Below are 288,358 nucleotides of genomic sequence, written 5' to 3'. Positions count from 1 at the left end.
TCAGCATCATTTTATTTTGGTAAAAGTAGAGTAAGCAACAACAAAGTATTTGCAGAAGAAATGGTGTTGTAGCACATAATAAAGGGCACTAAAATCCTGAAAGAAATATCTATAAAAGATTCATATTGAGAACAAATGACGAATGCTTTCATGTTAATAAGCCAATGGTAAAAAAGAGCAAAATGTATGAAGCTGATTAATCATCATTTAAAAAACACAACCACAATTAGATAATAAACTAACAAATTTAATAACCTACCACAAGAAAATTAAAATGACAATTTGGTGATATTTGAAAATTACAAGTTTAAAAATATTTTGATTGTACATTTTAACTTCTGAGTATGCATTCTTCAAAATGTTTATTTATTCCATAAATCAGAACTGATATCGAGACAATCTGCCCTATTGCAGTGGCATTTTTTTCATGTGTTGTTAATTCTTGGTTACAGGTTCTTCAGAGTGGATTGTGCCCTAACTATTCTGAATGAAATATAGTTGTCATAGCATTGTTTATAATAATAAATTAACACATACTAATTACCTGTCATTCAGAGATTGTACAAATAGTTTATGCACATGTTTATTAGAAAACGCTAAATTACATGTAATATAAATGACTTAGGGTTTTTGCTTGCTCAAAAACTAAGAGGTCCAGAGTTTAATCCTCACAAACAACATGGGAAAAGCTGAGTACCAGGGGACTTATGTAATTCCAACAATGTTGAGGTGGGAGGCAGAGATAAGCTCTGGAGCTCATTGGCTAGCTAGCCTGACACACATGGTTGAAGTTCCAGGCCAGTGAAAAACTCTGCCGGAAAAGAAAAACAAACAAGAGCAAAACAACAACAACAAAAGCAAGCAACAAAGAGGAAGCCAAAATCACCTGAAATACCATATACAAAATTGTACTCTGACCACCCCCATACACATGCATGTATTCACACACTAGTTTGTCTATACCAAATTGCAAACATGCACTAACACATGCACAAAATAAATGAATAAATGACAAAGGACCTGGACCATACAATCTCTGGTTGTAGTTGACTATAATGTATAAATTAACAATAATCAATATTGGGTATATGGCACTAGATTTTGGATGGGGGACATTTGTTGTGTTATATTTATTTAACTTTCAGTGTTTTATATCTTAATGGAGAAATTGAAATGATTATACAATTTTGCTTAATTTCTATATCATCATATGATTAAAATAGTTTTTTAAGTTAAAAAAGAATGACCAAACATGAGGAATCATTATAAAACCTGTTTTTGCAAAACCTTGCCAGATAAAGATGCACCCTAGACTTTGAAATGTGCTGGCTACTTTTTCTCATGGAATTTATGCTGATGAGAACAGCTCAAGGCACACTCTTCTCCGTCTGCCTTTGCATTTTATAGTGAAATAAAATTCCTTTTCTTTGAGACTACCCTCTGTACTATCCTTGGATATTAGTTCTAACCATAGATTTTGTAGACACTTTAGAGGTATCTTGTTCTAATGTATTTCCATAACAGTCATAATATTATTTTTATTGAAGATGTTTTTCAATATATTTATTTAAGATATATTTATTTAAGCTAGGAACTTAAGAAAACAAGAGCAGTGGAGAATACAGCTATGATCTGAGAAATATGCACAAATAAAAGTTACTGTATGCTTAAATTTAATTTTAAAGTAGAAAAAAACTATCTGTATGCTTCCAAAACCTTAGGCAGATGTCTTGTTAATATGATTAAAATAAAATTATGCATAAGGAATATATTTTATTGAATATTTACATTTGCATATTAAAATTATAAAAGTTATTTGCTTTATAGCAAATTGGTTTTAAGATACAGATTGAAGATACAGGGTAAAGAAATTAGTAAACAATTAATTCAGCTTTTTAATTCTTTGTTATTGGATGTATTGATAACTTTTGAACATTTTAATATCCATTTTGTATACAAAATTGGTTGTATCTTCTTTGGCAACCAATAACACTATTTGAGAGTATAGTTATTTTCCCTTAGATATAAGTAGCTACTTTTCAGATGTAGACTGTATTCTTTCTTTTGTTTTAACTTTTATAGGATATTTTCTTTATTTATATTTCAAATGTTATCCCCTTTCCCTGTTATTCACCAGAAACTCCCTATCCCATCCCCCCTGCTTCTATGAGGGTGTTCCCCCACCCATCCACCCACTCCTGTCTTCCCATGCTCAAATTCCCCTACACTGGGGCATCAAGCTTTTACAGGATCAAAGGTCTCTACTCCCATTGATACCCAACAAGGCCAGCCTCTGTACATATGTGACTGGAGCCATGAGTCCCTCCATCTGTAGTTCTTGGAAGTTGGTTTAGTCCCTGGGAGCTCCATGGGATCTGGATGGTTACTATTGTTGTTCTTCCTATGAGATTGCAAACGCCTTCAGCTCCTTTAGTCCTTTCTCTATCTCCTCCGTGGAGGACACCATTGGGTGTCCCTGTGCTCAGTCCAAAGACTGGCTGTGAGCATACACCTCTATAATTGTCAGAATGCGAAGTCCCTTTCTCTAGTCATCTTTGACAAAAAAGAAATTAGTTTGAACTTTTGCCATCTAAAACATATTTCCCTTTTCTTTTTCATTAAATTTCAAATGAAAAATTCTTCAAGAAATATACTTTATTTCTTGTTCTTTTTGTAGTCAGAATATTTTTTTTGTATCAATATAGGAGATTGGTTTGATTCCTATCTAAAGTTCTCTGCTGTGATGAAATAATATAGAATTCAATCTGAATGGGTCTAGGAATAGCTTTCTTTAGTCAAAACAATGATAGCACTTTTTATTTTCTACTTAGCTGTTCTAAAGAGCTTAAGTTAAGAACAGCTACACTGAAGTGTCTATTAAATATATTTCCACAAAATAGTGCTTTTTCACAGTTCTAAATGAAGTGTTTGCATCATAAAACCTGCCTTTGCCCCGATTTGGCTTCAACTTTTCTGGTCCCAGCTGGAACTGAGAGTTTCATATTTGTACAGAATGAATAATGAATTTTTAAGTTTCCTTTGCTTCATGTTGATTTGGAAAAATGGCTCAGGTTGGTTATTCTATTATTCAGTTTCCTGTCACACAGAAAACAACAGATCAGTTCATAATTATCTTACGTTTGTAGATTCATCAGAGCAACTTTTGTGGTTTGCTTTCTTTTCAGAGAAATTACTCATTTTGAAAATAAAATTTCAATTCAGAAATTAGAGTTACAAATGTCTTTTCTACTGTTTTCCTCTATCTTGGAAAAGGAGTTTGCCAAACTGTTGGTTGCCTTGCTGTGTTCTGTGATGTGGCAGCCAGATTTAAATATTCATTCCTGAATAAGTAGGATTTTATACAATTCCTCCATGGTCTTAACTGACAAACAATTGATATTGCTTCCATTCAATTTTGATTCCATTTTGCTTATTAAAGTATTGGGCAACTTTATTTGAGAAACTTCACAGCTTAATAAAATTACTTACCATATTAAATGAGGAAAATGGTTTTCAAGGATCTAGATTAACGATTCTGGGAAAAACACCTAATCCTTCAGATCAGGAATTTTCATAAAGTGATGAAAATGCCTAACACTAGAGATGGGAGGACCTAAGTTGATCACATAGCCATCTCTCTAGGACTCTAAGAATGAGAATCTTTTCTTCTTTCTCCTCTTCCTCCTTCTCCTCCTCTTCCTCCTCCTTCTCCTACTCCTCCTCTTCTTCATTTTGTAATATCAGGTAAATACTACTGAATTATATTCTAGTCTCCAGATGGATGATTTGAAAGCAGTTTTTAAAGAGTTTCAATGAAATTGAAATAAACAGAAATGTTTTAATACACTTGTGGAGAAATGTATCAAAGATATGAAAGTGATTTTTAAAAACTCAAATACTTTGTATGAAAAAAATATACCCAGTGAAATTTTAAAACAACAATAGACTTCATCAATATGAACCAAATGGAAGAAATTATACATGGACTTGATAGCAGTCAAATTGAAAATTTGAAAAAAAGAGGAGAGAGAGAGAGAGAGAGAGAGAGAGAGAGAGAGAGAGAGAGAGAGAGAGAGAGAGAGAGAGAGAGAGAAATTCATGAGTCTCTGAGATATATCTAACCAAACTAATGGGCACAGTTAAGTCATACAAGAAGGAGCTTGATATTCTGGTGTTAGTGAATAATAAGATAATCACAGGCAACAGTAAGGTGCGGTACACTCAAGAATCCAGAAAACTATTTCTAGGAGACACTATAATGGATTCATGAGTTTGCATAAGCACAACTAAACATGCTGAAATATACAGCAGTATCTAGATATTACTTGAAACTGCATGCGTATGTTCAATTTTATTTAAAATTATAAATGGGCTTAAACCCACAGAGATGTTAAGATCTGCCTTTTATCAGTGTCACATATTGGCTTTATTGACACCACTATTTACTTATCTGTTGTTTAGTTTGTCAGAACTAGTTTGTGTTGTCATCTTATCTTGCCGCTCCAGCTGGGGAAAGCAAGATCAACATGATGGGACCTTCTAAGATTCTGTTCCTCTTGGGTGCCTCCTCTCCTGCAAAGGAGTGTTGTTGATTTTGAAGATATTGCTGTTACCTTTTTACACTCTCTTACTTTAATTTCCCTCTCCTGTGGCTCTGCATGTTGAAAAATGATAAATGTTCCTAGTGTCCTTTTACCTACTTTCACACTCAACAGAAAAGGGAAAAAAAGCATTCTATCAATTTGGTTTTGCTTTATACAACACTCTGCAATTTCTACAATTGAAATGTTTGTAGGATGATAGCCATGAATTTTAGCATGGAAAATTGTATGGGAATAAGGATAATAATTTCAAGTGAGCTGTCATTGAAACATTACATAGAGTTCTCTGATGAGTTGAATATTTTTCTGTTTGTGTAAGTTAAAATGATAAATACATATCATACAAATGTGAAATACATAACTCCATGTTTCCTAAATGTTTCCTTGAATACAAATAGGCAGGAAAATTTGTGTGGAGGGCTATGCGTGTATACATATATATGTGTGTGCCGGTGTACATGTATGTGTCTGTGTGATGTTCCTAAAAATACTCAAAATTAACAATCTCTGCCTATGATCTTTGAATTTCAAGTGAGAATCTAGCATTTACCTTGTAGAATATTCAAGTAATCTTTTAAGTAAGGATATTCAAATACTAAGAAGACAGATTTTGGTTTCAAATAAGTTAATGTGTGATGAAAATGTCATAAGTCAGAGCTAGGCAAGTAGCTAAGTCAGCATTATGCTTATCCAACATGCATAGAACCCTGGGTTTGATATCCAGCAGTATGTAAACTATTTAAGATTGTATACCCACAATCCCAGTACTTGGGAGGGAGAAGCAAGAAAATTAGAACTTCAAGATCACCCTCAGCTATACAGTCAGCCTAAAGTACCTAAGACCCATCTGCAGCAGAAAATGCAGTAAATGTTTTAAGGAAATGTTAGGACTGTAAGTACTGGAGATAATACATTATAAATCATGCTTAATATAAGTATGAATTGTAGTCAAAATAGAAATAAAACTATTTTCATATTATCAGTATAATACTATGTGTTCGCTGCAAGATGGAAGCATGCTAGACTATTGCATCTTTACAGGTCTCAGCTGAAATAAAAATTCACATTGTGTTACATCCAGAACCAGGACCCAGAGAGATCCTTAAGGGGTCCATAACTAGGTCATGAGGGCCCCACCATCATGGCTGGTCTAATATAATCATAGCTGGTTTTAGTCTGTCTGACCAATAAGACTCACACCATGATTCTGAATGTCTCAAATTAGATGTTGTCATCATACTTTTAGGCTTCCAGAACCTTGAGCTATCAAAACCAAACTAATCAATCAAACAACAAACACCTCTTTTCTTCATAAATTATACAGAACGTCCTGTGCTATTGACTTAAAATGACCTAATATCATGTATGTATAATATTATGGGAAAGTTTTTAAAAGTACATTTTATTATGTAATTTTCAGGCTGCCAAAATCTCTCAATGGCAAATCACTCCCTAGTGGCATCTGTGTACTCTTCCTGAACATTTATATTGCAGCGCAGAATAGTTTATATAAATCAAAATTGAAAAAAAATTAAGGGTCTTATAAGGGAAAAATCAAAGTGGGAAAGGTTTTATACCTTGTTTCACTCAGTAATCAGGTTCTAAGACTATGGGTGTGTATCAAAAATATGACAGAAAATTATTCATATCGCTAGATACTAGAAATGAAGAATATATTCAAGTACAGTATTTTTTCAGTGTACAAAACTTTTCTAACTTTTATAATTTTGTAATAACATTAAATGAGAAAGGAGTATGACTGCTGGTGAACATATCAGAAATTATTAACTAATGAGTAAGAAAGAAAGCAGGAATATGAAAGGTACATTTCAGCTGAAAGAGTTAAAATACCAACTCTGCTTTATTTATAAGCTGTATACAGTTACTTGGTAAAAGTTATAAGATTTATTTTGAAATATAGAAAGCAGCAAACCTATAAAAATCCTTCACAAAACTTTCTATTTCTTAATTCATGATTTCTTACAAATATCTGTTTTGCTATTTTTTCATCTCCTTAGGCAATCTGAGCCTTTGTATCTTGTCTCATCCTCAGCACGACCCTAATTCATTGGGTATCACTGTGTCCCTTCTTATGAATAATTGTCTACTTCAATACTTCAAGCTGTTTCAAAATGCAAAAATAGACCCTTACCTACAATAACTTAATATTTTGTAAATGTGTTTTGTATTATATCTAGAGGTCCAGGGTTGACATGCAGCATAAACTTCAAAAAAAAAAAAAGATAAATAAACAAAAACTTTAAAAGTCTACACCACCAGAGATTGGAGTCATTATTTTCATGTCAGTGAGCTATCGCTCACTATACTTTGTTGTTCTGTTATTTCTGCATATCATATGTCTAAAATACAGCTTCATTTTTAGAATTGATAAAGATAGAAGTACCCATCCACGATGGCATGTTTTGGTTCTCCCAGTCATGGGGCATAGACCAACAGATCATATTTATTCTCCATTCACCATGGTTATTATAGACTGTCACTACATTCTTTAACATCTATCTGGTGCTATATTCTGTCTCTATTTTTTTTGGACCCAAATGTAGGATCTCAGTATATTAATGATGACTTTCCTCCTTGCCATCTGGCTTTGTTTTTATTTTTAGATGCTAGTAGACTTTATCGCTATTCTTCCCCTGACTTGGGAGGTTTGGCCAGAAGACAACTCATCCAATAATGGTGCTTGTCACTGAATGTGAAGACATGCATTCTGTCCCCAGATCCCATGTAAAGGTGGAAAGATACAAGTGACTTCATAAAGTTATTATATGACCTCACTAGTACATGCACGCATGTGCCCTAAACTATAAATAATGTTTTTAAACAAAAATATATTCATTAAGAACAGAAAACAGAAATGAGGTCTGTATTTGTAGAACATTTTCATTCCCCTTTCCTTAATATTTGTTACTAGTAGCAAGTGTTATTTAAAAAGAATAACAATGAATATAAAATAAATTCTACATGAAAGTCTTCCCATGGAGATGTAAGCATTTATGACCATACTATTAGATTACATATAGGATTAGGCTATGGCTAAGATGTCTGATATGGCGCCTTACGACTGTGCTGTACGTCAGTAGTGTTATGGTCTTCATGTAAAATGTAGGCTGCAAGCTTCATGTATCTGGATATCCACTTATTTTAGCTTGAATGTGAGACTGTATTATTTTTAGAAATATTAGCATCATCTAAAACATGAACTGGTTAGAATTTAACTTTCTTATGGAAATGAAATGTTGGCTGATGCCAAATAAGATATCAAAGTAGAAACAGAATATTATCTTCTACTTTGATAGTACTAAACTAATAACTTCTTATGTTTTTTTTTTAATCACTTTCCTTCAGTGACAAGTATAAAAGACATTTGGGATGAGCTTGATTTATTCATACAATGGCAAATTTAATATATTTTAGTGATTAAAAGATGCATATGGAATTCATTGCAGTATGCATTAATAGGAGCCATGGCTCTCTTTCTGCGCTTGAGCCAACGCGATTTAGATTTTTGTCACCAATAGAACGACCAAGGTACACAGCAGCTGGGATGGAATCTAATTACTTCTGGAACATATTTAATCTTGGCAAGAAACCCATCTTAGAAAAATCGCTGGAACCTCTTTTCTAAACAAAACTCCAATACATTGCTAAGTGAGAAAAGACTGCTCAGATGGAAGAGAACTTTTGACCCTATATGTATGACACAAATATTTGCTATCCTTATTGATGATGTCTTACCATCAAATTCAGGGGTAACCAAGAGCACTGTAAATAGCCTGAGCGATAAAGAATATAGGGGGCCCCACTGACAAAAATAGCAGCCCATTCCTTCCACCAGACTTTTTATTTCATAGACTGTGGTATCGAGGAGGGGCATTACCCCTACCTTCCATTATAGAGTAGATCTACTTAAACATTTTTTCTTCTCTAGGTATTTAAAAACATGAGCCGGGCAGTGGCTCATGAGCACGATTAATCCCAGCACTTGGGAGGCAGAGGCAGGCACATTTCTGAGTTCGAGGCCTTCCTGGTCTACAAAGTGAGTTCTAGGACAGCTAGGGCTACACAGAGAAATGCTGTCTTGAAAAAATGGAAAACAAAAATACCAATAAATAAATAAATAAATAAATAAATAAATAAATAAACAAATAAATAAAAACATTAGATGGATCAAATTTCAGGTTGAATTGAAAGATCAAAAGCACAAAGAATTACAAACCTTATTAACTTTCCTGATATATCACAGATGTTCAGGAAGTTTCTCGCTTCTACATAGCCAAATTGCTGGGTCATGGACATTAAAGATTTCATTTGTATAGGACCAAGGAGATCACTTAAAAATTAATTGCTCTCATTTTAAAAATGGTTTATGCCTATGTTTCAATTGTAAGGTAAAAGTCAAGATATAAAATAGAAGTCTCTTGATAGTAAAGAGATAAACATATAGCAGAAGTATATGAAGAGGGAGAGGTAGTTAGTGACTTTCAGGTCAACTTGAATTTAATTTCTAGCTTTGTCACTTAAACTGTATGTTTGTGATTTCTGAAAGCCACATAGCACTGCCAGGCCTTGACCTCCTTCTTACCTGCAAAATAGAGTAAAACTCCCTTGTGAAGTTCAAGAATTAATTGATATACTGCCAAGTGTCATATTATTGTTTGAGTTTTAGTCCAGGAGATAATACAAGTAAAATGCTTAGCAAAATCCTTGACCCAGAGTTAGCCCTTCATGAAGAGGAGCTGTTCTCTCTATATAATTACCATCATAGTCATTATAATAAAGCCAACCAATTAGATCATGGCTTGTACAATAACTGATTCATGAACAGTTCACATTTTACATTAAAGGCTATTGTGCTCTCAGCATACCCAAAAGTAATGTATTGGTTTTGACTCATATATTCTTAATAAGACTCATAGTATATTCAGTTTTTCAACAGTTAGAATGAGGCTTACTAGCAAGCTTTTGTGGTCAAACTGTGCTAGTTTGATACTGCCCTTCATGAAGTTTGTGATATGTTTTTCTTCTGTACTTGTATTAAATGGTAATGATGCCTGCCTCTTTACTGTTAATGTTATTAAATTATATTTAAGATTCTCTGTCTTATGCTTCATTGTAGCCACAGTAAATAATCAAATAAAAGATGCAATTCAGGAGGAGAAAAGTCAGGACTTTCTAATGTGCCCTTGGATGAAATTCTTCAAACAATGAGGCCATTTGAGGCTCCTATTTTAGTGGCACTTTAGAACATGCCACTTCACAGCTTGTTCCTAACAGCACTAAGAACATTTAAAACCACAGTATAGTACTCCAAGAATAGTGTTTTAACACTAAACAGTGTTATTAGGATTGGTTACTATATTTTCAACCAGAGCACAGAAGAAGAAAAATATCTCAACAGAAACAGGAATCCATTCTAAAGCAAAGTGAAATAATGTCTGCTTCTCTCTGAAAGGTATATGAAATAAATAACAGCCTTTTCAAAGAAATAAATGGAGGCTTTATTAAAAAATTCAATTAAATTTGGTTTCATAAAATATGAAAACCAAGGGACTCTAGGACACACCATCATATAATAACTTAGGTTAAGACAATTTTCTGACCTTGAGAAATCTTGGTAGAAAAAGTATATTAATGCTTTTATTTTGCATTTAGAAGGGTGTCATTATTGGAACCTTTATTTTAGTAAATTCCCAGATGATTTTGTACCTAAGTTGTTAGATATTTCCACACACTATAGTCAATCTTAGTGATGAGTAAATTAATTTCATCTTTAAAAATATTTATTTTTTATGCATAAGGTAATAACAGGAAGAGCTAGTGCACATGCCATAGCATTTGTGTGAGGGTCAAAGGACAATGCTTGATTATAGGTTTTCTCCTACAGTGCAGGTCCTGGTGATTGAAAGTTGGCTTAGCAGCAAGTGTCTTAACCCACTGAACCATCTTTTTGACACCACATGACTGAATGTCAAATGATAATTCTAAAATGTTTAGTTACATTTCAACTGCCTAAGAAGAATGTAGTATAGTTTCATACCATTGCTACCATTATTCAAAGTAGTGCAGGGTCAGATGGATATGCTCAAAGATATTGTATGTCAGCACATCTGCAGGTTGTATAATTTTATAAAAAAGAAATAGAACCTATGTCACAGTTTGAAAAACAAGCAGCCCCAAGTGTTAGATATGTTATCTTAGATTTCTTCTTTATAACTATTTTTGATGCACAATTCTTATGGCAAAAATATTCAAAATAAATCTATGGGCCATTTTTATTGGTTTTTAAAACATGATAGCAGGTTTTTTTCATTTTAATATTTTTATTTTCTATATTCTTTGTTTACATTCCAAATGACTTCCCCTTTCCCAGGTCCCCCCTCCCCATATGTCCCATAAACTTTCTTCTCTCCACCCATTCTCCAATCACCTCCCTCCTTTTTCTCTGGCCTTATATTCCCCTCCAACGCTAGATCAATACTTTCCAGGACCCTCTCCATACTTCTTTTTTTTTTAATTCGATATATTTTTTATTTATATTTCAAATGATTTCCCCTTTTCTAGACCCCCACTTCCTGAAAGTCCCATCAGCCCCCTTCCCTCCCCCTGTTTTCCCACCCAACCCTTCCCACTTCCCTGTTTTGGTTTTGCCCTATATTGCTTCACTGTGTCTTTCCAGAACAAGGGGAAACTCCTCTGTTCTTGTACCTAATTTGATGTGTGGATTATGTTTTTGGTATTCCAGTTTTCTAGGTTAATATCCACATATTAGTGAGTGCATACCATGATTCATCTTTTGATTCTGGGTTACCTCACTTAGTATGATGTTCTCCAGCTCCATCCATTTGCCTAAGAATTTCATGAATTCATTGTTTCTAATGGCTGAATAATACTCCATTGTGTATATATACCACATTTTTTTGCATCCACTCTTCTGTTGAGGGATTCATGGGTTCTTTCCAGCTTCTGGCAATTATAAATAGGCTGCTATGAACATAGTGGAAAATGTATCCTTATTACATGCTGGGGAATCTTCTGGGTATATGCCCAGGAGTGGTATAGCAAGATCTTCTGGAAGTTAGGTGCCCAGTTTTGGAGGAACCACGAGACTGATTTCCAGAGTTGTTGTACCAATTTGCAACCCCACCAGCAGTGGAGGAGTGTTCCTCTTTCTCCACATCCTTGCCAACATCTGCTGTCTCCTGAATTTTTAATCTTAGCCATTCTGACTGGTGTAAGGTGAAATCTCAGGGTTGTTTTGATTTGCATTTCCCTAATGACTAATGAAGTTGAGCATTTTTTAAGATGCTTCTCTGCCATCTTAAGTTCTTCAGGTGAAAATTCTTTGTTTACCTCTGTACCCCATTTTTTAATAGGGTTATTTGGTTTTCTGGAGTCTAACTTCTTGGGTTCTTTATATATATTGGATATTAGCCCTCTATCTGATGTAGGGTTGGTGAAGATCTTTTCCCAATTTGTTGGTTGCCGATTTGCCCTTTTGATGGTGTCCTTTGCCTTACAGAAACCTTGTATTTTTTTGAGGTCCCATTTGTCAATTCTTGATCTTAGAGCATAAGCTATTGGTGTTCTGTTCAGGAACTTTCCCCCTGCACCGATGTCCTCAAGGGTCTTCCCCAGATTCTTTTCTGTTAGCTTCAGAGTGTCTGGCTTTATGTGGAGGTCCTTGATCCATTTGGAGTTAAGCTTAGTACAAGGAGACAAGGATAGATCAATTCCCATTCTTCTGCATGCTGACCTCCAGTTGAACCAGCACCATTTGTTGAAAGGCTATCTTTTTTCCATTGGATATTTTCTGCCCCTTTGTCGAGGACCAAGTGGCCATAGGTGTGTGGGTTCATTTCTAGATCTTCAATCCTGTTCCATTGATCTGCCTGCCTGTCACTGTACCAGTACCATGCAGTTTTTAACACTATTGCTCCATAGTATTGTTTGAGGTCAGATATACTGATACCCCAGAATTTCTTTTATTGTTGAGAATAGTTTTAGCTATCCTGGGTTTTTTGTTATTCTAGATGAATTTGAGGATTGCTCTTTCTAACTCTATGAAGAATTGAGTTGGGATTTTGATGGGTATTGCGTTGAATCTGTATCTTGCCTTTGGCAAAATGGCCATTTTAACTATATTAATCCTGCCGATCCATGAGCATGGGAAGTTTTTCCATTTTTTGAGGTCTTCTTCCATTTCCTTCTTCATAGTCTTCTTCATGGGTGTCATTTGTTATGCAATTTGAGCCTTCGGTATTCAGAGCTTCTGGGCTAATTAATATCCACTTATCAGAGATTGCATTCCATGTATATTCTTTTGTGATTGAGTTACCTCACTTAGGATGATATTTTCCAGTTCAAATCATTTGCCTAAAAATTTTGTGAATTCATTGTTTCTAATTGCTGAGTAGTATTCCATTGTGTAAATATACCACATTTTCTGTATCCATTCCTCCTTTGAGGGGCATCTGGGTTCTTTCCAGCTTCTGGCTATTATAAATAAGGCTGCTATGAATATAATAGAGCATGTGTCTTTATTGCATGCCGGGGAATCCTTTGGGTATATGCCTAGGAGAGGTATAGCAGGGTCCTCCGGAAGTGTTATGTCCAGTTTTCTGAGGAACCGCCAGACTGATTTCCAAAGTGATTGTACAGCCCCACCAATAGTGGAGCAGTGTTCCTCTTTCTCCACATTCTCTCCAACACCTGCTGTCTCCTGAGTTTTTTACCTTAGTCATTCTGACTAGTGTAAGGTGAAATCTTAGGGTTGTTTTGATTTGCATTTCCCTAATGGCTAATGATGTTGAGCACTTCTTATGGTGCCTCTCGGCCATCTGAATTACTTCAGATGAAAATTAGTTCTTTAGATTTGTACCCCATTTTTAATAGGGTTATTTGGTTCCCTGGGGTCTAACTTCTTGAGTTCTTTGTATATATTGGATATTAGCCCTCTATCAGATGTAGGGTTGGTGAATATCCTTTCCCAATTTGTTGGTTTCCAATTTGTCCTTTTAACAGTGTCCTTTCCTTACAGAAACTTTGTAATTTTATAAGGTCCCATTTGTCAATTCTTTATCTTAGAGCATAAGCTATTGGTGTTTCTCCTGTTCAAACTATTCCACAAAATAGAAACAGAAAGGACTCTACCAAACTCGTTCTATGAAGCCACAATTATGCTGATACCAAAACCACACAAAGATCTAACAAAGAAAGAGAACTTCAGGCCAATTTCCCTTATGAATATTGATGCAAAAATACTTAATAAAATTCTTGCCAACCGAATCCAAGAACACATCAAAACGATCATCTACCATGATCATGTAGGCTTCATCCCAGGGATGCAGGGATGGTTTAATATAAGGAAATCAATCAATGCAATCCACTACATAATTAAACTCAAAGAAAAAAAAACATATGATCATCCCATTAGATGCAGAAAAATCATTTGACAAAATTCAGCTTCCTTTCATGCTAAAAGTCTTGGAAAGAACAGGAATTCAAGGCCCATAATTAAACATCATTAAAGCAATATACAGCAAACCAGTAGCCAACATCAAACTAAACGGAGAGAAACTTGAAGCAATCCCACTAAAATCAGGGACTAGACAAGGCTGTCCTCTCTCTCCATATCTTTTCAATATAGTACTTGAAGTTCTAGCTAGAGCAATTAGACAACATAAGGAGGTCAAGGGGATACAAATTGGAAAGGAAGAAGTCAAATTATCACTATTTGCAGATGACATGATAGTCTACTTAAGTGACCCGAAAACCTCCACCAGAGAACTCCTACAGCTGATAAACAACTTCAGCAAAGGTTATAAAATCAACTCAAGCAAATCAGTTGCCTTCCTATACTCAAATGATAAGCAGGCTTAGAAAGAAGTTAGGGAAATGACACCCTTCACAATAGCCACAAACAATATAAAGTATCTTGGTGTGACTCTAACCAAAGAAGTGAAAGATCTAAATGACAAGAACTTCAGGTCTGTGAAGAAGGAAATTGAAGAAAGCCTCAGAAAATGGAAAAATCTGCCATGCTCATGGATTGGCAGGATTAATATAGTTAAAATGGCCTTCTTGCCAAAAGCAATCTACAGATTCAACGCAATCCCTGTCAAAATCCCAACTCAGTTCTTCACATAGTTAGAAAAAGTAATTCTAAATTCATCTGGAATAACAAAAAACCCAGGATAGCTAAAACTATTCTCAACAACAAAAGAAATTCTGGGGGGAATCAGTATCCCTGACTTCAAGCAATACTACAGAGCAATAGTGTTAAAAACTGCATGGTATTGGCACAGTGACAGACAAGTGGACCAATGGAATAGAATTGAAGACCCAGAAATGAATCCACACATCTATGGTCACTTGATCTGTGACAAAGTAGCTGAAAACATTCAGTGGGAAAAAGATATTCTTTACAACAAATGGCGCTGGTTCAATTGGAGGTCAGCATGCAGAAGAATGTGAATTGATCCATTCTTATCTCCATGTACTAAACTCCACTCCAAGTGGATCAAGGACCTCCATGTAAAACCAGACACACTGAAACTAATAGAAACTAATAGAAAAGAAACTGGGGAAAGCCCTTGAGGACATGATAGCAGTTTTAAAAAGACTGTCTTGTGTCTTTCTTTGTTTGCTTTTGTTTGTTTGTTGTTGTTTTTTCAAAACAGGGCTTTTTTTTGAATATATGAAAAGAGTAACAAGATTGACACACCTTTATTCAAATTAACCAAGAAATTAAGAGAGGATCCAAGTCAATAAAATTATAAATGAAATGGGAAAAATTACCACTGAGTACCGAAATTTGGAGATTATAATGATATGCTTTGAATATTTATATTTCATAATTATGGAGGGATTTCTGGCTATTTATGAGCTACCACAATTAAATGACAATAATTAAATAGGCTTATAATAGCCAAGAGAATGCTGCAGTAATTAAAAATATTCCAAGTAAAAAAAACCAAAGAGCAACAGAGCTTTTTTGTGTAGCCCTGACTGTCTCTGCCTCATAAATGCTGCAATGAAACACCTAAGCCACCACTACACAGTTTTAAAAGAAATAAACTTTTTCTATAGAAAGTTTTCAGACTTCTTGGAGTGATGCTGCAATTTGCAGAAATATTTTATTTTTGTTTCTTTTCTTATTTTTGTATATGAGCATTTTGACTGCATGTTATCTCTGTATCACAGGCATTCAGTACACTGGAGGTCAGAGAAGGGCAACAGAGCCCAAGGAACTGTAGTTACAGACAATTAAGGGATGGCATGTAGGTGCTTCAGATGGAGCCCCTGTCCTCTGGAAGAGCAACCGGAGCTCCTAATCAGTTGTGCGATCTTTCAGTTCCTACAGATTTTAGTATGTGAGCAATCTCCATCCATTGTCAGCACAGTATCTCCACTGGTTTTTGTTGGTGGTGGTGTTTGTGTGTTAAGGTAAACAGAAAACAATAAGTTTCCCCGTGGTGATCTCATATGTTGATGTCATTGATCTTCCTCCCTGACTCTCCTCCTATTCCATTGGCCCCTGCAGGGACCTTCATGGCACCGGAAGTCTCTTTCTGCTGTCCTGTCTTTTATTTTGTACATCCTCTCCTTTCCTTCCCTAACTCCATTTGTTTTGTTTCTCTAGGTCTAGGCAACCTTCTTTAGTGATTTCTGGTTCCATCTTTATTTTTTTCTCTGCAAATGCAGAGATAAGTTGGCCATTCCCACAGCCAGGTGGGAGGCCATTTATGCTTTTAAAGTGAAATCTACAATGGCAATATATTTAATTTACAAATGAGAGAATAAACTAACAACATGAGCCTATGAATACTGTGATTTGATGTTGCAATGCATCTATTTGTTTAAAATTTTAGTAAGTAATATGTGACTCAGATAAAATGCAAGCAAACTTTAGACATCAGGACAAATGTAACTCTTAATAATTATTAATATATATTTTGTGGATAAATGTAATCACTTTACTTTCCAATCCACATAACTGATTGAAGTAAATGAGATTATATATCAGTAAGTCAACTTCAGAAGCCCCAAAGCATATGATTATAAATGGTAATGTTTAATAAAAATATTCTTTATATAATACCTGAGAAGAATCATCAGTAAAGGAGACTCAGAAATTACATCCCTAAATGTATACTAAATTAAAAACATAGCTATTTATCAAAGAATTTTGCGTTAATGATGATAGAATCATAATTATAAAAAACACCTATTTCTTTCATCTGATTGAAGAATGAATTAGTATAACATGTATAGATAATGTAATATCAGCAATACTGATATATAAAAATAAAACTAAGTACTATATATAACATACCATTCACAATTATTAAATTTTATAGGTTGCACATTAAGCAAGTTATAAGTAGGATGTGTTGTGTTGTAAATGAAATAAAATTTTTAGAAATTTAGAATAATTCTTTTCTTGGTCAAGAGAGTATAAGTACAAAGAAGTAATATGAAAATGTTTAAAGTCATATGGTGGTCCTTGCTAAATTATTGCTAAATGGATGTTCACACTGAAAACAAACAAAGGGATTTTTTTGTTTGTTTTTTTTTAATTTTTTTCTTTATTGATATATTTTTATTTACATTTCAAATGATTTCCCCTTTTCTGGGTCCCCACTCCCCACAAGTCCCATAAGCCCTCTTTCCTCCCCATGTCCCTCCATCCACCCCTTCCCACTTCCCTATTCTGTTATTCCATATACTGCTGCACTTTCCAGAACCAGAGGCCACTCCTCCATTCTTTTTGGACCTCATTTAATATGTGGATTATGTCTTGGGTATTCAAAGTTTCTAGGCTTATATCCACTTATCAGTGAGTGCATACCATGATTGATCTTTTGAGACTGTGTTACCTCACTTAGTATGATGTTCTCCAGCTCCATCCATTTGTCTAAGAATTTCATGAATTCATTGTTTCTAATGGCTGAATAGTACTCCATTGTGTATATATACCACATTTTTGTATCCATTCCTCTGTTGAGGGACACCTGGGTTCACAAAGGGATGTTTTAAATGGATATATTATGTAGTATGTTATTTGTATATCAAGGAATCTGGATTTTTGTAAAGTAAAACTTAAAAAAAATAAGTATTTTTTAAAAAATATTATTGAAGAAATAAAGCCCAGATAGTTATGCCTTAGTTATGAACATCCTCATTCTCACTGTCAAGTGACCATGAGTGACACTGTTCTAGGGAGCAATGTTATCATAATGAACGCTTCTCTTATTCTAGAAATTGTGCGGCAGCACGTTTATATATAAGGAATGAAATATTGTTACATTTGAAAAGCCAGCCGTGTATAAAAATGAACTCGTTTCATTATTTTGAAAAATACGTTTGGAACTTGCATTCATGCTCTAATTCACAAGTTAGAAAAATATATAGTCCCATTATTTCTGGCTTGGATTAATGAGGTTCAAAAATGTAAATGACATATTGAATTCTAGAACCATTTATACCATTCTCATATGAAACAAGACCCATTAAAATATTCAGACCAGCATGATCAGGTCTTCTGCCAATAAGTTGAGGGATTGAGATTTATGTGATAAGAAAAATCTGTGTGAGTTCCTAATTGGCAGAAAGTGTCATTTATTCAAATGGAAAGGAATGCCTATAAAAATTTGTGCTGAAATGGGTTACAAATTCAGAAGAGTCAATAAAACTCAGGTCTTTCATTTGGGGAGAGTTAAAATATATGGATGATGAAAGAACACAAAAATACATGAACATATAAACATGAACTACATATTTTGGCTTTTGTTTAATTACAATCCCTCATTGGCACTAATATTAGTATACGATTATATGTGTGTGTGTGTGTATGTGTGTGTGTGTACATGCATATATGTGCATGTATGTGTGCATATATGATTCAATAATAGTCTTAACACTTTTAAATTGTTCACATACTTATTCTTTCTAACAGTGACGTCCTTGTGTGACCTTTGAGATTGCTGTATAAGTAAGTTCCAGGAAACACTCTTTTTTCTAAGTCAGAAAATCCACCTATTTTTCCAGGGTCCAGAGTCCACATTCCTTATATGTGAGAACTGCAATTTAAGTAATTATATCCCTTCTCCTACACCTTTATTCACAGGGTGTTGAATGGGGAAAAATAAGAGCTTAAGCCCCAGCAAAGACCAAGTATAACAAGTGACTCCTAAGCAATAATTGGCTTACGTTCCCACAGTGATTTCACAGGCACTGGCTTATTACACTGGGGCATATTTGCAAGTGAAGAAACCCCCTAAAGCTTCTGCAAGGCTCCACATTATACAGCTGAGACTTTTGTGACACCTCTCTGACTCCAAGGTCTGTATATTTCAGTGTACCCAACTGTTCACTTGACTTTGTGACAAGAGTTTTGTAAATGAGCCCAAGTTCAAGTGGAAGCTAGTATGTGCCAAGAGTTTTGAGGCCTGGAGTGCTATGTTCTTATGTGACTTTGGTATGGACAAGTAGTCTAATCCACCCAGAGTAGTCAAATCAGAAAATATAAGCAAGGAATAAAATGCACCTGTCATGCAAAATCTGGACTCATCAACTATTAATCAATATGTAACAAGGCTTTGCACTATGTGTGGATCAGTTATTAATATCAATATACTATCATCTACTTTGTCATTTTCCTTAATCTAAAGAAAGTCTGTACTTAATTTAGTGTTATAAGATGATTATGTACTGAAAAGTAGATTTATTATAATATTTTGAGTCCATAAGATATTTTTCAGGTAGGACGTTGTAGTGATTGCCTTTAATCCCAACACATTGGAGACACAAGCAGGAAGATCTCTGTGTGTTTGGGACGAGTCTGATCCACAGAATGTGTTCCAGGATGGGCAGGGCTACACAGAGAAAATCTGTCTGTCTCCAGGGGAGGAGAGAGAGAGAGAGAGAGAGAGAGAGAGAGAGAGAGAGAGAGAGAGAGAGAGAGAGAAGCTTTAAAAATAAAGCTAATGTATTCATCACCATAATTCTTTATTGCAGGCCAACTATGTCCCAAGTACCATGTTAGAGATGATAAATGTGAATTCACTTAATGTTCTGCACTGGAGTTGGGAGTTTTCTCCTGATTCTATTCCTGTTATTCTTAGGTCCTTTCAGTGTCTCAACATTCTTGGGTATAGTGTGTCAAGAACTTTTCAGACTTAACATTTTTAAACTGATATATCAATTTCTTCAATCATCTTCTTCTATGCCTGAGAGTCTTTCACCTCCTATATTCTTTTGGTGATGCTTTGTCTATAGTTCCTGTTCTATTACCTAGGTTTTCCGTCTCCAGGATTCCTTCATTTTGTGTTTTCTTTAATGCTTTTATTTCCATTTTTAGGTCTTAAATAGTTTTATTCATTACCTTTACCTGTTTAATTATATTTTCTTATATTTCTCTAAGGGATTTATTCATTTCCTCTTTAAAGGCACTGTCTTCTTTATAAGGTTGGATTTAAGCTCATCTTCTTGTGATTTGGCAGTGTAAGGATATCCAGCACTTGGATAGCTAGGCTCTGGTGGTGCCATATTTTCCTGGCCCTTTTTAGTTGTGTTCATAGCCTGACCTTTAGTTATTTGGTTGTCCCTGGGGTTGGTTGGATATTTCTGATGCTGATAAGACTCCTTGGAGAGGAAAGCAGAGCCTTGTAACAGACAATGGAGTTCAGTGGGCAGCACAGCCCACCTCTGCTAGCTGTTCCCCAGGTGGAACTGAATGTTACTGTAGTTCTGCAGGCTTCCTCTGGAAGGGAGGCAGAGCCATGGGCCTGACAATGGAGCTCAGAGCCCAGTGTGAAGATTACCTTTGCTGGTTGTATCCCAGATGGACTTGGCAGGCAGGGGATAGGTGGAGTGGAGTCTAACCTAGGGGTTCCTGGTCCCAGCAGGCCTCTTCAGGAAGGAAGGCAATGGAGCTCAGGGGCACAATGTATAGCTCACCTGTTCCCTATGCCCCAGATGGACCTGACAAGCAGGGTATAGGTGGGGCAGGGTCAAACCTGGGTGTTGCTGGGGCCCAGCAGGTTTTCATGGAGGTAGAGGGACAAAAATAGAGCTGTGGGCAAAGGACAGTATACCACTCATATCTGTTTTCTGTCCCTGATCTCTTCTTTTCAAATGTCATGGATTTTATGGTTCAATTACATGACTTACAAAGTTCCAACAACTTTGCATCTCACAGGTTCCATTTTCTCGCTCTTTCTTCTTCTGGACATGACCTTTTAAAATGTTTTTGAAATCATAATATAACCATATAATTAATTTCTTCCATTGCCTTCCTCCATCCCGCCCCCCTGCCCCATATATACTCCCTGTGCTCATTCATGGCCTTTTATAAAATTGTTGTTGTTGTGTACCTAACTACTCAATCAAAACATGTTCAGTCCATTTATTACTTGTGAGTTTGTGTCTTAAATATGTATGTATGTGTGTTTGTGTGTGTGTGTGTGTGTGTGTGTCTTAAGGGTTGGGCATTTTCTATTTGATATTCATTGGTGTTTTCCCATGAGAAAAATGATTTTCTCTACACTCAACAGTACTCAATTGTTTACATTCTTTATCCATGGTTGACACTTCTCTGACATATATTATGAATTTAATCTATATTGCTAAAAAAACAAAAGATGGCCAAGTCTAACTTATTTCAGGATGTTTTACTGTTCTTTTGGGTATAACAATGTAAACATTGAGACTAGAAAGAAACATAAATAAATGAACCAGAGATGAAATATTTTATATGAATATGAAATTACAAAGTCAGCATCCTATTGTATGAAAAAGTAAAACCCAGGAACTAGTTGGCCTCTAGTAAACTCTGCAGTGTCACTGACACTGGTGATGGCATTTAATGACAACTGTTATAAAGAGCAGATTCCCTGCAATGGGAGAGAGCAGAGTTCCTAAAAAGTGGGGATCCATAGGATGTGGTTTATTTTTTAAGATTTATTTTTTATTATATGTAAGTACGCTGTAGTTGTCTTCAGATACCCCAGAAGAGGGCATCAGATGGTTGTGAGCCATCATGTGGTTACTGGGTTTGAACTCAAGACCTTCAGAAGAGCAGTCAGAGCTCTTAACTGCTGAGCCATCTCTAGCTTTTATTTTTTCTACTACTGAAATTAAAAGGCACTCCCTGAAGTCATGTAATCTTTGTTATACCCAAAAGAACAGTAAAACATCCTGAAATAAGTTAGACTTAGCCATCTTTTGTTTTTTTAGCAATATAGATTAAATTAATAATATATATATATAACACTGTGTCAAATGCTAGACATTAGCTAGAAAATAATATCAATAAACATTTCCTAATTCAGAGAACTGACATGCTCAAGGCAGATCGGTAGTTAATAATAAACAAGAAATATAATAATTGATTATTAAGTATTTATGAAGAAGAAAAGTGGTTATTTTGGGAGGAAATGTCAAACATGTCTACGAAAAAATTTTTAATGTAAACATTGAGACTAGAAAGAAACATAAATAAATGAACCAGGGATGGAATATTTTATAAGAAGATGAAATTACAAAGTCAACATCCTATTGTATGAAACAGTAAAACCCAGGAACTAGTTGGCCCCTAGTAAACGCTGAGGCTTTACTTAATGTTCCTTTTTATGTCAATATGCCAGATCTATGCCCTTTTCAGTAATTTTGTGAGGTAAAGAAATTGTTCTCCATATATAGACACTCATAGGATTGAAGGTGATGAACATCCAAGACTACTTTTTTGTATTAGTTATTTTATTTATTTACATTTCAAATCTTATCCCCTATCCTGGTTTCTTTCCTACAAATCCCATCCCACCCTTCTCCCTCTGCTTCTCTGGGGGTGCACCCCACCCACCTACCCACTCCCACTTCACCTCCTTAGCATTCCCCTTATACTGGGGCATCTGGCCTTCACAGAACCAAGGGACTCCCCTCCTACTGATGGGAGGCAATCCTCTGCTGCATAAGCAACTAGATCCATGGGTCCCTCCATGTGTACTTTTTGTTTGGTGATTTAGTCCCTGGAAGCTCATGGGGGAGGCCTGGTTGGTTAATATTGTTGTTCTTCCTATGAGGTGGAAAACCCTTTCAGCTCTTTCAGTGCTTCTCCTAACTCCACCCTTGGGGCCCAGTTCTCAATCTAATGGTTGGTTATGAGCATCCACATCAGTATATGTCAGGTTCTGGCACAGCCTCTCAGGGGACAGCTATACCAGACTCCTGTCAGCAAGCGCTTCTTGGTACCAGCAATAGTGTCTGTGTTTGATGTCTGCAGAAGGGATGGATCCTTAGGTGGGGGAAGGTGTGCTATTTATAAACTCCAGATTTAGCACGCTCAATGTACTCAACCTGACTGAGATTGACAGCAAGATACATCTTTTTATTTATTCATGGCTAACATGAATATCATCACAGCTAATATTCCTTACAGCATTTTTAAATTTAATGAGATTGAATATATTTTTTATGAAGAAGACAAATGATTACTATTAACATGCTATAGTTTATGTATTTCATTAACTGTTTCTATGCTAATTACTGAAACAATAGGAGAAAGTACCTATCTCTCCTGAAAACACAGGCAGTAAATCAGGTGCCATTCCTGTCCGGGGCTGCTTTTTTAGATGTTTCTTGTACAAATAAGTGAAAAAGAGATTACTAGATAGATTATTGTATGTGTGAAATTATGTTAAGAAATCACACTTAGAATCATAATACATGGAAATTTTAAGATACCAAAATAGACTTTAGATTTGCATATTTAGGTTGCCAAAAGAGGTTCTCTCTCTCTCTCTCTCTCTCTCTCTCTCTATATATATATATATATATATATATATATATGCAAGATAAGGTAACTCTCTCTGCTACATAAGCAGCTGGAGCCATGGGTCCCTCCATGTGTATATTTTGGTTGGTGGTTTAATCCCTGGGAGCTCGGGGGTGGGGTGGGGTGGGTCTGGTTTATATATATATATATAAAGCATTCTCATGTTGTTAGAGAAATTTTTTTATAAATCTGTAAGACAGGAGAAGCAAGTAGGGGGTTCTTCTATATGTGACACAGATACTGGACACAGAAGTTAGAAAATAAAGGCCAAATCTAGTATATAAGTATTTGTACTATATGCATGCTAGTGCTGAGGGATGCCAGAAACATGTAATGGATCACTTGGAACTGGAGTTGCAAGCTGATGTCTGTCTGATTTGGATACTGGGACAGAACTCTGGTCCTCTGCAAGAATAACAAGAGCTCTTAACAGTTAATCTATCTTTTTAGTTCCTGTTTCTGACAATATTTTTGAAGTTGTAATGTGTTGATATCCATGTCGGCTGAAAACAGAATAATTAAAATATTCATGCCACAACAAAGAAAAACAATAAAACATGGTTTCTGGCTATAATTAAAACATATAAAGGTTCACATGAGACAAAAGAAATCTGTGTCATTTAGAAACTTAGGCCTATAACATATAGTTTTATTCTTTATTCTTCATCTATAGGAGTTGAACTTTTTTTTTCTTCAAATCATCCTGGAAAGTAAATGTTACTTTCTGATTCAACATTTCTTTTCTTTCTACTGGAGAGAATGTAGAACTTTGGATTTCATTCTGGATATGTTCTCACATTGCCAGGTATGGCCCCATATCATGTCATGTCTCCTTTGTTTTCTCAGAGTTTGTATTTACCAGCTCCATAACCATTTCCATAATGACCCATGTTTCCTAAGTTGCAAACCTGATACCCACAGAAGGAAATCAAAGTCATTCAACATGCAGGTATGGAATCTCAGACCCTCTGTTTGAGACCTAACACTGCAATTCTAAACCATACATTCTCTGCTATTAACTGAAATGAATTTCCAATGACATCTATATTCCTTTTAAGTCATTTCTTAATGAAATAATTAGCTTATCTGTTCTTTTTTTTTATTCTGGACCAACAAAAACAAATAGAAAGTAGAAACTTCAGCAAAACCAACCAAAAAATTTATCAAAAAATTAAACAATTACCTAGTAAATAATTCTATATGGAGTATAAGAAGTGATGTGTTAGTGCAGCTTACACTGTAGAGTACATGCGTCATGGCAAGAAGTGTGTGAAGTGGTTGATCACAAGCATCTCTCTCACTCAGCAGAGGGAGATGGATGCTGCCGCTCCATTTAATTTCTTTTTACTCAGTGCTGTACCACAACTCATGGAATTGAGCCACCTACATTCAAGATGTGTCTTCCCTTCTTTTATATTTTTGTTTGTGTCTTCCCTTCTTATTCCATCCTTTCTAGAGGAAATGTCTTCAACAGCAAGATGCATGCTTCTGTGGTGATTCTCAACATTAAAATTGTTGACTAAAGATTAGCTGTTACATATTATAAAATGATCCAATAACTAAAATTATCTCTGATTACAATTATCAGATATACCAATGAAAACTCACACAGAAATTATCAGGTAGAATGAGAAGAAAGAAATAACAAGCAAAATTAAAAGTATTATTCCAAATCCGTGTAAGGTGGCACACTTTTTCAATTCGAACACTTGGAAGGTATAGGTAGGTTGACTAGAACACTGAGGTCATCCTCTGCTTTAGAACAAGTTCGAGGTTAGCTTGGGCTCATAGAAACCCTGTCTCTAAACAAGCAAATAGATATTCAATAAAATAAAAAAAATAATTATTTGAGGATAGTATTTGAATATAAAATTGAAGTAAGCATCTCGATCTGTCAAGTAAAACAGCAATGACAATAGTTTAGAAGTGAAAGATGAAATACCATATGTGAATATTTGAGTCTCTAGAGGAAGAACAGGTAAAAAATAGGGTAGTACAAAAGGTTAATAGAAATGTCAAAGAAGAGGAGATTTCAAATTGATATGACCCACTCTATTTCTTTCCTGCCACACTGGTAAGCACTTTTGCTTAAACAGATTTTTGTGACCTTTTAAAAGCCCAAAATGAAGATGTAAAAGAAGGGAAGGTTTTATAAACTTGCAGAGCACGATCTTGAGACGGTAACTGAAATGAAGAGATTTGAAATAACATGAGGTTTTCATGGATTTCACTGTGTGCCAGTGGAGTTTACTAGGCCCACTGTGTGAAGATATTGAGGAATATTTTGGCAAGCTAAAATTCTTTGTCTAGCCCATCTTTCATTCAGAAATTGAGAATAATGACACAGCAGTGTTTTAGATATACAAATAGCCAAACTCCCAATATTACCAGATATCATGTGTGTTTCAGCAAGAGAAATACTTAGCTAAAAAATACAGGAATTGCTGGGATCAAAATAACCTCAGAAAGTGGCAAAAGGTAGTTTTCACAAATAAATTGGTTCTTTGATAGAGAACTTGGAAAATATTAACAATATAATCAATGGTTAAAGTTTAAATGTTTAATTAGTTTAACTCCATTCTACTGTGATTAAAATTGGACTTTAAGTTTGGAAATTCTTTTTTTTTTTTTTTTTGCAATCTACTTATCTATTTTTTTATTCGATATATTTTTATTTACATTTCAAATGATTTCCCCTTTTCTAGCCCCCCACTCCCCGAAAGTCCCGTAAGCCCCCTTCTCTCCCCCTGTCCTCCCACCCACCCCTTCCCTCTTCCCCATTCTGGTTTTGCCGAATACTACTTTACTGAGTCTTTCCAGAACCAGGGGCCACTCCTCCTTTCTTCTTGTACCTCATTTGATGTGTGGATTATGTTTTGGGTATTCCAGTTTTCTAGGTTAATATCTACTTATTAGTGAGTGCATACCATGATTCACCTTTTGAGTCTGGGCTACTTCACTTAGTATGATGTTCTCTAGCTCCATCCATTTGCCTAAGAATTTCATGAATTCATTGTTTCTAATGGCTGAATAGTAGTCCATTGTGTAGATATACCACATTTTTTGCATCCACTCTTCTGTTGAGGGATACCTGGGTTGTTTCCAGCATCTGGCAATTATAAATAGGGCTGCTATGAACATAGTAGACCATGTATCCTTATTACATGGTGGGAAATCCTCTGGGTATATGCCCAGGAGTGGTATAGCAGGATCTTCTGGAAGTGAGGTGCCCAGTTTTCGGAGGAACCGCCAGACTGATTTCCAGAGTGGTTGTACCAATTTGCAACCCCACCAGCAGTGGAGGAGTGTTCCTCTTTCTCCACACCCTCTCCAACACCTGCTGTCTCCTGAATTTTTAATCTTAGCCATTCTGACTGGTGTAAGATGAAATCTCAGGGTTGTTTTGATTTGCATTTCCCTAATGACTAATGAAGTTGAGCATTTTTTAAGATGCTTCTCCGCCAACCGAAGTTCTTCAGGTGAGAATTCTTTGTTTAACTCTGTACCCCATTTTTTAAATAGGGTTGTTTGGTTTTCTGGAGTCTAACTTCTTGAGTTCTTTATATATATTGGATATTAGCCCTCTATCTGATGTAGGATTGGTGAAGATCTTTTCCCAATTTGTTGGTTGCCGATTTGTCCTTTTGATGGTGTCCTTTGCCGTACAGAAACTTTGTAATTTTATGAGGTCCCATTTGTCAATTCTTGATCTTAGAGCATACGCTATTGGTGTTCTGTTCAGAAATTTTCTCCCTGTACCAATGTCCTCAAGGGTCTTCCCCAGTTTCTTTTCTATTAGCTTCAGAGTGTTTGGCTTTATGTAGAGGTCCTTGATCCATTTGGATTTCTTCAGTAGACAAATAAAAATTTATTGTGATAAAAACAAACCAATGAAAAATCAATTTGTTCTGCATACAAATGATTTATCAATCCATAAAGTGATATAGAGGAAAAAGTGTCCATTGCTAATTGAAAGAAGCCTGTAAATATTACTTTTATTCACCAAATATAATTTTTGTCTTGGAACTTTACTGCTAAAACTGCTTAATAATTTGACCATTTCTAGTTGTTTCTGAACTCTTAAGTTCAACTTAGCTCTTCTGCCTCAAAACCCCTCTCTCAGCTGATTGATTCAGTCCACCTTCTCTCAGCTTCTGACTGAATTACTCTACCTAATCGTATACTAATTATTGCAATCTGTTCTAATCTTCTGGCTCCTGCTCATCTTTTACTTGTTCTGTCTTTGACTGTGACTACCTTGTTCTCTCCATGAAAACACACTATCTACAATATACCACACCCCTTTTTGTGTTTCTTCCCCTTAAAGTAGCCACTCTTTCCTGTCAGGTCTTCTGAGAGTTGGGAGTGTCCTATCTCTGTCTCACTCTGTCAAATCTTGCTCTGATTCATCACTTTGACTGCCTCTCATCATTACATATTGATTACATATTGAATCATGGCTGCTTCCTTCCACAAACTAACTTTACCTTCATTGTTGGGGACTAAAGGTGTTTACTAAGGGTGTATCTATATTTAAGCCAGAGGGAGTAAATGTGTCCTATACAGAAGTCAGTCAGCAAAACCACATGTTATATTAGTGTACCTATGTGACATTCTGAAAAATTCAAAACTGAGTTTATAGTAAAACTCCCAAGCTAAGTGGAAGTTGGGAGGAAAGGAGAGAGCTAAAGAGAAAGAGAAGGAGTTGGAGACTAAGGGAGGTAAGGGGAGATGAAAAAGAGGACTCAGAAACAGCAGAAAGATTTTCTAAATACCCTATCCTCTATAACGTTATAAGAGTACATACATGTCAGTATAAATTTGATCAAATCCTCATAAGTAAAAACACTGAAAATGAACTTTAATATAGACTGTGAACTTGGATCAAATGGTGTAAAAATGTAGTCTTGGGAATTGTAAAAGGTGTGTGACTGTTGTGTAGAATTCAAACGGGGAATCCTGTGTATGTATAGAGAAAAGGAGCATATTTCATTCCCCTATATTTTTACTCAATTCACTGTAAATAAAAACATTTTTGGAAATAAAGGCAGATTACAAATCAATACAAATGTCAAGTTAACAAAAGAGAAAGAATTGTTGATCTAGTCCCTTAACTGACTATGTGACATGCAGTATTTTCCAAACTTAAATAAAGTAAACAACTTTAATAACACTTATAGGTAGATAGTATGAAAATAATGATGGATATAAAAGCTAAGAGATTCAACGTGAAAAGTTGCAGTAATGGAGACCATGACAAAAGAAATGGTGTATCCAAGGATATCACATCTGGATTGATAAAATTAAAACTCATGCCTTACATATATTTCTTGAAGTTTCAAAAAATCTAAAAAGTGATGTTATAAATGTTTTGAAAAGAAAGCTGGAGATGGTATTAGATAATGAAAGCTAAAGTTAACTTCAGTAGAAGGAATACTGCCTGTCTATGCCAGTGCATCAGTATATGCATCTGTAGGTATAATTTTGTGAGCATGCAAATTATAAGTCTTTAAGCAACCATGGGAGGAGTATAAGATACCCTCATAGATGCAAGGGGACAAAGGAGGGGAGCGGGGCTTTAACTGAGATGGGGGGTAACATTTAAAATATAAATAAATACAATAACAAATAAAAAATAAACACCTCAAAGTTCAGCTGACTACAAAGTAGCATACACTTGGCAGGGATGATAATGGCAGGGAGCCATTTGTTTTCATTGTAAGGTCCCCTGTAGTGTTAAAAATATTTATATATACACATTTTAGACCTTTGTGAGAAATAACAACAAAGGTACCAGCATCTCAAGGATAAAAAGAATCTCCCTGATTTCATATCTTTCAAACAAAGGAAACTGAAACCATGACTAATTTTATCTGAAAGGTTATTTACAACTAAGTTTAGAAAGATGTACTTTATGTTTTCCTTCATCTGTGTGTGAATGTAATTATATTCCCAGAAAATGTTTCTGCTACTTATATCCAAAAAATTCTTGTTGTGACTGAGGTTAGTGTGGTTGGAAATTACAATATTTTGTATTGCCTTTGTCTCTTGGTTTGCCTTAAACTGTACAATTCAATATAATACAGGCATATTTGAGATGCTATACAAAATGAGGCCATTTATTTTCTGCAGAATGTATAAGGTTTATATTGTGACATCATTATGGCAATAAAGGAGATAAAATATTCCAGGTACTATGTTCTAAGAGCTATCTGGATATGGTCATAAGGCAAAAATGATAATGAAGTAGGAGAAAGAAGTGGAAGACAGACATCTATATGGAATTATGTGGAAAAATCTGCAGTTATTGATGGGTGCTGTCCCAGTCCCCCACAAAAAAAAAGACAGTGCAAAGATGAAAATAAAATAAGATAGGCAGGGTTGATCAGTGCTGCCCCTTCCTAACCATTGTGTTTGTGTTTGCGAATGTGTGTGTGTGTGTGTGTTTGTGTGTGTGTTTATATTTTGGGGGTATACTTATCTGTGAACGCATGTTAAGATCAAAGAGGAACCTCAAATATTCCTTCAACACTACCATCTATCTATCTAACTAGCTATCTAGCTAGCTAGCTAGCTATCATATATCTAGCTACTATCATCAATCTGCCTGTCTGTCTGTCTATCTATGTATTTATTGAAGCTCACAACCTCTCTAATTCACCTGGCTGGCCCACAGTTTTTATAGCTCTCTGCTTGTGTCTGAATTCTCAGCATAGACATTAAAGCACACACCTCCATGCCAGGCTTTTTCACAGGAGCGCTGGGCACTGAAATCGGTTATTCTGCTTTCAAGGTAAGCACTTTTCCAACTGACCTATCATTCCGACCCTTGCTTTTCCTTCTTTAATACTGTAAAGAAAAAAACGAATAATGGTGTTTTTCTAATAACAGTAGTGAGAGCAAGCACGTTCAGAAAAGATAAGTAGAATACATTGCCACATTCTCCGAGAAATGCTTTGGCTTCACCCACGTGTGTTTTGCAATGAATGGCACATTTAATGCATACAAATATTTGAGATTGTTTCTGCAGCATGATGATTGCTTAGCATTGTAAATGACAACTGATTTGCTGAATTATATATATTTTCTCTTTGAAATATCTTATATATTTCACCATGTTTGGGATAAAACATACTTCATATGGTTCCAATCAATATATGTGTATCTTGAGTAATTATTATAAAAGATTATTAAATATTGACAGGTGCAACTATATTACTTTTATTGACGTTCATTAATTGTAAGGGGAATGTAGCAAGTATATGGACCCACAGAAAGAGAATATTAAATATTTCAATATATGTTCTAAATTTTGTGCAATTATTTATTAATTAATACTTAGGAGAATATCTTAATATTACAAAACAGTCATAATTTTGTTTTATTGAAAAATAATTTTTTTCTCATATAATATTTCCTGATTACAGTTTTCTTGCCCTCTATTCTTTCCAGTTCCTCCCCCCCACCCCTTTCTTCTAGATTGACTCCATTTTTGGCTTTCATTAGAATAGAGTAGGTTTCCCAGAGATAAAAATCAAATATGAAAAAAACAAAATAAAATAAGACAAAACCAAAATCAACACACTGAGGCTGAACAAGTTAACCTACAAAAAAGAAAAAAAAATGCCCATGAACAGACACAAGACCTGGTTATTCACACACTCAGAAGTCCCATAAACACACTAAGCTGAAAGCTATAGTAAATACTCAAAGGAACTAGTGTAGACCTGTATCAGCCATGCGTTTCCTGCCCCACTCCCTGGAAGTTCATGTGAACCTTGATTAATTGACTCAGAGGGCTTTGTTCTCCTGGTGTCCTGTCTTCCTTATTACCTTCTTTCTCACTTCCTTTCCCTAGGACTCTAATAGCTTCAATGGGGAGGGAAAGCATCTCATCTAGAACTGTGTTCTAAAGTCAATCTCTCTCTCTCTCTCTCTCTCTCTCTCTCTCTCTCTCTCTCTCTCTCTCTCTCTGTCTCTCTCTGTCTCTCTCTCCTTCTTTGCATAATGTCTGCCTCTGGGTTCCTATATTTGTTCCCATCTACTACAGGAAGAAGTTTCTGTAATGATGACTGAATAATGCCTTTGGTGCCTTTGATGCCTAATGATTCCTTTGGTGATTGCCCACACACCTTCCCTCTCACTTTCTGCAGGTTGCAGGAGTCAGTGCTGCCCAGTGTAGTCAAAACCTTTTATAATTTTAAGAACACTGAAAAAGAATGTAGATTTCACCAAAAAGTATGTCTAAATTTGATATTTTAATTTATTGGAATTCATAATTTGGCAGAAAAGAGGTTTTAAAAAAAGATTTATTTTAAAAGCAAAATGCATATACGAGATAAAAGTAGATCATATTAAAACTGTTAGGGTTAGGGTTAGGGTTCGGGCTTAGGGGTTAGGGTTAGAATTAGGGCTAGGGGTTAGGGTTAGGGATTAGGGTTAGGGTTAGGGTTAGGGTTAGGGTTAGGGTTAGGGTAATCTAATATTTAAAGACTAAAGACTCTCCAGAGGATAGCTGAATAGGATATGAAATTCAATAGGAAAAACATAATGACAAAGGATGTTAGACATTATTGCTTTTGTTTTTAATTTTGTTAGTTAGCTTCGGTTACTTCTACATAAACTACATATATTCTGATAAGTTTGCTTACCACTAAAGGTGATAGTGAAGAGTCAAACCCATTAAGTCTATGAAAACCTAAAGGGATTGTCTGATGTTAATTTAGAAATAAGTCCCTAAAATATACTTTCCGTCAAGCAGGTGAACTAGGTTATAATGTATATCATGTGGAGGGATTGTATTATCACTTTCTTGTTTATTTTTGGGAAAACTATTCCACTGCTTCTCTTCATTCAGGTGCCTCTACTGAGTTTCATTGTTACTAAAGGGAGCTTGCTATGCCCCTGTCTCAAGAGTAAGCAAATGCATATAAGTGACTAAAACCAACCTGGTAAGATTCTTTCTGCATGTTTGATGGTTAAAAGAAACTGGCTGTCTGGTTGTAATGATTGATAAAAATGCAAGCTTAAAGCTGCTCAGAGTCCACAGTATAAAGACCCAATCCAAACCAAAACTAGAGACAGCTTTGGTAACATTGCTTGAGCTACTTCCTAAAGATAGTAAGATCATGTTATAACATTGAATTCACTTTTCACTTTTGCCAGTGCAAACAAGACATGGGCCTGAGCTTTCCCAAAGCTCACAGTTTGATAAAGGGTAGGAGGAAGATGCAGGCAACTGAAGATGTGTTGTATGAAGAACTTTGGTGTCAAATTTCTTTCATTGTGTACTTTAAAATTTCTCAGCTTTGGAATTTTTAAGGAGCAATAAGAGGTGTTGGAGATTTACATTATTTTATGGCCTATAGACTATCCTCTCTACTCCTTCAAACTGACATCCAAGCGACAAGATGAACCAAAGGAAAAAGACCCTCATCCCAGATCGTTGGTAAAATCTTATCTTTTTGTCATTCTAGAAATATTAGTCAATTTCAGTCTCTTTCCATTTTCATCAACATCAAAATTGAACAGACTAAAAGAAAGATAGCATGTTGTTTTTTTTTTCCTTGAGAAATGATGCAGGGAAGGAAAGAACTAATCATTGGAAAGTGAAAACTCTGGTGTTTTTAGATGCAATATGGTTTTGTATAACAAGTAGAATTCAGTTCTTACTGGTGTTCTGAAGTTGCCCTGCACAATTACCTATATTCTGATTTGGATGATAATTTTTAATCCCTATGCCATAAATGTCAAATTATTCATTCATCCAGCATTCATTCACTTACAATATGTGAATGAGAATTACATTTCATAAACCATGGGAAGTCATTTAGTCTATTGATGGCATATAGTTACTACAATGAAGTAATAATGGAAGGAATAGAATATCAGTCATATAGGAAATCATATCAATTTAGGTTTGGCAATGGACTACTTAATGAAAGAATCTTTAACACCACTCTCAGACAGACATTTCCCCGTGCTCTTTTCTAGGGTAACAATGTCATAGAAATCACACTAAGTTCTACTTGGTAGATATAGTATATGTTTATGGTGAATATATAATGGGAACCTCCTCCTCCTCCTCCTCCTCCTTTTCCTCCTTCTTCTTTTTCCTCATTCTCCTCCTTTTTTGGGGGGATTCTTTGAACTAAGTTGAATATAGACTAAATTTATTTTCCAGGAAGGAAAATATAAAATGATTACTTTTATATAATTAAATTAGTTTAAAATATGGAAATATATTCTTCAAATTTGTTCTGTTATCTCATTTTGTATAATAAATAACTCATTTGTTTCACTGAAAAGTACACTTCATTGTTTTTTAATTGGTTGATATGTTACTTAAAATTAAAATGCCAGAGTAGTAATGCTTGATGATGGGAAAGGAAGGATAATGAAATTAAAGAAAAAGTGTTACAGTAACTTAATATCCAAAATTCAAATCATCAAACTAGCCAAATAAAAGAAAGGAAGAAGAGTTTGGCTAAGAAAAATAATCTAAAATAATCTACTGAAATAGGAGCTGAAAACTTTACAAATTTAGTGATGTAAACTTCCATATCCAAAAAGTTGCATAATCCCTAGTGAGGGTCACATGAGAAAAACAAACTAAAATGTGATGTATATAAACTATTAAAAGTTAGAAATTTAGGAAATACCTTAAAAGTAGCCACAGAGATAATATACTACCTATAAAGACCCTGAAAACAGATGAATTTTCACATGTAGTCAATTCTCATTAATAGAACTGGCACAGCATTTAATAATGGTTAAATCTATATATGAGTCAACAATCAACTGCATAGCTGTTGAAATTGTTGCTCAATGATGAAGAGAATCACTCTTATATGCTGGAAAATTAAGATATCTGTTAGCTGCAACTTAATCCTGGTGGGAGAATGTTCTTCAAATACAAAGCAAACACACAAAAAAATTATCTTAGAACACCAAGAAAGTAAAGGAATAAACAGAAATATAATTATATCATTTCTGTTTTTACAAGTAACACATTTTATCATGAATTATATATATCACAATATCAATCCTTGAAGGAAAGGATACTTGTGAATCCTGAGACAATGATACTGAAATGTGAAGAGGCTACAAACCTCACATATTGGGGCATGCAGTTAAAGCAGTGGTCATGGGGAAATTTATAGTGTTAGAGATTTTGGGAATGAGTTAAAAACTTCATACTGATAGAATGAGTTTTTACCTGAGGAAATCAAAAAGGTAAATTTAAAGTAACCTAAAGTAAGTAGAAGGAAAATCATAAAAGTAAGAACATCAGAAGTCATTGAAATTGAAAACAGAAAGCCGACAGAGAATTCCAATGAAGTAAAATGCTGTTGTGTTAAAAAAAATAATGAAAGTAAAGCATATCACGTAAAAAATATTAATATTGAGAAAACACAATCACCAATATCAGAAATGTAAATGGGGAATCACATTGATGAAGGACAGGCAGTTGCTGAAAAGACAATTATGGAATATTACCAACAAGAACTCTTGATTTTGAAAACTTAGAAGGGTCAGTGTCTCAGAAATCACAAACCCCTTAAACTCAACTGAGATGACCAGGCTATTAGGATAGCTCTATAATTTTTAGAAACATTGGAATCATACTTTAAAAGATTCCTCCCAAAGAAATACCAAGGTTCATACCTTCTTCCTGGAAATTTTATTATTATTTAAAGAATTAACAAAAGGGGTATGTAATTTCATTCAGAGAAGAGAGAGAAATTAGCAGTACATTGTAAGAGGCCAGCAGTAATATTAGATCAAACCAGAAAATAATATTTTTTTAAAAATATAGTGAAATAAAATGCAGATAGTAATTCCAGTGACCTTATATTATAAACTCCTTAATGATATATTAGAAACTCAAACAAGTATAAGATGAATTACATAAAAAGGTTAGATGGTATTTACTATAAATATGAAAAGCTGTTTCAAATTTTTTAAATTTCATTGAAATCTACTTTGTTATTAAGCTGAAGAAACCAGCACCACATTTTCATTGCAGTTTACTCGGAGTAAGATATATCCAAATGTGACATCCACTCAGGGTGAAAACCATCAGAAAGATAGAACTAGAGGAAAAAAATTCTTCAATGTGATAAATAGAGCCTACAAAGTGCCTACAGCTAATGTTATACTTCATTGTGAAAAAATCAGTGGTCTCCCTACTAAGATTGAGCACAGGAGAAACTTGTGTGTTCTCAAGCTATTATTCAGCATAATTCTGGGTATCTGGCAGGAAAAATGGAAAACAAAGTATATCGAATACAAAGTTACTGACAATAAAATTGTAACTCCTGTTCCATGGAATCTGACTTCCTCACATAGACACATATGCAGTCAATTCACCAATGTTCATTAAAAGAAAAATGGCAAGAAAGAAAAGAAAGGAAAAAAGAAGGAAGGAAGAAGGAACGAAGAAGGAATGAAGGAAGAAACAAAGAAAGTAATAAAGAGTGGCAAACAACAAAATCTCTTGCCAAACTAATGAGTGAGTCCTAACTACAAAACAAACCTAAACACTTTAAGAAAGAACATTACAGCAGATCTCTTGGCAATCTAGGCATAGATTCAGTCTTGCTTCAGTCTTGCTCTTAGTCAAGATGATGATACTTAAAAGGACATATTTTATGAAAGCTAAAGACATTTGTTCTGTTAAAATTGTCACGAAGAGGAAGTGACCACAATTGCAAGGAAGGAATCAGGAAAGGCAAGATATCTGACAAACTTCTTGTATGTGAAGACCTCTCAAACTACCAGAATAGGTCAATGCACTATGAAAATGAGCAAAGATCCAGAATACTAAAGAGATACAAATGTCAAAAAATGAGCATATGAAAATATATTCAACATTATTACTCACCAAAGAAATGCAAATTAAAATTATAGAGCAATATCATCATGATTCTGTCAGTGATTTCATGAAACATGCAAAAAAACCTGGACTAGCCACATACTACTTTTGTGGAATATGAAAAAATAGTACAGACATTCTGAAAAGCACCTTAGTGGTTTTATTCTTTCTCTCTTGAAATTAATATAAAACTATAAATATTTATAGAGTGTCATGTGATGCTAATTAGGGCATACATTATATAACGTCAATTCACAATAAAGATCTCTAGTTCCTTAAACATTTTTCTGTTCTTTGTGATGAAAACATTACAAATTACCTCTAGTTTCCAAAAATACTACATCCCTCTTTTCTCTAGTTATCCTGCTGTACAGAAGGATGTGAGCATTTATTTCTCTGACTTATCTGTAATTATCCATGTTGCAGAATTTCTCTATCCCTTCCCACCACCCACTCTGCCCAGATTTTGATAATCATTGGTTCTTTTCTAAGCCTCTAAGAAAAAAAAAAACTTTCGTGGATATTAAATGAATGACAATTTCTTAAATAATTAAATAATTCAGTATCCCATGATTCATTAGTTCTACTCTTGTATGTTTATCACCCCCACACCTCTCCCAAAAAAGAAAAAAAAACAAGACAGAAAGTTAGATTTACATCATAATTAATAGAAGAATGTTCGTAGAAGCTTACCATAACAGCTCAATCTTCATGTCAAGTCAGATGTTTCTTAAGTGTGACATAGTTAATTAATTGTAATAAGTACATACAATGAAGCACTATGGGTCATGAAAGAAATACTATTGATCCAAAGCACCTTGGATGATGGCTTACCAGTTCCCAAAGTTATGTGCTATGCAAGCCTGCTTCATGGCATGCTTGAAATGGCAAAGTTTTAGATATGTAGGGTAGGGTTCTAGCAACTAGGGTTTGGGAAAGGGAGAATGCAGAAAGCAGATGGAAGAGCAGTGGGTCTGCTTAGGAGAACTGTGAGCAACCTGACTATGATGATGAATACAGAAACTGATTCTGTGTGATGAGCAAATCACACAGAGCAGTGTACGCAGAGAGGGGTTCAAGAAAAGTTAAGACATCTGAGAAATATGAGTGCAGATGTGTTTTGAGACACACCTTGTCACAGTATAATTTTACAAAATGGCATTCATTATGTGAGATCTTGGGTGAAGAATAAAAGAAGTTTCTGCATTGCTTCTTGACACTGCAGATATATCTCCCACTACCATACTTTAAAAATTGGAAAAAAAAAACCTGGAATTGAAATCTGTCTGGTTGGTGATCAATTATTTCATTTATGTTTCCTCATTCTGACAATCTAGACCAGAAAAATAATGGCTTTCTTTGCAGTCTTGAGGCCATTCTAGTTTTAGGGTTCAAGTCTTATATCTGAAGTTCTATTTGGAACTCTGGGTTCAGAGTAGTCCCTGATGGGTGCAAAGGGGTAAGGTGGGTGATAAGCTGTGTGTAAGAAAGGGGACAGAGGCTATGATGTCTTTTAGTCAGACTTGGTATATTACTCCACAGATGGTAGTATAGGAGAAATAGGGCTATCCTGTGTTGAGTCACAAATGGCAGTGATTGAAAAGGATGAACATGTGTTGGGAGGAGGGAGTAAGATATATAGCAGGTGCATGAATTGGGAAGTGGGAACTGGGAGGCTGCCTTGATCCAAGAGTGAGGGCTGGGAGGTTGTTGGTGAAAGCCACATTCTGGGAGTTGACAAGAAACCACAAAGGAATAGAGATGGGCTACAAGAAGTGACTGCAGAAGGCATTAGGGATGAACTAGAACAACTTTAGGTCCACTCTAGGAGGGCAAGCATTAAGTGAGTGAGAACTGAATGAGAAGAAGGTCGGTATGAGTAGCAATGGCAGGTCTAAGAGAACCTTAGCAAGAACATATAAGCTAAGGGGAAAGAAGGCAGAGGTAGGCAAGCCTGGGACCGAGCTGATAGAAAGTGGTTCCTGATAGAAAGTGGATTTATCTTGGAATTAGGACAAAATCTCCAACAATTTCTGTGATGCCCTAAATAGACTTCTGCCATTTGGTACTACATATTTATGCAATGATGAGTGCTCAGTGTTGACAATTATGAAATCAAAAATAGCTATTAACTCTGAAAATCATTGAAGGTGGTGTACCTCAAGTGCCAGATATTCATCTAAGAGCCAATCCTTCATGCAAAATGCAACAAGCACATCCATCTCATTAGTGAATAAATTTACTTTTATCCTGAATAACTAGTACAAATGTTGTAAACCAATGGATTATATACATATTTCATACATATACAAAATGATTTAAATTTTCTCAAGGAGAAAGGGATCATGAGTGGGTAAGGCTTATGAAGTCCTGGCACAAGGGATTTGTTCTTTGAGTCCTTTGATAGAACGGTAAGACAAAGACACATTCCACAGATATTTCCACAGATACAGGATCTTGGCACTAATCCTAACATCCTGTAATTATAGTGATTCCTCCAGCAAAGACCTTTGGGGTTCTAGTCTATAAGAACAGAATTAGATATTCTGGAGAGCAAAGAGAAAGTGGTCGCCTCAGCTCAGCATCCAACCTGTGCACTTAGAATAAGCAAAGTGTGCTAGAATGGTAGTATGTGTTTTATGTGAATCATATTATATAATCACATAGTAATATTGTGAGATAAAGAGTCTCATTTTTCAGGCAAGAAAGTCCAGGATCTGAAGGTCTACCCAGCTAGAAAGAGAAAACAGTTCTGCCTCATTGTTAGGCTATCCTCAGAGCTGATAGAGTTCCCCAAAACCTGATTTCTGTAAGTGAAGGTGCACTTGCTATATTTACACCACAGTGACCAAAATACATCATGGAAGAAAAGACTTATTGTACTCATGACCAAGTGATTTCAGTCCATCATCTTGGACTATAAAAACAGATTGCCATGGTACAAGTAGACTTATTCTGCATGTGGGAACCTTTTCACACTCATAGACACTCATCTATGCCTATAGCATAGATAGCCATGGTACAGGAACACTTATCTATGCCTATAGCATAGATAGCCATGGTATAGGTAGACTGGTGCTGCATATGTCTATGAGTGTGAAACCTCTTCAGAGTACCTTGACTAGGAAGTAGAGATTGTGGCTATACAGAGCTGTAGGGGCCTTCAAAGTTTACCCCTACTGACCTACTTCCATGAACTATTCCATCTCTTACAGGCTACATAGCATTCAAAAAAGGGGCACAAGCTGAGGACAAAGAAATCAGCAAAACCACAAGGGAGGCTTGTGTGGAGGAGAAAGAGTACACTAGACTGTAGAAATTGCATTCCCTGGATACTAGAGTGGAAGACACTTTACTTTGAAAAGGTCACAGTGCTTTAAGGAAGACACCACATTGGGCTGATCCTCCAAGCTATTACAATCCTAAAAATTTATCAACTTAGTCTATTGCCCATTATTCAATCTCTGTATTATTATAGAAAATGTTGTTTCTCAGACATTAGCAGTTCCTGACACTAAACCCAAGGGCAGCAGCAGTGAATCAAGACTTAAAAATACCAGGAGAAAGATATTAACTACAGTTGGATTTATGGATAGAAGGGGGAAAATTCAAAAGAAAATCACAGAGAAACCCCACAGGGACCAAACACCTGACAGCTTTATGCTATACCATAAGTTATTATAATGGAGAATTGTGGGTTCTAAAGTGTTCCTATTAAAATATTCATGAATAATAAAATCAGCCTCATCTCAACTGATCACACATCTCATTCAAGTTAATTTATGGTTTTCCAATGCAAAAGTCTGTCAGAACTGGAAGATGCTGAGGTAATTTAAAAGTGACTGCTTAAGTTTCTCAAGCATCAAAATATTCCTATTTTGTGGAAGTTAAAAACTACCGAAGAGTGAATCAAATAAGGGAGGCATTGATAAAGGCCTGAAATAGCATTCATGATGACAGTGCTCCAGTTAACACTTCACATGTCAGCATGGCTTCAGAGAGCTTCCTTTATTGAGCTATATTTTGTCAGTTTTAGGCTGAAAAGTGTGTTTAGACAATTTCCATTTTGACAACACCCACCAAGCTATCTCACCGACAATATTTATATTAATTTAATATTGGATGTATATTATTAATTAAAAGGAAGAAAAACCCTTTCCTCTTTGCTTCTTGGATACAAGAATACTAAACTCTATCATCAATTTGTATTTCTTTTGTAATATTTTCTTCTAGGATAAAACTGAAGTGCAAATGATCAGTCATTCTGAGCTGGCATTCTCACTACAGAAGATAAACCTCAACACACCGTAAAAACACAAACTGCCAAACACAATAAAGTTCTTTTCCAGATAGCATTTTCTTTCATCTACTTATTTTTCCCATCATTCATCCATGGAGTTTTACATTACTTTTACATTGCTTACAATGAGCCAGTCACACTTTATAACTAAACAATCTTGGCCATGGACAAATACATTAACAGACCAAAATAAGAAAACCCCTAGCTTGATACTGATCATTATTTATCCTCTTGAAAAAACTTACACATATGAGTTTCAGCCCATATTTTATTTGAGTTTATATCCTTTGTCTATTTCATTTTATATGGTATAGCTCTTAGACATAAAAGAAATATACACACAACATAAAACAAAACAAACAAGGTTTCTGTCTACACACAAAACTGATCCTGTGCCACAAGGATCCATAACCAAATAGCCCCAGAAGAGAGCTAGCCTCCCAGGAGTCCAGACAATCTGGGGGTGCTGGTAAAACCACCACTGCTGCTCAGAGGGTCCCTCCCAGAACTATCTGGATACAAAAATAGAGCAGAAGCCTGGACCAGGAGACTTCTCGTTTCCATCTGTTCCCAGAGATAATCCTGTGCCACCACTCTACATACACAAATACTACCAGGAGAAATCTGGTCTCCCAGGAGTGCCAACACACCTGCAAGCGCAGGTAAGACCACCACCCATCTCTTCAAATTTTTGGCTCATGAGGGATCCTACCAGATCCATCAGAACACAGAAACCAAGGAACACAGGGGACAGGATCCATCTGGTTTCTGTCTGCACCCCAGAGATGAGCCTATACCAGAACTCTCCATACATAAATTCATCCTGGAAAGAACTGGTCTCCCAGGAGTACTGACCCAGAGGTTTGCAGGAAGGACAACCACAGACAGAGACAGCAAGACTATCTGACACCAAAGATAATCAGATGGTGAAAGGGTAGGGCAAGAACACAAGCAATGAAAACCAAGGCTACTAGGCATCATCAGAACAGAGTTCTCAGAACACAGTAAGCCATGGTTACCCCAACATATTAGAAAAGAAAGACTCTGATTTAAAATCACATCACAGGATGATTATAGAGGACTTTAAGATGGACATAAATAACTCTCTTAAAGACATACAAATGAGGGAAATGCAAATCAAAACAACCCTGAGATTTCACCTCACACCAGTCAGAATGGCTAAGGTCAAAAAATCAGGAGACAGCAGGTGTTGGCGAGGATGTGAAGAAAGAGGAACACTCCTCCACTGCTGGTGGGATTGCAAGATGGTGCAACCACTTTGGAAATCAGTCTGGCGGTTCCTCAGAAAACTGGGCATGACACTTCCTGAGGATCCTGCTATACCACTCCTGGGCATATACCCAGAGGATTCCCTGGCATGCAATAAGGACACATGCTCCACTATGTTCATAGCAGCCCTATTTGTAGTAGCCAGAAGTTGTAAAGAACCCAGGTGTCCCTCAATGGAAGAATGAATACCAAAAATGTGGTATATTTACACAATGGAGTACTATTCAGCCATTAGAAACAATGAATTCATGAAATTCTTAGACAAATGGATGGAGCTGGAAAACATCATACTAAATGAGGTAACACAGTCTCAAAATATCAATCATGGTATGCACTCACTGATAAGTGGCTGTTGGCCTAGAAACTTTGAATACCCAAGACATAATCCACATATTAAATGAGGTCCAAAAAGAATGGAGGAGTGGCCCCTGGTTCTGGAAAGACTCAGTGCAACAGTATAGGGGAATACCAGAACAGGGAAGTGGGAAGGGGTAGATGGAGGAACAGGGGGAGGAAAGAGGGCTTACGGGACTTGTGGGGAGTGGGGACCCAGAAAATGGGAAATCATTTGAAATGTAAATAAAAAAAATTATCAATAAAGAAAAAATTTTAAAAAAAGACATACAAATGAACACTGGTAAACAGGTAGAAGCCCTTAAAGAAGAAACACAAAAGTCCCATAAAGAATTAAAGGAAAACACAACCAAACAGGGAACAGAACTGAACAAAACCATCCAGGATCTAAAAATGAAAATAGAAATAATTAAAAAATCACAAAGTGAGACAGCTCTGGAGACAGAAATCCTAGAAAGGAGATCAGGAGTCATAGATGCAAGTATCACCAACAGAATACAAGAGATAGAGGAGAGAATCTCAGGTACAGAGGATACCATAGAAAACATTGACACAACAGTCAAAGAATATGCAAAATGCCAATAAGCTCTTAAGCCAAAATATCCAAGAAATCCAGGACATAATGAGAAGATAAAACCTAAGTATCATAGGTATAGAAGAGAGTAAAAATTCTCAATTTAAAAGGCCAGTAAATATCTTATGACAAAATTATAGAACATTCCCTAACCTAAAGAAAGAAATACACATACATATACAAGAAGCCTACAGAATTCCAAATAGATTGGACCAGTAGAGAAATTCCTCTTGAAACATAATAGTCAAAACACCAAATGCCAAAAACAAAGAATATTAAAAGCAGTAAGAGAAAAAGGTCAAGTAACTTATAAAGGCAGACCTATCAGAATTACACCAAATTTCTCACTAGAGACTATGAAAGCTTTAAGATCCTTGGCAGATGTCATACAGACTCTAAGAGAACACAAATGCCAGCCCAGGATAATATACCCAGAAAAACTCTCAATTACCATAGATGAAGAAACCAAGATATTCCATTGCAAAACCAAATTATACAATAACTTTCCACAAATCCAGCCCTAAAAAGAATAATAGATGGAAAATACCAATACAAGAAGGGAAACTACTCCCTAGAAAAAACAACAAAGTATTCTTCTTTCAACAAATCCAAAAGAAGATAACCACACAAACATAAAAATAACTTAAAAATAACAGTAAGCAACAATCACTATTCCTTAATATCTCTTAACATCAATGGACTCAATTCTCCAACAAAAAGACATAGACTAGCTGAATAAGTAAACAGGACCCAGCATTTTGCTGCATATAAGAACACACCTCAGTGTCAAAGACACTATATCAAAGGACTGGAAAACAATTTTTCGAGCAAATTGTCCCAAGAAACAAGCTGGAGTAGCCATTCTAATATCAGATAAAATCACCTTTCAACCAAAAGTCATCAATGCATACATACATACATACATACATACATACATACAAACATACATGCATAAGGAAGGAAGGACACTTCATACACATCAAAGAAAAAGTCTACCAAGAACTCTCAATTCTGAACATCTATGTATCAAATGCAAGGAAGGGCATCTACATTTATAAAAGAAACTTTACTAAAGTTCAAAGCATACAATGCACACAGCACACAAGTAGGAGACTTCACATTCCACTCTCATCAATGGACAGATCTTGCAAATATAAACTAAAGACAGACACAGTGAACACAAGTTACGATCCAAATGAATTTAACAGATATCTTTAGGACAGTTCATCCTAAATCAAAAGACTATACCTTCTTTTCAGCACCTCATGGGACCTTCTTCAAAATTGACCATAAAATCAGTCACAAAACAAACAGACCTCAACAGATATAAGAAGACTGAAATAATCCATGCTTCCTCTCACATCACTATGGATTAAGGCTACTCTTCAAGAGCAACAAAAATAACAGAAAGCCCATGTACACATGGAAGCTGAACAACACTCTACTCGATGATAACTTTGTCAAAGAAGAAATAAGAAAGAAATTAAAGACATCTTAGAATTTAATGAAAATTATGGTACAACATATCCAAACTTATGGGACACAATGAAAGCAGTGCTAAGGAAAAAACTCATAGCTCTGAGTGCCCCCCAAAAGAAACTGGAAAGAGTATACAGTAGCAGCTTAACAGCACACCTGAAAGATCTAGAACAAAAAGAAGCAAATGCACACAATAGTAGTAGACTGCAGGAAATAATCAGACTCTGGGCTGAAATCAACCAGGTAGAAAAAAAAGGAACTATGCAAAGAATCAACAAAACCAGGAGCTGGTTCTTTGAGAAAAATCAACAAGATAGATAAACCCTTAGCCAGACTAACAAGAGGGCACAGAGACAGTATACCAATTAACAAAATCAGAAATGAAAAGGAAGATATAACAACAGAAACTGAGGAAATTCAAAAATCATTAGATACAACTACAAACCCTATACTCAATATATCTGAAAAAGCTGGATGAAATGGACAATTTTCTAGACAGGTACCAAATACCAAAGTAAAATCAGGAACAGAAAAACCATCTAAGTAGTCTCATAACCTCTAAAGGAATAGAAGCAATCATTAAAAGTCTCCCAACCAATAAGAGCCCAGGACCAAATGGGTTAAGTTGAGAATTCTATCAGACCTTCAAAGAAGACCTAATACCAGTACTCTGCCAACTATTCCACAAAATAGAAACATATGGAACATACTCAATTCATTCAATGAAGCCACAGTTATGCTGAAATTAAAACCACACAAGACCTAACAAAGAAAGAGAACTTCAGACCAATTTCCCTTATGAATATCGATGCAAAAATGCTCAATAAAATTCTCACAAACTGAATCCAAGAACACATCAAAAAGATCATTCACCATGATCAAGTTGGCTTCATCCTAGGGGTGCAGGAATGGTTCAATATAGGGAAATCCATCAATGTAATCCACTACCTAAACAAACTCAAAGAAAAGAAACACATAATCATCTCATTAGATGCTGAAAAAGCATTTAACAATATTCAACATCCCTTCATGGTAAAAGTCTTGGAAAGATCAGGAATTCAAGGCCCCTACCTAAACATAGTAAAAGCAATATATAGCAAACCAGTAGCAAACATGAAACTAAATGGAAAGAAACTTGAAACAATTCCACTAAAATCAGGTACTAGACAAGGCTGCCCTCTCTCATCTTATCTATTCAATATAGTACTTGAAGTTCTAGCTAGAGCAATTAGACAACAAAAGGAGGTCAAAAGGATACAAACTGGAAAGGAAGAAGTAAACTATCACTATTTGCAGATGATATGATTGTATACTTAAGTGACCCAAAAAAACTCCACCAGAGAACTCCTACAGCTGATAAAGGACTTCAGCAAAGTGGCCGGTTATAAAATTAACTCAAACAAATTAGTAGCCTTCCTATATTCAAAGGATAAAAGGGCTGAGAAAGAAATTAGGGAAATGACACCCTTCTCAACAGTCACAAACAATATGAAGTATCTTGGTGTGACTCTAACCAAACAAACTAAAGATCTGTAATAACAAGAACTTCAAGTCTCTGAAGAAATAAAAGAAGACCTCAGAAGTTGGAAAGATCTCCCCTGCTCATGGATTGAAAAAATTAATATAGTAAAAAATGGCCATCTTGTCATAAGCAATCTACAGATTCAATGCAATTCCCATCAAAATCCCAACTCAATTCTTCATAGAGTTAGAAAGAGAAATTCTCAAATTCATCTGGAATACCAAAAAACCCAGGATAATGAAAACTATTCTCAAAAATAAAAGAACTTCTGGGGGAATCCGTATCCCCGATCTCAACCTGTACTACAGAGCAATCATGATAAAAACTGCATGGGATTGGTACAGTAGGCACGTAGACTAATGGAATAGAATTGAAGGCCCAGAAATGAAATCATACACCTATGGACAATTGATCTTTGGCAAAGGAGCTAAAACCATCAGGTGGAAAAAAGATGGCATTTCCAACAAATGGTGATGGGTTCAACTGGCAGTCAGCATGTAGAAGGATACAAATTGAACCATTTTTATCTCCCTGTACAAAGCTCAATTCCAAGGGAAGATGGACCCAAACATAAAACCAGATACACTGAATCTATTAGAAGAGAAAGTCAGGAAAAGTTTTGAACACATAGGAACAGGGAAAAATTTCCTGAACAGAACACCAATAGATTTTTGCTCTAAAATCAATAATTGACAAATGGAACCTCATAAAATTGCAAAGTTTCTGTAAGGCAGAGGACACTGTCAACCAACAGATTGGCAATAGACCTTACCAATCATACATCTGATAGGGGGCTAATATCCAATATATACAAAGAACTCAAGAAGTGTGACTCCAGAGAACCAAATAACCCTTTTAAAAATGGCGAACAGAACTAAACAGAGACTTCTCAACTGAGGAAACTCGTATGGTTGAGAAGCACCTAAAGAATTGTTGGAGATCCTTAGTCATCACGGAAATGCAAATCAAAACAACCCTGAGATTTCACCTCACACCAGTCAGAATGGCTAAGATCAAAAACTCAGGTGACAGCAGATGCTGGTGATGTGAATAAAGAGGAACATTCCTCCATTGCTGGTGGGACTGAAAGGTGGCACAACCACTTTGAAAATCAGTCTGGTGGTTCCTCAGAAAATTGGACATAGTATTACCTGAGGACCAAGCTATACCACCCCTGCACATATACCCAGAAGATGCTCCAACATGTAATAAAGACAAATGCTCCACTATGTTCATAGCAGCCTTATTTACACTAGCCAGAAGCTGAAAAGAACCCAGATGTCTCTCAACAGAGGAATGGATACAGAAAATGTAGTATATTTACCCAGTGGAACACTACTCAGCTATCAAAAACAGTGACTTCATGTTCTTTGCAGAGAAATGAATGGAACTTAAGAATATCCTGAGTGAGGTGACTCAGTCACAGAGGGATAAACATGGTATGTACTCACTGATAAGTGGCTATTAGCCCAAAAATTTGGAATACCCAAGATTCAATTCACACACAACATGAAGCCTATGAAGAAGGAAGACTAAATGTGGATGCTTCCGTGCTTTTTAGATGGGTGAACAAAATACTCATAGGAGGAAATAAGGAGATAAAGTGTGGAGCAGATTCTAAAGGAACAGCCATCCAGAGACTGCCCCACCTGGGGTTCCATCCCATATACAGCCACCAAACCTGGACATTATTGTGGATGGCTGGAAGTGTTTGCTGTTGGAAGCCTGATATGGCTGTCTGTGGAGAGGCTGTGCCAGAGCTGGACAAAAACAGATACGGAAGCTGGAAGCCTACCATTAGACTGAGCTGGTGGGGGGGGGAGGTCCTAGATGGAGTTGGAGAAGGGACTGAAGGAGTTGAGGAGGCTGCAGCCCCATGGAGGGAGCAAGGGAGCAACAGTGTCAACAGGCTAGAGCCCCTGGAGCTCCTGGCAACTGACCAACCAAAGAATACACATAGAGAGACCCATGGCACTGGTCACAAATATGGCAGAGGGTGGCCTTGTTGATGATCAGTGGGAGGAGAGGCCCTTGGGCATGAGGGTGTTCGATGCCCTAGTGTAGGGGAATGCCAGGGCAGCAAGCTGGCCGTGGGTGGGTGGGGAGCACCCTCATATAGGCAGGAGGAGGGGGAATGGGAATAAAGGATTTCTGAAGGGGAAACCTCGGAAGGGAAAAGCATTTGAAATGTAAATAAAGAAAAGATTCAATCCAAAAAAAAATTTTAAACTCCACATTATGTCCAAATCAGTGACTAAAGATGCTTTCTTCTCCCTAGTGTACAGTTCTGTACTTTTTTTTGTCAAATATTAAATGGCTGGAATTGCATGTAAAACAAACAAACAACAAACCAAACGGAAAACAAAAACCCATAGCATCAAAATTAATATGTATGTAGATATTTTCACTCTGCCAAAAAAAAAAAACTGCAAAATTTATTTTCCTAAATCCCAAAAGAATTTCTTTAAATTCTCATTTGCTCTTGATCGCTCTTTGTCTGTCTAAAAGCCTTTCCCAGTAAATTATGTAACCATGCATACCTCTACCAGGAGTATATGCATACCACTAAATGTCCGTAGGCTGCTATATATACAAATGTGGACACTGCACATGCATGCCATACTTAGACATTCATCTCATCTCCAAAAATACATTTCATTTCATACTTATTTTCAGTTAATACGAGCAAACATTTTTTTATCCAAAGCCAAACAAAGCAGCAAGTCAATAAATTTAGGGTACCCTGTTTATATTCCTGAAAAAAATTATCCCGTGAAAGATGGCAATGGGGTTTTACTTCTCTAGAGAAAGAAACCAATCTCCAAAATAATATCCCAGGAAATAGCTTTTCTCTGAGATTTTCTTCTTTAGTTTTAAAAAGGCAAAGGAATACAAACAGAGAAGGAGCCTGAGCAAGTCAAATTATAATCTTCCAAATAAGTCACACTTGCATTTTTTCATTTCAAAAAGAAAAACAGCCTCATCCAAGAATCTGAATGCTACCAGCATTACAGAAAGCATTCACCTTCATTTCTCTGAATTTACTTAATGTCTTTTCTAAACCTTACTAATTACCTGTAGAATGGAGACAGCTATTGTCACAAATAGAAGTGGTATTTGGGTACGTGAAAGGTGAAATGTTTAAATCAAATAATTGAGTTTGTGAATTTGAGAGAAATTCAAAGCTCTAATGACTTCCTCTAATATTAACTTGCAATGGGAAGAATCAAACTCAACTGAAATACAAACATTAGTCATGGATAGTGTGCACCATGCTTAAGGTTAGGAATGAGAGTAAAGCTATTTGTGCTTTGTTTCATCTTTCCTGCATTTGTGCAGGTCAAGTTGTCCTGACATTCAATGTGTAGCCCCCAAATTGGCACCAGACTAAAGGTACTCTCCTTGCTTCAGATACTTGTTGTTAAAATTATAGGCATTAATCACTACACCTAGCAAATTATATAAATATTGCTGCAAATTTGGTTTATGTCAGTATTTTCTTAAATGATGAGAGAAGAGGACTTTCAGTTCATTGTCAAGAACACCAAAATTTTCAGGCATAGCAAATCTTTTTAACTGTACATGAGTATGGAAATGTATTTTTAATAGTTCCATAGTTAACATCTTCTGGTTTTAGGAGACAGGCAAGGTGAATTTAGGACCAGCTTCTTTTCTTGGTGAAAAAGGAAATGTTATTAACACTATATACTTGATTTTTTCTCTATAAAGGCACTTTTTCAGATGTTGGTAAAAACTGTAACCATGTAAATCACATTACAGACCCCATTTGTGTATAAAAAACAAGTTCATTAACCACCATTTGGGGCCATTGTGGTTGCCAAAGTCCGGCAACTTTTTTTATCAAATATATAAGGTTTTCTTTGGACATTGACCAAATGATGTATTTCTGTATAGACTAAATCACAGAATGCTTCAGAGGCAGAGAACAAGAAACATAATAGTCATAGATCGGGTTCCACAGGTTCTTGTTTGTCCTCAAAGCAGCTATGTTATATAGGTACAAAAGCAATGTTACTCAATGTAAATACAAATGAAAATGGTCACAGCATTCAGTAAGGGGCAGAAACTCACAGACATTCTATCTTTAAACCCGATTGTCTTTATTTTCCACATTTTAAAAAACACAATTAAATCAGAAGAGTGAGCACTTACTCTTTTTCAGATGATTCACAGACATGTAACAGTTAACAAAACAAAAATAAAATAACAATAATTACCCTAGAGTTCATCTTTATGGGCTGTGCTGCTAGTGTCCTCCCAGCCTTTGCCTCTGACAAATTCAGGGATATGAATGACTCTAAAGGCCCCTCAAGTTTCTCTTCATTTTACACACTCCTTAAAGAACCATTATTACATAAACCTGTTTTTGAATGATAACAAGTGAGTGGTTAGAAGTTAAAAAAGCAAAGGAAGAATTGGACAGTAGAGTGTGCCTTTCTTTTGTGATTTTGATGAAAAGAACATAGGATGAGCTACATGAAAGCATAGAGGAAAATTAAAATATGAGGTGGCAGATAGAAATGATGAGTATACTGTTATAGGAGAAATAAATATATAACAAGAAAACCTTTGAGACGTTTGAGTTTTGCTGTAGAGCAATTACAGTACATCAAGCGCTAATATCAGCCTGAAATGTTTTGCAACAGAATTGTCCTTATTAATTAGCACTCCTTTCAAACTCTTAGGTAGAAGCAAAATCGAGTGCTTTTTTATTTTTACTTTTTTAAATTTTCTATATTATCTGTTTACATTCCAAATGATTTCCCCTTTCCTGATTCACCCCTCCCCATAAGTCCCATAAGCCCTCTTCTCTCCACCCATTCTCCAGTCAACCCCCTCCCATTTCTCTGTCCTGGTACTCCCCTACAATGCTGGATCAAGCCTTTCCAGGACCAGGACCCTCTTCTTCCTTCTTCTTGGGAATCATCTGATATGTCAATTGTGTCTTGAGTATTCAGAGCTTCTGGGCTAATATCCACTTCTCAGTGACTGCACTCCATGTGTATTCTTTTGTTATTGGGTTACCTCACTTAGGACAATATTTTCCAGTTCCAACCATTTGCCTATGAATTTCATGAATTCATTGTTTGTAATTGCTGAGCAGTATTCCATTGTGTAAATATACCACATTTCCTGTATCCATTCCTCCATTAAGGGACATCTGGGTTCTTTCCAGCTTCTGGCGATTATAGATAAGACTATTATGAACATAGTGGAGCATGTGTCCTTATTGCATGCTGGGGAATCCTCTTGGTATATGCCCAGGAGTGGTATAACAGGGTCCTCCAGAAGTGTCATGCCCACATGGGCACAGGGGAAATTTCCTGAACAGAACACCAATTGTTTATGCTCTAAGATCAAGAATTGACAAATGAGACCTTATAAAATTACAAAGTTTCTCTAAGGCAAAGGACACTGTCAAAAGGACAAAATGGCAACCAACAAATTGGGAAAAGACCTTCACCAACCCTACATCCGACAGAGGGCTAATATCCAATATATAATACAAAGAACTCAAGAAGGTAGACTCCAGAGAACCAAATAACCCTGTTAAAAATGGGCTACAGAGCTAAACAAAGAATTTTCATGTCGGAGACCAAACCCTAGAAAACCAGAGTTTCAACAGCCCTCACCTTGAAAGTTCACCGACCTTGTGGTTTACAGACCCCCCCCCCCTCTTCTTCACACAAGGCTGATCAACCAGTTCTCATCCTGGCTGAACACCTGGGATGGTCTGGGCAGAACCAGCATTCCAGGAAAGCTGCAGATGCCTCAGCCACAGCCAGCATCCATCCCCGATGACCTTTCCTCCTGTGCTTCTAGTATCCCCCTCAGCCCCTCCCTACCTCCTCCTTACTGAGGGTTCAAAACCAGGTGTTTTGCGTTTCATTAAAGAGTCCTTGACACAAAACCCCTTTTGCTTGGCCTTGCTCTTCTTTCTTGCCCGTTGTTTCTCTCTTTCAGGCTTGGGTTTCCCTTGGCTCCCCGAATTACTAGGTCCCGCCAGTCAGGACATTTTCACCTGAAGAATTTTGAATGACTGAGAAGCACCTTAAGAAATGTTCAACGTCTCATTAATCATTAGGAAAATGTAAATCAAAACAACCCTGAGATTCATCTCACTTCAGTCAGAATAGCTAAGATTAAAAACTCAGGAGACAGCAGGTGTTGGCAAGGATGTGGAGAAAGAGGAACACTTCTCCACTGCTGGTGGGATTGCAAACTGGTACAACCTCTAGAGTGCTTCTAAGACAGGATTCAAAGCATTTTAGACAAAGCTACTGGCCACAATTCAGGGAGTAAATGGTAAGCAATCCTAATTGTCCCTTTAGAATTCCCTGTCATTTGTGAATAAAGATCAACATTCATGACTTATTTGCCTTTATGAACTTGAGCGGAATCCAGGCTTGGAAGTAACGCACACCTTGAAGGGGACCAGTTGGCAGGTTAATATCACCTTTCAAGGTCCCCAGAGTTTCCTCATTTCTGCTTGAGCTTCAGCCAAAATAAATAATTGGGGAGGAAATCAATTGCTAAATCTCAAGGAAAGGTGTAATTAACTGCTGCCACAATTCCCTGTTTGTAGTCTGCAGGGCAGATAAGCTACTAGGTCTTAGTCTCAGGTGAGTAGCTTGGCCTTTACCTCTCATTCATCAAGAAAGTGGATTCTGTAAAATGTCTCAGTCATGAAGTCATGAATCGATTTCCATCCAAGTCTTTGCTCTCAGCTTGCATCAGAGTGTTATTCTCTGTATGTGTGATATTGTTCAACTATGCCATATGTCATCAGTATTCAAACGAACTCATTCAAAAGACCTATTTATTCATCTTTATTTGGATGATTTCCTTAATTTTTGTTATCATTATCTCTGTTCTTTGTGATCACTACATTCCTTGATATCTGTCACCTTTCTTGGGCTTTGTTTGCTTCATTCCACAAACAACATCAGGGACAATAATGGAAAGCTAACTTTTATGGAGGCCCAGTAAGGATTTGAAATTTTTATTTATTATTGTAATCACCAAGCAGAATTGCTTCTCTTAAATTATACAAACAAATTTTCAACTGTTGGCCTTAGTGTGCTTTTACAAAAGTGGACAGTAAGTAAGGTTTAGAAGTGGCAGGAGACTCTGTAACTTACAGGTCAATTGGAAGCAGCTAATAATTCCCTTGAGAACCCACAGAGCACTGGAAAGGAGTGCTAATCCACCCTGAGGAGTGCCAGAACTTCCCCTTGCAAAAGCTAAGATGCACTCAGAAATACAGCTATTGAATACTAGACCAGTTAATCTCCTTCCTCAACCTATTCCAAGGGCTCAGTAATTCCCTTTCAGTAAACAGAGACAAATGGGAACAAATAATGATTCAATATATATGTTTAGAGCAGTAGATCATAACTGTCCTGAGAAAATCAACAAGATAAAAGACACAGACATGTGCTGTTTTAAATTTCTTCTTAAGCAATTATATATGTATTTGTTTCCAAAAAAGTAAACTGAAATTAATTTGTGGAATATAACAAGAGATTTTTTTCTTTTTTTTTAATTTATTGATATATTAATTTACATTTCAAATTATTTCCCCTTTTCTGGACCCCCACTCCCCGAAAGTCCTATCAGTCCCCTTCCCTCCCCCTGTTTTCCTACCCAACCCTTCCCACTTCCCTGTTCTGGTTTTGCCCTATACTGCTTCACTGAGTCTTTTCAGAACAAGGGGCCACTCTTCCGTTCTTCTTGTACCTCATTTGATGTGTGGATTATGTTTTGGGTATTCCAGTTGTCTAGGTTAATATCCACTTATTAGTGAGTGCATACCATGATTCACCTTTTGAGTCTGGGTTACCTCACTTAGTATGATGTTCTCCAGCTCCAATCATTTGCCTAAGAATTTCATGAATTCATTGTTTCTAATGGCTGAATAGTACTCCATTGTGTAGATATACCACATTTTTTGCATCCACTCTTCTGCTGAGGGATACCTGGGTTCTTTCCAGCATCTGGCAATTATAAATAGGGCTGCTATGAACATAGTAGAGCATGTGTCCTTATTACATGGTGGGGAATCCTCTGGGTATATGCCCAGGAGTGGTATAGCAGGATCTTTCGGAAGTGACATGCCCAATTTTCTGAGGAACCGCCAGACTGCTTTCCAGAGTGGTTGTACCAATTTGCAACCCAACCAGCACTGGAGGAGTGTTCCTCTTTCTCCACATCCTTGCCAACACTTGCTGTCTCCTGAATTTTTAATCTTAGCCATTCTGACTGGTGTAAGGTGAAATCTCAGGGTTGTTTTGATTTGCATTTCTCTAATGACTAATGAAGTTGAACATTTTTTTTCTTTTTTTATTTTTTATTTCCATTTCAAATGATTTCCCCTTTCCTAGCCCCCTCCCCACTCCCTGAAAGTCCCATAAGCCCCCTTCTCTCCCCCTGTCCTCCCACCTACCCCTTCCCACTTCCCCGTTCTGGTTTTGCTGAATACTGCTTCACTGAGTCTTTCCAGAACAAGGGGCCACTCTTCCTTTCTTCTTGTACCTCATTTGATGTGTAGATTATGTTTTGGGTATTCCAGGTTTCTAGGTTAATATCCACTTCTTAGTGAGTGCATACAATGATTCACCTTTTGAGTCTGGGTTACCTCACTTAGTATGATGTTCTCTAGCTCCATCCATTTGCCTAAGAATTTCATGAATTCATTGTTTCTAATGGCTGAATAGTACTCCATTGTGTAGATATACCACATTTTTTGCATCCACTTTTCTGTTGAGGGATACCTGGGTTCTTTCCAGCATCTGGCAATTATAAATAGGGCTGCTATGAACATAGTAGAGCATGTGTCCTTATTACATGGTGGGGAATCCTCTGGGTATATGCCCAGGAGTGGTATAGCAGCATCTTTTGGAAGTGAGGTGCCCAGTTTTCGGAGGAACTGCCAGACTGCTTTCCAGAGTGGTTGTAACAATTTGCAACCCCACCAGCACTGGAGGAGTGTTCCTCTTTCTCCACATCCTTGCCAACACTTGTTGTCTAGTGAATTTTTAATCTTAGCCATTCTGACTGGTATAAGGTGAAATCTCAGGGTTGTTTTGATTTGCATTTCCCTAATGACTAATGAATTTGAACATTTTTTTTTCTTTTTTTTATTCGATATATTTTTTATTTACATTTCAAATGATTTCCCCTTTCCTAGCCCCCCCCCACTCCCTGAAAGTCCCATAAGCCCCCTTCTCTCCCCCTGTCCTCCCACCCACCCCTTCCCACTTCCCCGTTCTGGTTTTGCTGAATACTGCTTCACTGAGTCTTTCCAGAACAAGGGGCCACTCTTCCTTTCTTCTTGTACCTCATTTGATGTGTAGATTATGTTTTGGGTATTCCAGGTTTCTAGGTTAATATCCACTTATTAGTGAGTGCATACCATGATTCACCTTTTGAATCTGGGTTACCTCACTTAGTATGATGTTCTCTAGCTCCATCCATTTGCCAAAGAATTTCATGAATTCATTGTTTCTAATGGCTGAATAGTAGTCCATTGTGTAGATATACCACAGTTTTTGCATCCACTCTTCTGTTGAGGGATACCTGGGTTCTTTCCAGCATCTGGCAATTATAAATAGGGCTGCTATGAACATAGTAGAGCATGTATCCTTATTACATGGTGGGGAATCCTCTGGGTATATGCCCAGGAGTGGTATAGCAGGATCTTCTGGAAGTGATGTGCCCAGTTTTCTGAAACCCCCAGACTGATTTCCAGAGTGGTTGTACCAATTTGCAGCCCCACCAGCACTGGAGAAGTGTTCCTCTTTCTCCACATCCTCTCCAACACCTACTGTCTCCTGAATTTTTAATCTTAGCCATTCTGACTGGTGTAAGGTGGTATCTCAGGGTTGTTTTGATTTGCATTTCCCTAATGACTAATGAAGTTGAGCATTTTTTAAGATGCTTCTCCACCATCCGAAGTTCTTCAGGTGAGAATTCTTTGTTTAACTCTGTACACCACTTTTTAATAGGGTTGTTTGGTTTTCTGGAATCTAGCTTCTTGAGTTCTTTATATATATTGGATATTAGCCCTCTATCTGATGTAGTATTGGTGAAGATCTTTTCCCAATTTGTTGGTTGCCGATTTGTCCTCTTGATGGTGTCCTTTGCCTTACAGAAACTCTGTAATTTTATGAGGTCCCATTTGTCAATTCTTGCTCTTAGAGCATATGCTATTGGTGTTCTGTTCAGAAACTTTCACCCTGTACTGATGTCCTCAAGGGTCTTCCCCAGTTTCTTTTCTATTAGCTTCAGTGTGTCTGGCTTTATGTGGAGGTCCTGGATCCATTTGGATTTGAGCTTAGTACAAGGAAACAAGGATGGATCAATTCACATTCTTCTGCATGCTGACCTCCAGTTGAACCAGCACCATTTGTTGAAAAGGCTATCTTTTTTCCATTGGATGTTTTCAGCCTCTTTGTTGAGGATCAAGTGGCTGTAGGTGTGTGGGTTCATTTCTGGATCTTCAATCCTGTTCCATTGATCCTCCTGCCTGTCACTGTACCAATACCATGCAGTTTTTAACACTATTGCTCTGTAGTATTGCTTGAGGTCAGGGATACTGATTCCCCCAGACTTTCTTTTGTTGCTGAGAATAGTTTTAGCTATCCTGGGATTTTTTTTTTTTTAATTCCAGATGAATTTGATAATTGCTCTTACTAACTCTGTGAAGAATTGATTTGGGATTTTGATGGGTATTGCATTGAATCTGTATATTGCTTTTGGCAAAATGGCCATTTTAACTATATTGATTCTACCGATCCATGAGCATGGGAGGTTTTCCCATTTTTTGAGGTCTTCTTCCATTTCCTTCTTCAGAGTCTTGAAGTTCTTGTCATAGAGATCTTTCACATGTTTGGTAAGAGTCACTCCAAGATACTTTATATTGTTTGTGGCTATTGTGAAGGGGATCATTTCCCTAATTTCTTTCTCAGCCTGCTTATCCTTTAAGTATAGGAAGGCCACTGATTTGCTTGAGTTGATTTTATAACCTGCCACTTTGCTGAAGTTGTTTATCAGCTGTAGGAGTTCTCTAGTGGAGTTTTTTGGGTCACTTAGGTAGACTATCATGTCATCTGGAAATAATGATGGTTTGACTTCTTCCTTTCCAATTTGTATCCCGTTGACCTCCTTATGTTGTCTAATTGCCCGAGCTAGTACCTAAGTACAATATTGAAAAGATAAGGAGAAAGGGGGCAGCCCTGTCTAGTCCCTGATTTGAGTGGGATTGCTTCAAGTTTCTCTCCATTTAGTTTGATGCTGCCTACTGGTTTGCTGTATATTGCTTTTCCTATGTTTAGGTACGGGTCTTGAATTCCTGTTCTTTCCAAGACTTTAAGCATCAAAGGATGCTGAATTTTGTCAAAGGCTTTTTCAGCATCCAATGAAATGACCATGTGGTTTTTTTCTTTGAGTTTGTTTATGTAGTGGATTGCATTGATGGATTTCCTTATATTGAACCAACCCTGCATTCCCGGGATTAAGCCTACTTGATCATGGTGGATGATCATTTTGATGTGTTCTTGGATTCGGTTGGCAAGAATTTTAGTGAGTATTTTTGCATCGATGTTCATAAGGGAAATTGGTCTGACGTTCTCTTTCTTTGTTGGATCTTTGTGTGGTTTTGGTATCAGCGTAATTGTGGCTTCAGAGAAGGAATTGGGTAGTGTTCCTTCTGTTTCTATCTTGTGGAATAGTTTGAAGAGTATTGGTGTTAACTCTTCTTTGAAGGTCTGGTAGAATTCTGCACTGAAACCATCTGGTCCTGTGCTTTTTTTTGGTTGGAAGACTTTCTATGAATCCTTCTATTACTTTAGGCATTATGGGACTGTTTAGATGATCTATTTGGTCCTGATTTAATTTTGGTATTTGGTATCTGTCAAGGAAATTGTCCATTTCCTCCAGATTCTCCAGTTGTGTTGAGTATAGGCTCTTGTAGTAGGATGTGATGATTTTTTGGATTTCCTCAGTTTCCTTTGTTATATCTCCCTTTTCATTTCTATGTTTGTTAATTTGGATACTTTCTCTGTGCCCTTTGGTCAGTCTGGCTAAGGATTTATTTATCTTGTTGATTTTCTCAAAGAACCAGCTCCTGGTTTTGTTGATTCTCTGTATGGCTCTCTTTGTTTCTACTTGATTGATTTCAGCCCTGAGTTCGATGATTTCCTGCTTTCTACTCCTCCTGGGTGAAATAGCTTCTTTTTGTTCCAGGGCTTTCAGGTGTGTCATTAAGCTGGTAATGTATGCTCTCTCTATTTTCTTTTTGGAGGCACTCAGGGCTATGAGTTTTCCTCTTAGCACTGCTTTTATTGTGTCCCATAGATTTGGGTATGCTGTGTCTTCATTTTCATTGTGTTCTAAAAAGTCTTTAATTTCTTTCTTTATTTCTTTCTTGACCAAGGTATCATTGAGTAGAATATTGTTCAATTTCCACGTGTATGTGGGTTTTCTGTTGTTTTTGTTGCTATTGAAGACCACTTTTACTCCATAGTGATCTGATAGGAGGCATGGGATTAGTTTGATCTTCTTATATTTGTTGAGGTCTGTCTTGTGACCAATTATATGGTCGATTTTGGAGAAGGTACCATGAGGTGCTGAGAAAAAGGTATATTCTTTTGCTTTAGGATAGAATGTTCTATATATATCTGTTAAATCTAATTGGTCCAAAGCTTCAATTAGTTTCATTATGTCCCTGTTTAGTTTCTGTTTTCCTGATTGGTCCATTGAGGAAAGTGCAGTGTTAAAGTCACCCACAATTATTGTGTTAGGTGCAATGTGTGCTTTGAGCTTTAATAAAGTTTCTTTTATGAAAGAGGGTGCCCTTGCATTTGGAGCATAGATGTTCAGGATTGAGAGATCTTCTTGTTGTATTTTTCCTTTGACCAGCAAGAAGTGTCCCTCAGAGTCTCTTTTGATGACTTTGGGTTGAAAGTCAATTTTTTCTGATATTAAAATGGCTACTCCAGCTTGTTTCCTGAGACCATTTGCTTGTAAAATTGTCTTCCAGCCTTTTACTCTAAGGTAGTGTTTGTCTTTGACCCTGAGATGTGTTTCCTGTAAGCAGCAAAATGTAGGGTCCTGTTTACGTATCCAGTCAGTTAGTCTATGTCTTTTTATTGGAGCATTGAGTCCATTGATGTTAAGAGATATTAAGGAATAGTGATTGTCACTTCCTGTCATTTTTGACGTTATTTTTTTAATTTGATTGGTTAACTTCTTTTGGGTTTGGTGAAAGGTTACTATCTTCTTTTTCCAGGGTGAAGTTTCCCTCCTTGTATTGGTGTTTTCCTCCTATTATCCTTTGTAGGGCTGGGTTTGTGGATACATATTGGGTAAACTTGGTTTTGCCATAAAATATCTTAGTTTCTCCATCTATGGTGATTGAGAGTTTTGCTGGATATAGTAGGTTTGGCTGGCATTTGTGTTCTCTTAGAGTCTGGATGAGATCAGCCCACGATCTTCTAGCCTTCATAGTCTCAGGTGAAAAGTCTGCTGTGATTCTGATAGGTCTTCCTTTATATGTTACTTGACTTTTTTCTCTTACTGCCTTTAATATTCTTTCTTTGTTTAGTACATTTGATGTTTTGATTATTATGTGACAGGAAGCATTTCTGTTCTGGCCTAGTCTGTTTGGAGTTCTGTAGGCTTCTTGTATATTCATGGGCATCTCTCTCTTTAGGTTAGGGAAGTTTTCTTCCATAATTTTATTGAAGATATTTGCTGGCCCTTTAAGTTGTAAATCTTCACTCTCATCTATGCCTATAATCCTTAGGTGTGGTCTTCTCATTGTGTCCTGGATTTCCTGGATATTTTGGGTTACAAGCTTTTTGCTTTTTGCATTTTCTTTAACTGTTGAGTCCATGGTTTTCTATGGTATCTTCAGCATCTGAGATTCTTTCTTCTATATCTTGTATTCTGTTGTTGATATTTGCATCTATGTCCACTGATTTCTTCCCAAGGCTTTCTATCTCCAAAGTTGTCTCCCTTTGAGTTTTCTTAGTTGTTTCTACTTCTGATTTTAGATCCTGGATGGTTTTGCTTAGCTCCTTCACTTGCTTGTTTGTGCTTTCCTGTAATTCTTTAAGAGATTTTTGTGTTTCCTCTTTCATGACCTCAGCCTGTTGACCAAAGTTCTCCTGTATTTCTTTAAGTGTTTTTTTGTGTTTCCTCATTATTGGCTTTTGTATTCTCCTGGATTTCTTTCAATGATTTTTGTGTTTCCCTTGCAAGGGCTTCTAACTTTTGATCCATTTTCTCCTGAATTTCTTTAAGTATGTCCTTCATGTGTTCCTGTACCAGCATCATGACCAGTGATTTTAAATCCAAATCTTGTTTTACTGGTGTGATGGGGTATCCAGGACATGCTGGTAGAGGAGAATTGGGTTCAGATGTTGCCATATTGCCTTGATATCTGGTAGTGATGTTCCTGTGTTTGCCTTTTGCCATCTGGTTCTCACTGGTGTTAGTTGGTCTTGTCAATGCTGGACTCACCAGTGCAAGCTGCCCCTTCCCAGGTGGCCTCTGGTGAACAGCTTACCTCCTGCACTGCCTGGAGACAGGGTGCTGTTGCCCAGGCTGTTCAGACCCTGAAGCAGATACCTGAAGGCTCCTGCTGGGGCCCGCTGGATTCACCTGAGTACACCGACTTCTCCCTGCTAGCCGCCTGGAAGCCCCACTTGCCTCTTTCAGGACCTGGAGATGTGGTGTTGCTGCCCAGGCTGATCTGGATCCGGAAGCAGAGAGGTCTGAGGGCTAATGCCAGAGGCCTCAGGACTGAAGCCTAAGCTCTGTGCCACAGGAGCAAGCTGTACTGTGAGCTTCCAGACTGCCTCTGGGTGCACACCAGGTCTCCAGCAGTTCCTGGAGACCTAGTGCTGTGGCCCAGGCTGTTCAGATGCCAAAGCAGGCGCCTCAAGACTCCTGCTGGGGCCCGCTGGATTCACTGGAGCACACAGACTTCTCCCTGCTGGCCTCCTGGGAAGTTGAACATTTTTTAAGGTGTTTCTCTGCCATCCGAAGTTCTTCAGGTGAGAATTCTTTGTTTAACTCTGTACCCCCATTTTTTAATAGGGTTGTTTGGTTTTCTGGAGTCTAACTTCTTGAGTTCTTTATATATATTGGATATTAGCCCTCTATCTGATGTAGGATTGGTGAAGATCTTTTCCCAATTTGTTGGTTGCGGATTTGTCCTTTTGATGGTGTTCTTTGCCATACAGAAACTTTGTAATTTTATGAGGTCCCATTTGTCAATTCTTGATCTTAGAGCATATGCTATATGACTAGACAGGGCTGTCCCCTTTCTCCTTATCTTTTCAATATTGTACTTGAGGTACTAGCTCGGGCAATTAGACAACATAAGGAATTCAAAGGGATACAAATTGGAAAGGAAGAAGTCAAACTATCATTATTTGCAGATGACATGATAGTCTACCTAAGTGACCCAAAAAACTTCACTAGAGAACTTCTACAGCTGATAAACAACTTCAGCAAAGTGGCAGGTTATAAAATCAACTCAAGCAAATCAGTGGCCTTCCTATACTCAAAGGATAAGCAGGCTGAGAAAGAAATTAGGGAAATGACCCCCTTCACAATAGCCACAAACAGTATAAAGTATCTTGGGGTGACTCTTACCAAACATATGAAAGATCTCTATGACAAGAACTTCAAGACTCTGATGAAGGAAATGGAAGAAGACCTCAAAAAATGGGAAAACCTCCCATGCTCATGGATCGGCAGGATCAATATAGTTAAAATGGCCATTTTGCCAAAAGCAATATACAGATTCAATGCAATACCCATCAAAATCCCAACTCAATTCTTCACAGAGTTAGAAAGAGCAATTATCAAATTCATCTGGAATAACAAAAAAACCCAGGATAGCTAAAACTATTCTCAGCAACAAAAGAAATTCTGGGGGAATCAGTATCCCTGACCTCAAGCAATACTACAGAGCAATAGTGTTAAAAACTGCATGGTATTGGTACAGTGACCGGCATGCAGATCAATGGAACAGGATTGAAGATTCAGAAATGAACCAACACACCTATGGCCACTTGATCCTCAACAAAGGGGCTGAAAACATCCAATGGAAAGAAGATAGCCTTTTCAACAAATGGTGCTGGTTCAACTGGAGGTCAGCATGCAGAAGAATGCGAATTGATCCATCCTTGTCTCCTTGTACTAAGCTCAAATCCAAATGGATCAAGGACCTCCACATAAAGCCAGACACTCTGAAGCTAATAGAAAAGAAATTGGGGAAGACCATGGAGGACATCGTATAGGGAGAAAGTTTCTGAGCAGAAAGAGATTTTTTTAAAATTTGTTTTCCCACAAAGCCATACTCATTCTTTATGAAGATTAGCAAGCCATGAACTCATTATCCATCCTACAAAAAAGACTGGTTCTTAGGTATGTAACTATTTCCAAATTAAAAAAAAAACATTTATATAAGTAGAGAAAATAATGCATGCAACCACAGATGCTAACTACAATTTTTTTTTCCAGTGAGAAGCTAACCGAAGTCAAGAGCAAAAAGACATGCCACAGAGAAGAATGTATTTGCAACCATAAACAAAGCAGTTTCATTCAAAATATTCTTCAGGAATATGACAAAAAATAAAAAAGCATCATGAGTTTAAAATTTAATAAAGTCATTGAATGGACACTGTATAAAATACAAGAAAAACCCAAATGATTAATATGTAATTAGTGTTTATTTTTAATCTTCTTTTACAGTTCAGTCTTTAGCCCTCTCTTTGTCTGCCCTCTAACTCTTCTTCATCCCATGCCTACAACCCCCCCCAACTTTAAGAGAATGTCCCCACCTCCTACCACCCATCCCACCAGACCTCCCAAATCCCTGTGGTCTCAAGTCTCTCAAGGGTTAGGTGCATCTTCTTTCACTCAGTCCAGACCCAGAAGTCCTCTGCTGTGTATGTGTCACAGATCTCATATTAGTTGGTGTATGCTGCTTGGTTGGTGTCTCAGGGTCTGAACGATCTCAGGGGTCTGGGTTACTTGAGACTGTTGGTCTTCCTATGGGGTTGTCCAACTCCTCAGCTTCTTCCAGCTTTTCTCTAATTCAACCACAGGCTCCCCAGCTTCTGTCCATTGGTTGGGTGTGAGTATCTGCATCTGATTCTTTCAGCTGTTTATTGAGCCTTCAAACAGCAGTCATGCTAGGCTCCTGTTAATAACCACACCATTGTAAGTAATAGTGCCAGGTTTTGGGGCCTCCCCTTGAGCTGGATCCCAATTTGGACCTGTCTCTGGACCTCCTTTCCCCCAGGATCTTATCCATTTTTTGTCCCTGCAGTTCTTTCAGACAGAACAGGTCAGAATTTTTGACTGTGGGATGGCAGCCCTATACCTCTACTTGATGTCCTATCTTTCTGCTGGAGGTGGGCTCTACAAGTTCCCTCTCTCCACTGTGGTGAATTTCATCTAAGGTCCAACCCTTTGATTCCTGATAGTTTCACACCTCCCAGGTCTCTGGTACATTTTAGAGGGTTCCCTCTACCTCCCACCTCCTGAGATTGCCTGTTTCCATTCTTTCTGCTGGCCCTCATGGTTTCAGTCCTGTTCCCCCCCCCAAATACTTGACCATGTTCCCCCTTTCTTCTCCCTTCCAAGTGGGATTGAGGCATCTTCAACTGGGCCCTTCTGTTTGTTAACCTTCTTGAGTTCTGGATTATATCTTGGGTATTCCGTACATTTTTTTTTGCTAATATACACTTATTAGTGAGTACATACCTTGCAACCGTGCATGTCCTTTGGGGTCTGAGTTACCTCACTCTGGATGATATTTTCTAGTTCCATTCATTCACCCGTAAAACTCAGGATGCCCTCATTCTTAATAGCTGAGCAGTATTCCATTGTATAAATAAAACACTTTTTCAGAAAATTGGAAATATATCTACCTGAAATCCAGCTATACCACTTCTGGGCATATATACAAAAGATGCCCCACCATGCCATAAGGGCACATATTCCACTATGTTCATAGCAGCCTTGTCTACAGTAGCCAGAAGCTGGAAACAACTCAGATGTCCCACAACAGAAAAATGGAAAGAGAAAATATGTAAAATATTTTTAAAAATTCAGTTGGAGCTAAAGCACTTTCATTGTGCTTGGTACTCAGGCAAATGTCCCAAGTTTGGTTCACATCATCACTACCCTCCACAGACAACTCACAACTAACTGCCTATAATTCCAACTCCAAAGGATAGCACACTCTCTTCTGGCTTCATTTAAGCACCTGCATTCATGTACAGATATGCATATGCATGCACTTGATTTGAAATAATTAAACCTTTAAAAATGATCACATCATGTGATTCCTTATTATCACATCAAAATAAAATACTAACACTGTAATAAGATAAGCAGAATTATACTCGTCAGTTTGGCTAAATTTAAAAGTTACTAGCAAGGCCCCTTTTTTGTGAACATGTGAAACAACCTAGGAGTCTTCTTTTTGTTGGCGGGGATATAAATTTCATTTAGAAGCAGTGTTCGGCAAGACCAGAACGGGGAAGTGGGAGGGGGTGGGTGGGAGGATGGGGGGAGAGAAGGGGGTTTGTGGGACTTTTGGGGAGTGGGGGGCTAGAAAAGGGGAAATCATTTGAAATGTAAATAAAAAATATATCTAATAAAAAAAAAGAAAATTAATTCTATATTATTAAGGTAGTTAATATATTACAGAAAGAAACAGCCATAGCTACAAAACCTCCAGACATTTCTGTACATTTGTGCTAAGACACACAGGCAAGAAATTCCATAACTTTGGCTGCCAGACTGCAGACAGATCTAACAGACAGTTCCAGGTACGCAAACATAGCCCACGTCTAACATCACTTAGGTCTCAGCCTGTCAGGCTTTTGTCTGCACCCAGGGCCTGGGCAACTCTGTGGGCCATCTGTGTGCCAACCCTGATGGGGGTTGTTTGCCCTGCAAACTGACCTGCACTTGGAGGGGCACTCCAACATCTTGGCTCCCGAACACTAGACAGATCTAACAGACAGCACCAGGTACACAGATATAGCCCAAATCTAACATCTCTTGGGTCTCAGCCTGTCAGGATTTTGTCCCGCACCTAGGGCTTGGGCATCTCTGTGGGCCTTCTGTGTGCCAACCCTGTCAGGGGTGTTTGCCCTGCAGAATGATCAATAATTGGAAAGAGGTCCCCACAGCATCTTCCATCATTCCTCCCTGACGGAGCAGACAGGCAGCACCAGGCTCACAGAGACAACCCAAGTATAACATTGCTTGGGGAAAGACACACCAGGGATCCAACAGCACCCAAGAGGAGGGCAGCACATGAGCAATCTGTGCCAGAGGAAACCCAGTCATCCAGCAGTGTGGAAATAGCCTTTAAAGGCTCACAGGAGGTTCAAGCACCAGCCAGTGGAAACAAGACCAACTAATGCGAGAGATAACCAGATAGCAAAAGGCAAACGTAGGAATGTTAGTAACAGAAATCAAGCCATATGGCAACATCTGAACCAAATTCTCCAACAACAGCAATTCCTGGATACCCCCCAACACACCAGGAAAAACAAGACTTGGATTTAAAAATCACTGGTCACGATGCAGTAGAGGAACACAAGAAGGACATAAATAAATCTCTTAAAGAAATACAGGATAAAATGGATCAAAGGGTAGAAACCCTTACAAGGGAAACACAAAGATAATTTAAAGAAATTCAGAAGAATATGGGTCAAAAGATAGAAGCCAGTAAAAAGGAAATGCAAAAATCACTTAAAGAAATACAGGAGAATTGGGTCTACAGGCAGAAGTCATGAAAGAGGAAACACAAAATCTCTTAAAGAATTACAGGAAAACACACACACACACACACACACACACACACACCAAACAAGTAAAGGAACTGAACAAAACCATCCAAGATCTAAAAACAGAGAGTAGAAACAACTAAGAAATTACAAAGGGAGACAATTTTAGAGAAAGAAAACATTGGGAAGAAATCAGGGGCCATAGATACAAATATCAACAACAGAATACAAGAGCTAGAAGAAAGATTCTCAGATGCCTAAGATACCATAGAAACCATTGACACAACAGTCAAAGAACATGCAAAATACAAAAAACTTGTAACCCAAAACATCCAGAAAATCAGGACACAATGAGAAGACCAAACCTAAGGATTATAGGCAGAGATGAGAGTGAAGATTTACAACTTAAAGGGCCAGCAAATATCTTCAATAAAATTATGGAAGAAAACTTCCCTAACTTAAAGAGAGAGATGCCCATGAATATACAAGAAGCCTACAGATAGAAATACCTCCCGTCTCATAATAATCAAAACCCCAAATGTACTATACAAGGAAAGAGTATTAAATGCAGTAAGAGAAAAAGGCCAAGTAACATATAAAGGAAGACCTATCAGAATTACACCAGACTTCTCACCAGAGACCATGAAAGCTAGAGATCCTGGGCAGATCTTATGCAGACTCTAAGAGAACACAAACTTCTGCCAAGACTACTATACCCAGCAAAACTCTCAATCACTATAGATGGAGAAACCAAGATATTTCATGATAAAACCAAATTTACCCAATATCTTTCCACAAACTCAGCCCTACAGAGGATAATAGGAGGAAAACACCAATACAAGGAGGGAAACTTCACCTGGAAAAAGCAAGATAGTAACCTTCTTTCATCAAACCCAAAAGAAGATAACCACTCAAATATAAAAATAACAAAAAAATGACAGGAAGCCATAATCACTATTCCTTAATATCTCTTAACATCAATGGACTCAATCCCCAATAAAAAGACATAGACTAATATATTGAATACATAAACAGGACCCTACATTTTGCTTCATACAAACATCAGTGTCAAAGACAAACACTACCTTAGAATAAAAGGCTGGAAGACAAATGATTTCAGGAAAGAAGGCAGAAGTAGCCATTCTAATATCGGATAAAATTGACTTTCAACCTAAAGTCATCAAAAGAGTCATGAAAGGACATTTCTTGCTGGTCAAAGGAAAAATCCACCAAGAAGAAATCTCAATTCTGAACACCTATGCTCCAAATGCAAGGGCAAACTCATTCATAAAAGAAACTTTACTAAAGCTCAAAGCACACATTGCACCTAACACAATAATTGTGGGTGACTTCAACCCTCCACTATCCTCAATGGGCCGATCAGGAACACAGAAACTAAACAGAGACACAGTGAAACTAACTGAAGCAACATTTCATCCTAAAGCAAAAGAATATACTTTTTCTCAGCACCTCGTGGTACCTTCTCCAAAATCAACCATATAATTGGTCACAAGACAGACCTCAACAAATATAAGAAGATCGAACTAATCCCATGCCTCCTATCAGATCACTATGGAGTAAGAGTGGCCTTCAATAGCAACATAAACAACAGAAAGCCCACATATACATGGAGGCTGATCAATACTCTACTCAATGATAACTTGGCCAAAGAAGAAATAAAGATATCAAAGAATTTTTAAAATTTAATGAAAATTAAGGCACAACATACCCAAATCTATGGGACACAATGAAAGCAGTGCTAAGAGGAAAAGTCATAGCCCTGTGTGCTTCCAAAAATAAACTGGAGAAAGTATACACTAACAGCTTAACTACACACCTGAAATCCCTGGAACAAAAAGAAACTAATTCACCCAGGAGGAGTAGAAGGCAAGAACTCATCAAACTCAGGGCTGAAATCAATCAAGTGGAAACAAAGAGAACCATACACAGAATCAACAAAAACAGGAGCTGATTCTTTGAGAAAATCAACAAGATAGATAAACTCTTAGCCCGACTAACCAAAGGGCACAAAGACAGTATCCAAATTAACAAAATTAGAAATGAAAAGGAAGAACAACAGAAACGGAGGAAATTCAAAAGATCCTACTACAAAAGCTTATACTAGACACAACTGGAGAATCTGGAGGAAATGTACAATTTCTTAGTCAGATACCAAATACCAAAATTACATCAGATCATCTAAACAGTCCCATAACCCCTAAAGAAATAGAAGGGGTCATAGAAAGTCTTCCAACCAAAAAAAGCATGGGATAAGACAGTTTTAGTGCAGAATTCTATCAGACCTTCAAAGAAGGCCTAACACCAATACTCTTCAAACTATTCCACAAGATAAAAACAGAAGGAACACTACATAACTCATTCTACAAAGCCACAATTATGCTGATACCAAAACCACACAAAGATCCAACAAAGAAAGAGAATTTCAGACCAATTTCTCTTATGAACATTGTTGCAAAAATACTCAATAAAATTCTTGCCAACTGTATCCAAGAACACATCAAAATGATCATTCACAATGATCAAGTAGGCTTCGTTCCAGGGAAGCAGGGATGGTTCAATATACGGAAATCCATCAATGCTCTCCACTACATAAACAAATTCAAAGAAAAAAACCACATGGTCATTTCATTAGATGCTGAAAAATCATTTGACAAAATTCAGCATCATTTCATGCTAAAAGTCTTGGAAAGAACAGGAATTCAAGGCCCAAACTAAACATAGTAAAAGCAATATACAGCAAACCAGTAGCCAACATCAAACTAAATGGAGAGAAATTTGAAGCAATCCCACTAACATCAGGGACTAGACAAGGCTGCCTGCCCCCTCTCTCCATATCTTTTCAATATAGTACTTGAGGTACTAGCTAGAGCAATTAGACAGCATAAGGAGGTCAAAGGGATACATATAGGAAAGGAAGAAGTCAAACTATCTCTATTTGCAAATTATATGATTATACTTAAGTGACCCCCCCCCCAAAAAAAAACTCCACCAGAGAACTACAGCTGATAAACAACTTCACCAGAGTGGCAGGTTATAAAATCAACTCAAGCAAATCAGTTGCCTTCCTATACTCAAAGCATAAGCAGGCTGAGATAGAAATTAGGGAAAAGACCCCCTTCACAATAGCCACAAACAATATAAAGTATCTTGGTTTGCCCCTAACAAAACAGTGTTAGATCTGTTTGGCAAGTGAAAGATCTGTATGACAAGAATTTCAGGTCTCTGAAGAAGGAAGCTGAAGAAGACCTCAGAAAATGGAAAAATCTTCCATGCTGGTGGATTGGCAGGATTAATATAGTTAAAATGGCCATCTCGCCAAAAGCAACTTACAGATTCAAAGCAATCCCCATCAAAATCTCAACTCAGCTCTTCATAGAGCTAGAAAGAGCAATTCTCAAATTCATCTGCAATAACAAAAAAAACCTAGGATAGCTAAAAATATTCTCAACTGTAAAATAACTTCTGGGGGAAACAGTATCCCAGACCTCAAGCAGTACTACAGAGCAATAGTGTTAAAATCTGCATGGTGTTGGTATAGTGACAGGTAGGTGGATCAATGGAAGAGGATTGAAGACCCAGAAATGAACCCATACACCTATGGTCACTTGTTCTCCGACAAAGGAAATAAAAACAATCAGTGGGAAAAAAAAGATAGCCTTTTCAACAAATGGTGCTGGTTCAATTGGAGGTCAGCATGCAGAAGAATGTGAATTGATCCATTCTTATCTCCTTTTACTAAACTCAACTCCAAGAGGATCAGGCACGTCCACATAAAACCAGGCACACTGGAACTAATAGAAAAGAAACTGGAGAAGACCCTTGAGGACATGGACACAGGGGGAAAGTTCCTGAACAGAACACCAGTGGCTTATGCTCTAAGACCAAGAATTGACAAATGGGACCCCATAAAATTACAAAGTTTCTAGAAGGCAAAAGACACAGTCAAAAGGACAAAATGGCAAAAGCAGCAACCAACAAATTGGGAAAATATGTTCACCAGCCTTACATCCAACAGAGGTCTAATATCCAATATATATATAATATCCAATATATATATAATATCCAATATATATATATATATACATATATATATGTATATATATATATATATATATATATATATATATATATATATATATATATAAAGAACTCAAGAAGTTAGAGCCCAGAAAACCAAATAACCCTATTAAAAATGGGGTACAGAGCTAAACAAAGAATGTTCACCTGAAGAGTTTTGGATGGCAGAGAAGCACCTTAAGAAATGCTCAACATCATTAGTCATTAGGGAAATGCAAATCAAAACAACTCTGAGATTTCACCTCTTACCAGTCAGAATGGCTAAGATCAAAAACTCAGGAGACAGCAGGTGTTGGCGAGAATGTGGAAAAAGAGGAACACTCCTCCACTGCTGGTGGGATTGCAAGCTGGTACAACCACTCTGGAAATCAGTCTGGTGGTTCCTCAGAAAACTGGGCAGGACACTCCCAGAGGTCCCTGCTATACCACTCACTCCTGGGCATATACCCAGAGGATTCCCCAGCATGCAATAAGGACATATGCTCCACAATATTCATAGCAGCCTTATTTATAATAGCCAGAAGCTGGAAAGAACCCAGATGTCTCAATGGAGGAATGGATACAGAAAATCTGGTATATTTACACAATGGAATAGTACTCAGCAATTAAAAACAATGAATTCATGAAATTCATAGGCAAATGGTTGAATCTGAAAAATATCATACTAAGTGAGGTAACTCATCACAAAAGAATACACATGGAATGCAGTCACTGATAAGTGGCTATTATCCCAGATGCTCAGAATACACAAAATGCAACCCACATATCAAATCTTTCCCAAGAAGTAAGGAGAGGGCCCTGGTCCTGGAAAGGCTTCATTCAGCATTGTAGGGTATTGTCAGGACAGAAGAGTGGGAGGGGGTTGATTGGGGAACTGGTGGAGGGAACAGGACTTATGGGACTTATGGGGAGTGGGGAACCAGGAAAGGGGAACTCATTTGGTATGTAAACAAAGAATATAGAAAAATGAGAAATTCCATAGCAGCTATGACACATGCTAGAATCAAATGCTATAGCTAAAATGCCCAACAAAAAACTGAAGTTATACAGTTTGCAACTTGCTTGCTTATGAAAACTTATATCACATTGTAAAGAAGTGAGGAGGAGCAAACAAAGCAGATGGATAAGGTCAGGGTTCATATGGTAACTACTAATTTTTTGAGTCAACATTGACTCTGAACAAACAGCTAACAATTCCTCATACTAACATTCTGCGCAAACCAGATCCAACAATGTCAGTGAGAATTGGCTATATTCCAGAAATGATGTGTTTCTCAAAAGAATAAAAACATATTAGTGATTTCATTTTTATTCAATAAAAATCATGAACTAGGATAAAACAAATTTGTTTATGTCGGGAAGTGTAATGTATAAGAAAGTGAAGAGCGGGAGCTAGAAAATAAGTTCTACTGAAGGTATAGTCGTGGCTTCTTTGAAATGTTTATTGTTAGGGGTTAATTTAAATAATATATAACATATATACTAAGGAAATATATTGGGGAACTTTTAGTGATGAGAAACTTATAAAGAGAAAATACTTAGCCTGGATTTCAGAGGTTTCAGTATGTGCTCAGTTGCTCTCTTTTGGGCTTGTGGTAACTTACCTTGTGATAGCTGACGATCAAGAGGAGATACAAAGGACAGTTGATTCCCACAGTCTCCTTTAATGCCATACTCCTGATGCCTTAAGACCCTTCATTAGGTCCCACCCCTGAAAAAGTGTCACCACCTCCCCATAATGCTATTCTTGCTATGTTAGTTTGCTTCTGTCTTTCACTGTCATATACACAGACTAAGAGCAGCTTGAGGGAACAGAAAAGTTTATATGGTACAGGTAGGTTACAGTCCAGCATCAAAATAAGCCAAGGCAGGGACATAAAGGAAAGATTGAAACAGAGCAAAGAGAAAAGTGAAAAGGAAACATCATCAGAGGGATTGTGTTCATCAATTATCCTGTAGCCATGTATGTGATGAGGAGGGACATTGTCTTAATTGTGAATAAATGTAGAGGGTCATCCAACTGTGGATAGTCTCATCCATGATCAGGTGGGTCCAGATTGTATAAGAAAGATATTTGATAATGAGTCTGGAAGTAGGCCAGTATCATGCCAAGTCTCGGCTGATCTTCCTGACCTCTTGAAGCCCAAGGTCTCCACTGTAAATAAAGCTGCATCCTCATCAATGTCCTCTTCCTCTCTCTCTTCAGAGAGACTTTGACCCTGACTTATGGTGCCAAACCACAGCTTTACTGTGCCTTGATGCCTTTAAAACATTATCTTTTGGGAGACTCTTGCACATTATTTGTCAAATTGTACTGACAACTTGAGCTGTAGCCTTGCTTAAGCCCCTGAGATCATAGCATCCTTGTGCTGACCCAGAGAAAATACTTCCCAGTAGCTCTCACCTTAATGATATTGGTCCTTTTAAAATCACATCCAATTCTTTAGCTCAAGTTGACCAGAGACAACAAATTCTTAATTAGAATTGTTGCACAAATGACCCCACTAGAGTAATTGCTTCCCTCTGAACTTTATAATCCATATATTGTCCTCAAAGAACTCAACATTATCTTCCTAGTTAATTTGGAAGCTCAACTGTTTATTGAGCTTTGAGCTCTTCGTGGCTTTTCCAGCCTAAATTCTCTACATTCCTGCAACAAAACTGCCCAAGGCAGAAAAGCCACTTGGTCAGCTGCATCACAGCAACACTCAGTCTGTGGTATCAATTTTTATATTAGTTTTCTTCTCAGTTGCTATGACTAAACACTGACCCAATGCAGCTTGAAAGAGAGAAAAGTTTATTTGGCTGATATCTCGGAAGTCACTGTCCATCATCCTAGAGGAAAGTCAGGAAAAGAGTACAAGCAGAGCCAGAAGCTAAAGCTGAAGAACACGACTTACTTATTGACAAGTTTGTTTTCCAGTTCACACTCAGCTAGCTTTATGAGACAGGTAAAGTTTTCTGGCTAAAGATGATTCTGCCCACAATTGCATTATGTCTTCTATATCAATTAGTCAAGTTGAAAAGTTTCTCACAGACAATGTCATAGGCAATTATGACAGAGGGAATTCTCCAATCAAGACTGTCTCTACCCAGGTGATTGCCATTTTTGTCAAGTTGACAATAAAATCTAAGCATTTACAAATGGGTCTTGGTTGTCCTTCTTCTTAAGCTGCATATTGTTTGTGGACTGTACCATGGGTATTCTTTCTTCCTAATATCCACTTATCAGTGATTATACACCATCTGTGTTCTTTTGTGTCTGGGTTATCTCATTCATGTTGATATTTTCTATTTACATCTGTTTGCCTGTGAATTTCATGAAGTTATTGTTTTTAATAGCTGAGTAGTATTCTATTGTGTAAATGTGCCACAATTTCTGTATCCATTTTTCTGCTGAAGGACATCTGGGTTATATCCAGTTTCTGGCTATTATACATAAGGCTGCTATGAACATAGTGAAGCATGTGTCCTTATTATATGGTATAACATTTTTGGGCACATGCCCAGTAATGATATAGCAGGGTTTTGTGGTAGAATTATTTCCAATTTTCTCAGGAACCACTAGATTGATTTGCAAAGTGGTTTTAATAGCTTACAGTCCCACTAGCAATAGAGGAGTGTTCCTCTTTCTCCACATCCTCACCAGCACTTGCTGTCACCCCTGAGTTTTTGATTTTAGCCATTCTTATTGGTGTGAGGTAGAATCTTAGGGTCAATTTGATTTTCATTTCCTTGATGACTAAGGATGTTTAACATTTCTTTAAGTGCTTCTCAACCATTCAGAATTCCTCAGTTGAGAATCCTTTGATTAGCTCTGTACCCCATTTTTTCTTTTATTGTGTATTTTTTTTTAAATTTCAAATGTTACTCCCTTTCCTGGTTTCCCCTCTGGAAACCCCCTATCTCATTCCCCCTCCCCCTGCTTCTGTGAGGGTGCTCGCCTCCCACTCACTCCTGCCTTCCTGCCCTGGCATTCCCCTATACTGGGGCATCAAGCCTTCAAAGGACCCAAGGCCTCTCTTCCCATTGATGCTTGAGAAGGCCACCCTCTTCAATTTCAAAGTGTAGAAGCTTCAATCCTACATAGATGGGGGGACAAAATAATCACAACTGCTAGAGAGAGGGAGGGAACTGGAACAAAGAGGGGAGGCAGGGAAGGGGAACAGAAACAGTTTTAAGAAGAGACAGGAAAGAAGTACAATGGATCAGGAAATTGAATAGAAACATGTGGGGGGCGGGGCATGGGAAACTGAGAGTAGTCATTAGAAAGCTCAAGACTAAAGAGAACTGAGAGGATCCCAGGAGCCAATGGCATTGTCTTTAGCTAATATACCCAACAAAGGGGAGATATAATCTGTAGTGGCTATCTTTAGTGGATAGTCACAGCCCCCAATAGAAGGATGGGGCTCACATATCTCAAAGATTTTACCCAGAGATGTTCCTGTTAAAAGAAAAAATGGACAAAAAAATGAAGCAGAGACTGAAGGAAAGGCCATTCAAAGTCTGCCCTCCCTATGGATTCATTCTATTTGCAGGCATCATATCCCCACATTATTGCTAATGCCAAGAAGTACTTGCTGACAGGAGCTTGATATGTCTATTCCCTGAGAGGTTCTAACAGCGTCTTACCAATACAAATGCAGATACTTACAGTCAACCATCAGACAGAGCCAGAGAACCCTAATGAAAGAGCTGGGGGAAGGATTAATGAAGCTAAAGGGGATTACAACCCCATAAGAAAAACAATATCAACTAACTGGACTATCCAGAACTCCAAAGCTCCCAGGGACAAACCACCAACCAAAGAGTATAGAGGGAGGGAACCAGAATTCCCCGATACATATGTAGCAGAGGATGGCCTTATCTGACATTAATGGGAGTGGAGGAAGCCTTGATGCCCTAGCATAAGGGGATGCTAGAGGGGTCAGGTGGGAGTTGGCGAATGGGTAGAAGAGTACCCTTATAGAGGCAAAAGGGAGGGAAGAGAGGGGTGATGGGATGGGGGGATTGGTGGAAGGGTAACAGAGTGTCTTAGTCAGGGTTTCTATTCCTGCACAAACATCATGACCAAGAAGCAAGTTGGGAAGGAAAGGGCTTATTCAGCTCACAGTTCTGCATTGCTGTTCATCACAAAACAAAGTCAGGACTGGAACTTAAGCAGGTCAGGAAGCAGGAACTGATGCAGAAACTATGGAGGGATGTTCCTTACTGGCTTGCTCACCCTGCTCTCTTAAAGAACCCAAGAATACCATCCCAGGGATGGCACTACCCACAAGGGTCCCTACCCCTTGATAACTAATTGGGAAAATGCCTCACAGTTGGATCTCATGGAGGCACTTCCCCAACTGAAACCTTTCTCTGTGATAACTCCAGCCTGTGTCAAGTTGACACACAAAACCATCCAGTACACAGGGAAAGGGGATATCATATGAAATGTAAACAAATAAAATGATTAATAAAAATTTTTGAAGTACTTTTCTTTCATACATGAAAACAAAATCAATCAAACAACCAAAAAATCAAGAACAACTACAAAAGTAAAAATGACCAAATGGACTTCGAAGTAGAGGACATTGGCAGAGCTGATAATCTCTCTTTGCTTGGTAATGAGCATTACCTAAAGAAAATACAGATCCACGCTCAGGTCTTTTCTTGTGAGTTTTGAATTGTTTTCTGTATAATAAAAAAAAAAGTTTTACTTTCTGGGAGGGAGCATGGACCAGGAAAGGGGATAACATTTGAAATATAAATAAATAAGATGTCCAATTAAAAAAACTATTTGCAACAAAGAAATTATAGCAGAAAAAAGTTTTACAATTAAGGACAAGTAATATTAAACTAATAAGACAAAGTCTGTATTCTGTGGGTATGGAAGTTTTCTTTTAGTCCTGGAAGAGCTAGTTGTTGAACATCATATTGTCCTGGGCAACATTTGTTTTCCATAATCATTTGTTCCCATTATTCAGTGGTTGCTGTCATACTATCTGTGCACTGTTATTTCAAAAGTAACTTTTGAAATTCTTAGCAACACCATGGAGTTAGACTACAGACAAAATGAATGCCATGCAAGCTAGGTTAGTCAAATATACCACAATGGATTCTAATGAGATTCTTAAATGTCCTCATCGATAATACCTAATGCCAATATATTGTGGATGATTATTAAACCTAACCCAACACAATCTTCCATAACTTAATCATAATTGGCAGTATCATTATACATGTTTTATATAGGTTTTTAATCACTTGGTGAAAGATACAATGTCTTTTCCTTTCTCATATAGCTTTGCATGGGGCCAGCCTATAGATTAGAGTCTACTATAAGAGACACATATCCTAAAGACCTGAGGCCAAAGTAGGGTACTGTTCAGACCATTAAGAGCATCAGCAATGGAATTAAACTGGAAGGCATATTTTCATCATAAGGTAGCATGATAGTCCATCCAAAACAAATAAGAGAGTACAGAATGTCTTGATTAGGTTGATGCTATGATCCTGTAGCTGTCATTCTGGTGTGAAACTAGAGTTGCCACTTGGTAAAACCTGGATAAGAAGAAAGGACAGAATAAACACAGTGAACATTCCAGGCTTAATAAGTAATGTATGGAACTGTCTCCTTACATTATGACTGAGCAATAATAGACTTCCTGCATAGGCATAAGGAGTTGAGTACGGCTCTTCAGTACTCACATAAAATCTAAAAAAGGACAGTAATTTTGCTTTAGGGAGAGGGAACGAGGTGGATCCTTGGAACTCCCTGGTCAGTCTTTCTAAATGTGTAAACTTCAAAATTCAGTGAGAGAGCTCATCTCAAAGAATAACATGGAGACTGAGTAACAGACAAAGACCCACAACATTGACCTCTGACCTCTCTATATGTACATGTGAATGCACAGGCAAATATGTTGAACACATATATGTTCACATCTGCATGAATATCACACACACACACACACAGTGGAATTAAAAATTACAGCGATTATTCCCAAAATTATAAAATAAAAATGGGACTTGTTTTTCATCTTAGAAACCTTAACAACTTAAATTTAAGATAAAATGTAATGCATGAAAGGAAGAACCCATTAATTGCTGCTAGGAGTAAATAGGTGTCGAAGACCAATCTTCCCAGTGTATCTACCCTTTCTCTGAGTAAGGTTTTATCTAATGCCACTCCTCCCATTGGGTTAGTAACTCATAAAAAGGGTAATGCAAATCAAAACAACCCTGAGCTTTCACCTTACACCAGTCAGAATGGCTAAGATTAAAAATTCAGGAGACAGCAGGTGTTGGCGAGGATGTGGAGAAAGAGGAACACTCCTCCACTGCTGGTGGGGTTGCAAATTGGTACAACCACTCTGGAAATCAGTCTGGCGGTTCCTCTGAAAACTGGGTACCTCACTTCCAGAAGATCCTGCTATACCACTCCTGGGCATACACCCAGAAGATTCCCCAGCTTGTAATAAGGATACATGCTCCACTATGTTCATAGCAGCCCTATTTATAATTGCCAGAAGCTGGAAAGAACCCAGGTATTCCTCAACAGAAGAGTGGATGCAAAAAATGTGGTATATCTACACAATGGAGTACTATTCAGCTATTAGAAACAATGAATTCATGAAATTCTTAGGCAAATGGATGGAGCTGGAGAGCATCATACTAAGTGAGGTAACCCAGACTCAAAAGATGAATCATGGTATGCACTCACTAATAAGTGGATATTAACCTAGAAAACTGGAATACGCAAAACCTAATCCACACATCAAATGAGGTACAAGAAGAAAGGAGGAGTGGCCCCTTGTTCTGGAAAGACTCAGTGAAGCAGTATAGGGCAAAACCAGAACGGGGAAGTGGGAAGGGGTGGGTGGGAGGACAGGGGAAGAGAAGGGGGTTTATGGGACTTTCGGGTAGTGGGGGCGCTAGAAAAGGGGAAATCATTTGAAATGTAAATAAAAAATATATCGAATAAAAAAAAGATAAATACATCAAGAATGTTCAACAAAGTACATAGATAAATTTATCCCAGAAATATAATTAGATGAATCAAATGAAAGAAGGCAACAAGATCTGATAACTATCAAACCTATTCATGTTAAATATTCTGCCCAAGAATATGAGATAATTTTTTCTCCCTCAAGAACATTATTTCTTGATTTGTATTGTCATTTTGTGGACTTTGGAAAATGAATATCTCACTACTACAGTATCTTTAATTCATATAATTCTTGGCTACACTAACTAACACATCCTAAGTTCTGGCATTCTGTAAGCATTTAGAAACCTATTCTCATGTTATATACAATACTGGGCCCTTAACCTGACACCCAGTTTCCTGATAAAGGCAGCAGAGGTGTGGTGTCAGCAATTGGGGCCGAAGCTGATTTATATTTGGCATTATTCTGTTTTTAAATCTCTGCTATCAAGTGGCCAAAGGCCACTGACTTCTAGTAATTTTATTCCCACTGATGGTAACAGGGGATTTAAGAAAAGGGCTTAGTTTCTCTCCAGCTTAAGGGCAAGTTGCTGGCCAGATGAGAGGCTTGGAATTCATTAACACTTCTTAATCCGGAAACATAAAAAGGGGGAAAAAGGAGAATTCGAAACACACACACAGACACATACAGACATATATGCTTTGGCTGGGCCTGACAACCTCTTGCAATAATTCCACAAGTGTTCATGCGTACTTGCATACATACACATATACCTACACCCACATATATGTACATGCCATACATATAAACAAGGAGAAATATACATAAATACATTTGGTGGATGGAGTAGAGCTTGCCAAGGCACATCTATACATTAGTTAGATTGGGCACAGCCCCCAGATGACACACTTTTTTTCTTCTCTCTGGCAATTTATACTTTCTTAGACAGAGATTCTCTATAAAATTGCCTTATAGATAAACTGTTACACAAAAGGAAAGTTACATAAGGATTTCTACAGTAAGGTCAAAGCAGGGTTTCATTCTATAGGTTCAATATAAGTTCAAAGCAATAGTTTCACATGGCCTTGCTTTACTGGAGTGAGCACATGTGGATTCATCCTTGGACCTGACCAAGAATGATTGTTTTTCCATGATTATAAATGAGTTTCAAGCCTGCTTTCTTATTTTGGAGCAATTAGTCTGCGACACATGAAGGTTTACAGAGTTCTATTTGTAGCTTGATTCTGTAGAGGGGCTTGAGATTACTTGGATTAATTTAAGAATTCTATAAAATCGTTCTCAGAAACTGTGAAATCATCAATTCAAATGTACAGGATTACTACATGAGAATACATCTTCATGTTAATCTACAGGAAATTTGCCCAATAGGTTGGGCTGATGCCCAGGAATCACTAGGCTATGTAATAGTAACAGGAAAGGCACACCAGTAACAAGAAGCAATTTTGGGATAAAGACTATGGTGAGATTGAATCTCAGAGCTTACCCATCGCAGGCCATGCAAAACAGTGGGCCATCTCTAGAAAGCTTACTTGCATGTCTTAGATTTTCTAGATACCTTCTGAAAGTAAAAAATTAGAATGAAAAAAATGAAAATAAAAATAAAAACCCTGGCTTTCTTATATAATAAAAAAAGTATTTCTCACTTTCTAATTTCTAGCATTCAAAAATGTTTTGACATGTGGGACTCATTTCTAGCTGAATCTCAATAACTTCATGTGAGGGTCTCTGCAAACAGTGCTATAGTAGACTGCTAATCCATGTAGACAAGAAGAAAGTTGTGTAAAACAAAACTCAGTAGTTACTGTTGATTCATACATGTAGAATATGGCACTAGGCAGTTTATTTTAAGCATATTTAAGCACTGAACATTTTGGGGAAAATGTTTCTTGGTGATACAAATTCAATTCTATATGTAGAAGTCAACTTAAGACACGATTACATTGAAATTCTTTTCAATGAACATGTGACACCTTCCATAAATATGGGTTCTAGTGACAAAGAAACAATGTTCAAGGTAAGAGTCTGGGAAAGAGGATTGAGATAAACACAAGAGTAAAAGGAAGCCTGATGTGGTCTGGATACTCAGATACCAGAGGTCACCAGGACATTAATCATATGCATTCCTAGCCTGCTGGGAAGAAAAGCGGTTACACACCTTTTCCTTTGAACAAACAACTCTGCACATTTAACATTCCTGGTTTTCTAGTACTTTTCTGTGAACACAAGGACCTTTGGCTCTCTACAACTTTGTACATAAGATGATATTAGAATTTTATTCAACATGATTAGTGATCATTTGGATTATTAAAATGGTACTTAGAATAATACACATCATCATTAGTCATTAGGGAAATGCAAATCAAAACAACCCTAAGATTTCACCTCACACCAGTCAGAATGGCTAAGGTTAAAAACCCAGGAGACAACAGGTGTTGGCGAGGATGTGGAGAAAGAGGAACACTCCTCCACTGCTGGTGGGGTTGCCAGAAGGTTCAACCACTCTGGAAATCTGTCTGGATGTTCCTCAGAAAACCGAACATGACACTACCTGAGGACCCTGCTCTATCACTCCTGGGCATATACCCAGAGGATTCCCTGGCATGTAATAAGGACACATGTTCCACTATGTTCATAGCAGCCTTATTTGTAATAGCTAGAAGCTGGAAAGAACCCAGATGTCCCTCAATAGAGGAATGGATACAGAAAATGTGGCATATTTACACAATGGAATACTACTCAGCAATTAAAAACAATGAATTCATGAAATTTGTAGGCAATTGGTTGGAACTGGAAAATATCATCCTAAGTGAGGTAACCCAATCACAAAAGAATATACATGGAATGCAATCACTGATAAGTGGATATTAACTAGCCTAGAAGCTCTGAATACCCAAGACACAAGTAGCATATCAAATGACTCCCATGAAGAAGTAAGGAGAAGGCCCTGATCCTGGAAAGACCTGATCCAGCACTCTATGGGAGTACCAGGACAGAGAAAAAGGAGGGAGGCGATTGGAGTATGGGTGTAGAAAAGGCTTATGGGACATATGGGGAGGAGGGAACAGGGAAAGGGGAAAGCGATAAGGAATGTAAACAAAGAATTTAGAAAATAAAAAAAAAGAATAATACATGGAAATATTACAACTGTATATATTTGAAGTTTACGGTCCTTATTTTTTCCTTAATAGTTCTTAGAAATTTGAAAAAAGCTATTAGGTTTATGATAAGAATTTTACATTGACATTTCCGATAAATTTATAACCTTGTTTTTTTATACAGTGATTTTAGCCAGCCAATTCACATGCATAAATTTATAGAAAGACACACACACACTCACACACACACACACATACACACACACACCTATCATCTACATCTTAGTAGAAAACTCGGATCCCTTAGGAAAGAGATAAAATATAAATAAATTTATTCTGGGAGGCTAGATGATTGAAAGCTCAACATATGGCCTTGGGTCTATTCCATATTAATTTCATGGACCAGCATTTATTGTCTGAGCATTGAAGTTAGTGCCTGCTAGAAGTGAAAAAAAAAATCCACACATCAAGATTGCACAAAGCAAAGCAAAGACAAGAGCTTAATTATGTGCAAAGTGCTCTCTTCCTCTGCAAGGTACAGGGATTCATCAGACCTCGCATCGCTGTCTGTGGAAAATGAAGCTGCTAATGTACAATTTAGATTCAGTTGTTTCTCTCGATGGAAAGTCCCTTTCAATGTCTCCTCTTAACAGTTGTGATTTTTCTGAAAATTATAATGGGGTTGTCTCTTGGCAGCTATGTGAACTTATTACCTAGTATTAGATAACAAGAGATTATTATAGAAATAGGTGTGGCATTACTATAATATTATATTAAGAGAAAAACATGACAATGGACTAAAAAGTAAAAGTGGCAGACAGCAATGTCTGTTATACCTGTGAAATTTTAAAAATAATTTATATTATGTATATGGGTGTTTTTTGTGTATATACCTAATGTGATTGCATGCCTGTCTAGTGCCCTCTGAGAACAAAAAGAACATCAGATGATTCTCTGGGTTTCGAGCTGATGGTGGTGAGCCACACCCTTTGTACTGGAAATTAAACCTGGATCCTCTTTAAGAACAACAAGTGGTTTTAAACTCTGAGCCATCTCTCTAGCCCAGGTGTTATACTTGCACAAAAAATAGAAAGTTCACAAGCTGCAAGTACGTATCCCTTTAATTTCATAAATTAATTAATGCATTAATTGCATTAATTAAGAAATTCTCTTATTAAGTGTGGCTTAAAGATGGTTATGTGACATTGACTATTGAAATTAACTAAAGTTAAGAAAATTAAGAAATCCATTTCAGGGTTATGAGCTTAACCTAGTGACAGGTCATTCTAGAAAACATGAGGCACCAGATTTGATTCTCAACATCACAAAACTGAGAGAAAAAAGAAGAAAAGGAATTTCTACTACTCATACTTTACCACTTGACACATTTCAATCAAAAAGAGACTTTATTTAATAAAAGAATGATACTTAGTTACATCCTAGCTAGATTATTTTATAATTTTCTAACATACTTAGCAAGTCATAAGTATTCATCTCAAAAGAGTATTTAAATTATTTACTTTATTTTACAGTATAAAGAAGTCAACTTAGAGCCTTGAACATGCTAACCCCTACTACTTTCACTTGCATTCCTACCATAGGTTATATCCTTTCCACTTGTGATGTTGAAAATGTCTCACTAGGCTACACAAGCAAACCTTGAATTCACTCTGTATTAAAGGGAAGCACTCTACTAGCCATTCTCCTACTTCAGACTGGGTATATAGGCAAAAAGATTTTATAATCTTAAATGCTTTACTAAAAATGTGTTATAAGTTCTTATCCATGCAGCTTTTTACACACTAATCATTTAATTTAATTGTTTGTTCTTTGAGAATTTTGTGCAATCTCTTTTGAAAATACTTATCCTCTCACCTTCAAGTTTTCTCCTGTCCCTCTCTCTTCCCACCCAACGTTGTATATCCCTACTCACGAAGGTAAATTGTGCTGCTTAAATATTCTTGGAAGTATTTTCATCTTGTGGAGCATGGTTAAGTGATAAGCTACATTACTGTTATAGGAAACTGACCCTTTACCTCTGAGCAGCTAATACTTTCACTAGTTCTGGAGTCAAATCTCATGCCTCACACCCATTTACAGGGATGAATATTTTGCAGCTTGTTACTCACTTCACCTTGGCCAGTTTTTCTGAAATTTAAATGTACTATAGATTTCTGCTTATCTAAGAACATCTACTTTACAGCTTTTCTTTGTTGTTAAACTTTGCTTAAGAACCAAGGGTTCATAGAATGGACATTTTCAGAAGTAGTATTTGCTTAGTAGGTAAGAGACTCTCCACTAAATACCCAGCAACTCATGGAAAAGAGTAAACTAAGACAGTATGTTTCAATTGATTTTGAATAGTTTTCTCACACCATAGGGTAGAGTTTGGCAGATCAAAATCAATATTTCTATCATCATTGTTAATAATAGATATGGAAATTATCTAATAGAATTCAATTCTGACCAGTGAAATATAAAAGAGACCTGATAAGATATGTCTGATTTTTCTTATTTTATTTCACTAAAATTAATTTTGAGTAGTGTTGGCCAATGGAGATCCCTCTTTTAAGATTTGAATGAACAACTGTGTGAGTGTTTCTCCTGGAGCTGCCGGAGTCTTTATGAAAATATAAATACACAAATCTATGATAAAAGAAAAAATAGAGCATTAAGAGTTGCAAGAAGAAAAGATGCAAAACCATATGAATCATTTTCATTTTTAGTTTGCTGAATTTCCCTTGCTGGGGGTGGAGTAAGTGATTGTTCCTTGTTATCTAATGAACCGTATTAGCTGCATCATGTGTAGTTCTTGGTGCTAAATTAAACTCTAAATACTGACAGCATAGACACTCTCCAAGTCATTATTACAACAGCATCAAAAAATGCTGCATACAGGTGGATTTCCAAATAGATAAAGAAAAATGGCTTTTACTAATGAAAGAAAGCACAAAGACTGACATTCATTAATCAATTTTAGGAAAATAGTCAACAGTCACAAGTTTCACTGTTGAAGACTTAGGTAAAAACTCTGAGATTCTTCTCTCCCCACAGGACAACGGCACAGGTTTCTAAACGCTGAGGCATTGCTGTATATTGAATTCATCTGAAAGTCCCTGGAAGTCTTTGTCTCTAAGACATGGTAGCATGACTAGAAACTAGCAATTCCTGTTTTACTGTTCTTTTCAAATGCCTATTAATATGGGTCAGCTGCTAGAATGAGGGCCACACTTTGTTCTCCATACTCTTTCTCGCTTCTATGAAAATCTCTGGAATTGAAAATGACATCTAGAGCAAAGGATAGCATAAAATAAGAGCCTACAAAGATAGCTTTTGAAAAGAAGACCACGAATGATTGATAAGTAAATGGAATTATTTGGAAGTCCTATCATTAACTTGAAAAGAGACTTTAAAACAAAAGGGGATTCAATTTTCCACATGGTCTGTGGCACTGTCTCAGCTCCTGGCGACCCCTTCAAGCTTGGCCTCCTTTCTTCTTGAGCCACAAAGCATTGCAACGTGAATTGACTTCTTTCTTTAAATTCATTCTTCCGTCAAAACAGTTTTGTCAATATTTGTGAATAGGTTATTGAACAGAATTTGATTAAAGTCATGAACATAAAAATATGTGTAATCATTATAAAAATTTAAATTTAGTTCATCTTTTTTAATGAAAGAAAATTCCCTCTTCCTAGAGATATAATAAATTCATGTACATATCTATGAGGAAATAGAAATAAACCTTCATAGTGTAATGAGTTCTAATATATATTTTTCAGCTAGGTTTCTTTTCATTGGTTATTTAAGTTGGGATAGTAATGAAAGCTAGTTATGCAAAGATTAATATATTTTTCAATCACAGATTTGATCATCTCATAACTTTAAAATGTATATTTTGAGTAAGAGAAATTAATATTAGGCATTCTAAACATAGAGAAATACACATATAATAGGTATATGATAGTCAGATAAACTGTAAATATGTAAATCTATATATGATATAAATATAGATAGATGTATGATAGAGATAGTCGTATGATTTGAGATAAATGGATTCATAGATAGATAGAGGATTGATAGATACATAATAGATACATGGATACATAGGTGATTAATAGATAGATAGATAGATAGATAGATAGATAGATAGATAGACGGACAGACAGACAGACAGATCTAGGTAGTTGCATGATAGGTGGATAGGCAATAGCTACATATAGACAAATGATATATAGATACTAGATAGATAAATACATAGCTATAGATATTTATATCAAAGGTGGATAGATGATAAATAGATACACAAATACAATGATTGATGATAGGTAATAGATAGATCATTAGATAGATAGATAGATAGATAGATAGATAGATAGATAGATAGATACATAGATACATAGATAGATACATAGATACATACATATATACATACGTAGGTAGATAGATAGATAGATAGATAGATTAAATAGATAGATAGATAGATAGATAGATAGATAGATAGATAGATAGATAGATAGATAGATACATAGATACATAGATACATAGATAGATACATAGATAGATACATACATATATACTTATGTAGGTAGGTAGATAGATAGATAGATAGATAGATTAGATAGATAAATAGATAGATAGACAGACAGACAGACAGACAGACAGACAGACAGACAGACAGACAGATAGATAGATAGATAGATAGATAGATAGATAGATAGATAGATAGATAGATGGGTGGATGGATAGATGGATGGATAGATGGATGGATAGATAGATAAATAGATACATAGATACATAGACAGACAGACAGACAGACAGACAAACAGACAGACAGACAGACAGAGAAAACCAAAGGATGCTTTCCAGAAAGGAGCAGAAGCGGGCTGTCTAAGGAAGAAGAGGCAGTGGTCAGTTACTTCATGGAACAGCATAAAGGCTGCATAAATACCACTGATATTTGAACTGGATTATTTGATTTAAGGTTAAAATCTGAAGGAGATAGCTTGATCTTTTTTTGTCTACTTTAGCATATTTATTTTTCAAAACAATCTGCAACATGTGTTTACTAAAGAAAATAGCAGGAAGATAATACTTTAAAATAAACAGTTAAAGGAAAATGAAAGGCTGTAGAGCTAGAGAGATAACCGGGCTGTTGAGAGCACTAGATGCTCTTGAAGAGGACCTAGCATAAAAATAGATGCTTATAGTACCTGAATAGTAAAATCATAGTCATGTGCTAGTCCAGTTCCAGGTAATCTGATGATCTCTCTGACATCCATGGGCTTCAGGCACCATATGTGCTGTAATACATGTATGTATGCCAAACACAAATATACATAAAAATAGAAACAAAATGTTTAAACACTAAAATGCAGATAAAGAAGACTGATCACACAGACTGATAGTGAGCTCCTCAAGGCCTCTGGATATTGAACTCAGAGTTCAGATTTTTGGTGGCCTTGTCTTAACTTAGTCATCAATTAATATTTGCTAACTTTCCTATTTGCAACTTGCCAGTTCATACAGAATTAGACTCACCCTTCTTTTTATTCATGACTTAGAGTAAAGTGTTTGCTATTACTGGTGCAACATCAGTGTTGTATCCTGCACTGCAACATTGATTTCCCCATGCCCATAGTGAAGACCATTGAAACAGTTATTCATACATAATTCTTTCCTTAAGTGTGGCTCGAGCTCAGGGTGAATGAGAGACAGAAATGGTACACAGGTGAGTCAAGCAAAAGCACCATCTTTTCTTCTGTTATGTGATCAAATTAGGCATAAGCCAATGTTTTCTGCATGAGGATGGTAATTGCAATTAGGAACAATGAACCATGGTCCTGCTCCATCAAACAATCTGAGAGGCTTTGAGCCCAGGAGAGGCTCTATTGCAAAAGTGATGAGTACACTAAGATTCAAGGAAGAGGGTCATGCTGAGCAGAAGGGATTTTAATGATGTCCCAAGGCAATGTAAAGACTGGCTAGATCAAGGAAAAGAAGAAAGACAGGCAGGCTCAAGGATAGTGACCAGTTTGGGACCACTATGAATGATGTGAGAAATCTCAGCAGGTGACAACCAGCTTAGGGTTTATAAGCCGTATTAAGAGATTTGGATTTTATCCAACTGCTAATGAAACGCCAATGGAGTGTTTTAAGCATGATCAAATTTGCATTAAAATATCCTCTGTCCACATAATGTAAAATTTGTTGGATAAAAGCCAGAACAGGTGCTGGCATTCCAACAGGGTGCTGTAGCCAGAGTCTAAGCTATGAATGAGTACAAGTGGTGCATGCTAGAGGCATGAAGGCATAGGCATAGGACTGTCCAAATAAATATTGTAAGAGTCTAGATTATCAATATTTTCATGATCTGTTATAAATATATTCATCCCTATCTTTCCCAAAACTCTAAGCAATGCATATAATGACAAGGGAGAGAAGTCAATTTTATTCCTTGTTTCTTGACGTCATATTAGAATTAGTAGTGGCACTGTTCTTGAGAAGGGGACATAGACATACTCCAACACTTAGTAGTATTTAGATTAGTATTGAGAGCACCCGGATGCATATAGTTTAAGATGTGTTTGAAAACTAGGGGTAAAGAAATCAAATGAGTAGGAGGTAAGTGAACAGAGAGTTCTGAATGGTAGATAGAAAAATGTGAGAGCTCTGAGAACCAAGATTCTAAAATGACCTACTGGTATCTATTGCACATCAATGTTGTTTAAAGAGGGCTGAGTCTTCAGAACATTTATATCCTGATAATGACACCTATACTCAAGACAGGGCACAATGACAGGAATGTTTGATGAAGACCTGAATTTAATTATCATAAATGTCTGTTAAATAATTTTGAAATTTTAATTAACTCAATTTCCCACTAAAACTCTATATTCAGTTCCCTCATATCCAATGTAGTGTGGTCCACTCTTTTGTAGTAAGCAATAATTTGATGGGATTCTTGATCTGATTATGTGAAAATCCTTTGTAAAGGGACACAAAGCCCTGGATACCTTTTTAATTTGTTCCCAAACTCCTAGTACACTCTGTACCACATACATATGAATGTGCATGTATATGTATATGTAATCTTTGCTTAACACACATTATCAAATAGACATTTATATATATATATATATAAATCATATATTTTTTCTAAATTATTTCTAATTTAAAATTAGATACATACATAGACATATGGGAGATTTGTTAGATTGACTTATATAATATAAGCAGGATAGTCTAACAATGGCTGCAAAGTTGAGTGGCAGAGGGACTGGCAGTTGCTTAGTCTACTAAGCATATATAGGTGCTTCAAGTTCAGAGCTGAAGGACTATAAGATTCCTGGAGACTGATTGATATTCTACCCCATTAGAGGCCAAGGAACGGGTGTAATGTCAGCAATGTCTGTCAAAAGCAGTAATATTCATAGCAACATGGGAAAAATGAAGGCTGTCAGGTCCACTGCTTCCTCAGACCTCTCTCTGGGCTGCTCTCTGAAAGGTGGTATTGACTTTGACTGAGGGCCTCCCCGCTTTAGCCACCCTCTCAGGATACACTCACAGGTAATTGAAAAGGCACTTCTCTGAGGTGATGCTAAACCACATTTAAGTAGTCAGTCAAGAGTTAACCTATCACACTAGTTAACTCTGTCTGCTTAACTCTGAGAGCTTTTTTTTTTAAAGGAAAAAGAAAAGAAAAGAAAAGAGAAAAGAATGCAAAGTAAGACAAAAGAAAATGAGAAGTCTGACTTTAGTTTTCTTTATCAAGATATCTGCATTGGTCACTTGGTATTTTTGTGTAAGTATTCTAAAATGACCAGATAGAATAATTTTGTGAAAATAAAGCCTTCTGTTTTATTTTCCCCTCTCCCTGATGGCATTCCTCTAGTTGTGAAAAGGAGAGGATGTGCTCCCTGGGGATCTGCACATAGCCCTAATATGTCTATAAATCTTCATGAATAGAACGACAGTAAACACGTTCAGAAGTTACTCTCCAAATGTCTTACAATCTATATCTGATTTTGTCCTCTGATATGAGGGGGCATTATCACAGATTTCAGGAGGAAATGTGAGTTAATTTTTATCCAGTTGGTTTTTCCAGTATGTCTATTGCATCACTTCTTGCAACTGACACTGAAGAAAAAGAATGGCTGTTCTAGCTCAAAATACATCATCTAAGAGCAAAGAAATTTCTGTGCAGATTTTCCATAGGTGTGGTACTCTTTTAATCACTCCACATTTAGTCATAGTACCTATTGTTAGATTTCTTTTTGATGATAAAGATGATAAAAATGAATGCAACTTTATTCCATTTCCAAATGAATAATAGCATCAAAGAATGTGAAACTATCAGTAGAGCTTGCTATTTTATACTATTGCAATTTCAATGATTTAGTAGAAAGTTTTAGAAGGTTAATTAATTTTTTTATCTTGTAATTGACTCCATCACATACAGTAGTATGTCATTATAAGACTCGTGTACAATGAGTATATTTATGTATTCATGCATTCATGTATGCATGGATTTATTATTTTAAATTATGCATGTTTGTGTGTGTGTGTGTGTGTGTCTGTCTGTCTGTGTCTACATATGTTTATGTGCGCATGAGTTCAGGTGGCAATAGAGTCCATCAGATTTGGGTCGCCCACAATTAAAGATGATTATAACCACTTATGTGAGTGCTGGAAGCCAAACTCTAATTTTTCTTTTTTATTTATTTTGTTTTATTTTTATTTGATATATTCTTTATTTAAATTTCAAATGATTTCCCCTTTCCTGGATCCCCCCTCCTCGAAAGTCCCATAAGACCTCTTCCCTCCCCCTGTTCCCCAATCAACTCCTTCTTGCTTCTCTGTCCTGGTATTCACCTACATTGCTGCACTGAGCCTTTCCAGGACCAGGGGCCTCTGCTTCCTTCTTCTTTGGCATCATTTGATATGTGAATTGTGTCTTGGGTATTCCAAGCTTCTAGGTTAATATCTACTTATCAGTGAGTGCATGAGTGTTCTTTTGTGATTGGATTACCTCACTTAGGATGGTATTCTCCAGTTCCATCTATTTGTCTAAGAATTTCATTAATTCATTGTTTTTAATGGCTGAATAGTACTACATTGTGTATATATACCACCTTTCCTGTATGCATTCCTCTGTTGAGGGACATCTGGGTTCTTTCCAGCTTCTGGGTATTAAATAGGGCTGCTATAAATATAGTTAAACATGTATCCTTATTACATGCTGAGGAATCATCTGGATATATGCCCAGGAGTGGTACAGCAGGGTCCTCCAAAAGTATCATGCCCAGTTTTCTGAGGAACTGCAGACTGATTTACAGAGTAGTTGTACCAGCTTACAACCCCACCAGCAGTGGAGGAGTGTTCCTCTTTATCCACATCCTCAACAACCCCTGCTGTCTCCTGAGTTTTTGATCTTAGCCATTCTGACTGGTGTGAGGTGAAATCTCAGGGTTGTTCTGATTTTCATTTCCCTGATGAATAAGGATGTTGAACATTTCTTTAGGTGCTTCTCCACCATTCTATATTCCTCAGGTGCAAAATCTTTGTTTAACTCTGTACCCCATTTTTAATGAGGTTATTTGGTTTTCTGGAGTCTACCTTCTTTAGTTCTTTGTATATCTTGGATATCAGGCCTCTCCTCTGTTGGATGTAGGGTTGGTAAAGATCTTTTCCCAGTTTGTTGATTGCCATTTTGTCATTTTGACAATGTCTTTTGCCTTACAGAAACTTTGAAATTTTATGAGGTCCCATTTGTCAATTCTTGATCTTAGAGCATAAGCTATTGGTGTTCTGTTCAGGAAATTTTCCCCTGTGTCTTTGTCCTCAAGGGTCTTCTCCAGTTTCTTTTCTATTAGTTTCAATGTGTCTGGTTTTATGTGGAGGTCTTTGATCCTCTTAGACTTGAGCCTAGTACAAGGACATAAGAATGGATGAATTTGCATTCTTCTGCATTCTGACTTCCAATTGAACCAGCACCATTTGATGAAAAGGCTATCTTTTTCCACTGCATGGTTGTAGCTCCTTTGTCAAAGATAAAGTGTGGGTTCATTTTCGGGTCTTCAATTCTATTCCATTGATTTACTTGCCTACCACTGTACCAATACCATGCAGATTTTTAACACAATTGCTTGGGGATACTGATTCCTCCAGAAGTTCTTTTACTGTTAAGAATAGTTTTAGCTATCCTGTTTTGTTTTTTTTTTTAATTCCAGATGAATTTGAGAATTGTTCTTTCTAACTCTATGAAGAATTGAGTTGGGATTTTGATGGGGATTGCATTGAATCTGTAGATTGCTTTTGGCAAGATGGCCATTTTTGCTATATTAATCCTGCCAATCCAAGAGCATGGATGATTTTTCCATCTTCTGAGGTCTTCTTCAATTTCTTTCTTCAAAGACTTGAAGTTCCTGTCATACAGATTTTTCACTTGTTTGGTTAGAGTCACAGCAAGATACTTTATATTGTTCATGGCTATTGTGAAGGAAAACTCTGATTTCTTGAAAAGCAACAGATTCCCTAACTTGGGAGATATATCTACAGCACCTAAGAAAAATATTTTGTAAAGAAAACTGAGACAAACCCTTTTATTATTTATTTTATTTCATTAAAAATAGAAACCAACTTTTATCAAGAAATCAGAATTTAAATATCAATGGTGAAGAAAGCAACTGTCCTATCCATCCTAATGCATTAGACCTAGAAGGACACAGTACTCACTTCTGGGTTATTCTTGGTAGTTAAACCAGGAAGAACCCCCAAACAAATCTTAGTAATCCTCAGACACATACTTACTACAAATAACCAACAAGTGGCTTAAAAGAGAAAGTGACAAGTAACTAAGGAGGTATGACACATAGCAATTGAGTCCTGGATCAGAAAAAATAAAACTCTGTGTGTGTGTGTGTGTATGTGTGTGTGTGTGTGTGTGTGTGTGTGTGTGTGTGTGTGTATGAGAGAGAGAATTGAAGAAATCTGAATGCTATTGAAAATTATTTGTATGAGAACATTATAAACTCATTGATAAACATAATTTGTTTTAGGATTATAAAAAATAACATTTTAGAATACTGTGCCAATTATACATGATGGTTCTGCATACTAGGTTATAAGCTTTCTGTATCATAAATCCTAATTTAAGTCTTTTTAAAAAAACTTAAAGTTGTTTGTATAATAACCCAATTGAGTTTTCATAAATATGTGTTAGAGAGTTTCTTAAAAGTATTTACTATTTTAAAAATGTTGTTGCTTCATTTCACTTTCAGTAATCAATTGCCTGTCATATTATTTTACCCATGTACTAATTCTCATATTGGAGACTTTTATTTTCATGATTTTTTCTAGTGAATTAATTTTGCCATTGAACCTTTGTATTTTTTCAAAAAATTCCTAAATTAATGTTCAATTATACCATTCTAGTATAGGGTACTTTAGATTATAAGATATATCTTTTATAGAAATAGACATTTAGTGAATAAAAATAAAGTTGGAAGTTTATGAACAACACAAGAAACTCACTATCCATACATCCCAGAAGCATACTTACAGTAAAAAAGAACAATAATGGAGTGACTTTTACTGTCCTATGTAGTTGGTGTAGGACAATGGTAGATCTTCTCATCAAACTAATCTACAGCTGTAGGGTCTTAACATGCCTCCCAAAATGGAAATAAGGTTACTTTAAAATGTTGTTTAATGAAGACTTTACTTTTGATCTTTGGCAAGCTCAATTTTGGGGCTGAATGGAGGCACCAACTTATATTCTGCCTTAAATTTAAGTAGTATCGTGTCTGTTGATCTGTTCCCAGACTGTCTGCCCACTATATTTTTCTCCTTTTACCTTTTAAACCATAGTTAGGACAATGTCTAACCTTGCTAATTTCTTCTCATTTTTGAACATGCTTCTGAGTAGGATCTCAGAAATTATTTAATAAAAGAATAGAAGCACAATGATTCCATTGCATATACATAACTCAAAGAACAATAACCTGAGTTAGCAATTTTAGGATACTTGCTTTTTTTCATGCAGAGAAATCTAATATGTTCTGCTATGAGTTCACAACATGAGTAAATGAACAGTTACCACCATGCACCCATCACTAGTGGCTGAGTTATAAAGCTTAGACATTTCTGAAGGCTGTATAAAATGCCTAGAAATAGTTATTCTCAACTCATATTGTCAAATTTTCATTTCTGATTTATCCAATTCTCTTTCAGACTAGTTTACATCCCAGCTTCCTGTCTGCTTCCATTCTCTCATTTCTCCTTTACAGTAATTCTCTACCCTGTCTTCTACACAGACATGCCTTTGCATAATTAAACCAAATACCCCTAGAGCCCAAGTTCGAAACATTTTATTATCGTTCAAGGACTTTTTCCCTCTGGGATGTCCATTCATTTAATATAAAATTTTAATCATGGGATCCATGATCATAAGTTACTTTAAAATAGAAAGAAAGCCTTTATTCTTTTGATAGTGTTTCAGATTTACAAAAAAAAAAAAATCAGTTAAACAGTCAAATCTTGCTTCTTGCAACTAGAAAATAAAAACACCCATATTATTCTTTTCAGCTGGATCAATACACATCAATATCTCATGACTTTCAGTTCCCCAGGTTGAAGATGTGCTTTGAAGTATATAATTTAAACAAAATGGCACCTAACAGTGCAGGTGAGTACCACAGATGATGCTGAGCCTTCGTTCTTTGAAAATTGCCTTGTCTGCCCTCAGTGAGAAAGGATGTGTCTAATCCTGGAGATAATTGATGCCCTAGGAAAGGGGATGCTAGAGTGGTGAGGGGAATGTGGGAGTTTGAGGAGGATGGGTGTGTGGATTGGATCATAGGGAGAATACCTTCTTAAGGAAAAGAGTAGGGGAGATTGGGTGAAGAACTTTGGGACAGAAGACCAGGAAGGGGGAAACATTTGAAATGTAAATAAATAAAATAACAATATAAAATGGCAGAGAATTCAATATCACTGAAACCTGCCACACAGCCAGCTTAACCAATTTGGCAGATTTCAGGTTCAGCTAAAGAACAAACTAGAAAAACAAACCAAAACAAAACAAACCTGGGACCCATTAAGGAAGACTCAAATGTTTTTGGCCTCCACAAGTTATATACACATGCTCACCTGTACCTATACACACACAACCCTGCCACACACAACCACCCCCCCACACATACACATGGAATCAGAACATGCACCAAAAAATTACCTCAACATACACGTATTTAATGATTTTGATTTCCTGAGATATTCCATTATGTAGACAGATCATAAAACAGCATTCATAATCATGGCTTCTCTCCTAAGAATAAAAGAAAATGGGAGTGAATAGATTAGCTTAAGACTACCTGCTTGTCCTTGTAGAGGAGCTAGGTTCAGGTCCCAGTATCCATATCTGGCATCTCATAACCACCTATAATTCTAGTTACAGGGGATTCATTGCAGTCTTCTGTTCTCTATGGTTATTGTAATTATGAATAAAAATCTATGCTCACACACAGAAATACATATAATTAAAATATTTTTTAAAAAATATAAGTTGTATTGGAGGAATAGCATAGTAATTAAGAGTGATTGATGTTATTGAAAAGGATCCAGGTCCAGTTCCCAGCACCAACACGGCAGTCAACTATAACTCCTGAATCAAGGGATTTGACAACCTTGTTTAGTCTTGTGGGCAATACAATGACATGCCCCCCTCACACATATATATTCTGAAGGAGCTTGCAAAGGATGATTGATAAAGACTGGAAGCAGTCTTTTTGTTTTGTTTTTTTTTTTGTAGCACTATAGATGGAGAGATACATACAAATCTAAGCCAAATAACAAATGCTATACAAATAAAATATGTTAATATATTCTGGAGCAATGGAACATTTGTTACCTTAAGTTGAATGTTATATTCATTTAAAATAAAAGCATTATGAAAAGAAATAAAATAATAAAAGATTTCTGTATTTTAACTGTGCTTGGATATAACACTAAAGAACTCAGTAAAATATAAAGTAACAAAAAGGGTTCTGAATATTTTAGAATTTTTATATAAAATACATATATATTGCTTTTCAAGTTCAAAACATTTTTACTAATTAAAATTTTTGAAAATCTAAAAGGATTATCTAAACAGTTGAAGTGTAACAGAAAGCTGAAATATATTAGTACAGTAGATTGCTATTATTACATTCCATAGACAGTCCTATAACAAAACAGTTTACAAAACAGATTAATCATAGGTTTCCTCTTCAAGAGAAACAAGATTTCTAAATGTTTCTATAGCAACTACATGTAATTTCAAACATTAAGTTTATTATTACAGGAATAAAATCAATAACTACATAGATTGCTAAAGATAGCATATAGCTTTAGAAGATAGCTATTTATTTACTCAATATTATTACAAAAACCACCATGTTACAGAAAATAAAAAGCACATACATTGTGTGTTAAATTAATATATCAGCAGTAGAACCAAGTTTAGGAGAATTCGCCTCACTGCCCTCTTCTTAGAGGCTCTAAAACATGCACCAACTAATTATGTGTTACATGAAATGTGCCCTGGTCACCCAAGCCTGTTCTAACCGTGATAGTTTCTACCATAAAGAGAAACTACTAACCTTTGCAATCTCCTTTCAAATTAGAACAGCAGTTAACTTTCTTCAAGTTCACACCAAATGTGGCCTGAATTGTCTGGAACGAGGTTAGCATACGTAAACGTAGATCAATGAAGTTTTCTTTTTTTTCCCAGGAAAAATATCTCCAATTAAACTTTGGTGTCTTTGGGGATTTACTTAAACATTTGTTTGATCCACATTATGCCTGGTAACAGGTTTAATTATTGTGGATTTCATTTCAACATTTTAGCTTTGTCTTTCGGACTCAAATGGCTTTTGCTTTGCATTTAAACAATTATATATGCTTCCATAGTGGTGAGCAAGGGTTGGAAAAAGCAAGTGAAACTCTAAGGATTGAGAAGACCCTGTTTGTTCAAAATAATTAACAGCTGTTTGGCTGTTTAGCCTCAGATCACATAGGCAATGACCTCTTTTTCTTGTATAGAGTGAAATAAAATTGCATAATTAAAAACATTTTTTCTTCGCTATTTATCCAAAACTTGCTTGATTAACATAAAACAGCTTTCTTTTTCTTTTTCTTTTCTTCTTTTGACATCTAAATAAAGCACAGTACAACTACTTAGACCCTCATTCATCCTCTTGACCCCTGAAGCATAAAATCAAAAGGGAAATGTAATCATATTATTTGGCTCATTCTTTTTATATCTCTCTGTTTTTCTTTCTTCCTGTAGCCAAAGGATAGACATAAAAAGGCAGCTGCATGACATCCAGTAGCCAGAAGGGTTCATGGTTTCACATGGAAAATGGGTCTTGGGATTTAGATGTGAAAGAATGTTTTACACTTTTATCTCAGCCTTCTTGCCTCCTGAACAAAACAATAGCATCAGAAATTTGGCTTGAGGTATCCAATTTTTACTCTTATTTCAGGCTTAAACAAGAAATGGGCAAGGTATAAAAGCAAAGTGGTGAACTGTGTTACAATTCTCTGAATACTCTGATCTGGAAGACTGTTTATATTGTTTGGTTTTTATTGTGATAATGGTAACACATAAAAAGAGTCTTAACAGATTCCATTTTAGCCAATTTACTAGCCAATCACACTCATTCAGATGTATTTGAATCTATTTTAAATAAAGACTCTAGTTTCTAGAGACAGAAAATTGACCTAAGATGACATCCCATCATAAACATAGCTCTGTGTTCTTAGTATTATCCATAATCACCTGCCTCTCCATGTTTCCCCAGCCTCTTCTTACTTATTATTTTTTATGCAATGGTACCTTGATATGAAATAATCAAAATAGTGCATAGCAACTTATTCAGGCATGCTTTAATAATGGTTCCACCTACATTAAATACAGTTTCACAAATGAGAAAGCCAGCACCCATTATATCTAATTAGGAAATGTAGAGTGCATACATCATTTTTACATGTTTCTACAGACTTTCCACTATTATACTCGTTATCACTGCATCACGTGAAGTGGTCCTACCACTAGCATCTCCTGAAAGATGATGGAAACTGAGACAATTACTGTTGCAGTACCTAAAACATGCTCTTAAATATAGTCAATGTGGCCCTGTATTAGTCTCACTGAATTCTTGTTAATATCTAGGTGCCTCCTAATACAATTATATTTAGTTAACTCTTGCTAACCTAGCAGAGGCCTCTATGTATTTTACCCTTTAGGGAGCTATAGAATCAGAAGACACTTGGTCCTCACGGAATCATACAATAAATATATTTTGCATAAGATTTTCAAATGCTCTGCTGATCAGTAGGCTGAGTTTCAGCTGTTATGGATACATAGAGATCAGTCTTTCCCTTAATCTAAACACCGTATGAGCACAATTATGGCGCCACTTTCACAGAAGAGTATAAGTTTTCATATGGGACTGTGTTTCCACTTACTTTGAAAAGTCTAGTGTAGGTGAGCCATATCATTAATAAAGTATCCTGGAAAATGTAATAAAGAATGATATGGCCACATCTGCAATTTAAACTCAGCCAAATGACAGAATAACATAAATTATTTTTGCTTTGATTTCATTTAATTGTCATTCTGAGCTCCAAGAAAGTATTTCAATCCAATCCTCAGTTGCGTTTCTCAACTTTATGTCCTTAACTTGGATATATAATCATCTAAAAAGAAAAGGACTGTTAATTAGAGATTTTCTACAACTGTAACTATGATCATTATCTTTCTGTTTTTCAGAAATTTAATTAATTAACTTATAGTTTTGTGTTTTTCCTTTCTTGAAAATAGTTTCTTCATACAATATAATCTGAATATAGTTTCCTCTCTCTCTACTCGTCCAAATTTCTCCATCCTTCCCCTTTTCTCACATCCAGATCTACTACCTTTCAGTCTCTCATTAGAAAAGAACAGCCTTCTAAGAGATAACAACCAAACATGAAAAAGTAAATATAATAAGATTAAGCAAAATTATCATATTGAAGTTGTACTCAGAAAACCAATATGGAGAAATGAGTCCCAAGGATAGGCTCAAGAGTCTGAGATCCACTCATTTTCATTGTCATGAGTTCCCTAAAAAACTAAACTAGTAGCTATAGTATATATGCAAAGAACCAAATGCAAATCCACGTAGACTCTGTACTTGTTGCTTCTGTCTCTGTGAGCTCATATGAGCTGTGCTTATTTAATTCAGAGGGCCTTGTTCTTCTAGAGTCTTCCATTACTTCTGGTTCTTCTACTCTTTCTTCTACTCTTACTTGGAAATTCCTAATCTCTGAGGGGAGGGATTGATGAAGACCTCAAATTCAGACTCTTTGCCATATAATGTCTGGCTGTCTGTGGGTCCCTGCATCTGTTCCTTTCTGTTGCTAGAAGAAGCCTCTCTAATAATGATTGAATAAGGGACTTATCTATGAGTATAACGGAGTATGATTAGGAGTCATTGTATTGATCTTGTTAGACTAGTAGTATTTACTTTTACCCTAGGTTTCTGGGCTATCTAGTCTTTAATTCTTTATTACTCAAGCAGTATTGGGTGTGGATTCCTTTTATGGAGTGGGCCTTTGTTCAGTTAAGATATTGGTTGGTTACTTCCACAAGTTTCCTGCCCTAGCCTATTATACAGGTAAGCCAGATTACAGGTAAAAGGGTTACATATTTGTGGGTTGCTTGATGTTTACTTTTCTGTTTTGGTAACTTCTTCCACTGAAACCACTAGAACACAGGGGTGATGGATCCATGCAGTCACCCTCTACACATTTTCTTGTACAGTAAGTTGTGTGGGTATTGTCTAAGGCAACAAATGTCATTTTACAGAGAATATCCCATTGTTTTAGCAACATACTGGTCGATTAAGGATTTCCATGTAAGTAAAGATCAAAACAATAGCAAACATATGCAAACAAAACACAAACATCAAAAACAACTAATGCAATTAAAAATGGGGTGTATATTTAAACAGAATTCTCAATAGAGAAATTTTAAATGGTTGAGAAACACTTAAATATTTAATATCCTCATCCATCAGGGAAATATAAATCAAAACTACACTGAGATTCCATTTTCCACCTATCAGAATAGATAGTATCAATAATATAAGTTACAATTCATGCTGGTGAGGATGTGAAGCAAGGGAACTCTCCTCCATTGCTGATGGGAATGCAAACTTGTACAGCAACTATGGAAATCAATATGGCACTTCTTCAGAAATTTGGAAATCAGTTTATGTCGAGATTGTGCTATACCACACTTTGACATATACTGAAATATTAGGCTCCATCCTGCTACAAGGATGTTTTGTTAACTGTGTTCAGTGTAGCTTTATTCATAATAGCCAAGAAGTGGAAACCAACTAAATGTCTTTCAACAGAAAAAATATATGTATTCACTTATATGGTCAGGAAATAGAATAAAGTCTATGGGCAGAATGGGGGTAGGAGAAAAAGGGATCAGGGGATCATGTAGTAGGAATAGGGGGTGGAAGAAAAGAGTTCAGTGAAAGACAGTTGAAATTTGGGCCCATGTGGAAGAAATTACTGCAGTGCAAACTTCCTGGAATCTATAAAGGTGATCATAATACGTACTACTAGCAATGAGGGGAATGGATTCTCAACTGGCCATCTCTTATAGCTAGGCAACACTTCCAGTGGCAGGCCTAGGATGTATACATTTGAGTTATTGGTTTCAAGTAATTTTAGAGAAAACCCTGCTCAACCTGACTTCAGATATGTGTCCATCCTGTTCAGGATAAAGAAGATTAAACAATAAAATATCATGTTTAAAATAGAATATTTAGTGGTATTTTTGTTTGCTTCTGAGTACAATAGTTTTTATTTCTCTTTTGAGATTTAAATTTTGGGATTTAAAAAATATTATCCATTTTTATTTAGTAACCAGAACTAATTAAAGGTAAGTTACACATGAAATACTATTTATTTCATTTATTCAATTTTTAAAATCCTTTGATTCTCTTTAATTAATAAATCAAAACTTTAGTTAATATTATTTATGCAGAGGATTTAGATGACACTGAGTACACAACTTCATTTTAGTTTGTCTACAAAAATCCAAAGTGTGACATTTTGATGGAGTGAAAGTCATACATAATAACTTTAATTGAATTCATGACAATGAACTTATAGAAGTGTGTTTCTTTAACGCTTTTTAATTCGATATCCTAAACTACCCTCACCTCCTTTATGCGCACTGCTCTCTCTCCTTCCTCCATCTTGCTTTCTGTTGTTTTATATGCACATCTAGTTTGTTTTCTACTTCTGGAAAAGATATGTAACATCTCTAAGCAAAAATAATCTATGATTTTAAAAGTGATTTTATTATAGCCGATTACTATAAAAAATAGTCAGTTGAAGTAAGCACAGCCACAGAACTAGCCTATTTTAGTATTTCTTGATATCAATATGGAGCCTAATTTGAGTAAATAAGTACAAATAGAACTCATCTGTTGCTTTTATCCAGTTATATTTTACAATAAGTGAAAGTAGAAAGCTTAAATCAATTTTTTCATCTTCAATTACTGATGGAAGATTGCTGAGAAATGATTGGAACAAAAAACAACCGGTAAACCCTAAAAGTCAACTTGATTATTAAAATGGAAATCTTAGATTTTAAGGTATACTACATTGCAATACATTATCATGTTCTTCCATTATATCTAAAACATGTGAGAAGACATGATGTTAGAGGATGTATGTAACTCTTTCTTTCCTTTTCTTTATTTTTATTTTTAAGTGTTTTATCCCTTCAAACAAATGACCCTTAGGCAAATTAACTTCTCTAAAATATTTACATTACAAAAACTATACTTTGTATTCTATAGTAATTCTGTTCTATTTCACACTAATCTTTAATCCTAGAACTTGGGAGATAGATGCAAGCAGTGATGTTTTGTGCATATTTATCAATTTTTCATCATGATAACTTTTTATCACATTATTAGTAATCACAAATTTTTAAAAATAATGCTGAGGAGCTGAGGTGATGGATCGGAATGTAAAATGTTGGCACACAAGCATGAGGATCCAATGATATAACAGAGAGCCCACAAAGCCTGCTGGTTAGCTAATTTAGTAGAAAGAGCAAGCTCAGGGATGGCCAAGTGACCTTGCCTAAATTTTTAATATTACCCATTAGCCTACACAGACATGTGAGCCCATTAAGGTATACTAGATACACATTTATGTACAACAGAAATTACACTGATAATTATGTATGTTTCAAGTATCTAATAGCATCTTTGAGTCATAATGACATGACTATATAAAACAGGAAGGCAGCTATCCATAAATAACAATTTCAACTACATAATGTCAAGTCAATCTGCTGTCTCAAATTAATTTCATTTAAAATATTCCATTCGCCCCATCTGTCTTATAGAACATTCCTGATACATGTAGTTATTTTATTTAACTTGATTGTCTATCTATACTTGTGTCAGGTCCCATAGAGAGAAAATAATCCAGACTATTGAAAACAAACAAATAACATAGAAACAATTATGACTTTAACTGCATTACTTTCTTTACAAAGTCTTCCCACTGAAACCTATACATGTATATTTTGGCAAACCATTTAAGAAAGCCAAAGTTTTTATCAGATGAATGTCAAACAAACACATCACCAACAACAAAATCTAGAACTCGTCCAGTTTATAGACCAAGAAAAAATACAATAGCACAAATGTGCTTGTTTTCTGTGGCAGATGAATAGCATAATTTCAACACCTTAACAGACTCTGAGCTCAAACTCAAATCCCAGGCTGCTGTTCTAGGGAGAACACCTGGAATCTGTGGGTGTGTAATTTTCTTCAATCCTTGGGCCTATCCGTAACTTCATAGTGCATTAGTGCAGGCACTTATGATAGCTGGGCAAGACATTTTTCTTTCTTTTCTTTTTCTTTCTTTCTTTCTTTCTTTCTTTCTCTTTCTTTCTTTCTTTCTTTCTTTCTTTCTTTCTTTCTTTCTTTCTTTCTTTCTGTCTGTCTGTCTGCCTGTCTTTCTGTCTGTCTGTCTTTCTTTTTTTCTTTTTCTTTTTCTTTAGGGCTTGACCTTTGCCTTGTCGGATATTTCATGGCATCATTTGCTCCTATTACCAGATGCCAAAGCTGTCAGCATCATCTGAAAAATACTAGGATTGCATATTCACATGCATCATCCCAGCTTACAAAAGGCACTTCAGGGTTGAGCTGCACTGAGGTGCATTGTAACTAACCCATGGGGATCAACTAACCTAGGACGTTGCTCTCAACCTGGAACAAGTTTTTTCACAGATGGTCTTTGACAGTTTTGAGGCATTACTGTAAGTTATGACTGGAAGGTGATGGGTGTGTGATACTACTGGCTTCAAATGGATAGAGACCGAGACAATGCTAAACATCATACAATACACTGGAAAGTCACTCTACTTCAACAAAGATGTATTCTGTGCAAAATGTCAATTCCCTTACCTAAAGTTGAGAATGTGTGATAGAAGAGTCAGAGAACAATAAAGAAACACAAACAGACCTTAAGTGGCATCTTCACATAAAATTTATACTTTGTTTCATTTAGTTCCAAGCACTACTGTGCTTTCAAAGTTCAAATAGAATCAAACACTGAGGCATTTATGCAAACTCCTTGTGCCCATCATTATTACCATTGATTCTTTCCCCTTGTATAAAGCTTGCTTTGTCTCCTTTTCTACCTCTCTTCAACCAGCCTCCTTGGAATGTCCTTCACCATAGAGTTAAGATTGTGATAATCTGTTAGTAACAATTGAAAGCTAATGCAGACAGTATTTTCTTTTAGACTCATGTCTTTTAGACTTTAAGGCAAATTTTCCTTTCCTTCAAATTAAGAAAACCTAGGCTTAGAAATATTGAGTATATTGATCAAAGTTCCAAAATCAATCAGCAGAGATCAGATTTCAGATTTGCCACCAAAGACCAAAGCCTTACCAACTGCTCAATTGTGATTTTCAAGGAAAGCATTCCAAGTTATAAAACAGCTCTATAAATTTTATTTTAAAATTTCAGGGGTATTTTTCTAAAGGATTTGGGCAACTGAGTACCTCATACTAGGATTAGAATAATGTAGATGAAAAATCTGCAAATAATATAGGCATGAGAATGCATGGCCTCTGTCCAAATATTTTGTATTAATCCTGATTCAAAACAGCTACATATTATGATTATAAGTCAGAGGTGTCACCCAGTTGGAAGGAGTATAAACAAAACAAGATACTCCATGTTTTTAAAATGGAAATTATAAGAATCCTAATGCTGTAGTTCATGTGAAGGGATTCTTCCTTCTAGCCTTCCTTTATCTCATTCTAACCTAATACTGTTTAATTTTTATTGAAAGCAGAACACAGTAAAAAGAGGAGCATTAGCCATGGTTTTGTGTGTGTTAGGATATCTTTTCTTTGCTCCTTAAGGTTTTATTTAAATCAAAATGATAGACAGTATGTTGTGGGTGGGCTTTTGTATAAATATAATTGTAGTTAATTTGGAGAGAGAAACTTGCAAGTGAACAGATTAAGGATCACAGAATTTTAATTTACATACATAGATTAGAGGAAAGGAAAGGCTACCAAAGAAAATTTTAAAAATGAAGATGAAAAAAAATAAAAAATCTTGGTGACAGGATAATAATCTGGGACCACCTGTCACTGATCTAACATTTATTATCACGATCCTTCTGAGGTTTAGTTAAAAAAAAATAGAATTTCCAGAACGGTACTGAGTAGGAAATGTATAATTGATAATCAAATATACAAAGCTCTAACTCCATAGGATAATTATTTTCCACAGAAAGGCTTAAGCTTGTTTAAATGACGTATAAATAACTCAAATCTTGCATTACATTTTTTTTAAACTGAGAGAGAATTGAGTTCAACCCTGTGTGTAAACAGACCAAGAAATAAAGACTATATTATTTTTCCAGGAAAATTTGCTGGCAACCTCAGTTCTCCCCTCTTTGTCTTAAACCCAAAAGTTCATGAGTATTTTCTACTGATCCATGCACACCAGGAATATTTTCCCAATATCTGTACTATGATATACTCCCATATCATGCATACTTTCTCAAGTATTCCCAAAAATTAATAGTATACTATTAGTTTTTGAATGCTATATCTTCTCTTCTTTTACCTTTACCTTTTTAGAAAAAACCAGCCTGGGCAATCCAAACACAGTACTTGAAACACTACTCTACTCCTCTTCTGAAAGTCTCTCTCTGAAGCTCTTTTGATGCAAAGCTAGAAACTAAATCTGTTTTTCACAATCCCTAAAACCTCCTATACTTTTTCCTGTCTGACCACAATCTCTACCACCATCCTTTGATTATCTCTGTTTCATAGCTTCAGTTCACATTTCTGATCCTCAAACAGGCCTGGCTACTTCGAAATAAAGTTTTAATTTTACTTAGGCATTTCTAGGGCACGTCTGTTTGGAATTTCAGCTTAATTAAATCATTTGAAGTAGAAGGATGCACTTCTAATCATGGTTTTTTGAGGAAGAATGACCCAACTCTAATGTAGGCCATAACTTCATGAATCCTATATAAGGATCATGGAAGAAGAAATCCTGACTCTTTGCCTGCTTGCCCCTATTCCAGCATGTATTGAAGACCTGCTAAGACATGCACAACTACTGCATTATTGGGTATTCTGTTCATAGGCAGTCACTGTTGGATTATAGACTGCAAATCACTTGTGTGTGTGTGTGTGTGTGTGTGTGTGTGTGTGTATGTGATCTCTCTCTCTATATATATATAGAGAGAGAGATACTATACCTTAAGGATATTATATATATATATATATATATATATATATATATATATATAGAGAGAGAGAGAGAGAGAGAGAGAGAGAGAGAGAGAGAGAGAGCGAGAGAGAGAGAGAGAGAGTATGAGAGAGAGTATTGCTTGTGTATCAGAAATTAGAATGTTAGAAAAATTTGGGACTTTGGAGGCCATTTTACTGAATCAATTCCTTGAGATCTGTTTACTAAATTTATTTACTGAATGAATTCTTCAAGACTTCCCTAACTTATCTATTATCCTAAGAGTTCTTAACTAATGCTTTACAAAACATCTGAAATTGCATTAAAATATGCATGTCTAGATGTATATTTATAGATATTATATATGCATGCACTCCAGTTTCATATATATACATATACTTATACATACATTTATATTATATGTATTATATATAATAAATATATATTATATATATGCATATATGAGAGATTCATGCTATAAATTTTGTTACTCTAGAGAACCTAGACTACAACATATGTGAAAGATCCAAGGAAATTTTAGAGGTATCAAATATGGTGTAGTTAGAGATGTTTGTGAACTACTATGTGGATGTGGGAATAAAATCCATGTCCCCTCACACAGCAACCAATGCTCTTTGCAATTAAGACATCTGTCCAGTCCCTAGACAGGGGTCTTTACTCATTTCTTCATAATTGCAATTTACTTGACATATAATGATAACCATGTTTAGAATGAATTTTATTAAAGCATACATAAACATTAAAAAATAAGGCTTAAATATAACAATGATATATATATACCATATCCTTAAGGTATAGTATATATAATTATTTTCCTTTTTACATGTGGCCTCACCCACACTTTACATGCCCAATATTATATGTGGATAACTGTTTTAACTTTGCATAGACTGTGTCTGGAACAATTTTAAAGTACTATAGCATCTGAATACATTATTTCAATTTTCTGACATTCGATTTCTTTAAAAATGGGCAAAAGATACTCAGTGTTCCCATCTCTGAGGCTATGAGAACTGTGCAAATGTATCATTCATTCTATCTTCTTTTTTATCCCAGGCTTCTTTAATACACACTACAATCTCTTTCCCTTAGGATTCATCTTTCTTCAAATTGTGCTCAGTAACTCACTGCTCGGGTCTCCCTCCTAAATACCAGGCCTGAGTAAATCCTATGATTTTCCCACACACCTTTCCATGTGCCTGAAGCCTTCCAAGAAGCAACATGAAAAGAACTAACCCTGTTTAACAATAAATCTAGGTTTGGGCATGCACATTTTACATGCAATTTCTGGTGTTCTGTAGAATGCTAGTTAAGAACTCTTAGGATATGTTGATAAATCAGGGAAGTCTTGATGAACTTATTCAGTAAATAAATTCATTAAATAAGTCTTGAAGAATTGATTCAGTAAAATGACCCCCAAAGCCCAAGTTTCTGTAACTTTCAAATTTCTGCTGCACAAACAATTCCAAACAGGTGGAGCGTTTAGCAGCCTCAACCACTCCATCTGATATACTGCCACTTTCTCTATTCCCTTTTGAAATTTAGGATATATGCCCATACATTTTTCATGACTTTTACTTTCAAATTTGGTTTTGACTGCACTTTAATTTGGAAGTGCCTGCTACAGCATTTTAGCAAATATAGGTATGTATGCAAAACTGTGTCCTCATTTTATAATAATTTTTACAAATATGTCTGAAGGTGCCTGTTCATCACAGATGGTTTCTTATCTTCTAATAATGCTGGTGTTTTCTGGACTAATTTTCTTCACAATGAAAAAATTGAATTTACACTTCACAAGATGACCTATAATGCCTGAGACTATTATTAGCAAGTGGAGATTACTGGTGTATGTGTATGTGCGTGTGCATGCATGCGTGTGTGTGTGTGTGTGTGTGTGTGTGTGTGTGTGTGATATACTCAGTCTTCACCAAGTCAGAAAAATTTTTTACATGAGATTTTCTTAAGATACATTTTAAACCACTAAAACTATTTAGAATAGAACTATTCTCTTCTAAATATTCACCATGGAATAGAACTATTTCAAAACTATAATTTAAAAACTATAATTTTGTTGGAATATCCATTAATCATATGAGTGATGAGCACTCATACAATGTCATGTGTGCATTTGTCTATAAATCTGTGATTTCCAGCTTTCTATCTATCTGCATTATCAATACCTCAGAACATTAAAACAGAAGGAAGTGGGATGGACAGATGGCTAGGTGATTAAGAGTGGTTTGAAAAAAATGAAAATAAAATAAAATACCACTTTGTCCTTACTAGAATTGCTATAATAAAATTTTGACAAGAAAGGGAGTTAGAACAAAGATAATTTGATCACAAGAATGGAAAGTAATCAGATATTATGGACAACAGTTAAGTCGATCTTCAAAGATAAATATGGAACTATCATATAATCCAAAAATCCCACTTTTAGGTGTATAGCTAAGGAATTGAAAATGGATGCTTAAACAAATGTTTGTGAGCACATAGCTCAAATAAGCAGCATATTGTGAACTAAAGTACAGCCCATGAATACTGCATGCCAAACAGGTTGTGTACAACTATGCTGTTTATAATACTCATTCATAAAAGGTATGAGCATCTTGGCACATGCTATAATGGACACTCAATGTTCAAACAATACAGTCAGAAAAATGGATATATCATTGGGCAGTCTTCATTTTTCTATAAACTTTTCTACCTTGCTAAAACATTTTCAGGTTAATTGTATTTAAAGAAGGAAGCAGAAGATAATGCTGGGAGTTTGTTTTTGTTTTTGTTTTTTACTGGCTTGTTTCTGTAGGTTTCTGGTTTCTTGACAAGAAATTAGGGGTTGATAATATGTCTAGATTGTCAATTTGATTTTATTGATCAACATGTCTGTATCTGTGTGACAATACTGTGCTTCTGTTATTACTATTGCTTAATAGTATAACTTGAAATCAGAGAGAGTGATAGCACCTGCAGTCCTTTTGCTATTCAGGTTGTTTTAGCTACCCTGTTGTTTCTTCTTTTTTGTGTGTGTTTACATGTGAATCTGAAAAGGATTCTTTAAATATCTGTGAAGAATTCTATTGGAATTTTGACAGAAATTGCATTGAGTATGTAGATTGCTTTTAGTAGTGTGACCATTTTATATGAATCCTACCTATTCATGATTTGGGGAGATCTTTCCACCTGCTAATATCTTCTTCAATTTTTCTCTTCATTTACTTGAGGTTTTTTATCCCACAAATCTTTTACTTCTTTTTCTAAAGTTATCCCAAGATAGACTGGAAGGCTGCACGAAGGAGAATGCGTACAGAGCTATACTCATCATGATGCTCATAACTCAATTCTAAATGGTTCAAAACCCTCAACATAAAACCATGTACACTAAATCTGACAGAAATGGTGTGAAATGGCCCTGAACTCATAGGCACAGGAAACCATTTTCTGAATGGAAATTTGATAGCACAGGTACAATAATCGACAATTAACAAATGGGAGCTCTTGAAAATGAAAGGTATGTAAGGCAAAGAATACTATCAATCAGAGAAAGCATCACCCTACAGAATGGGAATTTTTTTACAAACTCTACATCCATTAGAAGACTAATATCTAAATTATATACAGAACTGAAGACAAGAAATATGAAAATGAATAACCCAATTTAAAAAAATTAGGGCACATAACTAACCAGAGAATTTTCAATAGAGAACACTCAAATGACTGAGAAAAACTTGAAATGTTCAACACCCTTGGTCATCAGGGAAATGAAAATAAAGGCTACTTTGAAATATACCTGTTAGAATGACTAAGGTCAGTGACACAAGTGACAGCTCATGCTGACCAAGACTGCAAACTCATAAAGTCACAAAAGAAATCGATGTGGTGGCTTCTCAGAAAGCTGAAGATCAATCTACCTCAAGATCCAGGTTAACACCCTTGAGTATATGACCTAAGGTTGATTCCTATTACTACATAGACACTTGCTCAACCATGTCCAGTGTGGCTCTGTTCAAAATAGCCTGAATTGGAAACAACCTTGATGTCACTCAACAGAAGGAAGAATAAAGAGAGTGTGGCATAGTTATACAATGGAGTATTATAAAACTGTTAAAAAGAATGACATGATGAAATTTTCAGATAAAGAGAACTAGAAAAAAACCATTCTGAGTAATTCATCATAGACTTAGAAAGAGAGATATTATATGTATTCAATTATAAGGGGAATAATCTTTTAAGTCAAAGATAAATAATCAAGCTACCAGCAGTTGAACAACACAAGTTGTTCGACTAGTGAATAGAGTAATGAATTAGTGGTTATAGATAAATCTCCTTAGGAAAGGAAATAAAATACATAGGTTGGATAGATGAGTAACTGGAACAGAAGGATCAAGCAGGAATTAGGAGAGAAAAGAGGGATAAAGGATAGATTACAAGGATAGGCAGAAATAAATAAGGACCATTTGAGGGGAAGTACAGAAACTTAATACAGTAGAAACTCCCTAAAATATATACATATACGAAGGCGATTTTATAGAAATCAATAAATAATAGAGGAGACAGTATCAAATGGCCATCTGATGTCACAGCTTGAGGTTTCCAGTGTAAGGAATGGATCCACATAAGTAAGTTGTTGGACAAAGCAGTCCCATGGGAATCCCCAAACAAGTGAAGCCATTGCCAAGACTATAGGTGACACTACACAAACTGAGAGCAAGGCCTCATTGCTGAATACACCTACACAACTCACTGAACATGGAGAAATCAAGCTGGTACCTACATAGGACCCTCACTCTTATGTTCTAGAATCTTTAATTCAGGAAGGTACTCTGCAGGCTAACAAGAGAGAAAGATAAACGTTAAGCCAGCCACAACCCCTTTGACCTATAATGATGTACTGCCTGCCAAACAAGCTACACCAATGGTGGCATATGTATGGATGTATGGATGCCAGTTTATCTTATTATATTTTATTTTGTTATATTCTAGCATTACTCATTATATGCTTGCTTGTTTTTAATGAAAGACAGAAAGGCAATGGATCAAGATGGGAGTTGGGGGTTTCAGAAAGAAGTGGTAAGAATAGAGGGAGTGGAACTTGTAATCAGTATATATTATGTGAGAAAAACATCTATTTTCAATAAGTGGGAAAACATAAGTATTTTGTTTCTAGAACGAGAACCAAATATTAAATTTTCTCACTTAAATGATTCTCTGATCAGGGTTATATTGTATATTTTGACGGTTTAACTTTATTTCTTGTAATGTTTATATACCAGTTTTAATAATAAACTTGAGGAGAACTAAAAAATAGCAATAATAATAATAAGAAACTGAAAGAGATACCAGCAACGTGATTTGGTGGGATTACAAGCTGGTACAACCACTCTGTAAATCACTCTGTCAGTTCCACAGACATAGTACTACCTGAGGACCCAGCTATTCAACTTCTGGGCATACACCTTAAAGATGCTCCAACATATATCAATGATACATACTTCACTATGTTCATAACAGCCTTAATTATAATAGCCAGTAGCTGGAAAGAGCAGAGATGTCCTTCAACAGAGGAATGGATACAGGAAAGGTGCTACATTTACACAATGGAGTACTATTCAGCTATTAAAAACAATAAATTCATGAAATTCTTAGGCAAATGAATGGAATTAGAAAATATCCCACAGTAAGGTAGCACAATCACAAGAGAACACACATAATGTGCATTCACTGATAAGTGGATATTATCCCAAAAGCTCAGAATACCCGAGATACATTTCAAAGACCACATGAAGCTCAAGAAGAAGGAAGACCAAAATGTGGGTGCTTTGGTCCTTCTTAGAAGGGGGAACAAAATACTCATGGGAGCTAATATGGAGACAAAGTATAGAGCAGAGACTTAAAGAAAAGCCATCCAGAGACTGTCCCACCTCAGGATCCATCCCATATAGAGTCACCAAATGCAGATACTGTTGTGGATGCCAAGAAGTGCATGCTGAGAGGAGCCTGATATAGCTCTCTCCTGTGATGCTCTGCTAGAGCCTGAGAAATAGAGGTGGATGTTCACAGCCAACCATTTGACTGAGCATGGGGTCCCCAATGCAGGAGTTAGAGAAAGGACTGAAGGAGCTGAAGGAGATTGTGGCCCATAAGCAGAACAATAGTATCAACCAACCAGACCCACCAGAGCTCTCAGGAACTAAACCAACAACCAAAGAGTATATACATGGAGGGACTCATGGCTCCTGCTGCAAATGTAGCAGGGATGGCCTTTTAGAACAACAATGAGAGGAGAGGTCCTTAGTCCTATGAGAGCTCCATGCCTAAGTTTAGGGAAATGCCAGGGCAGGGAGTCAAGTGTGTGTGTGTGTGTGTGTGTGTGTGTGTGTGTGTGTGTGTGTGTGTGTGTGTTGGGGGTGGGCATCCTCATAGAAGCAGGGAAAGGGAGGATGGGATTGGAGGCATACAGAGGGGAAACAGGGAAAAGGAATAACATTTGAAATGTAAATAAATAAAATATCCAATAAAAAAAAGATTGTGTGGCCTTTACTTCAGTCTCTACTCCACACATTGTCTCCCTTATTGCTCCTGTGAGTATTTTGTTCCCTTTCTCAGAGGAACCAAAGCACCCTCACTTAAGTTCTCCTTCTTATTGAGCTTCCTGTGCTGGGTGAATTGTAACTTGTTTATTTTGAGCTTTTAGGCTAACATCTGCTTATTAGTGAGTGCATACCATGTGCGTTCTTTTGTGATTGGGTTACCTCGCTCAGGATGATACGTTCTAGTTCCATCCATTTGCCTGAGAATTTCATGAATTCATTGTTTTTAATAGATGACTAACACTCTATTGTGTATACATATCACATTCTCTGTATCCATTCCTCTGTTGAGGGACATCTGGTTTTTTATTAGCTTCTGGCTATTATAAATAAGGCAGCTATGAACATAGCAGAGCATGTGTCATTATTACATGTAGGAGTATCTTCTGGGTATATGTCCAGGAGTGGTTAGCTAGGTCCGCAGGTAGTAGTATGTCTAATTTTCTGACCCCTATCTGGGGATTCATCCTATAAACAGACACCAAACCCCAACACTACTATGAATGACAAGAAATGTATAGCAAAAGGAGCATGCTATGGTGGTCTCTAGAGGGGCCCTGCCAGAGCCTTACACATACAGAGACAGACACTAGCAACTAAGAATTGGACTGAGTGGGGCACCCCGGTGGAGGAGCTGGAGGATGGTCCTGAGGAGCTGAAGGGGTTTACAACCCCATAGGAGAACAATGATTTCGGCCACCCAGACAATCCAAGACTCCCAGTGACTGAACCATCAACCAAGGGTTACACATGGTTCCAACCAAAAATGTGGCAGAGGAAGGACTTGTTGGGCATCAGTGCGAGGAGTGGTCCTTGGTCAGATATGTGGAGGCAGGGGGAGTGGGAGGAGGGGTTGAGGGCCTTTGGGGAGGGGGGAAATCGGGAAAGGTTTTACTGTTGGCAATGTAAATGAAGATGATATTCAATTTTAAAAAAGAAAGATTGTTCAATGATCTTGTACTTAGTTTTTCCTGAAAAAGCAGAGAATTAAGATTTGAACTGTATTTGATTTAATATCAAGAAGGCATGTATAATCAGTTTGCTAGTGGGTGGATGCTCCTCTGATTACCAAATAAGCTGAAGGGATTCTAAAGAATCATAACAGTAAAAGTAAAAATTTCCAAAGTCCTAACACCCAAGACTACAAAAATATATGAGTTGAAATGCTGATTGATTTACTAAGAAAGCTACAGATTTTTCCAATTTTTACAGCCAAGTAATGTTTTCCATTAATATTCTTCAACTTATGGAAGAAACAGGTTTCTTTAGTTTTCCTGGAATGTATGTGAATGTGTAGGTTGTTTGTTTTGAGATGAAAATGGTTTGCAAACTTCTTTCAGTTGCAGATATTTGTAATGTCAGAAAAGTTTATGTTATTGCTTAAGTGGCTAAACTTATTAATAATGGCATTTAGTAAGTACTTACTAGAATCTAAACAAGATTTGGAGTTTCAAACGTGATCTAAAATGAAAGTTCTATGCTCTGTTTTCTCCTCACAGTGTATACATCTTTCCTCTTTATTAAAATAGAAGTTGTGTTCAGAAACAAAAAAGGCAATTATGTTTTTTTTTTAAATACCTTACCCATCAACAAACACCTGAGATACATTCTGGAAACTCAACGTGTCAAACATCAGGGCAATTTCCTATTTCTTTGGCAAACACTTGATGTGTACTCCAGTTAGTCCTTGCTGTGAGAATGGCATCCTCAACTTCATCAGCTATTAAAGAGCTACAGAGAAAACTAGAGGGAGCCTAGAAAGGAGCAGAAATAGTTTCAATGAGGCCTTCCTGAGATAAGTCTTAGAATAGCAGCTAAATTATAAATGAACCTCAGAAAATCAGATGGATTCTAACTGTAAGTCTCATGCTGTGCGCTCTTCCTGAGTGAAGAGAAATCCCACGTGGAAGAGATTAGCAGAGGAAGTCTGTATATGATCACAGCAGCTGAGAAGATGTATAACTCTGGCCTGGCATAAAGTGGATTAGCAAGACTTAAAAGATGGAAAATTATCTTGTGCAAAACTCACCATGCTTTGGAAACATAAATGAAATCACTATCCTATGAATGAAAATCTGATTTCTATTAGTTCAATGTGGTGAAAATCCCCTTCTAAATGCTTAAACAGAAAAGGATTCTGACTTGCCAATATTCACATCAGCTAATGATTCTTTCGTATTTGAAAACCATTTCTTGGGATTGTTTTTATCGGCTTTGGATTCATCCAGAGTGGTGTCAGTTTATGTGTTCTAAGAGGCAGTGCTGCAAAAAAATGGAACACTCGGCCAAAAGTACAATATAATATGATTCTGCTTTTAATTCAGTATCTAACTATTTTGGTAACCTTTAATTAAACTTTTAACACCCCTTTTTCCTGTACACATAACTAAAAAAAGTAATGTGAGAATATGCATCTCATAGCCCTTAAAATTTTGCAGGGCACATCAATTTATACTCTGTACTAGAGAAAACAGTAAAAGCAATTGAGTAGTTCTATTTCTTTTACTCATGCTTTCTTGATGCTTATAATAGTTGGTGCAATCAGATACTAAATACACTGACCGGTATATTATAAATTCTTCCCCCCCAATAACAATGAAAAGGAAAACTAAGCATGATTTATTAAACACAGTGTATATCCTTACAATGATTGCTGTTATATTTCCTTTCTTCCATCAACTTAATGCATCATTCCATCTCGGCATGCCATGCATTCCTCATTCATTTCTCCCAAGGATAAGAAGACAAAAATCTATACCCATTGTTTAATGGTGACCCATGGGCTATAGATCTCCTTATAAGATACTATGCCTTGAAAAGACAAGAGTTCCTACACTGAGAATTTCTTCTTTTTTTGGTAACATTTCTATAAGCCTTTCATTTGTCATCATCTGGAACTCTCTTCTCTGTAAATCTTTACAAAAAGAAGGATAGTTTTAGCAACTCATCAAAGTCATTAAGACTATAAATAGGAGCCAAGCATCTGTTTTATAGCCTCCTTTTTCTCCATTGAATTTTGACAGGCTCTTAGAGAACAAAGTATTTGAATGTCTTGATTTTCTGGGTGTCGGCAAAACAAAGAATATTGACATATTGCTTAGGTACTCTAGTAGAACATTAATTTTTTCCAGATTTATAATTGAGGTTTTCAAAAGATATCATGTCCATTTTTTTCTGGTGTCATTTCACCAGTTGCAGAGTTTCTACAAGGCTAACCCTTAGTTAAAGGCAATTTTTAAATCTGTGGTTATAGCACAGTGCTGAGCCTAAGTAGATACAGCAGTCTTGCCGTTGATTCCTGACAGAGTAAGGAGTAAAAGAAAATATATCTCTAAGGAGAGCCCCTGGACCGAACAGAAGACATAAAATCGTAGAAATACAATATACCAAACCAATCACAACATTTTTATAAAAGTATCCATTTGGTCTTTTTTTGCAGATTTACAAATTTGATATATCTACCAGGTACCAAAAAAACTATTAAGAATTTATATCCAGATAATAGAAGAATGTATATATAGAAAATACTTGTAAAAAAAAAGAAGGAAAAGATATATACATTATTTTTTTCTCAAGCACTCTTTTAATTACAAAAATTCTTTGTTGATTTGATAATAGAATATGTATTTAAGGAGATTAATTAACAGAGATGAAGTATGATGTCTACAAACATAAACCAATGGGCTATCCAGAGTCACAGGAAACAAGTCACAGGAAAATCTCGATTGCTTTCAGCAACCAATACCTTAGGTTTATAGCTCAGTGGCAGGCAGAGCATGTAAAGAGCATGAAGATCTGGACACAAACCCTAGAGAAATGATGTTCATCAATATTAAATTACATCTATAACAGAGTAAATACAAAAACATATCATCACCTCAAAAAAGATTTGTATAAGCTTCATGTGCTCCTGGTACTCTCAATATACTTATAGACTGTGGACCAATCTTAATTGAAAAAGTTTTTATCTACTTCTAGTTTTAGGGACCTAAATTTGTGGTTAACTTATAGGAATATTATGTAATCAATAGGAAAGTCATAATAGAGAAAAATTTTGTGGTGGTTGCTGGAAGATTTCCAGTGATTGAAATAATAGTGATTGCTATACTTAAATTACCTAGATCAATGTGAGTCAGGGTCAAGATCTTCATATTCAAGAGACAGCAATGATATCTGGCTTAGAATAGGCTTGTACACAAATTGAGTGACTGTTAGTAATGACCACATGTATCTGATAATTCCTTGTTATCATGAAAAAAAAAAACAGCTACAAGAGACTAGGTAGTACTAATAATACCACAGGTATTCATAGTTTCTTTGCTAGATAAGTCAAATAAATGTACTCTTTAATGAAGATACTCTGAACCATAAGAGTCTAGAAATGTTTCAATACATGAATATAGGATTTAAATTTGTTCTGCCAATGAGCACTTAAAAAAGAAAGAGCTTGCTGTAATAAGTTGTCATTTTCTTTGTGAATAGGTTTTCTTACTGACCTAAACTATGATGATATAAATACACACAGTATCACTTATCAGGAGAGATGAAATAGCTTTGATGAAAGCAGACAACAAAGAACACACTAAAACACTTTTTGAAAAATTACCAGGACTGAGGTTGGGGTGATGTTCCAGTATGTAAATCGCTTACTGAACAAGCATGAAAACCTAAGTTTGGATCCTCAGCACCCATAAATAAATCCAGATATGCTTATAAACTCAGTGCAGGTGCAGAGGTTGGGAGTGGATCAGGTCTGGAGAACCAACCAAGGCAAAAACTTCAAGCTCAAGGAAACAAAAAAGACAGTCAACAAGCCAGGCAGTGGTGGCACACGCCTTTAATTCCAGCACTTGGGAGGCAGAGGGAGCCAGATTTCTGAGTTTGAGGCCAGCCTGGACTACAGAATGAGTTCTAGGACAGCCAGGGCTACATAGAGAAACCCTATCTCAAAAAACAAACAAACAAAAGACAGTTACAAAAGAAAACACCTAGCCTCATGCACATGTGCACACATGCACAAACACAACACAACACACACACACACACACACACACTCTCTCACACACACGCACATAACAATGAATGGAGGAAAAAAGGATTAATATTGATTATACTGCTACTTTCTATAGTGTAGTATAAAAGACATTTGCATCATTATAGTGTTAAAGAATGTAACTAAGAATGAAATCTGTTAGAAGTAAATATTAGCTGCCAGGATAGTAAAACTTCCAATCAAAGTGATTTGTGCCAATTTAATATTATGCTAAAATATTCAAATGTAGTCAGTCTTTAGGCTAGCTCCAGATGGAAAGTACAGAACCAATAATATTTCTTCTAAGTTCCCATGTGAATTTCTCAAGTGTTACAGGATTCTAGAACAGTGCCATTGAGGACCTAGGCTATTGGCCTGCAAACTCTATGTAAGATTATGTGATGTATGTTACACCGTGTCATTTGATCAAGATATAGTATAGCTTAAATCTTACTTATGGGAAATATAGTGGGAAGGGGTTTAAAAGAATGAATATTCCCCAGATTAGACCTTTCTAAATATATCATTCCACAAAGGATTAATCTTATATCCACATCTATTCAGAGTATACATATTAAATCCACAGTGTCTTCTCTTAAGTTGTTAATTGGTATTTCATTCATGTCCACAGTCAATCTCATAAATGCTAGATTCTTATTTGTAGTAATTTTAAAAATTAAAATATAATTATATCCTTTGTCTTTCATTCCATTACCTCTTCCCAGTCTTCTCATGTACCTCCCGATGCTCCCTCTGGAAATCATGGCCTCCTTTTCTTTGATTGATTACATGCATGTGTACATTACATGATTTGATTGATTGTGTGCATGTGTGTGTATTTATATATATAAAGATAACCTTCTCAGTCAGTTTACTCAACCAATTTTAGGTTTATCCCTGGGAAGATTATTTCATGTGCTCTCATCATGACTTAGCTACATATAGTTCTTTGTGTAGGTTTGTGGCCTTTAGAGATTTTTTTTTGTCTTCCTTATGACTATGTCTATTGATGCTGTCCTTGTTCAGGTCTTGTTTAGGCTGTTGTTTCTAGGAACCACACTCACATAGCAGGTTTTATGCTCTTTTGGCTTTGGAAAGTTTATGCCCCTGTTCTTTAGTGTTCTCTCTCCATTGGGTGGGCAATTGCATTGTAGATGCACTCATTGAGACTAAGTTTCCCAAGATCAGTTCTCTCCATTTAGATAAGTTTTTTTTCATAAAGCCCACATTCTTGATAGTTGCATGGCTGAAAGTTAAGGCAATTGTACTTTATTTTTATCAATCAGGTAAACCATAAACTAGTAAAACTATAGTTCAGGAAGCGCTAAGGAGAGATTGGAGCTCTGAAATCATCTTCACTAAAGGAAGTAAAATGGATTCAATCAGTTATAAATAAAGGAATGAATTCTAAGCAAAACAAGATCCTCAGCCATGTGGACATTTAAAACTACTCTGACTTCAAATAGGTTTTCTGTGCCTTCAGAAAGAAAGCATCCAACTATATAATCATTGATATGATACAAGGATAAGTCAGGTTCTCCTAGAGTTTTGAACAAGTGTGTGTGTGTGTGTGTGTGCGTGTGTGTGTGTGTGTGTGTATGTGTGTGCACACGCGTGCATGGGTATGTGTGCATGAGTATATGTGTGCATATGCACACACACTAGGAGCTGAAGGGGTCTCTGCAAATATAACAGCCAGCAGAGTGTGGATCCATGAGAGCCAAGAAGGAAATCCAGTTCAACACTCCTCAGTAATTGGCTTTGGCTTTGACATTGAGAGTCTGAGACTGTGTAGTTTATTTTCGGCATAACTAAACATAGAGTAATTTGGAAATAAAGTTTCCTGGTGATGATTAACTCAGCCATACATGTAAGATAATGTTTAAGAAATGATTTTATCAGAAATCTTGTAAAGCACAAGTGACATCTATCAGGATAGGTTTTATATATTAACTGATGAAGCAGGCTCAAGTCAAACAATGCTTGGGATAAAGGTCTCACAGAAGAAAATGCTATAGATTGAGATAAATGGAAGAGTCTGGGGGGGAGCTATTTTGCCTGGCCATTCAGATAATGCAGAGGTCACCAGGTTATTAACTTCCACTGCTCCCAGCCTTCTTGATGAAAACAGGCTATACATCTCTTCCCTTGAAGAGACAACCATACATGTTTAACATTCTTTGCTTCTATCTATGAATACAAGTATCTATATTTCCTGCACTTCCCCCATAGTAACTCATTTATTCACCATAAAAACTTGAGGTACACATCATTATGTGTGTTTTCTTAAAAGGAATCTCAAGATGGACCATACAACTTACCAGTGGTCTCTTAGTTGCACACCCAGTTCCATATTTGCACATCTCTAACATCACCTCAAAGTACTAAAACATTCCTACCTGTATAGTATCTCCCTTGAGAACTGGAAAGGAACTCACACATTCTACTTAAACTAATTCTGGGTTAGGAACTTGCTTGTTAGCTCCTTTGTGGTTACCATTGTTTTCAATATGTAAAATCAAACTTAGATTCCAGTGTGCCACACATCAAGCACTATCAGACTAATTAAAATTAATAAATGAGACATCACTTATAAGCAAAGACAGTTGTTTGTTTACTTTTTCTCTCATTAGTACTAGCTCCACTGGGCTCCTGAACATGGTTGATTGTTGTTGCAAATTATAGCCCATGCCTATTTATGAAATCATTCTCTGAAGCAAAAGGAAATACACACATTTCTCACAAATGATCAGGTTTCACTGAGACTAGACTGAGGAGGATGGTTAGACACAACTGAACTCCATTTTGCTATCAGAATGCCAATAGTGGGTGATGGTATGGCCTTAGCTTTACTAGCTAAATACAACCATTATACACCACCTGCCATATACTGTCTATTCTCTATATTTAAAAGTACAGCATTGGCAGCTCAGTCAACTGCAGATTAAAAATGTTACACAGCCAAAATTTTTTCTGTACTTATTATGTGCCTGTGGGGGCGGGGAATTGAATATAGTTGGGTCAGAGAGTGGTACTATTAGGAGATGTGGCCTTGTTGGAGAAAATGTGGCCTTTTTGGAAGAAGTGTGTCTGGGTGGGTGGCTTTGAAGCTCTTCCCACTGTGAAAGAGTCAGTTTCTCCAGGCTACAGTCAGATCAAGATGTAGAACTCTCAGATCCCCCAGCACCAGGGACTGGAGTATTGCTATGGTACATCTGGCCATGCTTTTGCTTGGAGAAATGTTGATTTGGGGACCTTTGAAAGCAGTTGAATGCTTTAAGTGGAGCTTAATGGTCCATCCTAGTAGAAATATGGAAGATAATCATGCTAAGGATGATCAGAACTGTAGGGGCCTGGCTTAAGAGGTCATCCCAGAGGCAATTTTTAGCATATGACCTAGAAACTCTTCTCATGATATTTTGGTGAAGAACGTAGCTGCCTTTTGTCTGTCTGAGGCTAAGGTGAAGAGATTTATCAGATTAATTGCATTGACAAAATGCAACCATGTTGAGAGTCTGTGCTATGGTTTACTTTCATGAAGAATGTTTTGTTCAAGCACAGCATGCTTAGAAAGGAAAAATACAAAATGTATGGTTCAAAGAGTAAAGGGGTACCAGGAACTAAAATGAAACTAAACCTTGTGTTCAATGATATTAAGTGGAATTAAAGGAGTGGCAATCTTGGGGTAAGATCTCACCCAGCTAAACTTATGCTTTTGCACCTATGTGAGGGAGGGTTATATCATGTTAGGTGTTATGACATGGTTACTGCTTAAATTTGAACATAAGGAAATATGATTATGTCAAATTCATAAGGGATAGATTGGGATGGCCATCCTCAGTTGTCAACTTGACTAAGATCTATAATGAAAGGCTTAGGTCTAGGCATGGTGGAAGACACCTTTAATCCCAGGAGACAGAGGAAAGCACATCTCTGAGTTCCATCCCATCATGATACAGAATAAGTTACATGCCTTTAATCCCAGAACTCAGGAGACAGAGGCATGCAGATCTCTGAGATCAAAGTCAGTTTACAAAGCAAGTTCCAGGACAACCAACTCTTGGCAGTGAAGGAGTTAGAAAACAAAGCTGGTGATAATAGAAGTAACCCATGTTCTAGCTGCAATAAGCAGCAGAACTTGGCAACTTCAGCCATGTGGCTCTAGTTTTAGAGTCAAGAATATAAGGAACTACTGGGACACCTGATGCTAGTTAGTTGGAGTTAAGAGATTAGCAGTGATTAAGAGGAGACCAGCATCTCTGAGGTGAAATCTTTGGGAAGTGTTTTCTTAGAGCATAAAGATGGTGTTCAAGATAGCCAAGGTTCTACCTTGTGCTGCAGCTGGACTTGGTAATGTGTAAGAATCATCCAGCTGTTACTGGTTTTGAAGGCATGAAGGGGTCACTGAGAACATGAGGCTTGGCACTACTAGAGGAAAGGAAAGGATATTTGTGAAGGTGTAACCCCAGTTGCAGTGGATGGCCCACAACTAAAGGAGTGATGCAAAGAAGTTGAGGTTTGACACACTGGAGGGATTCTGAATGAAGCTATTGGTGAAGCTCAGTTACAGTGAATAACTGCAGCAAATTGAATCTGCCAGTACCATGGGATGACCATGTAGAACAGTAGTAGCAGTGGAGTGAAGTCTAGCCTAGAGTGCTAGAGAGGGCAGAGCTGAAGATGTGAGCCAAGATGTTTAGAAGAGTCCAGAAGATCATGTGTAGTTCCCAGACATTGGAACAGGAAGCTATAAAGTTAATGTTGCCTTGGCTACCTTAGGATGTTAGAGATGTCAGAGCTGTGGGATGTCTGCTGAGGAAAGCAGCTAACAGGTAGTGGAATCAGCCCAAGAGAACACAGTTTGTTGCTGCTGAATGCCAGATATGCCCACAGCAGTCAACAAAGATGAAAGGAGTTGGAGATCTGAAGAGTGCTTTGACATCAGACACAGAGATGCAGAGTTTGGAGTTTGCCCAGACGGCTTTTTGTCTTACTTTAATCCAGTATATCCTCACCATGACATTTTGGAATAGTAATGTACATTGTGCATGATGGTAAGTGATCTGTTTTTTTGTTTTGTTTTGTTTTGTTTTGTTTTCTAAAGAGATTCCAGTTAAGGATTGCATGAAGCTCAGGAGCATCTTTGAACTTGGTACTTTTGACATTTTTTGATACTGTTATAGACTATGGGACGTTTGAAGTTCGACTAAATTTATTTTCCATTATGCTATGTCTGGGTATGGCTGCCATAGTCTCATGTGTTCGAGCAAGCCTATGTAGATGAAGAAATGTGATGGTTTAAATATGCTTGGTCCATAGAGAGGCACTATTAGGAGGTGTGGCATTGTTGGAGTAGATGTGGCTTTGTTAGAGGAAATGTGTCACTGAGGGAGTGGGCTTTGAAGATCTGCCATGTGTGGAAGTGTCAGTTCCTCCTGGCTGTGGTCAGATCAAGATGCAGAAATCTCAGCTCCTTCTCCAGTACCAGGTCTGCCTGCGGCTGCCATACTTCCTACTATGATGATAACGGACTAAATCTCTGAAATTGTAAGCCAGCCCCAATTAAATGTTTGCCTTTATAAGAGTTGTCTTGGTCATGATGTCCCTTCATAGCAATGGAATCCCTAACTAATACATAAGAACCTTAAAGAATATAGTTCTCTAGAGTCACAGAATTTATGGACTGTCTCTCTATATTGAGCAAGTTTATTGTGATGACTTACAGTCTGTAGTCCAACTAATCCAACAATGAGCAGTTGTGGGTGGGAAGTCCAAGAATCTAGTAGTTGCTCAGTCCCACAAGCCTAGTTGTTTCAGCTGATCTTCTGTAGAAGTAAGTTCTTACAGGTATGCTGGCAAGTAAGTGCAAGCAGTTGAACAAGAGTGAGTGAATCTTCCTTCCCCTAATTTTCTTATGTAGACCACCAGCAAAACGAGGAATAGAGACAAAGCCCAAAAATATAAATATGTAAGAAGAAGTCAGAAAGGTGGAGAGGAGGCATATGATAGCAACTAATTCCTGTCTAGAGACAAATGCATCCCAATGAGAGAAAACCCACATTATTAATAGGTATAGTTCCTGCTAAGTACTAGTAAGAAATCTAAGGGATGAACAGACTTCAGAGGGAAGGTTATTCTTTCTGAGAGCTCAATTAAATATGTAATAGCAAAGGACATTTGCTATTTGGAGCAAGCAAAAAGAATTTTGGTATTGTTTGGATCAGAGTGCATGAAAGTGAAGTATGAGATGAGGGTACTAACTGAAGAACTCATCATGAGGCACTTGAGAGAGAGACAGAGTAAGACAGTGGTTTCACATGGAACTTCATTCTGAACCCACAGAAATGGAGTAATGCAAACTGCTGTGAAATATCTTGCTACAGTCTTCAGCAAAGTGGCTGTGCTTGGTATTCTGATACTTCTTACTCATTGGATGCAGGTCAGCTAGTAGAATACCCCTCCTGGTCCTCTTTCAGGAGAGAAATTCCCATTGTCCAAGAGCCATCAAACAAATGAGAAATAAATGAGTATGATATGGATTTTAAGGTCTACTCATGGAAAAAGAAGGGTTATGGGTATGGCTAAAAGTGTGCAGTCTGGAACAAGAATTATTCAGGGTTTTCTAGGTAAGAGCAATAATGGATAGAAATGGACCATTAAAATCAGCTCTAGTGGGCTAACCTTATACAATAATATAGTAGGAACAATCAGACCCAGAATGTATAGTAATTCTATTAAACCCATTTTGACAACACACACACACACACACACACACACACACACACACACACACACACACCATTAAGCTTTTTTGGAAACTATATGACAAAATAGTGAAAGACATGTGTAGCCTTCCTCCTTACTATAAATTGTATAAGTGAAGTAATTCAATGATAAGACTCTGGGTGTTAATATTAAGATTAGATGCTAGTTCTAATGGCAAGCCTGGCCGTTTCAAGAAAACAGTATTTACAGTAAGGAAAAACAGACAGCTACCCTCTTTGTTTCCTCCTAAATAGAGCTATACTAGTCATCCTCACAATTATAACTAGTCTTACAATTTGCACTCAGGAGTTCTCAAAGCTTTTATTTTACTCACTTAACTCATGGTGTTCATGTATTTACCTGTCAGCATGTATTTACCTGTCAGCAAGCATTATCAGCTATGGGGTAAATGACTTACATGAACGGAGAAATAATTTCATTGAAACTTTGTTTTGTCACAGTGAGATTCTGAGTAACATTATTCATGACACACAACCATACCAGAAATACACTTAAATACAGATGAATAAGATTTTGTTTATTAGTTAATTTAGTAATACAGCTGCACCATCCCAGATGCCATCACCTTCCCAGCTCTGGCTGTCTGCAAAGAAGCAACAAGGCAGGGGTAAGGTGCCTTAATCCACACATCAAATGAGGTACAAGAAGAAAGGAAGAGTGGCCCCTTGTTCTGGAAAGACTCAGTGAAGCAGTATTCGGCAAAACCAGAACGGGGAAGTGGGAAGGGGTGGGTGGGAGGACAGGGGAAGAGAAGGGGGCTTACGGGACTTTCGGGGAGTGGGGGTCTAGAAAAGGGGAAATCATTTGAAATGTAAATAAAAAATTATATTGAATAAAAAAATTTAAAAAAAAGTAATGACTGTGACAAAATACCAATAGGCTGCATTCAAGTAAGGAAAGGCTTATTTTAGCTCATGTTTTCAGAGTGCTATAGTCTATTATGATAGAAATGGCAAGGCCATAAGACTGCATCTGTGAGAGTAGGACTGTGTGATAAAGGCCTTATATGGAATAATACATTTTTAATGCCAGTTTTCAGAAAGTAAAAAAACATGAAGTTAAACTATGACCTCCACAAGCACATGGACTTATGTGGACTTATAGCTGTGTGCACATGTATACACACAAATACATACATGTGTGCGCGCATGCGCGCACACACACACACACACGGAGAGAGAGAGACAGAGAGACAGAGAGACAGAGAGACAGAAAGACAGACAGAAACATATACATTCTTACACAAAAAACTAGGACCCAAATAAATAAGTACTGCAAAAATATAGTAATGAAGTCAGGTTAGGCCCAATTTAGCTCTTAGAGACTATGACAGAATATACCAATTCTTAGCATAACTACTCATCATGCATTAAGTCCATGGACACAAATTGGCTTAGATCAATAGAAAATCAGAAGAAAATCAAAACAAACTCTTATTTCTTAACCTCACATAAATTGTCATTTTTTCAGTAACTTCTAGAATATTGATTGTAGCTACTTTAATATTGTTTTTAATTGATTAATTAATTAATTTTTGCTTTGCTTTGTTTTTTTTTATAATCACATATATTAGATTCCACCCAGTTTCCCCTTTCTCCTCTCCTCCTAGCTCTCGCAACCTTCTACCTCCCTTCTCTCACAAATCCACTCCTCCTCCATTTCACTTCAGAAAGGAACAATCCTCCAAGGTCTATCAACCAAACATAGCATAACAAGTTATAAAACTATTCACAAATCCACATATTATGGCTGGATGAGACAATCTAGTAAGACAAGGGTCCAAGGAACATGCAAAAGAGTTAAAAAAAAAAAAGCCCAAAATCTCACTGTTACGAGTCCCACACAAACCACCAAGCTACACAGTTGTAACATATATGCAGAGGACCTAGCCAGACCTGTATAGTCTCCCTGGTTCTCAGTTCAGTCTCTGTAAGCACCTATGAGCCCTGCTTACCAGATTTTGTTGCCTGTGCTTTTGTTGTGCCCTTGACCCCTTTTGGCACCTATCATCTTTCCTCCACCTCCTCTGCAGGATACTGAGATCTTGTCCAGTGTTCACTTGTGATCATAGTATCTGCTTCCACACATTACTGGATCAAGCCTCTGATAACAGTTCTACTAGCCACCTGTGTAGGAGTATAGCAGAATAGGATTAGAAGAGATTTATTGACATTTTATTAATTGCTTCTCATTTTTGTTCCGTTCTATATCACTGGGCTATCCAGTCTCCAGTTCTTGGCCATCCAGGCAGTATCAGATGTGGGCTCCCTCTCCTAGCATGGATCTTATGTTGGATTAGTCATTGGCAAGCCACAAGTTATGTGCCACCTTTACCCAAGCACATTTTTCCAGCAGGACAAATGGGAGGTGGACCATTTTGTGTCTGGGTTGCTGTCCCAACCATTCCATTTAAAGCTTTGTCTGCTTACATAAGATGGCCAGTTCAGGGTCCATACCCAGTCCCCATTGCTAGGAGTCTTCACTAGGATTACCCTCATATATTCCAGGGATTTCCATTGCTCTAGGTTTTTACCTCACCCCCTTTCCAAATGCCCAATTCTCCCAGATGTGCCAGCTACTATTCTTTATGTATTAATACAGTATAGAACAATATGCTAGGAATTGACAGTTTTTGTTTTCTAATAATAATTTGAATGTATTTTTAATGTAAGCAGTTAATAAATGTTTTTTACTATTAGAATTTACAAATCATTGTAATTTATTTTACAATGTTCCCAGGGATAAGAACTACTTTATCACTCAACAGGATTGAGAGGCACAATATTTCAATGCTTCTGCTCATACAGTTCAAACTCACTTGGAGGTTACATGGAACTATTAGTTTGCTTTTGTTGTAAAATTATTAAAGAGGGTTTATTCACTTTTATATTTTATATATTTATATATTTCAAATGCATAATTATAAATTCTATCTGGAGGGAGCATACTAAAGTTTGTATAATGAAACCATTTAGAGACTTAAAGCATTTTCTATGACTGCAAGGCTATTTATTCTATAACCACCTATAGAAATATGCAAGTTCGGTAAATGATATGAAATCACTATTCAAATATAAAAATCACTATTTAAAGCTTATTGTAACTATAAAAAATTGCTTACAGAATGTAAGCATTCACAAGATAAATCTTTGACTTTATTTTGTCTTTGCCTATACTTCTGAAGTTTTAGCTGACTGATTCTGACCACATGAGAGCATTGAATTAAAAAAGTTAACACCAGTTCACTTCTGTAATGTTAATGTTATATGTAATCTTTTATAAAAACAATTCTAATATAATAGCTATAAATCAGACAATTTTATAGGGTCTGCAAAAATATAATTATACAAAACTTTTAAGTTAAAATTTGATTTTAAGATATTAGTGAGTTCATTTACTGTCTTTACAGAAAAGCAAATTAAAAATTAAGAAGGGAGGACTAGAATCTGCATTAAAGATCAAATTCTTGCTTTATTGATTGATTACTTATTCATTTCCTTCTTTAAAAGGTTAATTTTTCAAGGTTACACACTGCATTTTAAGATGACTGTAATAACAGTTAATTATAGTATGTGGCTGTTGAGCAGGGAGACAAGATTCTGTATAGTACCCATGTGACCCAGCTCTACTACTCCTTTTATGTATAAAAAGACTCTATATCCTACTGCAGAGATGTTGCACATCTTCATTTATTACAACTCTCTTCACAATAGAGAAGAGATGGAACTAAGAACTATGCTCATCAGCAGATGAATAGATAATATGAATGGGGTTTCTAATGTAACAGAATTTCATTCTCTAGTAAATAGAAATGGAGTCGTCAAATGTTTTGAAAACTTGATGGATCTGGAAAATATTGTTTGATGAGGTAACTTAGACTCAGAATTACACACACACACACACACACACACACACACATACACACACACCACATATACCAACACACCTGAGAGAGAAAGAGGAGAGAAAGAGAGAGGGGAGAGAGAGAGAGAGAGAGAGAGAGAGAGAGAGAGAGAGAGAGAGAGAGAGAGAGAGAGAGAGAGAGAGAGAGAGAGAGAGAGAGAGAGAAATTAAGAAAGCGGGGTATGAATATGAAACTGAAAGGGAGACCATGAGAACAAAATAGAAAAGTTATGGAAAGGAGGGAAACCCAACAAAATACGTATGATCCAAAGCTAAGTTATACAAGGAGAAAGGTGGAAGAGAAGAGGAAAGAGAATATATTTTCAAATGCTTAAAAATGCCATAAGGAAATCCAATACTTCGTTTGCTAACTGACACTTATTTTTTGTATAGACTTTCTTCTGATGTCTGGCATAGAAGTACTTATTTATTATTATCTATTCTTTAGGAGTTAACCAGTATCTGGCTATAAGACAATGAAAAATATAACTTATACCTTTAACAGCAGAAAAATATGCATATATTAACACATTTAACACATCAATGATCATTTTATTATAGTGACAATGAAACCAAATCTAAATTATTCAAAATATTATTAAACAGACTGAAACCATTCCTTTTCCCAGGAGCATCAGCCTGTAAGTCTTATACTGTGTTCTAAAACATGTTTGTGAGTAGGGTGGCACACTCTGTACACAAGGATTTTGACTTATTTACATATCATAGAAAGAGTGTGCATTACCTAAATTCATATAATTTAAACTGGAATTTTTTTGGAATTTTTTTTAAACTCATCAAAGATATACATAAAATGATCAGCTTGAGGAGTAGTGTTCAGTTCCCTGGATTTTTGCCTTTTTTATAGGCATGAATATTTTTATTTAACTACCATTCCCACCTGGGACCTCACTCCATCGTCTTTTCCTACCTAAAATTAATAGTATGACTCTTCCTAACTTGAGTTATTCATAGTTTTTAAATTTATATGAATGAAAAATGTAGTATTTGTATCTTATTTCTCTCACTAAACATCATGGTTGTGAGGTTCCTCTGAGTTTTTGTTGCTTTTGTTGCTTTGTTTGTTTTGATACTGCATTTATTTTCATTGTGGGTAGCACTTCAAAATAATGGCATAAACGCACCATGATTTCTATATTTGTTCACAAGTGTATGGTTTTCTGAATTTGTTTTTTATGATAAAGCTGCTAAGGCATTCTTAAAGGTAACTTTTTAATAGGAGACATACGCGTGGTCTTCTGTTATGTATAATGACTGAGTCAGAAGTCTTGGGAAATTTATAAATCAATCTCTCTGTGTGTTTACCTTGAGGAGATATTTCCTGAGAAATAAATGTCAAGGGGAATGGGAATTAGTCACACTGAGGTTTTTTTTTTTTTTTCTGTAATAACATATTTGTTTCTCCCGCTGACCTCTAAGAGGAAAGTGATGAAAGCTTTTCACTATTTCCTAGCTATGTTTAATAGCACTAAGCCATAAATTGATACCAAAGCAATAGGCAACTATTCAGGTAACTGGCAGAAAGGACACTGCTTATTCCCCAGAAACCTGTTCCATGTTTTTGTTTGGTTTGGCTTTGTTTGGTTTTGTTTTGTTTGGTTTGGTTTGGTTTGGTTTGGTTTGGTTTGGTTTGGTTTTTTGGATTTGTTTTTTTTTCGAGACAGGGTTTCTCTGTATAGCCCTGGCTGTCCTGGAACATCCTCTATAGACCAGGCTAGTCTCAAACTCAGAAATCCACCTGCTTCTGCCTCCCAAGTGCTGGGATGCCACCCACTGCCTGGCACACATTCTGTTTTATAGATAAATAAGCAATAACCTGTTTGAAAAGTGAATTTTTATTGAGTCTAGGAAATACTAGCCATAAAGACAAGAGTATAAGCTGATTGAATATACACCGTATACCACTGTGTTATTTTCTTTAGAATAAAAAGAGAAAGAAAGCTATGACTTCATCTTTCGTAGAATGTTGGATTGTATAACATAGTTGAGTAAACAATAAAAAAATAAGCACGGGCTGATAATCTCATAACTCATTAGTCCATCAGTTTATTCTTTTGAATAAAAGGAGCATGACCTTCAAGCATCAGGTAATAATGTAATTTTCATGTAACAATGCTCCTTTTCTGGGGAACACAGTTGAATCTGATAACCAAAGAACAGTTAGCTATTGAAACAGGAGGCTGTGCAAGTATACCACCATGCTCTCAGAACCCTATGATGGTGAGGATATTGGCTACATGGAAGGATCTGGCAGGGTAGCGATGTGAGACTACGGAAGAAGGCAGAGGGGAGGTTTAGCCTTAGTTACATATAAAACTGATCAATATATTTGATAAGTAATGGAATTGTTTTAAGCTGATAGTGGATAAATTTACAGAAAAGCTACTGTATAAATAACATTATAGATTAAAGCTAGCACATAAGAAAAACACAAACTGGCAGTTTTGTATAGAAATTTCCTTGTCTGAGAGTAACTATTGACAGATTGGCTTGTTTAGTCTGGGAAGAAGTAGCCTAGTGAATTTGATCAATTTCAGGGACTTCCGGATCTATTTTGAGTTCCTTACCTTCTTTCTTGGAGACCATCCCAGGGGATGAACTGCTTTAGTAGGTGAGGACACACTTGCTCAATAAGGGCCTGATACCTACAGAACTTGACAATGGAAACTGAAGGCCATATTAATAAAGAACCGATAAAATATGACAGTAGAATTCTTAGTTGGCTCAAATAGAAGTGTAATAAAATCACCTTAGTCATAGAATAGGACAATATAAATATATGCATATATGTGTAAATGTATATACGTATATATGTTTATATATACAGGCTTATTTAATAACATACTAAGACAAAGATGCACTCCTATCATATTGGAGTACATAGCACAAGAACAGAAACAACTCACCTCTTTAACAAGGTTGATGTTGCAAAACAACTCCTGAAAATTGTCTCGTCATATGCTTGGGAGTGCTTTCCCACAAGTGGGTACCTTCCCCAGTACAAACACTATTCGTGGATTCATAGCCAGTATAGATGTACTGGCTCCCTTCCCAACCTAGCCACAGATACTGTCAGTATCTTGCCAACCCTAGCAGATTTTTTGAATTTCAAGTCTTTTGCAAACACTGAATTATGTGTGTGAGTCTGAAGTACATGTTAGGAGGTGTTTAGAGAGAGCATCTACTACATGAATGTATGAAATAGATCAATGGAAATCACTCACCAATTAGTTTAAATGTTACTGCAGTGAATTTCTATCCCATTAAATTTTCTACTGTTACAGACATTCTTCATGGATTTCTTCTGGGTTCAGCATATCATCCTGAACCTAATAAAAACATTTCATCTATGCGTGACTGTCACTAAGATGTCTGTGTTTTGTTTTAATATGACAGTAGAGGAAAATGCACTTAACAACATATACAATCAAAAAGAAAAGTATCTTGTCTGTAATGTAGGATTTACTCCATGTTTAACTTGTCTTCAGGAACTATATTTTGTGTGACTAAAGACATTGACTTTTTGTCTGTGTGTATTTGTGAGTATGTGTGTGATTGCTGTGAGTTCAGGTAAGTTTTGTCTGCGGTGTTGTATGAGCATACACGTTAAAGGGGAGACCAGAGGTCAGCCTCAGGTGTTGTTACTAGGAAGCTATCCACTCCATTTGCTTTAGGCACAGTCTCTCACTGGATGTAAGGCTTGCTGAGTGTGGTAGGCTGGCTGGCTGTGGAGCCCCAGGGATACACTTATCTCCCTGTCTCCTGAGTGATTTGATTGGAGCAGTGTGCTGCCACACACTGGTGTTTACATGGATGCTGAGAATAAAACACAGCGCCTGCACGGCAGTCACTTTATTGACTGAGTTATATTCCCAAGCCCAAGAAATTGTTTGTAAAATGCTAGAAACTATGAAATGTAGACCCAAAGTATATCTTTATTTTCCTCTACTCTTTAAAATAATGTAGCAACTTGATGATAGCTTAGGTTTTTTAGAACTACGTCTTACCTCACATCACTGACAAAGACAAAGCTAGCTCCAAAGCAGATACTGCATGGAACTACAGGTAGGACTTTCAGTGAACTGTTTTTATGCTGAGGACACCACTTCATTTATCTATGTCCCAGAATGCATGCTTTGCTGCATCAACCAAACCTATTTACTTGTACCTTGTCCTTCAACATCTCATCCTTTGTTCATAAAAACTCTCACTTCCACTAGCTTAAGAAAAATCGTCATTCCTCCAAACATTACTTGTCTCTAAGTTAAGGTTAAACTTTAATACTTACACTAAATCTACCATACATACTCGAGCTTGCAATGACAACTCTCTTCTTCACTTAGAACAAATAGCACTGACGTGAGCTTTTAAAAAATAATTAATAATTAATAATTCATTAATTAATAATTATTATACTACTAAAATTATTTTAATAATTTTTAAATAATTAATAGACATTATTATGCTCTCTGTGCCCGTCTCTGTCTCTCCCTCTCCCTCTTCCTCTCCCTCTCTGACTCCCTCTCCCTCTCTAACTCCTTCTTCCTCTCCCTCTCCCTCTCCCTCTCTCTCTCCCTCTGCCACTATCTCTCCATCTTCCTCTCCCTCTCCTTCTCATAAACCTGTCAAATATTCTCCAGCATTTGGAAAGCCAAAGATTAGATCTAAAATGAAAGTCACTGAGCCTTTTGGAAATTCAAAGCTATTAAAAAAGTGTAAGGAAAGTTACTGAAATTAGTTCCACTTTCAAGTAACTCTGAAGTAAAATTTGGCTGAATGTGCCCTTGTGATGTTTGTTTATGGGATCTATGACTAAATATAAGCTTTACAAGTGCACATCAAGACGTTATCCCAAGAGATTGGGTAGATAGCCAGCTCGCTAGATAAAATGGGCCTGTGGGTAGAGTACTAATTGTCAAGACCTCAGTTCAGATCCCTTAAAGCGTTAAAGCTTAGGCAGGTATGGAATCCTGCCTATAATCTCAGCTCTCCAGGGATTCCTTTAGGCATACAGTCAAATCAGGGAGTTCTGGGATTGACTGGGAGACCCTGTCTCAGTATATAAGGTCTAGGAAGATTGACAACATTATCCTATGCCAACTTCTGTTTTATATAGACCTTTCTATATTCGTGTACCTGTATACACACACATAAACACACACATGTGAACATGTAAGCATGCATGCATTACTTTAATTCACATACATAAAAGTCATTCAGTAATTGGAGGAACATGGAGGATACTACATAAACTATTTAGAAATACCTTCTTAGGAATTTATTAATATGAAAATATGGCATGCGTCATTGGAAATTTTTATTTACCATTAATGCATACACCTTTTATTTAATAACTACAGAGGGACCCCCTAAGGTATGATAAAGCAAAGGTAAAATAGAGAGGAACCTTGAAATTTTCCTGATCACAAAAGATAATTAGACCATAAAAGTCACCTTAACTGCACTAAAAATTAAAACATAAGCAAAATTATTTTGTGTCATTTCTGGCAAAGGTTTATGATAGACAAAAATGAAGCTTAAAACTGTCAAGTATAAGCTACTAATAAATACATTCGTCATGTGACTGAAAACTTTCCACTAAATCTGAAACGGCAAATTTATAATTATAAACAGTCACCTAGACCTTTGCATTTCTTATCTGTTCTGAAAATTGCTTCCTCTGGGGCTTTGTTCCTGACTTAAAGTCCTCTTTTGACTCTATGTCTCTTAATTTGTGAATTTCCTTTGAACCAGATAAGTCCTTTAAGCCATTGTTGTGGTTCAAGTTTTCTTTCTTTAATACATATCGAAGAAAAAATTAGCTATTTGCTAAGTATATAGCAATGAACAAGAGGGATATTAACTCTGGGACTTACAGGCCAGGTAAATAAAAATACGGTCATAGAACAAGAAAAGAACCAGATAAGTTACAGAAAGTTTATTGAAAGGCATAAAAAGTAACATAACAGGAAGGCAGTGGTAGTGCACGCCTTCAATCCCAGCTCTTAGGAGGCAGAGGCAGGCAGATTTCCGAGTTCGAGGCCAGCCTGGTCTACAGAGTGAGTTTCAGGACAGCCAGGACTATACAGAGAAACCCTGTCTCGAAAAAACCAAAACCAAAACCAAATCCAAAAAACCAAAAAAAAAAAAAAAAAAAAAAAAAGTAACAACTTAAAAAATGTTGGTTGTAGTCTCTGAAAATATTCTCTAAAAAAAAAAGAGAGAGAGAGACTTAAACTCTGAGAACAACAAGAGTATCATGCAAACATTTCTTTTTTATAATTTATTTTCTAAATATAATATGCTGTTTTCAATTTTCTGAAATCATAACCTGCTCGTTGCACTCAGATCAAAGCCTGTTAAGCAAGGTAGGCCTTACATGGGGCCTGCTATTATTGAATGCATTTGTGAGTGTCACAGAAAGCCAAAAACAAAACACTGAGGAGGATCTGACAGAAGGATGACAGAACAAAATAGAAACCATGGTGGCTCATGATGCTTTTTCTACCCTGATCTCTGTTTTTACTAAAACTTTCCAATTCCTGAAGCATGAACTTTGTTTTTCAAAAAGTGGCACAATGCTTAAATTATTAGATGAAAATGTTGTAACAGCTGACAAAAATTAATGGTGCTAGGAATAGGTGTAGAAAAACAAAAACCTTTCCTTTTGAAAAATTCCATTGGTCACTCTTTCATTACTGTGACAGAAAACCTAAGATAGATCAACTTATAGTTTAAACAATCTCATTTTAGAATATATTCTGGAGGTTTCGATCCATGACTGACTGGACCCTATATCTTCTAGGCAAAACAATTGTTATAATACATAATGAGAGAAGACATGGTGTGCTGGTTTGAATAAGAATGTTCTCCAATGGCTCTTAGCTTTGAATGTTTGGCCACCAAGTACTCAAAGTGGCACTATTTGAAAGGATAAGGAAGCATGGCCTTGTTGGAGTTGAGATGTCCTTGGTGGAGAAAGTATATCACTGGGAGTTGGCTTGAAGTATTTAGAAGCCCAAGGGTTACTCTTTTCGTGTTCCCAGAGGATCTGGATGTAGAATTTGCAGGTACCATGTTGGCATATGTGTTGCATGCTTCCTGTCATGAGGATAATGACTTAAACCTCTAAAATTATATGCAAGTCACCCCCCAATTAAATGCTTTATTTTATATGAGAGCTTTCATGGCCATAAAATGTCTTCACAGCAATAGAGCACTAGTAAGACAGAAGATGGTACCAAGGATCAGGGAATTGCGATGAAAGGCCTGACTATGCTGCTGGCTGGTAGAATGTGAACTTTGAGACTTCGAGTCAGGAAATGCGGAGAAGGTTCTAGGTAGGTCATAGTGGACCATGCTGATAAGATCATTGAAGACAGTGCTACTGAGAGCAACAAAATGTATGAGAGCCTGGCTCAAGAGGTTTCAGAGGAGAAAAATATTAGTGAGTACCCTGGAGGCCATTCTTGCGATATTTTGGTGAAAAATATGGCTGCTTTCCATCAGTGTTCAAAAACTCTGCCTGGTGTAAATTTCAAATATTTTGATTAATAGCAGTGACAGAGGAGATTCTGAGACAGCAAAGTGTTGACTCTATTGCTTGGTGGCTACATATGTAGCTGTAGAATGAGAAGTACCAAGCTGAGAAAGTAAAATTATAAATACGGAGTTTAAGGAGGAAAGGATCACCAGGAAGTATAACAGAGATGTGTCCATGTCCAATGCCAAATTGATAAAATGTTTGAAGAAAAGGCTCATGCTAATATAATAAAGGAGGTGGTGGATTCAGGACTCTAAACAGATGACCTTCCCACTGCGTAAAGGAATTTAAAAAAAAATAGCTAAGCCAGTATAGAATATTATCAACAAGAGAAATCTGATGCAGATATAATTGAACATGGCAGGCTTGTTTCTTTCAACAAGCAGCAGAGCCTGGTAGCTTTGGCCAATGTTCTTGTTTTAGAGTCCAAGATACAAAAACGGGTTATGAAATATCGCTCCTTCGCTGAGGAAAGCCGCAGAGACGTTGTGTCAGAGGTGACCCTGAATGAAGACCCAGAGAAACCATGTTTTTGACGCTATCAAGGTGAAGGCTAGATTGCCTTGGAACCCTCGAGGTGTTGGACATGTTAGAGCTGAGGGGCACCTGTGGACAAAAGCTTTCACCGTGGAGAGGAAGCAGCCAAAGACAGAGAAGTGTGGTGCAGTCAGCAAAACTGAGTTTGGAGATCTGAAAGGTGCTTGATAGCAGACAAAGAAATGCAGAGTGTGAAGTTTGTCCTAATAGCTTTAGGTCATGCTTTGGTCCAATAGTTCCTCACTCTACCTCCTTTCTGCCCCTTTGTAATGGTGATGTATATTCTATGTGCTTTGTATATTGGAAGCATGTGATAGGCTTTTTTTAATTTTCATTTTGTGAAGGATACAGCTAAGAGATTACTTAAAGCCTCCTAAAAGACTTTGAATTTTGGACTTTAAAACACTTTTGAGATTGCAGTAAAGTATGGGGACATTTGAAGTTGTATGAATGAATTACTGTATTATGATTCAGCTGCAAGCATATGGAGACCAGAGAGTAAATTGCGGTGGTTTGAATGGCTTCCTTAGGCTCATAGGTTAGAATGCTTGGTCAATCTTAAAAGGAACTTTTCACAGGATTAGGAAGTATGGCTTTGTTAGAATAGGTGTGAACTTGTTCAAGAAAGTATGTCACTGGGGATAGTTAGGATTTGAGGCTTCAGAAGCCTCACTCAAACTCAGAAAGTGGTGAGCGTTCTTCCTGATGCTTGTGGGTTTGGATGTAGTCCTCTCAGGTACCATGTCAGGCTGCAAACCTCCATGATCACTGCAACAAGGATAATATGCTAAACTTCTGATACTGTAAGCTAGCCCTAATTAAGTGTTTTCCTTTATAATAGTTTTTGTAGTCATATTGTCTCTTCACAGCAATAGTCCACTAAGACCCAAGGCCAGAGGTCAAAGGCAAGACCAAAAGATGAGCATCCTACAATTCTCTTTGAGGTCATACAAATGATAAGACCATCTACTAGCTCCCACATTTTAAAGTTTCCATCACCTCCTAGTAACACTGTGGCCAAATCTTTCATACAATGCCCTTTGGGGAAACATTCCAGATCCAAACTCTACCAACAATAGAGCTGCCTATCCTTATGAAGATCACAATCCCTACAGTTTCCCAGGATATTCCCCAAAAACTGTGATCCTTCAGATAAATAGAGAACTACATGGAGGGAGAGATTAAGTTTGGGGGGAAGGGAATGGGTGTGGACAAGAATACTGGGACATCAAGGGTTATATATGATGCTATCCCATGCGCATAAAGAAACTGACATTATGTTTTCTATTTTAGTCAGCTGACTGATGTTTAATGAGAACAGATTTTTAAGAAGTGTTGAAAAGAATCTAGACACCAGCAATATCACTGATTCAATATACCCATTACTTAATGGACCCACATATTTCAAGATTTTGATGAAAAAATAAAATAATTATTTTAAGGAGAAATAAAGGAACTGAAAATTATAAGATCCAGAGAGCTATCATGAATGCCTTAACTTTCTGGAAGAAACAAACAAGCATAAACAAATAAAACAACTAGTCTCTATATGGAGAAGGTTGGGACCAGGGACATGCAGAAAGTTTGATGGAGCTCTATACCTATGTGCTTCCCACTGGATACCTTTGCACTATTTGCCACCCTCCACCATGTCCTTGGGGAATCACTATACCATCCAGCTTCTTTGTGCCCAATCTTTCCCTGGGTCTGAACTTTCTTGGATCTAAACACAGCCTTTGAGTTTTACTTTGCCATTTTCTTTGCAAGTTATACCATGATATCACCTTATTGATTATGGCCAGCACTGTGTTTAAGATTTTAAAGCATTATGTTTATTCAGAATTCATTTGCAAATATACAATGCTTTATTCCTACAATATATGGGGAAGACCAGGCTTTACAAATGTTCTATGAAAATAAATATCATCTATGGTTCTTGCAGAAATGAGATAATCATGGTTACTTCTGTTTGTTGGGCTTCTAAAAGAAAATAAAATGGCCACAATGAATTCTGCTATTAGTGATTCATCTCCAGCCAAATTAAAAAAAATATGTACATAATTTAACAAGATTTCTGCTAAATGAGATCTAATCAAAGCTTTGAAGTAAAACAAGTTTTATATAAGGTGTCTGCTGTGTGTGCTAGACAACATTCAGAAGCATGGTGCATAAGATAGATAAGAAAATTGTTTATCATTGAAAATTGAATTACTGAAATATTTTGAACCAATTTATTCTCCATGAAAAATAGAACATTATGTATTCTCCCTCTAACCTCAAGCTATAAAAAGTTTATCTGGAAAAACAAAACAAAACAGAAATGTTATCATGTTGACATAAGCCCTTAAGAAACTTCCTTCCTTTAAATGATTTTTCCCGAGTTGGATTTAATTAAGTTTAGAGTAGTGAACTTAGGCACAAAAGGATGAATGTAAATCAAATTATTGTCTAGACCAAGGCATCATAATATTTGCCCTTACAGCTGTATCCTGCTTTCAATGTTTTCAAGAAAAGATTTACCTAAATCAAATTTCCAATAATCAATCACACTGTAAATGCCCAGAGATACTTTGCTATTTAAAGGACTGTCCCAGAGTGACTTGCAAGAATAATAATCCTTTGTGACATCATAATCTTTAACTGACTTCACTGTTGTATAAATCTGCCTTTATATTTGACAAATCTGCCTGAAGAGGTGCCTACTCAGAAATGTTAAAAAGTGTGTTAATATTATCAAGAGGGTTGTTTATCCACCCTAACCTGACCCACCATTATATGTTATTGACCTTATGAAATACTCTAAATAATCAAAATAACATGAGAAAAGATATGTCATATTTCAGAGATTTTAAATGTGTGCTCCAGGAACACCCTTAATTTTGTCTCTTGTGGGGGAGGGTAACAAATGATTGGAGTGTATGATGTAGCAAGGTTTTCTATCAAGTGATTATGATGCATGCAGTAGACATGGAATGGGAGTGGAGACCAATGGCCCCTAGTGTATGGATCCAGTGAGAGGAAGATCCCATTAGGTATCTGTCCTTAATGTCAAATGACATCAAACCAAAACCAAAGTCCTTATCAGATGTAAATGTTTGGGGGACATCTCAAACTAAAATAGTCAATGCTCTTTAACTATGAAAACCCATGAGGAACACAGTTCCAGACAAAAGAGTTCATTTTCTAAGTCACAGCAGTTAAGAAAACATTAGAAGGAACATGTTACAACTTCAAAGTTGTGTAACTTTGGGGAGAATTTCAGGAGGCAAGGCTTAGGTGAGGGTTGAATATTCTCAGAAAGTTGGAATAATTTTGATTTTGTTTGGGAATTTTTGTTATTGTTTTAAGGCATTTTTGTTTTTTATTAATTTTGAGTGTATGGGTGTTTTGTCTGTGCATGTTTATATGCGTATATCATGTATGCAGTGCTCCTAGAGGGTCTTAAGATGTAATGTAACTGAAGAGTATATGGTTGTTAGTTGCAATGTGGGTCCTGGGCACTGGAATCCCAGGCTTCTATTAGAGCATCAATAGAAGCTCTCCACTACCATTGAGTCACCATTCCTCTCATCCAGAGATGAGAAGGCTAGATCTAAATTGTGATGCACAGGGAAGCAGCAGGCACACACAATGGGTAGGAAAGGGAAGTGCTTGGCAGCTTGGACACTATTATATGTAGCAATGGAGTGGTCTTGCTATTGTCTTGCTTTGCCATAAGAATACAGGGAGGACATGTTGTGTAAAAGTTTAAGTCCATGATGGGAAAATTGAGTCCTGACTGAGACCATAACCAGTAGAAAAAATGCCAAGTTTTTGCTGGGAGAACATACCAGGCTAGCTTCAGGATGCCAGTGACAATTTTTCTCTTTCTCACCTTAAATGTGTGAAATCTTCTGATTAGCATTTCACTAAAATATTTTGCAACAATTAATTCCGTAGAAAATATGACAGGATACATACTCTCATTTTTTATTTGTTCACGTTATTTATTTACAGACAAGATCTTACTATGTGTCTCTGGATGGTCTGGAATTTGTACAGCCCCACCCATCTCTGCCTCCAAACAAAAACACACTATCATTTTTAAAACATAAAGTTTGCAAGTTTGTGTGCTTAGTTTATTTGAGCAGGACGCTCAATATGACCCCCGCTGTTTTTATGCATTGATGCAATGCATTTTCATCCATCTTACTCCTGAATGTCTCATTAATTCTGCATTTTCTAAGACATTCTCACTTCACAAATCCATCTTCTGTCTTGCAGAGACCCTAATTTCTCAAGTTGGAAGTTGTGAATTACTATCACTCTAATTATAAATCCCTTCGTTACAGGTTACCTTAATTCATAAATCATCAAAAAATATTATATCCTAATTTCTTGTAAGGCATATATTTTTGTCACATTTTAAGCAACTTGATTTACCCATGATTAATATCATGTTACTTATTTAGTAATTGCCAACATTTATTGAGTACTATGTTACTTGTCCTATGCTAAACTCTAATAAAGGCCCTGAATCAGTACTTTCAATCTACTTTCAGTGATCAAGGTTGTGCTTAGAGGCACTATACAGAGCTTCAAGTCTCAAAAAGATAAGCAAGAATAGAGATGAACACAGAAAATTTCCTGAGCACAGTTCAAGAAGCACTATAAGATTCTGGGTCATATACTCCAGGGAACATGCAAAACTATAATATAGCATTTATTTATTTCTCTTCTAAACATTTCACAAAATTGCTTTATGGTATTTTTGATATTTTTTGTAAGGAACTATAATAAAAAATAAGGAATGCTTTAGAAGTGTGAGTGCTGTCCTTGTACAGGAGCTATTGCTAATCTTCTCTGTGTTGCTGAAAATAAAGTATATGTGCTGTCAATGCAAACATTATTATCTGTAGATTCTAATATTTTAAAGTTCTATATGTAAAGTTATATGCAGCAGACACCATAGACTACAAGGCTTCAGAGAAAAGAGGAAGTTTGTTTGAAGAAGAGTGCATTAAAATGCCGTCCAATGCACAGAACAAGAAAGACATTGAAGTTTTGCATCATTTTGAACTTTCTAGATCAAAATTCACCCTTGCCATTCCAATATAAGGATTAATTCAATCAGAAAAGAAGGATAATTTAGATTGAGGAAAAATCTCATGAATTACTGCATCCAAAATCAATGTAGAAAATAAATGGAAAGAACCCAGGTATCCCTCAACAGAAGAGTGGATACAAAAAATGTGGTATATCTACACAATGGAGTACTATTCAGCCATTAGAAACAATGAATTCATGAAATTCTTAGGCAAATGGATGGAGCTAGAGAACATCATACTAAGTGAGGTAACCCAGACTCAAAAGGTGAATCATGGTATGCACTCACTAATAAGTGGTTATTAACCTAGAAAACTGGAATACCCAAAACATAATCCACACATCAAATGAGATACAAGAAGAAAGCAGGAGTGGTCCCTGGTTCTGGAAAGACTCAGTGAAACAGTATTTGGCAAAACCAGAACGGGGAACTGGGAAGGGGTGGGAGGGAGGACAGGGGAAGAGAAGGGGGCTTACGGGACTTTCGGGGAGTGGGGGGGGCTAGAAAAGGGGAAATCATTTGAAATGTAAATAAATTATATCAAATAAAAAAAAAAGACAAAAAAAAAAGGTGTTTAACAGCAGAAGAAAATAAATGGTATAAGATCACATAGATAAAAAATGATCCTGCTATACCACTCCTGGGCATATACCCAGAGGATTCCCCACCATGTAATAAGGATACATGCTCTACTATGTTCATAGCAGCCCTATTTATAATTGCCAGATGCTGGAAAGAACCCAGGTATCCCTCAACAGAAGAGTGGATACAAAAAATGTGGTATATCTACACAATGGAGTACTATTCAGCCATTAGAAACAATGAATTCATGAAATTCTTAGGCAAATGGATGGAGCTAGAGAACATCATACTAAGTGAGGTAACCCAGACTCAAAAGGTGACTCATGGTATGCACGCACTAATAAGTGGATATTAACCTAGAAAACTGGAATACCCAAAACATAATCCATACATCAAATGTGGTACAAGAAGAAAGGAAGAGTGGCCCCTTGCTCTGGAAAGACTCAGTGAAGCAGTATAGGGCAAAACCAGAATGGGGAAGTGGGAAGGGGTGGGTGGGAGGACAGGGGGAGAGAAGGGAGCTTTTGGGACTTTTGGGGAGTGGGGGGCTAGAAAAGGGGAAATCATTTGAAATGTAAATAAAAAATATATCGAATAAAAAATAAAAAAGTGAAATAAAATAAAACAAATAAAAATATAAATCTCAAAAAGAGAAAAATAGAAAAAAATGATTGTCTTAAAATCTAGAAGAAAAAATAGAAATTCATGCAGAAGACAACATCCATTAAATATGAATATAGAAGAGACTTTCTATGATATAGTGAAAATGTTAAGCACACAAAGTAAAAACTATGAAAGCAAAGCGTCAATTCACCTACAAAGGTAGAATAATATCAGATCCATCATCAATAACTCACAGAGTTAATAAAGACAGTCTCAATAACAAGAACAAAGAAAGCAGGAATTCCTGTCAAATAACTGGCTGAACAAAAGTCAGGAAGGAATCTACTGTATTCAAAACAGTAAACCAGAAAACCCCTGAAAATATAGGAGAGACAATTGTACTGGCTAGTTTTGTGTGTCAACTTGACACAGGCTGAAGTTATCACAGAGAAAGGAGCTTCAGTTGGGGAAGTGCCTCTATGAGATCCAGCTGTGGAGCATTTTCCCATTTAGTGATCAAGTGGGTAGGGCCCCTTGTGGGTGGTACTACCTTTGGGCTGGTGCTCTTGGATTCTATAAGAGAGCAGGCTGAGCAAGCCAGGGGAAGCAAGCCAGTAAGAAACATCCCTCCATAGCCTCTGCATCAGCTCCTGCTTCCTGACCTGCTTGAGTTCCAGTCCTGACTTCCTTTAGTGATGAACTGCAATGTGGAAGTGTAAGCTCAATAAACCCTTTCCTCTCCAACTTGCGTCTTGGTCATGATGTTTGTGCAGGAATAGAAACCCTGACTAAGACAAATTGGTACCAGCGTAGTGGGGTATTCCTGTGACAACCTGACCATGTTTGGGGGAGGACTGTGGAAGGACTTTGGAACTTTGAGCTAGAAAAGCCATTAGAATATTAAGAGCTCGGTGGAAAGTTCTGTAGGAGCTTGGAAGACAATGTTAAGAACAGTGCAAAAGATGGGGGCCTGGCTTGTGAAATTTCAGAGGGAAGATTAAAGACTCTTACAGTGGCTATGTTTTGATTGTGAAGATTCTGTGGTTTTGGTTAGCTAGGACTGAAGAATCAGATGTAAGTAATAAGATACCAGAACCACTAAGGCAAACCTTTGTGTTACTGGGACTATTGATGCTGGTTAGCCGGAGCTAAGAAATTAGCGGTGATTAAGAAGAGACCAGCATCACTGAGATGAAATATTCTTGGAAGTGTATTCTGAGAGCACAGAGAGTGTGTTCCAGAGATAGCCACAGTTGTATTTTGTGCTGTGACAGGACTTGGTACTGTGTAAGAGTCACCCAGATGGTACTGGTTTTGAAGGCATGAAGGGGTCATGAAGAGCAGCCGAGGCTCTTGGCACAGTGAGAGGCCACGGAAGGCCATTGGTGAAGGTGCAGCCTCAATTGCAATTGATGGCCCAGGACTTGAAGGGGTCATGCATAGGAGCAGAGGCTTGCCACCATGAAGAGAGCCTATGAGAGACTATTGGTGAAGCCTAATTACAGTAGAAGTGAGCAGCATTTTGGAGATGCCAGTGCCATGAGATGACCACCAAGAACAGCAGCAGCAGTGGAGTACAGGCAGCTGGAGCCTAGAAGACACGCTGCGTGCTACAAAGGGCAGAGCTGGAGAAGTGACCCACACCCTTGGAGGAGCCCAGAAGATTGTAAGTTGGATACCAGGCATTGAACCATTAGAGTTTGAGTTTTGCTTTTGGTTGTGACTGATATGTTTCCCTCTTGAAGGAAGAAAGTATTTTAGTGGAGCCCACAGTTAAAAGACTGAATTTTTAAAAGACTTTGAATTTTAAAGATATTAGACATTTTAAGGTGATTGAACTTTTAATATGTAAAGACTGTGGGACTTTTAAAGTAATTTAGATCTTGGGGATGAATTAGAAAGTAAGGGTTGAGGCTTAATAGTGATGTGTTTGCGTGTCAAGTTGACAAGGGGTCAATTGTACTGGCTGGTTCTGTGTGTCAACTTGACACAGGCTGGAGTTATCACAGAGAAAGGAGTTTCAGTTGGGGAAGTGCCTCCATGAGATCCAGCTGTGGGGCATTTTCTCAATTAGTGATCAAGGGAGGAGGGCCCCTTGTGGGTGGTACCACTTTTGGGCTGGTGCTCTTGGGTTCTATAAGAGAGCAGGCCGAGAAAGTCAGGAGAAGCAAGCCAGTAAGAAACATCCCTCCATGGCCTCTGCATCAGCTCCTGCTTCTTGACCTGCTTGAGTTCCGGTCCTGACTTCCTTTAGTGATGAACTGCAATGTTGAAGTATAAGCTGAATAAACCCTTTTTCCTCCCCAACTTGCTTCTTGTTCATAATGTTTGTGCAGGAATAGAAACCCTGACTAAGACAACAATTAAAAAAAGAATGAACAAACAAGAACAAAAATAAACAAAAAACCTTACCTTATTGTAACCAGCCAAAAACTAGACTACAGCCAATTAAACTACAGAAATTAGTAAAGCTTCTGTCAGTAGCAACCTTAACACAAATGGTCTCAATCCTCCACTTAATGATACATAGGTAGGCTGGCTGGATTAAAAATACACCAGACTTTGTATTATCCCAAGAACATACTTTATTGGTAAAGACATCCACAAACTGAGAGGCATAGTACAGAAAACAAGTGCAAGAAAGGTGAAAGTACTCTTGGGTTACCTTTTATAGTGATAATAAGTTATTTCAAATACTCACTCTAATCTCTAGTTAAGTCATCCAAACGAAAAATCAACAAAGAAATCTCTAAGCTTTTTACCACTTTCTTGAGGATGATTTTTTTTATTGCATATACCTTCCCCTTAGAATAATGCCTAAGTTGGTTTTCTCTACTGGCATAACAATATCTAGTATGAGAAGCAGAAGTCACAAAACCAGCACAGCTGCTTGACAAAGTTCCAGTAAAGGTGAGCCAAAAGATGCACTCACTGTGTGCGTTCCTCCCCTCTTTATCTTGATCTCTGTGTGTTGCTTGCTTGAGGCCTTTTAATAGTTGTACAACTTGGGCATATTGGTTGATAGTAAATTTCTGATGAATCACTTACACCTTCTCCCAGGAGTGTGCTTCTAAGCTTCCTTGAAAACGTCCTGAGCTTATTATCCTTTCCACTTTTAGAGTGATATCCTTGTCTGGCCTGTTTGAAGGTCTTCCTTATGCCCCGGAGGTTATGACTCAAATAAAGACACCAGAGATCCCCTTATGAGGCTCTGACTCTTGGAAATCTGCCTCTGTACTTACTAAGAAACAAGATAATCAGAACAAAGTAAACTTAAAAGGGTAAACAAGATTCATTGGGCTATAAGTGTTGGAGGCACATCAGACAGAAAACCTCTTCTTACTGTACACTCAGGCATATAAGACTGGGTATCACATATGGCATGCTCCTCCACATAAAAAAAATGCATCAACAAAGTTATATGTGCTAGAGTTATGTTTGCCATACACAGGAGATTATACTGATGGACAAGGAATGGCATGGAAAAAATGATAAAAGAATGAAGTATTAAGACCTATGTTCTTAGAAATGCTAGAACGTGCAGAACCATTGTAGCATTGTATGATCAAGGAACAATAGAATACCAAGAGTAGACATGGAAATATATTCGACCAAGATATAAACAATGTAGTAGGGCAGAAATTGAATAATAATTGCACCTTATTTGGCCTGAAAATTTTTCATGGGCCTAATAACAATTAGCACTTTGACCATTAAAAGTTGATAGCACACTGCTTGGGACATAGCAATCTATCCAGAATGGCTTGGAGAATTTATTTCTGTCTGTTGCCCTTGAAACCATAATATTATTAAATATTGGGTTATGGGGTTCATAAGTGAAAATTATTGTATAAGATAATTCTATTCTATCATGATTTATCAATTATTATTGAACTTATGACTAAGAGAAAGGTAAGACATATCTGGAGACAAAACTGATATGATCTATGTTTTAGAACCACATGTATCTATCGCTGCCTACTGAATTCAGTCTACTGCCAGCCAGTCAGGCTTCAACATTCCCCCAAACCCTGTGTCTAATTCATTCCTCCCTGATGACTCTTTATCTCCTCTGTGGGACCTGAACATCATTGTAACAGCCCCATTTCAACCCCAACTTAATCTCTCTAACGTTTTTACTTTGCCTATTGTCTTAAGTCAGCTCATAAGACAAACATTGACAGGATCGTTTTATAATGCATAAAACTATAAAATTTTATATAATTACTCATGCAGATTAAATAAATTTGTTGAGACACTTTCTCTTAAACCTCATCAGAAAACCAGACAATTTGGGACTCTACATGTGTCTACAGAAACAGCAAATTTAAAAAGTTTCTCTTTTAATGTCAGCTAACCTGGTTAAAAAAAAATCACTAGGTCACTAGAGTTAATGTTTCTCCATTACTTTCTGCCTTAAGAACAGGTTACCCCTATACTATCCAGACTGACCATGAGGTCTGAGCACTCTTGTCAGAATCTCATAAGTACATGAACGACACACATGTATTGCCATGCTCAGCTATCCCCCAGGAATTTGTGCAGTTGGAACTAGCTAGATTAAAGATTCTGTATTAGTCACCTGTGTTTTCTGACTCTAGATACCTAGTATATTTACAGGGGTAGATTAGAGTATAATTATGATGATATAAAATAATTGGCAGTGAAAAATTAATGAAAAAGACAAATTTTTTTGTTTATATTGTGGAGGCCAAGATATTAAGCATGAGGGTGTGGATAAGCATAAGGGTGTATGTGCAATACAGCAAGGGCGTGTTTCTCTACTTGCACTACCACAGCGGGGAATAAGTTTTCAAATGAAGTTTGGAAAAACATAAACCTTCCAAGAAATAGTAGAATTTTCTATTTTCCATTGTTCTGGGTCTCAAAATACTAGAGAAATAAAACACAAGCAGAATGAACAAAGTACCCTTTTGGCACTCTGTTCTGGAACAGCACTGGAGGGCATCTCCAAATAAATGGCGCCACTGTCTTCATTTGTCTCACTAAAATTAAATAACAAAAATGTCTGTGCACTGTCTACTTCTCCACTTTGTTTTACTTTGTTTTTCACTTTCCAGTGAACTCAATAAGCAAGTTCTAAGGGCCTGTTTTGTGAGTTAGCCAGGAATAACAGCAAACTCGTTTATGATGACATATGCAGGAATAACAGCTAACACATTATATATGATGACATATACACCAGTCCATTTACTCTCTGTCACCAGTACAGGGAAGAACGGTAGATAGATGCAGTGTCTGTGCTTATAAAAGGTATGTGTAATAGACAAATGATGAGGCTCTACAGACACACACACATACAGACTGTGTTCAAAGCCATGGAACAATTATGCTTAGAATTGCTGAAGGTAGAGATTGATGCTTAATCTCTAACCTACATGGAGAGGGCTTTAGTCTTTTGAAGCAATCAGTTAACTCTCCAGATCTGTTCAATTTTAAGGTTATATTTATATTTGTTATTTCTAAAAATTTGTCAGCAAACGCTAAGATTTCATGTCCACCATTGCAGGAATTTTATCTGGCTTGAATTTGCACATGTCTTATGCATTCTAGCATACTCTCTGTGAGTATATCTGTGTGTAATCAGCCTCTTCTTAGGGAAAACTGTTTCTCTAATGTTATCCACTACTTCTGGTTGTAACATTTTTCCCGCTTTTCCATGAAGACTTTAGGACTTAGCCTATGGAATATAATATTATGGCATATTTACAACACTAAGTTACTTTTTTATTGCTATGGTAAACCATTATGACTAAGGCAATTCATAAAAGAAAGCAGTTAATTTGAAGCTTACAGTTTCAGAGAATTAGATTTCAAGGCCACTATGAGACAAGTATGGCACCAGGTAGACAGGAATGGTCCTGGAGCGCTTATAATTTGATCCATAGGTAGTTGTGGCACAGAGATTGGATATAGTGGAAGTCTCCTAAAAACTTACATCCTGCCTCTAGTGAAATACCTCATCCAACAAGACCATGCCTCTAACCTAACCAAAAACTTCTACCAACTAGCACCAGAAAACCCACATACACGTGGAAACTGAAAAATACTCTACTCAATGATACCTTGGTCAAGGAAGAAATAAAGAAAGAAATTAAAGACTTTTTAGAACATAATGAAAATGAAAACACAACATACCCAAATCTATGGGACACAATGAAAGCAGTGCTAAGAGGAAAACTCATAGCCCTGAGTGCCTCCAAAAAGAAAATGGAGAGAGCATACATTACCAGCTTAATGACACACCTGAAAGCCCTAGAACAAAAAGAAGCTATTTCGCCCAGGAGGAGTAGAAGGCAGGAAATCATCAAACTCAGGGCCGAAATCAATCAAGTAGAAACAAAGAGAACCATACAAAAAATCAACAAAACCAGGAGCTGGTTCTTTGAGAAAATCAACAAGATAGATAAACCCTTAGCCAGACTGACCAAAGGGCACAGAGAAAGTATCCAAATTAACAAACTTAGAAATGAAAAGGGAGATATAACAACGGAAACTGAGGAAATCCAAAAAATCATCAGATCCTACTACAAGAGCCTGTACTCAACAAAACTGGAGAATCTGGAGGAAATGGACAATTTCCTTGACAGATACCAAATACCAAAATTAAATCAGGACCAACTAGACCATCTAAACAGTCCCATAATGCCTAAAGAAATAGAAGGAGTCATAGAAAGTCTTCCAACCAAAAAAAGCACAGGACCAGATGGCTTCAGTGCAGAATTCTACCAGACCTTCAAAGAAGAGTTAACACCAATACTCTTCAAACTATTCCACAAAATAGAAACAGAAGGAACACTACCCAATTCCTTCTACGAAGCCACAATTACGCTGATACCAAAGCCACACAAAGATCCAACAAAGAAAGAGAACTTCAGACCAATTTCCCTTATGAACATCGATGCAAAAATACTCAATAAAATTCTTGCCAACCGAATCCAAGAACACATCAAAACAATCATCCACCATGATCAAGTAGGCTTTATCCCGGGAATGCAGGGTTGGTTCAATATACGGAAATCCATCAATACAATCCACTACATAAACAAACTCAAAGAACAAAACCACATGGTCATTTCATTGGATGCTGAAAAAGCATTTGACAAAATTCAGCATCCCTTCATGCTTAAAGTCTTGGAGAGAACAGGAATTCAAGGCCCATACCTAAACATAGTAAAAGGAATATACAGCAAACCGGTAGCCAGCATCAAACTAAATGGAGAGAAACTTGAAGCAATCCCACTGAAATCAGGGACCAGACAAGGCTGCCCCCTTTCTCCTTATCTTTTCAATATTGTACTTGAGGTACTAGCTCAGGCAATTCGACAACATAAGGAGGTCAAAGGGATACAAATTGGAAAGGAAGAAGTCAAACTATCATTATTTGCAGACGACATGATCGTCTACCTAAGTGACCCAAAGAACTCCACTAGAGAGCTCCTACAGCTGATAAACAACTTCAGCAAAGTGGCAGGTTATAAAATCAACTCCAGCAAATCAGTGGCCTTCCTATACTCAAAGGATAAGCAGGCTCAGAAAGAAATTAGGGAAATGACCCCCTTCATATTAGCCACAAACAGTATAAAGTATCTTGGGGTGACTCTTACCAAACATGTGAAAGTTCTGTATGACAAGAACTTCAAGACTCTGAAGAAGGAAATGGAAGAAGACCTCAAAAAAATGGGAAAACTTCCCATGCTCATGGATCGGTAGAATCAATATAGTTAAAATGGCCATTTTGCCTAAAGCACTATACAGATTCAATGCAATACCCATCAAAATCCCAACTCAATTCTTCACAGAGTTAGAAAGAGCAATTATCAAATTCATCTGGAACAACAAAAAACCCAGGATAGCTAAAACTATTCTCAGCAACAAAAGAAAATCTGGGGGAATCAGTATCCCTGACCTCAAGCAATACTACAGAGCAATAGTGTTAAAAACTGCATGGTATTGGTACAGTGACAGGCAGGAGGATCAATGGAACAGGATTGAAGATCCAGAAATGAACCCACACACCTATGGCCACTTGATCCATCCAATGGAAAAAAGATAGCCTTTTCAACAAATGGTGCTGGTTCAACTGGAGGTCAGCATGCAGAAGAATGCGAATTGATCCATCCTTGTCTCCTTGTACTAAGCTCAAATCCAAATGGATCAAGGACCTCCACATAAAGCCAGACACTCTGAAGCTAATAGAAAAGAAACTGGCGAAGACCCTTGAGGACATCAGTACAGGGAGAAAGTTTCTGAACAGAACACCAATAGCGTATGCTCTAAGAGCAAGAATTGACAAATGGGACCTCATAAGGTTACAGAGTTTCTGTAAGGCAAAGGACACCATCAAGAGGACAGATCGGCAACCAACAAATTGGGAAAAGATCTTCACCAATCCTACATCAGATAGAGGGCTAATATCCAATATATATAAAGAACTCAAGAAGTTAGACTCCAGAAAACAGAACAACCCTATTAAAAAATGGGGTACAGAGTTAAACAAAGAATTCTCACCTGAAGAACTTCGGATGGCAGAGAAGCATCTTAAAAAATGCTCAACTTCATTAGTCATTAGGGAAATGCAAATCAAAACAACCCTAAGATTTCATCTTACACCAGTCAGAATGGCTAAGATTAAAAATTCAGGAGACAGCAGGTGTTGGAGAGGGTGTGGAGAAAGAGGAACACTCCTCCACTGCTGGTGGGGTTGCAAATTGGTACAACCACTCTGGAAAGCAGTCTGGCGGTTCCTCCGAAAACTGAGCACCTCACTTCCAGAAGATCCTGCTATACCACTCCTGGGCATATATCCAGAGGATTCCCCACCATGTAATAAGGATACATGCTCTACTATGTTCATAGTAGCCCTATTTATAATTTCCAGATGCTGGAAAGAACCCAGGTATCCCTCAACAGAAGAGTGGATGCAAAAAATGTGGTATATCTACACAATGGAGTACTATTCAGCCATTAGAAACAATGAATTCATGAAATTCTTAGGCAAATGGATGGAGCTAGAGAACATCATACTAAGTGAGGTGACCCAGACTCAAAAGGTGAATCATGATATGCACTCACTAATAAGTGGTTATTAACCTAGGAAACTGGAATACCCAAAACATAATCCACACATCAAATGAGATACAAGAAGAAAGGAGGAGTGGCCCCTGGTTCTGGAAAGACTCAGTGAAACAGTATTCGGCAAAACCAGAATGGGGAAGTGGGACGGGGTGGGAGGGAGGACAGGGGAAGAGAAGGGACTATCGGGGAGTGGGGGGGCTAGAAAAGGGGAAATCACTTGAAATGTAAATAAATTATATCGAATAAAATAATTAAAAGAAAACAAACAAACAAACAAACAAACAAAAAACAAATTCAAGAGCCTCCAAGGGACTGTTCTTATTCAAATCACCACAGGCTGTGAAGTCCAGAGTCTCTTATTCTCTACAAATTGACCAGTTAAGATTTTCTGTGTTAATCACCACCTTTTAAAAGGAGAAAGAAGAAAATCCTTTGGTGAAGGTTGACATATGCTCTAATTTATGGGTATAACAGTAATTCATTGGGAATTATTTAATGTCATCTTCTTTTTATAGAATAATATATTGCGTTATCCCAAAGACCTTTGACCAATTTAACACAGTGCCAGGCATGGGTTTTACTTCAGTAAGTGGATATTATATCCAAGCAAAAAGGTGGTTGATTAATCCAACAGTATTAATAAAACCATTGTATCACTAGGTATATCTTATCGGGTATGTCATTGTTGTAGTTTCTGGCACACACATCTGGTATTTAAATTATTATGCACACCATGACTACTTTGATGACTGGATCAAAAAAAAAGTTTAGATAAATACTTAACAAGTTCTTATCCAACAGAAATATCTATCAATAAACCTTGAGATTTTCAGAGCACAGATTACTTTATTTACAACTTCTAAAACTCTTTTTATCAAGTGGGAGAAAATTTTAATCAGTACACCAATTTTTAACTTCTTGAAGTACATTAATTCAGTCATTAGAATGCCACTTAGCACAGTTTTTATGATCTTACATATGATTCATACATCGAAAGATATCCCACACTATCAAACACAAGTAATTTGGTAGAAGAAAGGGGAGTCAAGGAGACAACTCCTTCTTAATAAGACCTACAAAGCCCTCACTTAAACACAGAAGGGAAATGAAAACAGAAAAGAAAGATATCTTTCCTACAAACACAGAGATGCTACTATGAAATTGATTAAATGGAGGATTTAGAACTGTGAAACAATATTGAAAAACAATAAAAAAAGATTCATCCAGAAAATTCCCCTGCGGTCTTGTCAGTAAGATCCAATAGGAAAAGATGGTATTATCTCACCAGCCAACTAAAGGTAACAGCTTAATTTTTAATATCAACTGTGATAAATATTGAGTAACTGTGTTTTGGTGACAGACTACATACATAATTTTTCAAAGTAACCGTATTTTTCATAGACAATAATATATATATATATATTAGTAATATTTCATTAAATACTTGAGAATACTTTGATGAATAAGTGTTATGAAGAAGCAATTGACTTAAGTTCTTATTACTTAAGTGTCTAAATAATTGTCATTTATATCATATAGTTGATTTATATTAAAGGAGTAGAATTTGGAGCTAAACCACATATAATATTCAACCTAAGCATTTTTATCTTTATTAATTTGGTTATTAGTAATATTTTACATAATACTTGAGAAGATAAAGACTGTAAAAATAAGTGGAATGAACAAGCTATGGACTTAAGTCCTTATTACTTGAGTATCTAAATAATAGTTATTGAAAATAATTGTATCTTGTCAAGAGTCATATAAGAAAGGAAAGGCTAAAGGCAAATAAAGTTTTCTGGAGATGGCCTACTGTTTTTCACATGGCCAACGATGGGCGAGCTCTGAGAGGCAAGGTCCCAGCAGACTTCTTCCAAGGTTTACTTCTTGCTGCTGACATGCTTTTTCCTATTGCTGTTACATAAACTAATGATTCCTTGGCATCAGCCCACCCCATTGAGCAAACTTCCTTCAGATATAAATGTGAACTGAATATTAAGGTGAACCTTCATGACTTAAAGCTGTTTAGATGAATTAATGGCTTTATAAAATTCCTGATTTGATTCAAGTAATTTTAGTAATTTTATAGGAGATTGTTTCAGTTATTTTGCCAAAAAGATGAAATATATTAAGGTCAAGAATAGAATATAACCACTTCTCATTAAATAATAAGGAAAAGCTGCAAAATAAGGAATAAAATGAGCTTTCATAATTAAACTAAAAAGAGAAATATGATTGGAACAAATTTGTAATTTAAGAAAAACATGTGTTAAAGCTCAAGTCCAAGGATGAAGCCACAGGTGCATACTATGAAAAAGCCATGTGAAACTGTTGCTTTGAACTTACCACAAGCTTGTAGAATGACACATTGCTTTGAACTTACTATTGAAATCCTTCTGTAACTCCATTTTATATAACATTTTACCCATAACATAATTTATTCTTACATACAGGATGCTTTGTCTAAAAGTTACAAAAAGGTAAAAGCAATAATAAAATTTGATGTAGTCATGTCCACTACATCCAGAATGTGTGTGTATGGCTTTGGAGACTCTGCCTCACCCTTAAAAATATATGTGAGCAACTTTGAGGGGCTCTGTCCCATCAACAAAATCTGTATATATGTATGTGTCTGTGTCTGTCTATACATACATTGTAGGTATATGTGTATGTATGTAAATATGCATGAACACTTATAAAGTTGATAAGAGAGGTTGTTTGGCCTGACCAGCGTGTGTATATATGAGAGTGTATATATCTTGTCTGTATAAATGACTTACTTATTTTTTCTTTTTTCTATGGTTCATGAAGAGTTAATGAGTCCCAAGGCCCCTACCTGGCCAGTCTGAGGTCCTTGAGGTATAGAGAAGAGAACCTTAACGATTAAGCTTTCTTTTATTTTAATCTCCCAATGCTAACAGAAAGACTTTATTACCAGAAGACAATGGCTTTTGGACTAGCAAAGTGTTATCACAGAAGCATTGAAAAATATATATAAACTTTTTCCTTGCTACTGACTACATAACCATTGCTGCTTTCCTCAAAAAACTGGTGCTGGATGGACCCTGGCAATATTTAGTAAAATGTATTATTAGAGTTGCAGTTACAAATCAATTCTTTTTTTATTTATACAGACTTCTTATGCTCTGTGCTGAAAATATAGTTGTGGAGGGAGAGGAAGCTGGTGTCTGAGTAAAAGCACCAGGGACTGTATGCCCAAGGTATGAAGAAAAACAGTCATTTATGCTATTATCTGACAGAAATGTCAAGAGAAACAGGAACAATAATATAGTTCTGCTTTTAAGACATCAAAATAAAAAAGATGCTCTTTTCCAAATATATTGGTTACCATTTTGTCCTATTAACAGTATCCTTTGCCTTACAGAAGCTTTGCAATTTTATGAAGTCCCATCTGTTGATTCTTGACCATAGAGCATAAGCCAGACTCTTCCCCACTTTCTCCACCATAAGTTTCAGTGTATCTGGTTATATGTGGATGTCCTTGATCTACTTGGATTTGAAATTTATACAAGGAGATAAGTATGGGTTGATTTATATTTTTCTACATGCTGATCTTCAGTTGACCCAACACCGTTTATTAAAAATGCTATCTTTTTTCCATTGGATGGTTTTACTCCTTTGTCAAATATCAAGTACCCTAGGTATGTGAGCTCATTTCTGGGTCTTTGATCCTGTCTCTGTAACAATACCATATAATTTTTGTTACTGTGCTCTGTATTACAGCTTGAGGTCAGGAATGTTGATTCCCCCAGAAGTTATGTTATTGTTAAGAATAGTTTTTGCTCTCCTGGATTTTTAGTTATTCTAAATGAATTTGCAAATTGCTCTTTCTAATTCTATGAAAAATTGAGTTGGAATGTTAATGAGAATTGCACTGAATCTGTAGATTGCTTTTGTCAAAATGGCCATTTTTACTATATTAATCCTTCCAATACATGGGCATGGGAGATTTTTAATTGTCTGAGATTTTTTTGTCTTTGATTTCATTCTTCAGAAATTTGAAATTCTTAATATACAGATCTTTTACTTTCTTGGTTAGAGTGACCCCAAGATATGTAATATTGTTTGTGACTATTGTGAAGGGTGTTGTTTCCCTAATTTCTTGCTCAGCCTGCTTATTCTTTGAGTAGAACAACCAATTCTAAATTTGATAGTGGGCTAATATCTAATATATACAAAAAATTCAAAAAGGCAGACACTAGAGGATCAAATAAACCTAGTCAAAATGGCGTACAGAACTAAACAAATAATTTTCCACTGAGGAACACTGAATGGCCATGAAACACCTAAAGTAATGTTTAATATCATTAGTCTTCAGGAAAATGCAAATCAAAACAACCCTGAAATTCAGCCTCACACCAGTCAGAATGGCTAAGATCAAAAACTCAAGGTACAGCAGATACTGGTGAGGATGTTGAGAAAGAGGACTACTCCTCCATTGTTGGTAGGATTGTAAGCTGATACAACCACTCTGGAAATAATTCTGGCAGTTCCTCAGAAAATTGGACATAGTATTACCTGAGGATACAGCTACAACACTCCTGGGCATATACCCAAATGATTCTCCAACAAATAACAAACACACATGCTTCACTATGTTCATAGCAGCCTTATTTATAATAGCCAGAAGCTGGAAAGAATCCAGATATCCTTCAACAGAGGAATGGATACAGAAAATGTGGTACATTTACACAATGAAGTACTGCTCAGCTGTTAAAAACAATGAATTCTTGAAATTCTTAGGCAAATGGATGGAACTAGAAAATATCATCCTGAGTGCTAACCCAATCACAAAAGAACACACATGGTATGCATTCACTAATAAATGGATATTAACCCCAAAGCTCAATTCACCCAAGATACAATTCACAGACCACCTGAAACTCAAGAAGAAAGAAGACCAAAGACTGGGTGCTTTGGTCTTTCTTTAAAATGGGAACAAAATACTCATGTAAGCAAATATGGAGACAAAATGTAGAGCACAGACTGAAGGAAAGGCCATCCAGAGACTGTCCTACCTGGGGATCAATCCCATACACAGTCACCATAAGCAGACACTATTGTGGATGCCAAAAATGCTTGCTCACAGAAGCCTAATACAGTTCTCTCCTGAGAGGCTCTGCCAGAGCCTGACAAATAGAGGCAGATGCTTGCAGCTAACTATTGGACTGAGCACGGGGTCCCCAATATAGGAGTTAGTGAAAGAACTGAAGGTGCTGAAGGGGTTTGCAACCCTATAGGAATAACAACATCAAACAACCAGATACCCCAGAGCTTCCAGGGACTAAACTACCAAACAATGAATAAACGTTGAGGGACCCATGGCTCCAGCTGTATATGTAGCAGAGGATGGCCTTGTTGGGCGCCAATGAGAGGAGAGGCCCTTAGTCCTGTGAAAGCTCGATTAGTCTCCCAGTATAGGGGAATTCAAGGACAGGGAGGTGAGAGTGGGTATGTGAGTGGATGGGGGAACACCCTTATAGAAACAGGGGGAGGGAGGATGGAATAAGGGGTTTCAGGTGGGGAAAGGAACGGGGATATAATTTGAAATGTAAATAAAAATATCCAATAAAAAATAAAATTAAATGAAGCACAAAGACCACTTTACTCAGAAAGCTGAGGAATGAGAATGACAGATGAGTCCATAAAGAGACTGGGGGGTGGGGCAGGGACCGAAAGAGGGAAAGAGTGTTAAGAACAGCATTAGACATTCAACTTAACATTAGGCCTGCTATGATGAAATAAGGGTTCAGTGCAGATTATTCTCTGTGCAGTGACTAGAATGTGTTGGACTCTTTTAGACCATCTCTATATGTCAGCTACAGAATAAGGTAGCCAGGTCTATCCCATTTTTTTTAGGAGAAACTGGAAGTTAGGTTGATATTACCAGGCACTTTCCAGATCATTCTAGAAACTAGTAACACCAAGTATTCAGATGAACCCTGAGCAATAATGACAAAAACAGAGCATATAGAATATCTCAATATGGGAGAAATTACATAGAAATGATACTTTTCAAAAGATGTGGTTATTTAGAAATGAAACAGTGCCTAAACTCCAAGAAATAAAACTAACTTAGGCTTTCTGAAAAACACAAGCACAGAAAAAGTCATACAAGAAACACAGGAGCAAATACTTTAGTCTCCATCATAGATGGGGCCAGGCGTCAACAAACAGCCACTGTTGACTGAATAAAGAAAATTATCTGTGGTAAAAAGAGTCTTCCTTTACTCTTATGCTTCACATAATTCTGTTATTCTTTTCTGAAAAATCTGGTAAGACAATGAATTAAAGCACAGCCCTATTAGAATTGAGAGAATCAAACTGGCATTCTTTGCAGATGGTATGCTTCCACAGACAACAAGACAAGACAAATGAAAATCTCCACATAAAATGCACAAATAATAAACTCTGAAGAGAAAGCTGTGGAACAATGAAATAAGACTTAGTACTATTGTTGGCTTAATTCAATAGTGGATTAAGTAACCCTGAAATCAAAACAAATCTCACTTATAAAAGCACAAATAAAAACATCTGATCTCTCCCCCTTTATACTAGCTATAAAAAATTAACTATAAATTTAAAAAATACCCACAATGAGAAATAATATAAAAGTAACAAACAAAACAAGAGTACCAAATGGAAGAGTGCAAAGAAATCTCATGTTCAGGGCTGGACAATGTGATACTATTAAGAGATTCATATAACACAAAGCTTTTTACGAATGTACTATAATCTAATATAATGGCTATCATGATACCAAGAAAAGTCCCTACAAAAATCTGGTAAAATGTTCAAAAATTTATATAGAACTGCACAAATACATGCATCTGCACAAACAACACAACACAACACACACACACACACACACACAGAGAGAGAGAGAGAGAGAGAGAGAGAGAGAGAGAGAGAGAGAGAGAGAGAGGTATACATGTGTGCACATACACACACAAGTGCCCACAATAAAATAAGTAATTTCTTCAATGAATAAAGTTGGAAGAATTATGCTATTTGACTTCAAAACATACCACGAAGCTTTAATAGCCAAAGCATTTTGATATTGACATAAAAACAGGTGCAGTCCAATGGAATGGAATTGAAATTCCAGAAGCAAACTCATTCATTGGCAGCTGAATCATAGCCAAATGACTTTGACACATTTAGTGAGAATATATTCTGGGAAAGGGGCAGTGCTTTAAACACATGGTAGTGGGAAATTGACTTTATCCATATCAAAATACAAATGGGGATCTTTATATGTCCTTAGCTAAAAAAACTCAACTCAAATATATTAATGTCTTGAATGTAAGTCCTGGAACTAGCCTATTATAACAGAACATAAGGTCAATGTGTTTTCAGTTTCTAAGAGCATAGAAACAAGTAAAAATAGACATATCAAGTTGCACTAAATGAGAAAGGTTTTACAGAGTGAAGTCAAGAGTCAACAGGATAGAAAAAGCACTGCATTACAGAAGATACTTAGAAATAGCATATTTGAAAAGAAGTTATGTTTAGACTTCTAAGTAATTCTAAAAGCTCAGCAGAAATGAAAGACCACCACAAAAGCAAATCAGAAACAAAAATTGCATATCAGTTGAACACAGAAAGACTTAAACATATCACAAAATCTGAAATAACCTGCTCTGGTGAACATATAGGGAACATGAGAAAGGGAAAAATGAAAGGTGAATATGATCAAGGTACCTTACTCATAGGCTCAAAAAAAAAGTATCCTAATTGAAATATATTATTCTTCACATTGCACATATATTAATAATAAATAAAATAGGACTAACTGTAGAATATTATTTAAACTATAGATTATTTTGCCCACATACAAACAGTATGTAATTTTCTCAACCAATTTAATATGATGGATCCAAGAATCCTGTCTTGGTGTTCTGACTAAAATCAGTATGTCAAACAAAAATCTGTATGCCCATGTCCATTGCCCACAGTAGGCAAGATGGATACAACTTCAAGGTCCATCCAAAGTTAGTGAATTGAGTTTAGACCATCCTGGGCTAAAGGATAAGATGCTGTCCAAAAAGAATAAAACAAAAAGTAAGTCTGGAAAGACAGCTCGCTGGCTAAAGTGATTGTTGGACAGAATGAAGAACAGACCTGGGGGCATACAATTCCAAGTATATTCTAGGCAGCTCTGTGGCCCACCTGTTATCTAGTGTGGGAGGCAGGAACAGGAAATCCTCAAAGCAAGCCACCTGGTCAGACTAGCCAATACATTAAGCAGAATTCAGAGAAAATGGCCTCAGTCCATAATGTGGGGATTTACAGACCTAAGTCTAAATGAACACACAAACATACTCATATGCATCCATCTCTGTCTCTCTCTGTGTCTCTCTCTGTCTCTCTGTCTCTCTTTCTCTCTCACACACATCTAATATTGCTACTTACACAAGAAGAGGATATTTTTGAGCCATCTAAGAGTAATGGAGTACTGCTATTTGCTACAATATGGGTGTTACATTAAGAATAAGATATTGAGCATATGAAAATAAAAATTAATGATCTCTTGAATACAGCTACCAGGGTTAGAGAGATAGCTCAGCAGTTAATACTATTCAATGCTCTTACAGAGCATTCTAGGTTTCTGCCCACATCAGGCAGCTCACAACTACCTGTAACTCCAGCTACAGATGATCCAGTGCCCTCGTCTGGACTCCTGGGTACCTGCCTTTGCATTCCTACTCTCTCACACACAGACACACAATCACAATTAGTAAGAATAAAATTTTAATATGGAATTTTAAAATGCCAGTTTTCTAGAAGTTGAAAATAGAACTGTGGATATCAAAGAGGAGGGAGGGGAAGTTGCAGGTGTTGTCATAGGGTTAGGAATGGATAGTTACTTATGCTTTCATACAAGTAGGCTCTGGGGTGCAATCACAGAATAAGATGACTTTAGTTAATTACATGTTCTATATATGAAAAGGCTAAAAGAATTTTTAAAGCTTCTACCATAAAGTAATAACAAATAATTGACATGATAAATGTGTCTAACCAGATTTAAGCATTATATAATTACCACAAGAATCTATCCATTATGCGGTACCTAACTAATAGCATAATTCCTATTTTGTATATTAATTAAAAGTAATATTAGAAAGTGCATATTGTAACTGCCATGTAAAATTATTCATTAAAACAACTTACTTTACTAACTCATTAATTTTTATAGATTTATTATTGATTTTCTTTGAGTTACTGCATATTATTCATCCCGAGACAGTAATTTTTCACTTATATAGCACTGAAATTATTCTATGATATTTATTTGAAAAGTATTTCCTGAAAAGTATATTTAATTGCCTTTATATAACAAAAATGCACCTGGGAAATAAATGCTACCAAGGTTTCTGTTACTTGTATTATTTACAAAACAATAACATATAATATAGTCACTTATATGAAGATATGTGATACTCACAAGGTAAATGCATAGCATATATATTTAAATTATGAATGCATTATGTTTAAATTATTAAAATACATATCTTCCACCTCATTACTATATTAATTTAATAACACAGAGATAGAAATATTTATCTTAGGTACCCTTCTAACTTTTTAAAATTTTATTTTTAACTTTATTTATAAGTGTTATGTATATGTCCATTAGCTTGTTTGTGCACGTGTGCAGTGTCTGTGCAAACTAGAAGAGAATATCAGAACTGCTGGAGCTGGAGTCCTAAGTTCTTATGAGCTACCCTTCTAAGTGCTTGGAGTTAAACTTGAGTCTTCTGCAAAAATAGTATGTGCTCTTAACTGCCGAGTCATCTCTAAAACTTGTCTTTCTAATTTTTACTTAATGACAACATGGCTTCAAAGGATACATACCTCAATATAGAAAGTAAGTAGCTACTTTCTAAGAACAAAGAAGAAAGATTCTTGCATTTCTGAAACTATAAAAACATTTAAAGTGGAAAATCAGAATTGTTGCACTTTTTATTTTGTATTTTCATTGCCAGGAAATGGTGAAGAAGGAAGGAAGGAAGGAAGGAAGGAAGGAAGGAAGGAAGGAAGGAAGGAAGCAAGCAAGCCAGCCAGTAAGGCAGGGAGAGAGACAGAGAGAGAGAGAGAGAGAGAGAGAGAGAGAGAGAGAGAGAGAGAGAGACAGAGAGACAGAGAGACAGAGAAAGAGAAAGAATTGAAATTTATTACAGGGCAGAAACTAGAAATTTATGACATACAACTCTGTGTTGGAAAACACTCATTTTTTCCACTATATATTATCCTCACCAGGAGGCTTAACATGGACTTTTAAGATTTACTATAAATCTTATTACTAAAATATAGATAGATCACACACAAATGACAGAATCCCATTTCATTACTGCTTAGGAAAAATAAATTATTTTAGAGACATATGTGTCACTTTAAGGACATCATTGAGTAGGTGATAGTTGATTTAACATGGGAAAATTTGAAAATAACCCATAAATGGATGAAGTTTTAATAAAAAAGAATCTAAGCTGTAATAAATCTTTTCTTCAGAACATGGGATGACAGAAGTGGATGCCATTGTGTTAAATAAAATAAGCCAATCATAGTAACATCTATATGACCTCACTCATTCACAGCATCTAAAAAAGAAAAAAGAAAAAGAAAGAAAGAAAGAAAGAAAGAAAGAAAGAAAGAAAGAAAGAAAGAAAGAAAGAAAGAAAGAAGGAAGGAAGGAAGGAAGGAAGGAAGGAAGGAAGGAAGGAAGGAAGGAAGGAAGAAAGAAAGAAAGAAAGAAAGAAAGAAAGAAAGAAAGAAAGAAAGAAAGAAAGAAAGAAAGAAAGAAAAAAGAAAGAAAGGAGGGAAGGAAGGAAGAAAAGAAAGAAAGAAAAAAAGGAATGAAAGGAGAAAAAAAGAATAAAGGGTGTATTAAAAATTGGTAAAATAGTAAAACATTGACTGTCTATGCCTAAACAGTAGAGTAAAGGGAAGATTGGAGAATGGTTGGTTAATTCATTTAAATATGAATAAAACCTTTTGTTAATACTGTTTGACTGAACAACAGAAAGATAATAAATTGTGATAATTTAATGTATATTGTTATATTTATTATATTATATATCAACTCAAAAGAAAGGATTTTGAATAATTTCATCATAAAATGATAAAAACTTGATGAAGTACGTATGTTTACCCTGATTTAAACATTACCTTTTTATGTATGCAATAAAACAATAAACACACAACATTTTCATTAGTCAGTTAAAATATCTTTACAATAAATTTGGAAAATGTGTCAGAATGTGACTAATAATTGTTTTTAAGTCTTTTCCTAGGTGAATTTTCAAGACAAGACTCAGATCAATAAGAAAACACGACTGTGCATATTTCTACTCAACAGAAAAATGAATGTCTGTCAGCAAATAGTGCTAGAAGGTAAATGTACTGTTTTCAATTCCCAGTCACCAGTTCAGTTTAAAAAAGTTGAGGCTAACTCAGCGGAGAACTAGAGAAAGAGTTCAACAACTAGAAAAATATTGGCTCAGAAGATCTTGCTACAGTTCACAAACTTTGGAAGAAAAAGGATTTATGATAACAGATATTTCTCCTACCTTCAGGGACAAGAAAAACAAAAATGATTTGAGTAAGCAGACTTTCAGAAGCCAAAAATTTGAACCATAGCATTAGAGGGTAAAAAACAAAAACAAAAACAAAAAATAACACCAAAAAACAAAAAGACGCATTTTATTTTTCTGACTTTAAAAAAAAAAAGTTTCTTTTTTAAAGGATGTTTTATTAAATATTTTCTTTAATTTCATTTCCAATGTTTTTTTCCTTTCCAAGTTTCCCCCATGGAAACTTCCCCATGCCATTCCTCCTGTCTATGAGGTGTTCCTGCACCCACCCACCCAATTTCCCCTCCCCACCCTCTCATTCACCTACACTGGGGCATCAAGCTTTCACAGGAAAAATGGCCTCTCCTCCCATCAATGGCCAACAAGGCCAGCCTCTACTACATATGCAGCTGGAACCATGAATCTTTTCATGTGTACCCAGTCTTTGATCTTTCTTCTTGAGCTTCATGTGGTCTGTGAATTTAACTTGGGCAGTCTGAACTTTTGGGCTCATACCCACTTATCAGTAAGTGCATACTATTTCTGTTATGATTGGGTTACCTCACTCAGGATGATATTTTCTAGGTCCATCCATTTGCCTAAGAATTTCATAAATTCATTGTTTTTAATAGCAGAGTAGTACTCCATTGTGTAAATGTACCACAGTTTCTGCATCCATTCCTCTATTGAGGGACATCTGGGTTCTTTCCAGCTTCTGACTACTATAAATAAAGCTGCTATGAACATAGTGGAACATGTGTCTTGTTCTTGTGATATGTTGGAGAATCTTTTGGATATATGCTCAGGAGTGGTATAGTTGGGTCCTCAGGTAATACTAGGTCCAGTTTTCCAAGGAACTGCTAGACTGATTTCCAGAATGGTTGTACCAGCTTGCAATCCCACCAGCAATGGAAGAGTGTTCCTCTTTCTCCACATTCTCTCCCGCATCTGCTGTCACCTATGTTTTTGATCTTAGCCATTCTGATTGGTGTGAATCCCAGGGTTGTTTTCATTTGCATTTTCCTGATGATATTAAAGTGAAACCAAAAAATAACTTCTAAACCTAATAAACAACTTCATCAAAGTGGCTGGATATAAAATGAACTCAAATCAGTAGCCTTCCTCTACTCAAAGGATAAACAGGCTGAGAAAGATTAGGGAAATGACACCCTCCACAATAGTCACAAATAATATTATATACCTTGGGGTGACTTTAACTAAGCAAGTGAAAGCTCTGTATAACAAGAACTTCAAGCCTCTGGAAAAAAAAGTTGAAGATCTCAGAAGATGGAAAGATCTCCCATGCTCATGGATTGGCAGGATTAATATGGTAAAAATGGCCATCTTGCCAAAAGCAATCTATAGATTCAGTGTAATGCCCATCAAAATTCCAAATCAATTCTTCATACGTCTAGAAAGAGCAGTAATGATAATCATTTTTGGTAACCTAATCATGTACTTTCATGTTTCATTCTTAAATTTTTTCAGTAGGTAAACTCTGTTCTTTACGGATTATTTTTCATAAAATAAAGAAAGAAAATTTAAAGATTGCAAAAACTAGACTGAAGTTATTTTACTGTCAAGGTATCCAAAAATAGAAAGTTAAAGCTTTGTATAAAAATTTATTAAAGCCGTCGATAACTCAGGACTTCTCTGTTCAGCTATGGGTCATGTGTTTGGTTTTCTTATGGGTTGTTTTAGATTTAATTTTACTTCTGTTAGGTTCATTGACTCTTAGCTAAGACCATTAAACATCACAGTAATATTCAAAAGTTGAAAAGAGGAAAATGAACTTTTCTTTCTCATTCTTTATCTTCTTGTCAGGAAATGATTACTTTGTTTGAAAGACAATCTGATGAATTCTCCTATCACTGAAAAGTATCCTAAGGCCTTGAATATTAATGCTCCATTTCAGCAAACAAACTAATTTTGATTTGAGAAAAAGAGATAATATATATAGGATTTGATAAGAAACCAATACCATTTGCAAGATAAATTTCAGTCCTTCAGAGTATTTATATCCCATGAAGATAGGATGAGATCTTCATTTTCTATTTTTCTATTTAGTAAAAAGAAAAAAATAAATCTTTTAGTCTGAAAAAATGTTTGAATTTAACAAAGATAATACAAGAGAAAAATCTATTTAAATAATACCATAATAAAACCAAGAATATAGCTTGCTCTATGTATACATTACTCACTAGTAAGCTCATCTGCCCATGTAATCAATATTTCTATTTGAAGTTGAAGTGACTTTACTTGGAGGATGTACTTGATACTTTTCTATTTCTATGAGAAAACATAACAAGCAGAAGCAACACAAAAAGCAATAGTTATTTTGACTTACAGCTCCAGTAGGGAGTCTATAATTACAAGGAAGGAATGGGAGCAGGAAGCCGGAGCAGGAAGCTAAGAGATCCTAACCTGCAAGCATGGCATAGAAAGTGACCAAGAAGTAGGAGAACACTATAAACTGCCAATGCATACTTCCAAGGCAGCACTTCTAAAGGTTCATGACACCTCACAAAAAAATAAATAAATAAATAAATAAATAAATAAATAAATAAATAAACATCACCTAAAGATTCCAGTGGGTAGGGAACATTCCTATTCAAATCACCACAGCGGTATATAAAGTTTCATCAGAAAATAAGGATGAAGAGTGAACAGAAATTGTACTGAATTGGGCTTGTAGATATATTTGGTGAAGATGTCAAGCGAGGCATGTATATGGGACAGGAAAGTATTCTGTGAGATTCTATCCACTAGGAATGAAAGGGAGGCTAAGCCATAACCACTAAATCTCAAAAATGTGGCTTCCTGAACAAAGGCAAGAGCAACTGATGCAAACAGGGATGGTAGAGCTCCGACATGGCTCTACCTCTAGATAAAGATCTAAGGACAATTAAGGACTGTCAAGACAGGGAGAATTAATATTCTCCAGAGATGAGCCCTTTAAGTGACTATCAAATACCAAGTGATCAGCCCTAAAATTGTGTGCACACAAGGAAAACTGAATAGACCTAGTAGATAGCATTTATATCTACTAGGTCTACTATATACTACTATGATACATTTACCTACATGCATATGAAATTTTTAAAAAAAGAGGCTGTGGTTTTAAAGAGGATGGGGACATAGAAGTGTATTTCAATTAAAATATAGTAAACAGTTTTAGATTATCCAATTAAGTTATCTTACTATTTATACACTTTATTCCCCCTACATATCATGTCCCCATATTTATTTGTAATTTTTAAGATACTTTCAGTAATAGTTACTTAAAGTCGCTGCACATGCGAGTCACCCTTTTCTTTTGTTGCCTATTACTTCTCTCAAAAGGAATGGTATTTTTCTGATTTTTCACATCTATAGCAGTCTTTATATTATTATTATTATCATCATTATTATTATTATTATTTTAAAAACTAGAAGTGATACTTTGTAGTAATGCATTAGTTTTCTCTGAGTATGTTTTTTTCCAACACATGTTGACATCATGACATCATGTTGTTTAATCCCTTCAATCTCATGAAAAAGCATTGATTGGTATTGATTAGGTAGTTATGTGGATTATGAGCAAATAAATAGGGAGGCTTATTACTCTTTGTACACTTATTTTAAGTGTTTTCTTCTCTACTTTCCTCCTCTCCAGTTTCTTCATTCTCTGATATTTGGCCTTTTAGTCAAATAAATTGTTCTGTCTGTCTCTTTTAATTCGTATATGCTCACACCAGCTGGGGAGATGTCTTGGGGATTTTTTTCATCTCACTTTTTCCACTTAAAGGATTCAGCTTTTTCCTGTACATCTCTGCTTTTATTGTCTCCTGGTTGTACTCAACAAATTATTTTTCATGTGTTAAGTTTAGAGTTTATCATTTTAGAAGCATGGTAGGTAGTTTTGATATAACCCTATTTCATCATTACCAGAAATGGAATCTCAATATCTTTGACATATGTTGGAATGTTAAAAGAAATGCAATTGAACAAATACATGCATATAGCAGAAATACATATGTCTCAAGTTTATGTTAAAATATTATAAATATTGTAGATGTAGATAAGGAGTTATACAGAAATAATAAATATTTTTGCTGATTTTGGATGTAAGTGACATAAACATGATTCTATACTTACAGTCAGCACTGAAATTCTCCTAAACATTGGTTAACATTTAACATCTATCTGCAATGTTAAAACCCATTTCAAGGATAAATTAAAGAACAGAATTATGAGCCAATCAAAATATTTATGCAAAAAAGCCATGCAGCCAGTTATATTCCAATTAAAACTAAAGCTGCAAATTTGGGTCCTTGATAGAACCCATCCCCTTCCTTACTCCAAAAGGAGACTAAATTTCAGACACATACACAGACATGCACCCCCACACAATGCTTTTACAGTCAAATACACAGAAAAATTCAGTTCTTACTTTAGACATGTTTAAATATTATTCCAATATTTGAAAACCTAGAAACATGAAGGCTTGTGTATTAGACATTTATTCTTGTGTGACTAATTCAAATTAATGCTCACAAGACAGTTTTTAAAAAGGAAATGTAAATAAATGTGTATATATATTGAGTACTTTGTAAAAATGAATTTTTAAAATAAAAAATAATCACCTAAAATGTTATCAAAATGTTTCAAATATTCTAGAATATTTGGTATTACTCTATTAGGGCATGTTTTAAAACTCAAGTTAGACTATAGTGCCATTCTTGTTTGTTTACTGTATTCGTTGTTGACTTTGATGTTGTTGTTCTTTTGCTTTTTTTAAGACCTTAGATATTGTCAAAATAATTAATCAATAAAAATTAAGACATTGGTTTAGTGGACACATTCCCTCTGCCATGCTGAGAAAAACTTACAGTAAACAGTTAAGTCTAAAATTGTAATCAAAGTGTGAGCAGTGTGAAGTCTAAAACAAAATTCTGCATTTCAGAATAACTGAAAAGACTAAGGAAATTCTCAGCATACCAACAGTTGATTTAGATTATGTTATCCATTCAATATTAAGACCATAGATTAGCATATATGTTTTTAATGGGGCAGTATTCTTTTAAATACACTTATTCTCTCAAACATTGCATCCACACAGTGGTGGTTTCTACATCCTGCACTTCTCTCAGTTGTCATGTGCGCCTCCCCTCTCCTGGATACATTCTTCCTCAGTTTCTGTACAGAAAAGAGCAGGCATCCCCAGGATATCAACCAATCCCAGAATAACATGTTTCAAAAAGACTAGAAACAAACCCTCATATCAAGGCTAGACAAAGCAACCCAGTAGGAGAAAAAGCACCCCATGAACAGGCAAAAGTGTCATAGACACCTCCGATTTCTTTAAGAGTGGTGCAGTATTATTTTCCTTAGTGTTTGTTGTGCACAGTGGATCATATTTGCCATAAGGATATCTAGAGGAAAGAAAGGTGTCATCTCACTAGTTTGCTGTAAAGTTGCCACATTAGGGCACAGAAAGCCTAGAAACTACAACTGGAAATAAAGGAAGAGATCTGGGCCTTCTCAGCAAGCGAAATAGAGTGCCTGGAGTTGGAATGCCCCCACAGAGCTATAAGAAATGAGAGAAAGGGTTGTATCAAGACAGCAGAGGAACAGCAAACAGAGACAAAAATCACGCAGGTCTGAAAAGCCATCCCACATAAATATCAGTCTTTCAAGGCATCTGAAAATACTGACTGCAATAAAGATAAAATAATTAATACTCTAATTCTGCCTTTAAAGCACTACTGTGCTAATCACACAAACAGGAAATATACTTCTATCAAGCAATAGAAAAAAGAAAGGTATTCTCATTGCCTGGAACTGTTATTACTCAATACAGCAAAAGGAATTTTCTAGAGAAACACCTGTTCTCTAAGAATAGAACCCCAATTAATTCTATAACTCTAGGAAGACTAGTTAGAGTGACCATATTTTCCCAGTAAAGAAGCCCACACTCTGTAATCAGAGAGCTATTTTTCTTTAATAACCTTTTATAATGTCCAAAAAAAATGAAGCGCAAAATCTCTATTTTATTTTTGGCAAGATAATTTGGTTGTGAAAGACACCAACTCCATTCATGTGCTAATGACTTCTTTAATTAAAAGTACTAAAAATCACTTTGAGTTTGCTGATGAAAACATGTTATGAACTTATTTTGAAATTTATGCTAGGGCACCAGTAGCAAAGATGGAAACAAGGAAAGCCAAGGAGCACAGGGAAGGAAACAAGAAGCATTTCTTTCATTTTATTTACATTTTCGGACTTACTCCTCTTTCACCTTCTAATCAATAAAGCGAAGCTGCATTATAGCAGATTTGAAAAGACAGAGCAATGTGCCAACTTCCCCCAGAGCACAATCTCTTCTAAAACAGACTGTAGAAATCCTTCCCAAAAGGCAAAGACTTTTGATAAGTATGTTCTAAAGAGACATCTTGTTATTCCCTTCAAAATGTATGTGTTGAAACATTAGCACCTATTATGACTGTACTAAAAGTCCAGTTCTTTAGAAAATGACCTTGTAAGGAAAACCTATATAAATGTAATTAATTGGTTCGTTTATAAGAGACTGCAGCGGGTTGGTCTACCCTTCTTCTATATGAGGAGACAGAGCAAAGGTGCTTACAGAAGGAAACAGGGTTGCTAACCTCATATGAGATCAGCTAGTGTTTTGATCTTGGCCTTACCAGTCTTCAGAGCTATGATGAATGAATTTATATTCTTTATAAGCTAATTTGCTTCTGGTGTTATAGTGTAAGACCCATAAAAACAAGGGTGTCCCAGCACCCCATGCCTCAGATGGTGATACCCAAATCACACTTGAGAAACAGTTTTGATGCAACAGCAAGAGGATTTTTGTTCCAGAGGCTCTGGGGTTCACAGTCATACACCTCGCAGGGGTAGAGGACTGTGGGACCCTGAGTGCAGAATTGGGACAGCTTTTATGGGTTTCCAACAAAGCCCACGCATCACAAACCAATCATTCCTTAGTATCGAGAGCCCACCATGTAGTACAAGCCAATCGATTTATACCACCCCATAGGCCAATCAGTTTAAATTATTCGAGCCCATGCTCTGTGGACCAATCAATTTCCTTTTTCTTGGAGGTCTATACCTGAGTGAGCTCTTACCTTACTGGGCCAGGATCTCTACTCAAGACCCTTTTGCCTAGCTCCTAACAAAGGGCAGGCTTTGGAATGCAACCTTTCACCTAGCTTCTGACAAAGATCTGGCTCTGGAATTTGAGGTGTTTTGGATTCCTTAGAAGGCTGGAGTTAGAGCTTCTTTGGAGCGAGATAGCATTTTAAACTTTTGACTTCTTGGGGTCATTTGAGAGTTAGGCACTGAGGATTTTTAGGCTGTAATTCTCATCTTTTCAATAGTAGCTGACAGACCATACCATATTCAAGTTTCTATTTTAAAATTGATGATGTTATTAAAGCTTTTAATTACTAGTTTTCTGCATTTTATATTCCATATCATCTTTCCGTCAAGGTTTTCCTGGGTATTCTTATTTCTTAATTTCCTGGGTTATTCTTAATCTACATTTGAGACAGTAAAAATTCTAAGGATCTTGTGACTTCAAATAGTTTAATGTCAGGAAGTAGCAGAAAACCATCACTGTCAGAATACATGAAAAAATTAAATCTGAAGGTAGTGTGCATAGAGCAAGCTGTCAATAACAATTCGTTCATAGTAATCCAGATAAAACCAAACCTCATTCTTTGTAAATAGCCTTTCAACGTTATGTCAAGTCAACATATAATTTTGTTGAGGAAGCAAGGTTCCCTTTTATACACAGTGCATGTTTCTAATGCTTAAAAGACTGACAGTTCTTACAGCCTCTACAAGGAAATTTACTGTTGTAGTAGGGTAAAACTATGAGTCAAGGATGGCTTCAATGAAATGTTTCATTTTCACAAATTGATATTGTTTGCTTTCTACTCACATCTATCAGCAGGATACTTTGAGTGACAGCTGTAGTCTAATGTGACTGACATCCCTATAAAAAGTGAAATCTGGACACAGAGAAATTTTTTTCCTCCTTTTAAACCATGTCTTACTGGATAATTCTTTTGTGAGAGCTGTTTCTACTAGCTTTCTCTCTCATTAAAGAGGAGACACGTGGTGCATTCCCCTTTGACCTTTCTTTTCAAGGGCAAGTTAATGTAGCACAGACTTATTGAGTCCCTACTGTAGACCAGTCACTATTATCCTATTTGACATGTTGTCACATAAGTCAGCTTTCTCACCTACAACCAGATTATTAGTTCCAGAAAAAAATTGTCCACAAAGCACACCATAGAGGGAAGCCAACAGGAAGGTCCACATGGATGATTACATCCAAGGCCAATGGAGCATTTAATTTGGACCAAAAGTAAATACTGGTTAAATCTCTTGACAGTTTTTAATAAGTACATATTGTACTGATTGGAACAAGATGATAAAAGAAATCAGAAAGCTACAGCAATAGGCTATCTGAGTTCAGCGGCTCAGTATCCCCATTACTAAGTAAGTCATTTCACATGGCTTGCTAAAGGAACAGTGACCCTGTGACACAGTAACTGCCATTACCTGTAGGTACCATTCACTTGTCTAGTGAATGGAATAGCTAAAATGTCTAATTTACAGACCAAACCATTGGCTAACACTGAAGATAATACATTGGGCATAAACTAGTTTTAAAATCAATGTCTTTAATTTCAATCAAAGATACTCCAGGGCAGGCCCAATGCTCAGGAGTTGATGGTCTACACAAATCATACTCTATGTTGTTCTTGCTTCTTTTAAGTGAGAGAAGAACTGTGTAGTTGTGTGGATAAAGAATACACAGAAGTCTGAGAGAAGTTGAAAGGATATGATTAAAATATACAGTGTAAAATTTTCAAAGAATTTAATTTTAAAACAAAATAAGTCTAAGATATTTTACATGCTCATTATATCGTTACAAAAGCTTAATATTTGATTAGTTGTTTACTTATGAAATGACTTTTAGATATGAGGTTAGACACACTTAAGTCATCTCATTCTCAGATTTCTGTCTCCAGTTTTCAAATTCTAATCTTCCAAAGATCTCCCAAAGATATAAAAAGCAGTCAATCCTTTTTGTTACATTTAGGATAACCTCTTAATTTTTTTGTAAATGTCGATTCAAGATGATAAATTTTATACTGTAACAGTGTTTCATAATCTAAATTATGATTAAGTAAAGTATTGTGGAGAATTGTCTTATTATATAATGAAAAACTTGATTATTGTTGATATTAAATAAGACATGTATTTAAGTTACATAGAAATTACCATATTTCTTCTTTTTAAGAGTTACTTGATTATGGTCAAGTAAATAACTGGAAACCTAGGTTACCACCACAAAGATTGAAAGCTCCCATTGTTTTTTCTTTTCAGTTGTCTCAGCAGGGTTAGTCTGGTAGTGAGTGCTAAGCAGTAGGGGAGTTAAGACCCACATACCTTTGCAGAGCTTTGGGTTGTCTGTGTTGGAAACATTCAGAAAGAAAGATCTGTTTCTATGGAAACAGGCACAGCTACTATTGTTTTAGTTTGTCACTCAACACAGCAATGTTTGCCTTTGGAGGCTGGGTTGAGAATTTTGAGCAACATTTTGTTGTGGTTTCAAGAGATTGGATGGTAGTGCTGCTATGGTTACCAGGGTTTTTGTCTTAGGGGAAATTTGAAGATAAAGTACTTGCTCTAATGCCAATATAAATTGTAAATAACTAACAAAGGAGAGCAAAGAGAAGAAAGGAAACTGTAGTATCTAACTCCCTTCAAGGACAATGCTAACACAGTTTGCCGTTGTCTATGCCTTTGATTGTCATGATGGTGGAGTGTTTGAACTTGAGAGGTAAAAAGACATAGCAGCTAAAGAACTTTTAAAAAGAAATAGGAAGAAAATAAAAATCAGAACATGAATTCAAGGCTCAGTGCAGGAGTATAGGACAATACCAGAACAGGGAAGTGGGAAGGGGTGGATGGGGGGACAGGGGGAGGGAAGAGGTCTTATGGGATTTTCAGGAAGTGGGGAGCCAGGAAAGGGGAAATCATGTGAAATGTAAATAAAAATATATCGAATAAAAAAAAGAAAAAAATCAGAACATATTTAAGCAAAATAAACCTGGCACAGAAAGGAAAACTGCATAGTTTGAATGATGCCTAGAATCTAGAAGAGTTGTCATATGCACATTGAAAGCAGAATAGGACTGGACACAGACTCAGGCAAGGAGAGGAAGAAAGGCAGCAAAGGATAATCAGAGGGCATCAAGTGTCACTTCTGGTGTGGGTCTCTAGTGAGATGACTGCAGATGGTGACACCTGATTGTGCATTTCACAAAAGTAGGCTTTTGGATATTTTGTTATCAGGAAATAAATATTTTTAGAGATACACATTTAACCTGGTTTAACTATCATATAATATGGTCACATATCAATAGGCATATGATGTTTTTGTAATTTTAATATACCAGTGAAAATAAGCAGAAATCTACATAAAATAAAATTAATAAGAAAAGAAAATACTTTAAAGGCAGGTATAAAGTATTATTCACATATTCAATGTTTTCCTCTGTCAGTCTACATGTGTGGATCACTGGATGTGAGGTTCTCTTATGGAACTGAACATGTTGCCCTCAGAATGAATATATAAAGGCATACCAACAAACAGGGCAGCCTTCCAAGGTGGTGTTTTTACTGTGATACCATGAGGTAGGAACTCTTGAATGGGTCTAGTATTTTCACAGAAGAGTGAGGACCCTTTGACACCTTCTCTCAAGTGAGAGTATAGCATGTAGTAAAATAAATTTGGTTCGACCAGAATTCTTCCCTTCATTTTGTATGAGGACACACATCAAAGCCATCATTTTGGAAGGAGACAGCTTTGTTTACAAGCTACAAAATCTACGCACACTTTGTCCGGAATTTTCCAATCTGAAATACTGTGAGAAATAATTTTGCATTTTTGATGAATTACCAAGGCTACAGTATTCTGTTATAGCAATAAAATGAACTAAGACATTTCAACAATCAATTCTCTTTCTTACTGCAATCATAATATCTCCCAGTTTTGACAACTTCAGGTAGTAAATAAACAAAAAGAAAAAAAAAGCTAGGTAAGAAGGAAATATGTAGGCTTGATTTACTCTTTCTTTCTTTCCTCATAGCTCCAAAGTCGATGTAAAACATAAGAAAACGGTAATTAAGAATTATGTATAAAGTCATAACCAACATTTTTATCTTTTCTCTAATTTTATCTGTATAGTATCTTTCCACCACAAACCTCAAATTTGTTAAAATAAATTTGTATTCCAGAAAATTATTTTCAAACATGAGAAATTGTAATATAAATTGCAGCAAAAACAGTGTTTTCTTCCATCTTTTTATCTTTGTATTTTCCTAATATCAGATTGTACAAAATATATTACCATTATTATTTCATGGAGCGTCATTAAACATTTTGAATAGGTTGTTATTGTTAGTAGGTCCAGGAACTTAGCAGCTAGTTAACACTCTTATCTAATGTCAGATACTGAGTTTTAGTATTATGTTCTATTACAGATCATCCTTTCATTTAAACCTCCAATATATAGATTCCACTAGTTGATGTAACTTTGTACTTGGGAAGTATCAATTCAACTTCAACAGTGTGGTTTCTAAATAAGATTTACATAATGCCAATGCTATTTGACACACCAGTGTGGACAGAAGAATTTCACATGGTGGTCCTAACCCTAAATGAAGAACTGAAGGCAATGAATGGCCACTGAGAGAGAGGGAATCAGTTTTCTCTAGAGAGTAACCCCTTTGTATCTACTCTGAGGTGGTAAACCTCACATGAATATATCAACAACCATAAAGGAACTCAAAGCAATGCATGTGTGCATATGCATGCAACAAAAATAATTAAAGGAGACATGCATTTGAGAGAGAGAGAGACATGAATGGGGGAGGTCTCAGAGAAAGCTGATGAGAGAAAGCAGGGGGTAGAGATGTAAATAAAGTATTCATACATAAAATTATCAAAAAATTTAAAAGTTTGTTAATTTTTAAAGTCTTATAAATAATAAAAGCAGTCATCTTCCTGGGTGTGTTTGATGCTTTTAAAGCTTTGCATGGTTATAATGCATTTTTTTCATCATAGTTAACATTTAATGAACAAACATTGTCATATGTATAATCTAGTAACAGATTATGAATATGAATACTGTAAAATCTTATATTGGATTATTGTTTTGGATAATATAGTAATAGCAAAATATATTAATATATATTTTTATATATTTGTATGTTATCATACATATGTATTCAGTATATGCATATATGGATATATATACATATATGAATATATATGGATAATTTTTGCCTTCAAATTGGATAAATAAAGCCGTAGTTAGTAAGGCATTAAATAGCACTCAGATATCTTTAGAAAAATCCTGTGGTTTTGCTCATATGGCAGGACAGATTGTTCAACCCACTAAAATATTAAGACTACTCACTCTCTAGGCCCTTTTCAACAGTGTATGTTCTATAAAAATAACATCCTTCAACTCCAACACTCAGATTAAGCAGAGTAAGCCTACAAAAAAAATTATACTCTCTCTTTCCTTTTATCTGGACTTTTGCTTCATTGATATACATTTTTCTTTTAGTTATTTGTTTGTTTAAATCCCAAACACTGCCATCTTCCCAATCCCCCCTTCCCATATAGTCTCTCCCCAATACCCATCTCCTTCCCAGAGAGGGTACTCCCTGTCCGCACAATACTCCCTACCATGATAAATCTTGTCTCTTCAGGATTATCTGCATTCTCTCCCATGGAGGTAAGACAAGACAGTCATATTGGTCATATTGAAGAATGGTCATATTGTAGACAGGCTACAGTTTTAGGGACAGCCTACAGTTGTTGACGGTCCCACATGAACACTGAGCTACATATCTACCACATGTGTGCTGGGGCATCAGTCAAGCCCATATATGTTCTATGGTTGGCGACACAGTCTCTAAGAGCTCCCAGGGGTAATGGTTAGTTGATTGTTGAATTTCCTGTGGAGTTCCTATCTCCTTCATGACTTTCCATCCTTCCCCCAACTCTACCATAAGAATCGCTGACCTCAGGCCAATGTTTGGCTTTGGGTATCTACATCTGTCTCAGTCAGTTGTTGGGTAGAGTCTCTCAGAGGAAACTTATGCTAGGATCTTATCTGAAAGCATAGCAGAGTGTCATTAATAGTGTCAGGGATTCGCCATGGGAAGTTGGATTGGTTATTGGTTCCCATTACTCAGTCTCTGCTCTATCTTTGTCCCTGCATTTCTTTTAAACAGTGTAAATTGTGGATCAAAAGCTTAACGGGTGGATTGGACCCCCCCTCCGCTGGGGGTCCTGCCTGGTTATGGAAAGTGGCCTCTTCAGGTTCCATGTCTGCACTGTTAGGTATCTAGGCTAATGTCACCTGCATTGATTCCTGCGAGCCTCCCCATCTGGTTTGCTGGGGTTTCTTCCAACCCCCCCCCATACCCAACAACTGCAGATATTCATTCATTCTACTGGCCCTCTTGTCCTCTTTCCTGTCTCTTCCCACACCTGATTGTACTCCCCCCATTTCCCTCCCCTTCTTCTCTCACAGAAAGTTTCCTCCTTTCATCTGTCTTCCATAACTATTTTTATTACCTGTTCTAATAGAGATTCAAGCATCCTTACTTGGGCCTTCCTTCTTGTTTAACTTCTTTGGGTCTCTAGGATATAAAATGGGTATCCTGTACTTTATAGCTAATATCCACTTATCAGTGAGAACATACCATGCATGTCCTTCTGGGTTTGGGTTACCACACTCATGATATTTTCTGGTTCTATCCATTTGCCTGAGAAATTCAGCATGTCCTTGTTTTTAATACTTGAATAGTATTCCATTATGTAAATGAACTAAATTTTCTGTATCCATTCTCTGGCTGAGAGCCATCCGTGTTGTTTCCAGCTTCTGGAAATTATGAAAAAAGTTGCTATGAGCACAATGGAGCACAGGTCCTTATGGTATTGAGGAGCATCATTTGGGTATATGCCCAGGAGCAGATATTTATGTCTTCACGTCGAATTATTTCTAATTTTCTGAAAAACTACCAGATCAATTTCCAGAGTGTTTGTACAAGTTTGCAATCATACCAAAAATGGAAACATGTTCCTCTTTCTCCATATTTTTGCCAGCATCTGCTCTCCCCTGAGATTTTGGTCATATTCGTTCTCATTGGTGTAGGGTACAATCTCGGTGTTCTTCGGATTTGCATTTCCCTGAAGACTAAAGATAATGAACATTTATTTAAGTGCTTCTCGGCCCTTTGCTATTCTTCTGTTGAGAATTCTCTGTTTAGCTCTGTACCCCATCTTAAAATTGGGTTATTTGGTTTGTTAAAATCTAACTTCTTGATTTCTTTACATATTTTGGATGTAATCCCTCTGTTAGATCTGGAGTTAGCGAAGAACATTTCCCAATTTGTAGGCTGTTCTTTTGTACTATTGACAGTGTTATTTGCCTTACAGAAGCTTTTTAGTTTCAAGTAGTTCCATTTGTCAATTGCTGATCTTAGAGTCTGAGTCATTGGTGTTCTGTTTGGGAAACTGTCTCCTGTATCATTGTGTTCAAGGATACGTCCCAATTTCTCTTCCATTAGATTTTGTGTATCTGGTTTTATGGTGAGGTCCTTTATCCATTTAGACTTGAGTTTTGTGTTGGGTAATAAATATCAATCTATTTACATTCTTCTATGTACAAACATCGAGTTGGACCAGTACTATTTGTTGAAGATGCTTTCTTTTTTTTTCCATTGTATGGTTTTGGCTTCTTTGTCAAAAATCCATAGGTATCCATAGATGTGGAGTTATTTCTGGCTATTTGATTCTATACCACTGATTAAACTGTCCTTTCTCTGTACCAATACCATGTGTATTTTATGACTATTGCAGGGCAGTATAGCTTGAGGTCAGGGATGGTGATTCCTCCAGAAGTTTGTTTATTGTTTAAGATTGTTTTAGCTATCCTGGGTTTTTTGTTCTGTGTTAATGTTGAGAATAGACCTTACAAGGTCTGTAAAAAATTGTGTTGAAATTTTAATGGGAATTGCATCGAATTTGTAGATTTCTTTTGGTAAGGTGGGCATTTTTACTATGTTAATCCTACTGATTCATTAGCATTGGAGATCTTTCCATTATTTTTCAATTTCTTCAAGGACTTAAAGTCTTACACAACTTCCACCTGCACGGTTAGAGTTACTCCAAGATATTGTGTATTATTTGTGTATATTTCTTTCTCAACCTGTTTATTGTTTATATAAAGGAAGACTACTGATGCCTTTCTGTTAATTGTATCTCCAGTCACTTTGCTGAAGATATCTATCAGCTGAGGAGATCTTTTTAATATTATTCCTTTCCTCTGTACATGTAGTGTTGTGGTTGTTATGTGGCAGGCATATTTTCTGTACCGATACAATCTATTTGGTTTTCTGTAAGCTTATAGTATGTTTATAGGTATTTCATTCTTTAGGTTTGGGAAATTTTCTTCTATGATTTTGTTGAAGATATTCTCTGGCCCTTTGAACTTGGAATCGCCACTGTCTTCTATTCCTTTTATTCATTTTTCTTTTTTCTTTTTAATACTTTATGAATTATTATCAAATATAATGGTTGTATTCATAATTTAAGTAAGTAACTAATATATTCACATCATTTGTGGAATATTTATTTTCTTTTTATTGGATGTTTTCTTTATTTACATTTCATTTATTTTCAAAACAAAAATTTAATTCTTCTTTTTCCTTAAGATGACCCTTAAGTAATATATATCATTGATCTTTTTCTTTTTTATTATACATTTTCTTTATTTACATTTCAAATGTTATCCCCTTTCCTGGTTCCCCAGCCCCATAATTCCCCTATACCATACCCCTTCCCCTGCTTCTATGAGAGTGTGCCACCACCCACCCATCCACTCCCACCTCCCCACCCTCACATTCCCCTACACTGGGGCGTCAAGCCTTCACAGAACCAAGGACCTCTCCTCACATTAATGCCCAAAAAGGCCATCCTCTGCTACATATGCAGCTGGAGCCATGAGTCCCTCCATATGTACTCTTAGTTGGTGATTTAGTCCCTAGGAGCTCTGAGGTGTCTGGTGGGTTGAGAATATTGTTTTTCCTATGGGGTTATAAACCCCTTCAGCTCCTTTAGTTCTTTCTCTAACTCCTCCACTGGGGACCTCATGCTCAGTCCAAAGTTTGGCTGTGAGCATCTGCCTCTGTATTTGTCAGGCTCTGGCAGAGCTTCTCAGGAGACAGCTATATCAGGATCCTGTCAGCATGCACTTCTTAGCATCCACAATAGTGTCTGTGTTTGGTGACTGTATATGGGATGGATCCCCAGGTGGGGCAGAGTCTGGGTGGCCTTTCCTTCAGTATCTGCTCTGCACTTTGTCTCCATAGCTGCTTCAATAAGTATTTTGTTCCCCGTTGTGAGCAAAATTTCCTGAATGTTTTGATAGGAACCGTTTACTTTTGACATTTTCTCTAATTGATGTATCGGTTTCTTCTACTGAAATCTTCTACCCCATGTCTTGTATCCTGTTTGTGATCCTTTCATCTGTACTTCCTGTTCTGTCTTCTCTGTCTTCTGTGTTTCCCATCTCCACAGTTGCTGTCATTTGCATTTTCTTGATTGTTTCAATTTCCATTTTTAGGTTTTGGACAGTTGTGTCATTAAAGGCCTTTATCATCTTTATGAGATGAAATTTAAGGTCACAGTCTTGCTCTTCAAGTGTGTTAGGATACCTAGGGCTTGCTGTAGTTTGAAAGCTGGGTTCTGATGGTCTCATATTGCACTGGTTTCTGTTAATTCAGATCTTGTGTTTGTCTTTTGCCATCTGGTTTGTCTCTGGATTTGGCTGGCTTGGATGTCCTGTGTTGGAGTAGAGCTCCCAGGAGGTAGTGGAGCTGTGGTGTAGCTACCAAAGATTCTAGGTGGACATGTGACCCCGAAGGAAGACAGAGATGGGGTCCAAGGGGGCAGGGAGAATGGGGGTGGTCTCAGCTGTGTGTCCCAGGAGGTAGGCAGATCAGATTGGGAGCAGGTTTCTTGGTGTGATGTGGGGAGTTGTGTGCTGATCCACTATGGTAGGTGGAGTTGTAGAGGGGGAGCTAGAGTGCCTTCTTAAACTTATGGTTCTATTCCCATCCATCTTCTCTCATGTCTCCTCCATCCTTTGCTACAGTCTCCTCCATCCAGGGCTCTTGTCCTGATCCACAGGTAAACACTGGAAGATCTATGAGGTTCCAAGTCTCTGGGCTGAGGTTCCTGCCATTCACATAGTGATATACAAACACTCTAAAAGTAACTTTTCCCAAAGTTTTATTCACAGAGCAAATAGTAGAACATTTTTAATTGTTCAAAAATAACATTTTAACTATTTTAGTTAGAATTAAAGCAAATTAAGAGAACATTTTTAAAGTGGTAAATACATATGCAGCCAAAGTATGTTCATCATGAAATACTGAGAAAATAATTTGATTTATGGCTGTGTGTACCCAGAAAGGGAATGTGTGTGCAAAGGCTCATTGACAGATTAGAACAGCAATGTTGTGGAGAGATTGGAATGTTGCAGGTGCAGAGCCTAAACTACCTTAAATAAGTTTTAGCCCTTCCTTAGCCATTCTTTATCTATCTCTATATCAGAATTAAAGTTCTGTGTCTAGTAGATGAAAACTCTTTGGAAGCTATTACCTTCTTATCTACTACCAACTACAAACCCAAATGCTAAGAATGTTTTTTTTTATATTTTTATTTTCTATATTCTTTGTTTACATTCCAAATGATTTCCCCTTTCTTGGATCCCCCCTCCCCATATGTCCCATAAACCTTCTTCTCCCATCCCTTCTCCAATCACCTCCCTCCTTTTTCTCTGTCCTTATATTCCCTTCCAATGCTAGATCGATCCTTTCCAGGATCAGGACCTTCTCCATACTTCTCCATACTTCTTCATGGAAGTCATTTGTTATGGAATTTGTGCCTTGGGTATTCAGGGCTTCTGGGCTAATTAATATCCACTTATCAGAGATTGCATTCCATGTGTATTCTTTTGTGATTGGGTTACCTCACTTAGGATGATATTTTCCAGATCAAACCATTTGCCTAAAAGTTTTGTGAATTCATTGTTTCTAATTGCTGAGTAGTATTCCATTGTATAAATATACCACATTTTTTGAATACATTCCTCCTATGAGGGGCATCTGGGTTCTTTCCAGCTTCTGGCTATTATAAATAAGGCTGCTATGAACATAATGGAGCATGTGTCTTTATTGCATGCCAGGGAATCCTTTGGGTATATTCCCAGGAGAGGTATAGCAGGGTCCTCTGGAAGTCTCATGTCTAGTTTTCTGAGGAACCTCCAGACTGATTTCCACAGTGGTTGTAACATCTTACAGCCCCACCAGCAGTGGAGGAGTGTTCCTCTTTCTCCACATCCTCGCCAACACCTGCTGTCTCCTGAGTTTTTGACCTTAGCCATTCTGACTGGTGTAAGGTGAAATCTCAGGGTTGTTTTGATCTGCATTTCCCTAATGGCTAATGATGTTGAGTACTTCTTAAGGTGCCTCTCGGCCATCTGAATTTCTTCAGGTGAAAATTCTTTGTTAAGATCTGTACCCCATTTTTTAATAGGGTTATTTGGTTCCCTGGGGTCTAACTTCTTGAGTTCTTTGTATATATTGGATATTAGCCCTCTATCAGATGTGGGGTTGGTGAATATCCTTTCCCAATTTGATGGTTGCTGTTTTGTCCTTTTAACAGTGTCCTTTGCCTTACAGAAACTTTGTAATTTTATGAGGTCCCATTTGTCAATTCTTGATCTTAAAGCATAAGCTATTGGTTATCTCTTCAGGAACTTTTCCCCTGTGCCCATGTCCTCAAGGGTCTTCCCCAGTTTCTTTTCTATTAGTTTCAGTATGTCTGGTTTTACATGGAGGTCCTTGATCCACTTGGAGTGAAGTTTAGTACATGGAGATAAGAATGGATCAATTCACATTTTTCTGCATGCTGCCCTCCAATTGATCCAGCACCATTTGCTGAAAAGGCTATCTTTTTTCCACTGATGTTTTTGGCTCCTTTGTCAAAGATCAAGTGACCATAGATGTGTGGATTCATTTCTGGATCTTCGATTCTATTCCATTGGTCCACTTGTCTGTCACTGTGCCAATACCATGCAGTTTTTAACACTATTGCTCTGTAGTATTACTTGAAGTCAGGGATACTGATTCCCCCAGAATTTCTTTTGTTGTTGAGAACAGTTTTAGCTATCCTGGGTTTCTTGGTATTCCAGATGAATTTGAAAATTGCTTTTTCTAACTCTGTGAAGAACTGTGTTGGGATTTTGATGAGGATTGCATTGAATCTGTAGATCGCTTTTGGCAAGATGGCCATTTTAACTATATTAATCCTGCCAATCCACGAGCATGGCAGATTTTTCATTTTCTGAGGTCTTCTTCTATTTCCTTCTTCAGAGACCTGAAGTTCTTGTCATATAGATCTTTCATTTGCTTGGTTAGAGTCACACTAAGATATTTTATATTGTTTGTGGCTATTTTTAAGGGTGTCATTTCCCTAACTTCTTTCTCAGCCTGCTTTTCCTTTGAGTATAGGAAGGCATCTGATTTGCTTGAGTTGATTTTATAACCAGCCACTTTGCTGAAGTTGTTTATCAGCTGTAGGAGTTTTCGGTGGAGGTTTTTGGGTCACTTAAATAGACTATCATGTCATCTGCAAATAGTGATAATTTGACTTCTTCCTTTATAATTTGTATCCCCTTGACCTCCTTATGTTGTCTAATTGCTTTAGCTAGAACTTCAAGTAGTATATTGAAAAGATATGGAGAAAGAGAACAGCCTTGTCTAGTCCCTGATTTTAGTGGGATTGCATCAAGTTTCTCTCCATATAGTTTGATGTTGGCTACCGGTTTGCTGTATATTGCTTTAATGATGTTTAGGTATGGGCCTTGAATTCCTGTTCTTTCCAATACTTTTAGAATGAAAGGATGCTGGATTTTGTCAAATGCTTTTTTCTGCATCTAATGAGATGATCATATGGTTTTTTTCTTTAATTTTGTAGTGGATAGCATTGATGGATTTCCTTATATTGAACTATCCCTGCATCCCTGGGATGAAGCCTACTTGATCATGGTGGATGATCATTTTGATGTATTCTTGGATTCAGTTGGCAAGAATTTTATTAAGTATTTTTGCATCAATATCCATAAGAGAAATTTGCCTGAAGTTCTCTTTCTTTGTTGGATCTTTGTGTGGTTTTGGTATGAGCGTAATTGTGGCTTCATAGAACGAGTTGGGTAGAGTTCCTTCTGTTTCTATTTTGTGGAATAGTTTGAAGAATATTGGTGTTAGGTCTTCTATGAAGGTCTGATAGAACTCTGCACTGAAGCCATCTGATCCAGTCCTTTTTTTGGTTGGGAGACTTTCTATGACCCTTTTTATTTCTTCAGGTGTTATGGGACTGTTTAGTTGATCTGCTTGATCCGGATTTAGTTTTGGTGTCAGATATCTGTCTAGGAAACTGTCCATTTCCTCCAGATTCTCCAGCTGTGTTGAGTATAGGTTTTTGTAGTAGGATCTAATGATTTTTTTAATTTCCTCAGTTTCTGTTGTTATATCTCCCTTTTCATTTCTAAGTTTGTTAATCTGGATACTGTCTCTGTGCCCTTTGGTTAGTCTGGCTAAGGGTTTATCTATCTTGTTGATTTTTCTCAAAGAACCACCTCCTGGTTTTGCTGATTCTTTGTATGGTTCTCTTTGTTTCTACTTGATTCATTTTGGCCCTAAGTTTGATGATTTCCTGCCTTCTACTCCTCCTGGGTGAAATAGCTTCTTTTTGTTCCAGGGCTTTCAGGTGTGTCATTAAGCTGGAAGTGTATGCTCTCTCCATTTTGTTTTTGGAGGCAATCAGAGCTATGAGTTTTCCTCTTAGCACTGCTTTCATTGTGTCCCATAGATTTGGGTATGTTGTGTCTTCATTTTCATTGTGTTCTAAAAAGTCTTTAATTTCTTTCCTTATTTCTTCCTTGACCAAGGTATCATTGAGTAGAATATTGTTCAGTTTCCACGTGTATGTGGGTTTTCTGTTGTTTTTGTTGCTATTGAAGACCACTTTTACTCCATAGTGATCTGATAGGAGGCATGGGATTAGTTCAATCTTCTTATATTTGTTGAGGTCTGTCTTGTGACCAATTATATGGTCGATTTTGGAGAAGGTACCATGAGGTACTGAGAAAAAGGTATATTCTTTTGCTTTAGGATAGAAGGTTCTATATATATATCTGTTAAATCTAATTGGTCCAAAGCTTCAATTAGTTTCATTGTATCCCTGTTTTGTTTCTGTTTTCCTGATCGGTCCACTGAGGAAAGTGCACTATTGAAGTCACCCACAATTATTGTGTTAGGTGCAATGTGTGCATTGAGCTTTAATAAAGTTTCTTTTACGAAAGAGGGTGCCCTTGCATTTGGAGCATAGATGTTCAGGATTGAGTGTTCTTCTTATTGTATTTTTCCTTTGACCAGCAAAAAGTGTCCCTCAGAGTCTCTTTTGATGACTTTGGGTTGAAAGTCAATTTTATCTGATATTAAAATGGCTACTCCAGCTTGTTTCCTGAGACCATTTGCTTGTAAAATTGTCTTCCAGCCTTTTACTCTAAGGTAGTGTTTGTCTTTGACCCTGAGGTGTGTTTCCTGTAAGCAGCAAAATGTAGGGTCCTGTTTACGTATCCAGTCGGTTAGTCTATGTCTTTTTATTGGGGCATTGAGTCCATTGATGTTAAGAGATATTAAGGAATAGTGATTGTTACTTCCTGTCATTTTTGACATTATTTTTTAAATTTGATTGGTTAACTTCTTTCGGGTTTAATGAAAGGTTACTATCTTGCTTTTTCCAGGGTGAAGTTTCCCTCCTTGTATTGGTGTTTTCCTCCTATTATCCTTTGTAGGGCTGGGTTTGTGGATAGATATTGGGTAAACTTGGTTTTGTCATGGAATATCTTAGTTTCTCCATCTATGGTGATTGAGAGTTTTGCTGGATATAGTAGTTTTGGCTGATATTTGTGTTCTCTTAGAGTCTGCATGAGATCTGCCCAGGATCTTCTAGCCTTCATAGTCTCAGGTGAAAAGTCTCCTGTGATTCTGATAGGTCTTCCTTTATATATTACTTGGCCTTTTTCTCTTACTGCCTTTAATATTCTTTCTTTGTTTAGTACATTTGGGGTTTTGATTATTATGTGACGGGAAGTATTTCTGTTCTGGTCCAGTCTGTTTGGAGTTCTGTAGGCTTCTTGTATATTCATGGGCATCTCTCTCTTTAGGTTAGGGAAGTTTTCTTCCATAATTTTATTGAAGATATTTGCTGGCCCTTTAAGTTGTAAATCTTCACTCTCATCTATGCATATAATCCTTAGGTTTGGTCTTTTCATTGTGTCCTGGATTTCCTGGATATTTTGGGTTACAAGTTTTTTGCATTTTGCATTTTCTTTAACTGTTGAGTCCATGTTTTCTATGGTATCTTCAGCATCTGAGATTCTTTCTTCTATCTCTTGTATTCTGTTGTTGATATTTGCATCTCTGTCCCCTGATTTCTTCCCAAGGCTTTCTATCTCCAAAGTTGTCTCCCTTTGAGTTTTCGTAGTTGTTTCTACTTCTGATTTTAGATCCTGGATGGTTTTGCTTAGCTCCTTCACTTGCTTGTTTGTGCTTTCCTGTAATTCCTTAAGAGATTTTTGTGTTTCCTCTTTCATGACCTCAGCCTGTTGACCAAAGTTCTCTTGTATTTCTTTAAGTGTTTTTTGTGTTTCCTCATCATTTGCTTTTGTATTCTCCTGGATTTCTTTCAATGATTTTTGTGTTTCCCTTGCAAGGGCTTCTAACTTTTGATCCATTTTCTCCTGAATTTCTTTAAGTATGTCCTTCATGTGTTTCTGTACCAGTATCATTACCAGTGATTTTAAATCCAAATCTTGTTTTACTGGTGTGATGGGGTATTCTGGACATGCTGGTAAAGGAGAATTGTGTTCAGATGTTGCCATATTGCCTTGATTTCTGTTAGTGAAGTTCCTGCGTTTGCCCTTTGCCATCTAGTTCTCACTGGTGTTAGTTGGTCTTGTCAATGCTGGACTCACCAGTGCTAGCTTGCCCTTCCCAGGTGGTCTCTGGTGCACAGCTTACCTCCTACACTGCCAGGCTGATCTGGATCTGGAAGTGGAGAGATCTGAGGGCTCCCACCAGAGGCCTCAGGACTGGATCCTAAGTTCTGTGCCACCAGAGCAAGCTGTGCACTCCCAGTCTGCCTCCAGGTGCACACCAGGTCTTCTGCACTTCCTGGAGACCGAGTGCTGTGGTTCAGGCTGTTCAGATCCCAAAGCAGATACCTGGAGGCTCCTGCTGTGGCCTGCTGGATTCACCAGAGCACACTGACTTCTCCCAGCTGGACTCCCGGAAGTCCCTCTTGCCTCTTGCAGGACCTGGAGATGTAGCATTGCAGCCCAGGCTGATCTGGATCTGGAAGAGGAGAGATCTGAGGGCTCTTGCCAGAGGCCTCAGGACTGGAACCAAAGCTCTGTGTCACTGGTGCAAGCTGTGTGCTCCCAGACTGCCTCCGGGTGCACACCAGGTCTCCCGCACTTCCTGGAGACTGAGTGCTGTGACCCAGGCTGTTCAGATCCCAAAGCAGACACCTGGAGGCTCCTGCCGGGACCCGCTGGATTCAACAAAGCACACTGACTTCTCCCAGCTGGCTGCCCGGAAGCCCCTCTTGCCTCTTGCCTCTTGCCTCTTGCAGGACCTGGGGATGTAGAGTTGCAGCCCAGGCTGATCTGGATCCGGAAGCGGAGAGATCTGAGGGTTCCTGCCAGAGGCTGGAACCTAAGCTCAGTGCCACCGGAGCAAGCTGTCGATAAGAATGTTATTAGATAGGATCTGAGGTCTTTCAGAGAGATTCTTGAATCTTGTTGTAACCTTTTTTTTTCCTTTCCATCAATGTAACTGAAAGTTATTTAACTTATGACTTTCTTTGATCTGTTACTGTAAAACTTTATGAAGCTGTGTCTACATTGAAACATGAATTTTAGGGAAATCTAAACCTATTTTCCCAGGCCATTATAAATAAAATTTGTCTGTAGTATAATCTATTTTTCCTTGGATTGAAAGCTGTATTATTTTGCATTAAAACAGACTCATAGTTAAAAGAAATGTAGTGCATGTGTGTTCAAACAAATTCCTATCAATAACGATGTTCGTGTGTGTATGTGTGTGTGTGTGTGTTTGTGTGTTTGATATGGAGAAACAGCTAATACCAAGATTCAATGAAAATGAGAAGCAGACCTTGATTTAGTATTTTTGCATAAGTATAATTATGTATCTATAAGAAAGAATAAAAGACAATGAACATCAGAAAAAAATTGGTAATTCTCATCTGACCATTTAATTAGAATTAAAGTTACAGCTTTAAGAGTATAAGACATTTATACTTAAATTTCATTACTATTATTCCAATATTCATAATGTTTGATTTATAACATATATTATATTATATGTTATATGTTATATGTTTATATATATATATATGGAAAATTATTTTTCACAAATAAGTAGTGTTCAGGATTCAATTTATTTCTTATATTCATTCTTGCTATTGCTAAATCATTTACTTAATCATTGCTTTCAAAATGATTTCATGAGCCTATAACAGCTATGGACTCACATCACTCTAGAAGCTAAAGAATAGATGGGAGCTGAGTAAGGTGGACTCCCGAGTGACCATGGCGTGTACAATGTAAAGCTATATACTTGCAACTGGAGTACTGTGATGAAATTTTAAGGTATTTAAAAAATACTAATTAAATACTATGTTAAGGTGTACTACAAACAGACATTTTTTAAAATTAGGCTAAGTCAAAACTTCCAAAATAAAACTCTCACACAAACCTTCATGGGGTAATAGATAGATTAATATACCTATGTGCCATGTTTGCATGTATAAATTCTTCTAGCTATGTCTGTGAGAGGTTATCAAAGGTGAGTAAGCTAAAGCAAAAGACAAAATATGCTATTTGTCTCAGTATCAAACGCGTGCATCACTCAGTGCAATGAGAATAATGGAAGACAATTGTTAGGTAGAGACATTTTATCTTTTTCTGGGCTAGATTATTTTCCTCTGCCTCCAGATACAAGGGCCCCTAGTTCTTCCTTCAGTTCAAACTGAATTATACCACTACCTTCCCTGCCTCTCAGCCTGAGAGCGGAATATTGATGTAGGATACATGTCCCTCAACAATGTGTAACCCAGATTGTTTAATCTCTCTACATTCATGTACATAAAATATTTGCATGCATATATATGTGTGGAGGCATGCATATCCATGTGCAATGACATCTACACACAGATACAACACAGCAGCATGCACTACTGTCCTCCAACAATAAACCATTATTGGCGAGTTTGGCCTAAATTTAGAGTGAGCAACGTTTTAATGACCTTGGGTCCATCAAAACCTTGGGATAGGAGTTTTATTGCTGATATTCAATATTTTTATTATTATTAATTAAGTATATGTTATACATAATAAACTCTATGCTTCTTTTTTAAAGATTATATTATTTATTTATTTTTATTTTATTTTATTAAATATTTGTCTCATGTATGTAAGTACACTGTCTTCTCTTCAGACACACCAGAAGAGGGCATCAGATCCAATTACAGATGGTTGTGAGCCATCATGTGGTTGCTGGTAATTGAACTCAGGACCTCTGGAAATGTAGTCAGTGCTCTTAACCACTGAGTCATCTCTCCAGCCCCTATTGCTTCTTCTTCTTCTGTGCAATATGAATAAAATATAGTGCTTTATTTGAAGATGAGGAAGTGATTTAGAATATTGGAGTAAGTTAAGCAAAGCTGTGAAACTTTCACAAGGCAGTGGTAAGCACTCAAACCCAGTTCTTCATATTGAAACCCATTTTCCTACTATATTGTGTGATTCTGTGAAACTTAGGCTAGATGCCTAGACTAAAGCTTTATGAAATTATTTGGACTCTAGAATATGTACATGGAGCACACAATATTTTTTAGGTATCTTGAAACAATATCTGCCCAAGAGTGGTATAACTGGGTCCACAGGTAGTACTATGTCTAATTTTCTGAGGAATCAGCAAACTTATTTCCAGGGTGGTTTACCAGCTTGCAATCCCACCAACAATGGGAAAGTGTTCCTTTTTCCCCACCTCTTCTCCAGGACCTGCTGTTCACTGGGTTTTTCATCTTAGCCATTCTGACAGGTATAAGGTGGAATGTCAGTGTTGTTTTGATTTGCATTTCCCTGATAACTAATGATGCTGAATGTTTCTTTAGGTGCTATAGAGCCATTCGAGATTCCTCAGTTGAGAATTCCCTGTTTAGCTCTGTATCCCATTTTTTAATAGGGGTATTTGATTCTCTGTAGATTAACTTTTTGCGTTCTTTGTGTACATTGCATATTAGCCCTCAATCGGATGTAGGGTTAGTAAAGATCTTTCCCAATTTGTTGGTTGCCATTTTGTCCTATTGACCATGTCCTTTGCCTTACAGAAGCTTTGCAGTTTTATGAGATTCCATTTGTAGATTCTTGTTCTTAGAGCATAAGTCATTGGTGTTCTATTCAGGAACTTTCCCCCTATGACCATGTGTTCAAGATTCATCCCCACTTTCTCCTCTATAAGCTTCAATGTGTCTGATGTTATATTGTCAATTTTGGAGAAGGTCCCATGTGGTGCTGAGAAGAATTCTTTTGCTTTAGGGCGGAATGTTCTATAAATATCTGTTAGATCCATGTTGTCCATAACTTCAGTTAGTTTCACTGTATCTCTGTTTAATGTCTGATTCCATTATTTCTCATTTTTGACAGTGGGGTGTTGAAGTCTCCCACTATTATTGTGTGGGGTGCAATGTGTGCTTTGAGCTTTATTAAAGTGGATCAAGGACCTCCACATAAAACCAGACACACTGAAACTAATAGAAAAGAAACTGGGGAAGACCCTTGAGGACATGGGCACAGGGGAAATGTTCCTGAACAGAACACTAATAGCCTATGCTCTAAGATCAAGAATTGACAAATGGGACCTCATAAAATTACAAAGTTTCTGTAAGGCAAAGGACATTGTCAAAAGGACAAAACAACAACCAACAAATTTGGAAGAGATCTTCACCAACCCTATATCTTCAGAGGGCTAAGATCCAATATATATAAACAACTCAAGATGTTAGACTCCAGAGAACCAAATAACCCTATTAAAAATGGGGTACAGAACTAAACAAAGAATTTTCACCTGAAGAACTTCGAATGGCTGAGAAGCACCTTACAGGGGAAGAGAAGGGGGCTTACGGGATTTTCAGGGAGTGGGGGGCTAGAAAAGGGGAAATCATTTGAAATGTAAATAAATTATATCGAATAAAAAATAAAAAAAAAGAAATGTTCACCATCGTTAGTCATTAGGGGAATGCAAATCAAAACAACCCTGAGATTTCACCTCACACCAGTCAGAATGGCTAAGATTAAAAATTCAGGATATAGCAAGTTTTGGCAAGGATATGGAGAAAGAGGGACACTCTTCCACTGCTGGTGGGAATGCAAGTTGGTACAACCACTTTGGAGATCAGTCTGGTGGTTCCACAGAAAACTGGGCATGACACTTCTGGAGGACCCTGCTATACCACTCCTGGGCATATACCCAGAGGATTTCCCTTCATGCAATAAGGACATATGCTCTACTATGTTCATAGCAGGCTTATTTATAATAGCCAGAACCTGGAAAGAACCCAGATGTCCCTCAATGGAGGAATGGATACAGAAAATGTGGTATATTTACACAATGGAATACTACTCAGCAATTAAAAACAATGAATTCATGAAGTTTTTAGGCAAATGGTTGGAACTGGAAAATATCATCTTAAGTGAGGTAACTCATTCATAAAAGAACACACATGGAATGCAGTCACTGATAAGTGGACATTGGCCCAGAAGCTCTGAATACCCAAGACACAATTTACACATCCCCAAGAAGAACAAAGGAGAGGGCCCTGGTCCTGGAAAGGTTTGATCCAGCATTATAGGGGAGACCAGGACAGAAAAGTGGGAGGGGTTGATTGGGGAATGGGCAGAGGGAAGAGAGCTTATGGGATTTATGGGGAGGGGGAAAGTGGGAAAGGGAAAATCATTTGGAATATAAACAAGGAATATAGAAAATTTTAAAAAAAAGTTTCTTTTATGAATGTGGGTGCCCTTCACATTCGGAGCATACATGTTCAAAATTGAGAGATCATCTTGGTAGACTTTTCCTTTGACCAGTATGAAGTGTCCCTCCTTTTCTTTTTTGATAACTTTTGCTTGAAAGTCAATTTTCTCTGATAAAAAGCTACTCCATCTTGTTTCTTGGGACCATTTACTTGGAAAATTTTTTTTTATCCTTTGACTCTTAAATAGTGACTGTCTTTATCACGGAGGTGGGTTTCTTGTATGCAGCAAAACGTTGGGTCCTCTTTATGCATCCAGTCTGTTAGTTTATGTCTTTTTTATAGGGGAATTGAAACCATTGATAGTAAGAGATATTAAGGAAATGTGATTGTTCCTTATTGTTATCTTCATAGTTAAAAGTAAAATTCTGTTGTGTAGCTATTTTCTATTGGATTTGTGGAAAGATTACCTTATTAATTTTTCCATGGTGTGGTTTCCTGCCTTGTATTGGTATTTTCCACCCATTATCCTTTGAAGAGCTGAATTTATGGAAAGATATTATGTAAATTTGCTTTTGTCATGGAGTGTCTTGTTTTCTCCATCTATGGTAATTGAATGTTTTTGCTCCGTATTGTAGTCTGGACTGACATTTATGTTCTCTTAGGGTCTGTATGACATATGCCCAGGCTCTTCTGGTTTTCATAGTCTCTGGTGAGAAGTCTGGTGTAATTCTGATAGGTCTGCCTTTATTTGTTACTTGACCTTTTCCTCTCACTGCTTTTAATATTCTTTCTTTGTTTAGTGCATTTGGTGTTTTGAATATTATGTGACGGGAGGAATTTCTGCTCTGGTCCAATCTGTTTGGAGTTCTGTAAGCTTCTTGTATGTGCACAGGCATCTCTTTCTTTAAGTTAGGGAAGTTTTCATCTATAATTTTGTTGAAGATATTTACTGGGCTTTTAAGTTGTAAATCCTCGCTTTCTTCTATATGTATAATCCTTAGGTTTGGTCTTCTCATTGTGTCTTGGATTTCCTGGATGTTTTCGGTTAAAAGCTTTTAGCATTTTGCATTTTTGTTGACTATTGAATCAATGTTCTCTATGGAATCTTCAGCATCCAAGATTCTTTCTTCTATCTCTTGTATTCTGTTGTTGATGTTTGCATCTATGACTCCTGAATTCTTTCCAAGGTTTTCTATCTTCAGAGATGTCTCACTTTGCGATTTCTTTGTTGATTCTATTTCCAGTTTCAGATCCTGGATAGTTTTGTTCAGTTCCTTCACTTGTTTGTTTTTTCCTCAAATTCTTTAAGGAATTTTTGTGATTCCTCCTTAAGGGCTTCTACCTGTTGACCCATGTTCTCCTGTGTTTCTTTCAGGGATTTTTGTAATTCCTCTTTAAGGGCTTCTTCGTGTTGGTCCATGTTCTCCCATAACTCCCTATGGGATTTTTGTATTGCCTCTTTAAGAACTTCTACCTGTTGTCCCATGCTCTCCTGTATTTTTGTGTTTCCTCTTTAAAGGTTTCTACCTTTTGATCCTCTTATATTTTTTAAGGGACTTTTTGTGCTTCTACCTGGTGATCCATGTTCTCCTGTATTTCTTTAAGGGAGCTATTTATGTCCATCTTGAAGTCCTCCAGCAAAATGAGATGGGATTTTAAATCTAGCTCTTGCTTTTTTAATGTGATGGAGTATGCAGGATTTGCTGTTGTGGGAGAACTGGGTTCTGATGATGCCATGTTGCCTTGGTTTCTGTTGGTAGTGATCTTGCATTTGCCTTTGGCTATCTCCTTATCTCTGGTGTTAGTTGGTCTTGCTGTCTCTATCCTCTCTGAACTGCAGGCCTGTGTTTCTGTACTCCTGGAATTCCCTTTCTCTCCAATGCCCTTCAAACAGCTGGCTCTCCAGGAAGTGTCAGGTGATGGAATCTCCCCATGGCAGGCTTGACAAGGGTCGAATGGCCTGAAGGCTGTTATTTCTCAAATGTTTTGCTGTTGCTGGATCTTGAATGCTCTGCTGATGCTGGTTCTCAAACACCCTGCTTCTATGCCAAGTTTGAATGCCCTACTGGTGCCAGTTCTGGAATGATCTGCTCCTGCCAGTTCTCTAGAGAGTATCAGAAAGTAAAATCCTTCCTGTGTCAGAAGGGGTGCAAGACTACCACATCCAAAGGAATGGGGCAATGGCGGCAGAGGAGGGAGGGGTAGAAAGGAAGGAAGGGGAGTAGTGATCTGTAGGTTGCTAGGTAGTGAGTCCCAGAGTGGCTCTAGGCCTCTAGGGGTGCAGGTTACTGAATAACCTGCTCCTCCCAGTTCTCTAGAGAGTATCAGGAAGTAGGATCCTCCCCGGGCCAGATGTGGCACAGGTCTACCACATCGGATGGAAGGGGGCAGTGACCGTGATTTCATATCTTAATGAACCTTTACAAGTTAAGGGTGTTTGTGACAATAACACTCTAGAGAAGAAGTGTAGGAGGTTTATAATAAACACAGAAGAGGCCAATTAGAGGGACACATTTCCTGCTAAAGGCATAGGCAGCATACTCCACCCCAACTAAATATCAGGGCCAGAATTTCAGTGCTGTGTGATAAATCCTATTTCAAAGGAACACCACCGAAACAATGATACTCTAGTCAATGTCATTGTCACCAAAATACTAAACACAGTGTTTATGTATAGACAAGTATTACTTATAAAGTGATGAAGCAGCATGCATAAATTATTTACTAGATACACCCTTCACATAGTGTACTCATTTGTAAGATAAAATGCAAACATGTATAAAGCATGAATTATGTTGGCATGGGGTGATAGCTTACTCAAGAATGTACTGATCATTCAAGCATGGAGACTTGAATTTGACCCCTCAGCATCTACTTAAGGTACCAAGGTGTGGCAATGCATGCCTGTAATCCTAGTACTCTATAGCTGGATACTGGAGGATTGGTGTCCAAATAATCTAGTCAATCAACAAATTTCAATTTCACTGACTATCTCAAAAAAAAAAAGGGAAAAAAGGGAAAGTAATTGAGGATGATGCTTGACCTTGGGCTACCACAGTCCATACACATTACCATTCACAAGTACAATATGCACATATGCATACAGATATGTGAATAAATATAAATGATAGTAAGCATAGTTTATTTAATATTACTTAGTGTATAATAAAAATCAGAGGGGTGGAGAGATGCCTCATTGGTTAAGAGGATATAGTACTTCTGCAGAGGACCAGATTTAGTTCCCAAAAAACAGCAGTTCACAACCATCTGGGATTCCTGATGCATGGGATCTTCTGCCCTCTTCTGGCTTTTATGAGTAATTCATGTGTGTGGTACACAGCTAAACTTAAAGGCAAAATACCCAAACACAAAAAAATAAAACATGCTTGTAAAAACTGGAATTATAATTCAAGATGAAATTATGCATAACTTTTACAAATGTCCTTTAAACTAGCAAATAGCAATGACATAAAATATTACCATAAAGATCTGTACATGACAAGTGGACAGTTTATCCATAAAAAGGGAGAGAAAATGAGATTGAAAACCATATTTGTTGAACAAGCTGCAGCTGTGTATAACTTATATCTAATCGCTCATCTCAAACACATTATCCAGCAGGCAGAACAAAGGTAGGTAATTTGCAATGATCTACTGTGGTGATTTACAAATCACTACATAAAAATACACTTAACTCATGTTAAAGTTTTAACCCCCCAATTAAGCCCCAGAGCACTCAAATTAATGTCGATTTAACCTAAATTTCCTTTGTTGGTTTTAGAAAATGTTGTAAAGTAAATTAGTCCAAGAGAATATAAAAAACATTGGTAGGAAAGCAGAATTTATAACTAAGTTCCTCCAGAATGGTCATAAAGACCCAGTCAAGTGTGATATTCAATGGTAATAATTACAGACAAGAATTCCACCTCTTGTTTCACTGATGAGTTGTTTGCACTTAAGTCAATAACACAGTCCATGCTAAGTATTGAAATGTTCTGTTCCTATTGCTTGCATTAACCTTAAACAGCAAAGATCTGAATAAAGCATTGCGTCTTTAGTTCCAGGCAAAGAAATTTTATATCTTGTGACTATTTGTTAAATTATATATAACAATTATTTTCATAGTGTTTATATTGAATTTGGTACACTAAATAACCCAGAGATGGGTTTAAAAATATGAATGATGTGCATAGTCTATCTCATTATTTCCAAAACACATCTGACAGTTTCTAGTTTTGAGTATTTGAAGACGATCTACAACCAATCCCCTATGCGTACCAAAAAAAAAATGGCTGTCTATAAAAATCTGAGTGTGCAATATACTCTATGCTATAAGGATGTACTTTCTGTTTCTTGGATCAAAAACTCTACTTGACATGACCATAAACTCTATTTATAATAAAATGTGAGGTGGAGAAAAGTCCCTCAAAACCTAAGTGCATTTTGGGTGCTCTAGAAACTGACTGTAATTTTTTGGTTCTCTACTTTCTTCATTCACACTTGCTCTGGGTTAGAATTGCAAACCACTGTCCATTTGTTCCATGAATTTACACCATGTGACACCAATGAGGGAAAAGCATATTTCCTCTTCCTATTCATGTCATAGTAGACAAGTGACTTGCTTTACCCAGGAAGAAGTAGACAAGGTGACAGTATCTCAATATCTGGAAACACACTGCAGGGTGTTCATAATTCTGCCCTCTTTTGGATTTCATGCCCATATGCAGCATGGATGTCTGCCTAATAATGATTAGCAAAAAAAATTTATACAAATGACCCACATGCCACAGAAAAAGAAAAATACTATTAATAAGGCCCAGTATGTTTGTTAGGCAACACAAGCTGACTTTTAATATACTCAAAGAATGTTTCATCATTGCTAAAGTGATGTTATTGAAGTTAGAGCTTGCTACTCTTGAAGAATTCTGCCTCCATTACCCAGATTAAGGAGCTTATAGGCATCTGTAATTTCAGTTACAGGGGATCTGACACCTTCTTCTGGCATCTGTGGGCACCTGCATGGACATGAATATACTAACATGCTAACATGCACACACAAGCACACATACATACACACACACACACAATAGAAATAAATCTTTAATAAAAGGTTTCTGTAGCATTGCTTCTGCTATGAATGTGTAACACACCCTAACAATTGTTCTCTTCTGCGCTATAGGAGATCATTTATAAAGGAGGACCAGGGCTGATCTTTGTACAATTACAAATTATGCATGTGTCTATCTTCTGGAGTCTGGGGTGAGCCCATATAGAATACCCTATATATCATGTATAATCACCATAAGTATGTAGAGACCAGAAGATAACCTCAAGTGTTATCTTCACTAATACAATCAACTCCTTTGACAATCTCTCCACTAGCTTGAAGCTCACCAGTTTGTAGTGATGGTTAGTCACTAATGTCTATGGGTCCTGTATCTACCTCCTCAATGCTGGGATTAAAAGCACACACTACCCTGCATGCACTTTTATATGGGGTCTATAGATTCAAATAAGCTTCTCATTATTTGTAAAGCTAGCACTTTTCTGGCTGAAGTAAATCCCCAGCCAGGACTGAGTTTCTAAGAGGAATGAGTATTGCCATACACTTGCTCACTGTAGTTTGATTTCAATTAAATATTTGACCTAATGAGACTGACTATCTATGTGTTAATGGGGGCACCTGAAGGTTTTTACACAAATGTGTGCAAACTGGATATCATCATCAAACAATCATATGCATTCACTTACATAGTTTTGAGGAAACCATGATTTCCACTTCTTTGCATTATCCAGGTTGTCAATGCCTGACTCAAGTTAGATTTCTGTTGGATACAATGTAGAGCCTGATTTCAATTCAAATAATGGAGAAATAGAAAATATGTTATCTTCAAGTACAATTTCCCTTGAATATCAACACTCAGCTATAAAAGAATTTATTGCTTAAGAGAGCAATTATAAAAGCATATGCAAAATAGATACTTAAATTTTCTTTTTGTGTAATTTTCTAGTAAAAGTGAATATCATTATGACATAATTATAGTTTTTCCAAACCCCAACATAAAATTAACATTTCAAAGATATAATAGAATTATATTATTTTCCTACAAGACATAATATTTTATATATTTGTACTAAATGTGTAATTTCCCAAGCCTCTTGTGTAATTCAATGTAGAATCCTTCAATTTTAACAATAGTAAATTTTTAACGAACAAGTTTAATCATATATTTTTACCTAAATTTGACACAAAAAATTTCTGAAATTAGAGAGGAAAACGGATCTCTTCTGATGTCATGTTTAAAGTCAAATTCACAGTCTCATATGAAGTTATTGTTTCAAATTATTGAACTCAGCAATTTTTTCTTAGTGAAAATCAGACACACACATACAGAACCAAGTATGCACAGACACAAATACACACAAACACATACAACCCACACAAATACAGTCACACTCCACTCCTTCCATATATATTAACACAGAGAGACCACACATACATATGCACACACTCCATACACACACACACACACACACACACACACACACATACACACACACACACACACACACATATACACACAGGACTACTCCTGGTATAATCACTGTGATCCCATCTCAACATTTGGAAATCTGACTTCAGGAGTATCATGAGTTCCAGACTAGCCTGGGATATATTAGAATACTCTACTTAAAGAAAATTAAAACACACACATAATGCCATATATGTAAATTTTAATATTTATATTCAATGTTAATATTGTATTTCTAATTACATCTTATGACCTATGTTCTAGATATGATGCACAATTTTCTAACTACAAATGCTATACTTCTATTCTTGAAAATTACTGAACAAAATGTAAACAAGATTAGCCATGCTCCAAACTCAAGATACTTGCTGTTGTTGTTGTATGGCTCTATTCCTGTATAGAGTTTAATTTCTAGAATAATGTTATTAATATCTCTATGTTGCTTTTCTTCTCAATATATTTAAGCATTTCCCATTAAGATAAATTTTAAAATCATTCTCAATAATCTTCCATCATATTCTACCTAAGTAACAACTTGTACAATGGCATTTTGGTTCAAGTTGTTATAACAAATTTCCATAGACAGTGCCACTAGAAAGTGGCTTAAATAAAATTGTGTTGGCATACTTTTGAAGGCTAAAGTCAATATTATGGTGAAACACTGCCAGGCTCTGGCGAGGGTGCAATATTCTCACAAGACAGACAGCAAAGAGGAAGCGAGCCTTCTAGTGTCTCTTAAGAAGAGTACAAATTTTATTCATGGTACAACTGTCCCTCTGAGGCTCCACACTCTAATTTACCATCACAATGGGTTTTAGGACTTCAAACTGCATTTGAGAGAGCACAAATATTGATCCCATGGAGAATTTCCTCCATGAATGTCATCTTCTCATTATCATGTATCTCCTTCCCATGTATCTCCTTCAGAACTTGGTGCTGTTCTTAGCACAACCTTTGTTCTCCCTCTAGCCTAACAGTATTGTTTGACCATAACACCTCTGGAGTGACTCTGTGCTCTTCTGGGGATGTCATTCTATCATACTCCACACACAGCACCATCTAAGACTCTCTGAGACCTACTGGAAATTAGACTTTAATACTACATGTTTGACCTTAAGAACACATCAAATAATTCTATTATCATAGACTTGTTGCAAGAGGTAAATACACCTATGCTGAAAATTTGTTTTCCATATTAGTGGACTTGTTCTCCTACCATGACATCTACAATACTAATTTTACCTTTATACAGTCAATTTGTTGGCTTAGAATGCTTCATTAATTCATGATTATAATTACCATCACAAACTGATATTACTTATGCTTATTAGACATAGTTTTATTTTGTCTATACACTAGTTGGTAGCTTCTGCAAAGTTACAGACTTTTATACCACAGAATTAAAAACAAACCTCACAAAATGAATTGTATTAATATAGTAGTTAGAATACTATCACTCTACTCATCTTTTTCATGTTTTTATTTACCGTTTCGCCAAGTCCCTTTGAAGTAGATATTATTATCAATTCCCTTTGAAAGATAAGAAACAAAACATTCAGACTCTTAAAGATCTTTCTCATGCTGCACTATTAATAAGGATTAAGGGGTGAGTTTGAATTCAGGGCCAGTAGCTCCAATGGGATGACAGTAAGAGACTGTGGTCTGTTAAGAGGTATGCAGTAACTGAATGGGCTGAGCCAACAAAGGTAGAGAGCTCTTCCACATCAACAGGACCAAGTGAATTCATATTCCTGCACCTCTGGAAAACAAATGCATTTCCTTTGAGACTGAACATTTTTTTCTTAAAGATTTATTTATTTTATTTATATGAGTATACCATAGTTGTCTTCAGACACACCAGAAGAGGGCACCAATTCCCATGCCAGATCTTTGTGAGCCACCATGAGGTTGCTGGGAATTGAACTCAAGAAATTTGGAAGAACGGTCAATGCACTCACTCAAACAGTTAAGTTCACTTAAACACCGAGCCACCTCTACAGCCCAGAGATTGAACTATCTGAGCCAGAAAAATACAGGCAAATACATAGAAGACTGCCACTTTCATTTTCCTACCCTGCTTGTATCATGAGATGTGTAAGTCATCCTCCTTTAGCCAGTTTTCTTATTGGGCTTACTACCCCATATTCCTCTTATAATCATCATCATCGTCGTCATCATCATCATCATCGTCATCATCCTTGTCATCATCACCACCACCACCACCACCACCACCACCATCACCATCACCATCACGGAGGCATCCTCCTCTATACTAGTCATTTTCATTCAGGAAGCAAGTAGCTGTCCTGGCCAGTGTGACTACTCTATAACTTAGGCATGTTACTTTTACATTTTCAATATTATAAAACAACTCAAATGTCTGCTATTAATAATGACAATTTTAGCATTGACATCAAAATTCTGAAATTTACCAGAGCATCCCATTTTTTTCCTATCTTGTACAAGCTGGACTTTAATATCACATTGTGCTAGGAGTTGCTGGCTGGTTACATTATGAAAGGGTACAGAGGTGAATGACTGAAGCAAGTCTCTTTTACCTTGGTTCAGGTGTGCTCTAGTTCTGCTCAAATATATTATATGAGAGTGGGCAGTGGGCATCTCCTTTAATGTTCAAACCTACAGTTCATTCTCTTATGGTACACATAAACTAAAACCTCCCTGTCCTTAAAGGATACCTAGCACATGATTTCCTAATTAAGAACTTCCCTATGCCAGATGGCAAACATCAATATCAGTCCAGAAACATTTTTTTATAGAAAAAAAAAACTATGGAATTCTGGAGCATTTTGGGAGGTGAAACAACTTTCATTTATTTTACATTTTCTTACACATTGGAAGTCCTATTTTCATAATCCCTTACTCTCCTTGCAACTCCACCTGTCAACACAACAGTGCTTAGTTATGCATACCTTCTGTTAAAGATGAACATTACCATCTAGGTACTCTGCTGAGGTGATGATATCTAGACTCTATTACACACTGAATAGGTTTGTCATCCTTTTCTTAAGTCCAGCAACCATGTCACTCAGACCTTGTATTTCATCCCTCAATGTAGAGTCTTGACTTTTGGCAGGTATGAATCATTCTAGGCTCTGGCCATTCTTCCTCTTGCCTTGCTTGATTGTCCATCATTTAAACAATTTGATCATCTGTGGGTCTTAGAGCATAGCTGGGTCCCTTTCCCATAACTATTTTATAAAGTTACATTTATTTATTGTTTATTCTCTCTGTGTATCTATGTCTCTCTTACATGTGTGTGTGTGTGTGTGTGTGTGTGTGTGTGTGTGTGTGTATCTGTGTGTGTGTGCATATGCACTCATGCAAGCCATAAAGTGCTTGTATGGGGACTGGACTCAGTTCTATCAGGCTTTATGTCAAGGAATTCTTCCAGCTCAGCCATATCATTGGTTCCGTATTGATACATTTAATATTTTTGTACCATGAAGGATATTATATCTTATATCCCAATAATTATTCTTAAGTTATAAGTAAAAGTTGGTTCGATTAATTTAATATTTATGTATTTATTATCGGCAACTACATCTTTTTGAACTGTTCTGTGATCTATATTTCTCTAGTTTCTCATTGTGTTTAACACTGATTACATAAGTATAGTTGATGGCTTCTCATAAAACACTACATTTAGAGTACTTTTCAAAAACTGGATTTTCCTTATTTTTCATATAACTCTTTGACTATTTGTGTTTGATTGAAATTAATAACAAGAACTAGCTTCAGATTTATAATCATCCATTTTGTTTGTTAATTTAAAACTTTATTTTATCATCTATTTTACCAAATTCATGCATCACACCACCAGTTTCTATAATAACTTGAATAGAATGTAAAGAACATTAATTTTCAGTCACTTGTTAGTTTTTAATATAAATGTTTTTATTATTAGCCTGTGAATTTTTAAATTTACTTATGTATAAACACATATATTTATTGATATTAACTTTTAGCCACAAATATTTAATAATTTTCATCATTGCTTTTTTAATACTTCTTTAAGACCTGTGAGTTTTTAAAATGTATTTTGATCATATTCACTACCATCCCAGGATCTTTGCAGGACCACTTCTTCTTTCTTATCCACATTGTGCACATTTTTTAAAATTTTCTTTTTTTTTTTTTTGGTTATTTTACTTATTTACATTTCAAATGTTAGCCCCCTGCCCAGTTTCCACTCTCCCTTCCCCCTCCTCCATGATTCTATGAGGGTGCTCCTCTGCCCACCCACCCATGCCTGCCTCAGTTCCCTAACATTCCCCTACCCTTATCGAGCCTCCACAAGACCAGGGGTTCCCCTCCCAGTGATGCCTGATGAGGCTGTCTTCTGCCATATACCCAGCTGGAGCCATGTGTGATTTTTTTTTAACTCCACAAAACCACTTGCTCAGTGTGTTGTCTTCTGGTGTAGTGTGCTAGACTTATGAGGGGTAGACTTGTGGAGGGTTCTCACAAGGCCAAAATCCAACCTACCATGTGATCCCTCTAGACCCTTCTGGATATAAATCCCAAGGACTCCACATCCCTACTGTGGAGATGCCTGCTTATCTGTGTTCACTGATGCTCTACTAAAATAGCCAGGAGTTAGAAATGGCTTAGATGTCCATCAACTGATGAATGGATAAAGAAAAATTCCTGTACTTTCAAATTTTATTTAATTGTTTAAAAAAATGAAATTTGCAGGAAATGACTAGAGCTGGAAACAATCATTCTGAGTGATGTAATTAGGGTCCAAAAAAACAAGCATCACTTATTTTCTCTCATCTGTGGAGGTTAGCTTTCAACCTTCAGATATACAATTTTTCAAGTGGAATGCCTGTAGTGGTCAGGAAATTTTCAAAGGGACAGGGAGAGGGATTTTCAAGGAAGGGGAGATAGATTGCATGGGTATCAAAAGGAATAACAAAAATACTTTGTTCTTAGTTGACCCTTCAAATTAGTTGAGTGTCTGTGTGTTCAACATTGTAGTTATTCAACAAGTAAATATTCATCAGTCACTATGTCCAATGTTCTATGCTCATTATTGTGAATATAATGATAATCAGAAATATAGTCTTTGTTCCCAATGAATATTAGCCCAGTAAGGAAGTCAAATACATAACCACACATGTGAATACGGACTCTCAACAAGCGCAAAGGCCCAAAGGAGAGAAATCTGCAATACAAACAAATGGTTTTGCCAAGATTACAAAGGATTCTTTGAAAAGGAGCTAAAAGCATATAAATTATGAACTTTATAATTCATTAACCAATGAAAAAGTAGTGGGGTGTTTTAAGAAAGAAGGAAAATAGCATGGTGAACTCCAGGACTGAAGGCACCTATACTTTGAGGTCAAAGTAAAAGGGCAGTAAGAGCAGCTAGGTGAAACCCAGCAGGATGTGAGAACCCAGAGAGACTCACAGAAGGCAGAAGGCAGACTCATGTTTGGAGTCTTTAAGGCCCTTTGAGATAGCCTTGGAGCAAATACAATGAAAGTCCTTGAAAGTTTTCTTCTACAATTTTGTTGAAGATATTTACTGGCCCTTTAAGTTGTAAATTTTCACTATCAAAGGGTGGAGCAGAGTCTGAGGGAAAGACCATCCAAAGACTACCCACTCAGGGATCTATCCCATATACAGTTACAAAACCCAGACACTATTATCGATGCCCACAAGTACCTGCTGATCCGAGCCTGATAAAGTTGTCACCTGGGAGGCTCTGTTAGTGCATGAGAAATACAGAGGGGAGCTCTCTCAGCCAGCCATTGAACTGAGCACAGGGTTCCCAATAAAGGAGCTAGAGAAAGGACATAAGGAGCTGAAGGGGTTTGCAGCACCTCAGGAGGAACAACAATATGAGTCACCTAGTACTCCTAGAGTTCCCAGGGACAAAACCATCAACCAAAGAGTACACATGGAGTTATCCATGGCTCCAGACACATAGGCAGCAGAAGATAGTCTTTTTAGACACCAAAGGGAAGAGAGGCCCTTGGTCCTGGAAAGACATGATATCATAGTGTAGAGGAATACCAGACAGGAAAGTGGGGGAGGATTGATTGGAGAAGGGGAGATGGCTTATAGGATTTTCCGGGGGTGGGGGCAGGACAGGGGACAACATTTGAAATGTAAATAAAGAATATATCTAATTTTAAAAAAATGAAAAGAAAAGCCTTGGAAGGCTTTAAAGATGAGTTCAGACTGGCAGAGCAGTGTGATAGATACAAATTATATATGGCTATTTAAATTTAAATATAATACATTGTAAAATTTAATATTTCATTGTACTAACCATGTTATAAGAGCTGAACAGAAACCTGTGGCTGCTAACTACTTTCAGATGCAATAAATGCAAAATATCCATATCCTCATAACATTTTATTGCTAGCACAGCTCCAAGGGTGATTTCAGGACCCTAACGTGGAGATCCCCTGAGGTCCAAATAGAAATGGACCATGCCACAGGCTCAAGCTACAGTTTAAATTTATTCTTAGGCAACTTGTATGTATGTACATGCTTTAGAACAATAGTTCTAGGAGGTAAGCGGTCATTTAATGGAATCGTATTGGTAATTCACTACAGTGAGTGGGGAGACAAACATCATTAAATGGCCATACCAAGGATAATGACAGAAGAAATGCCAATATTGCTAGGTAAAACACCAATTTGGACCTTAGTTTTACGAGAACTGAGATCCCTTTTGAAACTGTGAAATACATAGAGCACCTGCTTCATATCAAATGCTTTGTACTGGAAGGGGGGAAAGGACAGCTTTACAATTCTTTCCAAACACTATTTTCAGGAGTGCCCCTGCTGCTGGGCTGTCCCCATTCATTGCCTGCATTCTCTCTCTCTAATGCCTTGCTGTTGTGAGGAGGATTGCTACACACCACACGAATAGAATTCAGGCTGTGACATACAAAGCTTAAATTTCTTTTTTTAGGGTTCCCAGCAGAACACTATAATGTGTGAAATGTTATTTGTTCCGTATTAAAAAAAAAAAAAAGTAATGAACTCAGAGCTATCCGGCAATTGTACCTCTCTTTTTCAGGATTATGGTAGCCTATTTATTTTTAACCTTACTATTATGATACAAATAGATCAACTTGTGTTTTTGCTCCTTTCAGAGATATCCTTCCATCCTCCACCCTAATTGCAGAGTTTGTTAACAGGACAAAGTATCTTGCAAAGGCCACCAAAATTTCAGACTTGTTAAAGCAAAGCATTATAACAGTACCCTAGGATAAAATCTTTCCTAAAAAGCTAGACATGTTGAGATTTCATTTTGAACGTAACAACAAAATTGTAACAAAACAATGCACAAAAACCTATAATGCATAATTGATGAAATGTTGGCAGCCACCTCCCACCCCTACCATAGGTTACCATAGTTCTGAAAAATAAAAGCTAAGACACTTTTATAAAAGAGAAAAAAGAGGGACAAGACTGAGGTGAACAGCAGTGACATAACCTCCTAAGGTCATTGCAATCGTTTTAAGGCCTTCCCATGTTTACTTTCAATAAGCACAAAGAAGCTAGAAAAGAGCTTCCCACATACCTAACAGCAGCAGCCAGAAGACCCTCTCAAGCAGTTATTGGCAAATGTGATTAAAGCATTTCTATAGCTTTTTAAATCTATTGTCTGTATTTAAACAAACACCATTACCTCTATAGATATAAACTGGGTTCTTTGGATAAAACAGATATACCCGAGGCTATTTCCTGCTTTGGTCTGAGAAAGCTTACACATCTATATTTATGCTGTACAACAAATGGCCATCTTAACACATATGAACTTAAAAAGGTAACTTCTACATATATAAAAACTGAGTTCTGGTCTATTTGTATATTGGTTTTGTGTGCCTCTGAAATGATTGTTATATACCTTAGGACAAAGTGCTTCCCTATGGGAAAAGCTTAATATTTTTCAGATTTGACTTTCTCTGTGTATTTTCAAAAATAATATTAACAAAAATCCCAACAACTCAATCAGACAAAAGAATCTGATGGTCACCTCAGATTTGGATCTTATCATATGATTAATAATAACCTTGATTACTAAGGTTAAGAAAAGGTTGAAAGAAAGAAAGAAGGATAAACAGGAAAATGGAAATTTTATTAGAGTGAATTAATTCTTTGGAAATACCTCTTAGTTGACAAAAATCTGACCTGTGAGAAGTCAAATATTAGTTCCATTTATAACCACTTGTCCAACAAGAAATAACAGAAACTCATCTTAAAATATATAAAGCATACAACAATAAAGAATGAGTTTATTGATTCTTACAGATTAAAAGTTCAAGGACAGATGCAGTTTGAGGCTAATATGCCTGTCAATCACTGCAAAGAGACAAGCTTTCAACTTCTAAACATTAGTCTAAAAATAAATTGCATTGACAGAAAGTAGGTCTTTGGCTTATATTTGGATGAATCCTAAGACCATGATGGGAGGTTCCCCTGCTTTGAACTAGAATGGAAGGTGGCCTCCATATTAATCTCCTAGAAACTCACATTGAAACCACAGGAAAATGAACAAAAATGAGTATTTGGAAAGCAGAAATGAAAGTCACTCACCTCATCAAATATAATGCAATAGTACTGAAATAGTCTAAGTTGTAGAGTAGTTTTGCTTGTCTTGCTAAAGGTACTAGATAATAACAGTAAATCAGTGAACAGTCTATACTCCAGAGGCTATGCTAAATGCTTTAACCCCATTTCCAATTTTATTGACTATAAAGATAAAAAACTCAAGGTTCAATCAAGTCATATCATTTGCTAAAAACATACTAGCTAGTAAAAGACTGAGCTGGGACACAGAGAGAATATGGAATTATCTTTCCAACAAGTACATAAAGCTAAGAGTCTCAACTATTGTATTGCTTTCTACAGGAACACACATGGGATGGATTTCCATAGAGAATAAGAAAGCCACAAAGTACATACATGAACACTGTGTTTATATCATTTCAATCCCCTTCCAGCTCCTTAGGTGTCCTTCCTACTCCATTTCAAATTCGTGACACCCTTGTAATTATTATTGTTACACACACAAACACACTCACATGTGTGCACACTCATACACACACATAAGTTGATATGTAAATAAGCCTGAATAAGCCATTTAGTGTTGCACTTTTGTACATATGTTTATGGTAGATAGTCTATTGTGGAACATATCCGTGAGAAATACTGGTTATCTCTCAGCTGACATTAAGTACCAAGGGCCCACTAATTAGGTCTTAGAGCATGTGAAATATTATCTATTTATGTTGGCATTTCAACTGGTGTTGATACTATAAAATTATTGATTAGACATTGCTTGGCACTGATTAGCACAGTCAGTTCTCTGCATTTGACCATCTAGGCACTAGGACAATATTAAATAATATTTAAAATTTGAAATTTATGTGCTGATGTCCAGTGTTCCACAGATCTTTAATTTTAAGTTACCACAATGTTATATCCCAAGACAATTCATTCTTCTGTAAGAGTTGGCAATCAGTAGCTGAGAAGCCAAATCCTGCCCTCTGCCTCTGAGAAGCCAAATCCATCCATCTGCCTCTTTGATGGATTTCAAAGGGATATAGTTAATCACACACACACACACACACACACACACACACATACACACACACACACACACATGCACAAGCACATGCATGCGCGGGCGCGTGCACACACACACACAAACATACACACATACACGCACACACACACACACACACCATTTTACTTATTTTATACTGGTTATTCTCATAGTTCTGTTAAGGCAAGAGCTTTGGCCAAAGCCTGTTTCATTATTTAAGTGATAAGATTTGTTTACAATTTCTCTTGACTTGACTTATAAAAAAAGCTTCAAGAAGTTAGTATTAGTTCTATTCTTGCTGAGATTAAAAGCCCAAGGTAACAACATAAAGGCAGGATTTATTTGGCTCATACTCATGGTGTTCAGCATACGGTTGTTTAGCCTCTCACAAGGAAGTATGTCATAGAAAGGCTTTTTACCTTAAGGTGGACAAGAAGCAGGGGAAAAAGAATGGATTGTGAGGCAGGCGAAACTCACAAAGCCTTGCCCCTATGGCCCACCACCTCCAAGCAGGGTCCAGCTCTCAGTGTCCCCAGCCTCCCAAAATAAGACCCAGAGTAGCAACACATAAGACTCTGGATACTGAATCATCAGAAAGATTGTCTACATTGTACATATTTCAGGGCTTCTTTTTGATTGTTTTTTAAACCAGAGTTGAAAAGTTAGAACAAGCACCTAGCAAGTCAAAAATCTTCACTGTGTAGCCCTTTGCAGAGAAATGTTTGCAGAGAAATGGCAACCCCTGTTCTAAGGTGATACATTTTTACAGAAGATATGACATTTTAAAAATTATAAAACTCTGAAATTATCAGTGTCTACAATGGTGTATTTATCAGAACATCTGTTCCAGAGCATTGGAGTAATGACCTACAAGCTCAGGAATGTCCTCTCCTGCTTAGTGCCTCTTATTTCCATATATTTTATGATTGTTTATGCCCCCAAACAAACAGTAAAGGCCCTGAGAACAAATTTGCATTTTCCTGAAAACTATCAACTGGGAGATGAAATAAACTTCTTTGCTCTTGAGAGAGTTTCTTTATATTATTTTATTCGATATAGTTTTTATTTACATTTCAAACGATATCTCCTTTTCTGGCTTCCCACTCCCCAAAAGTCCCATAAACCCTCTTCCCTCCCCTTGTTCCCCCATCCACCCCTTCCCACTTCCCTGTTCTGGTATTGCCCTATACTGCTAAACTGAGTCTTTCCAGAACCAGGGGCCACTCCTCCATTCTTCTTGGACATCGTTTGATGTGTGGATTATGTTTTGGGTATTCCAATTTTCTAGTCTAATATCCACTTATCAGTGAGTGCATACCATGACTGATCTTTGAGACTGGGTTACCTCACTTAGTATGATATTTTCTAGCTCCATCCATTTGTCTAAGAATTTCATGAATTCATTGTTTCTAATGGCTGAATAGTACGCCATTATATGTGTATATATACCACATTTTTTGACCTGGGTTCTTTCCAGCTTCTGGCTATTATAAATAGGGCTGCTATGAACATAGTGGAACACGTATCCTTATTACATGCTGGGGAATCCTCTGGGCATATGCCCAGGAGTGGTATTGCAGGATCTTCTGGAAGTGATGTGCCTAACCGCTGAGCCATCTCACCAGCCCCTTCTTTATATTTTTTAAATTTTAAACCCTTCCTTATTTATCTTTCAGGTGTTTTTACCAACCATGGCTTGTTTCCCTCACACTAAATTACGTACTGATCAGGCATGTTCTATTTGTAGTCATAGCAACACTTGGAGACTAAAGGACTCTGAATATTCACCACATATTCTTTGAAGAATTATCTTGGCATTTGGCATTCATGCTTCCTAATTTCACATTATTGTATTTTGTCCCATCGCTTTAAGCAGTTTGGATTTCGGGTAACCCATATTTTATAAAGAAGGAATTTGCGTTGCAATGGAGCATATTTTTTTCTGCCTCATTCTGAATTAAACTTTAGGAATAAAATTATTTTACATTGCACAGAGATGGGTTACTCTAACCTAACCTAATTGGATGAGGACAGGGATATACTGGTGCAAAATTCAATCTCTGAACTTCATAAGGAATCCTTGATCAAATTTTCAGCAGTTCCATGCTGACAAATCAAATGGAGATTTCTGATGATGTGAAGTGTCTCAGGAATATTTCAATTGTGCTATTTAAATAAATGGTTCATGTTTTATCTTATGGCACCATATTTCACTGTTAAGAAACACAAACCTTACATCTTTTTTTTTAATTTAAAAAATTCAAGACTAAAGACATAAATTTGAAAATCTTCAAAAAGTGCTAATCAACAGACAAAAAATGTATAGATGCTTTTCCTCAATTTGTATTTTCAAGGTAGAATAAGGCAGTTAGCAAGTCTAAGTACAGAACAAATGATTGACAGAAAAAAGAAAAATTGGAAAGGAAAACAAGATGGTGATATGGGTAAGAGATACCCCACTGTTTTTTTTTTTCCTTCAGCAAACTCTTTTTTTTTTTATTCGATATAATTTATTTACATTTCAAATGATTTCCCCTTTTCTGTTTTAAGTAGCGATAAAGTTCCAACATTCAAACTATTTTCTCTGACTTTTACCTCTGTCAGGTGGTAAAATGCTAAGTACATTAATATCTACTATCCAGTGTTGGACTTATTAGCAAATATCTTTAATATGACTCTATCAGAACTTCTGAACTACCATGCTGAATTATTGATTGCTTTACCATTTCTGGATCAACAGGTGGGGTCAAGAGAAGATAAATGTCTAAAGAAGTCATTGGCCATTTAGAAGTACCACAAAAAAAAAGAAGTAACTATACATGTGTGCTTGCTTCAAGATTTTTAACCTACTAAAATTCTAGTTTCCTCATTTGCAAAGTAGAATAATATCTACTATAGATGTAAATAATGAAAAATTACTATTATCATAAAATTCAGTAAGAAAATTATTCATGAAGAAACATAGTGATACAAGTATCAAATAAATAATAGCAGAGTTGTTTCCAATACACTTATTTTATTTATTTGTTTATTATATTTTCATTCATAAACAGTGGTAAGACTGAAGCTATTTTCCAAGGACAATATAATCCAATGGAGTATCTATGAACTCTGGAGTCTTTGATCTTCCCAGGTCCTATGTGGTCTGTATTTAAGTACTGGAAATTCAAAAGAAAATAATGTTTGAAATCATATAGATAGTGAATTAATCCATCTTCCTGCACAGCAATTATTCTTACTCAAGTTATTAGACAGCACAGTAAAACATAATTGAATGTCAACAATAAACTGAAACTATAGTAGTTTCTTAAGAAAAAAGACTAGATATTAATTAAGTAGGAAATTACTTATCTGTTAAATTATTACATCTTTTAGAATATGTTTATGTCCTAATTTTAAAAATTTCTATATCAGTCACACTATTTAATAGTGTAATGATAAAAATTGATATTCTTCTTTAAAAGCAGAGCTCTTCAGACCCATGGAAAGCGCAGTCTGAGAGACAACAGAGAGGGAGCATGGGTTTAGAAGCAGATAACATGGTAATATTGTGCTAGAGAATGTTAAAAGCAAGGTATGTAGTGCATATAGAAGAGCAAAGAGATCCCCTGAGATTCCAAGTTATGACTTTATTATGGGGGGGAATATAGAGAAAATAATCTATGAAGAAAAAATGGATACACATATAAAGGAACCTTACTTTTTGGTTCACAGAAATAATTGTTCACAGAGCTCCCTTACTTTCGCCTCTGCTTTCTTTTTAGCTTTACTCCAGCACAATCCCACAACATCACCTCATTTTTTCTCATTCACAATGCACTTTGTGACACTGAAAAAAAATACAAAAAGGCAGATAAATTTGTATCTGTTTTTGTATAGTAATAATGGACTCTCATGATATTTATTGTTTCTTGTCTAAGTTTCTTTTAACTGTTTCATTCATATTCTCTCCATCTTATTAAATGTTGAAGTTCCTTCCATTGCTTTATAAGAATATAGCACTTTTGTTATCATTAAGATAATGTTATTAAAATAGTTGGGTCAGCCTTCTGTTACACATTTCTCTTTTGAAATATATCTGGGAGAAAAATTACCAGGTCAGAATATTGTAGACATTCACCTTTAATCTTCGAAGTGTTTAGGCCACCAAGATTTCAAAGGAATATTATGGGAAATATTGATACTTCAGAGACTCTTTGGAATAAACTTAATCTGTGTTACATTATAAGATTGACATGAGTCTTTGATGGACATAATTGGTATGCTATAATTTGAATAGAAAATGCCTCTTACACTTTCATATGTTGAAAACTTGGTCCTCAGCTGGAGGGAGAAGATGTTCCAGAAGGTGATAAAACCTTTATAGGGTTAAACATTAACTAGTAACCCTCCCCTCCTCTCTCTTTCTCCCATACTCCCTCTCTCTCTTCTTTACTCCCTCCCTTCTCCCTCTCTGTCCCCCTCTCTCCCCTCCCTCTGTGTTTTTGCTTGTTCTTTTCCTCTACCTTCCTCATCTAACACATCTCACTACCTGAAGTTTCTCTGTCTCTTTGCAAGCACAGAAGGGATGAGTCAGTCAAACATGTACTTCAAATATCTGAAACCATGATTCAGTGTAAATATTGAACTTTTTTCCCTATGTACATCAGATCTTCTGCTGCAGTATGTAGCTTTGAGTATTGCTGTACATCATTGTGTTCCTGATGGGTCCCACACTTCCAACCACCTTCCAAGGGACTCTTTGGATCTGCGAATGAAAGACACAAACACACATTAGTTGATTTTTGAAATTTCTTGGCTAGCACAAAGGTTGGACACTCCTAAACCTAAAGGGGTAGGGAGGACTAGGAAAATTAGAAAATTTGGTTAGAGTTAAGAAAGCTACTTTAGCATCTGTTATCTAGTCTCTGTACTCTTAGATAGCTTGAGGCTTGACTGAAGTTCTGATTGAATCTGTCTGTAAGATTGGATGTGGTGTGATCATTTGGAATCAGTAGCAATTACTGAAGCTGTTCTGGAATCAAGTCTCTAGACTGCATCAGGAAGCAGGGGTCTGGAACAACAGATCAGTTCATCATCTCTAAAGATGAATATTGTCAAAGCTGTATATTGTGTAATATACAAATCTCACAACCAAAATTTTAATTCCATTAAGATATTCCTATGGGTTTTGCAGGGTGCACAGATCAGTTAAGGATGAAGTTTTGCTCATTGTTTGAGCAAATGAAAGAAAATTGTCTTTTTATGAGTTAATTTTATCAATAACCAATTGTAATAAATCTTTTTTCATGCCATATGAAAGGGTACAACAAATCTTAAGGATTCCATAATAAACAAGATTTATTGTCTCATTTTAACTGAAGTTTTGACTAGAAACAATTTTATCTCTCAGTGAGTTAGTAGGCTCTTCCCATGTCAAGGACTCCGCAGATCAAGTTACCTGTCCTATTTGATTTTCTTGAATTTTTCAAGATCTTCATGGGGTCTTGCCCTGTTATATCTGATCCAAATCATTCTGGAAGTGATCCTAAGCCCTTTTTCCTTTCCAGTAAACACAAATACAAAACCTCTCTCCCAAAATAGCATGCACGTTGTCCAGGAACCAGAAATCATTAAAGATATAGCTTGACCCCTCTCCCAGTGGAATTTCAATATAAGCACCAAACTCATAGCCACACTTATCTTGATAATTAAAGCATTTAAAGCAATCTAAACAAACATTAACCATTGAGACAGTGCTTCTTCACCATCTTCTGCTTTTTGAACTATAATTCAAGATCAAAAGCCTCAATATTTTATATATCTACTTTGTTTCCTGGGTTGTGTGCATTTTGTAATAATCTCTTAGGATGAGAAAACTGGGCACTGATTGTTCCCGATATCAGCCTTTGCTGAGGGCAGTAGGCAATTATAGCCAGAGTTTTAACCTGGGTACTGATGGTACCAATAAAAGCACCTAGGAACTGCCATTGATCACATCTACTGACTCTTAAATTTCTATTTTTCTTTCTTTCTTTCTTTCTTTCTTTCTTTCTTTCTTTCTTTCTTTCTTTCTTTCTTTGTTTCTTTTTTCTTTCTTTCTCTCTCTCTCTCTCTTTTCTCTCTCTCTTTCTTTTTCTTTCTTTCTTTCTTTCTTTCTTTCTTTCTTTCTTTCTTTCTTTCTTTCTTTCTTTCTTTCTTTCTTTCTTTCTTTCTTTCTTTCTTTCTTTCTTTCTTCCTATCTTTCTCTTTTAATAGCAGTGGCTGGAAGTCCAGGTGTGTTATGTAAGCTGAGAAATCTGCAAATTTTTCTTTTCTTTCATTTTACTAGGTATTTGCTTTGTTTCCATTTCAAATTCCCTTTACTCACTACCTCTCCGAAAACATCCTATCCCATCCCCTTCCCTTGCTTATCCGCCCCCCCTCTGAGCCTCAATTTCCTGACTTGCATTCCCCTATTCTGGGGAATCAAGTCTTCATATGACCAATGGCCTCTCCTCTCACTGATATCTGAAATGGTCACCTGCTGTTACATATGTAGCTAGAGCCATGGGTCCCTCCATGTGTACTCCTTGTTTGGTGGATTAGTCCCTGGGAGTTCTGGGGGTGGGTACTGGTTGGTACATATTTTTGTTCTTCCTGTAGCTCCTTGGGTCGTTTCTCTAGCTGCTCCATTGGGGACCTTATGCTCAGTCTATTGTTTGGCTGTGAACCGTGGGTATTTTGATCCACCTTCCAATAAGGATCAAAGTATTCACAATTTGATTTTCTCCTTGAGCATCATGTGGTCTGTGATTTGTACCTTGGCTATTCTGAGCTTTGGGGCTAATATCCACTTATCAATGAGTACACAACATTTGTCTTCTTTTGTGATAGAATTATCTCACTCAGGATGAAATTTTCTAGCTCCATCCATTTGCCTAAGAATTACATGAATTTATTGTTTTTAATAGCTGAGTAGTACTCCATTATGTAAATGCACCACAATTTTTGTATCCATTCCTCTGTTGATGGGCATCTGGGCTCTTTCTAGCTTCTGGCTATAATAAATAAGGCTGCTAAGAACATAGTGGAGCATGTGTCCTTATTACATATTGGAGCATCTTTTGGGTATATGTCCAGGATTGGTATAGCTGGATCCTCAGGTAGTGCTATGTCCAATTTTCTGAGGAGCTGCCAAACTGATTTCCAGAGTGGTTTTACCAGCTTGTGATCCTACCAGCAATGAAGGAGTGTTCCTCTTTCTCCACATCCTCTGTAGCATTTGCTGTCCCCTGAGTTTTTGATCTTAGCCATTCTGACTGGTGTGAGGTGGAATTTCAGGGTTGTTTTGATTTGCATTTCCCTGATGATTAAAGATGCTGAACATTTCTTTGGTGTTTTTCAACCATACAGTATTCCTCAGTTGTGAATTCTTTGTTTAGCTCTGCACTCCCTTTTTTAATAAGGTTATTTGTTTCTCTGGAGTCTAACTTCTTGAGTTCTTTCTATATATTGGACATTAGCCCTCTATTGGATGTAGGATTGGTAAAGATATTTTCCCAATCTATTGGTTGCCATTTTCTCCTATTGACAGTGTCCTTTGCCTTACAGAAGCTTTGAAATTTTTATGAGGTTCCATTTGTCAATTCTTGATCTTACAGCATAAGCTATTGATGTTCTATTCAGGAAAATTTCCCCCATGCCCATGTGTACTAGGATCTTCCCCACTTTCTCTTCTATTAGATTCAGTGTGTCAAGTTTTTTTTTTTTTAATTTTTTTTATTCGATATAATTTATTTACATTTCAAATGATTTCCCTTTTCTAGCCCCCCCACTCCCCGAAAGTCCCGTAAGCCCCCTTCTCTTCCCCTGTCCTCCCACCCACCCCTTCCCACTTCCCCGTTCTGGTTTTGCCGAATACTGTTTCACTGAGTCTTTCCAGAACCAGGGGCCACTCCTCCTTTCTTCTTGTACCTCATTTGATGTGTGGATTATGTTTTGGGTATTCCAGTTTTCTAGGATAATATCCACTTATTAGTGAGTGCATACCATGATTCACCTTTTGAGTCTGGGTTACCTCACTTAGTATGATATTCTCTAGCTCCATCCATTTGCCTAAGAATTTCATGAATTCATTGTTTCTAATGGCTGAATAGTACTCCATTGTGTAGATATACCACATTTTTTGCATCCACTCTTCTGTTGAGGGATACCTGGGTTCTTTCCAGCATCTGGCAATTATAAATAGGGCTGCTATGAACATAGTAGAACATGTATCCTTATTACATGGTGGGGAGTCTTCTGGGTATATGCCCAGGAGTGGTATAGCAGGATCTTCTGGAAGTGAGGTGCCCAGTTTTCGGAGGAACCGCCAGACTCTTTCCAGAGTGATTGTAACAATTTGCAACCCCACCAGCAGTGGAGGAGTGTTCCTCTTTCTCCACACCCTCTCCAACACCTGCTGTCTCCTGAATTTTTAATCTTAGCAATTCTGACTGGTGTAAGATGAAATCTTAGGGTTGTTCTGATTTGCATTTCCCTAATGACTAATGAAGTTGAGCATTTTTTAAGATGCTTCTCCGCTATCCGAAGTTCTTCAGGTGAGAATTCTTTGTTTAACTCTGAACCCCATTTTTTAAAAGGGTTGTTTGGTTTTCTGGAGTCTAACTTCTTGAGTTCTTTATATATATTGGATATTAGCCCTCTATCTGATGTAGGATTGGTGAAGATCTTTTCCCAATTTGTTAGTTGCCGATTTGTCCTCTTGATGGTGTCCTTTACCTTATAGAAACTTTGTAATTTTATGAGGTCCCATTTGTCAATTCTTGCTCTTAGAGCATACACTATTGGTGTTCTGTTCAGAAACTTTCTCCCTGTACCAATGTCCTCAAGGGTCTTCCCTAGTTTCTTTTCTATTAGCTTCAGAGTGTCTGGCTTTATGTGGAGGTCCTTGATCCATTTGGATTTGAGCTTAGTACAAGGAGACAAGGATGGATCAATTCGCATTCTTCTGCATGCTGACCTCCAGTTGAACCAGCACCATTTGTTGAAAAGGCTATCTTTTTTCCATTGGATGTTTTCAGCCTCTTTGTCGAGGATCAAGTGGCCATAGGTGTGTGGGTTCATTTCTGAATCTTCAATCCTGTTCCATTGATCCTCCTGCCTGTCACTGTACCAATACCATGCAGTTTTTAACACTATTGCTCTGTAGTATTGCTTGAGGTCAGGGATACTGATTCCCCCAGATTTTCTTTTGTTGCTGAGAATAGTTTTAGCTATCCTGGGTTTTTTGTTGTTCCAGATGAATTTGATAATTACTCTTTCTAACTCTGTGAAGAATTGAATTGGGATTTTGATGGGTATTGCATTGAATCTGTATAGTGCTTTAGGCAAAATGGCCATTTTAACTATATTGATTCTACCGATCCATGAGCATGGGAGGTTTTCCCATTTTTTGATGTCTTCTTCTATTTCCTTCTTCAGAGTCTTGAAGTTCTTGTCATACAGATCTTTCACATGTTTGGTAAGAGTCATCCCAAGATACTTTATACTGCTTGTGGCTATTGTGAAGGGGGTCATTTCCCTAATTTCTTTCTCAGCCTGCTTATCCTTTGAGTATAGGAAGGCCACTGATTTGCTTGAGTTGATTTATAACCTGCCACTTTGCTGAAGTTGTTTATCAGCTGTAGGAGCTCTCTAGTGGAGTTCTTTGGGTCACTTAGGTAGACGATCATGTTGTCTGCAAATAATGATAGTTTGACTTCTTCCTTTCCAATTTGTATCCCTTTGACCTCCTTATGTTGTCGAATTGCCCGAGCTAGTACCTCAAGTACAATATTGAAAAGATAAGGAGAAAGGGGGCAGCCTTGTCTGGTCCCTGATTTCAGTGGGATTGCTTCAAGTTTCTCTCCATTTAGTTTGATGCTGGCTACCGGTTTGCTGTATATTGCTTTTACTATGTTTAGGTATGGGCCTTGAATTCCTGTTCTCTCCAAGACTTTAAGCATGAAAGGATGCTGAATTTTGTCAAATGCTTTTTCAGCATCCAATGAAATGACCATGTGGTTTTGTTCTTTGAGTTTGTTTATGTAGTGGATTGTATTGATGGATTTCCGTATGTTGAACCAACCCTGCATTCCCGGGATAAAGCCTACTTGATCATAGTGGATGATCGTTTTGATGTGTTCTTGGATTCGGTTGGCAAGAATTTTATTGAGTATTTTTGCATCGATGTTCATAAGGGAAATTGGTCTGAAGTTCTCTTTCTTTGTTGGATCTTTGTGTGGCTTTGGTATCAGCGTAATTGTGGCTTCGTAGAAGGAATTGGGTAGTGTTCCTTCTGTTTCTATTTTGTGGAATAGTTTGAAGAGTATTGGTGTTAACTCGTCTTTGAAGGTCTGGTAGAATTCTGCACTGAAGCCATCTGGTCCTGTGCTTTTTTTGGTTGGAAGACTTTCTATTACTCCTTCTATTTCTTTAGGCATTATGGGACTGTTTAGATGGTCTAGTTGGTCCTGATTTAATTTTGGTATTTGGTATCTGTCAAGGAAATTGTCCATTTCCTCCAGATTCTCCAGTTGTGTTGAGTACAGGCTCTTGTAGTAGGATCTGATGATTTTTTGGATTTCCTCAGTTTCCATTGTTATATCTCCCTTTTCATTTCTAAGTTTGTTAATTTGGATACTTTCTCTGTGCCCTTTGGTCAGTCTGGCTAAGGGTTTATGTATCTTTTTGATTTTCTCAAAGAACCAGCTCCTGGTTTTGTTGATTTTTTTGTATGGTTCTCTTTGTTTCTACTTGATTGATTTCGGCCCTGAGTTTGATGATTTCCTGCCTTCTACTCCTCCTGGGCAAAATACCTTCTTTTTGTTCTAGGGCTTTCAGGTGTGTCATTAAGTTGGTAATGTATGCTCTCTCCATTTTCTTTTTGGAGGCACTCAGGGCTATGAGTTTTCCTCTTAGCACTGCTTTCATTGTGTCCCATAGATTTGGGTATGTTGTGTTTTCATTTTCATTGTGTTCTAAAAAGTCTTTAATTTCTTTCTTTATTTCTTCCTTGACCAAGGTATCATTGAGTAGAGTATTGTTCAGTTTCCACGTGTATGTGGGTTTTCTGTTGTTTCTGTTGCTATTGAAGACCACTTTTACTCCATAGTGATCTGATAGGAGGCATGGGATTAGTTCTATCTTCTTATATTTGTTGAGGTCTGTCTTGTGACCAATTATATGGTCGATTTTGGAGAAGGTACCATGAGGTGCTGAGAAAAAGGTATATTCTTTTGTTTTAGGATAGAATGTTCTATATATGTCTGTTAAATCTAATTGGTCCAAAGCTTCAATTTGTTTCATTGTCCCTGTTTAGTTTTTGTTTTCCTGATCGGTCCATTGAGGAAAGTGCAGTGTTGAAGTCACCCACAATTTTTGTGTTAGGTGCAATGTGTGCTTTTAGTTTTAATAAAGTTTCTTTTACAAAAGACGGTGCCCTTTCTTTTGGGGCATAGATGTTCAGGATTGACAGTTCTTCTTTTTGTATTTTTCCTTTGACCAGCAAGAAGTGTCCCTCAGGGTCTCTTTTGATGACTTTGGGTTGAAAGTCAATTTTATCTGATATTAAAATGGCTACTCCAGCTTGCTTCCTGAGACCATTTGCTTGTAAAATTGTCTTCCAGCCTTTTACTCTAAGGTAGTGTTTGTCTTTGACCCTGAGGTGTGTTTCCTGTAAGCAGCAAAATGTAGGGTCCTGTTTACGTATCCATTCAGTTAGTCTGTGTCTTTTTATGGGGGCATTAAATCCATTGATGTTAAGAGATATTAAGGAATAGTGATTGTTACTTCCTATCATTTTTGACGTTATTTTTTAAATTTGAATGCTTAACTTCTTTTGGGTTTGATGAAAGGTTACTATCTTGCTTTTTCCAGGGTGAAGTTTCCCTCCTTGTATTGGTGTTGTCCTCCTATTATCCTTTTTAGGGCTGGGTTTGTGGATAGATATTGGGTAAACTTGGTTTTGTCATGAAATATCTTAGTTTCTCCATCTATGGTGATTGAGAATTTTGCTGGATATAGTAGTTTTGGTTGGCATTTGTGTTTTCTTAGAGTCTGCATGAGATCTGCCCAGGACCTTCTAGCCTTCATAGTCTCAGGTGAAAAGTCTGCTGTGATTCTGATAGGTCTTCCTTTATATGTTACTTGGCCTTTTTCTCTTACTGTCTTTAATATTCTTTCTTTGTTTAGAACATTTGGTGTTTTGATTATTATGTGACAGGAAGTATTTCTGTTCTGGTCCAGTCTGTTTGGAGTTCTGTAGGCTTATTGTATATTCATGGGCATCTCTCTCTTTAGGTTAGGGAAGTTTTCTTCCATAATTTTATTGAAGATATTTGCTGGCCCTTTACGTTGTAAATCTTCACTCTCATCGATGCCTATAATCCTTAGGTTTGGTCTTTTCATTGTGTCCTGGATTTCCTGGATATTTTGGGTTACAAGCTTTTTGCATTTTGCATTTTCTTTAACTGTTGAGTCCATGGTTTCTATGGAATCTTCAGCATCTGAGATTCTTTCTTCTATCTCTTGTATTCTGTTGTTGATAATTGCATCTCTGTCCCCTGATTTCTTCCCAAGGCTTTCTATCTCCAAAGTTGTCTCCCTTTGAGGTTTCGTAGTTGTTTCTACTTCTGATTTTAGATCCTGGATGGTTTTGCTTAGCTCCTTCACTTGCTTGTTTGTGCTTTCCTGTAATTCTTTAAGAGATTTTTGTGTTTCCTCTTTCATGACCTCAGCCTGTTGCCCAAAGTTCTCCTGTATTTCTTTAAGTGTTTTTTGCATTTCCTCCTTGTTGGCTTTTGTATTCTCCTGGATTTCTTTCAATGATTTTTGTGTTTCCCTTGCAAGGGCTTCTAACTTTTGATCCATTTTCTCCTGAATTTCTTTAAGTATGTCCTTCATGTGTTCCTGTACCAGCATCATGACCAGTGATTTTAAATCCAGATCTTGTTTTACTGGTGTGATGGGGTATCCAGGACATGTTGGTAGAGGAGAATTGGGTTCAGATGTTGCCATATTGCCTTGATTTCTGTTAGTGACGTTCCTGCGTTTGCCTTTTGCCATCTAGTTCTCACTGGTGTTAGTTTGTCTTGTCAGTGCTGGACTCACCAGTGCAAGCTGCCCCTTCCCAGTTGGCCTCTGGTGCACAGCTTACCTCCTGCACTGCTTGTAGACAGGGTGCTGCAGCCCAGGCTGTTCAGATCCCAAGGCAGGCACCCAAAGGCTCCCGCTGGGGCCCGCTGGATTCACTGGAGCACACTGACTTCTCCCAGCTGGCCGCCTGGAAGCCCAGCTAGCCTCTTGCAGGACTTGGAGATGTGGTGCTGCCGCCCAGGCTGATCTGGATCCGGAAGCGGAGAGAGTAGAGCTGAGGGCTTCTGCCTGAGGCCTTGCCCCAGATTGTGTCTGTGGACCAGATGGAGCCCGTGTGCACCCCAGGGAGTGCAGACGGTGTATGCTGCTGTGACCTCCCCTGTGTTCTGCTCACTCCGCTGGGCAGCTGATCCGCCAACCGGGCTGGCACACACAAGGTTAGCCTGGCCGCCCAGTCCCTGAGTCCAGGCAAAACCCATGAGGCCAAGGTCCGAGCAAAGTTCCCCTAGGGCTATGACTGTTAATTGGGTCCGCCAGGTGACTAGGATGGTGGGCGTGCGCGCCCGCGCTCCCTGAAAGCGCCGGGAGAGTCTGCTGTGCTAACAACCTCCTGAGCGGGTTGACTCACAGATGGCCCACCAAGCTGCCCAGTTCTTGGGGTCAGTCCTGTGCCTTTTGGGGCCTAGACCCCCGCTTTGTTAGCCTCAGGCTATGCCTGTTACAGGTCTGCCCGCCAGAGCTCTCTGTAGTCCTGCAGGCAAAATGGCGGTGCGCGCGCAGGCCTGGGCAAAAAACCTCCTGGCTGTGTTGGCCCCCCGATGGCCCTCCGACCAGCCCAGGGCCTGGGTGCAGGCCAATGCCTGTCGGGCTCAGACCACCGCGGTGTTGGCCTCGGATTATGTTTGTGTACCTCAGTCTGTCCGATCCCTGGAGTCCGGAACCAAGATGGATGCACCTCTCCTGACTGGTGGGAGGCCGAGTTCTGAAGTGGCTTCCGTGCAGGAAAGGCGCTGCACAACTGCAGCTGCTTGCTGCCCGGCTGGTCAGCGAAGGTCAGTGGCCGTGGGCGCAGGGCCTAACTGGACCCTGTGTCGCCTTGGTTCCACTGCTGATGGCCCTTCAGCTGGACCAGCCACTGCTGTACTGCCACTGCCACCGCCGCCGCCGCCGCCGCCGCCGCCGCCGCCGCCGCCGCCGCCGCCGCTGCCGTAAGTCCCCCAGTGTGTCTAGTTTTATGTGGAGGTCCTTGATTCACTTGGACTTGAGGGAAAATAAGAATAGGGAAATAAGAATGGATCAATTTGCATCCTTCTACATGTTAACTCCCAGTTGAAGCAGCACCATTTGTCAAAAATGCTGTCTTTTTTCCACTGGATGGTTTGTGTTCCTTTGTCAAAGATCAAGTGACCATAGGTAAGAGGGTTGATTTCTGGGTTTTCAATTACATTCCATTAATCTACCTGTCTGTCACTATACCAATACCATGCAGTTTTTATCACTATTGCTCTGTAGTATAGCTTAGCTCAGAGATGGTGATTCTGCCAGAAGTTCTTTTATTGTTAAGAATACTTTTTGCTATCCTGGGTTTTTGTGAATTCAGATAAGATGGAAATTGCTCTAAGTCTATAAAGAATTAAGTTGGAATTTTGGTTGGAATTGCATTGAAACTGAAGATTGCTTTAGGCAAGATGGCCCTTTTTACTGTATTAACCATGCCAATGCATGAGCCTGGAGATCTTTCCATCTTCTGAGATCTTCAATTTCTTTTTTCAGACCCTCGAAGTTCTTGTCATACAGATCTTTCACTTGCTTGGTTAGAGTTACACCAAGGTATTTTATGTTATTTGTGACTATTGTGAAGGGTGTCATTTCCATAATTTCTTTCTCAGCCACTTTATCCTTTGAATATAGGAAGATTACTGATTTGGTTGAGTTAATTTTATATTCAGACACTTTGCAGAAGCTGTTTATCAAGTTTTGGAGTTCTCTCACGGAATTTTTGGGTCACTTAAGTATATTATCATATCATCTCCAAATAGTGATACTTTGACTTCTTCCTTTCCAATTTGAATCCCTTTGACCTCTGTTTATTGTCTAATTACTCTGGCTAAGACTTTGAGTACTATATTGAACAGGTAGGGAGCGAGTGGACAGCCTTGTCTAGTCCCCGATTTCAGTGGGATTGCTTCAAGTTTCTCCCCATTTAGTTTGATATTGGTTACTGGTTTGCTGTATATTGCTTTTGCTATGTTTAAGTATGGGCCTTGAATTCCTGATCTTTCCAAGACATTTATCATGAAGAGGTGTTAGATTTTGTCAAATGCTTTCTCCGCATCTAATGAAATGATCATCTGTTTATTTTTTCTTTGTGTTTGTTTATAATGTGGATTACATTGGTGGATTTCCATATATTGAACCATCCCTGCATCCCTCCATTTTTAGATCCTGGATGGTTTTGTTCAATTCCTTCATCTGTTTGGTTGTTATTTCCTTTAATTCTTTAAGAGCTTCTACCAATTTACCTGTGTTCTCTTGTTTTTCTTTAAGGGAGTTATTTGTGTCCTTCTTGAAGTCCTCTATCAGTATTATGAGCTGTTAGTAAAGTTCTTACATTTGCCTTTCACCACCTGATTATCTCTGGTGTTAGTTGGTCCTGCTGTCTCTGGCTGGCCTTGTCCTTCCTATTGGCTTGCAAGCCTGTCTCAGCACCCCAGGGTGACCTGCTCTCCCCTGACACAGATTGCTGTGGCTTAACCACAGCTCCTTGGTGCAGATGGAGCTCAGAAGGACCCTGTCCCATCTGCTTTGCCCCTCCTGTGTTCCCTGCACTCTTGGCTATACCTGTCTGCTCGGTAGCTGGAGAGAAAATGGTGGGCTCACCTCCAAACCCAGAAGTCAAATCACTCCCTGCAGACCAGTACTCCCCTGGCAGGATCATTACACAGACAGCTGTGGTGCTGCCAAACTCCTGGGTGCAGGTGCAGCCTGAAGAGACCCTGTTCTAGCCACTCTGCCACTCCTGTGTTCCCTGTGCTCCTGGCTGTCCCTGCCTGATTAGTTGAGGGAAATAAAATGGCCTTAACCTTCCTTAAAGCATTTTTTCATTCAATTTCCCTGAATTCTCTCTTACATCAAGCTTAGTATCTCTCTATATTTAAGAACATATAACCAATTACTATTATACACCCTTCTATCCTTAAAAACATATCAATTTTATTATCCCTATTTATGTAGTGGCTGGAGGCAGGCAGCTTTTATTGTATACTTCTCACTGTCTTCCTCCTTGCCTCCAGACAGGGAACTAGCTTTGCACGTACAGAGAACCGCTTTGCACAGCAGAGGCTCCCAGCTTCTCTGCTTAGGCTTTCTCTGACTGCTGTGTTTCTTTGTTCTAGTTTCTCAGCTTGCTTCTTACTCACTCTGCTCACTAGAAACTAATTCTTCCTCCCCAAAGCTATCATTGCATGTGTGGATTTTATCCTATAATCTCTAACTAATTTTACAAATGAGTTCTTGTCTGCCATGTTGGCTGCCATCTGTATTGGTGAGTTTTGCTACACTGCTTTATCCTCTAGGCAGGTCCCAAGCTTCCAGGCACCTTCCCAGAAGCTCTTTGGCTCCATGAATGAAACACAAGCACACACACACACTAGTTTTTTCAGAAACGCCTTGTCTAGCTCAAAGACTAGGCACTCTTAAAACTCCCCCTGCTACTCCAAGCCCAATTGGGAAAATGGCCAGTGGTCACCCACCCAAATTCTCACATGGCTGATTGGCTTTCTTTCCTGCAGCAATAACATCCTGTTCTTCTCCCCTGAGTCATGGCAATTCTCTGAATCCATTTTTTTCCAGTTCCTTGTCTGTGCAAATCTAAAGGTCCTGCCACGTCTCCCTTTGTCCAACCATTGTCCACTGGCATCTTTATTGATCAATCAAAAACCATTTGGTGAAAAGGACCTTCAGCATTTGGACACACAGATTCCCAATTAAATCAAGGCATCAGAACTAATCCCCAAAGGCAGTAACACAATATTCTACCTGAAATAGTACTATTCTTTTTACCACTCAAGTCCTGCATCCTAAGTGGGTGAATCCCTATCACACATTCATGCCTGGCTTATCTTGTTCAGTGTTGTGTTTATGAGTCACTTTTTAAAGGTCACACATTTCCCTTCCATTGTCAATCACTATTTCATTGTATGAGTAGTCCATAAATCATTTATCCCGTTAAGTGTTGGTAACATTTTATATATTTTACATATAAGACAATGACAGTGTGACTATGGTGAATATCCTCCTTACTTATTCTGTAAATGCAATTTGACTCAGATTAATACCTAAAAATGGAATTCCTATGTTCTTAAATGTATATTTAATTTTATAAGGAATGCCAAAACATTTATTTAATTTAAAAAAATATCAGGACTATTTTATTTCTTAATTTTTAAACATTTATTGAAAGAATGGTGCGAACCACAGGGAATAACTTGATGGAGTCCTTATACAATATGCATTCTGGTGACTGAGGTCAGAACATGAGTCTCATCATCATGCTCCATTACATGAACTTTTTCAGTATCAATGAACATCCTAGTTGCTACATACTTTTGAGAATACATAGGATTTCATTCCTAACCTTTCCTTCTCCCAGTTTAAATGATGTCATAATTTTAATTTGTATTTTCCTAATAATTAATGACATTGAACACTTTTTTCACATCTGATATTTATTGATTTTTCTTTGATATCATCCTGAGTATTTGTTCAAGAGGATGATCTGTTTTCAATTGATTCTTTTCCTTTTATTACTTTGTCTCACAGAAGTTCTGTATATTCTCTGTATAAATATGTGTCTAATTTGGGTAGCCACATACTTTGTTTCAAACTGTAGCTTACTCAAATTCTTAAGGTTTGTTTGTCAACTACATGTGTTCCTTTTAATATTGACAAAGCCAATATAGACAGTTTTTGTAATACTCCATGCCTTTTGTATTTTGTCTATGTAATTTGTATAGACAAATGAAAATATTAGTTCCTAAAAGTTTTATCAATTATCTTTCACATGTAGAACTAAGACTGATCTTGAACTTATTCCCTTTTATTGTGAGAGAAATATACCAAACTGATCTAGAAAAAAATTGTTCATAAAAATCGTATCTTTCCCCAGGGATTTACATTAGTACCTTACTTGAAAACTAATAGGTTATACAAGGTGGAACAATAGATAGATGATAGATAAATATCTGATCTTGTTAATCAAATTGCCTTTCCTTAGATCAATAGTTAAGTCTTAGTTTTTGTTCATTTTTTCACTGTTGTGGGTTTTTCCCTTCTTCTGAGGTTGTCATCCACTTGTCTAAAAGGGTGAGGAGAGCACAGGGGAGGGGAGCAGGGGTCCAGGGCCAAGGTTTGGACAGCAGTGAGCATGATGGACTGGCTTCCAGGAACAGTGTCAGTAAGACAGATCAACTTTATTTGGAGTGAATATGGGCTATGGAGACCTTGGGGAGTGGGTAGATATTTCAAGGTTGTGCAAGCTTAGTTAGTTGGGGTTTAGGTACTGGGAATACTTCGTTTACATGAAGAGAAATTCCAAGAACCTCGTCAGCAGGTTCTTATTGGAGAGAGAAAGTTGAACCTGTAATTTGACCAAAGACTATGTGACTATCCTCAGAGATTGGGAAGGTAAAGGTCATGGGCAAGATTATATAGGCTGAAAGCAAGGAGATAGTGTCTCTAACTCTTCCCAGTCTCAGTATGAGATTCTCTGGACACCTCTCAATCACACAAGAGCTTCCAAACAGCTCCCCTGGTCAAACATGTCCACAGATTTTTGTTTTCAAGACAGAGGTATACGTTGTTTAGCCCTTGCTGTCCTAGAACTCACTGTGTATGCCAGGCTGGCCTCAAACCCAGAGAAATCTGTTTGCCTCTGCCTCTATCTCTGTCTCTGTCTCTGCCTCTGCCTCTGCCTCTGCCTCTGCCTCTGCCTCTGCCTCTGCCTCTGCCTCTGCCTCTGCCTCTGCCTCTGCCTCTGCCTACCTCCCAAGCACTGGGGTAAAAAGCGTGCACCACCATTTACTGGCTAGTCTTATTTATTATAGTTATACAGTAATCGTTAAACTAGGATAATGTTTCTTCAAATTACTCATTTAAAATATAGACATTTTTGATATTACAATAATTGCATACAATTTAAGAACAGCACTGTGAGGCTGAAGGATAGCTTAGTGGATAAGAAACCATGCAGTATATATGTGATGATCCAAGTACAAATCCCTTCTACCTATAAAAATCCAAGTCATGGTCATAAACTCTCATAATTCAAGTATCATGTGTATATAGAGGGAATAAAGACAGTTGGAGCTCACTGGATGCCTTAACAGCAAGATAAAAGACTTCATTTCAAGGAATAATACAAAGACTAATAGAGCAGGATACCTAGTTCCCTCCCCTGGTATCTATACAAGCATTCAGTCTGAACCCACTGAACCCACAATGATGTACCCACATTACACACACACACACACACACACACACACACACACACACATCACTGAAATTTTTACAGTGATGGACTACCACTGATAGACCTCTGGATGCTTTTAAGATTTAACATTGTACTTTTGTTAATTTATTTTGTATGTGTCTATGTATTTTGGGTGCATATGTGTATGTGTACCATGTACTTTATGCAGCAGTGACAAGAGAGCATTAGATCTCCTGAATCTGTAATTGTGGAGTGTTGTGACCCAACATGTTGGTGCTGGCAACTGAATCTCTGCAAAAGCAACAAGTGCTCTCTAAGTTACCAAGGCTTCTCCCCATGCCCTTGTTTTTTAAGAAATTTTAATGACAAAATTCTATGTGTTTTCACTGTGTCTATACTATTTTGGTTTTATGAGATTCTTAAAATCAAGGTAGATTCTTCTACCTTCAAATTCAATTTATTTCTCAATCAATGACAACCATCTCAACTGTCCCTTTTATTAAATTCCTATTTATATTTCTAAGATCCCAAGTGAATATCTCCAAACACATATTCCATGCTCATTTTATACATCCTTTCTCAGTTTACAACCTTGACAAACTCCCCACTTCTATTGGGACATTTTCCTTCTAATTATCTGTATTATGAACAGTCAGTTATCTTTTCAGACCTGATGATCCAACCACTCAGCTTCTGATGTGCACACTTTCACATCAGTGAAAAGTGCCCTAACACTTTTCACAGCCAGTGCCCTAACAATGGAACCACTCCCAGTCCAGGACCTGAACCACTGCCAGTTCAATTACAATTACTTTATTTTTATATCATTCCTAATTTGTTAGTTTTCCATTTTCTGTTACATTGTCCATTTTGTCATAAACATACCAACTAAAGGCAATAGTTTACAGGTTCAGCAAGAGGGCTTATCACGTATGTACAACCTGACTGACTCCCTGGAATCCATGTCAAGTGGGAAGGGAAGAACCGTCTTCCCAAAGTTGCTCTCTGACTTTTATACAAGAGCTGTGAAAAGCATATTTGCTTTTCACACAACACATACACATATATTTTTAAAACATTAAAGTTATAAATTACAACTTGAATACATTCATGTTGAATTCCTATATGAAATATGGTTTGCTCATATTTCCTTCCTACTGTTATTGTTATTGCTGTTGCTATTGTTGTTTTGGTTGCTGGTGCTGCTGCTGTTGCTGGTGCATTGTTTAGTATAACCTACACTGAACAGAAATAAAATCTTATACAAACATTTGGAAGCTTTTACTAATTCCATTTCCTGTCAATAAAGAATATTACTGCTATGGTCAAGTTAGGGCATATCACCTTCATCAGACAGAAAGGAATATTTTGTTAAACCAAGCATCAGGCATTAGAACTGGCATGATTACAATTCTCAGTGACATTTAGGATATAAGACCTTCAGACCCCAAGAGAAAGCCTAGGGTATTAAACAAACTTATAATCAAACATCTTTCCCTCAAACACATAAAATGCCAATGTTCAGCCTTACTTTTTATGCTCTCAGTTATTTCTTTAGGAGTTTTGTTTGAAATTCCATTAAGTAAGTGAATCTAAGTGCCGAGACTTTTATCAACTGTATACTCCAATTCTTTAGATGGCATATGTCAATTTTAAACAGGTAATTATGGAATGACTTGATTATGTTAAAGTTAATTTTAACTTTAAAGTTAAATTAAAAAGAAGCCTGTAAAGTTGATTATGGTAAAGTTATTATAGAAAATTCACACATTTAAAATACAGTGTATAAAGCAAGTTGCTTTGATTATAGTGAAATGTGTATTAAAAAATATTACAACCAGCAAAGGTTAAAGGGACTGACCTGAGATTTAAACCTTCAGTCATCAGAGACACATATTATAGTCCACATGTAACAAAACTAAGTGCTTCATAAATAAAAACATCTATGTTTCCAAGGAGATGAAAAGAGAAACTAGAGTCTATGAAAACAAAAGATTTGCAAGAACAAAAATACCACCCATAGCAAATGACACAGAAATCTATAATGTTTTAAGGAAACAAAACAACCAATGAATCCTAACTCACAAGTGACCTTGATGTTTTAACTATCTGAAAACAATGTTACCAACTCTATTATAACTATCTTTTATGACAATTGGAACAAATAGAGGATGAGAACACTTTAGCCAATAGAAATATGAAAAAAGCAACACAATGAAAAATTTAAATCAGAACTGTTCTTCCCTTAATACAGAATTCAGTGGATGCACTCAGTAACAGACTATATGACAGATGAAAATGTCAGTCAACTTAAGGTTAGATCAATAGAAATTACATAGCCTAAGAACAGGAAACAAATTTCATAAAAATTGAAAAAGACTGGGGACCTTTGGAAGAGCCAAACAAAACAAAACAGACATCTAAAGAGTCAAGATATTCTTAAACTGAGATAGAGATTGGGACCACACTGTATTAGAAAAATAACTCTAAAAGTATATTAAACTTAGAGAATCTAGAAGATCACTAAATTCCAGACAAGATATGTGAAACAAGACTGGAGAGGCTATGCAGACACACAAAAATTATTTTACCAAAACATAAAGATGTCACCAAAAGAATAAACAGGTGACTTACAAAACAATAACAGTTTGAAAGACTGTTTCTTACCAAACCCCATCAGAACCAGTTGCCCTGGAATGACTCTGCATGTGTCAAAAAATGTGTCCTCACAACAACAGCAGGAAGCTTGTGACTTGGTTTGTATATCCAGTGAAGAGGAGATATGATATCATAGGGGAAGTGAGTTAAATGCATTGTCAAATCAAGGAATAACAAGACAAACTACCAGACCACCTCAACTATAAGACAGAATGTAAGATTCATTTCAGGGTGAAAATAAAGTACCCTACAAGAAAAACAAAACAAACAAAATAACCCATAATTTTAAATTATAAATGATATGACTGAGAAATATGTAACAAAAAGTATTGTTTAAAAGTAAACTGCATGCTATACCACTCCTGGGCATATACCCAGAGGATTCCCTACCATGTAATAAGGATACATGCTCTACTATGTTCATAGCAGCCCTATTTATAATTGCCAGATGCTGGAAAGAACCCAGGTATCCCCCAACAGAAGAGTGGATGCAAAAAATGTGGTATATCTACACAATGGAGTACTATTCAGCCATTAGAAACAATGAATTCATGAAATTCTTAGGCAAATGGATGGAGCTAGAGAACATCATACTAAGTGAGGTAACCCAGAATCAAAAGGTGAATCATGGTATGCACTCACTAATAAGTGGATATTAACCTAGAAACCTGGAATACCCAAAACATAATCCACACGTCAAATGAGGTACAAGAAGAAAGGAAGAGTGGCCCCTTGTTCTGGAAAGACTCAGTGAAGCAGTATTCAGCAAAACCAGAACGGGGAAGTGGGAAGGGGTGTGTGGGAGGACAGGGGAAGAGAAAGGGGCTTATGGGACTTTCGGGGAGTGGGGGGCTAGAAAAGGGGAAATCATTTGAAATGTAAATAAAAAATTATATCGAAAAAATAAATAAAAAAATAAAATAAAAAGTCAACTGCAACTAGAGTGATGTGGTGAAGAGAGCTTACTGTTCTTGCATGGTCCCATATTTCCAGGATCCACAAACCCACATCGTAGCTCACAATTGCCTTTAAGTCCTGTTCAGCTGGATCAAGCATCACCTTAGTGTCTCTTTGCACCTGCACTCATATACATACCCAGCACACACACACACACACACACATACACACACACACACACACACACACACACACCCTTGATACAGCTTAATACAAATATCAATACCCTATATTGGATTTGAGTACTCATTAGTGAGTGTTCAAAAGGTGTTTTAGTTGCAGTTTCTACATAAATTCATGCATTCACTAGTTAACATCTAGACAAGCTGTAGTTTACTCCTTTTGCCAAGGTAACACCAACATTGGCTACTCAAGGATCTTGGGTGAGACTTGATTATGAATCATCCTCTCAGAAGAACTGTTCCACTTGCAGTCTGCCCTTTTCCAGGCATACCCCGCATTCAGCTAGCTGCCTCAATTAGGACTCAAGAGCTCAGATAACTGACACTACGCTACAACATCTCTGAAAGCCACTGTAGTTTCTCAGCAACCGGCATTAGGGACATTTTTGGTTTTTTTTAACTATTTATAATACAACACATTTTGATAATATACTTTCCCCTCTTCCAACTTCTCCAATATCTTCTCCACCTATCTACCTAAGGAAAGTTACTCTCTCTCTCTCTCTCTCTCTCTCTCTCTCTCTCTCTCTCTCTCTCTCTCTCAAATAAAATTAAAACAATAACAAAACCAAATGAAACACTCCCACAATATTTCCACAAGCAAATAAGCAAAACAGAGTATTTGTTGAGTTACCATCTTTTCCTGACTACAGATGGGGCCTGACCTGGACTTCGGTTGATATACCCAACATTACTCCATTGGAGAAAATGTCCTTTCCTTTCCCAGTATACATCAATTGAAAATAGGTTTTTGGCTATTGGTAGGACTTTGTGTCTACTTCTCCCTCTCAGTGTAAGAATTTCATGTTGTTTGGACATGTTCAGGTCTTTAAGACTATTGCCACAGTGTCTATGAATTCATGTGCACATTACTCTTTTATCTTAAAGATACTGTTTCCTCAGACTCATCCACCACTTCTGGCTCTTACATTCTTTCTACTTCCTCTTCTGAATAGATATCAGTGCCTTGAGGGGAGAAGTATGCTAAAAACTTATCTTTTAGAGTTTAGAGTTCCAAAGTCTTTCACTCTCTGCTCATTGTTCAGTTGTAGGCTGTATTAATCACAACCATTGAAAGTAGAAGCTTCGCTGAGGAAGTCACTAATCTACACATACAGCAGTATATTGGAAAGTAGCCATTTTATAGGTGTGTTCCATTATAGGGAGTTTGTGGAGGAAAAACTGGGAGGGGTTAACATTTGAAATGTAAATAAATACAATAACCAATAAAAATAAAAAAATAAGAAAATTGAAAGACAAAGAAGAAAAGCAAGAAGGAGAAGGAAGAGGACGAGAAGAGGAGGACAAAGTGGAGGAGGAGACAGGGAAGAAGAAGCAAAAGAAGAAGAAACAGAAGAAGAACAACAAGAAGAAAAAAAGACACACATTCAAACACACCCACTTTTGTATGGAAAGTCAAATGATAGTGTTGAACGCTCTTTTATGTCAAGTCTCTAAGATTCATGTATGGATCTAAGTGTACTGTTTATCTGAGCAGGCAAACACAAAAACTAGTAAAACATGATTTGAAATTGAGAAAACATTCATCTATCCCAAAGAATACATAGAGAAACCAGAGTTGGAATGTAAGGAGCCAGTTATTCTCTTGAGCAAATAAACAGACAAAATCTTCCTTGAGAGTCAGTAAAAAAGTCATGCTAGGGAAAGTATTTCAAATTCTTTCCTTAGATTGGGAGAGAGAGAGAGAGAGAGAGAGAGAGAGAGAGAGAGAGAGAGAGAGAGAGAGAGAGAGAGAAGAGGAGAGGAGAGGAGAGGAGAGGAGAGGAGAGGAGAGGAGAGGAGAGGAGAGAAGAGAAGAGAAGAGAAGAGAGAGAAAATATATTCACTCATTCTAAATTTAGGATACTTGAGACTGGTTTAAGATCGAGGGTCTGCTTTATTTTATGTTTATCATTAGAAAAAATTATACAATCAAACTTAGTAATTCCTAGTTATCTCTAGATAGACTTTTGAACAAGTGCCTCATTTATATTCCATTATTATTCACATCTTATTATCACACATTATTTTAGAAGTGTGAAAATACAGAGAATCAAAAAACACTTAAGAGATTAAGGCTGTCCAAGTACTAAGAAAAATGCTGTGAATGACATCTGACCACCGTAGAAGTTCTTTCATCCTAAGAACATGAAAGATTTTTTTTCCCAGGACTCCGAACTTCCTCTTCCTGACCAATTAAATCGGGACATGGCTATGACTTTTTAACCACTTAACTAAGAAAGTGCCTAAGTGAGCTTATCTCAGGCTTTGATAATCGAATGGCAAACTGGATGTCTGGGCATGTGGCAAACAACTGCTGAGAAAGAAGTATTCTTTTATTTTGAGGACTTTTGTTTTTTGTTCTATATAACTGAACAACAAATGGATCTGCAGAAAACCCTATTGACCAAATGATATGATCCAATCTGAGATTAAATACCTCACAAATAAAAGAACAGGGACAGTGGGGACCAATGACAGAAAATCTTATTAACTAGTTGGTCCAGAATCATATTTAATTGATTCATGTGAAAATCAAGTTTGCTTGAATTTTCTCTGTGCTACATGAACTGTTAATACAATCTCAATGCACATACTTGTCCTTTATATGTTATATTTTGTGGCAATTTGGGAAACTATTTCATTATTACTTATAAGTCATCAGAACAGCAAACAAGATCAATATTATCAATACAAGTGACAAAAAGCAAACCTAGAGAAAAAAGTTCCTATGTCTGATATTGGATACAAACAGAATCCTTAATAATGTTTATTGGTTTTGCATTACATGGCATTGTTGTTAACAGTCCTGTCATCCCAGCAATCTATTTGTTAATTGCTATAATGTATTACATAAATATGGGTATACATTATAAAGAAATGTGTCACATGGCAATTTTATCACTGTGTTAACATTCTAGGGTATACTCACATTAACAATAATCATCTGACCTCTTGTGTATGTAAACTAATATACACACCTATATCTCCTAGTTCATAAAATTGTAACCTATACAGCCTATTACTGAGATCTGTGAGAATTGTCAATATAATTAGAAACATTTATGCATATAAATATGTTGACACATAAAAGAAGCACAATTAAAACTAGATTTTTTTTTTTTCTTTTTTTTTTTTTTTTTTTTATTTGATATAATTTATTTACATTTCAAATGATTTCCCCTTTTCTAGCCCCCCCCCCCCCACTCCCCGAAAGTCCCGTAAGCCCCCTTCTCTTCCCCTGTCCTCCCTCCCACCCCTTCCCAGTTCCCCGTTCTGGTTTTGCCAAATACTGTTTCACTGAGTCTTTCCAGAACCAGGGACCACTCCTGCTTTCTTCTTGTATCTCATTTGATGTGTGGATTATGTTTTGGGTATTCCAGTTTTCTAGGTTAATAACCACTTATTAGTGAGTGCATACCATGATTCACCTTTTGAGTCTGGGTTACCTCACTTAGTATGATGTTCTCTAGCTCCATCCATTTGCCTAAGAATTTCATGAATTCATTGTTTCTAATGGCTGAATAGTACTCCATTGTGTAGATATACCACATTTTTTGTATCCACTCTTCTGTTGAGGGATACCTGGGTTCTTTCCAGCATCTGGCAATTATAAATAGGGCTGCTATGAACATAGTAGAGCATGTATCCTTATTACATGGTGGGGAATCCTCTGGGTATATGCCCAGGAGTGGTATAGCAGGATCTTCTGGAAGTGAGGTGCCCAGTTTTCGGAGGAACCGCCAGACTGCTTTCCAGAGTGGTTGTACCAATTTGCAACCCCACCAGCAGTGGAGGAGTGTTCCTCTTTCTCCGCACCCTCTCCAACACCTGCTGTCTCCTGAATTTTTAATCTTAGCCATTCTGACTGGTGTAAGATGAAATCTTAGGGTTGTTTTGATTTGCATTTCCCTAATGACTAATGAAGTGGAGCATTTTTTAAGATGCTTCTCCGCCATCCGAAGTTCTTCAGGTGAGAATTCTTTGTTTAACTCTGTACCCCCATTTTTTAATAGGGTTGTTCGGTTTTCTGGAGTCTAACTTCTTGAGTTCTTTATATATATTGGATATTAGCCCTCTATCTGATGTAGGATTGGTGAAGATCTTTTCCCAATTTGTTGGTTGCCGATCTGTCCTCTTGATGGTGTCCTTTGCCTTACAGAAACTCTGTAACCTTATGAGGTCCCATTTGTCAATTCTTGCTCTTAGAGCATACGCTATTGGTGTTCTGTTCAGAAACTTTCTCCCTGTACCGATGTCCTCAAGGGTCTTCCCCAGTTTCTTTTCTATTAGCTTCAGAGTGTCTGGCTTTATGTGGAGGTCCTTGATCCATTTGGATTTGAGCTTAGTACAAGGAGACAAGGATGGATCAATTCGCATTCTTCTGCATGTTGACCTCCAGTTGAACCAGCACCATTTGTTGAAAAGGCTATCTTTTTTCCATTGGATGTTTTCAGCCTCTTTGTCGAGGATCAAGTGGCCATAGGTGTGTGGGTTCATTTCTGGATCTTCAATCCTGTTCCATTGATCCTCCTGCCTGTCACTGTACCAATACCATGCAGTTTTTAACACTATTGCTCTGTAGTATTGCTTGAGGTCAGGGATACTGATTCCCCCAGATTTTCTTTTGTTGCTGAGAATAGTTTTAGCTATCCTGGGTTTTTTGTTGTTCCAGATGAATTTGATAATTGCTCTTTCTAACTCTGTGAAGAATTGAGTTGGGATTTTGATGGGTATTGCATTGAATCTGTATAGTGCTTTAGGCAAAATGGCCATTTTAACTATATTGATTCTACCGATCCATGAGCATGGGAGGTTTTCCCATTTTTTGAGGTCTTCTTCCATTTCCTTCTTCAGAGTCTTGAAGTTCTTGCCATACAGATCTTTCGCATGTTTGGTAAGAGTCACCCCAAGATACTTTATACTGTTTGTGGCTATTGTGAAGGGGGTCATTTCCCTAATTTCTTTCTCAGCCTGTTTATCCTTTGAGTATAGGAAGGCCACTGATTTGCTTGAGTTGATTTTGTAACCTGCCACTTTGCTGAAGTTGTTTATCAGCTGTAGGAGCTCTCTAGTGGAGTTCTTTGGGTCACTTAGGTAGACGATCATGTCGTCTGCAAATAATGATAGTTTGACTTCCTCCTTTCCAATTTGTATCCCTTTGACCTCCTTATGTTGTCGAATTGCCCGAGCTAGTACCTCAAGTACAATATTGAAAAGATAAGGAGAAAGGGGGCAGCCTTGTCTGGTCCCTGATTTCAGTGGGATTGCTTCAAGTTTCTCTCCGTTTAGTTTGATGCTGGCTACCGGTTTGCTGTATATTGCTTTTACTATGTTTAGGTATGGGCCTTGAATTCCTGTTCTCTCCAAGACTTTAAGCATGAAAGGATGCTGAATTTTGTCAAATGCTTTTTCAGCATCCAATGAAATGACCATGTGGTTTTGTTCTTTGAGTTTGTTTATGTAGTGGATTGTATTGATGGATTTCCGTATATTGAACCAACCCTGCATTCCCGGGATAAAGCCTACTTGATCATGGTGGATGATCGCTTTGATGTGTTCTTGGATTCGGTTGGCAAGAATTTTGTTGAGTATTTTTGCATCGATGTTCATAAGGGAAATTGGTCTGAAGTTCTCTTTCTTTGTTGGATCTTTGTGTGGCTTTGGTATCAGCGTAATTGTGGCTTCGTAGAAGGAATTGGGTAGTGTTCCTTCTGTTTCTATTTTGTGGAATAGTTTGAAGAGTATTGGTGTTAACTCTTCTTTGAAGGTCTGGTAGAATTCTGCACTGAAACCATCTGGTCCTGTGCTTTTTTTGGTTGGAAGACTTTCTATGACTCCTTCTATTTCTTTAGGCTTTATGGGACTGTTTAGATGGTCTAGTTGGTCCTGATTTAATTTTGGTATTTGGTATCTGTCAAGGAAATTGTCCATTTCCTCCAGATTCTCCAGTTGTGTTGAGTACAGGCTCTTGTAGTAGGATCTGATGATTTTTTGGATTTCCTCAGTTTCCGTTGTTATGTCTCCCTTTTCATTTCTAAGTTTGTTAATTTGGATACTTTCTCTGTGCCCTTTGGTCAGTCTGGCTAAGGGTTTATCTATCTTGTTGATTTTCTCAAAGAACCAGCTCCTAGTTTTGTTGATTTTTTGTATGGTTCTCTTTGTTTCTACTTGATTGATTTCGGCCCTGAGTTTGATGATTTCCTGCCTTCTACTCCTCCTGGGTGAAATAGCTTCTTTTTGTTCTAGGGCTTTCAGGTGTGTCATTAAGTTGGTAATGTATGCTCTCTCCATTTTCTTTTTGGAGGCACTCAGGGCTATGAGTTTTCCTCTTAGCACTGCTTTCATTGTGTCCCATAGATTTGGGTATGTTGTGTTTTCATTTTCATTGTGTTCTAAAAAGTCTTTAATTTCTTTCTTTATTTCTTCCTTGACCAAGGTGTCATTGAGTAGAATATTGTTCAATTTCCACGTGTATGTGGGTTTTCTGTTGTTTCTGTTGCTATTGAAGACCACTTTTATTCCATAGTGATCAGATAGGAGGCATGGGATTAGTTCTATCTTTTTATATTTGTTGAGGTCTGTCTTGTGACCAATTATATGGTCGATTTTGGAGAAGGTACCATGAGGTGCTGAAAAAAAGGTATATTCTTTTGTTTTAGGATAGAATGTTCTATATATATCAGTTAAGTCTAATTGGTCCAAAGCTTCAATTAGTTTCATTGTGTCCTTGTTTAGTTTCTGTTTTCCTGATCGGTCCATTGAAGAAAGTGCAGTGTTGAAGTCACCCACAATTATTGTGTTAGGTGTAATGTGTGCTTTGAGTTTTAATAGAGTTTCTTTTATGAAAGAGGGTGCCCTTGCATTTGGAGCATAGATGTTCAGGATTGAGAGTTCTTCTTGTTGTATTTTTCCTTTGACCAGCAAGAAGTGTCCCTCAGAGTCTCTTTTGATGACTTTGGGTTGAAAGTCAATTTTATCTGATATTAAAATGGCTACTCCAGCTTGTTTCCTGAGACCATTTGCTTGTAAAATTGTCTTCCAGCCTTTTACTCTAAGGTAGTGTTTGTCTTTGACCCTGAGGTGTGTTTCCTGTAAGCAGCAAAATGTAGGGTCCTGTTTACGTATCCAGTCAGTTAGTCTGTGTCTTTTTATTGGGGCATTGAGTCCATTGATGTTAAGAGATATTAAGGAATAGTGATTGTTACTTCCTATCATTTTTGACGTTATTTTTTAAATTTGATTGCTTAACTTCTTTTGGGTTTGATGAAAGGTTACTATCTTGCTTTTTTCAGGGTGGAGTTTCCCTCCTTGTATTGGTGTTGTCCTCCTATTATCCTTTTTAGGGCTGGGTTTGTGGATAGATATTGGGTGAACTTGGTTTTGTCGTGAAATATCTTAGTTTCTCCATCTATGGTGATTGAGAGTTTTGCTGGATATAGTAGTTTTGGTTGGCATTTGTGTTCTCTTAGAGTCTGCATGAGATCTGCCCAGGACCTTCTAGCCTTCATAGTCTCAGGTGAAAAGTCTGCTGTGATTCTGATAGGTCTTCCTTTATATGTTACTTGGCCTTTTTCTCTTACTGCCTTTAGTATTCTTTCTTTGTTTAGAACATTTGGTGTTTTGATTATTATGTGACGGGAAGTATTTCTGTTCTGGTCCAGTCTGTTTGGAGTTCTGTAGGCTTCTTGTATATTCATGGGCATCTCTCTCTTTAGGTTAGGGAAGTTTTCTTCCATAATTTTATTGAAGATATTTGCTGGCCCTTTAAGTTGTAAATCTTCACTCTCATCTATGCCTATAATCCTTAGGTTTGGTCTTCTCATTGTGTCCTGGATTTCCTGGATATTTTGGGTTACAAGCTTTTTGCACTTTGCATTTTCTTTAACTGTTGAGTCCATGGTTTCTATGGAATCTTCAGCATCTGAGATTCTTTCTTCTATCTCTTGTATTCTGTTGTTGATATTTGCATCTCTGTCCCCTGATTTCTTCCCAAGGCTTTCTATCTCCAAAGTTGTCTCCCTTTGAGTTTTCTTAGTTGTTTCTACTTCTGATTTTAGATCCTGGATGGTTTTGCTTAGCTCCTTCCCTTGCATGTTTGTGTTTTCCTGTAATTCTTTAAGAGATTTTTGTGTTTCCTCTTTCATGAGCTCAGCCTGTTGACCAAAGTTCTCCTGTATTTCTTTAAGAGATTTTTGTGTTTCGTCTTTCATGACCTCAGCCTGTTGAGCAAAGTTCTCCTGTATTTCTTTAAGTGTTTTTTGCATTTCCTCCTTGTTGGCTTTTGTATTCTCCTGGATTTCTTTCAATGATTTTTGTGTTTCCCTTGCAAGGGCTTCTAACTTTTGATCCATTTTCTCCTCAATGGCCTTCATGTGTTCCTGTACCAGCATCATGACCAGTGATTTTAAATCCAAATCTTGTTTTACTGGTGTGATGGGGTATCCAGGACTTGCTGGTAGAGGAGAATTTGGTTCAGATGTTGCCATATTGCCTTGATTTCTGTTAGTGACGTTTCTGCGTTTGCCTTTTGCCATCTAGCTCTCACTGGTGTTACTTGGTCTTGTCAGTGCTGGACTCACCAGTGCAAGCTGCCCCTTCCCCGTTGGCCTCTGGTGCACAGCTTACACTCTGCACTGCCTATAGACAGGGTGCTGTTGTCCAGGCTGTTCAGATCCCGAAGCAGGCACCTGAAGGCTCCCGCTGGGGCCCGCAGGATTTATTGGAGCACACCGACTTCTCCCAGCTGGCCGCCCGGAAGCCCCCACTAGCCTCTTGAGGGACCTGGAGATGTGGCGGCCACCCAGGCTGATCTGAAGCGGAGAGAGTTGGGCTGGGGGCTTCTGCCTGAGGCCTTGCCCCAGATTGTGTCTGTGGACCAGGTGGAACCCGTGTGCACCCCCAGGGAGCTCCGAAGGTGAATGTTGCTGTGACCTCCCCTGTGCTCCGCTCACTCCGCTGGGCAGCCGATTTCCCCAACCGGGCTGGCGCACACTAGGTTAGCCTTGTCGCCTGGGCCCTGAGTCCAGGCAAACGCCTGGGAGGCCAAGGTCCGAGCAAAGTTCCCCTAGGGCTATGTCTGTTATTTGGGTCCGCCAGGTGACCCGGATGGCGGGCGTGCGCGTCCGCGCTCCGCGAAAGCACCGGGAGAGTCTGTTGTGCTAATAACCTCCTGGGCTGGTTGACACACAGATGGCCCACCAAGCCGCCCAGTTCTTGGGGTCAGTCCTGTGCCTTTTGGGGCCTAGACCCCCGTTTTGTTAGCCTCAGGCTACGCTTGTTAGCAGTCTCTGCCCTCCCAAGCACTCTGGCTCCTGTAGGCAAAATGGCGGCGCGTGCACCGGCCGGGGCAAAAAAAAAACTCCTGGCTGGGTTGGCGCCCCGATGGCCACTCGAACAGCCCAGGGCCTGGGTGCAGGCCAACGCCCGTCTGGCTCCGACCCCTGCGGTGTTGGGCCTAGGATTATGTTTGTGTACCTCGGTCTGACCGATCTCTGGAGCCCGGGATCAAGATGGCGGTGAGTCTCTCCTGACTGGCGGGCAGCCGAGTTCTGAAGTGGCTTCCGTGCAGCGAAAGGCTCCGCAGAACCGCAGTTGCTTGCCGCCCGGCTGGTCAGCGAAGGTCAGTGGTCGTGGGCGCAGGGCCTAACTGGACCCTGTGTCGCCTTGGTTCCACCGCTGATGGCCCTTCAGCTGGAGCAGCCACTGCTACCGCCGCCGCCGCCGCCGCCGCCGCCCTAAAACTAGATTTGATATGAAGTATTCAGCCCCTTTATCATCTTATGTGATGCTCATTGTAAGATGGTGCTGATTAGTGTGAGAAGATTATTACTGCTATATTGCACAGAATTATTCCTACCTAAAGGAAATTCAGGGACAAAGAATGTAACAGAGACTAAAGGAAAGGCCATCCAGAGACTGTCCCACCTAGGGATCTATCCCATCTATTCAAACCAAACCCAGATACTATTTCTGATGACAAGAAGCACTTGCTGACAGGAGCCTGGTATGGCTGTTCCCTGAGAGGCTCTGAAAGAGCCTGACCAATACAGATGTGCATACTCACAGCCAACCCTCAGATTGAGATGGGGACCCCAATGGAGGAGTTAGCGGAAGGAATGAAGGAGCTAAAGAGGTTTGCAACCCTGTAGGAAGAACAACAATATCAACCAACCAGTCACCCCAGAGTTCCAGGACACTAAACCACCAACCAGAGTACACATGGAGGGACCCCTAGCTCCAGGTGCATATGCAGCAGAGGATTGCCTTATCTGGCACTAGTGGGAGGAGATGTCTTGGTTCTGTGCCTAGATGCCCCAGCATATGGGAAAGTTAGTGTAGGTGGGTGGGGGAGCTCCCTCATAGAAGCAGGGGAAATGATGGGAAAGGGGATTTGGGGAGGCAAAAACCTGGAAGAAGGATAATATTTGAAATGTAAATAACTAAAATAACCAATAAAAATAAAGATAAAGGATTATAATTAATATTTAACTGGGAATAAAGAAACTATAGGTATAGGAAGGACTTCATCAACTCTGAAAATAAGGAAATAATGGTGCAGAATAGAGAGTGAGATGTACAGAAATAAGGGGTGGCAGTCCATGTTCTCTCATAACACAGACATATGACATATGAGCCATATGTTTAACTCTTGAGTTCCTAAATATAATTTACAATGAATTCAGATAAAAACATTAATGGAGATAGTAAAAATTATCATTCCTCTGTTGGATGCATCTATGTTGTAAGACTTCCTTTCTTGTCCTAGAGTCTATGTCTGAGCACACAGGACATATCCATGCTGAAAACTAAAGGTTTCTCTTCTGAAGTTAGAGAGTAGAATGAAGAGATAAAACATGGAGGTGAATACATAAGGATATAAAATTCCAGCCTTGCCTTCTACTATAGAAAGATACATTCTTGCCAAAAGAGTGCAAAATATGGTCATGTGACATACAAAGTCAAATGACAGACTCTGAAAGTGACATTTTCAATAGGAGCTTAAACAAAGATGGATAGTATTTTTGCACAAGGAATTGCATATACAAAGATTCTACAAAGATAAGGAGACAAAAATGTCTCCTTTGGATTAAGAGGTTATGTCTAGACAAGTCAGAATGAAAGGAGACATGACTGAAGGCGTAGCAGCTGATGCAAGCCTTCCAAAACTGAAAGATTGACCGTGAATTGCTTTTTGAAAAAAAATTCTATTCTTTACAAACACACAGTATACACAGTTTTCCCATATGAATTACCTTCTTATTTTTTTTAAAAAAATGTATAGAGTTGTTTTTCACATATATATTTATACTTTTTTCTCTTTCTGGTATCTCATCTAAAATTTTCTTTTGCCAGTGCAGGCTACTTTAAGATAATGCCTTCCTGCACTAGTCTTTCTGAGACGTATACACTGCGCATGTAGGAAATAACTTTAGCCAATCTAAAGCAGCTTCTTTTTAAGGATGAAGAAGCCAAGTTTACTTCATGATTCACACAAGGTTGCTTGGTTAAAGAGGAAGAAATAATTCATTATTTCCTATATATCACAGTTTGCTAACCAAAGCCCAATTTTGCTAATTGGCAATCCATCCATTGTTAATCCATCCATAATCTTCATTGAGTCTCCAGTCTTCCTAAACCTCTGTTAAGCAGTGGAGTCCACATCATGCTGCACACAACCATACCAACAGAGCACAGATGTGAAGCCCAGCAGATTAGATAGCTGCAAAGATTTTCACATTTTATCTCTGATACATCTATGTCTGAATGTACAAAGATATGAGCAACAACCAGTTGGAATTGACTGAATTTGACTACATGCATCCAAAACAAAATTTCCATTCTTGTATAGCAAAAACTTGTAAATTCATACATATTAGGTAAAAGTCTCAGGTCAACAGATTTTTGAAAAACAGAGACTTGCCTATAGACTTATTTTGATAGATGCATGACCACAGAAAGGTAATCTTTGTGATTTGTTAAACAAAAGGATTTGTTATTAGAAAAATGAGTGACTTTCCCTTTACTTTTGAATAAGTTAAGCTTTCACAGTGAATTGCCTAGCAATAGGCAACCTGTAGGCTGAAATTTGTTGTAGCAAATTTCTGATTTTTTCCTTTATTTTAATTTTTTTTCAAATTAAATTTAGAATTTGAATCTCTTGCCATTTGCCTGTCATATTTCACTTATTACCATTTTTGGTGAGAAAATGGGTTAGAAATATTTAGCAACTATAACTGGAGTCATCTTTTATCTATCGTGAATTCATTATGCCATTAAAATATTGCTTTTGAATAGAGTATCATCTAAGATGTAATATAAAATAAAAGCAGCTGGTTATCTGTGTTATGGATACATCAATAATTTTATGATTAAAACTGTTGTAATAACAATATAAAAATAAATGATATATACAAAATAAGCATATTCTTAATTTCAGTATTTGCCAATATTACTTTTATGTAACTGATACTTCTAGAGACCCGTGTATGTTCTAACAACTTCAAACAGCATAAGAGCTCCCACTGGTGAGGATATAGATAAAGTTCTTGGGATTTTAGTCATTTTCCCTCTAGTTAGTTATATTAAGATGTTTTAATTGAAATATAATTTTATTACATTTTACCCATTAAAACCATTCTGAGAATAATATTTCTTGGCAAGTAAGATTGCTTCCCACATTCTCTTTGGCTTCAGATCACTTTATGTCCTGATTTGATCCATATGTGTATCAGTAATCTCTTATAGAAAGTTTGCATGTCCTGAGCTTTGCAATTGCCCTTAATCTTGTTGATCAACAAACTAAAGATCAATATGATTCACCATAACATATTTGTCTCATAGATACACAGATTAATTAATATATGCATGTGATATATGTGTGAGTGTATATATATATGTATATACATATATATATATATATAACAAATAGTTGATTAGTAGATTATAGAGAGATAATATATGGTTATGTTATTGATGATGATAGGTAGATAGATGATAGATGTAGATTATAGATAATAGCCAGATGACAGATAGATTCTTTATTTATTAGATATATTCTTGATTTACATTTCAAATAATTTCCCCTTTCCTGCACCCCCTTTCTCCAAAAGTCCCACAAACCTTCTTCCCTCCCCCTGTTCCCCAATCAACTCTTTCCCACTTCCCTGTCCTAGTATTCCCCTATACTGCTACATTGAATATTTCCAGGACCAGGGGCCTATCCTTCATTCTTCTTGGACATCATTTGATATGTGAATTTTTTCTTGGGTATTCCGAGCTTCTGTGCTAATATCCACTTATCAGTGAGTGCATACCATGTGTGTTCTTTTGTGATTGGGTTACCTCACTTCGCATGATATTTTCCAGTTCCACCCATTTGCCTAAGAATTTCATGAATTCATTGTTTTTAAAAGTGCAAATAGTATTAAAAGTTTTTATAATAGTAGTATGTAATACTATTTAATAATATTATAATAGTAGTATGTAATAGTATTTAACAGTTTTAATAGTACTCCATTGGGTATATATACCACATTTTCTGTAACCATTCTTCCATTGAGGGGCATCTGGGTTCTCTTCAGCTTCAAGCTATTATAAATAGGGCTGCTATGAACATAGTGGAGCATGTGTTCTTATTACATGCTGGGGAATCCTCTGGGTATATGCCCAAGAGTGGTATAACAGGGTCCTCCAGTACTATCATGCCCAGTTTTCTGAGGAACCAACAGACTGATTTCCAGAGTGGTTATACCAGCTGGCAATCCCACCAGCAGTAAAGGAGTATTCCTCTTTTTCTACATCTTTGCAAGCATCTGTTTTCGCCTTGAGTTTTTGATCTTAGCCATTCTGACTGGTGTGAGGTGAAATCTCAGGGTTGTTTTGATTTGCATTTCCCTGATGACTAAGAATGTTGAACATTTCTTTAGGTGCTTCTCAGCCATTCAATAATTTCTCAGGTGAAAATTCTTTGTTTAGCTCTGTACCCCAATTGTTAATAGAGTTATTAGGCGCTTTGGAGTCTACTTTCTTGTGTTCTTTGTATATATTGAATATTAGCCCTCTGTCGGATGTAGGGTTGATAAAGATCTTTTCCCAATGTGTTGGTTGCCATTTTGTCCTATTGACAGTGTTCTTTGCCTTACAGAAACGTTGTAATCTTATGAGGTCCCATTTGTCAATTCTTGATCTTAGAGCATAAGCTGTTGGTGTTTTATTCAGGAAATTATCCCCTGTAACCATGTGCTCGAGGCACTTTCCCAGTTTCTTTTCTATTAGTTTCAGCGTGTCTGGTTTTCTGTGGAGGTCCTTGATCCACTTGGACTTGACCTTAGTATAAGGAGATAAGATTGGATCGATTTGCATTCTTCTGCAGGCTGTCCTGCAGAAGAATCGAGTTGAACAGCACCATCTGTTGAAAATTTAATCAGGATCAGATAGACCATCTAAATGGACCTATAACCCCTAAAGAAATAGAAGTAGTCATTGACAGTCTCCCAACCAAAAAAATCACAGGACCAGATGGCTTTAGTGTAGAATTCTATCAGACATTCAAAGGAGACCTAATGCCAATACTCTTCAAACTATTCCACAAAATAGAAACAGAAGGAACATTACCCAACTTGTTCTGTGAAGTCACAATTTCACTGATACCAAAATCACACAAAGATCCAAGAAAAAAGAGAACCTTAGACCAATTTCCCTTATGAATATTAATGCAAATGTACTCAATAAAATTCTTGCCAACTGAATCCAAGAACACATCAAAACAATCATTCACCATGATCAAGTCGGCTTCGTCCCAGGGATGCAGGGATGGCTCAATATATGGAATTCCATCAATATAATCCACTACATAAACAAACTCAGAGGAAAAAAACCACATGGTCATTTCATTAGATGCTGAAAAAGCATTTGACAAAATTCAGCATCCTTTCATGTTAAAGGTCTTGGAAAGAAATGGAATTCATGGCCCATACCTAAACACAATAAAAGCAATATACAGCAAACCCGTAGCCAACACCAAACTAAATGGAGAGAAAGTTGAAGCAATCCCACTAAAATCAGGGACTAGACAAGGCTACCCTCTCTCTTCATATTTATTCAATATAGTATTATAGACTTAGAAAAGGCAATTCTGAAATTCATCTGGAATAACAAAAAACCAAGGATAGCTAAAACCATTCTCAACAGTAAAAGAACTTCTGGGGGAATCAGTATCCCAGACCTCAAATAGTACTACAGAGCAATTGTGTTAAACACTGCATGGTATTGGTACAGTGATAGGCAAGTAGATCAATGGAATATAATTGAAGAACCAGACATGAACCCACAGAATGATGGTTACTTCATCTTTGATAAAGGAGCTACAAACATCCAGTTGAAAACAGCCTCTTCAACAAATGGTGCTGGTTCAACTCGAGGTCAGCATGCAAAAGAGTGAAAATTGATCCATTCTTATCTCCTTGTACTAAGCTCAAGTCCAAGTGGATCAAGAAACTCCACCTCAAACCAGCCACACTGAAACTAATAGAAAAGAAACTGGGGAAGACCCTTGAGGACATAGGCACAGGGGAAAATTTCCTCAACAGAATACCAATAGCATATGCTCTAAGATCAAGAATTGACAAATGGGACCTCATTAAACTACAAAGTTTCTGTAAGGCAAAGGACATTGTCAAAAGGACAAAATGACAACCAACAAATTGGGAAAAGATTTTTACCAACACTACATCCGACAGAGGTCCGATATCCAAGATATACAAAGAACTCAAGAAGGTAGACTCTAGAGAGCCAAATATCTCCCTTAAAAAGTGGGATATAGAACTAAACAAAGAATTTTCACCTGAGGAATATCGAATGGCTGAGAAGCACCTAAAGAAATGTTCAACATACTTAGTCATCAGGGAAATGCAAATCAAAACAACCCTGAGATTTCACCTCACACCAGTCAGAATGACTATGATCAAAAAGTCAAGATAAAACAGGTGCTGGTGAGGATGTGGAGAAAGAGAAACCCTCCTCCACTGCTGGTGGAGTTCCAAGCTGGTACTACCACTCTGGAAGTCAGTCTGGCAGTCCTTCAGAAAACTGGGAATAATACTTCCAGAGGACCCCATTATACCACTCCTGGGCATATACCCAGAGGATTCCTCAGCATGTAATAAGGATACATGCTCCACTATGTTCATAGAAGCCCTATTTATAATAACCAGAAGCTGGAAAGAACCCAGATGTCCCTCAATGGACGAATGGATATAGAAAATATGGTGTATATGCACAATAGAGTACTATTTAGCCATTAGAAACAATGAAATCATGAAATTCTTAGACAAATGGATGAAACTGGCAACATCATCCTAAGTGAGGTAACCCAGTCTCAAAAGAACACTCATGGTATGCACTCACTGACAAATGGATATTAGCCCAGAAGCTTGGAATACCCAAGATACAATGCACATATCAAATGATGCCCAAGAAGAAAGAAGGAGTGGCCCCTGATCCTGGAAAAGCTCAGTGCAGCAGTGTCGGGGAATACCAGGACAGGAAAGTGGGAAGGGGTGGACTGGGAAACAGGGAGAGGGAAGAGGGCTTATGAGAATTTCAGGGAGGGGGAATCCAGGAAAGGGAAACTCACTTGAAAAATAAATAAAAAATATATCGCATAAAAAACAAAAAACAAAAAACAAAAGAAAAGGCTATCTTTTTTCCACTAGATGGTTATAGATCCTTTGTCAAAGATCAAGTGACCGTAGGTGTGTGGGTTCATTTCTGAGTCTTCAATTCTATTACATTGATCTACCTGCCTGTAACTGTACCAATACCATGCAGTGTTTAACACAATTGCTCTGTAGTACTATTTGAGGTCTGGGATACTGATTCCCCTAGAAGTCCTTTTACTTTTGAGAATAGTTTTAGCTATCCTGGGTTTTTTGTTATTCCAGATGAATTTGAGAATTGCTCTTTCTAAGTCTATGAAGAATTGAGTTGGGATTTTGATGGGGATTGCATTGAATCAGTATATTGCTTTTGGCAAGATGGCCATTTTAACTATATTAATCCTGCCAATCCACACACATGGAATATTTTTCCATTTTATGAGGTCTTCTTCAATTTCCTTCTTCAGAGACCTGAAATTCTTGTCACACAGATCTTTCACTCGTTTTGTTAGAGTCACACCAAGATACTTTATATTGTTTGTGGCTATTGTGAAGGGTGTAACTTCCAAAATTTCTTTCTCAGCCTGCTTATCCTTTGAGTATAGGAAGGCTACTGATTTGCTTGAGTTGATTTTATAACCAGCCACTTTGCTGAAGTTGTTTATCATCTGTAGGAGTTCTCTGGTGGAATTTTTTGGGTCACTTAATTATACTATCATATCATCTGCCAATAGTGATAGTTTGACTTCTTCCTTTCCAATTTGTATCCCTTTGACCTTCTTTTGTTTTCTAATTGCTCTAGCTAGAACTTCAAATACTATATTGAATAAATATGGAGAGGGATGGCAGTCTTGTCTAGTCCCTGATTTTAGTGGAATTGCTTGACAGATAGATTCTTATAGCCAGATAGAAGATAGATAGATGACTGATAAAGATAGACAGATAGTGGAGAAATGACACATAAAATCATAGAGAAATGATATATGACAGAATAGATAATAGGAAAGTAGGAGGATGATAGATAAATGATTAATAGATGGCTTGGCAAAAAGGTGATATATAGATAACATACAGATAAAAGATGATACATAAAAAATTATCGATGATAGTCAAATTGAAGATACCTAAAATAAATGGCACAATATGTTACTATGCTATAAATGACAATTAGATAACCAATAGACCATACATGTGATCTTTTCCCCAAAGGATGTCACTCTAAAATTCAATAATCAACTCAATTCTTATATTAACATTACTTAGTAAAAAAATTCTGAAACCTTAATATCTTCCCTAGAAATGAATGTACATTCTTATATCAATCCTTTCTTATTCTCTATTTTCTTTTGTACTGGGGTGACTTTCTGATATTTGAGGAATTCTTGTTGAAACTCATTTTCTTTAGAGGCTTTTAGTACTACTTTCTCTTCTCCAGCATTTCAGACCCTAAATAAACATGTCATTCAAGCAACAGAATTTATTTCCTTAAGACAGTTCACACACGTGTCCTATTTATTGGTGTGGTTTGTTAGTATTTGCATTTCAGTCTTCAGATCACGGGGTCTGAGGAAAGAGATGTGAACGCATTCTAACCTCCCAGTTTGAGATTTAAGCAAACTTATGTAAATGAGTTTTATCTCTTTTGTGCTCTGTGGTTGAAGTTCTTTCTGATTTCCTCTAATGTGCTTTATAATATTATTGTAGCACATTATTTCTTGAGAGGTTTATTGTTAATCTTTATGTTTCTAAGTGTCACTTGGGAGGAATAAAACTCCACATTAAACTAAATGCTTGAGTAAAATTGGTAAACCCTCATTATTTATAAATTAGCAGTTTTTAGAACAAATTTTGCTATACTATGAATTATATAGGCATTAAAGGGACAATTTATTTTTCTACTGCTATTGTACAGTCATATCTTAACACCTAATTTAAAAATGATTTCCTTTCTTTTGGGTACCATATCACCACTGCACAGGGTGGAAAATTGCTACCAAAGCACTCGGTGGTGAACAGATGTCATCATAGCTCTGCCCCAATCACACTACTCAATGCCACATCTGACTACTTCTTGCCCCTGTGGTCTTTGGTAGAGACATTTTTCTTTAATGAGGGTTTACCAATTTTACTCAAAAAATTATGCCATTTCCTGACTGTACAAATGGAACATGTTAATTACTTTTCTCACTGTCATGATCAAATAAGACAAGAAGCAATTTTTCTCTTTTAAGTGAAAAGGTTTACTTTTTATCAAGTTACAGTCCAATGGAACAACAGAAGCAGTTGCTGGCTGTGCTCTAGGCTTTTGGTGTTGCTTGATCACATGTGAGTAGATCAAGAAATCTTCTAGACTAGAAGGCCAGGCTATAAACCTCAAGAGAGCCAGTGTGGCTTGTTACCTAATACAGTGCTCACAGCTCAAGCCTCATGAACTGAGTTGATCACCAGATCTTATGTAAAGGTGAAAAAAGAGAATCAACTCTACAATATTGTTCTGTGACCTCTACACATACTGTTGCACACCCACATTCAATCACATTACACACACACACACACACACACACACACACACACACACACACTAATGATGAAAATGTAGAGATAAACCCTAAGTTCCAACCCTACTCATGAATATCTTTCAGGAATCAAGGTCAAGTCAAATGACATTCTAGCATGGAGTGGAAAGGAATTCATGAGACATGGCTTTTGGGGAAAGAATAGTCAGTTTAAGTTTTTCCATTATAATGTTATTGATTATTTGGGAATTTCCTTTGATGCATCCTAATCACACGTACTTCCTAATCCTCCCAGGTCAACCCCCCCAACACTTGAGACCTCCCTTAAGGAAAAAATAGCAATTTTAATTTGTGTTCCCCATGTACTTACTTGAGCATGGTCAAACTCCCATTGGCCAGCAGCCCATTAATGAAAACAGTCCCTTTCCCACCCCAACTCCTGCTAGAAGCCATCAACTATGAAGAGCTACACTTCAGCATCCCTATCACAATTTTTAAGAGATTTCTGCATTTGCTTCCTTTTTAGACTATTTCTCTTGTAGGAGGAGTGTGAGACGATCTCAGAACCCTTCTGCTTCTCATTTTCAACTGTGAGTCTTCAGTCATTAATACTACTGAAAATGAAGCTTCTTACCCTTTTTTACAGTTAATTGCAGCAGAGATCATGAACCTCTACATGGTTTCTGACAACAGCAGACACTACAAACATTCACATCTGGTGGCAGCATGGACCATGGACCTCAACATGATCTCTTGTGGCAGCACATATGACAGACATTAGTTTAATTTAAGGGTATAGCTTGTCACAGGTTGAACAGTCTCCAGTGAATACCCTAAATTTGAATTAAAACCATAACAAGATTGTTAAAGAAATAGACAAACAGTTTGTAAATTTATTAGAACTGTTTAAAGGTTTATTTATTATTATATGTAAGTACACTGTAGCTGTCTTCAGACACACCAGAAGAGGACATCGGATCTCATTACGGATGGTTGTGAGCCACCATATCGTTGCTGGGATTTGAACTCAGGACCTTCGGAAGAGCAGTCAGTCCTTTTACCTGCTGAGCCATCTCACCAGCCCTGTTTCTAAATTTATAATAACATTCCAACAATTTGTCTTATTGAAAGCTATCTTGAAATAAAGGTTCAATGTCATTCACACACACACACACACACACACACACACACACACACACACACATAGCTACCCTAAAGAAGAATGTTCTACTGATAAAGATAGACCACAGATAGAAGGATTCAAGATAAATATATGGAAATAGGTAGGTAAATAGATGATAACAAGATAGCAAGATAGCAAGATAGCAAGATAGATAGATAGATAGACAGACAGACAGATAGATAGATAGATAGATAGATAGATAGATAGATAGATAGATAGATAGATAGATAGATACAGATGTGTGCCTGTGTGGAGATAGATGGATATATAGATCAATGAAACAGATCAGTGATAAGGGAAATATTTCAATATATATTCTAAGAAAAATGTTTGAGACAAAAAATAGATAAATGATTTCTACTGCTATGGCTAAATGTTATACAAAGTTAAGAATCATTGACCCAATGGTAAATATGGAATCATATCAACTGCTGGGAATAGTTCAATAGTTTGCCATGTTCAAAAATATAACAAATGAGAATTTTAAGATATGTAATTTGGGAGTTGCTCAAAACATTGAAGAAATTGGAAGCACCTGTGAAAGCATTCACATACTATATGTCTATAGTCTCATTTTATAAATATCATATCCAGTGGATATTATATGCTGCAAATGAATGCAAAACAGTAAAACAAGAAAAGTGTGAATTTCTGAATAGGCACTTTACCATGAAAGGTATGCAAATTAAGTACAGATGCATGATGGATTCAACATCAGTTGTTACCAGGCAAAGGAATAGTAAATGCGGGAGATTCAAATTTATAGCTGCCAAAATTATTAAAATTTATCTTATTTTATCATTTATCATTTATTTATTTACTTTTATAATTTTGTGGTGGTCATATGCTACAACCTATGTTCCTTTCTTGGTTTCTTTCCTTCTACCATGTGGGTCCATGCTATCAAACTCAGACTAGACAGGAAATGCCTTTACATATTGAGGACTAAATATAAAATAAAGCTTAATTATAAAATATAAAATAAAATTTCTCAATATAAAATAAGCAGCAATAACAAATTCTGGCAAATGCAGACCCAGTAACCAAACTTTTCATACATTCTGATGGGAATATTGGTTACTATACCAACTTAGGACACAGGTATGACAGTTTCTTATAAAATCAAGAATCATCAGCCTTTCTGAGACATGGTGGTTCTGAACATAAAAATGTAAGAAAATGACTGAATAAAGTTCTAGAAACCTCAGTTAAATAGTTGTGAAACAGAAATAGCTCAAATGCCTTCCTTATGAAATGATGCATTTAATAGATTCATGCAATGAAATATTTCTAAATAAAGAAGTACAACTCAGTGGACTGTAATGTTGCATACCCATAATGTTAGGAGGGCTGAGACAGGAAGACCTCCAGTTTGATGTCAGCCAGAGTTACATAAATAGTCTCAGTCTCAAACAAGACAAAATATCAGGAACAAAGCATTCACATAAACAAATATGTGGACTGGATCAAACCCAACATTAAAACTGTAGAAAGAAGCTAGGCAGTAAAGACATTCACCAGTACAGGAACAGTACAACAATCTATCATGACAGAAATCAGAAGGTGTAGACAAAAGGAAAGAGCTGGAAAAAAGGTAGAAGATATTGAATCCAGTTTAAACTTGTGATGTACAAAACTGTTCAAAAGGTAACCATAATCTATCATTAACCTACAACAACTATGTTTTGTGCACTGGGCCCACATAAGACTCACCCAATAAACACTCAATCAGGGAACGGGGAGGGACTCTGGCCCTAATCTTTACAGATGAACTATTGGTTCTTGATAAATTCTGGGAGAGGGAAAATCACCATCTTTAGTTGTTTATCCTTTCCTGATCCCACCAAACTCTTAGGGATAGCTCCAAACCCATGGTCTAACTAAACTTTAGGGATCATAGAATAAAATGAATTGGTAGCAATGTAAAAACAGAGATTTGTTGGCGGGAATGGAGTAGACAAGATTGACAGGGAGGTGAGTATTGAAAACAGTGAGTATATGTTGCATATAGGTAATGAAAAATACATTTAGTACACCAAAATTAACATTTGAGATCTATGACTTGTAAAACATGTTAATTATATTTAAGTTTTAAAATGTGAATGAGAGTCATGCACACGTTTTCAAAGAAAATGGCTATTGTCTTTTTAAAACCCTACCATTAATTTTAGTCTTCTAAATTTGTCTTTGACTTAGAAAAGAGTTTTTGGTACTGCAGCAATAAAACCCTTTGTCTGAAACAAAATGTGTTGAGATACTATCAGAAAGAAGTGTCATCATTTTGTCCCATTAAATATTGTTATACAGAGCAATGATTTTATAGACTCAATTACACGTTTTTAGTACTAATTCTGACAGCCATAACAATACAGATAACTGCATTTCTCATTTCGTTAAGTGCTATGACACTATTAGGCAGTTGATATGTTATCTCATGTCATCCTCACAGCTTTCTTTGCCCACAAGGAAAGTAAACTTCAGAGAGATTGTATAAAATGCTCATCTCATGGTTGGCATATATGAACCTCCTGTCAAAGGAATATTTTTTAATTTTCTATATTCTTTGTTTACATTCTGAATGCTTTTCCCTTTCCCTCCCCATCAGTCTCATAAGCGCTCTTCCGTCTGCCCATTTCCCAATCACCCCCTCCCCATTTCCCTGTCCTGGGAATCCCCTACAATGCTGGATCAACTCTTTTCAGAACCAGGGCCCTCTCTTTCTTCTTGGGTATCATTTGATATGCTAACTATGCCTTGCGAATTCAGAGCTTCTGGGCTAATTAATAGCCACTTATCACTGATTGCACTCGATGTGTGTTCTTTTGTGATTGGGTTACTTCAGTTAGGATGATATTTTCCAGCTCCAACCATTTCCTAAGAAGTTCATGAATTCATTGTTTCTAATTGCTGAGTAGTATTCCATTGTGTAAATATACCACACTTTCTGTATCCATTCCTAGATTGAGGGACTTCTGGGTTCTTTCCAGCTTCTGGCTATTATAAATAAGGCTACTATGAACATAGTTGAGCATGTGTCCTTATTGCATGCTGGGGAATTCTCTGGGTATATGCCCATGAGTGATATAGCAGTGTCCTCTGGAAATGTCATGTCCAGGTTTCTGAGGAACCACCAGACTGATTTCCTAAGTGGTTGTACCATCTTGCAATCCCACCAGAAGTGGAGGAGTGTTCCTCTTTCTCCACATCCTCGCCAACACCTGCTGTCTTCTGAGTTTTTGACCTTAGCCATTCTGACTGGTGCAAGGTGAAATCTCAGGGTTATTTTGATTTGCATTTGCCTAATGATTTATGATGTTGAACATTTCTTAAGGTGTTTCCCAGCCATCCAAACTTTTTAGGTAAAAATTCTTTGTTTAGCTCTGTACCGAAATTTTTAATAGGGTTATTTGGTTCTCTGGAGTCTACCTTCTTGAGTTCTTTGTATATATTGCATACTAGCCCTCTGTAGGATTTAGGGTTGAAGATCCTTTCCCAATCAGTTGGTTGACGTTTTGTCCTTTTGACAGTGTCCTTTGCCTTACAGAATCTGTTATTTTATGAGTTCCTATTTGTCAATTCTTGATCTTAGAGCATAAGCTATTGGTGTTCTGTTCAGGAACTTTCCCCCTGTGCCCATGTCCTCAAGTGTCTTCTGAAGTTTCTTTTCTATTAGTTTCAGTGTGTTAGGTTTTATGTGGAGGTCCTTGATCCACTTGGAGTTGAGCTTAGTACAAAGAGATAAGAATGGATCAATTCGCATTCTTCTGCATGCTGACCTCCAATTGAACCAGCACCATTTGTTGAAAAGGCTATTTTTTTCCACTGGATGTTTTCAGCTCCTTTGTCGAAGATCAAGTGGCCATAGGTATGTGGGTTTATTTCTGGGTCTTCAATTCTATTGCATTGATCCACTTGCCTGCCATTGTACCAATACAATGCAGGTTTTTATCACTATTGCTCTGTAGTACTATTTGAGGTCTGGGATACTGATTCTCCCAGAAGTTCTTTTACTGTTGAGAATAGTTTTAGCTATCCTGGGTTTTTTATTATTCCAGATGAATTTGAGAATTGCTCTTTCTAACACTATGAAGAACTGAGTTGGGATTTTGATGGGGATTGCATTGAATCTGTAGATTGCTTTTGGCAAGATGGCCATTTTAACTATATTAATCCTGCCAATCCACAAACATGGAAGATTTTTTTCCATTTTCTGAGGTCTTATTCAATTTCCTTCTTCAGAGCCCTGAAGTTCTTGTTATATAGGTCTTTCACTTGTTTAGTTAGAGTCACCCCAAGATACTTTATATAGTTTGTGGCTATTGTGAAGGGTGTCATTTCCCTAATTTCTTTCTCAGCCTTCTTATCATTTGGGTATAGGAAGGCTACTAATTTGTTTGAATTGATTTTGTAACCAGCCACTTTGCTGAAGTTATCAGCTGTAGGAGTTCTCTGGTAGAGTTTTTTGGGTCACTCAAGTATACTATCATATCATCTGCAAATAGTGATAGTTTGACTTCTTCCTTTCCAATTTGTATCCCTTTGACCTCCGTATGTTGTCTAATTGCTCTAGCTAGGGCTTCAAGAACTATATTGAAAAGATATGGAGAGGGGGGCAGCCTTGTCTAGTCCCTGATTTTTGTGGGATTGCTTCAGGTTTCTCTCCATTTAGTTTGATGTTGGCTACTGGTTTGCTGTATGTTTACATATGGGCCTTGAATTCCTGTTCTTTCAAAGACTTTAAGCATGAAAGGATGCTGAATTTTTCAAATGCTTTTTCAGCATCTAATGAAATTATCATGAGATTTTTTTCTTTGAGTTTATGTAGTGGATTGCATTGATGGATTTCCATATATCAAACCATCCCTGCACCCCTGGGATGAAGCCTACTCAATCATGGTGGATGATCATTCTGATGTGTTCTTAGATTCAGTGGGCAAGAATTTTATTGAGTATTTTTGCATGGATATTCATAAGGGAAATTGGCCTGAAGTTCTCTTTCTTTTTTGGATCTTTCTGTGGTTTTGGTATCAGTGTAATTGTGGCTTTGTAGAACAAGTTGGGTATTGTACCTTTTTTTTTCTATTTTGTGGAATAGTTTGAAGAGTATTGGTGTTAAGTCTTTTTTGAAGGTATGATAGAATTCTGCTCTATCCTTGTCCTGTGCTTTTTTTGATTGGAAGGCTTTCTATGACCCTTTCTATTTCTTTAGGGGTTATGGGATTGTTTAGATGATCTATTTGATCCTGATTTAATTTTGGTATTTGGTAATTGTCTAAGAAATTGTCCATTTCCTCCAGATTCTCTAGTTGTGTTGAATACAGGCTTTTGTAGTAGGATCTGATAATTTTTTTAAGTTTCCTCAGTTTCTGTTGTACTATCTCCCTTTTCATTTCTAATTTTGTTAATTTGGATACTGTCTCTGAGCCCTTTGGTTAGTCTGGCTACGGGTTTATCTATCTTGTTGATTTTTTCAAAGAACCAGCTCCTGGTTTTGTTGATTCTTTGTATGGTTCTCTTTGTTTCTACTTGATTGAATTCAGCCCTGAGTTGGATGATTTCCTGACTTTTCCTCCTGGGTGAATTAGCTTCTTTTTGTTCCAGTACTTTCAGTTATGCTGTTAAGCTTCTAGTGTATGCTCTCTCCATTTTCTTTTTGGAGGCACTCAGGGCTATAAGTTTTCCTCTTAGCCCTGCTTTCATTGTGTCCTATAGATTTGGGGATGTTTTGCCTTTATTTTTGTTAAATTCGAATTGATCCATTCTTATCTCCTTGTACTAAGCTCAACTCCAAGTGGATCAAGGACCTCCACATAAAACCTGACACACTGAAACTAATAGAAAAGAAACTGGGGAAGACACTTGAGGACATGGGCACAGGAGAAAAGTTCCTGTACAGATAACCAGTAGCTTATGCTCCAAGGTCACGAATTAACAAATGGGACTTCATAAACTTACAAATTTTCTGTAAGGCAAAGGACACTGTCAAAAGGACAAAACGTCAACCAACAGATTGGGAAAGGATCTTTAACAACCCTAAATCCGACAGAGGGCTAATATCTAATATATACAAAGAACTCAAGAAGGTAGACCCCAGAGAAACAAATAACTCTATTAAAAAGTGGGGGATGGAACTAAACAAAGAATTTTCACATGAAGAACTTTGGATGGCTGAGAAGCACCTTAAGAAATGTTCAACATCATTAATCATTAGGGAAATGCAAATCAAAATAACCCTGTGATTTCACCTCACACCAGTCAAAATGGCTAAGGTTAAAAACTCAGGAGACAGCAGGTGTTGGCGAGGATGTGGAGAAAGAGGAACACTCCTCTACTTCTGGTGGGATTGCAAGATGGTACAACCACTTTGGAAACCAGTCTGGTGTTTCCTCATAAATCTGGGCATGACACTTCCAGAGGACCCTGCTATACCACTCCTGGGCATATACCCACAGGATTCCCTGGCATGCAATAAGGACACATGCTCCACTATGTTCATAGCAGCCGTGTTTGTAATAACCAGAAGCTGGAAAGAACCCAGGTGTCCATCAACGGAGAAATGGATACAAAAAATGTGATATATTTAAGCAATTCGGCCATCAGAAACAATGGATTCATGAAATTCTTAGATAAATGGATGGATCTGGAGAACATCATAGTAAGTGAGGCAACCCAGTCTCAAAAGATTAATCATGGTATGCACTCACTGATAAGTGGATATTAGCCTAGAAATGTGGAATACCCAAGATATAATCCACATATTAAATGATGCCCAAGAGGAACGGAGGTGTGGCCCCTGTTTCTGGAAAGACTCAGTGCAGCAGTATAGGGGAATACCAGAACAGGGAAGTGGGAAGGGTTGGATGGGGGAATAGGAGGAGGGAAGAGGGCTTATGGGACTTTCGGGGAGTGGAAAGCCAGAAAAGGGGAAATCATTTGATATGTAAATAAAAAATATTTCGAATAAAAAATGAAAGTAAACTTAAAAATTAAAATAAAATAAAATAAAAAGTCTTTGATTTCTTTCTTTATTTCTTCCTTGTCCAAGGTATCATTGAGTAGAGTATTGTTCAGTTTCCATTTTTATGTGGGATTTCTGTTGTTTTTGTTGCTATTGAAGACCACTTTTACTCCATAGTGATCTGATAGGTGGCATGGGATTATATCAATCTTCTTATATTTGTTGAGGTCTGTCTTGTAACCAACTATATGATCAGTTTTGGAGAAGGTACCATGAGGTGCTGAGAAAAGGGTATATTCTTTTACTTTGGAGTGAAATGTTTTATATATATATATATATGTTAAATCCAATTGGTCCAAATCTTCAATTAGTTTCACTGTGTACTGTTTAGTTTCTGTTTTCCTAATCAGTCCATTGAGGAGAGTGAGGTGTTAAAGTCACCCACAATTATTGTGTTAGGTGCAATGTGTGCTTTGAGCTTTAGTCAAGTTTCTTTTATGAATGAGGGTGCCCTTGCATTTGGACCATAGATGTTCAGGATTGAGAGTTCTTCTTGGTAGATTTTTCCTTTGACCAGCAAGAAGTGTCCTTCCATGTCTCTTTTGATGACTTTAGGTTGAAAGTCAATTTTATCTGATATTAGAATGGCTACTCCGGCTTGTTTCCTGAGACCATTTGCTTGTAGAATTTTCTTCCAGCCTTTTACACTAAGGTAGTTTTTGTCTTTGACACTGAGGTGTGTTTCCTGTATGCAGCAAAATGTAGGGTCCTGTTTATGTATCCAGTCTGTTAGTCTATGTCTTTTTATTGGGGAATTGAGTCCATTGATGTTAAGATATATTAAGGAATAGTGATTATTTCTTCCTATCATTTTTGATGTTAATTTTATATTTGAGTGGTAATCTTCTTTTGGGTTTGATGAAAGAAGATTATTATCCTGCTTTTTACAGGGTACAGTTTCCCTCCTTGTATTGGTGATTTCCCCCATTAGTCTTTGTAGGGCTGGTATTGTGGAAAGATATTATGTAAATTTGGTTTTGTCATGGAATATCTTGGTTTCTCCATCTACAGTGATTGAGAGTTTTGCTGGGTATAGTAGTCGTGGCTGGCATTTTTGTTTTCTTAGAGTCTGTATAAGATCTGCCCAGGATCTTGAGCTTTAATGGTCTCTGGTGAGAAGTCTGGTGTAATTCTGATAGGTCTTCCTTTATATGTTACTTGGCCTTTTGCTCTTACTGCCTTTAATATTCTTTTTGTTGTTGTTGTTTAGTGCATTTGGGTTTTTGATTATTATGTGACTGGAGGTATTTCTGTTGTGGTCCAGTCTGTTTGGAGTTCTGTAGGTTTCTTGTATATTCATCGGCATCTCTCTCTTTCGGTTAGGGAAGTTTTCTTCCATAATTTTGTTGAAAATATTTGCTGGCCTTTTAAGTTGCAAATCTTCATTCTCTTCTATTCCTATAATCCTTAGGTTTGGTTTTCTCATTGTGTCCTGGATTTCCTGGGTTTTTTGGGTTACAAGCATTTTTTGCATTTTGCATTTTCTTTGACTGTTGAGTCCATGGTTTCTAAGTTATCTCCTGTATCTGAGATTCTTTCTTCTATCTCTTGTATTTTGTTGTTGATATTTGCATCTATGCCCCCTGATTTCTTCCCAAGGTTTTCTATCTCCAAAGTTGTCTCCCTTTGTGATTTCCTAGTTGTTTCTATTTCTGTTTTTAGATCCTGGATGGTTTTGCTCAGCTTGCTTGTTTGTGCTTTCCTGTAATTCTTTAAGAGATTTTTGTGTTTCCTCGTTCATGACTTCTACCCATTGACCAAAGTTCTCCTGTATTTCTTTAAGTGATTTTTGCATTTCCTTCTTATGGGCTTCTATTTTTTGACCCATATTCTCCTGAGTTTCTTTAAATTATTTTTGTGTTTCCCTTGTAAGGGCTTCTAACTTTTGACATTTTTCTCCTGAATTTCATTAAGAGATTTACTTCTCTCCTTCATGTGTTCCTCTAGCAGCAGCATGACCAGTAATTTTAAATCCAAATCTTGTTTTTCAGGTGTGATTTGGTATTGAGGACTTACTGTTGTCGAAGAATTGGGTTCAGATGCTGCCATATTGCCTTGGTTTCTGTTAGTAACGTTCCTATGTTTGCCTTTAGCCATCTAGTTCTCACTGGTGTAAGTTGGTCTTGTTGTCACTGGCTGGTTCTTCAACTTCCTGTGAGCCTGTAAGGCTATTTCTGCAACACTGGATGACTGGGATTCCCCTGGCACAGATTGCTGATATGCTGCCTTCATCTTGTGTGTTGTTGGAGCCTTGCTGTGTCTTGCCCCAGGCAATGTTATATTTGGGTTGTCTCAGTGAACCTGGTGCTCCCCAATGACTCTGTCATGGAGCGAAGAAGGTGGCAGGGAGTCCCTCCAAATCACCCCTTAGAGCACACGACCCACAACCAGCTGGCACACGGATGAACTGCTAATCTGCCCAGGTCCTTGGCACAACAGGCAGACCCCCGGCGGTTTGCGTCCCCAGAGATCTTAAACTCAAGATATCTCAGTACCTGGTGGTGCAGGGAGTCACTCCCTGTGCTGATCCCCACATAAGGCACTGGACCTACGACCGGTTGGCTCACAGATGAACCACTGATCTGCCTAGGTCCTGGGTGCAGGCAGACTCCCAGTGGTTTTCACCCCCAGAGATCTTAAACTAGGGATATCTCAGTACCTGGTGCTGCCTTTCTGCTCCAGCAGGCAGAGATGATGTCAAGCTGTTATTATTATTGTTATTATTATTATTTTATTATTATTATTATTACTGTTATTATTCAGATATCAAAGGAATTCTTATAGGGATTTGACTTTGAACAGTGTCTGCAAGGCATTGATGTAGGTAATTTGGAGAGGAAGATAGATGCAATGCTTAGGAGACCTAGTAAGCTGGGATCCATTTTTGTATCTAGCTGCAGAGGATCAGACTATCAGTAAGCTTATTATAACATGTCCATTCTTGTATTTCTATTTCTCTAAATTGAAACAAGCCTCTCCAGGAGAGAACAGGAGGAGGGAGACTCATGAATTCAGAAAGCTAGGGAACTTCCAATGCTCACAGGCTCAGAGAATACCAAGATTCACAAGGATCCTCCCCCAAAATTTGAGCATTCATTGGGGGTAGGGAAGTGCCTGTTCTCTAGATCTTTAAGCTGAACAATAAGTACTCAAACACATTATGGGTTTAGTGTCATGCATGCTTGGCAAGACTTTTTAGTGAAATTGTTGTCTTTGAATCACTCACATTTCAGTAAGTAACCCCAGGAAAGCCATTGCTGGTCTTAGAATAGCTTGTTGTTTGCTTGTATTTAGCTAGTCATTGGTCTTCCACCTTGGGTGAAAAATATTCATTCATGTCTCTCCAGGAAAAAATATCACAGAAAAGATGGAGCTTTTCATTGTGGAATTGAACTCACACATCTGTGTGTCTGTGAACTGATGGTGATACAGAAAAACCCAGGGGAAGGAAGGACAGTTGTAAGTCCATCTCTGCTGGTATAAATGTTAAGCAGAGAGGTGAAAAGAAGACATAATACTGCTGACTTCTTTCTGGCCTTCAGTTCTTCCTCTAGACTCTTCAGACTGAAGCTAAACTAGGCTGGCTGATGCCTTGTAGAATGATTCTGACTTATTTAAATCTCTGGAATCTGCTTATAATCAGATATATACAATCAAAGCTTCATGGAGAATTGTAGATTACCTATTCCAGAATCACAGATCTTAATTTTGTATTATTCAGTGCAGACTGTAGAAAAATTACTGTAAATCTGTTGACTTGAGAATCTGTATATAGAAAAGTGAATTCATACCACTGTCTCTTAATGTTTTGTTAAAGCTGGTTTGTGGAGCTTGATGGTAATGGCTCCACCTCCAAAAGTTCAACAAAAGAATTCAGCTAATATCCAAATCCCCAATAAAAGAATGGAACACTGGAAAAGCAAAGAAATATTTAAGCAATGTGATACATTGCAAAGAGGAATGAACAAAAGGATCAGTGACCACAGGCTTTCTTCAAGACACTTCATGATATTCATGAGTCTAAGCCAAAAGAAGTGACAAGAGGTATGAATTCTTTTCTTTCTGCTTCTGCTTTTGCTTCTGCTTCTTCTTCCTCCTTCTCCTCCTCTTCTTTGTCTTCGTTCTCTTCTCTCTCATTTGTGTGTTTGTTCTCTTTTTAAAATTTTAACTATTTTATTTATTTATGCTCCAATGTTGCTTCCTTGCTGTTGTTGCCCCCTCCCACAGTTCCTCACCCCTACTCCTCCATTTAGCATCTGAGAGAGTACTCCCCCACCCACCAGCTTCACCCACCCACCCACGCCCCACAGGCCCCCTGACATCTCTCATCCCTGGGGCATCAAGTCACTACAATATTAGGCACATCCTCTCTCAATGAGGCCAGACAAGGCAATCCTCTGCTATATATGTGTTGGGGTCCACAAACCAGCCTGTATATGCTCTTTGGTTGGTGACAGTCTCTGAGAGTTCCCAGGGGTCCGGGTTAATTGATACTCTAGGTATACTTATGGGGTTTCCATCCCCTTCATCTCCCTCACTCCTTTCCCTAACTTTTTCATAGGGTTCCCTGACCTTAGTCCAGTGGTTGGCTGGAAGCTTCTGGGAGATATGCTTTCTTAATCAGTCCTTGTGACACAATATTCCAGTTCATCATAGGCTCTGAAAGTTAGTCCAAAGAAGTTGTGGCCGTCCTCAGTTTCAGGGAGCAACTTTGTTTCGATAAAATGACTATCCTTCCTTTGTGGGGAAGCACTGCCATTACAGAAAATTGCTTTAATGTGGTGGTGATGGTGGTGGTGGTGGTGGTGGTTGGTTGGTTGGTTGGTTAGGGCATGAAAATCCTAGAATGAAACTTGGGATAAAAACTGTAGACCTTTATGTACCTTTTGAAGAACTAGGACAGGACAATTGACAGCTAAGAGTATGAATTATATTTTCTTCTTCTTCTTCTTCTTCTTCTTCTTCTTCTTCTTCTTCTTCTTCTTCTTCTTCTTCTTCTTCTTCTTCTTCTTCTTCTTCTTCTTCTTCTTCTTCTTCTTCTCCTTCTCCTTCTCCTCCTCCTCCTCCTCCTCCTCCTCCTCCTCCTCCTGCTCCTCCTCCTCTTCCTCCTTCTCCTCCTCTGTCTTCCTCTCCCTCTCTCCCTCCCCCTCTGTCTTCCCCTCTGTCCCCCTCTGTCTTCCCCTCCCCATCTCTCCTCCCCCTCCCTCTCCCCTTCCCTTCCCCCTCCTCCTCCTTCTCCTCCTCCTCCTCTTCCTCATCCTCCTCCTTCTTCCTCTTCTTTCTTCTTCTTCTTAAGACATCTTACTCTGTAGCCCTAGCTGACTTGAAAATCACATTTTTACCCAGGATGACTTTAAAATTCTACCAATCCATTTTTCTTTAGACTCCTGAGTACTGCAAATACATATAAGAGGCACCATTCCCTGATAAAATACAATTTCCAGACTTCACTGTTTTGTTAAGAAGCCTGAGCTTCTTCAAACTTCAAAAACTGATTCTGCCTCAGACTCTTGAGTGCTCAGATTTCAGGCATGATCCAATATGTCTGGCTCAGTTGCTCTTATCTTTGTTCCTTTAGTCTTCCGTTCTTTACGTACCAGTTACAAACAAGCTGGAGAAAAGTAGAAACTGACAAAATATCTGCTTTCTCTGTAATAGTCCAGAAGAACTGAATCTACCTCTATTTAACCATATGAAAAAGTAAATTTTCCTGTGGAGAAAATCCTATTGGACCTATAAGAAAGCTAAAAGAAATAACAACAACCACCAAAAAGAATCTAACAAGGTCTAAAAATATAGGGTCAATGTGGTGGTTTGAATATACTTAGCACAGGGAGTAACACTATTAGGTGGTGTGGCCTTGATGGAGTAGGTGTGGCCTTAGGAAGTGTGCCACTGTAGGCGTGGGCTTTGAAACCCTCATCCTAGTTGCCTGGAAGCCAGTCTTCTGCCTCAGCTCCTCCTGCACTGTGCCTGCCTGCATACTATGCCTTGATAATAATGAAACCTGTAACCTCTGAAACTGTAAGCCAGCTTCAATTAAATGGTGCCCTTATAAGAGTTTCCTTGGTCACGGTGTCTGTTGACAGCAGTAAATCCCTAACTAAGACAATCAATATGAAAATTCTGTGGTGTTTCTATGTACTATCAAAGGTCATTTCAAATATTAAATATTATAAGAATATTATCAAAGACTCAAAATATAAAGGGTTATGAATAGATTTCACAAAATATACTTGAGACCTTTCCCCCTACCTACCTATTGCCAAGCATAATTTAAAACATCTAAAATAATTCAGAATTAAATTGTGCTTAAGGATTAGAAATTCCAACAATATTCACATTAAGCTGTCATTTCCCTTCAAAATGATATGAAAATTTAAAACAATAAAAGTCCCTGAATGGTGATTTTGGGAACTGTCTATGGAAATCTAAAGACCTCATTAAGACAATGAAGGACAGCATACACAGACATATGAGAAAAAAGCCAGTACTGGAAGCCTTACATTATCTGCTTTCAGTATTTACTAACAAGCTATAGCACTCCATAAATAAGAGTATAAATAGACACACTGATCAATAGAACCTAAAACAGAGAGTCCAAAAATAGGGACATACTTGTAGTGTATTGATTTATTTTACAAAAAAAATGACAAGGACATTCCAAAATCCCTCTAAAAATGATATTAAAACTACTGCATTACCTATTGTTTTCTTCTCTAATATTTTTGTTCTTAATTAAGATACAGTGTAACAGTTTTACTCATGATATTTTCATAGACTTTTTTTAATATTACTGCCCTCTGCACTTGCCATCAACATGTATAATTTTCCTCTCCCATAGACCACTCACATGCTCTTAAGTGTTCTTTTTTCTTTTTCATTGTCCAGTTTCTTGTTTCTTAATCTAAATGCAAAATAAAAGCGAATCTTGACTCTAACCCTACATGATAGAAGAATACAACCTTATGATATTAAAATATGTTTCTAAAATGTATAAAATTTCAGTAAGACTACATATTTCATAGCTTAGACATTCAACCTGATACAAAAGATCCAATTACTAAATTAGAATTTAACAAAATTGAGAACTATTACTCTACCAGATAATTTTGTAAAGGGGAAGATAAGTCAGTGAATGAAAGAGAATATTTGCAAGACATGGTCATAAAATTAACTGTATGGAGTATAAAATGACTTAAATCTCAATACTAAAGTAGAAAGCAATTTCAAAATACAGTAAACAGTTGAATTAAATGAACAAGCAGTACATACAAATATGTATGTATATTCTCATAATTATTAGTCACTAGTAAAATTTAACATACAAAGCAGTCGCCCATATTATGCTCACATACAATGGGAACGAAGAAAACAGCTATAACAAGTGTTGTCAAGATGATGGTGTAGTTTAGAACCTGACAGGTTAGTGCAGTGAATGCAAAATGGTAGGGCTGCATGAAAAGAGTCTGACAGTTCCTTAATATGTTAGATATTCCTTTTTCATGCTCAAAGCATTTTTACTCCTGGAGTGAGTTCACCAGCAAAGAAGACATGCTGACACACTCATGTACAGATACAAATATCTTGTGTTAGTTTCGCTCCTAATAATTTTAAAGTGAAAAAGAACCTGCTTCTTTATCACATGCTAAATGCATGAATATGGTGCTTGTATATGGAAATATGATATCATTTATAAATTTAATTCTCAGGGCTTGGATTGGGGAGGCAGGAAAACAGAGTTTAAGCCAAGCCAGGGTTACAAAGCAAAGTATTGTTGAAGTATGTGGATAAATATATGAATATGCACATTTTGTGTTAGATCCTGTGATATATGGTAGAGTATCAAAATTACATCTGTTTAAGAGAACAAACCCAGTTTAGTTCTTTCACGCTAGCCACTTAGTGCGAAACCCCACTTTAATTACTTAAAGTGTCAGAACCTGAATTATTTCTCTGTTCTATATTTCTTTGCACTGTGGATGTAATAAGGCAAGACAGACTTTTTGCCTAAAATTTCCTCTACTTATTAAATTCATAGAAAAAATACTTTGATAATGCATGTTTTTATTTTTTTATAACTCTTCTTCCGCAGATATACTTTGAGATATGTTCCCATTCTCATGCCATGTTGTCTAAGATGTTTCCACTTTGAAACCTAGCTGTCTTTGTCCATTCAGTGAACATAAGAAAGGGGGGGAAGAAATTTTACTACAGTACATAATAAATATTTTCAGCATGGAAAAAGGAATGAATTACAGATAGCACTCTTGTCATACTACTTTAGTCTCAGTTAGGGAGCTCTACCCTACCTTTGGTTCAGTTCCCATATAAAAGACACAAGATCTTTATATTTATAATAAGTCTTTAAAGGACTAGAGCTGTAAAATACGTACCCTCTAAACTATTTTGTCTACTTCCTCGTCAATAGCCTCACAATATGACTTGCCATATTCTGTCTGGGCTGCTCTTAATTAACCAGCCCTTATAGCCATGATTTTGAGATTCTTACACCATGGTAACTTCTACTCTCTCACCTTCTTCTCTTTCTTCCTCCCAGTCCTGCCTCAAAGTCCAAGCCCATAAATTAAAACCCTATGTACCTTTCTTCTGTACAGCTATAGGCTGTAGGCATCTTTATTCAATCCAAATGTTTTAAGTTAAAGGTCAAGGTTATACAGCATATCGCAGATTCTCTTATTCCTGGTAGCATACATACATAAAGAGTTTTAACAGCCATATCATTTATCATTTGTTTTAATATATGTGGTGTGTGTGTGTGTGTGTGTGTGTGTGTGTGTGTGTGTGTGTGTGTGTGTTATATGTACATCCTGAGGATACCAGAAAATCCTCTGGATCTGAAGCCATAGCCAAGTGTTGTGAGCTGCTTAGTATAAGTGCAAGGAACTGTAAGTAGGTCCCCTGCAAAAGCGCCAAACACTCTTAACCACTGAGCTATCTCTCCAGTCCCCTACATTTTTTTTTATTAATATGAAAGTTGCTACTTGAAAATCAAGCCCAGAACATTAATATTCCAAGACAATTTTCTTTTCTAGGCAGTCTTTTTTGGAGAAAAGATGTATCAAATAAATCACTCCTCCTTGGAAGTTTGAAGCCCCACCAACCTTACACCTAGTTCAAAAAGTAAGATGTATTTCTGAAAAATAGGACTCAAGTTCCATTCTATTCTACTTAAATCTCTTTGATTAGAAATCACACACAAGCTTGCTTTATCCAAAGGTAAGATTTAGAGAAAAAAATTCACACCTAATATGGTGCCAACACTGAAATAGTCCCCTCCAAAGACAAATTACAGACATTCTGAAGATTAGAACAGGAGAGGAAATTGGTAACTTGCCTGCTGTGATGTATATTACATCATTTGTATCCTTATGGTTCAATGCTCTTCAACTAAACCTAAAGTAGACCCTGAAATCTAGACTTAATGACTATCTTAGGTTTAATCTACAAAAAACCAGTATTAATATTTAAACATTTGTATTTTTCTACATAATAAATACATATTTTACTGAGAAGGCATAAAAGGTAAAGCTCATACTCCTATTATGTTCATGGACTGCAATATTCAGTATTACAGAAACCTGGCTTTCTCTACATCTGTCGAAAACTCAAATGTAATTTCTAAATGTTCCAGCAGACTTTTTGTGATAACATTGATCACTGACTCCGAGTTAGTATGGTGTTACACGGGGAAGAACAACCGAGGAAATCTTGTTCACAAAGGATGGAGGATGCATAATTCTAGAATGGAATTCCTATATAGCTATGACAGTAAACAAGTCAATTGCATAAAACAGCTCTCGTAGTATGCTGCACATTTTTGTGATCACTTGATTGGTGACAACGTCGGTGTGGAATGAATGCTAAAGGACTGCCATTGAAAATAGTTCTGGGGGCTAAAGAGACAGATCAGCAGCTAAGACCACTTGCTACTCTTGGAGAAAACCTAGATTTGGTTTCTAGTACCCATATAGAGGCTCAGAACCATATGTAACTCCAGTTTGAGAGGATGCTATGGCCTTCTCTAGGCTCTGCCAAGATTAGCCACACATATGATGTTACAGACATACATGCAGACAAAACACTGATACATATAAATAATATAAATCTAAATTAATTTTTTTCTTTTTTTATTGAGTATCATCTTCATTTACATTGCCAATGGTAAAACCTTTCCCAGTTTCCCCTCTCCCAAAAGCCCTCCCTCCCCAACGATTCCCTACCCCTCCTCCCACCCCTGCCTGTATGTATATGCCCCTCTACCTAACACAGTCCCACCTCCCCCGCAACAACCCCCCCATCTGTTTCCCTTTGTTGTGACCTCTATTGAGCTTTTACCTGACCAAAGACCACTCCTCCCACTGATGCCCAAAAGGTATTCCTCTGCCACATTTTTGGCTGGAAACATGTATACCCCTTGGTTGATGGTTCAGTCCCTGGGAGTCTTGGGGCATCTGGGTGTCTAAAGCTATTGTTCTTCCCATAGGGCTAATACACCTTCAGGTCCTCTGGACTACCCTCCAGATCCTCCATTGGGGACCCCAAGCTCAGTCCAATAGTTGGTTGCTAGTTTCTGCCTCTGAATTTGAAAAGGGCTGGCAGAGCCCCTCTGGAGAAAGCCATGGCATGCTCCTTTTGGTACACACTCCTCATCGTAATGTCAGGGTTTGATGACTATAGGATGAATCCCTAAATTAATTTTTAAGTAAGAAGAGAAATATAACAGCAGTAAACAGTGCTGTTGCTCTTAGAGATGATGAGTTTCTCCAGCACAGACATCAGACTGTCCCCAAACTCTGGCTTAATTTGTTTGCTTCTATACCATCTATACACATGTGGCACACACATGTGAGCATGTATACACACAAACACATATGCAGAAATAGAAATATTTATGCTAACTTGACAAAAGCTAATGTCATCTGAAAGGAGAGAGCCTCTACAGAACTAACACCTCTATAAGATCTAGCTGCAGGCAAGCCTGTAAGGTATTTTCTTAATTAATGACTCATAGGAGAGGCCAAGCCTTCTGTGCATGGATCCATCCATCCCTGAGGTGTTGGTTCTTTGTTCTATAAGAAAGCAGACTGATCATTTTCAGGTAAAACTGCAGATTTACATGGAAAATATTTCTGACAAAATTCAAAAAATATATAGAAAAACACCTTAAAATTGACTATTTCATGGAAAATTATACATATAAAATGGTAGACATAAAAAACCTTTCTAAATTAATTGAAGGTGGAATTAAAAACATTTTGTGATAAAATTAGAGATTTATATGAAAAACATTTCTGATGAAATAAAAGAAATATATAGAAAAGTATGTTGAGATAGATTATCATGAAAAATTAGTGCAGATAAAATGAAAGGCATAAAAATTACTAAATTAATTGAAAAAGGAATTACAAACATTTTCTGATAAAATTGAAGATTTACATGGAAAATTATGCCTACCATTTTATCTGTAGAATTTTCCATGGTAATCTTCAATTTTAACATGTTTTCTATATATTTATTCAATTTTATCAGAAATATTTTCCATGTAAATCTTCAACTTTATCAGAAAATGTTTATAATCCCACATCAATCAACTTAGAAATATTTTTATAAAATTATCCATGATAATCTTCTATTTTAACATGTTTCTCTACATTTTTCTACAATTTTATAGAAATATTTTCCACGTAAATCTTTAATTCTATCATAAAATATTTCTACCTGCTTTTCAAATTAATTTAGCAATGTTTTTTATGTCTACCACTTTTACTCTTTAATTTTCCATGAAAAGTATCAATTTTAACATGATTTTCTATATATCTCTTCTATTTTATCAGAAATACTTTCCATGTAAATCTTCAACTTTATCATAAAAATGAAATCTACTCAAAGGGAAGTCACAAAGGAATGGAGAATGGATGTACACTAAGTTTTCCCTAAAGGTCCCTTAGTAGTGGGTGTGGGGTCTTGGGGGTGTATGTATATGTGTTGTACATGTGTTGCGTTTGTGTGTGAGTATGTATTGTGTATGTATGTGTATATGTGTGAGTGTATATGTGGATATGTTGTGTTTGTGTATGAATGTGTGTATGTGTTGTGCATGTGTTGTGTTTGTGTGTGTATGTGGGTGTGTACGTAAGTGTATGTATTATGTCTGTGTTGTGTTTGTGTGTGTATGTGAGTGTGTACGTAAGTGTATGTATTATGTCTGTGTTGTGTTTGTGTGTGTATGTGAGTGTGTACGTAAGTGTATGTATTATGTCTGTGTTATGTTTGTGTGTGTGTGTCTGTGTATATGTGTGTAGTGTTGGGATAGTCCATTCTTTACACTTTAAAATATTTTCTTTTGCTATTTTTAATTAACACAGACAAACAGTGCCCATTACTGTAGATTATGCTTTCTGCATCACAGGAGTTGGTGATATTGGATTGGTGCTGTGAAGTCCTTGCATTAAGATTAATCTTTCCGGAACTAATTTCAAATGGCCACTTATCATGAAAATAAAACTATTTGTATTTTAATCATGGAGATTAAAAAAGCAAAGAGAGAAAGAAAACAGACTGATCGAGCCATGAAGAACAGCCAGTAACCAGCACTCCTCCATGGCCTCTACATCAGCTCCTGCCTCCAGATTCTTGCCAAGCTGAGTTTCTGTTATCACCACTTTTGATAATGTACTGTGAGTCAAATAAAACCTTTTCTCTTGAAGTTTCTTTCACCATGGTGTTTTATCAAAGCAGTTTCTAATCACCCTCACTAAGATGAAATTTTTGTAAAAACAGTTCCTAGTCTGATAGTTTCCTAGTCAAAGACTATACTTCCCAGCTTCCCTGGTGATCTAAGGAAATCATTTCCACCCTATGAGGGACCATAATTCACCATATGCGAACATGGGTGACAAAGATGCCCCTTTACTGTGAAAAAACGTGGTCCTGTGTAAGGTAAGATAGAGTCACTCTTTCCACCTCTGTCTCTCTATGGCTGCCTAATATCTAGAAGACTCTACAGGCATTAAGAGGGAGAAACACAATAAGGTCTTCCTCTAAAATGAACATAAAATAATTGTAGAACTGAATTGAAAGACTAAGAAAAAAAGTCCGAACTGTGGCATATGACTAGATCATTCCGGCCACAAAGAATCAACACAAGAACTCTGGGGATTCTCACAGATCAGGGAGCCTGTAGGGTCTGACCTTGGTCCCCTGCATTTAGGTTATAGCTGAGTAGAATGGTGATATGTGGTAAACCTAATAGTAGAAACACAGCTGTTCCTGACTCTTTTGCCTACTTTTGAGACCCTTTTCCTTGTCCTGGGTTGCCTTGTCCGACCTTGATGTGGTGGTATATGCCTGGTCTTATTGTAGCTTTGTAGCTTATTGTTATGCCCTGCTTTGTTCATGTCCCTGGCAGGCTTGTTCTTTTCTGAGGAGAAAAAGAAGGGGGTGAATCTGGAGAAGAGGAGAACTAGGGGGGATTAGTGAGCAGGAGAAGGAGGGAAAACCCTAGTGTGTATATAATATATGAGAGAAGACTTTTAAAAAAGAAAAAGAAATAATAGATTTGCATTGTGTCAGAATGTCAAAATTAATAATAAAGAGGCTATACATTTGAAACATATCAAAAGGAAATATATTTGAGGGTTGAAAAGAGAGGTAGATAATATAATTATATTATAATCTCAAAAATAAAATATTAAGGTAACTTAAAAATTCCCTAAGAAATCAAAGAACATACTGTACACTTAAAGAAATATTAAAATGTTCAGTCTGAAGTAGTTGAGTGATACAAACTTAGTTTACTCATCCATTCTGTAATTGGTGTGAGTATTTGCATTATTTTAGGTTTGGAAAATTTAAAATAACAATGCTACTAATAATATTGGATCCATACCATAAGTCACACACACACACACACACACACACACACACACACGCACACGCACACGCACACGCGCACACACACACACACACACACTCACACACACACTTCAACAACAGTATGAACAGATACCATGATACATGATCGTTTGCCTTTGGAATGAGGAAGCTTTGATGAATCCAAGGATTCTATTAAGTGAACTTAGTGCTAAGATGGTATTTACAAGGAATTCCCATGAGAGGAAGAGAAAAACAAGCACCTAACACAAAATTACAAATAAAATCTCTCTCTCTCTCTCTCTCTCTCTCTCTCTCTCTCTCTCTCTCTCTCTCTCTCTCTCTCTCTTTGTGTGTGTGTGAGTGTGTGTGTGTGTGTGTGAGTGTGTGTGTGAGTGTGTGTGTGAGTGTGTGTGAGTGTGTGTGTGTGAGTGTGTGAGTGTGTGTGTGAGTGTGTGTGAGTGTGTGTGTGAGTGTGTGTGAGTGTGTGTGTGTGTGTGTGTGTGTAGTTGAGACAAATAAGGGGAGTATAGGCAAGATTTAGAGATACACGCGGAATGCTGTGGTAAGTAAAAGAGAGTAAGTAATTGGCAGAGAGAATTCAGAGAACAGACGTGGGACTTCAGGCTTTCATTACTTATTTATTGCATTTACTCATTTATTCAACAAATGCATAATGAATGGTACTACAGTTTGTGCAAAGGGCATTGGGAGGTGCTAGAACAAAACTAAATCCGTGTTTAGAGTTAAGCAGATGAGACCATTGTCCTAAGGAGATCTTTGGAGAAACACAGATGCTGGTGAGCTGGATTATAAGCAAATATTTATGCAGAGAGGAATTAGAAATGGAGAAAATATTTGTGCCTACAGAATAATGATGCCAATAACTATAAAAATGAAAATAAATAAAGACCTCTGAAGTAAGCTGCATGCTATTTGTAAGAAGAGCCTTGGGGATCTCAAGCAAATGTGGTTAGTACATTAACAAGGAAATGGGTCTTGTGCTCTACAGACACTGCCTTAGCTCTGAAAGGTGAATATTGAGAATATTCTGAGTCATAGGCACCCAGTTCACATTGGCATCCTTCTTAAGGGGGAATTAATATCTGTTTGCACTTTTCTGATGTGGACCTGACGTTAGATCCTAAGAAGGTAACTTTTTCTAAGCATTTGTTTTTCTATAGCTCAACCAAAGGTAGTAATTGTCCTTGCAGTGTTTCCTCATTTTCAGGTAGTAAAATGGTAGTACTTACAATTTAACAGCAGTTTAGGGTTTAAATGCAATAAATTGTATAACTTATGCCCCGGCACATAAATAGGATTCGAAAATGTCACTGTTATTTATACCAGTTGATTTAAATATTTTATTTTCAGGACTATGGTTTGAACCTGACATTGTGTATATGCCAGACAAGTGCTTGAGAATTGAGTGGTTTCTCCAGCCTTACTTTTTATTTTTTTAAGAAAGGGTCTAAGTTTCCAAGGCTACCTTGAGCTCATTCTGTACCCCAGACAGACCTTGAATTTGTAATATCCATTTTTCAGAATCCCGAGGAGAAGCAGTTATAGGCTGTACCACTGAGCCTGAATAATTTCAATCATATTTTGCTACTTTTAATTTTCTTGAAACACTTTTGAAATAGAGATAACTATGTCATCACTTGAGACAATTTTCAAAACAGCAGTAATCCAAGAATGTGCACAGAATTCCAAACTGCTGAAAATTAGGAAATTAGCTTTAAGAGTGAAATTGTCTTGGAAAAAGGAAACAAAATTTTCCTGAACCTAGTGAATGAATCTTACTATAGTTTACTTTATTCTGTGATATCATAATGCTCAACAAATCCTGGTAGTTTTCATGATGGAGATTCTGTGGCATGGAATGAAATATGGACTTTAATTCTGACTCCTAATAAGTAACTGAGAAGAAATTATCTTTGTGTTAAATATGAGGTAAACATGAAATGAAAATGCAAGATGGTTGGCTTTAGGTTGCTGTGATGAAACACAGATTAAAACATCTTGCGGAGGAAAATGGTTTATCTTACCCTTTATGATGTAGCTTAAGGCATGGAACATCATGCACTTAACAGTTCATAATTGAGAGAAAACAAGAGAGAGACTCAGGACAGGAGGGTAAAGACAGGAACTAAAGCAGAGATGCAGATGATAGCAGTAAACAGATTTCTGGCTTATTTTTCATATTAGTTTACCTTGCTTTCTATATAACAAAAGGGATGGCACTGCCCACAGTAGACTGTGCCTTTTATTCACATAACAACCATTAAGTAAGAAAAATTCCACACAGGCAAAACTACAGGCAAACTTTATGAAGATAATTCCTAAATTTTTCTTTTTATGGGTGACCATAGTATAGGTTAAAATGGAAATAACTGGACAGCACAGACAAATATACATTTATATGTCTAAACAAGTAGAAAACAGAACTGTTAGTTTTTTTTTTTAAAGGAAACCTCATATAGCTGTCTCTTGAGAGCCTCTATCAGAGTCTGACAAATATAGAGCCAGATGCTCACAGCCAACTGTGTGGACTGAGCACAGGGTCCCCAATGGAGGAATTAGAGAAAGGACTGAAGGAGCTGAAGTGGTTTGCAACCCAATAGGAAGAACAACAAATTAACCAAGCAGACCCTCCCAGAGCTTGCAGAGACTAAACCACCAGCCAGGGAGTGCACATGGAGGGTCCCATGGCTCCAGCCACATACATAGCAGAGGATGACCTTGTCAGGCATCATGGGAGGAAAGGCTTGATGCCCCAGTGTAGGGGAATTCAAGGGCGGGGATGCAGGAGTGAGTGGGTGATGGAACAGCCTCATAGAAGCAAGGGGAAGGGAGATAGGATAGGGAGTTTCAGGGGGACAGAAAGGGGAAAAGGTTTGAAATATAAATAAATATCCAATAAAAAAAACTAAAAATAGAATAAATGAGGCCTTTACAGTGGCCACAACTTTTTATTAGGAGCTAGTCTCAGAAGTAGGATATAGGAAAGAGCATCTCCTCTCCAGCAAAGAATAAAGTTCTTGATATATAAAGGATCAACCAGTTGGAGTTGTGGAAGATAAATTAGCCATATCTATGGGATAAAATGTAGTAGTTTGTGTATGATATCCAGTCCCCAGGAGACAAATTATTTCTCAGAAAAGGAAACATTTCATTAGGTAATGAAAATAAGAAAAATAAAACATAGCTGAAGATTTGCAAGTGGAGACTTCCAGGACAAGTAACATTAAGTGGTGTGACCTTGATAAATATTGAGATAGGCAGTAAAGGTAACCAAGTCATTCTTTAATATCAAAATGATAGAAGGAAGGCTGGAGAGATGCCTCAGCAAAAAAGGGAAATACTACTATTTCAGAGGACCTGAATTTGCTCCCAGTATTTATCACAAACAGTTCAAAATTGCCTATAACTGCAGCTCCAGAACATCGGACACAGTTTTCCGGCTTCCTCTGGCATCTACACTCATTTGCACAAATACATATAATCAACATCAAAATATACAAAGCTTCCAAATCTAAATCCAACAGTGCTAAAAAGTTCAACAGTGTTTATTTAAAATGCACTGCACTACCTAACTTCATCTGAGATACTGAGGAAGAAATGAGTGGTGTACCCAATGTTGAAGTAAAGAGACACAGGAACATGGGAAGGGAAAAGGCAATGGACAGTGTTGTTGTCTGTTCTTTCATGTAAAAGACTGAGAATTTTCTGTTCGTTTTAAGCAAAATGGAGATAGAGAACCTCACCATTAATGGATTTCTTAAGATATTTCAGTGAGATTTAAAGATCATGACAAAATCTGGAGAGAAAAAATTAAACAAGATCAAAATCAAGATGCACTTAGTGTTGGAATGAGGGCCTTCACCTTTATACTGGATCCTACAGGTTCATCAGGCTATCCGTCCTTGCTCCTCACTCTGAGAATTAAGAAGTGCATGTGCATTTGCATGTGCGTGCACATGTGTGCGCGTGCGCGCATGCGTGTGTGTGTGTGTGTGTGTGTGTGTGTGTGTGTGTGTGTGTTGTATGGAGAAAGAGAGGGAGAGAGAGAGAGAGAAGCAGAAATAGAAAAGCAATCTAAGATGTGGTTTGACAGCTTTCTATTGAGATACTGAAGTACTGCATGTTCTTTGTCTGATACACTGTGCTGAAGTAAACAACATAATTCAGAAATCATATGTCTCTTTTGTTTTGAGAATTTGGTATAGAGACAACTTAGGGTAATTTTGCTCAAGAAAGAGACTCTTCTTACCATCCGCCATCCCCCTTACATGCCCTCTCTCTCCCTTTCCCTCTATCCCTCCCCTCCCCCTCCCTCTGTCTCTCTGTCTCTGTCTCTGTCTCTATCGCTCTCTGTGTATGTGCATGCATGTTTGTAATTCCTGTTTATCTCTATTTTTTAAACCTTTTATTGCTTATTCCTGAATTTTATATTATATATCCTAATCACATCCATTGCTCTCCTCCTCTCATACCCAAACTGTACCCATTCAGTGAACCCCTGCCCATAATAGAAAATACATCTCATTATAGAAGCTGTGTGCCCCATTGTATACACTTTTTTCTGTATTTCTTTGCTTGCAAATATTCATTGCAGTGAGTTATTTATTGGTCATGTATGAGGCCTCTGGCTTCTACTATGCTATCAGTACTAAACCCTCACTGGGACTCTTAGGTATGCCGTTGTTGTCCTGTGCAATGAAGATCTTGTAGTTATCAATCCATAGGACTGGTCCCTTCATGCATCCTGGCTGTTCATGGACGTAGTAGATATTGGGGTAGACCAATTGAAAGCCCTGCATCTGGGCCTAAGTGGTATCTGAGCCACTTAGTGCTCCAGCTCTACCACTATTACCCATAGAAAGCCTTGACCTTTTATGTGTATCTTACATCCAGAAATATCAATGAGGCTTCTTGGAGAAGAAAAATAACCTTTAGATATATAGTGAAATATACTGTGCAGAATAGTGTCATGACAAATGCATGTTTTCAAAGGGTGAAGATTTTACCAAGCCTTTCTATATCAAAAAATCAGTCTTCCCAATATGTTTCCTTGTAGTATTTCTGTTTTTGTCTTAGGGGAAAATACCTATAAACACCAAAACTCAGCCCAAGACACACAGGCTCCTTAGAAGACAAAGAATACATCAAAAGATTACATAGCACCTCTTTCCTGCTTCAGATTATCTTTCTGTGGGGAGACACAATTCAGTAAGAGTTGACTCCAAATAAAGAAATAGAAAGCACAAAACCCTCTAAGAAAGAAATAGGGAAATCAAAGCCTATAAATAACACAGAGTGAACATAGAAAAATTGGAAGACCAGGATCAGAAAAATCTAACACAGAACCTAATAAAAAGCCAGACTACACAAAATCCCATATCCTCAGTTCCTACCAGGTGAGAAAACACTTCTAGCTTTCAATCAAAGTGATACAGCCTTTCCAAAAGACAAGTAAAACAGTCTGAGGAAACAATGTAATAGACTCAGACTCAGATAAGATAGGGAAGTGGAAACAATTTCACAGAAAATCTATTATGAAGGTAAGGCCTCTTATAGATTAAAGAGTGAAGACATGTAGGAATAAACATGTAAGACTGTGCTGCGAAGTCATCAATACTAATGAATTTTAGCTACTGCTTCTGAGACCTATTCCCCTTGAGCCCTATATACAAAAAACATGCTGTGATCTCCCTTTCCTATCTGACCCCACACAAAAAGGATAAAGATCTTCTCCCCCAGTCTTCCTTCACCAAACCCATTATACCACCCTCCAAAGTCAACAGGCATTCACTAGGGACACACCAGCTAAGCAGAATAAAGAAGCAGGTAAACTAACTCAAGACCATTCCTTCCTCCTCTCTAAATCTAATCCCTCAGTCTTGTCCCATGGGATAAAGAAGACACCAACTGCAGCCTCTCTACTCTACTGCCTACATGTCCTGTAGGTCCAACATCAATTCATTTTGACATCCTTTCTGATACTGTCACTTTGTCCTAGCCTCAAACTCCAGCAGGCACTCCCTGATAACCCACAGACCACTCCTGACAGGATATCAGGTAGACTGTATGAAGATCTTCTCTTCTTTTTCTGTTACTTCAGATTCCATCCCCCAGTTTCATTCCCATTGCAACAGTACACAAACTGCAGACTTCCTTTCCCCCTTGTCCATATCTCCTATAGATTGTCCATCTCTGGATAACCTCTCTTTCAAACTTGGTCACATTTTTCCTAGCCCTAAACCACAGCAAGCATCTCATGCAAATCCCAAGAAACTACTTCCAGGTTAACATGCAGCCTGAAACTAAACACATACCTTTCCTACTGCTCCTGAGATCCAATATCTCCATTTTTGTCCCAGGCTCTGTAACAGGAAACATGCATCAGACTTTATTTCCTGTCTGACCTCCCCCCCAAGGGATTACAAAGACCTTATATCCCAATTGTATTTCTCCCAAATCACTGCAGTATCCAGTCTCCAACACCAGCAGACATTCCCTGTGAACATATCACCTGAGCAGATCAGTATAACAGGCAACTCACACCATTAGCCTGTCTGTAACTCCAAAGAAAAACAGAAACCAAGAGGAAAAATTAAACAAAAAATAAAACATAAACAACAAAACACTCACCAGCACCTAGACCAATAATCATTGAAAACCCAGATGCCAGAGTAAAAATACAGTTGGTAATAGCCAGTGTAATGTACCTCCATTAAAGTCCAACTATTCTACCACAGCAATCCCTGACTATTCCAACAAAGATGAAGTACAAGAAGGCCTTAAAACCAACTGTTTGAAGATGATAGAGGTTCTTAAAGAAAAAATAATAAGTCCATTAAAGACAGCCAAGAGAAAACATAAAGGAACAATTAAAGAAAACTTTTCAAGACCTGAAAATAGAAGTAGAAGCAATGAAAAAAAAACATAAACTCAGGGATACTAGAAATTAAAAATTCAGGAATTCAAACAGAAAATACAAATGCAAGATACACCATTGGAATACAATAGTAAAAGAAAATCTCAGGCATTAAAGATACAATAGAAGAAATGTATTCTTCAGTTAAAGACAATGTTAAATTAAAAGAAATTCTTGACTCAAAAGAACTGGGAAATCTAGGACACATGAAAAGACCAAACGTAGGAATGAGGAGAGCAAAACTCAAAGACACAGAAAAAAATGTTCAAAAAATGATAAGATATTTTTCTATCCTAAAAAATAAGATAAATATAATGGTAGAAGAAACTTACATAACACAAAAAAGATTGGTTCAAAAAAGAAAGTCCCCTTGCACATAATAATCAAAATACTAATTTGAAGTGGAAATTTCTGATTTCTTTGGAGACTCAGTTGTGTCATGTGATGTTTTTCTGGAAACTGTCTTATGAGATGATGTTTTTGCTGAAATGGACAAGTAGAAGGATGTTTTGCTAAGAAAAGAAATGTTATTTTCTGGAAACAGCCTAGAGAAGGAGCATGTGCTGTTATGCTAGAGTTGATGCCTGAGAGAACATGTAATGATTAGAAAATATATAAATATAACCCAACAGAAAGCAGACGATTAGTACACTTTCTTTGCTGGTCATTGTTGGACTTTGATAACATTGGTCTTCACTGATGAAGCTATATGGTATTGGTTCGCCTTACCATTCTTGGCTATTCACTGTTTGTCATGACTTCATAGAGAGAAGTAGCACTAAAGAACTTCTGGTGTTGTTCTGGCAGGTTTTAGTTGCTTCTGTAGACTCAGGCCAATTGACAGAATCTTGATATTTCTTCTGGATCAACCTAGCTGCTGTTGCTGATTCTTGAATGGTGTTTACAAGTTTATTATACTGCTGCTGTTGATTCATGTGAAGTGAACCACTGATATTCTGACAACGCAGATTAGATTTGCTCAAAAGAACTATTTCTAAATAGGTCCATATCCCCTTTTGTTCTGTTAACCTTTTCTTTCTACTACCTCTAATAGGTGATGGACTACAAGGTAGGTTAAAGCATTTTAGAAACCTGCCTACACTAACTACATAGAACAAAAAAGAAATATTAAAAGCTGGAAGGGAAAAGAACAAGTAACATATAAATGCAGACCTACTAAATTATACCCGGATTCTCTGTAGAGACCCTAAAATCCAGAAGGTCCTAACAGATATGCCGCAGTCTCTAAGATACCACAGGTTCTAAACAAGACTATTATACCCAGCAAAATTTTAATCACCATACATGTAGAAAATATTTCATGACAAAATCAAATTTAAACAACATCTATCTGCATATCTACATATCCAAACTGAGGAGATTAACTGTATCTATGAAAACACAGAAAGTAAATAATCTCACACTGGCAAAATCAAAGGAAGTAAAACAAGCACATACACACACACACACACACCACCACCACCACCACCACCACCACCACTACCAGCAGCAGCAGCAATAACAAAAAACAACAAAATAATAGGAATCAACAATCACCAGGTGGTGGTAGTGCACACCTTTAATCCTAGCACTTAGAAGGCAGAGGCAGGCGGATTTCTGAGTTCCAGGCCAGCCTGGTCTACAAAGTGTGTTCCATGACACATGACAGCCAGGGCTACACAGAGAAATCCTGTCTAAAAAAAAAAAAAAAGGAATCAACAATCATTGGTCATTGATATCTCTCAATATCAATGGTCTCAATGCTCCAATAGAAAGACACATACTAATAGAATGGATAGAAAAATCACAATCCATCCTTCTGTGTCATCTAAGAGACATACCTCAACAACAAGGATAGACATTCCCTCAGGGTAAAGGATTAGATAAAAATTTTCCAAGCAAATGGTCCTAATAAACAATCTGGTGTAACCATTTCAATATATAACAAAATAAACTTCAAACCAAAACTAATACAAAAATATAAGATAGGATACTTATATTAGGATAGTCACACAAAAAATACCAAGATGACATTTCAATTCTCAATATTTCTATATTCCAAAAAAATGACACCAAAGATTATAAAACAAGCAAAAAACCCAACACAAGCAAGCAAATAAACAACAAAAAACCCACAACTACAATTTGAATCATATATTAACTCTTATACACTGATACTGGGAGACTTCAAAACCCCAGTCTTACAAATCAACAAGTCATATGAATAAAACTAAACAGAAAAAATACGGGAGCTGACAGATGTTATAAACCTAATGGACCTAACAATGTTTATAAAATACTTCACCTATACATAGAAATACATACCTTCTTCTCTGCACTTCATGAATAGCTATCTAAGAAAAAGAAGAAAATCAGAAAGATCCTAAGCAGAGCAAGGGAACTTTTTCCTCACTTTTCCTCTTTGTCTAAGAAGTGTTCTGTCCAAAAAAGTTATCCCCAGCTCAATTCTGACTCTTTTCTTTGTCCTCAGCACTCAAAACACCTTTCAAAATACATGATCATATGAAAAAAAGTTCACCACAAATTTATACAAATTCAAATCATAAATCAAAATTACAATGGGGAATGTATATATGCATATCCATTAGGAGTAATTATCTGACTAAATATCCATCCCCTATTATAGCTCCCACAACTTCATTGAAAGTTAAAAACCATAACTTGGTTATTCATAAAGTTTGTATAGATAAACACACTAAATATTTTATCTTCTGTCTTAGTACCTATAATAAATCATTAGTTCCCTTTTTATGACCATTGGTTAATTGTTTTACAATCTCTTAGAATGTGCTCTGAGTAGTAGAAAATCTGGTTACTACTTAAGAGGCAATTGGCTGGTGTCACATTATAGACTGACAGAGTTCTCATTTCAGTTCTGACTACCAGAAAAGAACCAAATAGCAGTCCTACTATAAAAGAGCTTAATAATAACTAATATAATTTTATGAATTCTTACAGGATCAGGTTGTGGGTGGAGAATATAGGACTGAAGCAGAAGAGATGGAAATAGGCAACCTCTGAAAGTAAGAGGTTGTGTGGACCCTCCAGAATATACTGGAGACTTGGGAGGTGAGAGACTCTCAGGACTCAAAGGGAGGGACCTTAGATGAAATGCTGTACAGTGGGGAAAGAAAGCTCATAGAGCCTACCTCCAGCAGAAAGACAGGGTATCAAGTGAGGGAGGGCTGCCTTCCCACAGTCAAAATTCTGACCCATAATTGTTCCTGTCCAAAAGAATTGTAGAAAAGGAAATGGAGAGGAGTCTGAGGAAAAGAAGGTCCAGCAACAGGCCCAAAGTTAGATGAAACTCATGGGGAGGTCCCAAGGCCTGACATTATTACTGAGGCTATGGAGTACTCTCAAAAAGGGACTTAGCATGACTGCCCTGCCAAAGACCCAACAAGCAGCTGAAAAAGTCATATGCAGATATTTGCATCCAACCAATAACTACCCCAAACTGAGACCCACGCCATGAGAGGGAACCCACCCTTGACACTATTGCTGATATTCTGTTATAGTTGTAGATAGGAGCTTATCATAACTGTTATCAGAGAGGCTTCACCTAGCAACTGATGTTAACTGATGTAAAGATGCACAGAAAAACAATAGGTGGAGCTCGGCAAATCCTGTGAAAATCGGGGAGGGAGGATTGAGCAAACCATAGGGTTCATAAGAAAACCTGCAGTCTACTAACCTGGGCCCATGTGGGCTCATGGAGTCTGAAGTTCCAACTACAGAGCCTGAATAGGATGGGACTAGGCCCTTTGTACGTATGTAGCAGTAGTCAACCTGGGTCTTCATGTGGGGTTCTTTAAGTGGGAACTAGGGTTTTCTCTGACTACATTGTTTGCATTTAGTTCCCTGTCCCCTAACTGGACTGCCTTTTCTAGCTTCAGTGGAAGAATATGCCTAGTATTGCTTCAGCTTGATATGCTGGGGCTGGTTGATATATATGGGAGGCCTCCCCCATTTCTAGGGAGAAAGGGGGAAAAGGATGAGGGGAGAGGGGAGATGAGAGAAAAGGATGGGGAGGACAGGAAGGAGGGGAAGCTGCTATTGGGATAGAAAATGAGTAACTTAGTCAAAAACCTCAACAAAAAAGAATTATAAACCAATTTATTTTTAACATGGATACAAAAATAATAAAACACTTGCAAATCAAATCTAAGAACACATCAAAAATATTACCTACATTATCAAGTAGGTGTCATCCAAGTGATTCAAGGATGATTCAACATATGTAAATCAATAATTGTAACGCATCATAAAAACAAACTGGAAGACCAAACCTACATAATCAATAGTTGGATAAAGTCCATTGATAAAATCTGTCACCCTTTGTTGATAAAAGATTGGGAGACATTAGGGATACAAGGGACATACCAAATCATAATAAATGCAATTTACAGCAAGACTATAACTGTCGTCAAATGAGTTGGATAGAAACTCAAAACAATTCCACTAAAATCAATTTCTACTAAAATTCCAAGACAAGATTGTCCACTCTCTATATATCCATAGAATATAGTAGCTGAAGTTGTAGGTAAAGCAATAAGACAACCAAAAGGTGTCAAGGAGATATTATTTGGAAAGGAAAAAGTCAAAGTATCATTATTTGAATATGATAGAATACTATACCTAATTGACCCTAAAAGATTGCATCAGAGAACTGGTACAGCTGATAAACACTTTCGGCAAAATAGCTGGATGCAAGATTAACTAAAAAATATCAGAAGCTATCGGATAAATATGACAAACAGATTGAGGAAGAAACCACAAAAACAATATCTTTCACAAGAGTCTCAAATAATACAAAATACCATTTGGTAACCAATCAAGTGAATGGTTTGTATAATAAAAACATCAAGTCTCTTAATAAAGAAATCGAAGAATATATCAGAAAATGGAAAGATCTTCCATGACTGTGTATCAGCAAAATTAGAGTAGTAAATATGGCCATCACACTGAAAACAAGCCACATGTTCAATGCAATGCTCATCAAAATTCCAAAGGAGTTTTCAAAAATCTTGAAAGGCAGTTCTCAACTTCACATGGAAAAACAAAAAGCTCTTGATTGCTAAAATACTTCTGAATAATAAAAAACTACTACTGTTCCTGATTATAAGTTATACCTCAGAGATATGGTAGTAAAATCTGCATGGTATTGGCATAAAAATATACACATTGATTAATGGAAAAGAATTGAAGACACAGACATAAATGCACGCATGCATACACATCTGAATTTTGATAAAGCAACCAGAAATACATAGTAGAAAAAAGACAGTATGTTCAACAAATAGAGCTAGTCATACTGAATGTCTATATGTAGACTAATGCAAATAGAACCATACTTATCACCCTCCACAAGACTCAAGATCAAATTTTTAAAAGATTTCAACATAAAAGCAGATACATTGAACCTGAGGAGAGAAAGTGGGAAATAGGCTTAAATACATTGGAACAGAAGACAACTATCAGAACATAATATTATAATGTAGGCACTAAGATAATAAATAGGATGTAATAAAACTGAAAAGCTTCTGTAGAGCAAAGGACACCATCAACTGGACAAAGTGTCAGTGTACAACATGGGAAAAGACTTTTACCACCTCAATATCTCAGAGAACTAATATTCAAAATATATTTTAAAACTTAGAAATTATACAACAAAAATAATAATACAGGGCTGATGAGATGGCACTGACTGTTCTTCCAGAGGTCCTGCATTCAATTCCCAAGAACCATCTGTAATGGAATCTGATGCCCTCTTCTGGTATGTCTGAAGATAGCTACAGTGTACTCATACACATAAAATAAATAAATCTTTAAACAAATAAAATAAACTAATAATCCAGTCTAAAAATGGGGTACAGATCTAAATGGACAATTCTCAATAGAGGAAACTCAAGTGCCTGGGAAATATTTGAAGAAATGTTCAACATCCTTAGCCAACTCTAATAAAGTTATCCTTACCCATGCTTTAACAAAGCAAATCAAAACTAGTTGAAATTCCTTCTTAATCCTGTCAGAATGGCTAAGATCAATTACACAAGTGACAGCTTGTGCTGGGTAGGATGAAGCACAAGTGAAACATTACTCCATTAGTGGTGGGAGTGTAAACTTATACAGCCATTATGCAAATCAATATGACAGTTCTTCAGAAAGGTGAGAGTTGATCTCCCTAAAGATCTAGCTATATGCCACTCTTGGACATATTCTCAAAAGACTATTATTTAAGCATGTTCATTGTAGCTTTATTCATAATAACCAGAAAGTGAAAACAACATAGATATTCCTCAGCAGGAAAATGAATAAAGAAAATATAGTACATTTACATAATAAACTGATATTTAGCTATTAAAAATGGCATCATAATATTTTCAGAGAATGGTTAAAACTAGAAAAAGATTATCCTGAGTGAGGTAAACCAGACCCAGTGATATGAATACATTGTATATTCACTTATAAGTGGCTATTAGCTATTAAATAAATGATAACCAAGCTACAATCCTTAGACTCAAAGAGGTTATATATAACAGGGGGGTATATTTCCCTGGGAGGGGGAAATAGAATAGACTTCATGAGTGAATTGTGGATGTATGGGGATGAAATTTGGAAGAGTGGAGGAAGTAAAGTTGAGGGAAACAATTTAGCCAGAATTCAGCTGGAATTGAGTAATGTATGAGGGATGATAGTGCCATGGAAACTCCCTTCAGTATATAAAGGTGACGCAAATAATGAGAGACAGAGTTCCAATGCTCCATTTCCTATCACCAGAGGATGCTTAAAACACTGGAACTGCATTGCATTCAATTAACTTTTTCAACAAGGGAATCCCATGTAAATACTCAAACAACCCTGGCTGTTGTTACTTTCTGCAAACTAACAGTGGGCTCCCAATTCTGACCACAACACCCATAGAACTTACTGAACATGGAAAAGTTGAACATGGAAAAGTTGAGCTGGTGTCTACATGGAGCCTTCAAAACTAAATTCTAATGTTTTTGTTGCAGGAAGCTACTCGGTGGGCTACTAAGAATGATATGTAGGCACCAATCAAATCAAAATCCATTAACCTATAATCTGTCCTACCTGCAAGATATGATAAGGCAAGAATGGCATAGAACATGGGAAAGTAGCCAACTAAGCTCTGATTTGAATAAGGTCCACCCCAGGAGACAGAACCCATACATGACACTGTAAACAAGAACCAAAGACTACATATCCAAGGGACCTAGGTTAAAACCAAACACTATTGGTCTAAAAGAATATCAATAATAAAGTGACACCAAATGATATTTTGCTATATTCATAAATCAGTTCTATACTCAGTCATTATCAGGAAAGAGTCCTCTTGCAGCCACTGGGAACAGATGCTGAGGACCCCAGCCTGAAATTACATGGAGAGAGAAATCCTTGAAATACACATCTCTATGTGGGAATTTTCATCAAATCTCATCCCTTAGAGTTCAGAGAACCTGGGAGAAAAGGAGGTGGAAAGAGGGTAAGAGCCAGAAGGGACGAGGAAACCAAAAGTACATGACCTTCTGTATCAACTGAGCAAGGCTTATATGAACTAACAGAGTTTGAAGCAGCAAGCAAAGGGCCTGCATGGGTCTGGACCCATCTATGTATATAGATATGGATATGGATATGGATATAGGTATGGGTATGGATATGGATGGATATGGATATGAATATGGATATATGTATAGGTATAGATGATATAGATATAGATGATGATATAGATGATGATACAGATGATATAAAAGATATAGATGATATAGACGATATAGATGTAGATGATAGAGATAGAGATAGAGAGGTGTGTGGAGGGGTGTGTGTGTGTGTGTGTGTGTGTGTGTGTGTATTAAACCTTTCAGCTTAATATTTTTATGGGACCCCTGATTGCATGAACAGGGGGTCTGATTCTTGTCCTTGATCATGAGAGCTCTTTTCCTTCTGTTGGGTTTTCTTGTCCAGGTTCACTGTGATAATTTTTGTTTTATCTTATATTTTATTCTGTCATGTTTGGTTATCTCCTAGATGCCTGTTCTCTTCTAATGGGAGACAGAAAAGGAGTAGATCCAGAAAGGATGGGTAATATGAAGAAATTGGGGATGAGGAGAAGAGAGAAAAAGAGAAAACAAAAAGAAAAGAAAAAGAAAAACAGAAAAAAGAGAGAGAAATACATGCTAGAGTTTTCATGTTAAAAAGAAATCAAAAACCAAAAATCAGAACCACAAAAAACAACCAACCATACAAATTAGCAAACAAAAAATCCTGGTAAAATTGTCATAGTCAGCAAGTCACCATCCTTTTTCCTCTCTCTGGAAAAGAGCCCACATCTTGCTCCAATTCAGAGATAGTTTACTCAACTCACTTATCTCTAGAAGAAAAGTAAGAGTTAAATGTTCAAGTATTTATTTTATTACTTTTATTTATTTTTTTACAATCCAGTAATTCCTCCACCCCCACTGTCCATTTTTCCACAGTTCCTCACTACATTCATCCCCCCCCCCCCATATCCAAGAGGATATCTTTTTCACCCCCACGTCCAGCCAGGCCTCCCCACTTTCTGGGGCCTCAAGTCTCTTGAGGATTAGGCACATCTTCTTCCATGAGACCAGAACAGGCAGTTCTCTGCTGTATATGTGTCAGGGGCCTCATATCAGCTGGCGTATGTTGTCTGGTTGGTGGCTTAGTATCTGAGAGATCTCAGGGTATCTGAGCTAGTTGAGACTCCTGTTAGTTGGCCTCCTCTTCAGATTCTTCTAGGCTTTCCTTAAAATGTTAAATTATTAAAAAAAAAAAACAGTTGCAAAACATTAAACTGAGCCTTTCCCCACTCACCTTAACTCCTTTTATTCAGTTCAATTTCCATTTCTGAACCTGTATTAAAGCACCAGGTATACTGATGGGTGTGGGGGCAGGGTTTCTTTGCAACTGCATTTAAGAGTGCTAGCTTACTTTGCTAACATTATCCTTGGTTATTATGCCTGGTGGCACATGGTGAACTATACAGACTGCTCAGAATGTCATTCTTAGAGTTAAAAAAAAACTCTTATTCGGCACTTATGTGGCTGATAACAGACTTTGATGGTCACAAACATTCAAATCTAGAGATTTTAAAAAATGAATCTTAAAAGTCACTAACCAATAATTTGCACTGAGTTGCAACAAACAAAATCTAGAAATGGGAAAACACTATAATTTTCAAAGTTGCTTTATTATAACATTTTTCCAAAAAAGTAAAAAAAAAAAATATCAGTAAATGAGGCTTGAAAAGAGCCAAGAACTGAGGGTTTATATATAAAGTTAAAAGGCAAAAGAAGCAGCAACAAAAGGGGGCCTATTAAAACTTGAAGTTAAAATTAAAACTATTTTAATGCAATGATTTTGAGGCAAGTATTTTTAACATGTTCGGTTTAAGAAAAGTTTATCGAAACACTGAGGTAAGACTTAGCAATTGCAGCACCGTGGATAAGCTACATTAAGAAGGAGAAAGAGTTTATGAAAAAGGAGCACAATAAAATCCCAGAGATTAAATAGATTACCACAACTCCAATAAATTCTTCATCAGCAGGGCCCAGTAATATATTTGAACAGAAAGACAAACTATTCAATGGTGGTAGATTAGTGAAAAGTATCCAGTCTGAGGAACAAAAAAAGAAAAAAATGTTTGAAGATAATAAACAAAGCTCAAGAGACTTGTAGGGACTCTCCATAAAACCCCTATCAAAATACATAGTAAAGAAGGCACAGACAGAAAGAAGAGCTATACAAAAGTACTTGATGAAATAAGGCCTCAGGCTTCCCAGGTTTGATGGAGTTGATAATATTCCATCTAGGAGGCTCAAAAAGGAAGTTCAATAAGCTCAGAAATCTGTTATAATCAGAAGTAAAAAAAAAATGCAAAGGAAAGAACAAAACCACTAAAAAGCCAAAGATTAACTTCTCTTGTGACACTTATTCCCTCTAAGATTAGCGCATCTAACATCTCAACAGAAAACATGTGAGAAAATATCAGTAACAATATGGCATATCAAAAGACAGAGTTTGCATGTTATGGTATGAAACTTGTGTGTGTTTTCTATTTACTTTGAAAATTATTATAATACCTGATAATAAATATATGCTGATGACTCTAAATAATAATAATAAACTGAGAGCAATGTAATAACTAGGCTAGGTGTGATATATCATA

The 288,358-nt window shown here is 37.0% G+C and overlaps 1 non-coding gene across 1 annotated transcript; it reads right to left on the bottom strand.

Moving 5' to 3' along the window:
- Window positions 1–139,917: 139,917 nt before the first annotated feature.
- LOC127679483 (U6 spliceosomal RNA) lies at window positions 139,918–140,023 on the bottom strand. The gene has a single exon (XR_007976792.1). It is a non-coding gene; the product is annotated as a U6 spliceosomal RNA (small nuclear RNA).
- Window positions 140,024–288,358: the final 148,335 nt, after the last annotated feature.

The sequence above is a fragment of the Apodemus sylvaticus genome, chromosome 2 (assembly GCF_947179515.1).
Source record: "Apodemus sylvaticus chromosome 2, mApoSyl1.1, whole genome shotgun sequence".
NCBI classification, from domain to species: Eukaryota; Metazoa; Chordata; class Mammalia; order Rodentia; family Muridae; genus Apodemus; species Apodemus sylvaticus.
The sequence above is the reverse complement of the archived record's forward strand: the minus strand, read 5'-3'. Positions and strand labels throughout refer to the sequence as shown.